At 38.6% G+C, this 288,358-nt stretch overlaps 1 protein-coding gene and 1 pseudogene across 1 annotated transcript; both read right to left on the bottom strand.

Annotated features, from left to right (window-relative positions):
• Positions 1–50,172: 50,172 nt before the first annotated feature.
• ZCCHC24 (zinc finger CCHC-type containing 24) lies at positions 50,173–189,379 on the bottom strand. Its single transcript, XM_031956393.1, has 4 exons — positions 188,778–189,379; positions 172,777–172,977; positions 81,908–82,072; positions 50,173–55,571 (listed from the first exon to the last, which is right to left on the bottom strand). The coding sequence occupies exons 1-4, from the start codon at positions 189,018–189,020 to the stop codon at positions 55,458–55,460; spliced, it is 723 nt and encodes a 240-aa protein (XP_031812253.1). The 5' UTR covers positions 189,021–189,379; the 3' UTR covers positions 50,173–55,457.
• On the bottom strand, positions 176,600–177,349 carry LOC100925639 (annotated as a pseudogene).
• Positions 189,380–288,358: the final 98,979 nt, after the last annotated feature.

Genomic DNA, 288,358 nt, shown 5'->3' with positions numbered 1-288,358 from the left:
AATTTTGCCTCTGATACTTAGCTGGTATTTATCTGAGAAGATGGTCACTAATAACACTCGGGTTATTTTTATGCTAAAGGAACGCAGCTTGATATTAACAATACTGACATAATAATTGATAGGATGCTTTTAAAAGCCCTTTACATCCATTATTTCATTTAAGCCTGTAAAGATCCATAAGTTCATGGGTGTGGTTAGTTGGTCCTGCCTTCAGCACAAACAATGGCCCTTGTCTTTAGATGGTTTCATGGTTCCTGTGGCTGATCTGGGGTAGTTTAATTTTATCTACCTAGACTGATATAACTAGATAGTATCTAAGTACTACATAATAAGATATCTTAATACTTAATACAAAAAAATCTTTCTGGCTTAACATGCTACTGTCCATATGATCTGGTAGTGCCTTCTAGAACCCAATGTACTATTGGACTAAGGCTTTAATAAACCATTGACAAAATAATATACTAAGAGTCTTAGGTGGGGTATGAATGCAGGTTCTTTGACTTCAGAGTCAGCCTTTGACGCTTCTTACCTTTCTGACTATCCTTTATCCCCTCCATCCCTATCCTTTGTGACACATACACACAAAAAGAAAGCCAATTCAGTATAATTAATACAGCAACTAAATCTGATGGTATATACAATGCTTCACATGCAGAATCCCATATCTCTTCAAAGATTGAGAGGGTATGCATTTTTAATATATCGTCCTTCCCCTGGTTACATGTAAAGACAATTTTTAACATTTTTTCTTTAATTTTGAGTTCCAAATTCTCTCCTTCCTCTCTTCCATCCCTGAGATGGCAATTTGATAAAAGTTATACATGTGCAGTCATCCAAATCATTTTTATACTGCTACAGGATTCAAAGCCATTAGTTGTATCAGTGTGTTTCTTTGCTGATTCTCAGGAGTTTTATAAGTAAACCATCATGTCAAAAGTGAATAGGAATAGTTTTGTCTTCTCTTTGTTTATCTTTATGCTTTTATTTTCTTTTGTCTTGTTGTATTTCTAGATTTTTCAATTAATAGTGGTTAAAGGAAAAAATTGTAGAGACTGAATTCACTCTGTTTTTTCCAGGATTGATTTTTGAGAGAATATTGAGTAGATAAATCATGTAGAATTCATATTTTTGATCAGAAAGGTGAGTGCGTGTCTTTTGGAATCAGGTGAACCTATGGAAAGGTTATTTCAGTTTACTTAGCAGTATTTCCAAAGATTGTCTTTTCTAATGTTTTATGGTTCAATGTTCCTCTCAAGTTTTAATCATGTTCTAAAGATGAGGAACATGAAGGCTTGAGAAGTCGTGTTTTGCCCAATGCCTCACAGTGATTTAGTGACAGTCAGAATAAGAGTCTAAGTCTTTATGAAGGACAAAGAAGATTAATTCATTATCACAATTCTGTAGAATACTTAGTGGAAGCATCATCATCTTCATTTTATAGATGAGGCGGCTAAGTCTTAAAAAGATAAGATCTCACAGCTAGTAAATTGCAAAGGCAGAACTACGTGTCATCTTTGATTATGTGCTAAGATGCCTGCTCTTTAACTGATGGCTTTCTGTTAATGTAATTTTGAGGGTATCCTGGATCAAATAGAATTCATGTTCTGTTTCATAATCCATCAGTGAGTTTATTCTGAAGCCAACACAGCTATTGAAAGGCCAGTTAATTTACTAGTAGGTCATTTAAGGTCATATCCAAAGATTACATTCACTTTGAGAATTTCCCTTCATATGAGTAATTTTTGTTAGGCAGAGAGTTAATGCAGAGTTCACATTTGGGATCATGGATTAGTCATTGATCTCATTCTAAGGTTAACTAGTTCATGGAGAGGTCATTGGTGGTCTTCCAGAATCATTCTATTCACTCTTTTCAGATTGGTGATTTTTGAGGATAGATCATTGAGTTAATGGAAGGGTCATTGACTTCACTGATAAGTCATTTAGGGTCAGGAATTTTATTCACTCTGAATAGCTTTCTATTGGTATTGGATATTTGAAATAGCATTAGGGTCACCAAGCTTATATTTGGGGTGCTGGGGAAACCAGTGATTTATATTCAGTTTAATGGGGTCACCAGGAGTTTACTGAGGTCAAACAGAAGGATTTTATTCATTCTGAGATTTCCTTCTTAAAATGATTTACCAGAGTGAATTGAGGTGATGATTCATATTAGTCCTTTAAAAGATTAAGTGATGCTCAAAGAAATCATCAGGTCATGGGGTCAAGGAGGAGAAAATGCTATCTTAAATAATTTTTCCCATATAAATGGCAAAATTATCCAGAATTTTAACTCTGCTGGCACAGAGTTATCTCCTCCCTCCCAGGGAAAGGTTTTCAGTACAGTGACAACCGTAGTTGTGCCTGCTTTCTGACGACCAGCCTAGATAAGAGGGAGAGGTTCGAGACCACCAGGATGATCACTAGATGATGAACTTTTTGGCGAGGGCAACTCTTGAAATGAAAACTCAAGTCCTGTATGTGTCATTCCCCTTTGGCTTTTACTAAGGCAGAATGGTGAGAAAAGAAACAGAGGATGTCAGATTTTACTAAGCATGAACTTAACCATGCAATGTCGAGAGAACTCAAGGAAAGTTGAATTGGGTTTATGGGCTAGTCAGACATGGATGGATCATGACCTGTATTTTTGGAGGAGACATCTACATTGATGAGATTGCAAATGGTGTCAGAAATAGTTTTAAAATTAAATTATTTTCAATTAAGAACTTATTTCTTTTTCTCCCACTCTCATAAAAGATCCTTGTAAAAAGGGCATCTAGGTGGTGCAGTGGATAGAACACCAGCCCTGAAGTCAGGAGGAGCTAAGTCCAAATCTGGCCTCAGACACTTAATTCTTCCAAGCTGTGTGATCCTGAGCAAGTCACTTAACCCCAACTGCCTCAGGGGAAAAAAAAAAATAAATAAATAATTCTTATAAAAATAGGTATAGTCAAACAAAACAAACTCCTTCTCACTTCACTCTGCATAAATTGATACGTCTTCCAGTTTTCTCTGAAACTGGCCCTTATGCCTTACAGCATAGTACCATCATGGTACATTCACATATCAATTGGGCACCTCCTTATTTCCAGTTCTCTGCCATCACAAAAAGCATTGTTATAAATAATTTTGTACCGATGGGTCCTTTTCCTTGACATATTTAAGTTCAAGGGTATACTTTATGTATTGAATATGACACTCTAAATTAAAATAGACTTGTATTTTTCATGGAAAGAATAAAAAAGGCACTATATTTTCTTGTCCAAAATCCCATGTCATGTGACATGCAGTTACTGAGTTGTCATTCAATCCACATCACATCCCATGTTTCCTAAAGTTTACGTGCATTTCTCCCTGTTCTCGACAACATAACTCTGTAATGATATGCATGGCTCAAGAGAAGAACTGATTTCCCAGAGGCCCTGAACTGGTCACAAAACTGTTCTGTCTTCTCTTCCACCTCTAAAAGCAAACAAATTGTCCACTCAGAACCAAGCAAAACTGTCCCTGGCAAGAATTGAAATATAGGCTCCATTGTTACTGTCCATTGGAAGCTTTGAGCATTTGCAGTACCTAAGAAATTGACTTCACAGAAAATAGATGCCTGTGAGCCATAGAGGTCAAGATTTTCTGACCTTCAAATGTTTATTTATAAAAAGTCTTTGAAAATACCTCCTGTGCTCTCCTGAATGCTCTGCCCTTGATGTGCGAGGCTATCTGCCTGGCAAGACTGAAATGGAGTTCTCCCAGGTGAGTGTTAGGAAAGATGGAGGGAATTGGCAGTAGAAGAAAAACTTGTGCATGAGAACAGATTTAAAAAGAGAGCAAGAGATGGTGAGGCAGAGAAAATAGGCTTTTTTTGTTGTTATTGTTCATTAAAAAGAATAAAATAAAATGGAAAAAAGATGAGGATCCTTGAGGCTGGAGAGGCAAAGCTGAGACAGAGTTACTGAAGTCCGTGTAGTGCAGTGGATAAAGAACTGGCTTTCAGTCTCAAGAGCTGGGTTCAAGCCCCACACAGGTGTGTAGTCATGGATAGACTCAATCTTTCAATGCTCTAGCCATGTCATTGTGACTATAAATTACAGATAAATTGTATGCTAGTCTACATGAGTGAAGGGAGTTGCCACACTGATGAAATCTCTCTCCCTGTCTCTCTCTCTCTTCTCTCTCTGTCTCTTTCTCTGTCTCTCTGTCTCTCTGTCTCTCTCTCTGTCTCTCTGTCTCTCTCTCTGACTCTCTCTCTCTCTCCTCTCTCTGTCTCTCTCTCTGTCTCTCTCTCTGTCTCTCTCTCTCTCTCTCTCTCTTTCTCTCTCTCTCTCTCTCTCACACACACACACACACACACATACAAAATAAATATAGATTATGATAGGGAATGAGGTGGAAGGTACAAAGTAAAGAAAGATGCACAAAAAGGTCTCCTGTTTACCAAACCCCAGAATAGTAGAAGCAGATTACATTTGAAACTCAAGTGGGATAGGTTAGGAAAATATTAAAGGCAAATGCCCACTTCATACAGTGGGTGGTGAAAGGTGCAATATGGTAGTGACATAGAATGAGGAAAAATCTAGGTTTGGATTCCACCTTCAGAACTTGTTACTTGTATAATTGTGATAAGCCAGTGAATCTCTGTTTCTCTGTAAAATAGTAATAGCGCTACTGAGTTAATGTTTAAAGCATTGAAGAGGTAGCATTGTATGTAGTGTAGTGGTTCTCCAAATATCCAAGGATCCTAAGGAGGAACCAAAACACTTTCAGGAGTTCAGTATTTTCATATTGATACCAAATTGTTTTAATTTCTAAGTAACCATAGCTATAACCCACATAAATAAAAATTCCTTTTAGCAGGTTCCTTAATAGTTGTTAATTATGTAAAGTTTGAGATGCACTGGTATGGTGGACAGAGAATAGGAACCAGGCTTTGGAACCTGGAAGACCCGAGTTAAAGACCCACCTCTGAACAAATCACTTAAGCTCTATCTATCTCAGTTTTTTCTATCATAAAATGGTAATAAATAGATATTATTTATAAAACAGCACAGTGTCTGGCATGTAGTAGATTCTTAATAATGAGTATTTGCTTATGTTTCCCTGAATGAATGTCAGTTATTATATACTAAAGTTCTAAACAGGCTGAAAAAATATTTAGCTAAATCTGTAATGGGAATCTGTACCTTGCCCCATTGATTCAACCTTATCACATGGAGATGTTTTGGGGAGAATTGGGAGGATGTGAGAGGGCAGGGTGTTGAAGAGATGGTGCAGCCTGTGTGGTCAGTGCTGGTTCTGGGTCCTAAACCACTTGGTTGGGGGAAGGCTTGGGGATTAGCTGCATAGCCAGAACATTTTCACAAAGAGCTAAGCCAGGCTGATTCTGAGCAAGCTCGGAGACTCTCATAGGGTCCAGTAAGTCACAGAGCTGTCCATTTTCTGCCCTTGCCTTTACCTGTGATCTAGATTAAAATGTAATTGGTAAATAGTTAATTTAGTGAATGAAAAGACAACACAACTTAGATAACACTGATTAGTAGTTTTCTAAATCAGCATACGACAGAGGAATCTATTTCTACAGCTGAATTTAATGCCATTACAGTAAGAGACCATTTGGTAAAGGGAAAGACCCCCACAAAAGAGGAGCTCAGTTCTTTTCCTTTTTATTTGTTCTCTTTCTTGGTCGAGTGCTAATGACTGGAATCCAGGAGACAGAATCTATGCCAAATTCTGTAGCCAGCAAGGCCCCAAGGAGCAAGGAGTGATTGGTAATGGTCTTTGGGATCCCAGTTGGACTGTTTGGGCAGTAATGCTGCATCTGAACATGAACTGGGTGGGACCCATGTTGTGCAGGAACTGAGCTAAGATAGGAGGGCTAATTTCCCCTTCTCTACTCAAATGCTCTGATGGACTGAGTTAGAGTAGGGGAGATCACCTGCCAAGGTGCTGGTTTTTTCTTGCTATGTCTTGAAGTAGATATCCCTCTGTGAAAACTAATTGATGTAAAGTGGTTAAATCCTCACCATAATCCCTAACAATGAGGGCAACATGGCTGGCAGGGGCTCAAGCCAAGAAGAAATATGTCCCTCTGACATCCTGAGAGATGATGCACTCAGCCTACTCAAGAAACTCCAGTGGCTTCCCATTGCCTCTAGGAACAAATCCAAAATGTTTTCTTTGACATTGAAAGACCTTTATAAAATATAAAGACCTTTATATTATAACCTCTATGACCTATAACCCTATAACTTTTAGAAATAAAAAGGGGGCTTCCACCTCTCTGGTTTTCTTCTGCCTTACTTTTGAACACACACTCTCTGAGATTTGGTGAACCTGACCTCCCTTTTTCAGCTCTTGGGCATTCTCTCTGTCTCCAATGTCTGACTATTTCTCTAGCTTCCTTTAAGTCCCAATTAAAATCCTACCTTCTAGAGGAAGCCTTCCCCAAACCTCTCTTAATCTCAGTGCTTCCCCCTTTTAATTATTTCCTATTTGTCCTGTTTATAACTTGCTCTGTATAATTGATTTGACTGGTCTTCCATAATTTGCTAAGCCTAATTGGGAACCACAAAATAGTGTGAGTATGGAAATCATGGACCATTCAGGAATTTGTTACCAGAGTCCAAATTCTGCTTCTTGCCCTAACGCCTTGAAACCTCTCCAGACTTCACTGTAGGACTCATCAATTAGCAAGCATTTATCAAGCACTGGGACAGCTGGGTGGTAAAGTGGAGAGCATGGCAAACCTGAGGTCAACAAGATTCCTCTTGAGTTCAAATCTGGCCTCAGACACTTAACCAGGTTGTGAGACTCTGGGCAAGTCACTTAACCTTGATTGCCTCAGTTTCCACATCTGTAAAATGAGCTAAAGAAGGAAATGGCAAAACTGATCCAGTTTGCTAAGAAAACCCCAATTGGTCATGGGGAGTCCAATGTGACTGAAATGACTGAACAACAACATTCTAAGAGGTTCTGTAAGCAGGCTCCCTCTAGTACTGACAACTGAGGCCAGAGCGGAGAATGTCCCTTACTAAAAGAGGGAACATCTCTTAGCAGCTTAGCAGCATAGTAGTTATGCCAGACTTGGGGAGAAGTCAAATTATGTTTTTCTTACTATAGTTCACAAAGAGAGAAATAGGACTCCTGATGGGTGCAGAGAATTCTGGGCACATAGAACTTGGCAAGTAGTTTCCAAGGGCGAAGACTGAAAGTTTTTCTAACAGGAGACACATGGGGGAAGCTGTCCCCTCATGTCTCTTTCTTATAGGGCATTGTTTTTCTTCTCCTGGTTTGTGTTCCATCTCACTACCACCACTCATTCATTCCCATCTATTCTTTGGCATATTCTATTTTGTATAACTTGCATGATTTCCACTCGCTTGGACAGATCCATTTACTTGCTATTTGTGGTGGTCTTTTGTGGAGACATCATTCAGAAGGAAAGCTGCCTCCCTGATTGAGCTTAAGGAGAAGGCTTGCCTTCATTTTACCCTGCTCAGCTCAGTTCCTTCCCACCATATGTGTGATACTCACTGGGAGACACTCATTAGCAGCTGTGGGGTCAGACCTCTTCAGGATGTGGTATTTGAGCTGAACTTTTCGTGAAGTCATGTAGTCCATCCTCCCGTTTCCTGGCTGGGTTGCACCTGTGCCATAAAGTGCATGAATAGAATGAAAATAAACTTTAACTAATATTCTAGAACAGCCTGGATTAATTTTTTACAATCTACTAGGACTGAGGAGCATGTGAACTGAAGCAAAGGAAGAAGGGACAGCAGGATGCTTGTATTTTCACCTTGTATCTCTGGGCTGTGGCCGACACCATTAGGTTCTTTCGTATACTTTATAACCCTCTTGTCTCCCGTGCTCTTAACTGTCTCCTGCAGTAGAGAGACAGGGGAGAAGAATCCTAATCTCTTTAGTTCTTGCCCCAGGGGATTGACTTATTATTGTTATCTGGTTCCTGCTGTCTCTGCTATGGATTTCCTTTGTGGGGCCATGGGGCCATGAGGGTCAACAGCTGGAAGAACAAGAATCCTTGTTCCTTGTTCCCCTTAACAGTGATATTTTTCTATGGTGTCCTTATGTACATGAAAACTTGGTGGAATTCCCAGAACTCAGGACCACCCGCTGTCTGTTGGGGTCTTTAGCCCTTGTGACCCTTACTCTTCCATTTCCAACTTCTCATTCTATAAAAATTTGAATCCCTAGCATCCGGGTATGATGAGTAGTCTCATTTTGAGATTCTCCAGAGCTAGCATCTTAAAGTGAGAAAGGGGCTGAGATATAAAGAACAGCATTTCAAACCCTAAATCTGATGCTTACTTCCCATATGATCTTATTGAACATCACTTAACCCCTCTTGTCCTTAGTTTTCCCATCTGTATAATGACATGGTTGGATTGGTTCTTTCCAAAATTCTTTCTAGCTATAGATTTCTGATCCTATGATAAGAGCATTCAGGGCTCAGAGGAGATTGCCACAAAACAGGCAGATGAAATCTCAGCTCTTGTTATCCTCTTTTCCAATCCCAGCACCCCTGTCTCTGGGCTCCGGTACACTGGGATTTCTGTCTCCCCATGCCCACCCACTTTGGGTCACTGGTGAGGTCCCTTATCCTGGGATGCTCAGCCCTGCCTCTTGCCTTGCTGACTGTGCAGAAAGAGAAGGACCTTGAAAGGTCATGTAGTCCATCTTTGTTTAGACAGACTACATGTAATCCCATTGAACTATGTGTAATCCCATTGGATAAAATATTAACTTTGGCTCTCTGAGAATCACCTGGAAACTATCTTGCAAGTCCAGAGCAGGAAGCCTGAGGTCAAGCCACAGAGTCAAGTTCTTTCTGTGTCTTCCCCTGTTATTTCTCATCTCCCCTATGAATCCCCTGTTTCTAAGGAACTGTGACTCTGTACTTTGTGTATCTAGCACAATCCATCCAGAGACAAGATGACTCAATGAATAGAGCACCAGACCTGAAATCAGAAAGATCTGACTTCAAATCCGACCTCAGATACTTATTAGCTGTGTGACTCTGGGCAAGTCACTTAATCCCTATTTGCTTCAGTTCCTCATGGGAGAAGGAAATGGCAAAACCATTCCAATGGCTTTGCCAACAAGTCCCATGGACAAAGTCCATAAGCTCTTTATAGACCTTTAGATAGAGTCGGACACAAATGACAAATAAAATGCTATATAAATGCTAGCTGTAATGATGAATTTTTATTTTTATGGAAACTGCCTTAGTTCCATTTCCCTCCATTGTAGCTCTGTAACTCTTCCGTCCTCTCTGAATGCTGTACCCAGGGGTGATATAACATCTCTCCCTGTCTCTTGTTTTAGGGATAGGGAGAAGTCTAGAGAAAAGCAAGAATTTATGAACCAGGACAAATAGGACCTGATGTGGCAGGGGCTAGGGGCAGAGCCTGGGAGACAATTGTAAGAATACCTTGCCTTTGTCGCCCAAACAATTTCGTTTTTTCTTTGCTGATGCTCTTCATATTTTGACATTCTGTCTCCAATTATCCTTATATTTGTTTTTCCTTCTCTACTATATCATAAGCTCATTGTTATTTAATCCATAATTGGTGATTTTGTACCCCTTCACCCTCTAGTGCCCTGTATATAGTATATTGAAATTAATTGTAAATCTCTCTCTCCTCCCATTCCTTTCCTTTTCTGCTCCTTTTCTGTCACACACAAGTACAAGTACTTGTACTTGTGACCTCAGCACATCTGGCCAGATTGATCCACCCCAGGACCGATGCAGCTGACAACCAGGGCAAAGCCTGGCTACACATCTCTCAGCAGGTCACACCTGGGAGGAGGGGATTGAAATTCTCAGACCATCTTTCCTTCCAAAGTAAGAGTGGGAATAATTAGGAAGGTGTTTTAAAAACTGGGCTGGGAAATGATTTGGGCCAGTTCCAATGATCTTGTGACAAAGAGAGCCATCAGCATCCAGAGAGAGGATTGTGGGACCTGAGTGTGGATCACAACATAGTATTTTTACCCTTTTATTGTTGTTTGCTTGCATTTTGTTTTCTTTCTCATTTTTTTCCCTTTTGGATCTGATTTTTCTTGTGTAGTATGATAATTGTGAAAACAGGTATAGAAGAATTGCACATGTTTAACATCTATTGGATTACCTGCCATCTAGGGGAGGGAGTGGGGGAAAGAGAGGGAGAAAAAAATTGTAACACAAGGTTTTGCAAGGGTGAATGTTAAAAACTATCTGTGCATATGGTTTTTTTAATTAAAGCTTTTTATTTTCAAAATATATACATGGATCATTTTTGACATTCACCCCTATAAAACCCTACGTTCTAATTTTTTTTCTCCCTTTCCCTTCTCTCTCCCCAGTCAGTAAGTGATCCAATATATGTTAAACGTGTAATTCCTCTGTAGACATTTCCACAAATATCATATTTGTGCATATGTTCTGAAAATAAAAAGCTTTAAAAAACTGGGCTGGATTATTTTTTCAGGACCTAAGTGGAGATAGGGCCAATAGAATGGATAGCACATTGGTTTTAGTCATGAAGATCTGAGCTGGCAGCTCACCTCAGATATTTACTAGCTGTGGATCCTGTGCAAGATAGTGATCCTTTCTGGGATCTCATCTGTAAAATAAAGGGATGATCTCGGAAGCCTTCCCAGCTCTAATCTATGCTCATGTGGAACTTCCTTGTTCAACATCCCATCCTGTTTTTACTTCTGGGCTCCAGGAACTCAAGGCTGGACCTGAGGACTTGTAACACCAGAAAAGCAGCACTGGAGGGCAGCACCAACACACTTTCCTCAGCATTGCCATTTCATCAGCCTGAAATTGCGGCCGATCCTAGAGGAGAGGTGGGTATGAGTGAGCTAGCCCAAAGCAATATGGGGAGGAAATAAGAACTGCAATATAGATGAAGAGGGGGAAATTGTTACTGCAGCTGAAAAGGAGAGAAGCAGGTGAATGAATAAAGAAATAAGCATTCTCTATGCCAGGCATGGGGCAACTGGGTGGCACAGTGGATAGAGAGCTGGATCTGAGTCAGGGATACCTGAGTTCAAATTCAGACTTGGGTACTTATTAGTTATGTGACTCTGGTAAATGAGGTAGCTATTCTTTGCCTCATTTCTTACCTAGCCTTAATTACTGAATGGGCATTGCCTTAATCAAATTGAGATCTGGAAAAGACGTTAGCCTAAAAGAGTCAAGATCTTCCACTGCGTCCAGAGCCATCTCTAGTCATCCTGATCTATATCTGCTTGCCTCAGTTTCCTCATTTGTAAAATGCACCGCAAGAAGCAAACCACTGCAGTATCTTTGGAAATCAACACCATTTGGTCTCCTCAAATTTCTGCCTGTTATTTGTCTTTGTGGTTCACGTCAGACACTGGAAATGGTCCCCATAGTTGGCAGGTGGAGAAGGATCTGTTTTTGATGAAGGAGCTAAACTATGATCTTTCTAAATTTTTTCAGTTTTGCAGACTGATTGAAGGAGGTAATGATAGTGACTTGGAAGTCAAGTTAAACTGGTATCTGGGTATGGAGGCTTGGCAAGACAGTACAAAGCAGCAGGAAAATCCCTGGGCTCAAGAATTTTTAGATCTAAGGAGTAGCTGTGGGATCCAGACCGTGGGCAAAGAGCTGGACTCTAACAGTAAGGGACAATATCCGTAGGGGAATGATGGCCTCATTTTAAAATTTTTTTGAAATGGCATTTCCCAGTCTGTTCAATAAAAGAGACCAATTCTCTCAAGTGAAAGGAATAGATTCAATGTTTTCTGACATTTTTATAGCTCTCACAGTCTATTGTGGGTCAAATCAGCTGCGTAGGAGCTCTGAAAAACAATTGGCTTTAAGACAGAAGTGAAGAATAAGGAGTTCAAAGTCACATCAGCAGAGTTGGTGTAAAGAAGCCAATATAATTCTCTAGGTTAAAGTGGGAAACTTTCACCTATTTCAGATGAGATCCTTGATTCTGCCTTTGCAAGTACAATCTATCTCTTCCTTCCTCCCCTCCATCCTTCCCTCCCTCTTTCTCTTCCTCTATCCACATAGGGAAAGTGTGTACTTGGAGTACATTTTGATAGCTGAAATCTCGCAAGATACTGAGGTGTACAAACTAAATTTCTTTGTTAAAAACCATGCCTTAAACCCAAATCACTCTGGTCCTGATTAGTCAACAATAGGTCCTAGACCAAGCCTTATTTGGTCATTGTACCCTCATGACTCAGAGCGTAAATACAAATCATTTCTGTTTTGGTCAGAAACCTTGAGGCTCTTACTCTCTCCAACTGATTTAAAAAAAAAAAAAACAAAAAAAAAAAAAAACGAGGCCATTCTTTGATTACCTAGTCTTAGTCACTGAATGGGCTTTGCCTTAGTCAAACTGAGATCTGTTAAAAACCTTAGCCTAAAATAGTCAAAATCTTCCACTACATCCAGAGCCATCTCTGGTCATCCTGATCTATATCTTTTCACTGGATGGTTTGGAGAAGAAAGTGAGGCTGATGACTTTGCCCAGCCCTTTCTCATTTAAATCCAATTCACTCCATGACCTTCCTGATGTCATGTTCCTCTTGGAGAACGTAGGGTGAACAATAACACAATCTGTCTTAGTCTCGGATTGAGATTTTGTGGTAAGCTGTTGCATGGATGCAGAGCCTGTTCACTACCTCATACTGACTGTTTCCTTCTGCTTGACCACTATATCTCTCTGAATAAAAAATCAGTTGGTATGACTTTAGGAACATAGGGGTATAACTGGCAGGAATCTTTGAGATCACTGAGTCCAATATAATTTTATAGATAAAGAAACAAGATCAAGCAAGATTGGATCATTTCCCCAAGTTCAGGAAGTAACTGGAATTCAGCCAGGAAGAGCTGGAATTCAAATGAGTTTATCAATTATTATTTTAAATTTAGTCTAAGAAAATAGGCAACTGATTCTTTTTCTGAATAGTAATGGAACTGGCTCTAACCAGCAATGTTAAGGCTGACCCCTAGCTCCTTGGCATCCTTACCAAAGTACAGACATCCTATGAAAGTTCAAACAACCATAACTATGAATTCTTAAATGCACATGTATAAACTTTATTTAAATGCTTGCCTTCTCAATGAAGTGGGGAGGAAGGGGAGTGAGAATATGGAACTCAAAGTTGTATGAAAAAAGTTTTATATGTAGTTGAGGAAAAAAAATCAAATATTAAAATTTAAGTATGCATGGAGAAGGTGAACAGAAAGAAGAGAGAGAAGGTAGGAGAGTCTAAGAAGACTGGAAAGGTATGATGAGCTTTATTATTTTTTTTAAAGCTTTTTATTTTCAAAACATATGCATGGATAATTTTTCAATATTGACCCTTGCAAAACCTTATGTTCTAAATTTTTTCCTTCTTCTCCTTGCTATCCCCCAGATAGCAAATAATCCAATATATGTTAAACATGTGCGATTATTCTATATATATTTCTACAATTATCATGCTGCATAAGAAAAATCAGGTCAAAAAGGAAAAAAATGAAAAAGCAAACAAAATGCAAGCAAACAACAACAAAAAAGTGAAAATACTCTTGTGATCCACATTCAGTTTCCACACTCCTCTCTCTGGGTGCAGATGGCTCTCTTCATCACAAGTCCATTGGAACTGGCCTCAATCAATCATCTTATTGTTGAAAAGAGCCACATCAACCACCATTGATCTTCATATATATTCTTTTTGCTTTTGTACGATGATCTAGTTCTGCTCATTTCACTTAGCAATAGTTCATGTCAGTCTCTCCAGGCCTTTCTGAAATCATCCTGCTGATAGTTTCTTATAGAACAATAATATTTCATAACATTCATATACCATAACTTATTCATCCATTCTCCAACCGATGGGCATCCACTCAGTTTCCAGTTTCTTGCCAATAAAAAAAGGGCTGCCACAAACATTTTTGCACATGTGGGTCCCTTTCTCTGCAATATAAGCCCAGTGGAAACACTGCTGGATTAAAGGGTATGCACATTTTGATAACTCTTTGGGCATAGTTCCAAATTGCTCTCCAGAATGGGAGGATCAGTTCAGAACTCCACCAACAGTGTATTAGTGTCCCAGTTTTCTCACATTCCCTCCAACTGTTGTCATTATCTTTTCCTGTCATCTTAGCCAATCTGACAGGTGTGTAGTTATCTCAGAGCTGTCTTAATTTTTCTGATCAATTTAGAGCACCTTTTCATATGACTAAAATAGTTTCAATTTCTTCATCTGTAAATTGTCTGTTCATATCCTTTGACCGTTTATATGATGAGCTTTACAAGCCCAGAAGGATGATCCAGGAGTTAACAGGAAGTCACCGAATTGGGAGATGGTGGTGGTATAAATGAGGGTAGTGATTGCTTATGCTGATCTGTGCTAGGAAGATCACTTCAGCAGCTAAATGGAGGATGGATTGGAAGGAGGAAAAACTTGTGGCTGGAAGACTAACCAGCAGCTGTTTCAATAAAGATTCAAGAGACTTGAATTCTTGTCCCAGTGTCATCAAATACCTGTGTGATCAAATGGAAGCCACTTCTTTTCTCTGGGAAATAAGGAAACTGTTCCAGATGACATTTGAGATTTCCTCCTTTTCTTGCTAGAGGCGAGACTATGGATGTGGAATATTGCATACACTCCTAGACTCAGTTTTGGTTAGTTTTTCTAACTATTTCCTGCCCTTGCTCTTTTTTCTTCCTTTTTTTTTGTTATGAAGAAAGGCTCTCTAAATAGAGCAGAAGGGAAAGATAAATTTGGAAATATAGGTATTGCAAAAACAAATGAGGAAAGTAATTTTTAAAAAAATCTTTCCATTTTTAGCTCTGCAGTGGTCCCTTTTCCTTTGAGTTTGTTCCAAGTAAAACAGGTGGAAGAGCCAATTAGGGTCAGCCATCTAGTCTAAGCTAACCCCAAGCAGGAATTCTCCTTACCATCTCCCTGCGTCTTCCTGAAGATCACCAGGGACACTCCTGGGGCAATGTGTTTTTGCAGCTCTGAAGGAGGATGTTTTCTATGACCAGTCTTTGCCTCTGCGTGAGGAAATCAGTTTATTCTATCTGAGCTTGAATGATGGTCAGTTCTCAGAGTCTTGTATTGCTTTGGCCACTGGGTGGCAGATCATGACCAACTTATACTAAAAGGTGAATTTTAGCTGCAAAAGAAATGGTTGTTTCCTTGGAGAAGCCTGGGATCCCTTTCCACCAATAGTAATACTTCCTCTAAAGTGTCTCAGCAGGCCTGCAAAAGTGGGCAGAACCAAGCTAGGGATGCCCATCTGAGAGAACAAGGATTTTGGAGTCGTTCCTAAGTAGTGTCCCATAATCCCCTGGTGGCCATGGGCAAAACTGGGCTTGCCAAAGATGTTATTATGGTGCACAACATTTCCCAGTGGTGTGAGAAGAAGCAGGTTAAAATGTAATTGGGAAATAGTTACTGAAACAAATCAAAATACAATGTAACATAGATATTGTTGACTTATGGCTTTCTGAATCACTACCTGACCTGCAGAAATACAACACTGGACAAAATTACTCCACCATGTAGAAGAATGCTGAGAATTATTAAGGAGATTGTTCCTATTTCATAGCTCAGAAAAGGAGGGCTAAAAAAAAGCCTAGTGCATTTTACTAGAGACATGGTAAAGTAAGAATCTACATTTTAGCCTTTTTAAAGTTCTCTTGCTCCCTTCAGATGTTTACCTATTCCCAGGGAAGGAAAGGAAAGGAAAGCCAGTGTTTCTTTACAAATATAAATAAATAAGTGTGTGTGTGTGTGTGTGTGTGTGTAATGCACATATTATATATACACACCTATATCTATATATGTATGTAACAACTTTTTCGTTTTCAAAATACTTGCAAAGATAGTTTTCAATATTCGCCCTTATAGAACTTTTTGTTCCAGTTTTCTCCCTCCTCCCCTAGACAATAAGCAATCCAATATAGGTTAAATATATTCAATTCTTCTAACCAAATTTCTTGGGACAGTTCTTGAGACATTGCTCCGACCTGTTTGAATCCTTCAAGGTTCAGTTCAGTTGCCACTTCCTTCTGCGGGAAGCCTTCTCTGATCCCCCAGCTAGAGGGGGAACTATCAGTTTTCAAACATCTCATGACACTGAAATTTATGCCTCTGTGTTAATAGATAGAAATAAATGGATGGATAGAGAGGTGGATAGATGGATGGGTGGGTGGATGACTATACAGATAAGTAGACATGTTCTACAGAATAAAAACTGGTTATTTTTTTCTCATAGGCTTACCTCTGTTGAGTCTAGGGTTGTATGTATACATACATGTATGAAAACACATAGACATATGTGTATGTATGCATATTATGCATTGTATCCTTGCATACAATGTATATATATGTGCACCTATAAATGATGGTATTGACTTGTAGGTATTTCAGATTATGGGAAACTTTTATTTGCCTAGGACTATGGTTATATTTGTTTTGTTTGTAGGATCCCCAGAGAGCATAGTGTCCTCCTGACCCCCATATTGCAGCTCAAGCCCACTAAGGGATAATACTTCCTCTCCATCTAAAGCAGGGATCTAAACAGACACTTTTTTTGGTGTCCTAGACCCCTTTGGCAGTCAGCTTGGTGAAACCTATGGACCCCTTCTTAGAATAATACTTTTAAATGTATAACAAAAAAATACATTGGATGAGAAAAGAAAAAATAATACTGAAATGTGTTATCAAAATATGTTTTTTACAGTTCACAGATCCCAGATGAAGGAACCACATAAATGTATCAAAACCTTTACCTGTCTATAAACCTCTCTGTTCACATCATAGATTAAACTGGAGGAAGGCTTGTCAGAGTTTAATTTTTTAATTTGTTTTATAATTGAATGCTAGGCAAACATCATTATGTGCAGGTGAGGGGAAGGGAGATTCAATGTGAAGAAAAACAGCACAGACAAATATTGGCTACTTTGGGCTGTAGCAGGTAGATCGGGTATCTTTTTCATCTTCTGTTTTTTCCGCCTCACACAGGATAATATCCAGTGTGGGATTACTGGAGGTCTTATCAGTTCCTGTTACCCCCATCTGGCAACAACAGCCCCCCAAATCTTAGAGTGTTTGAGGCAGGGGAGCAAAATCCAGGGATTAGGAGCCCTGTCCCAATCTGCACTCAATCCTGATGTGTATAAAATCAATCAATCCATAAACATTTATCAAGTGTCTACTATATATGCCAGGGATTGTAAAGCACTGGGGATACAAAAAGAGACAAAAGATAATCCCTGACCTCAAGAAGCTTATAAACTAATGGTAGAGACAACATGAAAATAAAAAACAAGTTATAGATAGGATAAATAGGAAATAATTAACAGAGAAAAGACCCTAGAATCAAGAGGGATTAAGAGGAATTAAGAAGAAGAATTAAGAGGAAGGCTTCCTGTAGAAAGTAGGATTTTTACTGGGACTTAACGGAAACTCAGGAGGTCAGTAGCCAGAGGAGGAGTTGATAAGGGGAGCATGCTAGACCTGGGGGACAGACAGAGGCCTAGGGATGGAACAGCTTGTTGGTGGAAGTCAGGAGACTGATGTCACTGGATAAGTGGGAGGGGACTGGGCTATGAAGATCTTTGAATGACTGACAATTTTGTAATTAATCCCAGAGCTAAGAAGGAGTCAGTGATGGTTATTGAATAGGGGAGTGAGTGATACGATAAGACCCGTGCTTTAGGAAAATCATTTTAATGGCTGGAGGAAGGACTGAAACAGGGAGAGACTTGAAGCAGACAGACCCATCAACAGACTATTGTGGGAATTCAACTTCAGCAGAAAGGCATGATCAAAAAGATATCATCAAACTACTGAACTTGGGACAATTTATCTTCTGTTTTTGGATTCTGATGGTCCTGTGTCCACACTCTTAAGGCAGATGATACATGTGTCTGATTCTCCAGCTAGATTGGATGCTTCTCGAGGGCAGGGACTAAGCTCTTTTTCACCTTTCTCTTTTTAGATCTTAGCACAGGGCCTGCACATAGTAGGTGTCTTAATCTTCTCCAGGAACTGATCTGACCAGGTCACTAGCCTATTCATAAACCTTTGCTGGCTTTAATTCTATGATGTGAGAACTCCTTTTAGTCTTACATTCAAAGTGCTTCACAGTCTGGTGCTAGCCCACATTTGTTCTCCTTCATTCCTTTGATTCTAAGTTGTCGGGGCTCCTCATTGTTCCTTGAACTCAATATTCCAGCAGGCATTTCTTTGTATTTGCTTAAGTCATCCCTCATGCCTAGAATGCACCTTCTCTTCCTCATTTTTCTCTGTGGAAATCCTTGTTTTCTTTCTAGGTTTTTCTGAAGAACCACCTCTTCTTATTCAGTGCTTTCTGGTTTCTACTCCATCTCCCCAAACCCCAGCTGTTAGTGTGTATTCCCCCTTCAGGGCACATCCTTGAAGGGGCAGCTCATACCTTCTACCTGCAGACTACCAATATCTTGTGGCTCCTCTCCAGTTGGATCTGCTCCCCACTATTCTATACTGAATATGGCATCTCTTCTCTATTCCACCCACATAACATTAACTGCTGTCTTTCTGGACTCTTAAACTGGATACATAATCCCCACTAGACTCTTCTAGGCATAGCCTCTAGGGCTCTAAACCCTAGAACATCTCTTTGCTTCTAGCTGCCCCTGAAATCTTTGGCTCCATTCCTCATGAGAAGAATGGGCTCTGTGGTTTTGTTTTGTTTTGTTTTTTAATTCTGAAAGCTAAAGGCTTTTTATAGCTTTTTTAAGACCAAGAACAGCCCTAAGGAGAAAAAACAATCATTTTCCAATTTTTGGAAGAATAGATCAAATATTCTTCAGAATCTTGACTTTTTAGGACCTCTAATCCTCAGCAATAGATTATCAGTTCTAGGAGCTCTCTTATGACTCCTCATCAGGCTTTTCTAGTTCCCCTTTTTGTGTTGCCTTCTCCTATTAGAACATAAGCTCCTTTAGGGCAGGGACAACCTCATTTCTTTGTATTTGCATCTCCAGTACTTAACATAATGCTTGGTAAATAGTTATGTACTTAATAACTGTTTACCCTATCTATGTATCTGTCTGTTGATCTATCCATCCATCTATCTATCTTTCTATCAATCCATTCATCTTTCCTTCTATCTCTCTCTCTCTGTTTCTGTCTCTGTCTCTGTCTATCTCTCTCTGTGTGTCTCTGTCTCTGTCTGTCTCTCTGTCCCCCTCCATCTCTCTTTTTCCCTCCCTCCTTCCCTCCTTCCCTCCCCCCCCCCCTCTCTTCCCCCTTAGCTAAATAACCAGCATTCCTCAAGTTCTTTGGTCTTTTCTTTGAATTACATTTCCAGGGGCTTTGAGCTCTCTGTCAGTCATTTCACCCTTATTTGTGTTGAGCATTTTCTAAGTCTCTTGATTTTCATGGTTGAAGTTTAAACTACCTCCATGCATTGTTCATATAAGGGATATATGCCCAATGACTGTCAAATGATTTGTCGTTTTGGTGCTCCCCAGTTTTTCACTTCCAGGGAAAAGCTATAAAGACAAAGTTTAGCTAGGAAGGGGGGTAGTGGACAAGTAATTTTCTCTTCTATCTGCTTAATCACATTTTTGGGGTATCTCATTAACAGATAGGGTCAGCAAAGCCTGAAAAGTCTTTAAAACTTGATCCTTGTTTAATATCCATCAATCATTTGGTCAACTATAATGTGTCTGATTTGAACTAATGTTGCTTTTATTGGGTTTTTAAAAAATTGTTGGTAACATTTCCTTGGTAAAAAAAATAAAATAAAATAAAATAAGTAAGATCTATTTGCCCAGTTGTTCATTGGGAAAATAGTGTCTTGGCAATAGACACGAGTAACCCGCATTTTGGGCAGTTATGTTTTTGTCATGGAGAAGGGACACTGTCCTTCTCTAGGAAGCATGGACATTAGGAAGCTTTTAAGTCCTTTCATTTGGTTTTAAAGACACCTAATAACTAGGCAATCTTAATTTAGTTTCCAAAGCTGACTTTCCTACTGGCTGAGAAGATGAATTATACAGCCAACAGTAATGACAAAACAGTATGGTAGAGAGGAAAGGCCACCTGATTTGAAGTCAGAAAGCTGGAATTGGAAGCTCTGCTTTGCTGTTTATTGGGGGCAGAAACTCTTACCTCTCCTGGCCTCACTTTTCCTATATGTAAAGCTGGAATAAGAATATAGTCCCTACCTCACAAGTTTGTGGTCAGAAAAGTTCTTTTTTAAAATATACTGCTTAATCTCAATTGCCTCAGCCAAAAAACAAAAACATAGTGCTCTGCATATGGAGAGAGAACGCCTAGGAAGAACCTGATCAAGTTGAACAACTTGTTAATTAAGGTTAATGGAGGAGGCTTCCACATTGGAAATTGTATTCTAGAATTAATGATATCTCCTTGCTAAAGGAGAAAGTCCCTGGATACTAGTTGATTCATTAGTATTCCTCTATCTATGGTTGATAGTTGAGTGACTCTAAGCTGTGTCTTTGGATGTGATTTAAAGAAAAAATTAAACAAGACATTTATTTAAAAATCAAGGTATTTGACTTGAAGGTAAAATTATCTAAAATCAATTTCTTTTTTTTCCCTTGAGGCAAGTGGGCTTAAGTGACTTGCCCAGGGTCACATAGCTAGGAAGTATTGTCTGAGGCCAGATTTGAACTTAGGTCCTCCTGACTACAGAGCTGGTACTCTATCCACTTCATCATCTAGCTGTCCTATCAATTTCTTTTTTAAATTTTATTTAAAGCTTTTAATTTTCAAAACATATGCATGGATAATTTTTCAACATTGACCTTTGAAAAACCCTTGCGTTCCAATTTTTTTTTCTTCTTTCCTCCAACCCACCCTAGGTGGCAAGTAATCCAATATATGTTAAACATGTGTAAAAGAATCAATTTCTTTCTAGCAATTTATCCTTACTGGAAGGCAGAGATGCCTTACATTTAACAGCTACATACAAAATGTAATAAAATCATCCTTGGTTTTACAATGATTAAAGAAAATTTTCAAAATTAACCAATTAAACAAGGTATACAAGGTTTTGTTGTTATTGTTAAACAGTGATGGCAAAATAACTTACTGGAATATAAAAATAAAAGATGAATGAGTGTGCTACTAATGAAGAGAAGTATATTTTCACAGAACCAGTTTGGTTTTTTCCCCTCTCCATTTCCATTTGATGTTGATCAAAACATACCATTGGTCATTTAGTTTAAAAAAACACACATTATGCCCTGTGCACATATATTGGTTACTTTATGTACAATAAAGGAATGGGGGAAGGTAATCAAAAAAGAGAGAAAATTATATTGCAGGAGTCAGGATGTGAATGAACCAAATCTTAGTTTCCTAATTGCGGATTGTTTTCCTTGGGAACCCAGTCCTGGAGTAGAGTTGCAGGTTCTCTTTTTAGTAAATGCTTCCTGTCTGCTTTTGGAATACATCAATTGTATCTTAATCCTCCATTTCTGTTTCATTGATTGCACATCAAATCAGATTTGATCTGCTTCATTGACAAACTCTGTTGTTCACGATAGACTTTCATTAGTTTACTGGGTGGTGTGTGTTTCAATCTTGAATTGCACCATTGAATCATCTTGCCCTGTGGTCATTGTTTTCAATCTTGACTTTTCCCCTCCACTTTTTGTTGGCCATGGAGAATCCTAGAGTCTCCTCAGCTGATACTTCACAAAATAGTCACCCAAATGGGCTGCTCCAAGGGAACAGGGAAGCAGTAGTAGCATTAGCAGGACAAAGAGGAGGAGGAAGAAGAGAAGGAAGAAGAAGACGATGGTGGTGATGGTAAGGAAGAGGAAAGGAGGAGGAAAAGGATGAAGAGGAGGATGAAGATAAGAAGGAGCCTTGAATGTGATCTTTAAAAAGGAAGATAGACCCAGAACTAGGAGCAAGGAAGAGAGAACTCCATTTGAAAGGGCCTAAAATAACCTTGCTGGTCATACACAGATACCCCATTCTCTGAAAAGAAGTCTATATGACCTTGCTTAGAACCATGGACCCAAAAGGGGACAGAACCACATGGCATCAAATCTGGGGGCAGATGGAAGCCTCAATAGAGTTGTATGGAGTCTCTGAGTCACATGGGAGCTGCAATCAGTGAAGAAATAATGAGATCGCCACTGTGGAGATCCTGGAAAGGGGAAGAATTCAACTCAACTCAGTTTGAATAGATCTGAAGAGCCCTCAGAGGCCATGTAGTCCAGCTACTTCATTTTATAAAGCAAGATTCTAAACCTCAGAGCATAGAATAAAGAGACACTTAGGAAATGTTTGCTATGTTCCAAGTACTTTCCTAAATGGCACCTCCTATCAATAAGGCACTGTGCTAGGTTATTGGGATACAGAGATTAAAAATATAACAATCTCATTTCATTTTATAGAATCAAGCCTCTTGGGCAGAAAGGCATTCTCCGAACTCAAGTCAACCCCCCGTCCCTTCCTGATGAGCCCCACCTTGGCTAGCAACCCAGAGAGTTCTCCATCCAGAGTTCCACCATGGATGGAGATCACACAGACAGAGGACAGAATTCAGAATTGTTAGAGCAGACTCCTTTTCTCTGCATCTCTTCAACCCACGTGTCTCAGAGCATTAAGGAAGCTGAGGATGGTTTTGAGTTCTACTATATCAGGACTCTGTCACTATAGCTTGACTCTGGCTCCTACTTGGTCCCAAAATTTGCCTAGAAAGTCCTCCCTTGGCCATGGCCACTCCCATGCCCAGTCTTGGTTTCTGCAGCTCACAGCTTAGTCCAGAAACTCCTCACTGCTTTGTCACTGTCTTTGTCTGCTGGTGTCTCTGGGGCCACATGGTTCATTGGATGAGATGCAAGTTTTTGCAGACTGCCTTCTGGAGAACAAGAGTCTTTTTTTTTTTTGAGCAGCTTTTTTTCTGGCCATCCCGGGTCTGTTTCTTACCATCTTGCACTGTGTTTTGTGTCTGCTTTTCCTTTTAAAGGAAAAGTGTTAGATTATATCTCAGGTGATTGGCTAGCTCTGTTTCTAATTTTAGAAGTTAGGAGATCTGGTTTCTGGCTCCAACTCTGTAATTTTGGGCAAGTGATTTCCTTTCTCGAGTCTTTTGGTTCCTTATCCATAAAATGAGGGAGTTAGATTCAATCCAGCTTCTTTTATGTGTTGACAAAGACTAACCGAGTGCCCAGAACAAAGGTGATTTGTGCCCTATCAAGGAGACTTTAAAACAGAACAAAGATTCCAATGGGGAGGTTACAGTTAATTATATATAACTATATGCAGTTATATATAACTACACGTGGTTATATATACAACCAGAGGTAGTTACTTATAACCATATATAACTATATGTAGTCATCTATAATGACTATAAAAGACAGAGAGACAGAAAGACAGAGACAGAGAGACAGAGAGACAGAGACAGAGAGAAGAGAGACAGAAAAACACACACACACAGAACTTATTCCCTATATATGTTATTTTTGTTACCAAAGCATTAATCCTGACCAGGTTCACTCAATCAACAAGCATTTATTTATCCCTATATTAAGCACTGTGCTACACTGAGCATAAAAAGAAAAGTAAATATAGTCCTTACCCTCCAAGAATTCTAATTCTGTGATGTCATGCAAAAAACTATAGTTTCATATATATATAGTCATACACAGTTTTACACACACACACACACACACACACACACACACACACACACACAACGTATACACCCAGTGACAATGTGAGGTACTTGAAGAGGGAAGGTACAAGCCTTGCTGGGAGTGGGGAGGTCAGGAAAGGCTTCTGCAGGAGATGGGAATTGGATTGTGTTGACTTGAAGGCAGCCAGCGAAGCCAGTGGCTGCTCTTGGCCACACTCATCACATGTTATATGAGTTTCGTAAATATTATTTTTGGTTGTTGTGTGACTCAGAGTTGGGTTCTCCATTGTCTCCTGTGAGGTTGCTTAATGAGAAGCAGTCCTCCAGGGCTGATCACTCTGATTAAAAACAATGCAAATTATTTCCAAACTTAAAAAATTGAAGCTTAGGTCTTGGACACAAAATGATTCCACCACAGCATAGACTTGAGAGGCCAAAGTCAAGCAGCTTAACAGTGGTGTTTTCTCTCTGTCTCTGTGTCTATTTCTCTCCTCCTTTCATTTCTCTTTCTCTCTCTAGCTCCTATCCCTGTGTCTCTCTCTGCCTCTGTACCTCTATCTTTCTCCCTTTCACTTCTCGCTGTGTCTCTTTCTGTCTCTCTGTCTCTGTGTTTGTCTCTCTGGGTCTCTGTTTCTCTGTCTCTATTTCGTTCCCCCTTTTCATTTCTCTCTCTCTCTCTCTCTCTCTCTCTCTCTCTCTTTCTCTCTCTCTCTCTCGCTCTCACTCTCGCTCTCGCTCTCGCTTTGTCTATCCCTGTCTCTCTCTGCCTCTGTACCTCTTTCTCTCCCTTTCATTTCTGTCTTTGTCTCTGTCTCTCTGTCTCTGTCTGTCTCTGTTTCTGTCTCTCTCTGTGTGTGTCTCTATCTCTGTCTGTCTCTTTCTCTGTTTCTCTGTCTCTTTCTCTGTTTCTCTGTCTCTCTCTGTCTCTCTCTGTCTCTCTCCCTCCCTTCCCCCACCCCTTCCTCATCTGCAGCACTTCCTCTGAGGCTCTACATCTCTCAATGGCTTCTTAGTAACTTCATCAACTGAACATAAAACTCAGAACATAAAAACCAAGGACCTTCTTGTCCAAGGACCTGGGACGAAAGCTCAGCTGCCTCGCCAGGTACACGGAAGTGACTGAGGTGGGGCTGGGGGCACAGTTTTCAAGGTCGGGCATCTGGAAGCAGGTCTGCTTTTCTATGTGGAGTCAACACCTAAAAGGGAAGATTCCTGCAGGAGGGTCCTGACAGAGGGCTGGCCTGAGGGCAGCTGTTTCCACTTGGGTTTCCCAGGCTCCTTGGGCAACTTCATTGCTGAGAGCTCCAGGAAAAGAGATATGCCCCCTAATCTCTGAGGAAATAGAGATGGTGCCATGGAAAGGCTCTGGACTGGCCGTGCATGATGACTGAGCCTTTTCCTTACAGCGTATCTGGGAGTTTTGTGGTGCAATATTTTTTTCCTCCATTTAACAGATGATTGAAAGAATGCGCTGAGAAATTAAATGAAGGTTCTGTGGTTAATTGTCAAAGCCAGTATTCCCAGTACAGCATCGAAGGCTTATTAAACTTGGGGGAGACCCTACAATACAAGCACTCTTAATCTTTAATATATCATAGACCTCTTTAACAAAACTTACCAACTCCTTCTTGGAATAATATTTTGTTGCCTACATTCATTATTGAAGGAAATGTTAAATATCAGGTTAGAAATTAGTGAAAATAAGCAAATTTTTCCCTACCCAAATCCACAATCCCTTTTTAAATCTATCTGTGGACCACAGACAAGGACCCCTGATCTAGTCCAACCTTTCTCACTTTATAGATACAGAAACTGAGGTTCAGAGAAAGAAAGTGACTTCCAGGTGTCAGGGGCGAGGGTCTGGATATGAGTTCAAATTCTTTAACAACAAACAGTTCTCTTGCTGTCGACCCCAAATCAGAACTTTTTTCCATACTGTATCTGCATCAGGAGATCTGGTTTTGTAGTTCCAATTCTGCGATCTTGGGGAAGTGATTTATCTCTTAAGAATTATATTTCCTTTATCTTAGATTAAAAGTAAAGGGCTCTTGTCTAGGGATAAAACTAGAGCATCTAAGGGGCACAGTGGTTATGGCACTGGGCCTGGAATGACGAAGACCTGAGTTGAAAACCTGCCTTGGATACGAGGGTGATTCTGGACAAGCCATTTAACCTCTGCCTGCCTCAGTTCCTCAACTGCAAAATGGAGATAATAATAGCACCCAACTGCCAGGGTTGTGTAGATTGAATAAGATAGTATTTGTAAGGTGCCTGGAATATAGCGGGTACTTAATGAATGTTTGTTTCCCTTCCCTCTCTAGCACTAGAGTTGTGGTGGCAATAAGAAGGGATGTGAGAGTGTTACACAAATGTTGAAGTGAATGATTTGGAGGACAGGGGAGGCATCCCATGTTCCCCTTGGCATCTGTTCCATTTTCATACAGCCCCACTAATCCCTCACCTGCTGCAAGGGCTCTTGCTGCAATTGCAGTTGGTAAAAATTCCTGGGTGTGAATTACATTCTTGCTGCTTTGAAAATCTGGTGGGGATGGCATGGCTACCCACCAGTTAATTATCCCTTGCTCTTGCCATGTGACCTGCCCTGATTCTTTTCTGTTCACATATTTCTTTCTTTCTTTCTTCTTTCCTTCCCTCCCTCTTTTTCTTTCTCTCTCTCTATCTTTCTATCTTCCTTCCTTCCTTCCTTCCTCCCTCCCTCCCTCCCTCCCTTCCTCTTTCTTTGTTTCTTTGTTTCTTTCTTCCTTCCTTTCTTCCTTCCTTCCTTCCTTCCTTCCTTCCTTCCTTCCTTCCTTCCTTCCTTCCTTCCTTCCTTCCTTCCTTCCTTCCTTCCTTCTCTTTCTTTCTGCTGAGGAAATTGGGGTTAAGTAACTTTCCCAGGGTCACACAGCTAGGAAATGTTAAGTGTCTGAGCCTAGATTTGAACTCCTGACTTCAGGGTTGGTGCACTACTAGCTGCCCCTCTGTCCACATATTTCTAACAAAGCCCCTTTCACTGGTTCTCTTGCATACTTGTTTGCTGGTAGAGTGGGTTATCCTATTCCTACCCACCGTCCCCTTCTCCTTCCTCCATTGGTCACCACTTGTTATTTGCTGATTAACCTCCTTTGTCCCCTGTTTGCTGATGACAAAGTGGAACAGATCAAATATCCAGTGTCCAGCAGAAGCTGGGGGTGGAGTGCTAGGGGCATGATCCGGAAGGATCTCAGGCTAGAGATTAAACAATCATTGGATCTGAAAAATGTATCGGGTCTGGGATGTGGAGGTGAGGGATAGAAAGGACTGGAAGATGCATTGTTCAATCCTGTAGGAAGAAGTCTGGGCCCAGGTGGAGCTATGTTTAGCTCAAGAGCAAGACATAGAGTCAGGAAGATCTCTTTGAATCCATTCTCAAATATTTATCAGCTGCAAGCTGTGTCCCCCTGGCAGGCTCATTCTCCTGACAGACTCATTTAGTTTCCTTAGTTAGCCTTAGTTTCCTCATCTGTAAAATGAGGCTAATGATCATATCTATTTCTAGAGACTGTTGTGAAGATCAAATGAAATATTTGTAGAGGACTTTGCCAATCCTAATGTACTCTCTAAGTGCTGTTATCATTGCTGTAAGCTGACTTACACGCAGAGTCCCAGATTCAGGTCATCTCTCCAGGCAAACCAAATGTGATGGATGCAGAGCTCATATGCAGGCAGTATACCCCAGACACAGAGCACAAATACTCAAGGATCATTACGATTCAGATAGGTGTCGAACCCCCACTGTTGTCTTAGCTTGACACCGAAAAGCTAATGGGAGCTCGGGTTTGAATGAAAAGGTCCTGGAAATAACTACAGAGGGACATTTACAATTTCAAGACAGAGGTATTTACTGAGGATAGTCAGTATCAGGTGAAGATCAGCCCTTCACCGAGTATCCATGTCCTTTTTTCAACAGAACTTTCCCTGGGTCCCTATTTCCTGTACTTCTCTGATATCAACAATGCTTGATGACAGGCAGGATGCTTCTCCAGTCCTAATGGAGCCAAAGTCCTCTGGGGCAAAGGGGGCTTTAGATCTCTCAGGATCTGGGCGGAAAAGTACTAACAGCTGGGTTTTTTCATGAAGCCTCGTTCCCACAGGGGGGAAGACTGGAACCAAGCCTGGGACTCTGAGTTGTGAGCTTTATCAGGGTTCCGAGATGAAATCCGCTGTGGTTGGCCTTGTGCAGGGCACCTGTAGGAAAGGGAAAGGAGGAACCGGGCCAAGCTGATTCCTGGGAAACAGAAATTTCCATAAAAAAGCAAAACTTGACATGTTGACTATCTCATCCTCAGAGAGGTGGGGAGGGGAGAGGCTCCCAAGATGAATCATGCTTGTCTGCCATATTGGTTATTATGGAGGCAAACTGATGTTTACCGCAAAACTTAATGCCTGGTAGAGCTCAAAAAGTAGAGATCCAAAGATAAACACAAGTCAGCAGTTGCCTCAAGGAGAAGCCAGTTCTACTAGACTGGACTAGGGCTAGGTTGGAGAGAGGAATTTTTAAAAATGATTAAATAAATACAATTCAAGATAAATTGAAGAGGATGGGGAAATGGGAGGGGCTTCATGGAGGAGGTACCAAGTCAAAGATTGCTAGAAAGCAAGGAGATAGCACATTTTAACTTGGGGAATGGTTTGAGTGAATGTAGTAAAGTAGGAGAGAGAGTGTCAAGTTTGAGGAACAAACAGTGGTGAAGTCAGAAGTCAGATTGTAAAGGGTTTAGAGGTGAGTAGATGGATGTTTTAGTAAGAATTAATTTAGTGTAAGAATGGGCTGGGGCTGGACCTATCCATGGTGATTAAGTAGGCTCAGTTGTCAACATTAATGAGATTCAGGACATGGGAGATGGACTGGCGGATAAGAGAAGGTAGGAAGGGGGCCAGCACAAACCTCTGCCCTGACTAAGGCAGCAGTACAGGGGAACTAGTGGGGAACTGGAGTCAAGGTTCAAATTCTAGTTCACATGTTATTTGTACAATCCTGGGAAATTATTTCTCCCTCCCTCTATCCTCTGTCTCCTCCTCCTTCTCTTCCTCCTCCTCCTCCTCTTCTTCCTCTTCCTCTTCCTCCTCCTCCTTCTTGTTGTTGTTGTTGTTGTTGTTGTTGTTGTTCTTGTTCCTGTTCCTGTTGTTGTTGTTGTTGTTGTTGTTGTTGTTGTTGTTGTTGTTGTTCTTCTTCTTCTTCTTCTTCTTCTTCTTCTTCTTCTTCTTCTTCCTGACTCTGTCTCTGTTTGTCTTTTGCTCTCTCTTATCTGTAACATGAGGGAGTCACATTTGACAACTTCTAATGTCTCTCTCTTCTCTAAACTGGGATCTTCTATTTTTTATTCCACCAAAGTATCTACATTTATCTTTGGGCACTTAGTGATATAATTCCCTATTCCTGACAAGTCCTCCTTTCCCACCTTGCCTGTGAATTTTTTTCCTCCTTGTCAGGTACAACGTAAATGCCATCCCCTCCAGGAAGCTTTCCATGATCCTCTCCTGTTAAGAAACAACACTTTTCTTCACACCTTTTGTCGAACAACATTTGTCTGCCCTTATTTCAGACATTTAACATGTATTGTTATGTTGACATACCCAATTATTTGTTTTGGCATCTTATTTTCCCACTAGCTTTTCAGAATAGCTTTTGTTTTAAATGGCACCTTTGTTTCCAAATACATCCTTCCCTGTCACATTACCTGTTAAGCTATCCCTTGTAACAAAAAGTAAAAAAAGAATTCTTTGGACTTTACATTTCTTCCCAGTGCCTAACATAAGAGTACCCTGCGCAAAGTAGGCAGGATTGAATTGAATATCCCAGGGCCTGTGGGTCTCTTGGGAGAATCCATAAAGCATAACTCAGATGGCTATTCCTCAAGGATGAGAAAATGGGACCACAGTCAGTGATGTTGATGAGCTCAGCTTGTCTTCTCTACATCCTCCTACTCGACTAGAGAGCTGATAAGGGCCAGATCTCAAAGGGCTGAGGTGCTTGTCCTGAAAACTAAATACACATTGGGAGAGGGAGGGAAGAGGGATTGTTTAATGGGGGAGAACCAGATGTGATGAGACGTCTGTTCTCTAGCTTTGCAGAAGCTGGCCATCCAGGGCTGGCACTTTCTGGAACAGGTCAGGCAGTAACCCATTCTAGAGATACTAAACAAAGAAACTTGATCATGGAAGCAATTTCCTATCTGTCTCTGTAGCTTGAAATGGTGGGATAGTTCTGGATGGGGAGTCCAAAGTCTCAGGTTCTGTTCTCAGTTTTATTCCTAGATGAAAAGATGATTTTGAATAAGTCCATTTCATTTTTCCAGGCAAAGTGAGGGTATTAAACTAGGTAATCTCCAGAGTTTCTTCTAGCTCAATGTCCTATGATCTTATAGAACTGATTTACATTGAACAGCTTTTTAAAAGTCTCAATTCTTTATTTCACTTGAACCTTAAAATAGGCAGGGCAGAGTAGAATAAGCCTCATTATCATCATGTTATAGAGGATGAAGCTGGAACTCAAAGAAGAACAGAAGCTCAAGGTCCCACAGCAAATTAATAACACAATACATTTATGAGCCTGTGTGTAAGCCAAAACAGATTTTTTTTGGTTTGTTTTTTTGGGTGGACTGGGAAAAACTGTGTGGGAAAGGGCTGAGTCTATAGAGATTCCTCAGCCTTCTCCAGGGGCCTGAACAAAGATAATATTTTTAGATGGATCCTTTTATAATGGGTAGAATTTTCCATTTTAATTAATTAAATTTAAATTTAATGGTTGCCAATGTTGGGTTCTGTGCCTGTAATCCCTCCATCCAGCTATAGTTGTGCCTGGTGGTGCTGTCCTGGGTCTTCTCTCTATTTCTAAAACTCTCTGATCTTATTCGTTTACTTGAGTTCAATTAGATATCTATCCCTAAGCTATTTCCTGAACTCTAGTCCCATATGACTGACTGTTGGACAGCTCCACATGGAGCTTCCATAGGCAGGGATGTGCTGGAGCCAGCTCTAACTGGCTCCCTGGAAGTAATTATGAACTTTTGGTTGCATTATACCCTAGAAATTGGCAAATGCTACAGACCAGAGCTCCATTTACTGTTTTGTTGATTGTTTAGAGTCTAAGTAGTGACTAAAGGTGTCAGACTTGCTGGCAGCAAACAGATTAAAATGTAATTGGAAAATGTTTAACAAAATAAATAAAATTACAATAATAAATAATAAAATAAAAATACAATATAGATAATGTTAGTTTGTCATTTTCTAAGTCAATATTTTGTCCTGGGGATACATTTTTATTTGAGTTTGATACCATTGCCAGACTTAAAGGAAGAAATGGGAAAAATATCAACAATAAGGTTAAAACATCTAAGTATATACAGTTAACATTTACCAAAACATCTCTGCCCATGGGCATCTTAAATGCAAAATGTCCAAAACAGAACTCATTATCTTTCTCCATGAAACTGACCTTTCCTTAAATTTAGCTATTTCTTTCAGGTCACCACCATCTATCCAGTCATCTATGTTTGCAAGTTTAGTATCATTTCACCAACGCATCTTCACGTTTCCCTCTCTCTGTCTCCATCTGCAATTTGTAGCTCAGGACGATCAATTCTATCTCCATGACACCTTTCACATCTGTCCCTTACTCTTGATTCACACAGGCATTATCTTAGTTCAAGCCCTACTAATCCTTTCCAGAACTTTTACAATAGCCTCTTTTTTTTTTCTTTTTTCTTTTCTGAGGCAAATCAGGACTAAGTGACTTGTCCAGGAGGGACACAGTAAGTACCAAATGTCTGAGGCTGAATTTGACTCAGTTTCTCCTGACTTCAGGGCTGGATCTCTATCCACTGCACTATCTAGTTACCCCTCAAAAGCTTCTTAGTTGAACTCTCGTCTCTTCAGTTCATCTTTTATTGAGCTGTCAAACTAATTTTCTTATAATACAAATCTGAATAAGTTGCTCAAGAACTTTCAGTGGTTCCCAATTGTTTTGAAAATAAAATAGATTTTTCAGTTGATATTTGAAAAGTCCCTTAAATCTTTCTCTACCCTAACCTTTCCAGAGGTAGCAAAGTGTAATGGAAAGAAAGCTGGTTCTGAAACTGGGAAGACTGGTTGTGTGACCCTGGAAAGGTACAGTAGTGTAAGTAAATCTCTAAGGTTATGAATTGCAGAGGAAGTAACTTCTGCATTGGTAGAGGGAATTCCCTCACCTGGAAGTTCTCTATACCTATGAAATCATAGGTCATTTCTTTCAGACACTTTTTTTTTTTTTTGGCTGAGGCAATTGGGGCTAAGTGACTTGCCCAGGGTCCCACAACTAGGAAGTGTTAAGTGTCTGAGACCAGATTTGAACTCAGGTCCTCCTGACTTCAGGGCTGGTGCCTTTCAGATACTTTTTATTCCCTTAAGTGCACCCTCTTGCTATTCTTAGACCTTAATAGTCCATCTCTTATTTCTATCTTTTCCCTAGGCTGCCTCCACGCCTGGAGTAAAATTCCTCCTCACCTCCACCATACAGAATCCAGAGATTTTCTCAAGACTTATTTTATATGAAAAGCCATGGTTGCTTCCCCAGGTGTTAATGTTCTCTCATCAAATTTGTACATATGCACACAATACATGTGCATTTATGTATACATGCTTATCTCCTTATATATTGTTCCCTGCTTTAAAATGGAATAATAATTTCATTTTCTTTACAATCAGCACAACTTTATATTTGAAGTCCTAATCCACTTTTAAGAAATGACATGCATTTTCCCCCCATTGGGCCCTGGTAGAATATAGATCTCCTTCGAATGGGAATCATTTTTTATTTTGTCTCTTGGTTGCTAGTGCTTGGCACAGTAACTTACACTGTGTGCTTAATTAAAGTAGGTGCTTAAATGCTTGTTGGATTGGAACTGTAAGGACTGGGGATTGGTACACACATACACAACAAACACTTCAACCAAAATTTTGAAATATCACATACACACACACACACATTTATGGTTTGTCATCTCTTCATTTCCTAGCTAACTGTATACCTTTTTTTTTCAAATGAAATTATCTAGAATAAGTAAAAAAAAACCCTCAATGTGAATCTAAGTGGCTGAATGTATTCCTAGTTTAGGAGGCAGGGTAGCCATAATGCACAAAATGGTGGGCCTGACTTCAGGAAGACTCATCTTCTCTTCAAATCTAACCTCAGACATTTGCTAGCTGTGTGATCCTGGCCAAGTCACTTAACCCTACTTGCCTCAGTTTCCTCATCTTTCAAATGGGTTGGAGAAGTGAATCATTAAAAACACTCCAGTATCTTTGTCAAGAAAACCCCAAGTGGAGTCCCAGAGAGTCTGGCATGACTGAGCAACATCCCAGGAAGCTCTTTAAGTAGGCTCCTTTGGTATTGACAAAGCAGGTAGTCAGTGTGAGAGTCAGTAAGAGGACTGTATTTGGAGCTGAAGAACTGGCACCAAATGAGGCTCTTTGGCAGCATGACTGTGACTATGGGACAGTCCTTCTAATTTTCCTGATTTGTAAAATGCTCACACCACCTTCCTGAGAAGCTGGTAGAAGGTGTAGCCAGCCTAGCTCTGGGTCAGTGAGTCCGGACACTCACAGCACAGAAGAAAGCACTTTTGAGAATTTAAAAGAGAACTTAAAAGGGTCAAAGACATCTCCAAGTCTCAGGATCATAACAGACTGAAGGCTAGAAGGCACCTCAGCAGACATTTAGTGCAACCTTTTCATTTTACAGAGGGAAACTGAGGTCCTGGAGGCTATGACGTGCCCAAGGTCACATAGATGGCAAATGACAGAGTTAGAATTTGAATCCTTGTCTTCTGGCTCAAAATCCAGGCTCCTTTCCAATCTTACACACATTCTTCCTCCTCCAGCTGGGACTGTGGTAGGTGGTGAGTGGGAGGAAAGCCCAGGAGGAGGGGGGTGGTGGAGATGATATTCAATCATGGCCAGAAAATTCACTCTGGTCCTCCGTGTTCCCACTGAACTTCCTTTCCTTCCAAGAAGCTGTGAGTAGGGGGAGGAGGGGGGGCCTCTTGTTGGCTGCCTGACTTCTCCAGGTGTGTGACTTGACTGCCCACATTCAGGGTTGGGGGGTAAGGATTACTGAAAAAAACAGAACTCATCTGAGTTAAATTAGTCTTCTGCAGTGATAGGGAATAAGAAGAGGGGAGGGGGCCAAGGATCTGACCTTTTGTAGCCCCAAGTACAGACTGTTCCCCATTATGGCCAGAACACTTTAGTCAGAATGTCAAGTTTGTTCTCAGAACAACTTGAGGCCCCCTCCAATGAACCCTCCCTCACCCCCCCCCCTTTCTCCCTAAGGCTGATCCTGAGTAGAGCTAAAAATGCATCCTGAACACCTTTTCTTCTCTCCCATCTCAACCCTCAGGAACTTCACGTCCTCAGGATTTTTCCATCAACTGTAGCAAAATGAGACAAATACTAACCTGGGGATCAGGAGACCAAGGCCCTAGTCTCAGATTTACCATTAACTTTTTATGTGATTTGGGGGAAATTACTTGAACTCTCTGGAGCTCAGGAAGGAAGGAAAAAATGAAAAACAGAAGGAAGGAATAAAAAAAACCCACTGAACATCTACTATGGTACAAATGATTTTTTCATTTACACACAACTACCTTGGGGGGTATATGTCATTATTATTCCCATTTTATAAATGAGGCAGCTGAGGCAAATAGAGGTTAAATGACTTGTGCAGGTATGATCCTGAGATCATAAGGGTCTTTTTCTAGTATTGTTGCTTATAGACCTCTATCCTTATACTCTATGAGTTATTAACAGGCAAAGTTAGCTAATCATAGAAAAAGGTATTTACTAAATATAACAGGGATGATCGTTACCGAAATATTTCCTACCCCAGACCAAGAACACACTCTCTCCTTCTACAGACAAGACTTCTGGGGAAAAGTAGACTCAATCTTAGACTCTACATATGGCAAAGAGGTAATTCTTGGTTCCTTGAAATCTCTTTCTTCATATAGTTTTTATTCAAGATTTTAATAGAGAATTTCTCTGGGTCACAGCAACACAGGACAATCAAAAATCGAAGAGATAGCTGACACAATAAGAAATTCAACTGGAGATTTAGACAAAATCTCCTTGTATTTTTTCCCATACAGGTGACACCAAACTTTCCAGGTCCATGAAACAACATATGGCACCCCAAATATCTCCAGGTGTCTATTTAATACCCAGAGAATTCCAAATAGATGTCTGAATTCTTCTCTCACTGTCTAAATTAAATAGGAAAGATACACAGAAAAGCCCTAAAGAAATGTGGTGTTCCCAAAAAAGGGATTAAGTATTTTGGACTGATTGCTTGAGGTCTCTAGGCCATCAAGCAAACCATACCTTATGGATCTGCAATCAACAAGCATCTCAGAGATGAGGTTTGGATTTACATCACAAAATAAGACAAGTAGTCTAATATTGCTATATATATTCACACACACACACACATACACACACACACACACACACACATGAACATTTATGAGCTATCATCATGATCTATAGGTCACACTTTTAGAATTTTATTTTAGAATTTTTTTTTTTTGCATTTTCTTGTTGTTTTTGTTTGTTTTTCGTTCTCAGAGAAGACAAATGGCATCATGAGAGTCCCTGAGGGTTTTTCCTTCCCAAATTTATTTATTTTTTTTCTTTTTTGAAGGTGAAAGAGGCCATTCTTTACCTCAATTGCTACCCAACCTTAATCACTGACTGGGTCAGTCAGTCAAGCTGACTCCTGTTAAAGATCTTGGCTTAAAAATGCCAAGCTCTCCCACTGCATCCGGGACCATCTCCATTCGTCCCGATCTGTATTTTGCCAAGGATCCAGGTGGCTCTGGAAGGGAAAGTGAGGCAGGTGACCTTGCAAAGTCCTCCCTCACTTAAATCCAAATCACTTGTTTGTCATTGCATCACCTCCCAGATGTCATGGTCCTCTTCAAGAACAAAAGACAAAAATAAGAACTGACTTTAAGTGAAGCAGAATTGTGCAAAGTCATTAATTAGTCTTACTTCTCTCTTCCTGAATTGTTGGAGTCCTGTGGCAGGACAAAATTCAAGATGACCAATGGTGGCCCGGCCCATACATCTGGCCTTCATATAAATAAGAATATAGTAATATCATAGATATTTGTACTTACATGAAATTGTTTTTACTTGTATTGAAACCTACCAGCACACAGGCTATTCAATTACAGTCTAAAACAAAAGGGAAAAATGCTAACTTTTCTTACCAGATCCCTGAAATGAGAGTATCAAATAAATAGAGTCCTGGAGAATCTTTCTAGTGGGTTCCCAGAAATGTGAACGATCCACATTTTATCCAAGATGAAGCCTATATATGTAACATCAGTGATTGTGGGTGGGAGTGGGGAGAGAAGAGTGGGTCATTCAATACTCATATGATCTCTATCCCTTTGTCTCCAATAATTAACCAGAACAATTTGTTATAATTGACTCATGTTTTTAGTCTAAACACAATACAATTCCTCCTTGTGTCCACTTTGTCTTTTGCTCTGTAGCTTTGGGGAGTTCGTATCTGATGAAAAATTGATAGTAAAGTCAAAATTGCTCTAAGAGCCCCCAGTTGGGAAAATTTCTATCACTCAGATGGAGGTTTGGCTTCTGTTCTAATTTAAGGACATGCTTATTTCTTTCTGTTCTTGAACAAGTAAGGAAAGGGGAGTGGGGAAAGAGTAGATTTTTTTTTGAATGTCCCTTAGTCTGTGAAGAGGTGAACTTGGTAATTTGCTTCAGTTCAACTAAATGACTGGGTCTATTAGGAATCTCTTGATAAGTCATAATGGAGGACCTCTGAAGTTCTGTTTAACATTAAGATTCCACAAGCCTATTATTATACATTAGTTCTTTTGAATTCATAGAATGGGGATGGAAATTGGCCTCAGCTCATTTTCACTCAATTATTGGAGGACAGCTTTATCTCCCACACTCTCGTTAAGATGATAATCTTACTTTGATTCTCTGGCTTAGAAAAAACACAGTCCTATATGGAAGGGTAGGTGGTAGAAGGAGGAGAGAAAAAAAGGAAAATGTTTCTGCAATCCTAAGGTGCTTCACATCCCTCAGTTGGTCTTGAAATTTTAGATCTTGAGTTATAAATAACTTCAAAGGCCATTTAATCCCCCCCACATTACAGATGAAGAATTTGGGGTTCAGGAAAGTTATGTGATTTTCTGATAGCTACATAGAGGTAGAAGGTTAACCTAGGTCTCTAAATGCACTTATGTTATACATGATGATCTTTCCCATGGCTCTCACAAACCATCTTATTCTGCTTCTTTCTAATGAATTTCCATATTATTTTGTATGATAATGTTCTGTTCATCTATCATATCTCCTAAGCAAACTAAGCTCCTTGGGGGCCGGGGCCATGTTTACATAAACTTTTGTCTCTCTTAAGATCTAGTGCCATGCATTACAAACAGCTGAATTTTGGTAGGGGTTCTAGTAGAATGTAATCCTCTTGAGGGAAGACACAATTTCATTTTTACCTTTGTAACTTCAGAGTTTAGCATAACAGTCTTGCTCAGAGATGCTTGATAACTGCTTGTTGAGTTGAACAAATTGAACTGACAAAGAAAAGAGGCAGCTAGGTGCAACAGAGTCCTCGGCTTGACCTAAGGAAGATCTGAATTCAATTTCTGGCTATTGCAAATCATTTAACTTCGCTCAGCCTAAGTTTATTAATCTATAAAATGGTGATAATTATTTTTGTAATAACCACACAACAACCTCAGAGGTTATTTTGAGGATCTACACAAAGTGCTTCACAAGCCTTTAAGTTCTATATCAATGGTAGATGTTTTCATAATTGTATCTCAGGAAACAGAGAAAAGGGAATCAAGTATGGTTAAGTGACCCCTTTGCCATATATTCTCTAAACTTGGGCCTATTTTCTCCTGGCCTTTGTGTGAAATGGGGAGAGAGTATGTCATAGATTTTCAGGGGGGATTTGTATCAATGACATCAATCTTAGTAAAATAACCCTTTCTGAAAGCTGAGTCTTGCTAGCTAAATAATGTCAATACAAAACATGAACAGAAACATATTTGGGGGCACTCATAAATAATATAATTAGAAAAACAAACCCCAATCCCTCAAGGTTACCCCTAGAGCTCTGAGGGGGTATAATAACTTTGCTCCTGGGATGTAATTAAATCAGGGTGAGTGGGAGTTGGTATAGTAATTGCAGAGCTCAAGAAGAGGTGACTATGAGCATCCCTTTTTTGGAATAACAGGAATGGCATGCAAATAAGATGCTAATAATAAACATGGCCTCTGTGGTAGATAAAACACCTGTGGATTGTTGTTGCACATAGACTGAGCATAGGGAAGAGCTAGCTAGTATCACTGGGAAGGTTACTCTATTGCTAAGCCTTGGCTGGGGTCCTAGGGTTTTTGTAGCCACTGCAATATCAGAGGGCTAAACAGCCTCAAGCCAGACCCATTTCATGTTTTTGGAGGAAGGTCTAGAAAATCTTAAGCTTTCCTTGAGCCTCCAAAGAAGCAGCTATATGATTTTCAATGCTCAATTTTATGGGAATTTTTTCAAAGTTCTCAGGGTCTTGTCCAGAGAAGCAGGAGGAATCTGAGCCTTATCCACAAAGTAGTATGAGAGGAAAGGGGGGTGGAAGAGAGGGAGAGGGGATAAGGAGGGGAAAGAATAATGTTTTACTCCTTGGCTCACCTCCCATCATGCAGAAGAGTTTCTAATCAGGATCTGTCTCCCAAACCTTTCTCCTTTTGGGAGAGGACAGTTATCTCCCTAAAGGGCTTTTCTCCAGACTGTTGTCTCCAAGTGTGGTTATTAAGTTCAACAGGAAATACAGCTTGCCTAGAAGAATTATTGGTTTTCATTGCTCCTGGAGATGTCAAAAGACATTAATTGTTTTGTTTTGCATCCATTAATAATACTTGTGTTGATAATAACATACAGCCTTGGGAATAGAGAGCTCCAGGTCTGAAAGGAAGAAATGTGGTATGGAGGAGAAAGAAACTGCTTAGGGAGTTGGAGATTTGGGTTCTCTTTTTTGCACCTTTGCTGACCTCATTGTGGGGCCTTCAGTAAGTCTGTTCATTTATCTGAGCCCCAGTTTTCATTTTCTTTTTCTTTTTGCTCTACTTGAAAATTCACATTTATTGATGTCTTTTGATTTTATAACAAAGCCTTTTATGGAACTCTCTTCTCCCTCCCCTGAGCCTTAATTTTTTTTTTCTTCTGTAAGATGATCTACTAAGGATTCGCCTCTCTTGTGGAAATGGAAGGTATAGATAAGGTGGCAATGGAGAGTGGAAGATCAGAGGGAATGGGATCATTGTTGGTTGCTCAGGAAATTCAACACACACGTCTGAAATTATCCCCTGGGATATTTCAAAGGAAATGATTTTCACTTGTTTTTCCATGGACCATCTCCCCTCTGTGCCCTCCTTCCTCCAAGGTTTGAAGCATGTTGTCAGCATATACACAAAGTACCATAGCTGATGAGTTTCAAACAGTGAAACTGTTTTACCAGTCAACTGAAGATGCATTGTTTTTTTTTTTTCTTTCTTCTTTGGAGGCTTATATCTATACACATATATTATATCTATGTGTATATTTTTTCAGGTTATACATGTACATTCATTTTTTTACATATTTCCATATGAGTCATGTTAGAAGAGAGAATTCAGAACAAAAGGGAAAAACCACAAGAAAGAAAAAAAACCAGAAGAAAAAAAAATGAAAATAGCATGCTTCAATCAACGTTTATTCTCCGTACTCCTCTCTCTGGAAGCGGATGGCATTTTCCATCCAAAGTTTATTGGAATTGCTTTAGATCACTGAATTGCTGAGAAGAGCTAAATCTATCAGTTAATTATTATACAATCTTGCTATTGCTATATACAATTTAAAGGTACATTTAAAAAATTTAACTTCCACATTCTCTACCTCTTTCCTCCCCCCTCACTTATCCCTGAGAAGGCAAGCAATTTGATATAGATTATACATTTACAGTCATACAAAACTTATTTCCATTTTAGCCTTGTGGTGAAAGAAAAGACAAACCAAAAAAAAAAAGAAAAAAAATTTTAAGTATGCTTTGATCAGCATTCAGACTCCACTAATTCTTTCTCTGGGGGTGGATAGGATTTTTCATCATAACTCCTTCAGAATAATTAAGTCATTCACGATAGTTGAGCATTGTACAATATTTTTATTACTGTGTACGATATTTTGCTGGTTCTGCTCATGCCACTTTGTATCAGTTATGTAAATTTTCCAGTTTTTTTTTCCTGATACCATCCTGCTTGTCATTTTTATAGTACTTATCATATTCCATCATAATCACATACCAGAACTTGTTTAGTCATTCTTTTATTGATGGATATCTCCTGAATTTCCAGTCTTTTGCCACCACAAAAAGATCTGCTATAATGTTTTTTGAGTATATATATTTTTTTCTTTTTAAAAAATAAATATCTTTGGGACACACACATACTAGTAGTATTGTTGGGTCAAAGACATGCATAATTTTAGAACCCTTTGGACATAGTTCCAAATTGCTCTCCAAAACGGTCAGATCAATCCACACTTTCACCAAAAATGCATTAGTAAAAACACATTATTTCAAAGCAAAAGATATTTAATTGAATAGCATAACAGAATAAGTGACAAGAAAGGTTATCCTCTTACACACCCAGACAAGTTCACCCCACAAATTATTCTACAAGATTATTACAAATCCAAGGAATCATACATAGCCAGGGAACTTGAATCGTGGGGTACATATGTAGGAAGCATGTATGATCAGGACACATGTATGATACATTCAGATAGATATCCTTATGATTTCCAATTCTTTGTCCCACAAAAAAAGAGTTATTATAAATACTTTTGTGTATGTGTGTATATGTATATATATATATATGTATATGTATATACACATTTATGTCCTTTTCCTTTTCCTTTGGGGATCTGGTAGCAGTACTGCTGCGTCTAAGATGCTTTTTGAACTCTGTGTTCCTCCTTTAATTTGCTTATGATGTCACTTTCACGCTTAATTCTATTTGAAATTTATTTTGGACATGATGTGAGATGTTGGTCTCTAATTTCTGCTACACTGTTTTCCAGTTTTCTCAGCAGTTTTTGCTTAATAGCTTTTGAGTCATAGCCCAAATTATTTTTCAGAATGATTGAACTAGTTCACAGCTTTACCAAGAGTATATTAATATACCAACAGCATATTAATTCACCTTCCACCTCTCCTCTGCCCCATCCCCTCCAATATTTGTCATTTTTATTTTCTGCCATCTTAGACAACTTGATGGGTGTGAATTTGCACCTCAGAGTTGTTTTAATTTGCAATTCTGTAGTTATTAGCAATTTGGAGTGTTTTTCACCTGCCTATTGATATCTTTCATTTCTTCTTCTGAATACTGTCTATTCATATACATTGAACATTTGTCACTTGGGGAAGATAAGATGTTTTCCAAACCCGATGCTGCTATTGAAAGTTTCTGTGGAGCCCGAGTAACAGGGCCAAAAGAAGCTAGTCATCTCTTCCCTGATTTTGTTTTGTTTTTTGCTTTTTTGGTTTGAACTCCTGCCAGTATCATCATGACTTCTTCTTACATAAGCCTGTGTTAAATGTTACACGTTATATAAACAAAAGGAAAGTGATTTGTATACAACTTAAATACATATGTGTGATTAGAAACTTTCCTTCAAAATACAAACATTAGCATTGCTTCTCTGTGATTTAATTTCCTGTTAAACATGGGATTATATATTTAGAACAAAAGGAACTTTATACACTCATCTAGACCAACTTCCCCAAACTCATCCCATCTCTCTTTCTTTCCTTTCTTTTTCCCTTCCCTCCTTCCCTCCCTTCCTTCCTTCCTTCCTTCCTTCCTTCCTTCCTTCCTTCCTTCCTTCCTTCCTTCCTTCCTTCCTTCCTTCCTTCCTTCCTTCCTTCTTCTTTCCTTCCTTCCCTTCCTTCTTCCCTCCCTCCCTTTCTTCTTTCCCTTCTTCCTTTTTTCCTTCCTCCTTCTTTTTCATCTTCTATGCTTAATAATTTTGTGATCTCTCTTTTTTTGTGAACCATTCTCATGACTTCTTCCTTGTCTTCTAATTTGCTTATGATGTCACCTTTTGTGTTTATTCTATATTTAGGGATATGATGTGAGATGTTGGTCTCTCCCTAACATGTGTTGCATTCATTGTTTTCCAGTTTTCCTGGCTGTTTTTGTTCAACAGTGAGTCTATCCCAGTGGCTGGAAAGGAGAGGGAGCCTTTTAGTTTATAGAAGATGGTTCCACTATGTTTGTCTGCTTCTGTGTGCTGTATTTGTCGTTCAGTTGCTTTTTAGTCGTGTCTGACTTCTTGTGACCTGATCTAGAGTTGCTTGCAAAGATATGGAGTGTTTTGCCATTTCCTTCTCTAATTCAATTTTACAAATGAGGAGATTGAGACAAACAGGGTGAAGTGACTTGGCCAGGGTCACACAGCTAGTAAGTGTGTGAGGCTGAATTTGAATTCATGAAGATGAGTCTTCCTAACTTCAGACCCTGAACTCTAGTATGTCATCATCTAGTATACCACCTAGCTGCACATGAACTGAATGTACTGAATCTGTAACACTGGCCAACTTCTCTATTTTGTAAGTAGCACCACATTAATTTCTACTGATTACTGCTTTGTAGAATATTTTGAGATCAATATCAATAGACCTCCTTTCTTCTCACTTTTTCCTAATCCTTTCTGTTTTATAGAAAATGGCTTGCCCAAAGCAATACAGGTAACAAATGAGACAGGTAGCAAGTAAAAGCATTAAAAAATTTTTATTAAAGCTTTTTATTTTCAAAATATATACATGGATAATTTTTCAACATTAACCCTTGTAAAATTTTGTGTTCCAATTTTCCCCCTTTTCCACCCCCTTCCCCTATATGGCAAATAATCTAGTATATATTAAACATGGTAAAAATATATGTTAAATCCAACATGGTACAAATCCAACATGGTACAAATCCAACATGGTACAAATATATGTAAATCCATACATATATATACAATTATGTTAATGCACAAGAAAAATCAGATCAAAAAGGAAAAAAAATGAGAAAGAAAATAAAATGCAAGCTAACACCAATAAAAAGAGTGAAAATACTATGTTGTGAACCACACTCAGTTCCCACAGTCCTCTCTCTGGGTGAGGATGGCTCTCTTCATCACAAGATCATTGGAAATGGTTTAAATCATCTCTTTGTTGAAAAGAGCCATCAGAATTGATATTTGCCATAATATTGATGTTGCTGTGTACAGTGATCTCCTGGTTCTGCTCATTTGCATTAGTTCATGTAAGTCTCTCCAGGTCTCTTTGAAATCCTCCTGCTGATTGTTTCTTACAGAACAGTAATATTCCATAACATTCATATACCATAATTTACTCAGCCATTCTCCAACTGATGAACATCCACTCATTTTCCAAATTTTTTTTTGCCACTACAAAAGAGCTGCCACATTTTTGCATACAGGCCCCTTTCTCTCCTTTAAGATCTCTTTGGGATAGAGGCCCAGTATGAACACTGCTGGATCAAAGGGTATGCACAGTTTGATAGCCCTTTGGGCATAGTTCTAAATCGTTCTCCAGAAAGGTTGGATCAATTCATAGCTCCACCAACATGTATCAGTGTTCCAATTTTTCCCCATCCCCTCCAATATTTGTCATTTTCTTGTCATCTTAGCCAATCTGAGAGTGTGTAGTGAATTCTCAGAGTTGTCTTAATTTGCCTTTCTGTGATCAATAATGATGTAGAGCACCTTTTCATATGACTAGAAATGGTTTCAATTTCTTCATCTGAAAATTGTCTGTTCATATCCCTTGACCATTTTTCAGTTGGAGAATGGCTTGAATTCTTTTTTTTTTTTTTTGCACTCTCCTCATGCATTTTTTTTTATTTAATAGCCTTTTATTTACAGGATATATGCATGGGTAACTTTACAGCATTAACAATTGCCAAACCTCTTGTTCCAATTTTTCACCTCTTACCCCCCCCCCTCCCTAGATGGCAGGATGACCAGTAGATGTTAAATATATTAAAATATAAATTAGATACACAATAAGTATACCTGACCAAAACGTTATTTTGCTGTACAAAAAGAATCAGACTCTGAAATATTGTACAATTAGCTTGTGAAGGAAATCAAAATGCAGGTGTGCATAAATATAGGATTAGGGAATTCAATGTAATGGTTTTAGTCATCTCCCAGAGTTCTTTTTCTGGCATAGCTGGTTCAGTTCATTATTGCTCCATTGGAAATGATTTGGTTGATCTCGTTGCTGAGGATGGCCAGGTCCATCAGAACTGGTCATCATATAGTATTGTTTGAAGTATATAATGATCTCTGGTCCTGCTCATTTCACTCAGCATCAGTTATGTAAAGTCTCTCAGGCCTTTCTGAAATTATCCTGTTGGTCATTTCTTACAGAACAGTAATATTCCATAATATTCATATACCACAATTTATTCAGCCATTCTCCAACTGATGGACATCCATTCAGTTTCCAGTTTTTAGCCACTACAAAAGGGCTGCCACAAACATTCGTGCACATACAGGTCCCTTTTCCTTCTTTATAATCTCTTTGGGATATAATCCCAGTAGTAACACTGCTGGATCAAAGGGTATGATAACTTTTTGAGCATAGTTCCAAACTACTCTCCAAAATGGTTGGATTCGTTCACAACTCCACCAACAATGCATCAATGTCCCAGATTTCCGCATCCCCTCCAACAATCATCATTATTTTTTCCTGTCATCTTAGAATGGCTTGAATTCTTATAAATTTATGTCAATTCTCTCTATATTTTAGAAATGAGGACTTTATCAGAACTTTTGAATGTAAAAATGTATAAACGCATTTTAAAATGTTATGCCATGGTGCTTCCACAGATGTGGAGAACAACCACGTATGTATGTGGTATAGCGAGGAAGGCATTCTTCTGTGGTGGAACGATCCTTGGACTGAGAACCAGGCAGTCTTAGTTCCAATACCATTTGGCTATTGGGTAGAGGTGACCCTGGACAGACACTCTATATCTTTGTAAGATATAGTTTACAGACTGTAAATCTTTATTAGTAAGTCTATAAATATAAATGTAAATGAGAAGCTTGGCTGATGTTCCTGCCGTATTATTTTGTGATTCTGGGAGGCCACAGAACCTGGTGTTCATCTCTGGCATTAAGATCATGGCTTTATTTATGGCCATCACCAGCCATACCATTTGTACCTTGCTACTTGTGTGAGCATATGAGAACATGATAAACTTGAAACTGAGCAACTTTAAAGTGTGAGGTGGTGTGTGTACGTGTTTGCATGGTCAATGTACTTATCTCCTCACCTGGTGACTCTCTCCATCTTTTGTGGGCTGTGTCTATTCTTATTTGAAGGGGTGGGATGTCTGAGATCATTGTCATAATCCTCCAATCACCTTGATGAGATGACAATTTTTATTGGAAATTACCTCCCATGTAGGTAAAGATTCATCCCAGCTCTTTGATGAAAAGACACAAGGAACATGTGACTGATCCTCAGTGATTGAGGTTGTCTCCAAGATGATTGATTGACAACCAAGAGTCAGAGAAGATGGGGGTGGAGATTCCTATTGAAAGAACCACCACCACCACCCTTCCCTGCCATGGCTCACAAAAGGGAATGATGAACTAGCCCCCATTACTTTTCTTTCTTTAACTGCTTGGTTTTCTAGACCAGAGTACAGTGGGAGTGGGCCCAGATTGGGTGTGGAGTAGGAGTAGGGGGAGGCAAGTTAGAGAGGAAATTTCTCCTTCCCTGACTCCACCAGGAGCAGAAAATGGTGATTTTCAAAAGAAGGATGCAGAGAGTTGAGAGGCAAGCCCCTAGATCTCTAGTTCGATAATGCCCTTCCCTTTTATTTTCAGAGAGTAAATGAGTCTAGAAAATGAACTTTCTAAGCATATCTGTGATTCTTCAACAAACTGAAAGTTAGGTCGTAAGTCTCCTGGAGAGAGAAAAGAACATACAACAGAAGGGACAAGAGATATGAACTTGAATATGGACCCAGTCTACTACTTTAGCAATTGCACCACCTTGCTATCTCTGTGCAAGGAAATAGTTTCTTTAGCAACCTTTCCATGGGGCATTCACTTTTTCTGGGAGGGTGTGATAATAACCAACTGTGTAAGTGTTTTATGCTTCTTACATTTGTTTATGGGAACCTTTTAATCTTTTTGATTTTAGGCTGTTTATGTTGTGGGAGAAATTGAGGTAGTGTCAAAGCCAGTACTATTACTGTGCATTGAGAGCTTTTGAGGGGACCCTATTCCTTCTTTAGGGAAAATGAAGCACAAACTTTATCTAAGCTTTATTCAGGAGATTTCTCTAGAATCAGATTTTCAGGGTGGGAGCAAGAGTCAAAGAGAGAAACTGACCTCTGGGAGTCTGGGCTCTCAAGTTTGAACCAGGGTGAGTAGGAACTCAGAGGAATCCTGGGCCACAGAAAAAATTATAATAGTCATTGATGGCATTAGACCTTTCTACCTGAAACTGAAAAGAAACTAGATGAATCTAGAATGACAAAAGGCTCTCTTCAAATCCCAAAACACTCCTATTTTCTTTGTTTATAGGGAAGAACAAGACAGAAAGTTTTAAATAAATACTCTTGGTGGCTTTCTGGCTCAGGGGACAGAGCAGCTGGTTCAGAGGATATTTGCTCCTCCTGACTAGCAACTAGCAGGCCCTGTATACAAAAATTACATGCCACTTGGGGCAGCTGAGAAGGATTAAGGAGCTAGTTGGGGAAGGGGAACAACTGTAGGGTGAGGCACAGGTGGCAGCCAAATTAGGAGCTTGGAACAGGCAATGAGAGGACACTCTGAGACAAGCTACTTAGGGCCTGGACTGGTCCCTAAGAGGCACCAACCCAGAATGGTTACAGCCGGTCTTAGACTCTGGAAAGTAGATAAAATAATGTAATGCCTTTCCACCTCTATAGCCTTTTAACATTCATCAAAGGACCCTCAGAGAATTCTTTATCTAGGGCAGCTCTGCTAATTACTCTTCATGTGACCTTGAACATGTCCACTTTATGGATCTCAATGTCTTTATCCATAAAGTAGACATTGGATCACATAACCCCTCAATCCACTTCAATCACTTGGATTCTCTGGTCCCTGGGTGCTCCCCACAAAAGCCTAGTGCAGCCAAAGAGTGGGGCACAAGAACTGCTTCAAGTTTGATTTTCTGGGGATTCTTGAGGTCCTACTCTCTCCTTGTTAGACTCCTCCCCTTTTTTTCTCCCCAATTCCAGAACTTTGGCCTACCTACTCTGAGCCATGTCAGTCTTCTCTTGCTAGAAGTCCTGAAGACCTCGGTTTGCCTACTGTTGTTCTTCCACTTCAGATAAGCCCTTCTTTATGTTTTTCTGGGCTTATTTTATTTTGTTTTTAAATGCCAGAAGTTGCAGGGGGGAGAGAAAGGTTTAAAACAGCAAGGAAAGTCTTACTTTATTTTAAATCTATGATCTACTTTGCAATGCCCATGGAATTTGTGTCCTTAGTTAATAGCTTCTTTTCATTGACCCATCTCTTGGTTGTTATTTTGGGAGTGAGCTTAACCCTTCTATTTTATTTTTTTGGGAGGGTTCATTCTCCTATCTTTGGTGGGGTAAAGATATAAATTTCTTTCCTACTTAGACTCTCTAGGAGGAGAACAGTAGGGAATAAATAGTCTTGCAGCTGGATTCATTTACATTCCTTTCCTAGTAGACATGGAAAGAATTGACAAACTGATTATCACTAAAATACAGTTTCCATTTCCCTTCTCCCCCTTCTCCTCCCATTCCAATCCAGGAACTGTTATTGGCTTTTATGATCGAATATCAATGTCTTCTTTCTGTTAATCATTTCCTATTTATCTATATATAGTTTGCTTTATAAAATATATATTTTGTTGCATGTTGTCTCCCCCTTTAGATAGTAAGCTCCTTGAGGACAGGGATTGTTTTTGGCTTCTTTGTGTTCCTAGCACTTAGCACATTGCCTGGCATATAGTAGGCATTTGTTAAATGTTTATTGAAGCGAATCAAATTGAAAAATACACAATTCTTACTTTAGGATTTGAAGCCCTCCGAAATCTGGTCTGCTTAACTTTTCTTGTTTTATTTCTGGAGTAGTTTGCTGTAATGTATAGAAAGCCAGAGTCATGAAGACCTGGGTCCCGATTTTACCTTGGATACATACTGTCTATAAGACCGTGGGAAGGCCATTTAATTTCTCAGTGTCCCCAGGTGGTACTCCTCAAAATAAGGAAGTTTCTTTACTATGATGTCCTACACAGTGAAATGAGAGATCTCAATCAAATGCACACAAATACACCTACCCATTACCACCATTACTATACTACTAATACTCCACAACTGTTACTAAAATGAGAACCATTACCATCATCACCTCTACTATTAACACTACTACTGCTTCCTTTCATGCACTTACCATTTCAGTAGTAATATTGCTACTATTACACTATTATCATTTCTATTAGTGCTACTACTATTACTTCCAGTTATGCACTTACCCTTCCTAAATTCCATATAATTCCATAATATTATTATTACACTGTTGGTATATTATTACACTCCAACTATTACTACTTCTTCCTTTCATGCACTTACCATTCCAGTCATTGTTCCCCATACTTTGTATTCTATTACCTATTTCTGTACCTTTGCCCAGGTAATTCTCTATGTCTAGAATGCTTTTTTTCCTCTTCATTTTCACCATTTATAATCCCTTACTATTCTCTAAAGCATAATAGTTGTTATCTCCTATTTGTGGTTTTTCCTGATTCTCCCACCATTCCCTATTCTGAGTTGTTATTGCTTTTTTCCTCTTGAAATTATTTCATATTATTTTGGATATATTCTGTGTTTACTTATGTGTGTAATTGCTATCTTCCTCTAATAGAATATAAGCTCCTTGAAGCAGATTATTGGATTTTTGTCTTTGTAACTCCAGAGTTTAGCAGTATCTTGTACGAAGTAGATATTTTAAAATATTTAATTAATTTGAATGAGATGTCAAGTTGGATGGAACTTAAGAAATTGCTTTAGTACAATGCTCTCATTCTATAGCAAGAAATAAATGTTTTGTTGAATAAACATGGATAAATTTTTTTTTCACAGAGTAGAGATTAACAAAGATCATCTGATTCCAACTCTTTCCATTATATTGTCCTCTCACTGATTTTGTTTTTGTTGGTGGTGGTGGTGGAGGTAAGATACTGTAAATTGAGTGTATCGATTTTAGCAGAGTTACTATGACACAACTACATTAGGGAGAGGATTAAATAGCTTGTTTCCTTCATCTTAAGTGGTAATACCTGTAATTAAGTTAATAGGTGCAGAAATGCAATGTGGTTTAGCCATGATATGTACAGAATCAGAAAGATGTGGAAATAACTCCATGACAATATCTCTGCCTTTTTGTTGATTTTTTTTGGTTTTTTATTTCTTTGATATCTTTTTCTTTTCTATACATGTCTCTTACATCTATATTTGCCCTTCTCCCTTTCCTAATTTTCTCTTTCCTTGTATATGGAGGGCACAGTTTTGTGCTCCCCATTCTTATTTTATATAAAACTTACTTTATAAAAGTAAATATAAAAAGTAAGTTTTATAAGAACAACACAAATAGGTCATGCATACATAGTGCTTTTGAATTAACAAACAGATCAGTGCCATATTTTATGTTTCTCTTTTTAAAAACCCTCATTGTTAATAGTTAAGTTGATCCTTGATTGATTTCTCTTCCCCTTCCAGTTAGGTATATTCTCTTCATCTCTGGCTTATAATAAGAAACCTTAAAGGAGAAATACGAGTTTTCCCCAAATCTTGCATTACTCACTCAACAAACTCTACTTCTTCCACTAGATTCCCTTTTTATTTTTCATTTCTCCAAATTCTTCTCCATGATCCCCAATCATTTGCCTTGCTGTCTTGGAAATACATGATACATCTACAATAAAAGATTTGACTTTGTTCAGAGGTTCAAGCTATTCAGCAGGTGAAGAACTTCAGAGTACCTTTGTGAGAAATCATTTCTATATATGGTTATGAAGGAGTCTTAATAGCTGAGCTCATTTGTGACTGAATTAGTCAAAAATCCTTATCAATCTTGCGAAATGACTCAGGAAGGAAGGGAAGCTAGTTGGAAGACAGTTTCCGGTTGGTCCAGGATATATGGCAGAGGAGTTGCATAGGAGATGGTATCGAGGCAGGGGAGAGGATAACACCCTATTCATTCTCAGGATACTTGGAACCAACCCTCTGACTTCTGGTTGTATTGTCTCCCACCTCATCCACCACTTCCCCAGTTCCCTCCGTGATAATCCATCACTAGCAATGACATTCAAGACTCTTTCTGGTTTTTTAAAAGTATTTTTTAATACAGCATGAAAAGGCTATGATTCTATAAGGAAGCTGTAATACGTAGTATCCAGGAGATAAGGCACACGCTGGAATGCCAACCTATGGACACTTTGGCTGAGAGGTCAGGGCAGACTGGGCCACCTCCTCTGTGCACCCTCTAAGCCTTTGTCCTTAGGTCTTGTTTGTCTTTTAGCTGTATACACACATATTAACAGATACAGACAGGGGATGGGGACTCAATACATGAAGGCAACTGAGGCTGACAAAGGTCAGTGGGTAACAGATGACAAGAGAGACAGAAGCCCCTTCCCCACCTCAATAACCCCAAGACTAATCATTAGGTTAACTTCTGTAAAGCTCTAAGAACTCATAAACTATTGTGTTAGTTGTCTTTCTAGTATAAATGTAGTGATTGTTGGATTAAATATTCATTTAGTGTAAAACTGGAGTCTATCAGAGGATCGGGGTAAGGGCTTCCCTTCAGAATGACAACCACAACAAAATTTGTTACAGAATTAGGCCCTGTGTAATGCACCAAGGGTAAGATCATGCAAATCCTGCAATAATGGGCACCCGAGGATCTGAAAATTCTCTTCATCCTTTCTCTTCCCTTGGCTGACCTCATCCTAGAGGTCATCCCATGGAGTGTCCTGTTCCCATTAGGAGAACAGTCTGGACCATGGTTTCTCTCAAGAGCTGGCAAATGGTCATGTGAGACAAGTTTGTCAAACAGAGGACCTCACCAGATGTTCCTTCCTTCCCCAACCCCCCATTAAAATTAAAAATAAAAAGTTTAAGAAAATGAGAGAGAGAGAAAATAGATTATAATTATATTACAGGATAGGGTATGGGTAATCCCAAATGTTCAGGAGCTGGGCTTCCCTCCAGGAACTGGGATCTTGGGTCTGGTCATAAAGTAAAGAAGAATAAAATATTCTCGGTTTCCTTTCTTGCTAACAAATCTAATTATAGCTTTCCTTAAAAGGTAATACTTCCCAAAATACACATATAAATAAACTGCATAAGCATATTAATATGTCTAAACACTTGAATAATATATTGGTTACTTAATACTGATATTTTCATCCAAGGAAAACACAAAACAACAATATGGCTTAAAGAATTGCAAGGATTCTTCTCATCAGAATTATGTACCAACTTTCATATAATATTCTATGTAGACAATATTTCCTTCTCAATGTAGTTCGGTTGCATATTTTATACAGACAAAAAGCATTGTAAAAAATTGAAAAAAAAGAGACAATTTCCCATCATAAATATTTTCTTGAGGATACACTCTGAGTTTGCAGAATATTTAAGGAAACTCTTAGCTTGGTTATATTCAATTGGAGAACCAGGCCCTTCTGAATAGTTTAAAATTGTGAAGATGCCTCTTAAAAAAAAAAAAAACAAAAAAAACCTCAACAACAATAAAAAGCAAGCCATTCCTTTTTTTCTTTTCTTCTTCCTTTTTCCCTTTTTTAAGGCCCTCAAATATATACAGACAAAAATTGCAAAGAGTTTCTGGAGAAGAAGATAACAATTTCAGTATTACAAGAAATATTTGTAATCCTTCAGAAAATTTAACATCTACAAAGTTTTCCAAAATACACACATAGTATTAAAAAAAAAACCCAAAGGATTTCTATGTCAAGTATAACTCAAGATAAATACAGATCTGTCAAGAGAACTGTAGAATACTTCATACAGGGGTAAACATTAATGATCACTCAAAAGCGTCAATGAACTGCATACGATTGTCCCTTTTCAATATCTTCCTAAAACCACAATCCTTCCTCAAGTCAACCAGGACCTTTGGGGCCCCTTGAGCACTCAAACTGTGTAGCACCAGCCCTTGGACAGCAGTGGTATATATAGCTGAGAGAAAATAGATATATGCAGATACAGGCCAAGGGCAAAGTGGGGATTGGGAGAAGGGTATAAAAGTATGTTTTGGCCAACAAATACAAATTACCAATTGATTGGCTTGATGGTAACTGAGATCACCAACTGTGACATTTGTCACAGTCTTCCTGTTGGGACAGCAGGTAGTTCACTGGGCAGAATAGCCCTCGACCCTGGCTGTCACTATGAACTGTTTTCTCCTGTCATCATCTTGGCAATTCAGGCTTCTCAATGGCTAGACGAGTGATAGAAGCCAGGAAAGTTAGTTCTGTAGGGGGCATTTCCGTCTGCCCTCTGTCTTACTTTATATCCCAGCTTCCTAAATTGTGTGAAAATGGGGGTTGCAAAATCATTATTTATTATCTACAAATGTTTGCTTTATATACCTATTTTATTTCTCTGGGATAACATAAAAATTTCTTGGGTGAAAAGGGGTTGTGAATGGAAAAAGTTTAAGAAGCCGTGCTTTATATTTTAAGTTATAGACTGTATCCTACAGGATGGGCAGATAGCAAGAAAATTTTTCTGCTTGTGGTTTTCTTTGCATGTCAAGTGAAATTTAGAGGATCTGAAAGGTTTGGAATTTGTTCAGGAACCATCCTATGGAGATAGGTCCTTGTGAACCACTGGGCTGACAACACAGCTGGGTTGTAATGGTCCAAAAGAGTTACACTGCCCTCCACCATTATTATTATAGTTAATATTATTCTTATGGCTATTATAATCCTGATAAGCATTAAAATATTCCCTTTCTCAAATAGAAAATGGCAAGGAAAAGGCCATGATCAGCACCATACCAGCGCCTTCTGGAATGGTATAGAAAATTGGTTGTAGAAATTCGCTCAGTGGTTGTCTCCATCTGGGGGAGAGGGGAGCTGAGGTGCCCTATCTTTCTACCCCTACTGAAGAGGGGAAGGAGAAGTTGTTATAAAATAGTTAGCTTTTATATAGCACTTTAAAGTTTGCAAAGCACTTCACATACATTATCTTGTTTCATCCTCACAGAAATCCTGTGAGGTAGATGCTATTATTATCCCTATTTTACAGATGAGGAAACTGAGGCAAACAGAGGTGATTTGCTCAGCTACTGAGTCTCTCTGACTCCAAATTCAGCCACTTTTACCACCAGGCTGTTGCTAATATTCCATTAAGTGCTCAAGGGGCAGAGGCTACCTTCAGTCTAACCTACTCCTCCTTGCTGCATCCATACACACACCCTCTCTCATGACCTGGATCCCCAGTTAAACACTTAACTGTAACTTGTCAACCGCTCACTACAAATGCTTTTCTACTTCAAAACAGATTCTTTTCAGGTCTAATTTGGGTGACCCATGGTAAACACAGAGTTTCAGTCTCATTCCTTGGTCTGATTGGTTTTTTTCAGATGCCCAGGAGCAAACTGAATGAGCTAATTCTGAATATATGGCTATCACCAAGAGATAAAAGTATATAACATAAATACAGTTTCATTGCCCCAGGGAAAGCGTGCACCTGCTGTCTCCAAGACAGCTGGATGCTTGACTAGTGTTTGCTTGACTAGGTTTCTTCATTCTCTTAGGAAGTAGGAAAACCATCATTCCCATTTACAGAGAGGGAAACCTATGTATGGCACAGAGAGAGGCGCAGTGGTAGGTCAGGGTTACCAGACATCACTGGAGGAGCCAGGAGGAGAGGGGTTGAGGGGGAAGAGGGACATTGCAGTGATGAAGACTAGAAGACCTCATCCCAATCCCTTTGTCATGGGCCGTATAATAGACATTGATGAAGACTTCAGATGGGAAAACTACATAGGGAAAATCACAGCCACTAAAAGTCTGGCTTTTTTCTTAGGAAGGGCCCATTGAAGGGGAAAAAGCAGGTATGGGCAAGCAATCAATTCACTGGTCAGTCATTCTTAGAGATCTAAGTGTAAACTCTTTGAAGTTTTATACAGTCCCTCTCACTGCCCTTTCACTAGGCTGAGAAGCAATAATTAAGAAGCTGCTAGAATCTCAGAAAAAAGTCTTGGTGGCTGATCAGCTGTAGTTTAGGGATGTGGCCCTCTGTCCCCTTGGGAATTCCACAGAGGGAAATGATGAGGAGAGAGATCTGAAAGGGAGCAGCAATTAAAAACAAAAAGTCCAGAGGAGGAGTAATGATGGCTGGACAGTCTGTGGCCTGATCACCAAAGCCTGGCTACCCAAAAGCTCACAAGGAAGGCCCCAAAGCTCACCTGATACTTTAAGGTATTTTTGCCATAGCGTCCAATTCTTTTTTCCTCACCTCTTCACTCTGGACAAGGAGCTGCCACCTTCCCAAATACTAGAAATATATAGGGTAGTTTCAGGTTTGGAGGCATAAAGGAAGGGAGTATTTAGGGAACAGACATGGAGTCCACTAGTCAGAGCTTCCTCCTACTTCCCTCACTCCCTTCTGCTACATGTGAGTAAATGTTTTCTTGGATTAATAGCTCATCTACTGAATAGAAAATAAGATATATAATTTTTCCCCCTAAAAGTGGCTTTTCACATGATTACAAAATCAGGGTAGCTGTCCAGGCTTGGGAAGAAAAGGGATGCCTTTAGTTTCCCTGTTATTCACAGTAAATTTAGTGCGTTTGTGGCCTAATGCTGAACTGGACACTCAGAGGGGGCCAATGGACAGGAAGAGACCTGAGAAAAGAGCCATGTGTTCATAGCCTGTCAGGTGGTGAGTGGAAGGCAGGAGCAGTGGTGGCCAAGGAAAAGATATAATACCACCCCCCTCAACCTCTAGTAGACCCCCATAACTGGCAGAAGTCAAGATTTTAGTTCATCTCGACTGACCCCAGAAAGTGGAATGGATCTAGAGGTCTGTCCACATTCATTGCCTCCCCTTAATGCTCCTGAGCCTCCTGCTCAGCTCTTCCTCATATCCAAAAGGACCAAGGGTCCAATCCTTTGCCTCTCTTGGCCAGGACATTGGAAAAACTGTGTAAACAATCAATGGGACAGCCCCCACCCCTTCTCTCCCCCACCTAGCCTGGTGGCGGTCCCATCAGGAACATTTTCAGTAACACTTTGTGTCTTAAAACACTAGACAAAAACCCAGATTCCTATAAATACATCTTGCATGTGTACAGGTGCACCCAGAAACACACAGGAGGGAAAAAACCAGACACACACACACACACACACACACACACACACACACACACAAGTGTTACATTCTGTTAACTGTAAGGCATGTTATTCCTTTATAGATAGGTGATAACTGATGATTTCTTTTCTTCCCAAAGGTTGCATTTAGGTCAGGATTCTCGCAGATTGGGTAGGGAACAAGAAGCCCCAGGGTGCTCTGCCACCAGAAGCTCTGAGGGCTGAGGGGCAGTGGGAAGGCCCACCATCACTGGGAGGTTTTATTGCACTCGCCGGCAGTAGTAGCCCAAGACTTTGCACTTCTCGCACAGGTGCTGAGGATGCTCTTTGCTTTGATCGGAGACATCCAGGCCATCTGGTTTTTCCAAAGGTCTCTGTAGGAAGGAAGAAGAGAATAAGAAAGAAGAGAGGGAAGGAGGAGGAGGAGGAGGAAGAGGAGGAAGAAAAGAAGAAGGAGGAGGGGGAGAAAGAAGGAGGAAGAAGAAGAAGGAGGAGGAGGAGGAGGAGGAGGAGGAGGAGGAACAAAAAGAAAAAGAGGAGAAGGAGGGGGAGGAGAACAAGGAAGAAGAAAGAGAGAGACAGAGAGAGACAGAGAGAGACAGAAAGAGGAGAGACAGAGAGAGAGACAGAGAGAGAGAGAGAGAGAGAGAGAGAGAGAGAGAGAGAGAGAGAGAGAGAGAAACACCTGTCAGATCAGCTCTGTTTCACTCAGGCAAAGATCTACCAAACCACCCTCCCCTTACCACCCAACAAACTCTAATTCTTTTGTTCCACCTGCAAAATGAAACACATCTTTAACTCCATCCTGTAGGGAACCACATTTATTACAGCCTATGTTTGCAACAGCTCTCTAGGGCAGGGGAAGAATGTATCTTGTTAGAATTATTCCACAGTGAGTTCATTGTAGGATCACCTGTTTGGGGATGTAGTGGATGGAGAACTGGACTTGATACCTAAGTTCAAACCCAATCTCAAAAACTACTAGTCACTTGACCCTTGATAAGTCTCCTCATATGTAAAATGGGGATAACAGTTCCTACCTTCCAAGGTTGTTGTTGTGAAGACCAAATGACATACTATTTGTGAAGTATCTGTCACATATCAGGCGCTTAATAAATACTTGAGCAGGGTCCCTACATTCAGAAAGTGCCCAGGAGTGGAGGGACATTGTCCTAATATTCCTTAATAATCAGAGGCAAGAAAGTAGAGGGGGCACATGGTCTGAGTAGAAAGGTAAACTCCACATAGATTTATAAGAGGGATATAATTTTTCAAGTTAATAATAATGACAACAATCCTATATTGGTCCAGATAAATTGCTCACAGAGACTGGGAGCAGAGATTGGTTAGAAAGGCAGGTAATAGTCCAGGCAATGAGGTCCCATGCTGGGGTGATGGATGAGCTAAAAGGAGGAGACAGACCGAGGTGAGAGATGACCAGTGCTCTCCTTCCTCAAACACCAGGGTGTTTTACTTAATATACAAGCAGATGCATTTTTCTTGAGGTCAGAGGCAGTTTCACTTTTGTCTTTATCTCCAGAGCCTAGAATAGTGTCTGGCAGGGAGAAGGGACTTAATGATTGCTTGTTGGTTGAAAACTAATTGGATATGAAGGCGAGAGTAAAGTTTAAGGCCTGTGTGACTGGCAGGGTGGTGGAGTCATTGACCCAAAGAGGAAATTTGGGAGGACTGATAGGTATGGGGGGACAGGAAAGGAAGTCACAGAATTACAGATCTATCTATCTATCTACCTATCTATCTATCTATCTGTCTATCTTTTGCTGAGGCAATTGGGATTAAATAACTTGCCCAAGGTCACACAGCTAGGAGGTGTTAAGTATCTACGGTCAAATTTGACTTCAGGGCTGGTACTCTAACCACAGAATCACAGATTTAAAATTGTACAAGATTTAGAGGACATCTAGTCTAACTCCCTTATTCTAAAGATGAGGAAACAGAGACCCAGATGGGCTCTGTGTTGCCCAGAGAATGGCAAAGGCAAGATCTGAAGTCAGATCAAGGAGAAAGCCAATGGAAATAAGACCGGTGAGATGTGTGTGTGTGTATGTGTTGGGGGGAGAGCAGCAGCATCTGGAGGGCATAGTGGGCTATAGCCCTAGGACTTGAATTCAAGAAGATGTGTTCAAATCCCGTCTCAGATACTATGAGACTAAATCTTTGCCTCAATTTCCTTGCCTGAAGAATAGAATAATAATAGTATCAACTTCACAGAATTGTTGTGAGAGTCCCATGGGACAATATAAGAAAAGTGCTTCACAAAATGCAATTATAAATGATAATTATTATTAATATTATCATTTATTTGTGGGGAGGCAATCAGGGTTAAGTGACTTGACTATTATTATTATGAGGAGAGAGTTAGCCCACCCACCTCAAAGACAACTACAGTTATCTCTACCACATTGTGGGGTGACATATCACCCCCATGATCTAAAAAATTTTGGCCTTTCCTTCATACCAAAGAAATCTGAATTATCTGAATTATCATGGTCTTACAAGGTAAAATATGTTCACATTATACAACACTATACATATATTTTATACAGTTCTGAATTTCTAACCTTTTTCTGTGTTGTCTGCTAGCTATCAAATATTATCTGTGGCTTCTGCAAAATTCCCTCAAAATTCCCATTTAATTTCTTATGTCAACCCACTGTACATCAAAAGTGAGATGGAGAAAATTGTGACTTAGAAGGTGTAACTGTAGTCTCCTTGTTTTGTTTTTTTTTAAACTCTGAACATGATATATATTTGGATATTCTAATCTTTACGCATTTTGAGAACAAATTTTCAAAGGTTAAAAATAATTTTAATTCAATTTAATGAACATTTATTAAATACCTATTTTGTGCTGACAAAAACAACAGTCCTTACCCTCAAGAAGCTTATGCTATCTGAGAGGAAAACATGTAAACAGTTAGCAAATGCAAAGTATAGTCAAAGCAATGTGTACCAGGGCTTTGAGCATGCCCAGGTCATTTTTTGTTTGTTTCTTTGTTTCTTTGCCAATTTCTCTGGGATCTGTGAAGTCTAAAATAAAAAAAAATCCCAAGCAGAGAATTTCTCTCAGGGTCCCCACAAATGTGAAAGTCTAATTTTATCCTAGACACAGTCCCACACATGACAACGATTATCCTGATTCCTACTAAATGAATCCCTCCAATTGTGTTCCCTCAATTTTGCTCTTTATTATTGACAAAAGCAAATTTGCATACCTAATGAGATGGATATACTTAGTTATTTTTACATAAAGAATTAAATCTTGGTGAGATATTTGGTAATGTAGGATGCAGAGCATTCAGAAACTTTTTAATGTTGTCAATTTTTTTTTTGTGACCTCTCCCCATTCAGCTATGCAATCCTATAAGGGGTTGCAAATCACAGTTGAGGAAGCTTTGCTATATAATACCAAAGTTCTACCAAGTTCTAAATCCAAAGCTCCCTGGGCCTGTATCCCAGCCACTGGATTTCTCAAGGGCTTCCCCTTTGGGCTGACTGCAACAGCTTTATTCCTGCCTCCAAGATTAAGTATGGGTCAAGGGACTCTGTCTGCATCTAGCTCTAAAAAGGACAAACAAAATGGACCAAAAATCCCAAACCTATTTCTTAGGTCCACAGGTACCAAACCAATATAGGAACTAGAATCTGGAATTAGAACTTTGCCCATGCCCTGTTCAAAGCCTCCTTGTTCTTAATCCCTTACAGGCCTAGCAGGAGTTCCCAGAGACTTTCACTCACCTTGCTAGAAAGAATGTCACAGCTTTGGAAAAGTGGGCACTCATTGTTTAATAACAATTGACATTTCTGCAGTGACAAAATTGACAAAGACTTCACTTTCTTCACTCTTCTGTGAGATAGACTGTATGAATAACATCACCCCATTTCACTGAACAAGAAACCAAGATACCTAGCTAAACTAGTAAGTGCTGTCAGGAATTTGAATTCAAATCCTTAGGCTCCTGATCCATCAACTGCTCTGTCTCCATAGGGCCTCTCTGTCTCCCTTTTTCTCTTTCAAATTCTTAGATTATATTCCCCTCTCCTCAATCTTCCTTCTCTTTGTTCTTTTACCTTTTGCATTTTGCTTTCCCTGCCTTCTGAGCTCTGAGAAGATTATGATAGTATCATTATCTAATCCATCCAGTACAATAATTAGACTAATCTTCCTAAAATACAAACTGTCAGTAGGAAATCTGGGTCTTGGTCTTGCTTCTGCTCATTTAGCATTGGGGAGCCAAAACTTAATATAAAGTTCAAAGTCAAGAAACAGATTGTGAAAATGAGCAAACAACAAAGAAGAACTTAACCATAAAAAGCACTATGGGGGCAGAGATGAGCAAGACATAAATAAACATAGGGAAGACAATGTGAAAACAGGTACAAACAAAGCCTTAAAGAAAAATGCCAATTGGACCCAAGGCTACTAAGAATTCCTGAGTGAGTTAAAGACAAAGAAAAGAATGGTAGGAAAAAAAAATTTGGAAAAGAAATGGGAGGGGGACAGCTAGGTGGTACAATGGATAGAAAACTGGCCCTGGAATCAGAAGGTCCTGATTTCAAATCTGGCCTCAGACATTTGCCACCTACCAGCTTTGTGACCCTGGGCAAAGCCCTATTGCCTCCAGAAAAAGAAATGAAATGAAATGACAGTGGTACAAGTAAAAAAAAAATTGACATTCAAAAAGAAAACTCAAAAGAAGCATAAAAAAGGTGAACATGAAAGAGTAATCATAAGGAACTCAATGGCATTAAACTGTTTACATTCCTATGTTGGAAGATATTCATTGTAATTCCCAAGAATTTTATCATTCTTAGGGCAGTTGTAAGGAGCTGCATAGACAGAGAGCATGGGTGCAAGTTGATTATGTTGGGATAATCTTCCTAAGAAAGACATGCATTATTTTTGATTTCCTTCACAAGCTAATTGTACAATATTTCAGAGTCTGATTCTTTTTGTACAGCAAAATAACATTTTTGGTCATGTATACTTATTGTGTATCTAATTTATATTTTAATGTATTTAACATCTACTGGTCATCCTGCTATCTAGGGGAGGGGTGGGGGTGGGGGGTAAGAGGTGAAAAATTGGAACAAGAGGTTTGGCAATTGTTAATGCTATAAAGTTACCCATGCATATATCCTGTAAATAAAAGGCTATTAAATTTTAAAAAAAGAGAATATATCTGTGGAAACTGAAAAAAAAAAAAAAAAGAAAGACATGCATTGGGAGAAGGAGAAGGGAGAGGTAAAATGGGACAAATTTTCTTTTAAAATAGATATCACAAGAAAGAGGTTTATTATAGTGGGTGGGAAAATGGGGGTGATGGTGGGCAACACATGAATCTCACTCTCATCTATGAATTGTTAGAAAGAGAAAAGAAAACACACACACACATATACATATACCATCAGTTGGGTATAGAAATCTATCCTAACTAATAGGGAGATTGGAGAAAAAGGAAATAAGATACTTGATGGAGGAAGGAGACAATAAAGAGGAGGGTGAATTGGGGGAGACAGTGGTTGAAAGCAAGACAGAATTTTGAGGAGAGACAGGATAAAAAAAAGAAAGAAAGAAAAAGAGAAACAAGGAAAAATGGGACAGAAGAAAATGCACAGTTAGTGATTATAATTGAATGTAAATGGGATGAGCTAACATAGAGAGGAAGTAGATAGCATAATGGTTTGTAAATTAGAATTCAACAATATGTTGTAGGCAAGACATACACGTGGGTCAGAAAGAAATACATAGCTGAAATGATGGGCTGGGGCAAATAGTTCCAGTTTTAGCTGAAGTGAAGAGGGTAGGGTGGCAATCATGATCTCAGATAAAAGCAAAAGAAAAAAACAGATCTAATTGCAAGAGCTAATCAGGGAAACTACATTTTGCTAAAAGGTACCATAGATAATGAAGCAATATCAAAAAAATTTTATAGCAAGTTTCTTTGATAAAGGCCCCAATTCTTAATAAATAGGAAATGGATTCAAATTTATTAAAATGAGCCAATTCCTAATTAATAAATGGTCAAAGATATGAACAGACAGCTTTCAGAAGAAGAAACCAAAGCTATTTGTAGTCATATAAAAATGCTCTTACTCACTATGGATCAGAGAAAGATAAATTAAAACAATTCTGAGGTGCTACCTTACATCTATCAGAAGTGACAAATGCTAGGGGCAATGGGGGAAAATAGGTACATTAATGAATTGTTGATGTAGCCACAGTGAAATGGTCCAACTATTCTGGAAAACAATCAGCAACTATGCCCAAAGACCTATAAAACTGTGCATATCCTTTGATCCAGAAATACTACTAGTAGTTTTGAAGCCCAAAAAGAGTAAAGAAAAAGGAAAAGTACTTATATGGACAAAAAATATTTATAGTGGCTCTCTTTGTGGTGACAGAACTGGAAATTGAAGGAGCTGAACAAGTTGTGCATATGATTGTAATAGAGAACTATTGTGCTGTAAGAGATAATAAAGAGAGGTAGTTTTAGGGGAAAAACAAAACAAAACAAAAACAAATCCAAACATGACAAGATCTATATGAACTGAATCAAAGTGAAAAGAAATGGAAGCTCACTGTGCCCAGTAACAAAAATGTTGTATTAAGGATCAACTAATGACTTGGCTTCTCTGATCAATAATGAAAACTAAGATAATTCCAAAGGATTCATGATGAAAAAAAATTTTGCTGTATCCAGAAAGCAAACCAATGAACTCTGAGTGCAAATCAAAATATAGTTTTCTTGCTTTCTTCATTTTTTGGCTTTTTTCCAATATGGCTAATATGGAAATATGTTTTACATGATTTCACATGTATAGTTGATACCACATTGTTTACTTACCCAGGAGGTGGGGGAGAGAGATGGAAGGGAGAAATAGAATCTGGAATTCAAAATTTTAAAAGAAGAGAATGTTTAAAATAAATTTTTAAAAAGAAAAAAAGAAGTTGCAGTTAAATGGATGAATGGCTTTTTCCCAAAAATGAAATAAAGGAGTTGATTGAATTGACTTTTAGTTTGCTCCTGAAAGAAATATAATTTGAAGGATACTTGGTCATTTTTGCTTATGGTGCCCATAATAATTTAAGCAAAATGACAACTATGAAGATAATTGCAGCTTATGTGTCAATGTTTGTAGTTGATGATGCAAAAGTATAACAATTCTATGAAAAACTTTATGTAGTCTTTCAAATTGTCAACAATCTTCAGTGATTTCAACTCCAAGACGAGCATAGGGGAAGATACCATTCAAACATTTTGCTGCCTCTGAAAAATGGGAAATTTATCAAAGGCTATTATCACACTACTTAGAGAATTGTAACTTGTATAAAATAGCTATCAACAATGAGAAGACCAAGAGAACCCAGGAATCATCTGTCAGAAAAATACTTGGTCTCCTCTCTAAGAAGAAACACATAGAAAACACAGTACAAATTAATCTGCAAAACATTACATAGGAGAATTACAGAACATTATAAGCATCATTGTTTCAAAAAGAAGTGAAAAGCTGTGGGAGGTAGGAGAATTTATAACACTCCAAAGAGGGCCTTACCACAAGACTCAGCTAAATCATGTTGCCCTTCTAACATTTATAGATAAAACTAGAATGAAGTCAACAAATAGATGAAAAATGAAAGAGATTTGTTAGAGTTTCTGTGATGACTCATTCTAATAATTCATGAGAGAGGAACTGCCACATCTGTATTTTACTTCTTCAGTACCTGATATGAAAAAGTGAAAAAGGCATTTAAGATGAAAGAGTCAGAAAAAACAAATACATATAGAAAAAAATCCATGATATGTGATACAACTTTTTAAATTTTTTTTCCTCAATAGAATTTTATTTTTCCAAAAATGGATATAGTTTTTAATATTCATTTTTGTATGATTTTGAATTCCAAATTTTTCTCCCTTCCTTCTTTAACTTTCCCTTCTCCAAGACAGCAAGCAAATATAAGTTAAACATGTGCAATCCTTTTAAACATAGTTTTATATTTGTCATGTTGTTTAAGGAAAAAATCAGACCAAAAGAGAAAAAAAAAAAAACATGAGAAAGAAAAAGCCAATAAAAAAACAAACCAAAAAAGATGGAAATTTTGTGATCCACATTCAGTCTCCATAGTTCTTTCTCTGGATGCAGATGGTATATTCCATCCCAAGTCTCTTGGAATTGGTGGGACACAATACCCTTTGATCCAGAAATACTACTAGTAGTTTTGAAGAACTACTTCCAAGTGTCTTGGAATTGATGGGACACAATTGTAAAGGGACTCACAAACCAATTTCCAAGATTTATCAATGAAAAGCTTTTCAAAAGAATTGAAAAGATCATAGAAGGATGGTGTTGATGTTACTAAAAAAAAGAAGTTTTGTTTTGATTTGTTTTAAAGATGATTGATAAAAATTTTAAAATGATCTATATAGAGAGAGAGGAAATGCTTGATAGAAACATGAGCAGAGAATAGGAATATTTTTGCAGGTAATAAATCACAGCAGACTACATTTTCATAGTCACATAGTTCATGGAGATATGTGGAAGCTCTAAGTCCCTACTGGATTTATTGTTGATTTAAAAAAAAATAACTCACTGAAAGTAAAGGTGAGGGATATCACTCGAATATGTAAAGATCATACAAGATCGAATACAATAGGTGATACAATAGGAAATAATTGATCAAAAGTCTTCTGAGATGCAACATTAAGAAAGGTATATAAAACATGGAGACATATGCTCACTGAAGGTGTTCATCAACATCATGGGAAATGTCCTGAGTAAAGACCAAATAGAATAAGAATTCCCTAGAGAAAAATTTCTACAATTGATCCTATTTGGAAATTATGCCGAGCAGCAAAATATTACATGGCTTCCTCAAGGATACTTACTAACTAATATTATTTGTAATTCACATGGAGTAAACTAAGTGGATATAGAATACATATTTCCTAGATTATGACATGTACCTGGATGGGTAACTTTTGATTAGTTCATTAATAAGTATATCTTAAACAGATCCTTCTGATAGTTAATGAGTAGTCCTCTAATTGAATATAATGATTTTCAGAGGTAGCTAGGTGGCCCAATGGATAGAGCACTAGTCCTGAAGTCAGTGAGACCTAAGTTTAAATCTGACCTCAGATACTTAACATTTCCTAGCTGTGTGATCTTAGGCAAGTCACTTAACCCTAATTTTGCCTTAGCCAAAAAAAAAAAATTCATCTTCTTCATTGGGCTGCCTTTACATATGGAAAATAACATCATGTTTCAAAGATCTCAAGGTTTACCCTACCATAAAAATTATAGAATTTGATCTCAGAAAAATCCAAATTGCAGGATACCTAAATGACAATGGATAGATATATGATGGGTATGAGTGGGGTGCAGCATATACAGCTAATGAATGCAAGGATAGTAATGGAGCATCCAGAGAGTAGCTCTGGTTTCATGGATAGATAGTCCTAGTTGACCAGGTTGGACTGGTCCCTCAAGCTTTGAGATTGGAACCATACAGAACATTCAGTAGTCTATATAACAGTTATCAAGTGGAGGTTTATTTAGCTATAGCAGAGGAAGCACAATCAGAGAAGAGAAAGGATGTTCACAGAGGATAGAGCAACACATTCTCAATGATGGTCATCCCATTATTTGTGACTTTTTTCCTAAATTCAAATGACAGGAAACTTTGTCAAGTCTTAGCCCCCTAAACCAATTAAATCCTGAGGACATTTAAGCCTTAAAAAAAAAAGACCTTACTAAAACCACATGCTACAGGACTTTGGCCACATTCCAGTAGCCAAGGCCAGATAATTGTAAAGTAGTCATCCCACCTGTAAGGAGCCACTCTATACTTAGCCAGGCTGAGATAAGGTTGGAGAGTAGATATGGTCTGCTTTCAGGACTATACTAGAATCTTTTTCAGCTTGACATAAGCCTCTGAGAACTCCTTGTCACCCCTGTTCCAGCTGAGTGGCAACAGAGTGGGTATTTGAAGAGAGATTACCAATACTGATAAAAATTAAAAGAATGAGAAAGAGGTACGTTGATGGAGGATTTTGAGAGAAACATGGACAAGCATCTCAGTGTAAAAAGACATGGTTGGGTTTTGAGTTGTATTAGTAGAGAACCCACTGGCAAATAGGATATTGAACTATCAAAGGATAACTTGTTCTCTGTTTACAGGAAGCTGGAGTAAGAAGAGAAACAGGCAAAAATGTCCTTGTGAAGTAATCTTGTTCATGGCCCACCTCCAGAGAGGATGGATAGTTTGCCAGACTTCTCCTTATGTCTATCCCCATTCTCCACCTGGTGTGAAAAAATGCCTTATTTGTAGTCCAAGTTGAAATATCGGTTCTGCAATTTCCCTATCTGTGTGTCTCTGGGAAAAGTCACTTGAACATCTTTAATCCTTAATATCTTCATTTGCAAAATGGGGGTGTTGCACTAGATGGCCTCTATGATCTACTCTACCTTGAAATCATTTATCCTCTGACCCTATGAAGTACCACAGCCTGCCTTCCAATTATATGGCCTCATGGACAGGTCAGGATCTATGGGAGTCTGGGAGAGGGTAGAAGTAAGTAACCACAAAAATTAACCTCACAAATTTTCAAAACCCTGCTTTGCAAAATGTGCTGTAGCTTTGCTCCAGAAATGAGAGAAGAATTCATCAGTTATCCAGTTTGTTGATAGAAGCAGCTCTCTTGCTCAGTCCCCAGCCTCCCTCCTTCCTTCCCTCCTTCTCTGGGGCCCTGGGAATCATTTTTCCTGGAAAACTTGCAGAGGATGCTGGGAGGACTCCTGGTGAGGACAGCTTCTTGGCCAGTTGACAAAGACACTACCTTCTCCACAGCCTTGGCCTGCCCCAATCATACTGACTTCAGAAATAATCCCCCTGCAGGGAAGGAAGGGGGTGGGGGAAGAACTGCAGAAGGCAGAGACTCTAACAAGATTAGTAAGGACCATCTGGAAGGCACATGCTATGGACAATCTAAAGACCTGGGTTCTAGCACCAGCTCTGTCAGCAATTTGTTGTGAACTTGAGCAAATAAATTAATCTCTCTAGGTCCCATTTTCTTCATCTGTCACATAGGGATAATCATTTCTGCCAAAAAAAAAAAAAAAAAGACCTAGAGGAAGTTTTCCTTTAGCATGTTTGGTACATTGGATCCTCTGTGAAAGATTTATTGTAGGACATGGATAAGAATTGTGCAGAATGAGAATGTGTGGGTGGGTGAGTCACAGCTTGCATCTTTGAAGGGTAGACTCCTAACAATGAAATCACTAATCTACTGACCTTGAAGCACATACTTGCCGTGCCTTCTTCATAGGAGTCTTGCAAGAATCAAATGAGATGATAGATGGAAAACTATTTTGAAATATATAAGGCAATGTCAGTATTATTCTAAGGCTTCATAAGACAAAGATATTAAGATATTCAGTTCAGTTAAGACATTCGAAAAGATTCACCCACATAATCCTCCCAAAGTTGGGCTCCAAGCACACCATCTAACGCTAAATCGTTTAAAGAAAATATATTTAAAAAATAAAATTACAAATGTTAGAATTGGAAATAATCTAGGCACATCCTTCATTTTATGGATAAGGAAACTGAGGAGGAGTAGTCAGTATGAGCTACTAATAGGTAGGAGATACAGGAAAAGAACAAAGGTCTTGTGACTTCAACATTTCTACTATACACATTTTCTCCTTGTTTTCTCTCTTTGTTGCTATTGTAGCTATAGACTGGGCCATTCAATACCCTAGAATAGATTAAGGAATCTTTAATCTTCCCTAAACATTTCACTTTAGTGAAACAGAAGGAAGGAAAATGGAGAGAGGGAGGAATAATCTAATTTCATGTCTCCCTCATCGAACCTTTATCCTATTGGACCTGGACTCATTCCTCAATAGTTAGCCAAGTCTCATCCCCTTATATTAACCCTATTGCAATGATTCTGCCAATATACAATCCCTATTCCTTATCCTCCACTCAGCACTATCACATGATTATCTACCACAACTCTGTACTCTAAATTCTAATGTAGACTTGTCTGCCCCTCTCACTATGTCCTCTGAGAATGCTTGCTCCAAACTAATTCACTTGTCTTCATTTTAAATCTCTTCTCTTTTTACTCCTCCTATCTTCTAGCCCTCAATGAGACTGTTTCCTCACTTCCTTTTCCAATACTGATTATGCTTTCTTTCAAACCCCATAACTCACTGATTATGGTAGAGGAATTAGAATACTTTTTATCCCAGTCATTTCTAGATTTTTTTCTTCACCTGGAACCTTTCCTTTCAAAGTTCCAATATCCATGTTTATTGCCCACTTCAGATCTTTGTAGCTATTTTCTCTTTATCTCCAAGATATTCTCCTTTTTTCAATGAATTCAGTGCCTGCCTTACAATCTTTTTCTTGTTCCCATTTCCTACCTTTATGCTAGGGAACATCCAAAATATCTTTGATATTTCCTCAAACATCTGAACTTTTTGGTTCCTCAATCTACTCGTTTGCCATGACCTACCTGCTTTTTGACTCTACTAAAGACACACAGAGAGATGATCATACTGACTTTGCCCACAACTGTTCCACTTCTATGCTCATAACTCTGAAATTCCTTTATCTGATCATAATCCTTTTTTTCCACTCCATCTCTCCATATTTTTGTCATTTCCTCTCCCTGCACTTCATCTTCACCATGACCTGCATTCCCTTCCCTCCTCAGTTCTTTCCCAGTCATTACTCTTGCGCTTTTTTGTTTTGACCCCCAATGAACCAACTCAGCTAAATGGCATAGTGAATAGAGCACTGGGCTTGGAATCAGGAAGACCCCTCTTCATTAATTAAAATATGGTTTTAGATACTTACTAGTTATGTGATCCTGGTCCAGTCACTTTTTATCTCAATTTCCTCATCTGTAAAAATGGACTACAGAAGGAATTGCAAATCACTGCAATATCTGTGCCAAGAAAACTCCAAATAGGGTTTACAATTGAAAGACTGAACAACAAGAACCAACTCAATTCCATTTCTTCCCCTTGTTTCCCTTATTCCTTGACTTGTCACTCATCACCCCAATCTTGAATTATTCTCACCATTCACTTCTTTTTCTCCTATTTATATGGTGCTGAACAGAGCTGAAGGAAATCACAAAACTCTGCTGAATGGAACCATTGCATATTATCTAATCTCAACTCTGTGCTAACTGCAGCAAGGCAAACATTCAATTGTTCCCTAATGGATTCACTCTTTCATTCTGCCCAGTAGCTGATTCAAGCAACTTTTTCTCTCCTCAAGCCTCCCATGAAGCCTAATCTCCCCAGCCCTGTCAGCAGAGAACCCCACTTCATATTTTACTGAAAAAAAGATTGATATTCAGTAAGAGTTTTTCTTCTAGCTCCCTACCCCCTCTTTTTTCAACTCAAATCATTCAGACATCTGTCATCATCCTTTCCTTCACTCTGGTCTTGGATAAAAAGATGCCTCTTCTCCTTGCCAAGGCAAACTCCTCTCTACATATGCCTTTGATCCATCCTCTCAATTTCTCCAGCAAATTGCTTTAATTCTCTTTTCCACTATTTCTTTTATCTTCAGGCTCTCCCTAGGTATTGGCTGGGTGACTCAATGGATAGATCACTGAGCCTGGAATCAATAAATCCTAAGTCCAAATCTAGCTTCAGACCCTTCACTTAATGATGTGACCATGAGCAAATCACTTCACCCTATCTGTCTCAGTTTCCTCATGTGTAAAATGAGTTGGAGAAAGAAATCTCAAACCTTATTAATATCTTTGGCAAGAAAACACCAAAATGGGGTCATGAAGAGTCAGACATTATTGAACAACAAGTGTATTGGTTCTTTTCCTGTTACTTTATGAACATGCTTGTATCTCCTCCCATTTTCTTAAAAAGCTTTACTTGATCCCATTATTTTCACAAGTTACCATCTTCTTTCTTCCCTCCCCTTCATATGTAAATCTCTTGAGAAAAATCTTGTACACTCAGTGTTTTCACTTCCCTTTGCTCTTACTCATGTCTAAGCCCTCACTATTGAACTGAAACTGCCTTCTTCAAAATTACCAGTAATCTCTTAATGACCAAATATAAAATTTTTCTTAATCCTGATAATTCTTTCTGTGGCATTTGAAGCTATTGATCACTTCCTAAAAAAAAGTGGATCTCTTGTTCTTGAGTTTTCCTGATTCTGCTTTCTTCTGGTTCTCCTCTTATCTGTTCAGTCCTCTTGTCTCTTGTTCTGGTTCTTCATCTATGTAAGAGTGCCCCCAAAGTTCTGAACTGTGCCCTCTTCTCTTTTTATTCTTTAATATTTCACTAGTGATCTCATCACTTCCCATGGGTTCAATGATCAATTCTATTTATGCAGATGATTTCCAAAATTGTATATCTACCCCTAGTATTTCTCTCTTTGGAGCTATATTCATGTACCACCAATTGTTTCTTGGACATCTTGAATTGAATATGGAAAAATTTCAAACTCCACATGTCCTAAACAGGATATATCTTCCCCTCCCTTTTTGCTTCCAAACTTTTTCTTATTATTATTAAAGCCACCACTATCCTTATGGTCAGCCAAACCCACAATCTAACTCCTTGTTATTATCTTTTATATCCAACCTATTGGCAAATCTTATCATTACTACTTTCCCAACATTTCCCCTGTCTTCTTTCTGCTCAAAAAACCACAACCCCAATCCAGGGCTTTATCACGTCTCCTTCTAATTGGTTTCCTTGTCTCAAATCTTTTTCTACTCCAATCTGTCACCCACTCAGTTGCCAAGATGATTTTCCCAAAGCTTAAGTTTTCATGTTAGCTCTGCCTTATGCCTGGAATGTCCTGCCTCCTCCCCTTTGGTTTTTTTTTTTTTTTCACTTTCCTAGCTTCTTTAAAGACTCAGCTCAAGCCTTACCTTCTGCAGGAGGCTTTTTCCAGTCCCTTCCTTTTTAGATTATATTCCACTGAATCTCCATCTATCTTCTTTGCACTTAAGTCTGTGTATTATGCCTCCTTCATTAGACTATGACTTCTCCTTGAAGACAGGGAAAGTTGTCTTTCTTTGTATATCTCCTGTTTTTGCACAATGCCTGACACATAATAGGTACTTAAATGCTTATTGACAAAGTGATTACAGTGCTTGACACTAATAGGTACTTAAATGCTTATTGACAAAATGGCTGCTCTTCTGTCTTATCAGAGGCTGGAGTGTTTCTGACTACATTAAATAAGGGATCCAAGAAAAAAACCACACAGGAAAAAAAAATCAAGAAGCAGAGGATAAGATTGGATTTGGAATCATGAAGCCCTCTGCTCCAATCCAGCTTTAGATACTTAACAGTTATTACCTGGGCAAATAACTTAATTTTTCTCAGGCTCAGTTTCCTCATTTGTAAAGTGGGGTTAATGATAGCACTTACCTCTCAAGGTTGATGGGTAAAAGAAAACGAGATAAAATTTACAAAGTACTTTGCAAGCCTTAAAATATATAGATACTAGCTATCAAATCCTTGTCAAGAACTTGGAAGGTAGAAGGATGTGATATAGAATCAGAAAGGAAATGTCTTTGAAATTCTGGATTTGGAATTCTGGACTAGGTTTTCTCCATCATCCTTATGGTCCCTAGAAGTAACATGAAAAGAATTTTGGACTACTGATATTAGGATAACTAATCCCTGTTCCACTAGTAACTGTGATGTCACTATCCCTTCTCTAACCTTTGCTTTCCTTCATTATATGAGAAGACTAGATATTTTCTCTTTTATGTACTTTGCATATAGAAATAGCTTAATAAATATGTACTTTATAATTCATTTCATCAATCATCCATATATATGTATATGTGTGTATGCACACTCACATGCTCATACACACACACACACAAAAAAAAAAAAAACACACATATATACACACACACCACCACCACCACCACCACCACCAAACTATGGCATAGCAAGACCTGGGAGTCATATGCCACAACGAATCAGTCCGTCTTAGGCTGTAAATGACTAACCTGTGGAGTTCTTTCTGTAAGATGAGCAATCTTTCATTCTTTATATGTTACAGGTTTTTGGTTAAAGGGCTGAAGATGATTGCAATAACAAAAATGAGGTATGTGTTGATGCTAATGGAAGTTGTTTCAGATTCTGGACTCCCTGGACCTAAGGGAGTTGGGGAGGGCAGAGAGATTCTGGAGGGTATCTGGAATGGCTACTTAGGTTTAGTAAATGCACTGGGGTTTTATTTCTCTAGGGACTGAATTTGATTTTGAGGAATGTTTACCAAATGGAAGAATTGGTGACTGGGGTCATTGTCGCCACACGTGAAAACTTCATTTCTTTATTTTCTTTGGATATTAGGAGACTGGACTAGATTATATATATGGCCCAGTCTAGTTTTTTGTTGTTGTTGTTGTTTTTGTTTGTTTTTTTTAGTTTCTATGAGTGTAGCAGAAGATTCTAATAGCAACTCATTGAGTACTGGCTGGGATGTTTGGTGGAGTCAGTGTAGAACTGGGATTGTATGTATGTGTGTATATACATATACACACACACACACACATATATATATATATATATATATATATATATATATATATATACACATTTACATACAGAATATTCACTTCCTTTAATCTTTTTTGTTCTTTCTGAACATCAATGGCCCAAGAGATACTTTAGAGCCCAACTGAAAGTCATAGCCTGAGAAGTGAAAGAAGGAGGATTCCCAATCTAGAGCCCCACCTCAGGGTCATTAGGTCATTCCCTGTACACCTACACTTAGCATGTTCCAAAGGGTTTATTTTAAAAAATATTCTATAATAAAGAATTGAAAGGAAGAAAAATCTTTAAGTTGTGTACATTCTTTGGCCAGTGATACTTCCATTAAACCTATATTGTAAAGAGATCAAAGAAAGAAGAAAAAAAATCCCATATGTACAATGATACTTATAGAAGCTCTGAAAATCAAAGGGATGAGCATTCTAGAGTAATGGTTCAACAAATTATGAATGTAATGGCATATGAATGTAATGGAAGACTTTTGTTTCATAAGAGATGACAGAAGAAATAGTTTCAGGAAAATCTGGGAAGACATAAGATAATACAGAGTAAACTGAGCAGAAGTAGAATAATTTATATAATAACAACATTGTAAAAGCAAACAACTTGGAAAGACGTGAGAGCTCTGATCAATGCAATGAACCAACCACGATTTCAGAGGACCATTGATGGCCTGTACTGCTCACCTCCTTACTGAGAAGGGATAGACTTAAAATGGTGAATGAGGCATATGTTTCTGGACATGGATAATGTGGAAATTTGCCTTGCTTGACCATTCACTCTTAGTGAATGATATCTTTTTTTTTCAGTAAAGTATAAAGTTGTTCTGAGAATTTTAAATTGGAAGGATGGGAGAGAAAATAAAGGACTTGTTCATTGAAAAATACAATTAAAAAAAGAAAGTAAAGAAGAAGCTTTGATTTTTAATTAGGGAAACTGTCAGATGATGTTTTTTCTTATTCTATGAAGGAAGAGATTCCCCCAGGACTGGATCTTAAGAGTAAATCACACTTAGTCATGGCTATGCTGGCATGGTATGCTGTTTCTTAGGTTCTCAAAGCTTGTTGGTTCATGGATATCCCTGAGAACCAGCTCCATGAAAAGCAGTTTTTATTTGCCTGGTACTCCTTCAGATTAGGGGAAGGAGCCAAATTTGGACATCTCTAGAATTTGTCTATTAGGCAGAATCCTAGCAAAATGGAGTGTTGCTTATGTTGGGCAAGTCTAGGAGTATAAAGAAACAGTGCTTTGAGGACTAGGAAAAAGTGGCTTTTATGGAATCATTAATATATCATTTGTAATATGTGTTGCTATGGCCAAAGAATTCATCAAATGGACAACCTACTAGTGATGGGACTTTCTGTATTAATCTAACTTTGTCCTGGGAAAGAAGAACCAGCAGGGAAGGAATCTTTAACAACATTGTCAATGGCATCCATTATCTACTTGAACGTTTCTAGGGACAGATGACTCACCATCATACAATAAAACTTGTTCCTTGTTGGACAGCTCTAATTATTAAAAAGTTGTTATTAATAATCCAAATTCTCCTTTGCTATAACTCTTACCCCTTTGATCCCATCTCTGACCTCTGGACTTACATGGATCAATCTAATCTTCTTGACACATGAAAGTCATTCATATATTTGACAACATCTACAATAAATTAACCTCACTTGCTTTTGTCATTTCTGCAGGTTGGACTGGAATGAGGTTCTTTCAGCTTTCAAATTCTGGAATCCTATGATCCTCATATGAGATGATTTCCAGTCTCTTCAACATCCTGTTTTTTCCCCCTCTGAATATGCTCCAGTTTGTCAGTGATTCTTTTACAGAACTGAATATCATATTCAAGATGTCAGCTGGCTAGCTTAGAGTAAAATGAGATTCTCTGAGACAGGTCCTATTTTTCTGTTAGTGTAGGCTCACAAGATTGTTGTAAGGAAAACACTTAGCAGACTGTAAAATCCTATAGAAACATGAACTATTACTGTTACTACTACTACTACTACTACTACTACTACTGCTGCTGCTGCTGCTGCTGCTGCTGCTGCTGCTGCTGCTACTACTACTACTACAACTATACTATTATTAATAAAAAATTCTCACCCTTAACCCTGAATTTTTTTCATATTTGTGTATTTGAATTTGCCATTTTTAATCAGATTTATCTCAATTAAATTTCATCTTATTAGTATAGGTACATTATCGCAATCTACTGAGAACTTTCTTAGTCCTAATACTGCCAACCAATGTGTTAACTATCCTTCTTTGCAAGTCTGATAAACATCCCATTTCTGTCTTCTTCTAAATTACCAATAAAAATATAGCACATAATAAGGCAAAGGGGAGAACCTGAACCCTGACATCTCCAACAATCCATAAATATTCAAATCAATAACATTTATCAAGTGCCTACTATGTTCCAATCACTGTGTTAAGTACCAGAGACATGGCTCCTGGATAAATTAATTAATACTTTGAATACGGTTTCTCACCCAAAGCTGTATCATTCTAACCAGGATATTCTTTAACCTCATCTCTTCCCATCTTGTCTACATGAATCTCACCTGAAACTCTTTTCCCCCAAAACCTTAATTCCCATACTGTTCTTCTTCCCTTTGTAACATGCTTCAGGAGTAGTCCAACGTAGTAGAGTGGGAAGAAATCTAGATTTTTTTACTTTGCCACTATAGTACTTATCTGATATAAAGCAAGTCTCAAAGTTGAGTCTGGGCCTGGACCTCAGTTTTCTCTTCTGTAAAATTGGCTGGTTGGATTCAATGATCTTTTGGTCCCTTCCAACCCTAATGCTATGATGCTATAATCCCACATTTCCATACATAGCAGATAAGTGTGGGGTGCCATGTAGTTCTGGGTGTTGGTCAAATCTACATAGAGACAGCTGAATTAAGAGGAAATTCTCCCGGATTGATTTGTAACCTATTTATTTACATTGCATTTTAAGGTGTTACAAAATGCTTCTTTTACAACCACTCCATGAGGTCTACAAGTATAAAGTTATTCTCATTGAACAATGAAGTTACTGAGGCTTAGGGAGGCTGCATTCACACAATTTGCCCATGACCATATAAGCCAGTTAAGCATCGGAGGGGGAATTAGAACTCGGGTTTTATTTCTTTGTTTTTAGTCAGCCAACGTCTGGGCGTGTGGGAGGGAGCCACCTGCTCTGGACCTGTCCCTTTTCTGTCCTGAAAAGTCCCTCTCTACGTGGGCAACTCCATCCTCCCTGCTTTTGTGGAGCTGAGAAGCAGACCAGAGGAAAGAGTTTCCATCCTGCATCGGGGAAACATTAAACAGCTGGGATTGATTGACCCAGGAGGGAAACTAGGAGGTGAAACTGAGGTTAGTGTTTTCTTCCGGGAGAGGGGGAGAACTTTGCAGCTGGAGGCTAACAGGAAACACATGTGGAAGGGGAGGCTTCTGAGGTAGGGGTGGGAGGTGGGAGGCAGGGGGTGGAAGGATGCACCACTTTCCCAGGAGAAGGATCCCCAGCCAGGGCAGGACCTGGCAAGCCCCGTGGAGAGGAGCCTTACGGCTCTGCCCTTTCTGGGAAGATGCGTGAGCTCCGATGGGAGAAAATAAACTTTCCGTCAATCATACCTAAAATCCTTGGCCTCTCTGCTGACTGCAGTGGAGGCAGTGATAGAAAGAAGCCAAGCACAATGGAAAGAAAAGGGGATTTGGAATCAGGGTGTGAGAATCTCTATGTTTCTGAGCTTCAACTTTCTCATCTGTAAAATGGACACAATGTTTGTATAATCTTCCTCCAGGGATTTCTGTGAGAAGTGCTTTGTGATTTTTAAAAACTACTCTTTTTCTCTGGGCTGTTAGTATTTATTTATTAGGCTACCACAGTACCCTGTGCTAAGCACTATGAGAAGAGAAACAGAGGAAATATGATCCTTGAAATGCATGCACTATAGCTGGGAAGAAGAGAGAAGAAACAATTAGAGAATAAAGGAAGATGCAAATGGCCTGAGAGAGAGGTAGGTCCAAAGGGGGACTGCAACCTGAGCCCCGAGTTCTGTATCCCTTCCAGACTGTGGGACCTTGAGTAAGAGAACTCTTACTGACCTCTAAAGGGAAGGGCCTGAATGATCCATAACTACAGCAGATGTACTGTCAGCTGCTCAGCTGTGTGACATGTATGGATTTCAAATTCAGAGAAAAGAGAAATAAGCTTTGACTGGCAGGGTCAGGGAGAACTTCCTATAGAAGGGGAGGGGGTGTTTAGCCCTGTTTTGAAGCTGGCATCTGTGAACTCAGCCTTTAAGTGTTTTGATAAGTATTCCAATATAGGGCCATCTAGGTGGCCTCAGGCCTGGAGTTGGGAAGATCTGAATTCAAATCTAGTCTCAGACATTTACTAGCTGTGTGATCCTGGACAAGTCACTTAACCCTGTTTGCCTCATTTTCTCATCTGTAAAATGAGTTAGAGAAGGAAATACCAAACTCTCCAGTATCTTTTCCAAGAAAATCCCAAATGGGGTCACAAAGAGTCAGACATAACTGAAAGGATTAAACAACAAATTCCAATATAATTGGTTTCCTTTGTAATCCTATATATTTTATTTTAGAATTTTAAAACATCATTCTGATAAAGAATCTATGGGCTTCCAACCAGACTGCCAAAGGGGTCCATGTTAACACACAAAAAAATATTTAAAACTTTTACCTTAAAGGATTGGTAAAATTCACAGAGGGGGAGATAAGGACAGAGAGCATTTTGGGTAGGAAACAGAACAAAGAAAGAAAGAAATGAATGTGATGTGTGAATGCAAGATGCCAAGGAGACCTTCCTGGCTGACACATTCCAGGAAAGGTCCCAGGATCATAGGAATTAGAGCTGGAGAAGATCTTAGATGTCACTTGACCCAACCCCCTCATCTTAAAGTGAGGAAGAGAGGTGTGAATGACTTATCTGCTCTTATATGAGTAGCAAGTAGCAGAATCGGAAATTCAACCCAAGTCTTCCTAAAACATCCTTGCTTACCTATATACCGCTCTCTCTGTCTCTTCCTGAGACAAAGCTTATTTTTATTTTGCTTCTTCATTTATTATATCTATCTCTTGATGGTAAACTGAAAAAAAAACCCTGTCTCTGACTTTCATGCACAAAGCTCTGTTGGGCAAAAGAAACTGCTGGACTCTTACATGGTATCAAAAGGAAGTCAAGCATACTCTGTGGTACCTGAAACCACCTAAATCCACTTCATCCAGCTGCCACCATCCAGATGGTACAGGTGTCGTGTCCCAGGCCCACCCCTTGAAAATTCTGTGGTCAGAAGCAGCAGCAGCCAGGGACTGATGCACCTGCACCCCTCCTTAGCCTGGGAGAGAGCAAGACTTTGGTCCTGGCTCCAGGAATCAACATCGTGGAAGTCCATTATAATAGGGAGAAAAAGAAAACAAGACTAGAGAGATGTGGAGGGGGAGGATGGGATATTATAAATATATATTAAATACCAGGAAGAACAATTCATGTTAGCTGCTGTGGAATGGAAGTTCTTTGAGAGCAGATGCTGTTATATTTTGTCTTTATATGCCTAGTGCCCATCCCTGTGCTAGGAGCACAATACATACTTAATAAATGTTTGCTGTGGGAAGCCAAGTGGCGCAGTGGATAGAGCATCAGCCCTGAAGTCAGGAGGACCTGAGTTCAAATCTGGTTTCAGACACTTAACATTTCCTAGCTGTGTGACCCTGGGCAAATCATTTAACCCCAATTGCCTCAGGAGAAAAAGTTTGCTGAATTATGTAGATTATGGGGAGTTATAGTATGTTTGTAATGTTTGTGAGGACAGTCTTGGAAAGAAGCATTTGTATCATATAGACTATATGCCAGGAACTGTATTTTTTACAATATTATCTTATTTGATTCTCACAATACCCCTAGGAGGTAGGTACTATCATTATTCCCATTTCATAGATGAGGAAATTGAGGTAAGCAGAGGTTAAGTGACATGTCCAGGATCACACAGCTAGTAAGTATCTGGGGCCAGATCTGAATTCAGGTCTTCCTGACTCCAAGTCCAGAACGGTGCCACCAACTGCTTCCCTTAATCCCTCAAGGAATATAGTGATAGCACTGACTAGCGGCTCTAGACAGTGCCAAGGATGTCAGATGCAGACTCATTCAGTAAGATTTTATTAATCACTATTATTATGTAAGCCATAAGAGACAATGAAAATGAAGATTTTGGAGAAGCAGAAAAACTTGTATGAATTGATATAGAATGAAATGAGCAGAATTTGGAAAATGATATTCAAAATAATTACCATAGTATAAACAGAAAGAATAAAGAAAAATGAAATGGAAACCGTATAATTTTAAGGATTAGGAAATTTGACCCTAGAGAATTATAGAAGAAATGGGTTTTTTTCCTTCTTTGCAAAGGTGGGGAGATTAGGAGACTTTTTGACTATGTTGACAGATTTAGTTGCTATATTGATTGGTTTTGCTAAATTGATTTTTTTTCCTATTTTCTTTTATATTCTTTAGTATAAGATATAGCTTCCTGGATAGAAGAGGTGGAAAGGATGTACCCAGAAGCACAGGTGACATAAAAACAAAAGACATGAATGAAAATTAATCAACCAAAGAATTTATGATATACCTACCACACATCAGACACTGTTGTAGGCTCTGAGAATTCATCAACAAAACCAAAATGGCCTTTGCCTTCCATAAACTTGAATCTAATTCTTCCCAGTAACCTTACCAGGCAGAACAACACCCTCCTTGAATCCCCTGAAGTCATTTAGTTTAGCCTCATAGTTAAATCCTCCATAGTAATCTTTTCTATATCATGCCTGTCAGATGTTCATTCAGCGTCTCTTTGAATACCTTCAATAACAGGGAACTCACCACTTTACAATGTTGGGATGATGGGAAGCTCTCCACTTTGTAATTCTTGTCCATATTTTCCCATAAATACTATGCAGAAGTTTGACCTATTGTATTGGAAGTCTTCTACTGGTCCTTTTAATATTATAACATCAATGGAACACTGAGTTGGATAATATGTTGGGATAACTCCTGCTTTCTGCCCTGTCTCTTTTTTCCAAGGACAGAGCACTTCATTTGTCTTTTAGGTCATGTGTGCAATTACTTAAGTGCACCAGGCACCTCTCCATTGCCCTACAGTTCATCTGCAGTTGTTATTCTTTTGAGATTACTGTGTTCCATGACCTTCAGTCACAAAGCACTGCTGGAGAATTTTGGTCTTAAAAAGATGTTTTTGTGGCAAGGAACAGATTGCTAAGCTGCAATTATCTTCCCGGTGGTCTGTTTGCTTATACTGATCTGAGCAATGCAAGCCATGGTGATCAAGTGTTCTAGGAAATGATGTTTCTTGTTGCCCTTGGGTGCACAATCAAACCAAGTCCAACAGCAAGCCAACCAATTGACTCCTTCAGTCATTTCTTCAAGAAAAGCCTGTGAGCTGCCTCCATTTTATCTGTAACTTTTTAGTGTCTCCTGATTTCATTTATGGTGAGAATGTTAACACAGGCAATAATGTACTAATCAATAATGCTCTCACTTTGCACTGAAGTGGGCTCCATGTTGCCCAGGAAATAAGGGGAACTGTAGGATGGTAAAAAGAACATTGTATTTAGAACTAAAAGACTTGAGTTCAAATTCCAACTTTGTAATTTATTAGATCTTGAGTAAATTTAAAGGATAGATTCAGAGTAAGTAAGCCTGGTTCCAAATCTTGTCTCTGCCATTTGCTGTCTGTGTGACCCTAAGCAAGTCACTTCACAAGTATGGACTTTAGTGAGAGAATTGAACTAGTTCAAAGCTTGTCAAAGCTTTGGGGGTCATATAATCGAATGTAAGGGTCATGAAATTGCAATTTATTATCAGTAAATGTTTGATTTGTATATCTATTTTATGTGCCTATATACCCAGAGTCATGTAAAAATTTCTTGAGTGAAAAGGGACCACAAATGGAAAAAGTTTAAGAAGGCGGGCTAAATATTTGGCCTCTCTGAGTTTCAGTTCCTTCATCAGTAAAATGCTGTTTAGTGTCCCTGTGATTCTTTGCTGTTGAAAATTTTATATCTCAATAAATACCAAAGTATCCTCTCTCCCCATCACTCAATTGAAATTGTCTTACTCTTGCAATATCTTTCTCTAAACCTATCTTCCCACTGCCAAGGCCACCAATCTAATTTAGGACCTAATCATCGCTTTCTTGAACTATCAAAAACATATTTTATTAAAATCTTTTGTTTTTCTATTGTCTAGATTTTCTCCTGAATCCTTCTCTCCATCAGGAAGCCATTCTTTATGACAAAGTATTTTTATAAGAGAAAACAGAAAAGAAGAAAGAAAAGAGGAAAAAAATCAGCAAAACTGATTATCGGGGGGGAAAAAAGTCATATAATATATAGATATAGATATAGATATAGATATCTATATCTATATCTATATTCCTCACCCATGACTTCCTTTGCCCCACTCTGTGTATAGAAATGTGGGGGAATGTCCCTTCTCACAGTTCTTGTTTGGGTTAAGTTTGTTTTTTTTAATAATTTCACAGCATACACTTTTAATCATTTTATGGATGTTCTTTCTACAGATGTGGTAATTTTGGATTCTTTGGCCTCTGCGTATTTCCTTTTGCATCATGTTAAGTTATTCCATGTTTCTTTGTATTTATGTTTTCTGGTTCTTACAACAGAAGAATTATGTTGTAATTAGAGTGTAATATTCCATTACATTCGTGTATTGTAATTTGTTTAGCCATTTCCTAATCAATAGACATCTACTTTGTTTATAATTGTTTGATACAACAAAATGTCATGTCATAAAAATTTTTGTATGTATAGAGCAATGAGCTCTTTGGAGATTCTCTGAGTCAAGGGGCATAGAAATTTTAGCCACTTTATTTGAATAATCTAAATTACTTTCTGGAATGGTTGTACTAATTCAGGACTTCACCCAAAATGCACAAGTGTGCCTCTCTTCCCCAACTTTCCCCAACACTAACCATTCTTGTCTTTTGTCTATTATTTTGACAGATGTAAAGTAAAACTTTGGGGTTGTTTTGATTTTCATTTTTCTTATTATTAGTGATTTGAATCATTCTTTTCTGTGGCCATTAATAGTTTTCACTTCTTCTTTAGATCAGATAATCCCCTATTATTCTTTTTTTTTTTTTTTGGAGCATCCATCTTCTCTCCCAGCTTGTGTAAACTCAGTCATTAGGGAGACTTATACCTAGAACAGTCTAGGAGAGCTTTTTTCTGACACTCTTATATTGCCTAGTGAGTGGAGTGTTGGCTCAGTTTTAGAAAACCTGTATTCAAGTCTAGCTTCTGCTACATCTTGCTTGTGTGGCTCTGGGCAAATCCTAGAACCTCTCAGTGTCTCAAGCAACTCTCTTAAGACCACACCATGTGGAGTAAGTGCCAATCCGCATCAATGGAAACCATTCTCCCACTGGGAGTAAAATCAATAGTCCAGTATAAAAAAAAATAGCCACCTGGAGGCTTGAATCCATTCTGTACCTCAATAGTTCATATTTAGAAGCTCATGTTCAGAGTTTATATATTACAGTCCTACATTAAGAGTTTACAAAGCGTATACTTTGTGAGAGAGGCAGAAGAAGTATTTGCTTCATTTTCTACATGAGTAACCTGAGTTTCAAAGACATTAAAATGCTTGTGGTTGTAGGGCTGATAGTTTAACCAGAGGCTCTTAACTCTAATTAGTGTTCTTCCCATAGTGCCTCACCAAGTTCATAAGGGATGCTCCTTCTATTCATGCAGCATCTTAAATTCTAGTCTCTTTTTTATACCCCAAATTTAGGTGTCATTTGGAATGCATATATAGCTTCTTAATATGGCACTTTTCCACTCCAGTTCATGCAATAGTTAAACATCATCTCTTGGGATTTTGTAGGAGTTTGATCTTTGTTATCTATTCCCAAGCCCATTGTACCTTTGCAGGTCAGTAGCATGGAAGAGGATTATTCTAAGGAATCATGGAGCCCCTGAGGAAATAAGGACCTTGTCCCAGATTCTTCAATAAGTCAAGAAGCTAGCTCTCACTTTTTTCCTTCCCTCTTTCCCCTCTTACCTGCTTGTGAGGATACACATTGATGTGGCACTTGATACATTCCTGTCCCATGTTGGCCCAAGAGTTCCCACTCATCCATTTTCTCTTGCATTTTGGGCACTTGTACTCTCCAAAACAACGCTTCTTGCCCTGGTATGGGGTCAGACCCTCACCTTTGGGGCGAGCCTAGAGGAATATGAAAGAAACAAGAGAAAGAATGGAATCCATCTGACCACTTTGACATCACTGTTTCTACCATAGTCACAAGTACCTCCCCTTTCAGTCGTCAGCTCTCCTTTCCCTTCTTTCCCTTTATGCTTCTGAAAGAGAGGGTTAGATTTTCCCTTCACTAGAGCTATTCAAGTCAGTGTTGGTCACTGTAGAAGGAATTCATGGTTAAGTCCAAATTCAACTGTAATAGACTTCCTAAATTCCTGTCTCTCAGATTCAATGTTGTTGTGATCTTTGTAGTCATCTCTGTTATCAGAGGCTTTTGGGGACTGTAATTGGACACATATTGGGACTCTGGGAAGATTAAGAACTAGAAGAATATAATATGTAACCTGGACCCACACTCACGGTGATTGCGGACATTTGCTCATTTGTCAACAAGCATTTATTAAAGGCATCTTATGAGCCAGACTGAATTATGCTAAGGTAATTCAGGTTAAAAAAAAAAATCAATTGCATAATTACAAGATAGTTAAGCCTCATTTAAATCCATGTGCAAAGGACCAGAGGGTTTTAATTGCTCTTTGGTGTGATGTGGCAGTCCCCCAAAAGATAATTTTATCCTATGCCAAAGTAACAGAAGTATAGTGACCAGACAGGGGAAACCTTGCCAGGCACTCACATCTGGGGTTGTGTGTCTGGTTTGGCTTACCACTATATTTTAATTAGGGCATTGACTAGCTGGAAAGTGTCCAGAATGGTGAAGCAATATGGAAAGCATATCACAAGGAAGAATTGAATTAAGTGAGATATTTAGCTGAGGTAAAACTAAGAGGGAGAGAATAGACATCTAAAAAAAATTTCTAAATACCTGAAAGGTAGCTGAATTGAGGAGTTATTGTCACTCTGGGAAGAAGCACTAGACTGACTAATGAGTAGGTAGAAGGGAAAGAGAGGCAGATTTCAAACTTAATGACAGTTTGAACTACTCAAGAGCAGAAAGAGTTCCCTCATAAAGTGATACGTCCCCCATCACTGGGGGGCATTCACACAAAGAATGGAGGGCCATCAATTAAGGACTCTGTAGAAGAATTCCTGCATTAGATGGGAAGATGGATTACATGACTTCCAAGATTTTCTGATACGGAAGGTCTATGGAGGTGTTGTACAGTGGGGAAAAATCAAACCAAACGAAACACTGAAAGCAGAGCCACAGACCCTCAGCTCTGCCTCTTCCTGCCTGTGTCACTTTGGGGAAGTTATTAAGGTCCTCCAGACCTCATTTCCCTTCACTTTAAAATGATGTGGTGCAAAGAGGTGGCTTCTGAGGTTCAAGATTCAGATGCTCTGCAGAAGCTTTTGGACAGCAAAGGCTTTGCCAGTTTTCATCATTCTCTGCAGCACAGTTTAGCTTGCATAGAACTAGGGATTTTGATCCAACAGCAGGAACACAAAAACCACAGGCTTACTGTTTGTTTTTCTGATTTTTTATCCTCCAGTGGTACATATGCCTCCCCATGGCACATAAAGCTACCACCCACATGTGTGTACATGCACATTCACATATACACAGACACAAATGCATATATATACATAATATGTATACATCAATATATACTTATATACATGTGTATACATTATAAGTTTACATCGCAACACACATATTTATTACAATGCACATGATACAAGGCACATGTGTACACGCATATGTTTACATGCATGTATAACACAGGTATACATATAGATCACACGTACATACTTGCACACAGAGACATTTACACACATATACACATGTGTACACAATATACATAGAATACACATACAAACATATAATATAATACATATATACATTGCATTTGGATTAGGTTTATTCCACTGTATTATACAGAATACACATGTGCATAACACACATGTTCACATAGTTACAGACATATATACATCACAATATACATATACAGAACATACATTTATACAACATAATACACATATGTACTTATGGGAATATAAATGCATTCAATACACATATAAACACACAATACATATATACATCACAATGTATATATATGTGTGTGAATACATATGTGTATAACATATAGAATATATATTCTATAATAATATATGGAATACATGTGTGTACAACACACATATATGCAGTTATATACACACATACACCATAATATACACACAACACATTTATATAACACATATGTACACATGCACACATATACTCACAGTATATACCCACATACAATATATGCACAAATACACGCATATGTATACTATAATATACATACATGTAAAATACATATTTGCATATTCACAATATGCATACACACATTTATACACTATATATACATTTACAGAATGCATATATACACATACACAACATATATACATATACACACACTCACATATACATGTATAAAATTTTCAGGGTGTCCTGGTAATGGTTGATTTCTTTTTTTTCTCTCCACATTTAATAACTGGTCCCTGTCTGCCCCTCATTCTGGAGTACTGGGTAATATTACCCAAGCCAGATCTATCCACAAAATTGTGAAATAAACTAAGTTTCCGTGGTTTGATGCTGATGTCATGACAGAGTCTCAGCTTGCTCTCAGCCCTGACTCTGACTCACAGACCCAGGTAATGCTGGGAAATTCCTTTCATCTCTCCAGGCCTGAATATCCTCAGTTGCAAAAAAGTAGGTCTAAGGTCTCTTCTGGCTGTAGATCCCATGGTCCTCCCCATGGAGCTCCAGCCAGTGGGTCACTTCACTCCCAATCATATACACCAGACTCATGCTCTTCCCTCACCAAATGACAGGGTGAGACTAGCTGTACTCCAAGTCCTCCCACCTCCAACAGTCTATGGATAAGGTTGTTTTCAGCATTCTTCCCCCCTCTTACACCTTTCTAGAAGCCTTTGTTCCTTTTAGGAATCAGTTGTTCCTAGGTTGCCTTTTTAGGAGCTTTGTCCAGAGTCTCCTATGTGCAGGGTACACCACTGTCTCTCATCCTAACCTTCCTTCTGCACTTGCAGAATTTCAGAAAAGCTGTGGCTGTCCAAAAGGAAAAAAGTTGATGGGATAACTCATTTTTATCAAGGCCAGCATGGCTAAAGGTCTTAAGATAGTGCTAAAAAAGGATCATGTAGGAGTGATAGGGTGTGATATTTACCATGGACAAGAGAAGACTTAAAGGGAAAAAATGATAGCTGAATCCAAGTCTTTGAAAAGTTGCCATATGAAGGAGATTAGGTTTCTTCCACTGGCCCCAGAGGACAGAACTTGGGACAATGTATAGAAGCTGTAGAGAAGCAGATTTAGGTTGAACTAAGGAAAAACTTCCTGTTCAAAAGTGAAATAGGATCCTGGGGAGGTAATGGGCTCTCCCTCACTTGAAATCATTGGGCAATGGGTTGGACAGCTATTTGTTGAAGAAGCCAGGAGGTTCTGAGGGCCTTCTGCCTCAGAAAGTCTGTGACTTTTAATGCATTTCTTGTTATGGGTCTCATCTATGGTTTTAAAGAGAAGTTTGGAGAACACAATTGGTCCAACCAAGTCATTCTCTAGTGCTGGTATTTCAGGTAGCGTGTGATAAACACAAAGGAGAGAGATTGTGACAGAAAGGCCTTTGCCAGAGTTTTTCACATACATCACATGATCTTCTGCCCCTTTGCTGACCATGCAAGGCCAGCCGCATCCCCACTCACTGGTCAGGCCAAGACTAGTCTTTAGAAAAGGCCAAAAGGTCAAGACTAAACTCAAGGGGCCAAGGAGCAAGTTTCTGCTTTTGACTTCCATTGGCTGCAGCAAATGACAAAGATCCTCTCCTTCTGGGACTTATCAAAGTTTGAGAGTTTGGAAAAGTGGAGTAAGAGTGCATATGGCTTCTGGGAACTTATTTGCCAATTATCCTACTGTGTGGAGAAAGGAAAAAGAAAAGAAGAAAGGGGAAAAGCGAGGAGAGAGAAAAGAAGAGGGGAGGAAGGACAGGGATGGAGGAAAGACAGAATGGAGGAAAGAAAGAGTCAAAGAAAGAAAACATATACAGCAGAAGAGAGATAAAAGAGAATTTAAGGAAACACAGACAAATAGTGAGTTTTTATACTGTGAAATTAGAAAACACCTTTACCTAAGTTCATATTTGTTAAGAAAATCTTGAGTTGGACAACTTCTCCCAGGAGAAGTGTCCACCATCATTGTCCAGCCACCTGGCCAACTGTGGAGCCTAATGAGGAGAGACAGCAGCTGTTTTTTTTTAACTATTTAGTATTTTATTTTTCCACAATTACATATAAAAATAATTTTTAACATTCATTTTTAAAGTTTTGAATTCTAGATTCTCTTTTTTCCTCCTAAACACACCCTCTCATTAAAGAATACAAGCAATTTAAAACAGGTTATACATGTGTAGTTATGCAATACATTTTGATAATAATCATGATGTGAAAGAAAACATAGAATCCCCCCCAAAAAAAAACATACTTAAAAAAAGTTTCTTGTTTCTTGAAGGTTTTTTTTTTCAATCTGCAATCAGAGACCATCAGTTATTTCTCTGGGAATGGATAGCATTTTTCATCATAAGTCTTCAGAATTTTCTTGGATGAATGTATTGTTGAGAATAGTTAAATTATTCACAGCTAAGATTGTGTTACTTTGTACATAGTGCATTTTGCTTTGCAACAGCTCTTGGAAGTCTTTCCAGGTTTTTCTGAGAATATTCTGCTCATCATTTTTTATAGCACAATAGTATTCCATCGTAATCACATAGCACAATTTGTCCAATCGTTCCTCAACTTATGGGAGTGCCCTCAATTTCCAATTCTTTGCCCCCAGAAAAGAGTTGCTATAAATATTTTTGCACATATAGATCCTTTCCCTTTTTGTTTTATATCTCTTTAGAGATATAGACCTAGAAGTAGTATTAGCATGATTTTCTAGGATGCAGCCCTAATGAGGAGTTTCCTGAAAAGGAATACTCTAGATCAGACTATAAAGGAGATGCTTTATTAGGTAGACTATAGTGGTTCAGAATTAGGTAGATACCAGAAATCATGAGATCTCAAAAAAAGATCTCCCTCAGAAGGGAGCCCCAGGAAATTAACTAGATGAGGTATTATTTCTAAAGCTTGAGGGTTGCCTCATTATGCATTGTTTTTCCTATATGCCACAAGAACAGCTGACCACTAAGTCTCTAAGTAAAGCCATCTCTATCATCATACAGTTTGTGCCAAGGGGAAAAGAATACTAGGTCAAAGTCATATGTTGTAGGGCAGAAGGCAAGCCTCTGTATTGGCCTTTTTCTGTAGCAAATGGCAAAGGTCCTGTCTCCCAGGAGCAAAATTAAGTTTCAGGAAATGTGAACATGGACTCTGAGAATTTAATTTTCATAGATTAAATATACTGGAGAATAGGAACAGAGAAAAATAAATTATCTGTATAGAACAGATAAATTTGCTTATAGTTACAATCTCCAATGTAAAATTAGTCATTACTATTTTCTCATATAAATAAAAGTAAAAAGAGTGGATTGGAGATAGGAAAATAGGGGAATATGTGGTGTTTAAAAGGAAGAAGGATCTGGAAGGAGAAATAGATGCTGGATTGTGAAACATCAGAAAGTAGAAGAAGGATTGGGGGCACAGCACCAGAGACCTAGGTATGTTAGGGTATTGGGTTTGAGCAGAATAGAAGATATTCATGATAGATCCAGCTCTTGAGATGGATCAAGTCAATATCTGTGTCTCCTGTGAAATCTAGTGGAGTCCCAAGAAATATTTCTATCATCCCATAGCCAAAATTTTCAAAGTTGGGCTGAGATCTAGAGACCCATCTCTTCCACTAGCTTACTTTAGAACTTTGATAAGTCATTATCACACTCTGAGACTCTGTTTCCCTCCCTACAAAATCTTGAAGGTCCTTTTCAATTCGAAGAAATTGTTGACAGTCTGGGCAAGGGAAAAGTTCCTTGACACAGGATACATAGCCCCATTGCTAGTTTCAAAGAAGAGCCATCCTGGATATTTTTCTTCTCATTGATTCTAGCTTTTATTGCCTTATTTTGACAACACTAGCCTTGGTGTCCCTTCCTTGCTTCATTACCTTTAATAGCTCCCTATTTCCTGTGGGTTCGAATCACAGACTGGTCAGCTTGGTGTTTAGATTCTCTACAATTTTGCTCCAATACATATTTATGGTCTCATTTTCCACTAGCCCCATACAAAAACTCCCTGATTCTCATTGCATTTCAAGTTTATTCCCCCTCCTAAAAGGACTTTCTTCTCTCCTTCATGTATCCCAAATCTATTTAACTTTCAAGGCTGTGTTTCTGTGTCACTTTCTCCATCATGTTCCCTGATCAACCCAACCTAGGATCTCTCAAAGCATTCACTGTCTGCACTCTCAAGTTTTGGCAACTAGATGTACAGTAGATAGTACAGGTCTGGAGTCAGAAAGACCTGAGTTCAAATCTGACCTCAGACACTTATTAACTATGTGACCTTGGGCAAGTCACTTAACCCTGTTTCCATCAGTTTCCTGTTCTATAAAATAACCTGGAGAAGAAAATGGCAAACCACTCTAATAAACTTTCCAAGAAAAAATAGGGTCATGTGGTTCTGAACACAACTGAAATGAATGGAAAACAACATTTCCAACTTAAATATTTAAATGCTATTATACCCTTCGCTGCTTTGGAATTGTTTCATAAATATATTGCCTGTCCAACCAGACTCTAAAGGATCATGCATTTTATTTCTCTTGTCTCATATGTCAAAGAGATTAGAAAAGATTTCAGGGAGGACCGTCTGGTTTAACTTCCTCACATTTGCCCCAAAGTCATAATTTTGAGTGACTGGGAGGGGTTGGTATTTGAATCCAGGTCTTCCATCTTCAAATCCAGTTCTACTGCTTCTCTATCAGCATGTGTCAATATCTATTGGTCAACAATCACTCTAGCTCAATGGACAGTAAACAACTGGTCATGTCTATAATCAAATGTCTGATTATACACTAAAAATTGCTTTTGAAAAGATATTGTTATAGACATAATAATATTTTTCAAAAGTAGTTTTTGGTGTATAATCAAACATTTGACTTAGAACTAAAAACTGATTAGAGAAAAATAAAAATGAGAAAATAATTTCAGGTTACTTATCTCTTTTACTCAATAGGTAAAATAATATAGCTGTTAGTAAAGATGTGGACTCTATCTCTTTTTAAAAGTTTAACTAGTACAAACAGTCCCCCTAACAAGGGAGACAAAAGAACCCAGAAATCAGTTTGGCCAATAAATACTTAATATCTTGACATCGGTGAGTCATGACAAAGGCAACACCAATCTAAGTACAAACTCACTTAAGAAATATGATTATGAGGGAGAATGGAAAATCATGAAAAATATTATCCTTCTAAACAAGAAGAAGCAATTGATGAGACAGAGAGTGAGCAGAGAGCTTGGTATGAAATTCAGTCCAGCTTGATCATTCCAAGAGTATTTGCAGATGAGTTAGGAAGAGAATAATGAAGAAATACAAAATAGAACAGATCACCTGACATTTTCATAGTAATCTATTCCAATTTACCATGGCAGTAAATGATGTGGCAATGGTGATTAAGAAGATGAAATCAGGAAGAATGGTTGAACATGATAGATATATACACAAAATATATACCAAAAACATTCCTCTGGACATGACACAATTTTAAAGATACAAAGATCAGTTTTTAATATATCTTAAATAGGAAAGAGTTCAGAAGAATGGAAAAAGTCATGAATGGTATTAGTAATCCCTCTCAAAAATATTAAGAAGTCATAGGCAACTACCAATTCATATATCTAATTTATCATCACTATAATAAATTAAGGGATATGTTGAAGGAATCTCAATGAAAACACAGGAGTAAAAAATATTAAAATCAGGCTTTTGCAGCTGATACTCTCAAAGAAATAACATCTTTAGTTACCCAAGTGATGGAGAGATCTAGGGAATAGAAGAGTCCATTGTGTTTATTGTTCATTGATTTTTTTAAAAAAAGCATTTACCCGGTAGATCAATAAAGCCTTTTTTCTTCAAAGTGTCTCTTGTGTATACATTACTTTTAGGAGAAATTCTATATGACAGATGTGATTACAAAGATAACTTTCCCCTGAGCAATGTACTATGTAATGAAATCGATCAATCAACCAAATGTTTATCAAGTTCCTACTATGTGTCAGGTACTATACTAGAATTACAAAGATAAAAATGAAACAGAATTTGTTCTCAAGGAGACGACATTTTTTCACAGGAAATGAAATATATGAAAAATAAATAAAAAGTAAATAATCATCACAGCTGTCCCAAAGTGGAAAGAGTTGACTCAGCTGCTAGTGAGTTCTCTTTCATTGGAGGTCTTCAAGTAGCAGCTTGTTGACAAATTGATGGTTATATAATGGTAGATTTCCTTTCAGGTATTGTTTGAGTTATATTGCCATTGGGATTCTTACAGTTCTTAATTCTGATACATGGTAATTTTGAGGTAGGGTGAAGGAAGAGGACAGGAGGTACCACCAGCAGCTGCAGAGATTGAGAAAGGCTTATGTAGGAATTTGTGTTTGAGCTAAGATTTCAAGAAGGTTAGAAATTCAAAGAGGAGGGGAAGACGTTCATATTCCAAGCATAAGGGACAGCTTATGCAAAGGTAGAGTGATAAGAGATAGAATTAGAAATAAATAAATTAATTAAAAATTTAAAAGATAGACTATCCATTACATTGAATTCCCAATCCCTATATTTATGCCCACCTGCATTTTTGATTTCCTTCACAAGCTAATTGTACAATATTTCAGAGTCTGATTCTTTTTGTACAGCAAAATAACGGTTTGGTCATGTATACTTATTGTGTAGCTAATTTATATTTTAATATATTTAACATCTACTGGTCATCCTGCCATCTGGGGGAGGGGGTGGGGAGTAAGAGGTGAAAAACTGGAACAAGAGGTTTGGCAATTGTTAATGCTGTAAAGTTATCCATGCATATAACCTGTAAATAAAAGGCTATTAAATAAAAAAAAAAAAAAGATAGACTATCATATGTGGAGGATAGAAAGCAAACAAACTGGAAAAGATTTGAAGGAGCCAGAATGTAAAGGACTTTAAATGAAAGAGAAGATTTGTATTTGGTCCTATTGGCAATAGAGAAACATTCCTATTAGTTGAAATATAAAATAGGTTGAATTATGAAAGTATATTGAAGCATAAAATAAGAAGATTTAAAGTGTTCACTAGTGTCACGATGTATATTCTACACAACATTCAACAAAGGAAGGATTTCCAATCAGTGATGAGGTTCTTAGAAAACTATTTGCATATGACAAAGTACTCATAGCATTTAGTCTGGGAAGGCCATAAAATCTTACCATCAGTGAAACCCACCATAGCAACGCAGAAAGATGTGTCTAAGTAGGTGTATTGTGGAAAGAAAGAAAGAAAAAAATTAACTGAAAAATTTATTTTGCCTAGAAAACACCCAGAAGTTGAATGAATTGTCCGTAAATTTGCCCATCAATATGGATATTTTATTTAGGCACTGCAGATGGACAATGGACTGATTCCAGAATTGAAGAATGTGAGGATAAGTTCTAAATGTATCAAAAATAGAAAACTGTTGCTGTTGTCATTTAAATGATCCCAGATCATTAAAGCCCATGTTCTTATTATCAATATTTTCTAAGTGGTGCTGGAATCTGGAATCAAGATCAATGAAAAATGGAAATTGTAAGTAATTCTGTTATGTTGATTATCTCCAATTTACCCATGCTTGTAGAGTTGTTTTCATGCTGTTCTCACCATTAGCCTGTGAGCTTCTTGAGAGTAGGGACTGTCTTTCTTTTGAATCCCCAAGCACTTAGCACAGTGTGTGGCACAAAATGGAAACTTAATAAATACATATTGACTGACTAACTCAAAGAATAATAGAAAGATTCAGGGGATAATGTAAGTGATTTGAAGAAGATTATAAAAAGTTATTTGTATGCACAGGTTACCCGAAAGTCAATGTCGAAGATATTCATGATTGGCAAATGAAATGGTTAGTCATATAATGAGAATGGCAGATAATGAACAGACAGACAGAGTAGTACCCTAGTACCCAGAGACAAAAAAAAAAAAAAAAAAAAAGAAAGAAAGAAAAGAGCAAGAAGACTTAGAAATAGTTGGATAGAATTTATATGGAAAAGTTTTGTAAAGGCATGGAGAGATTAAAATATTACAGTCGAAATTTCTTCATGTATGACTTGGGCAAGATGGTAGCTGAGATCTCTTTCAAATCACAAATCCAATGATTCTGCTCAGGGGAATCATAACTGGTAGGGGTAGCTATATTGATGGGCTATTTATATGCCATTGTGTCAAAGTAAGATCACATGGAGTTTCCTGCATGATCTCAGGCCAATCACTTAAATCCTGTGACTGTATTTCTCCATCTGGAAAATGAGGAGGTTGTAGAACATAATTTCTAGAGCTGATTTTGGTTCTAAGATTCTAGAATTCAATATATAGATGGGCCCTGAAGTTCAAGGGATATCGGTTTTAACCTCCTACCTCATCAACATGGTCAAAGTCAATATTGCATGATAGAAGAAGTACCAGTACTGGAGTCTAAGTTTCTGGATTTGATTCCCAGTTCTGTATTGCTTGATTACATATATCTTGGTTACATATCTGTTATTGATTCATGTGTCTTGGTAAAGGGCAGCTAAGTAGTGTAGGATAGAATGTCAAACAGAGTCAGGAAGATTCATGTCCTGAGTTTAAATATGGCCTCACATACTTACTAGCTGTGTGACCCTGGACAAGTAATTTAATGTTTCTTCATCTATAAAATGAGGTGAAGAAGGAAATGGCAAACCACTCCAATAAGAACCCCATATGGGATCACAAAGAGCTGGAAACGACTGAACAACAAAAATCTTGGCTCAATCTTACCCTTTTTGGTCCTTTGCTTGTTTGTCTGTAAAATGAGGGATTTGAACTAGATGGCTTCTAAATTCCTTCCCATTTCTAAATCCTGTAATTGTCAAAGGGAGATGACATTTTCACAACTTACTTTGCTGAAGTGATGGAGAGAAAGAGAACCCTCAGGGACACAGGCATAGGAGAGGGCAGTGAGATATCACTATAGATAGAATGTGGGCATCAGGAAGACTTGGGTTCAAATCTACCATCAGACACTTGTGAGACCCAGAGCAAGTTATTTACCTCCTGCCCCCTTCATTTCTTCATCTGTAAAATGGGGATAATAATTTCTTCAAGGATTGTTGTGAGGATAAAATGAGATAATATTTGCATGTGTTCAGGGGCAGAACTTGAATTCCAGTCTTCCTGGTTCCAAGATTAGCAGATTTAATTTATATACCAGTGATGTCTAACTCAAATAGAAATGAGACCAGTACTACATATGGAGATCTCTGAAGACTATATATTGACTTGAAAAAACATATATTTACATTTTAAAAATTAACACATCAGCATATTAAAATCAGATAGGAACTAGCTACATTTTAATCTGATTTGGACCAAATTTGGGAGTGTTGAGGGCCATATGTTGATAGTCCTGTTTTATACCACATTTGCTTCTCTAAGCATTGAGAATAAAATAATAAAAGCAAAACAAGCCCCTTCTCTTAAGAAACTCACAAATGACAGAGTGAATAAAATAGAATCAAAAGACAATGTACACACTGGTTCCAACTATACAAATAATAATAATAATAATAAAATTCAGAAAACTATAGAAATGAAGAGGAATATCCCTATGTAATTCTTGTTATACTAACAGAAATTTTAAATTTTATATATGATCTTTGCTTTTGTTTTTTATTTATGTGCGTCAATGTTTGTATTTGGTTAAGTTTATAATAAAGTATTTTTTAATTTAAAAAGTAAAGAATCAGAATTGAATGATATGAAATTATAATGACCAAGACTGGCCCCATAAAAAGGGATAGGAAAATGAGCCTCTTTCCCTTTGCAAGGTGGGGGATGGGTTGGTTAGATTTTCATGAACTGTATTTTTTTCCTCCTTTCTTTAAAAGGATGACTCTGAGAGGAGAAGCATGAGGGATAGATATATTGGGAAATGTGGGTGATATAACATCAAAAGATAATGATAAAGTTTTTTTTTTTGAGACAATCCAGGGCTAAATGATTTGGCCAAGGTCACATAGTAATTATCTGAGGTTGGATTTCAACTAAGTCCTCCTGACTCCAGAGCTGGTGCTCTATCCACTGGTCCACGTAGCTACTCTGCAAGGTTTTTGTTGTTGTTATTGTTTTTAAGGACAATGGAGAAGAATTTGCATGGACAAGAAAAGACAGGAAAGAAAGAGAATCCATTTGTTCCTGGGAAGACTTAACCCGAAGTCTTCCCATTCAATAGACATTTATTAGACATCTACTCTGTACAAAGCACAGTGCTAGGCAATAGGGATCCAAAGATTTCTTTTTTAATGACATCGTCCCTTCCTTGAAGAAACTTACATTATACTTTCTTTAATCACAGCTCACATTTCTATTGCAAACTTCTATCGCAAGTGCTTCTTTGGCAGTTTCTTTGTCAAAGGTTTCCAAAATGTTTTCTCTCAATGGCTCTACAAAACAGGTGTCATAAATATTATCACCCAAATTGTACAAATGAGAAAATGAATCTGAGCACAGTGATTCAGATTCAGATTTTCTGGAAGTCCAGGGTTATGATCTCTCCCCTTTTGTGGGCTCAGGAGAAGACTCAGTTACAAAATAACAAAGGAGGTTCTGATTGGTAAAAGGAGCCCTAATGTTCTACCTGAGCAGAGGTTATCCAGTTGTGCTGCTTCAGTGGAAGATGTTTAGAAGGCTTAGGAGGAGAGAGGAATCTTGTGCTGAATTGGAAAAGTGTTTTGAAAATGTTCTGAAACTGCTCTTTCCCTTCCTCCTTTCCACTAAGGAAGCTGACTTTCTCTGGCTCTCTGTCCACTCCTCCCAACACTGCGATCCAGAAGGATAGGGAAAAAGCAGAAAGATAGAGGAGCAACTCAAAAACTGGTATGGAGACCAACATAATATAACAGGCCAGAAAGGTCTGGGAGCAGTTCTGTGAGATTTGGGCGAGGTGGTGGGTTGGTGGGGGGTTGGTGAGGGATGTTGTCAGACAGACTCATGGATGAGAAACAGATGGAATATTTGGGAAGGGTTCAGAGTCCCAGGGTATGGGGTGGAACAACAACAAAAAAATATGACTCTGGGGAGCTCAGAGGGAGGAGGGGAGGAATCAGGGCCATGAAGAATGTTAGAGAAGGAGAGAGGAAGTCAGAAAACCTAGTAGGGAAAGAAGCAGGCTTTGGAGAAGCTGGTGAATTGGGGGAGATACTCTGACAGAAGTGATGGGGGGGGGGAGAAGAAAGGAGGAAGGAAAGAAATTTCTTTCTGAAAAATATAGGGATAAATGGACTCAACTAATAAACTGCATCAGCAAAGATTTCACTTTTTCCTAGAGGACTTGACCAAACTGAAGGAAGTATTACTTAGGTTTCTGTCCCTGAACAAGAACCTGCTGGTGTCTCTGCTCCCCTTCTTCCAGTACTACCTTGCCAAAGTCCAAGACAAGACAAATCACTAAATATGATTTATAATTCTGTTTTTTTTTTTTTGCCCCACCTGTTTCTTTAGGATCTTCTTGGGGAAGAGAACCTCTGAAAAGCTATTTGGAATTATTTGAGGAAATGATTAAAATGGTCAGAGCCTATATGTCCTAAGAAAAGTAATAACAGAAAGGAAGAACCAGTATACCAAAGTATTTATGGCAGCACTTAAAAAAAAAAGTAGAAGCCTATTGATTAAAGAACAATTATAATATGCAAATATAGTGAAATCTTACTGTGAAATTTTTAAAAAGTGATGAATATAGAGAAACCTGAAAAGATTTATATTGAGTGATGTACGATGAACGAAGCAAGTATAACAAGGATAATAATATATGCAATGAATAATAACAATATAAATTAAAAGACTAAAAACAACAAAAGTAGTCTGAGGGAAGACTGAAAAGTTGGGTGGAGGTACCTTGTGAAGTACCTTGAATGCCAGGCAAAAGGAACTGGAACTTGACTAGGTAGGAAATAATGAACTATGAAGGATTTTTGAGCAAAGAAGTGACATGATAAAATCTTTGGATGTGAGAGATAAATGTGGCAAAAAGTGAAGTATAGTTTGAAGAGAATAGAGAGTATTCTATTCTCACATTCACTATACTAATCAGGAACCTATGAATGCAGGAACTAGGCACATATCTGTAAGCCTGGCAGACTAAGGGGAAAGAAGTGGTATTGAATAGTCAAATATTCAATAAGTCTTTAACAAGTGTTTTCTTGTCACTGATCTTGTATTGGGAAAGGAAGGAAGAGAGAGAATGAAAGAAAGGAAAGAAGGAAGGAAGAAGGAGGTAGGGAGAAAAAGAACAAAAGAAGGAAGGAAGGAAGGAAGGAAGACAAGAAAGGAAGGAATTTTTAGTCCTGTTTTATATATGAGGAAACAGGTCCAAGATGTAAAGTGACTGGATTATTGCTCAAAAAGCATATTATTTGCAAAGTTGGTATACCTTATGTCTCCTAATTTCGAGTGCTATATTTCTAGTGTCCCACTATTCTACTCTCTTCCAAGCCTGTCGCCTTCCTCCCACTCCCTACAATTCTGAATCCAGAATAGACAGAAGGAAGAGAACCTGATACCTGTTGCTACATATCTGTATGTCTTCCCCCTACCTCCCTTTTAAGACCTGGATCCTGGACCAAACTCTCCACAGAGCACATGAATCCCAAGAGGGAGAAAAGAAAGGGGGGCAGAGAAAAAGATGGGGATGGGGTACAGCTAGCTCAAGTCCTGGGGGAACTTTTCTTCTCCCAAGTGACATTGTGTGGCTGCCTCTGACCCTCTCAGAAGAGGGATGACTTTGAGGTGGAGGGGGGGAGACAGAAGGGGGACTATGTTTGTTTGGTCTCTGGAGTGAGTTCCTGGAATAGCCCAGCATGCATAGTTTATGCCTGTAAATGACGCCAGTGGAGAAAGAAGGAATTTTTGTCTCCAACAAAGGGTTCTTTCCCCCCACAAACCCTCCCACTTGCTGCCTCCCAGAAACACATGGTCTTTTCTTGCAAGATTTGAACATGAAAGGGTGGTGGCAAGAGAGGCTTCCATGGATGAGTCAGGCTCCCGATGCTGAGTGACTTACAATGGCAGAAGTGGAATAAAAGCTCAGGCTCTTTCCATTAGGCACATCATGGGTATTAGACAGGTAGTATGTGGGGAAATCCAACCCATTTCTACCATCAATGCCATCTGGACCATATGGCATGGGAGAGTGCTAATTTCATGGGAATATCTGCCTCCTGAAAAGGTTCTAGGTTGCTCATAGCCATGGAGGTGATACTCTGAATTCCTGACAAACCCAGAGAATTGATTTATTGATCAATTTGTTTGTCATGATTATTACTAAATGTGTTAAAGAGTTGCAAAACAAACTTCTCATTTGAACTACATTCATTAACTGGCTTACAAAGCATTTCATATCATGTAAAGTATGATTGAAATAATTCAGCTTACTCTGGCTCCTGTGACCCATCATCTCCTTTCGCCTGGTATCCCTTTGTTTACCTGATAGTTCTTGCTCCTTTAGGCCAATGGGATGCAGTGGAAAATTGGATTAAGCATTTTGAGTGCTGGGATGTTGGTCTGATGCTGTTGTTATCAGCTGGGTGACCTCAAGAAAGTCCCTGCACTTACTAGAGGTTCCATTTCCTCATCTAAAAAATAGAGGGAAAAAAATACCTGCTATAGCTATCTTGTGGGTTATTATGAGGTCCAATAATAACAATAATGTGGAATTAGACAGTGTTTCCAAGCTTACAATGGAAGAAACAGATTCTTGACCAGCTTGCCTAATCCTCTTTTCACTACATGGAGAAAAGATCCTTTTTTCTTTCCTTTAAAGCAGCAAAGCAAATGAAAGTGGTAATTTTTATACTCTCTGGGCAGAAGCAAACCTGCAGTATGTGACTGAAAAGTTCTCAGCATAGCTCTTTCTTTCATCTAGTCTTCCCATCAACAAAGATTAAGAGGAGATCCAGCGAAGAGATTTCTTTCTCTTATCTCAGTATCTTCTCCTTTCCCTACTTCCCTTTACCCCTTCTTCTATTTTCACGATAAATTTCTGGCAAATTATTAACTTTTTGTAGGATTTTCCCCCACTAGAATGTAGTCTCCTTGAGGACAGAGGTCCAGTATTTGACTTTGTTTGTATTTCCGGTACTTGGGACAGTGACTTGCAGACTGTGAAATTCTATAGCAATGCTAGTTATTATGATGAAGCACTTACTAGATGCCAGGTGCTGGGCTAGGAGGGAAAAGCAAAAACAAATGGTTGTTGGCCTCAGGGAGCTTATATTCTAACAGGAGAAGCAGCATGCACATAAACAGACATATACAGGCAATATACAGAATATATGGAAAGTAATCTTCAAATAAGTCATCTTTGTAAAATAATAGGAAACAAGAGAGGAGTTTGGACTAGATGTCTTCTGAGGCTTCTTCCTACTCTGAATCTGTTTTCTGGTCTTCAGTTTATTGTGGATCTACATAAAAGCTTCTTAAAAGTATAAGGTCATGTAACTGAATGTGGGGGGTCATGAAAAATTTGGTAACAGTAAAAGTCATCAAGTATTTCACCAAGATTTAATTCTTTATGTAAAAATAAAGTAGCACATCTATCTCATTTATTTGTACATTTGCTTTCATATTTAATAAATGGTAAAATTATTTGTGTAACAGTATTGTTTTAAGATATACATACATAATAGGCCTTGCAAATTAAACATTTACTGATAATAAGTCATTAAAAAGTTATCTTGGTGGAATATTTGATGACTTTTATTGTACTATACACACACACACACACACACACACACACATAACACCAGGGGTCATGTAAAAATTTCTCAGAAAGGAGTTTTGAGTGGAAAAAGTTTAAGAAGTCCTAGTCTAGCTCACTGGCTCTCAACCTATAGTCTTCACCTGGAGGAGGCCACAAATTCTATGCCTTTTTTGTAGACTTTTTGTAGACTTTTGTAGACTTTTTTTTTTTAGACTTAATCAATACCTTGCATATATACACATTAATGTGTTCTAACATATGTAATTACTGTTGTGATTAATAAAATAAATTCATGAATAGTATGTATAGAAATCACAAGATCTTAGTTCTAAAGTTGTAAAGGAACTCAGAAGATATTTAATCCAGTCCTCTTGTTTCACAGGTGAAGAAACAAGAAATGAGGAAAGCAAAATGACTTGACCAATATCATACTGGTAGGATCATCAAAGACAGGATTTGAACCTTGGTCCTCTGATTCCAGAATGAATGCTTTTCCACTAAACAACCTTGCTTCCAAAGCATTAAACAAATTTTGTAATAGCTTTTCATCATCATATACTTTCCTAATCAACAGATAATAATAGAGTCACTATTATTCAATACACCTCAAAATTTTGTGACGCTAAAAAAATTGGTTTTGCACACTTGAAAATGTTGGGAACCATTGGATTAGACAATCCCTAAAATCTCTTCTGGCTTTAAATCATCAGAATTAGAATTTAAATCATTAGGAAATCATGCCTTTAAGATTAAGAAGTATGTCCCCATAAAAGAAGCCAATTACTCTCTCAACTCAAGTTCATATAGCAGCTTTGATTGTTTTCTTCCATTTGATGAGAATGAGATGGATTAGAGGAGAATTTTAATGGGCAGTGGGAAAGGTGTTAAAAGGGTACAGAGATAGGTGTATTGCCAGGTCCCTTTAATTGTGAGGTACCTGAAGGCAGATACTGTCACTTCTCTTTTTGTATCAGAATCTGGCACACGATAGGTGTTTAATAAATATCTACTGACAAACTAGCTGATAGTCCAGAGAACTCTACAGTCAGATGGCACCATCAGCTGTGGTATGGGAAGAGTCATTAGGTGAGGTTGGGGGGCAAATTTGCTAACTCACTAATGGAAAGAACCCTGGTTTGGCTGTCAGGAACTTGATTTCCATTCTCAAGTATCAGTAGGAAGCTGTATAGCTCACCTCCCCATTCGGAGCCTTGGCTTACTTATATGTAAAATGAAGTTAATGACATTGATGGTATTAAGGTCCTACTAACTCCAACATTCTGGATCCAACTAACCTTGGAGTTCTTTACCTGTTACAGGAAAATTTAACCACTGGTGAGGTGCTTGGCTGTATCCTTTCTGCATCCCACTAGAGGGAGCACTGTATCCTCTCCAATCCCTGGAAATCTAAATGGGATTGCTTTTGTCTGCCTCTGTAGATCTCAGAGTATTTTAGGAATCCACTTTCCAGATGGGGAAATTGAGTCACAATGGCTATGCATCCTGAGTAGGTTGTTCACTAGCCCACACGAGTGTCAATTCCAAAAGAAGGAGGGTGACTTAGACTCCATTTAGGAAGAGGAACACCACCACCAAAAATGGAATTTACATTTATAGGACATTTTATAATTTCCAAAGCATTTTGCTCACAATAATCTTGTAAAGTAGGTTAGGACCAGTGGAGGGATCCATCAATGAGGATACTCCTCTGAACTGGGGAGATTAGCAAGTGTTTTGAAATGAGAGCTGCCTGGGGCACTGAGAGACTAGCTCAGGGTCTCATAGCTAGTTCATGTCAGAAGTGGGGGTTGCCCTAACTCCCAAGTTGTCTTTTTGCCATTCCATGTTCTGCTTTTCCTTCTCTTTGTCTTTCTTCTTCTTCCTGCTCATCTTCCTGTTTCTTCTTCTACTGCTGTTTCTTCTTTCTCTTCCTCTTTTTCTTCTACTAGTGCTACTAGTATCATTACTACTTCTGCTTCCTCTTCCACCACTATTTCTAACTTCCTCCTCCTCTTCCTCCTCTTCTTCTTCTCTTCCTCCTTCTGTTGTTACTGCTGCTGCTCCTTCCTTCTCCTAATCCTTCTCTTCTTGATAAAATAGGTGACTTGTCATTGTAAATGGCAGACTCAAGCAAACTGACACGAGATCCAGCATCTTTTCTACCCTAGTATGCTGCCTCTGAAAGAACTTGAAAAGTCCCCACAGGCCCCTCAGAGACCCAAAGACAGGAAAGAATGGGGCAGAATTGGGAGGCTTAGCAGAAAGAACACTGAACACAGTCAAGCCAGAAGACCTGGACTCAATTTGGATTCTGCTGCTTGGGCAAGTCCCTGAATTTCTTGGACCTCTGTTTTCATCTCTATCCAGTGGTAAAATCTGATTCCTTATCTAGCAGGGTACTTGTGAGGCAAGCTCTATAAGTTATGAAAGGGGACAGACAGGTAACACAAAGAACAATGTGAGCTTCCTCACTTCGGACCCAAACTAGCCTCACAATTCACCAGAAAGAGGGAAAGAAGGAGCCCCACTTCTCTCCAGAGCTCTCTTTCTCTTCTACCCACCCTTTAAGTCTTTAAGTGAGCCAGGGTCACAGAGGTTCTAAGTGGCAGAATTGGGATTTGAACTTAGTTCCTTTTACTTTAAATCCAAAACTTATAGCACTGGATTACACTTAGCAAGAATTAGATCTGGGGGAAAAAAAGAATTAGAACCAGGGTTCAAACCCAGATCTTCTAAAATCCAATGTTCTTAGCACTATTTATGGCTTCAATGTGGGGGCCTTCCTGGGGTGCTTTACATTAGGTGAAGGCTTGTGGATTGAGAAGATGGTGTGTCCCTCTTGTCCCTGCTCCTCACTCCTTGTCACTGCCTCCTCCAAGACAGCCATAGCCAAAGGGGCTGACCTCAATGGAGAGCTCCAGACAGACCCCCAGGAAAAGCAGAGGGGCCAGCTCTTCCAAGAGACTACAGCCCACTGCTGGGCAGTCATTGCTTCCAGCTGAAAGGAGGTCTCTAACTATAGCCATTAAGAAACAAGGAGAGGAAATAAAGGCCAGATGGGGTCTCCCTTCCCTCCCACTGCCCCTCTTCCCTCCATCTTATTTCTCAGCCCTCCTGTCCTTCAAGCAGTTTCAAGCTTCTTTTGTCCTAGGACAAGCACTGTGGTGTTCTCAAGTCAGAAATTATAAAAAGACACTGGGATTCTAGTCTTGTCTATGTGACCTAAATTAAGTCATTTCTCTCTGTGCCTCAGTTTCCCTATTTATAAAAGGAGGGAACTGATCTAGACTCCCTTCCTGATCTAACTTTCTATGACTATGACTCTACTGTGATAGGATTTTTCTCCATTCTTCTCCCTCTTAAGGTCTCCACTCATCTAAAGTTGGAACTGGTTTGGCCTCTATATGAAAGAGTGACCCTCTTGACAGTCCTAGGCCTGAGGAGCTCATCTCTTCCACGAAGCTTATCCAGATTAATCTCAACTAGCTCCAGTAGTAGCAAGCTCAAGGCTTGGGTCTGGGACTTTACCAATATGTAATGAGTTCTCTATGAGTGAGGCTGGTCCTCTGAGGACAGATACAACTTGTTACTAACACATCTTTCCTATTGATCAGATATACCACAGACAAATCCTGTGATCACATCACAATGATGGATCAGAGTAGGACTTTAATAGAAACCCTGTCATCCATATTAGACTATAAACTCCCTGAGGATAGGTCCTTTTACTTTTTTCTTTAATTTTGTAACTGGGACTCAGACAATCTAGTCGACACACTTGAGGATCTTAGAGATTATTCAAGCCAACTCTCTCTTCTTATGGTTGAGGAAACTGAGGTAAATAAGTCAGGTCTGATAAGTAGAAAATGACAGAAGCAGTATCCAGGACCCCAGATTCCTAAACAAGCTTTCATTATATTTGACCATAGACTCTGGAGTAGAGGCTATTAACCTTTTTGGGCCTCATGGTCCCTTGATAAGTCTGGAAAAGAGTTTGGACAGATCACTTCTCAGAATCATGCTTTTAAATGTGCCCAATAAAATTCACAGAATTGCAAAGTTTAGTGAAAATAAAGCGGTAACTTTCCCCATTCAAGTTCTCAGATCCCCCTTGCCCTGAGACTCAACCACCAAACCCCTTGGGGATGAGACCCTGCTCCAGAGGATACTGCACTGGTGTGTACAAACCTGCCCTCCCCTTGCCCTTGAATGGTTTCCTTGACATGGGCCAGGACATACTCTTTTTTTCTGTGACCCCTCATCCTGCTCCTTCCATCCCCCCCCTCCTGCCTTTTCCTTTAAAATCCCCACTTGGCTTTCCATAACCTCTTGAGGCCAGGCTGGACTCCAGCCCAGATGCCTCTTCCTGTTTTAAATAAACACATTCCCCTATCAAAGAGATGTGAAAACCCAGTCAGAGACCCAGCTCTGCGGGAGGATTTGGTCCCCCTGCTTTCTTTTCCTCACCTCCCAACACCAAGAAGCAACAGGGCCCAAGCGTGAGCTGCCTTTCATCTTCAGGGGCCAATTCCCAGGGGCCCCAGGGGCAGACTGAAATCTAAGTCTCATTATAACTAACCAGTCTCCTGAGATACTGCCCAGACCTTAGCCACCTCTCTCAAGAAGGTGAGCCAGAAATTTATTATTCCCATTTTAAAAGTGAATGTAGCAGGGATCAGAATAACTTAGGTCATACAATACCCACAGTGACAAAACCAGGTTTACACCCCAAGTTCTTCAGTAAGAACTCTCTATTAGATCCCATTGGATCCTTTATAATCTAGAGGGCTCTGAAATCCTTCTGGGATTCACAAAGGAAGTCCATTCAACTCAGATTTCATCTAATATGAAATGATAGAAAGAACTATTACACCAGAAGGCACAAAACCCAAATTCCAGTTTCCCTATTCGTTTTATTAGTCAATCAATCAGTAAAAAATTTATTAAAATCCAGTTATGTTCCAGATATTGCACTTAAGTTCTGGGGATACAAAGCAATAGGACCACAAGGAAGTGATCTGACTTTTCTAAATCTCTGTTTCCTCATCTGAAAAATGAAGATAAGCTTTTCTTTCTCCATGGGCTGCCTCACAGGGATGCTGGAAGGATCATATGAGATGATGTATTTTGAAAGTTTAAATCATTTAATTAAATAAAAAAATTTCAAGCATTTAGTTATTTAATTAAATAATTAGGTTTTGAGTATTTAATTGTTTAATTAAATGATTGAATTTTAATTAAAATGATGTATATTGGCAAGGAGAAGGGTAGCACTTTTTTTCCCTCTGTTGATTTTTCCTCTCTTGCCAGAAGGTAATAATACCTGAACAAGTCCTCTGGGACTTGCTGAGCTGAGCTAGGAAGCTGCCCCCATGAGTTTCACTCTGCTTTTCCTACAATTTAGACTCTCCAGTTAGGATATCAATGCCAAGAGAACTTCTTGAACCAAAATCCGGAATATAGCCAGCATTGTGGGATGAATTTTTTTCTATAATTGATTTATTAAGTATTACAGTATGAGAGTGAATAGATACTCCTAAAACCATCTTAAATTTGTCTCCTTGGAAAGAATGAGGAGTCCTACATCACTCAGTGGAATTAAAGAAAACATGGAATTTGTGAGTGACATAGAAATACAGGCTGAAGATATGACTAGATTCTGAAGAGGTTTGATAATAACAATAGTGAGCACTTATATAGTGCTTTAAGGTTTGCAAAATGCCATAATAATAATGACTAACATTTATACAGTGTTCATTGTATACCAGGCACAGTGCCAAGGGCTATATAATTATTATCCCATTTGATCCTCACAGTAATCCTGGAAGGTAGATGCTATTATTATGCTCATCTTATAGATAAGGAAACTGAGGCAGACAGTTAAGTGATTTGATCAGTGTTATACAGCTGCTAAGTATTTGAGACCAACTCAGATTTTACTGACTTCAGGTTTAGAGTTCTATATGTGACACCAATTAATTGTCTCTAGCTATAAATGATAAATTCTTAGAGCATGGAACTATAATTTTCTAGGAAGAGACATGAAGTTAAATAGGATTACACTTCTTAGCTTCTCAGATTCCCCCATCAGAAACATGCAATTGTTCTGGAGGAATGAGAAGACTGACACAGAAGGATTTTGGCTAAATCAACCAATCAATCAACAAGTATTGAATGCTGCCATATGAGAAGGAGGAAGAGGAGGAGATGATCATAGTGACAGTCCCTCAGGGAGCGTATAGTCTAGTTGAGAAAACGAAATACAAAGTACAGCAAAGAGTTAAAAACTAAATTATTCTTAAGATTTTAGCCTTATTGCTACTGGCATGTAAAGGTATCATTCTTTCCATTACCTTCATAGAGCACTGCATGTCTCTTATGAACACAAAGAATATAGTCACAGAAATTATTTGTATGTACAAACCTATCTATACAGTCCCATCCACAGAGACATATAGATATTAATATATCACTATTATTATTATCAAACCACTTCAGAACCTAGGAGATATACCTCCTTAAAGGCACACAAACTTAACATACTTACGCACAGATACATATGCACAGTAACACACATACAGGGACCCATAGACATATACATATGCACAGTTATCAAACATAATCAACAGCATGGGATGGAGGAACTTCAGTTAACTTAATAACTATGTCTTAAGTGGCAATTGGGGATGCTGTGGATAGAATACTGGTCCTGGAGTCAGGAAAACCTGAGTTCAAATTTACCTCAGACAATTTTTGACTATGTGACCCTTGGCAAGACACTTAACCTGTATGCCTCCCTCCCACAGTTGTTGTAGGGAATCAAATGAAATAATTGTAAAATACTTAGCACAGTGCCTGGTTGATAGTAATCACTATATAAATGTTAGCTATTATTATTATTAGGCAATCTACTAAGAGCCAGAGTTACAGAGACCAAAAGGAAACAGTTATTACCTTTAAGAAGATAGTATTCTATTGAGAGTGGTCCAATATCTACACAATGTTATATCAAATAGATACAACACAAGGAAAATTGAAACAAGAGAGAAAGCTAACACCTGGGGAGATTAGGAAAGGCAAAGATTCTAAGAAGGGACAATGATAAAGAAGTATATTCTAGACACAAAGAGCTATTTGAAGGAATGTACAAAAGTGGGTAATAGTGTGTTGAATTAGTGAACATCCAAGAATCCAGTTTAGCTGGAAAGCAGAATCCATCAGAGACAGGAGTGTGGAATAAAGCTGGAAAGGTAAAGGGACAGCTTTAAATGCCAGGGAAAGGAATCTACTTTCCATCCTATAATCAGAGAAGAATTACTGGAGGTGCCTGAGTGTGGTTCAGTCTGTGATTTTGAAAGATGATTTTGGCAGCTGTGGAAAGGAAAAGAGAGACTGGAGGCAAAGAGACTCACCAAGAGCCTATTAACACAGTACAAGGAAGAAGGCACTGAGTAAGAGATAGTAGTATGAGAGGAGTAAAAGGCTTGCAGGGGAAGAGATGGTGAAAAGAGATGCTGTACTTTTCAGTCAAAAGGGCTTAGTTGGAATCCTTTGTTCAAATCAGGAATTGTATGACTATGGTAAAAATCAACATCTCTGAGCCTGTCTCAACTATAAAATAAGGATATTCATATTTTCACTTCAAACACCACAGGGTTGTGAGGAAAGCACTTTCTCAACCTTAAATGTTAATGTGAGTTCCTATTACCAAAGCAGCCACAAACCTCCATCGTGCTCCTGTTGGGAGTGCGCCCTGAGTGCCTCCAGGTGTGCCTGTGCTGAGACGGAAGTTGAGAGAGAGACAGGTGTGGGCTGTAGCCATGGCTGGTCTGGGTACTATCTCCTGCTCCATACACACACACATTTTGTGTATGGCTTCTCCCAATGTCCTCAAGGGCCTCCTTGTCCCAGCACAAACACCCTCACTGCCCCTCAACTGCCAGGCTCCAACTCCCTTTCTTTCTACTGTGTCCTTGCCAGCTCCAGCAGAGAACTCTCTGCACATTCCCCCCTTCCCCTGTCCCCAGCCTAAAGCCACCACAGAAAGCAGAAAGGTCCCTCTGCTTCCACAACACTGCTGTTTGTCAAAGCCTGGGAACAAAGAGAGCATTCACCATTCACAGGGACAGGAAAAAGGGCCTCAGGAAAAGCTGGAGGTGGGAGGGGAGTGAGAGACTGAGAAGTGAGAGAGAGGGGGGCTTGGAGAGACAGAAAGACAGAGAGATGAGAGAAAAGATAATATTAGACAAAAGGAAACAGACATAAAGATGGTGAAATACGGACAGAGAAGAAATGAGAGGAGAAAGATGGTGAAAGGAAGAGAAAGAGACAGCTGGAGAAATAGAAAAGAGAAAGAGAACTGGTGGGCAATGGAAAAGAACTAATGGGAAGATGACAGAGACACAGACAGAGAAATAAGAGAGAGTAATAAAGGTAAAAACAGAGAGAACCAGGCAGAGAAAGCAAGAAGGGGAAGCTGTCCTTTCCTTGAGGTAGGTAAAACAGAATCAGTAATTGCTACAGAAATGACCTGTAGTTTGATAAGCTGGAAATGGTGAGATGGTGAAGAAGAAATCCTCCACTTTTAATCTGTGTCTCTTTCCTTTGTTTAAGTGACTATACAAATGGATTGGCAAGAGGGCTTCCAAATTCAGCTCTGGTAATCTCTAGTCAGACTAGGTTTGTGGGGCAGACACACCAGTAGAGAGAAATAAAGAGAAGAATGACCAAAATGAACATTCTTTAGCAACTTCTGACAGTGACTTCCTGCCTGCCACTACATAGTGACAAATCCATCATAGAAGATCATTTGCTGGATGGGGTGAGAGGACTGCATGAAAGGGCATAAAGTCAATCTCTATGCATAGAGGCCAATGCTTTCCACTCCCTATGCATCCCTCCTAGCTCCTTATTTTCCACCTACTTCTAAAGAAAAGGTGACTCCATAGAACTGTATATAATAAATACAAATTCCCAGAAAGCCTAATGTCCAAGTTTTAAAATGAGAGCTTATTTGCAAATGTCCAGAAGAGCTGGAAATTTAAAGAAGTTCTATAAAGAGCTCATTTGTGAAGCGAAAATTCTTGTGAATCATAACTTCCTTATTTATCTGTTTTGCTATTTCCATTTTTCTTACATGACCAAAGCTCATTAATTAAAAATTATGTGAGAAAAGCCTTTGAAATGATAAACTATCTTTATTAAGCATTTTTCCTTCTTTCAATTAAGTCCAGAAACACAAACTACACACAAATAAATGTAACAAGTGAATTGATGAGAAGTAAAAGCTCTTAATGAATAAAAGAATGTAGAAGAAATAGTCAAAGCATGAAAGTTAATCTATAAACTTCTCAGTTAAAAAACGATTTGAAAGTAATGCAAATAATTATGATAGGTATGGAAGAAAAATTATGGAGAGAAATTAAGAACTATTGGATTCTGATGAACTATGAAGAAGAAAACTAACTGATCTGTTTCAAGAAAATGCCCTAGAAATATGGAAATCAAAGGACCGTTTGCATTTAGATACAATTCACAGGATGCCAAAAGACAAAAGCCCAAAATATAATTTATTTAGACACCCCATTGTCAAGATGTGAAAATACAATGACAAGAAGATAATCCTACAAGCAGCCAGGAATTAACATATCCATATCAAAATGCACAAATTTGAATTTGATAAAATTTTTAAAAATAGAAAACCATGAAACAACAGAAGTTGGAATGTAATATATATGGAAAATTATGGAAGGGTAGCAGTTAATCCCAAAGTTTAGGAAATCTAAGCAGAGTTTTCTAAATCTAACCTAAATATCAGGATAATCATAATAATTTATAGATAAATTAGTAGTTTGTAAGTGGTAACATCCACAGGTACATTTAAAATCTATGACTTGTTCTGGAAGAAAAAAGACAAAATATAGATATAAACATAAATTATTAAACTAAGAAATTTATTTGATGGCTACCTTGCAACTGGGATTGGATAGCAGCTATCTTTTTTTTTTTTTTTTTTTTTTTGGCTGAGGCGATTGAGGTCAAGTGACTTGCCGAGGGGTCACACAGCTAGGAAGTATTAAGTGTCTGAGGCCATATTTGAACTCAGGTTCTCCTTGACTTGAGGGCTGGTGCTCTATCCACTGCACCACCTAACAATACAATACAATAGTATTGTTTTGTAGTATTGTAGATAAATAAAATATAAAAATCATAAATTCCTATTTAATGGTTTGGATGCCTTTATGTAAATAAAATTGATTATTCCGTGGATTAAAACATTGAACCCATCAATATGCTCCCCATAAGAGATAGATCTAAAGGTAAAACAGAAAGACTGTGATATAGTGAATAAAATGTTGAACATGGAGAACTGATTTGGGAGTCAGAGTACTGGGGTCTACATTTCAGTTCTGCCACTTATAATCTGTGGGAATTTAGGCAATTTATTTGACTTTCAGGTGTAAATTTCCTTATATAAAAAGTGAGATAGTTGGTCAAGATGATCTCCAATGTCTCTTTCAGAACTAGATTTTTAGTGCTAAATATATAGATTTAAGATGACAAGATCAACTAAAATTCACCAACCTCATCTAGCTTTGGAAAATTAGGAAATAATATCCACTAAAGTTGAATTCAAATGAGAAATAATGACAAGAGAAAAATAAGGAAATTGTATCATGCTCAAAGATACCATTAACAACCAGAAATGTAGCAGAAAGTTTAGCATATTTGGATTCATGATACACCTGGTTTTAAACTTTTAACTCTGAGACTTATTAGATGTGTGATACTGGACAAATCATTTAACCCTTGGATTTTCAAGTTTGCTCATCTGTGAAAGTAGGATAATCCTAGCATTCCCATCAAAGGGTTATAAGTACCAAATGAAATAATGTATGTAAAACACTTTGTTAAATAATGTGCAGTATAAATTTAATTATTATTTTAATACCAATTTGCTGTAGCTAACAGCTTTATGAAGTAAAAGTCAATTGAAGGAAAAACAGTAAGATAAGACTATAGAATGAGAATAAAATATGTGATTTTTTGTTTAATGACCAAAGTGGGAATCAAACAGGGACAAGAGAAAAAACAAATTGGTAAAAGAAATCTCAACAAATGAAACTCCCTTCCCACCACCAGAGACTATTATATGCAACTATATGCTAACAAAAATTGATCATATAAAATAGATATTTACCAGAATAAAATACCCAATTTGGCAAAATAGAAAAATCAATATCTCAAAAAATATCTTTTAGAAAGAAAAAGTAAACAGATTATTAAAGGTACTAGAGATAGAATAACTCATAAGTGGATCTTATAAAATGATGGAAGAGCAATAAATAACATATTATTTGAACTGTTAAAAATAGAGAAAAATGGAATTTGATCTAATTTTTCCTGCAAGGTAAATAGATTAAACTTGGCAAAAAAAAAAAAAAGAAGGAAGAAAAAGAAAACTATAGGTGAATATCTTTGATGGACACTGATGAAAACATATTAAGCAAAATAATGCCAAGTAGAATTTTGAGATTTGAAATTGTGAAACTGATCATGCTTAATTAAGATTTAAATTAAAATGTGCAAGGATAATTCAGTATTAGGAAAACACAGTTAATTATATCAACATAATATTTATACAGCAATAGATGCAGGCCTTTGATAAAACATAAATTTATTTACATTAACATACCAAGCAGTATAAGAATGAAATGATTTTTTTCCTTAAAAAAACAGTGTTTATTTAAATAAAGACATAGTATTAAAAATAATGAAGATACAATAGGTTTATTTCCCTAAGAACAAAGGAAAGCCAGGTGTCCACTCTCCCATTTGCTGTTTGTCTTTAGTTATAGAAATGGAAGCTATATCAATAAAGTAATAAAGAGAAATTAAGGGAATAAGCATTAGAAAAGAAGGGGGTAAATATTTCTATAGCCTAAGATGATATGATGAGATTAGAAAACCCAAAGGACCAAAAACAAAATAATTAATCAAGATAAGGCTTTAGAAAGGTAATGAGATATAAGATAAATCCATCAAAAAATAGCTAACATTTTTATATATAGTCCACAAAACCAGGGGAAATTAAAAGATAAATACTATTTACAACAATAATAAAATGTATAAAATTGTAAGAAACTAACCTATCAATATCAATACATTTACATCTCTAGATATACAGATAACACATCTATCTATAGAAAGATAACTATAAAGGCATTTGTGAGAAATAAAACCTAAATAGTTAAGTCAAAGCAATTTAGTCAAGTTGGCAAAACTAGCCAAAATAATTTAAAGAGAAGCTGAATTTAAATCCTGGATTCTACTATTTACTACTTGTATAACATTAAGCAAGTAACCTTATCTCTTTGGAAGTGTCCTCTTTTATAAAATGGCAGAGCTAGACTGAGTGACCTCTGAAGCCCCTTTCATCTTTAGACTTATGATCTTTTAATACTAAATTTAATACAATAACAATCAAATTTCCAAAGGACTATTTCATAATATTAGCTAAAGTGATCAAATTTATATGAAATAACAAACAAGAATATTGAAGGGAATAATGAAAAGGAAAAATAGAGGAAGGGGAGCAATGATTTCAAGATGTCAAATTATACAATTTATAGAAAATTTTCAAAATTTTCTTGTATCATATAAAAATAGATCAATGGAACAGAATAGATAATCTAGGATTAGAGCATATTGAAGATGTACAAAATCCCAATATTATAAAATACTGAGAAAAGGAATATTAAAAATAATTGTTGGGAAAATTGGACAGGAGTATGGGGAAAATGGGATCAGATCCACTCCTATGCCACATGCAGTAAGTTATAAGTGGACTAATATTTCTAGTTTTTTGTTATTCAAGTAAAGCCATTACGAATATTTTTGTACAGTTATTTTTTTTTCCTTTTCCATAACATTCTTGTTAGCAAAGAATTGCTTAATAATTCTAACAGTGGATTCATTTGTCAGAAGTGAAATGAGATGTCAGGGGAGGTAGTGAGGTCTCCGTCACCTGAAGTTTTCAAGAAGAAGCCTCATGTTCATTTATTAGAAATGTTGGTAAAGGGTTTCTTTGGTTGAACTAATGGCCCCTGAAATCTCTTCTAGTTATAATTAACTCTATGATTCTGTGAATCTGCTACATCCCCTTGTATCAGAGAAAGGTTTGTAGTCATCAGTTCTCAGCCTGGGCAGGTAAGTGGTGGGTATAGTGGAAAGGGCGACTTAGTTTAGAATCAGAAAATCTGAGTTCAAATTTGGCCGCAGACACCAGCTGTGTGAGCAAATTACTTAACTGTTTGCCTCACTTTGCTCATCTATAAAATGAGCTGGAGAAGGAAATGGCAAACCACTCCAGTATCTTTGCCAAGAAAAGCCAAAATGACTGAACAACAAAAAATCCTCAATATCCTGCCCAATCCTCCATATGCATTTTCAGAATGGCTGGCCAGATTTAGAATCCAAAAATCTTAACAGCGGGAAGAAGTCCTCCCTCTAATCTAACCTCATTTCACGGATGAGGAAACTGAGAAGAAAGTGACTTGTTTAAGGTTACCTAAATCAGGAGTTGGGACAAGAACTCAGGTCTCCCAACTTCCAGAGCCATGAATTTTTTACTCTGCCATGCTTCTAGCTGAGAGTCCTGAAGCTTTCCCAGCAACTGGGTGAAAGTTCCAAGCCCCTTTGTACTCCTGCCAGTTTCCAAAAACCTGCTGATAGCAGCTTTTCTCAACATGGACCGATCAGATTTCTTCTTTGGAACTCCAACCCCTTTCCCCATCCTCTCCCATCCCCCACCCGGCTCTATTTTGGGTTGCCCCACCCCCCTGAGCCACATGGCCCTCACACCATAAACACAACCCTGAAGGGATGCCTCTCTATCAGATTTCCCCATGCCCTCAGCCTGGCAGGGAAGTACCGGGCCGGGAGACACTCAGGGGTTTTATAAAGTGAGAGTGGCTGAGGGTTTGGCTGGGCTGGGTTTACCCTATCCCTGCTGGGAGAGGGAGGACAATCTCTGTTTTGAAAAAGAGAAGAAATAGGACCATGATCAGAGCTGCCTAAATTAACAGAAGGATAACCTCCCCAGTATTCTCAGGCCAAAACTCAGCTAAGCAAATCCTCTTGCTTTCTTGGGCCATTTGGGTCATTTTTGGACACAGGATCATATTTGGTGTATCCAGGAAACTAGATTTCAGATTTGAAGGGACTTTAGAGATTGTTTAATTCCATCCCTGCCTCATTTTACAGATGAGAAAACTGAGGTCCACAGAAGTAGTAATAGAGACGGATTTAAACTGAGGTTCTCTGACTCAAAATCCATTCCTTCTCACTGCACCATAGTGTTTCTCCCTTCTTTCTCCTGGTTCCTCATACTTAAAATGCAGGGACTGTTGTAGGTGACCTTTCTATTCCCTTCCAGGTCTGACATTTTATGACTGATTCCTAGACCTAGAATAAGAAAGATCTAGGTCCAAATACAGCCTCAGATACTTGCTAGTTTTGAAACTCTGGGCAAGTCACATACCTTCTTCCAGGTTCAGTTTCCTGATCTGTAAAATGGAAATCACAATAGTATCTACTTCCCAGGATCAAATTAGATAATCTCTGAAAGTGCTTTGCAAGCCTTCAACTGCTCTATAAATATAAGCTGTTATCTTATTATCTATTAAAATAAACATTATTTTCTGTGTCTAATTAATAAGCAAGGCCCTTATGGTTGATATAAAAAATATGACTATGTCCTTTGCTTATAGAAGCTTATTCTCTAGTAGAAAAGATGAAATATAGAGCTCTAAAATATTAGATAAACAATGCAACCTACATGTGCAAAAATGCTTGTGGCAGCCCTTTTTGTAGTGGCAAGAAACTGGAAGCTGAGTGGATGCCCATCAATTAGAGAATGGCTGAATGAGTTATGATATAGGAATGTTATGGAATATTATTATTCTGTAAGAAACAACCAACAGGATGATTTCAGAAAGGCCTGGAGAGACTTATAGGAACTGATGCTGAGTGAAATGAGCAGAACCAGGAGATCATTGTACATGGCAACAGCAATGGTCAATTCTGATGGACATGGCTCTTGCCAACAATGAAATATGATCCAGGCCAGTTCCAGTGATGTTATGATAGGCCATCTACACCCAGAGAAAGGACTGTGAGAACTGAGTGTGGATCACAATATAGCATTTTCATTCTTTTTTTTTTTGGTTGGTTGTTTGCTTGCATTTTATTTTTTCTTATTTTTTTCCTTTTTGATTTGATTTTTCTTGTGCAGTAAGATAATTGTATAAATATGTATGCATATATTGGATTTAACATATTTTTTTACCATGTTTAACATATATTGGACTACATACCATCTAGGGAAGGAGGTGGTGGAAAGGAGGGAAAATTGGAACACAAGGTTTTGCAAGGGCTAATGGTGAAAAATTGTCCATGCATATATATTGAAAATTAAAAAGCTTTAATAAAAAATGCAAGATTTAAATTCAAGATGGGAATAGAAGAGATAGCACAAGAGTATAATAATAATAGTATATGGCATTATTTTAAGATTTGCAAAGTATTATACATCACTCATTTGAGGTTTAAAGATCAGTGAGTTAGGGACTATATACGAGTACAAACTGTTAGGAAGTCCCTGCTCTGCTAGGGAAAGAAAAAAGATACACACATACATAAATCTATAAATTTATGTATTTAAAGCAGTCATCCAGTATCTCAATATAGTGTAAAAGTGACTCTGGGTTCTTATCGACTAAGCCAGTGACACATAAAGTTTGACAGATTTAACCAAGCTGGAAAGCTTTTGAATATAGGCCTATCTACTGTATGGTTGTTCCCTGAGACCTAGCCTAAGTTTAGAGTGGCTCAAAAAAAAGATAGAGAGTCTTATATTAGAGTTTCAAAAATTCAACTTTGCAGCAGATTATATGAAAAAGATCTCAGAAAAAGTCTGAGAAGACTGCAGATTCAATATAAGTCAACAGAATGATAAGAAAGCTGAGGAAGCTAATGGGAGCTAAGGGTCCATTAAGAGGATCCTAGGTTCCAGGAACAAGGAGATAAGACTTCCTCATCAGATCACATTTGCACTGCTTTGTTCAGTTTTGGGCACCAGGCTATAGGGGAATATTGAAAAACAGAAGAATGTCTATAGGAAGCCAATCAAGATTAGTAAGGACCTCAAGATGAATGAATGCATATTGACTAATTGATGGACTGAATTTGAGAGTATTAGCTGATAGAACTGGGGGTAGTTAGCCAGAGGAAGAAAAGGCTTAACGTAGAAGTAGCAAGTATTTGAAGGGCAGCTATATGAAAGAGAGAATAATAATATTACCTTTTTTGATGCTGGAGGACAAAACTAGCAACAAGAGATGGAAGTTGCAAAGGGGAAAACTGAAGCTTAATGCAAGGGAAAACTTCCTAATGATGAGAAATATCTAAAAACTGAATAAAGTATTTTGAAATTAATGTGTCAGATCCATGATGAAGAGGATGCATTTTCAGGTACAGATGGGACTACTAGATGGCCTCTGAGCTTCCTTCAAATTCTAAGATTTGGGGAAACTTCTGTGTGCTTGATATTTCTCCCCCTCTTTTTCCAACCCCATCCCTCAGCTTTTTAATTCCCTTTTAAATGTTCTATTCAATTGTGTCTAATTCTTTGTGATCCCATTTGGGTCTTTCTTGGCCAAATACTGCAATGATTTGCCATTTCCTTCTCTAGCTCACTTTACAGATGAGGAAACTGAGGCAGACAGGGTAAATAACTTGTTCAGATCTTATTCATAAGAGTCTGAGGTCATAGATCTTCCTGACTCCAGATCTAGTGTTCTATCCCCTGTGCCAACTTGATGCCCTTTTAAATGTGTTATGTTCTCCAATTAGAACGTAAGCTCCTATAGGGCAGGGGTTGCCTTTCTTTTGGCTTGTCTTTCTATGTCCAGAACTTGGTACAGTACCTGGCACTACTGTCAATGTTAGAATTAGGGACATGGGAAGGGCATGGAGAGCTGGTGCTGGAAATATACAGATCCAAATCCCTGACTTTGGCTTCCTTGGCCCTAGTATATGCCCTGCTATATACTCGCTACACATAACTGTAGATAATAATAAATAATAATTCACATGCATATAGCACTTTTAAATTAAGGCAGCATTTTTTACTAAATAACAAGCCTAAAAGGCAGGTAAATAGAAACAAACAACTAACAACAACAAAACCCATCCCCACAAGAAGGCTGACTTTCCTGGCACTAAGGAGTAAGCTCCCCTGTGGGACACAAGGGAGGAGAAGCAGATCGAAGCTGAAGAAGACAAAGTCTGGGAGACTGGAAGAATGGACAGAATGTGGGGTCTACAGTCAGGCAGACCTGGAGTCAAGTCCTGATGCTAGACTAGCTGGGCAATCATGGGCAAATCACTTTCTTCATCTGTGAAATAAGGATAATAATAGCTATATTACCTATCTCATGCAGTGGTTGAAAGGCTTAAATAAGATAATATAAACAAAATACTTTGCAAACTTTAAAACTCTTTTGAAATGTCAATCATCAGATGTGGCTCTTTTCAACAACTAGGTAATTCAGGTCAAGTCCAATAGACTTGTGATGAAGAGAGCCATCTGCATCCAGAAGGAAGACTATGAGGACTGAATGTGGATCACAACATAGCATTTTCAGCTTTTTTGTTGTTGTTTGCTGCTCTTTTTTTCTTTCTTTTTTTTTCCTTTTTTTTCTTGTGCAACAAGATAATTGCAGAAATATGTATAGAAGAATTGTACATGTTTAACATATATTGGATCACTTGCCGTCTGGGGGGCGGGTAGGGAGAGAGAAAAATTTCAACATAAGGTTTTACAAGGGTGAATGTTGAAAACTATCTTGTAGATATTTTGAAAATAAAAAGCTATTATTAAAAAAAAAAAAGAAATATCAATCATCGTTCTGGCTCCCCAGAAGTTGAGGTAGAAAAGGAGAACAGTGATTATAAAAGCAACACAGTTTTGGGGGTTGTCCACAAAAAAGGAGGTGATCTATAGACTCAATGTTAGCACTAGAAGGGACTTTCTAGTATAATTTAATGTTCTTATTTATTATTAAGGGAAACTGAGGTCCCGTGAGCATAAACAACTTCTCCTCCCAGACCCAAGGCCCGTTCCTAAGAGCATAAACTGTTTTTCCAGATGGTGAATGTTCTCAAGTTGCTGTCAGAGCTGGGACTCCCTCTGCAGCCTGGTCTTCCATCACCCTACTGAGTTGTTTCTAACATTAACTCAGCTATCATAGAGCTTCTAATCCAGCAAGAACCTGCATGGCCTCGCCTACCTTACTCCCTGCCCCAACCAGTGCACACACCCATCCTGCAAGAATATCTCCCATGAAAGTTCTATTCAATCTCTGCTTGCTCAGGAAATTCATACATTCTTTCTGGGGCTCAGACCAGAGATTGTGTCAAAGCCCTTATTTGGAGCATGTTGGAGGCAAGATCCGGCCTCTGTGAGGGATGGGGATTAGAGGCCTGGGCCCTCATCCTAGCTCTGCCTTTTACTGGTATGTGACCTGTATGTACAGCATTACACAGCTTTTAAGTATCTTGAGGCTGGATAATTTATCTTAGCCAAGTTTTTTTTTTCCCTTTATAGGCCTCTTTCCCCACCCTACCCCACCCCTGGTCAAATGGGAATAATAACTCCTGTTTTATCAATCCTTACCAATTATTTTGAGGATTAAATCAGGCAACTCATGTAAAAGCACTATAAGAAAATATATAGGATTAATAGCATGGACCCTAGAATCAAGGCCAGAGTTACATACTAGCCTAAGATACGTACTAGCTGTGTGATCTTGCACAAACAAGTCACTTAAATTCTGTCAGTCTCAGTTTATACTGAGTTACTCATCTGGAAATAGGAATAATGGGGGCAACTAGATGGTACAGTGGATAGAGCACTAGCCCTGAAGTCAGGAGGACCTGAGTTCAAATTTGGCCTCAGACACTTTCCTGGCTGTGTGACCCTGGACAAGTCACTTAACCCCAATTGCCTCAGCAAAAAAAAAAAAAAAAAAAAAAAAAAACATGCCCATGATTTAATCAGAAGGGGTGTTCCCTCCACCAATGTAATTTTCAGGTCCTTCCACACCTTAGTAACATTTTGTAAGTTTTTGCACCGTAGGGATAGATCAAACCTGTGATTTCAATGACATAGAGAATCCCCAGATGAGGGAATTTCCTTCTCCAAATGTAGGATGGTCCTTTCTCCCCAAGTTAGATTTTTAACATGTTCCAAGGCATGCAAAGACTTGCCAAGAATTATACTGCCAGTATGCATTCAGAGACAGGATTTGAATCCAGCTCTTTTGGGCTCAGATGTAGTTATCTACTATTCTATGGCTGCCTCCCATAAGTTTCTGTGGCAGCAATGATCATCACTTGGTGATAATAGTATACAATACATAGTAATTTCTGCATGTGAAGCTTGGTTAAATACATTTTCTTCTTCTCTGTGAGGGAGGCAAGCCTGGTAAGTATAAATTGCCCCATTTTTAGAGATGAAAGACTAGACTTCTCTTGGGAGACCCAATGTACCTTGACCATGGGATGGCAAGTGGAATAATGATCCTAGCAACTATTATCCTAGAAACAATGGATAAATTTCTTAACTTCTCTAGGTCTCTACTTTCCAATTTACATTTGATTACACAAATCATTGATAAAATCACTATGTGCAGGATAAGAGATTGAGGCCCAGAAGGGGAGGAACTTTGAGGCCATTATGTACAATTAATTCTATAACTGTAGAAACTGAGAATTCGAGATAAGGAATGATCTGAAGATCACAAAAAGTAGTAAGAGCAAGAACTAAGATTTGAGTTCACATCTTTTTATATGAAATTCTGATCTTTCCACTGCACTCTCTGAGAAACTGAGGTCATGGCCAAGACATGTTTCAGTATGTTAAAACTCTGTGATTCCATCAATAGAAGTACTCCCTCTGCTAATATAGATCAAAACTTGTTTTTGTGATTTGCTATCACTAAGGGTAAAAAAAGTTACCCTGTGATCAACCAGGTTATGAATAAGCACCTCATAAAGAGCTTATGGGCCTTCAGTATTTTATAATGATTTAGCACCCCTAAATTGCTGTGTTCAGTTCCAAGGGACACAATTCTGGCAGAGAACTAATATGCTAGAGAGCATCCCAGGGTGAACAATTGGGGTCTTGGTGGACATGAACTCATGTCAAATAGGACAGGTTGAAGAAACTGGCAGTGATTGATAGGAGGTAGAGAAGAATCAAGCTATGATAGCTGTCTTCAAGTACATGAAAGAAGGAGTGTTCCATGAAAGACTTGTTCTTTTTGGCCCCAGGGATGTGGTACCAGGAGCAAAGGGTAGAAGCTGCAAAAGATAAATTGAGGTTTCATTCCCAGAAGGACTTCCTGTCATGGGCTGCACTGGGAAATAGTAGATTCCTCCTCAGTCTTAAGATGCTGGATGAACACTTGTTGGAGTAGCCCTCAGATGACAGTCATACACAATCAATTGCCTGGTTTGTCCTTTTTTAACTGTTTGTATTAGTACTCACTAACTACTCCCACCATGAGACCTAATTCTCACGAATATCCCTACAGCCTCTCTTACTCCTTCTCACATAAGTTTTCTTGGGCTTCTGGGAGATGAGTCAAAATCCCCAGAATGGATAACCCATCATCTTTATCTTCAGAGCTCTGGAATCATGGAACCCTAGTCCTGGAAGGGACCTTAGGAAGTCATACAAGTCTGAAGTGGTCAGGAAAAGTGTCCCCCCAAAATTATTCTGATATTGAGGTGGAGGAATTAGTTCAATTCATCTCTCACAGGAGGGTATAGTTTATTTTTTTTCAAGCATTAGGATGATAACATTACTTCAGCTTCTAATCAGGTTGGGGATTGGGGTCTACAATACATTCTTATTAGCCTTCACCTACCCTAGTTACAGGCATGGCCCTTAAATAAGATTGCTCCTACAATAATCCTGCTGACACATATAACCAAACCTCATTCTAAAGCCATGAAATCTTGCTGGGCCCTGGACTCCATTCACTGGATTATCTAATAAACAAATGATGATTTCGATCCACTGCAAAATAACTTTTACAATCAACTGCAAACTGTACAAGTAGACAGTTCATTAGAGGAGACATTTCTCTGCACGTAAAAAGTTTGAAATAATGAATGTTCTCCTGGCAGCTGCAGCACCCTCAGTCCTGCCAAAAAATCAAGGGCCATGGCCACATCTACCATGGTTCTTAATGTGGTAAGACCTCTCCTTTTTTTCTGCCTTTGAGTGACTCTCTACCAATTGTATTTCCATTTAACTCTAGGTGTTTCCAAAGTAGTTCAGCTTAATCGCTGCTCCTATTGTAGTAGCTTTCCCCAGGTAGTGTTCACCCTACCACCAAAACAAGGGAAAAAAGAGAACTTGTCAGGTCTCTTCCATCAATAAGATTAAATGGTTCTATGCTGTGGAAGTTCTGAAAACTATGGAGATCAGATCCTCCAATCAAGGGACCATGGCTCCATTCCCACTATACTTAGGTAAGGTTCCATGAGAGACAATGAGAGATTAAAATCTTCTGAACATCTGGGCCCCATTGCGAAAGTGGCTGGTCTTTGCCAAATCAAACAGCACCTGGATAGGCACACGTATTGGTGATCTCCAAACAAATGGCCCCATGGAATCCAGCAGCCATGTTCTCATGCTGTCTTGAGAGAGCTCCCAAGGGAGCTGAGTGAGCAGTGAGGTTCCAGGCCCTCACACTCCATTGTTTATACTGATGGTTTCCAGATGCTAGAGAGGAAAGTCAAAAGTTTGGGGCTGGGCCAAGAGGAGCCCTCTGTACTTCCTCACCCCTCCCTCTTCCCAAAGCTCCAGCCTCCCTCCTTCCCAGTTCTTAAAGATACAGGCCTTTCTTCATTTTATGGACAGAATAACTATGGGTGGGTACAGAGGCTTGGGCCATAACTAAATAGGATGTAACCCAAATCCCTCATCTGTAAGATCCAAAAAGCCTAAAAGCAGGGACTTCCACCAGTTCACATTTCTTTCTCTGGGCTCTGCCCTTACCTAACAAGCAGATTCTGTGCCTCAGTGCATATTACAAGCAGGCTGGAGTGATGGATAGAGCACTTGGGCATCAATGCTGACCCAGAACCTGATAATGAAGTCAAGCAGCCAAGCTGGGATGCTGGGCATCCTGGGAAGGAGTCAATGAGAGCAACAAGGGAGCTTCTTTTTGGATCCAATGTATCCAGTCACCAAATCAAAGAGACTAAAAGGAATACTCATTTCAGAGACACATGGCTATATTTGGTTTAGCTTGCCCAGAATCCAAACAAATACTTGAGGTCTTCTTACCAACTAGGCCTGTTTTGTGTCTTTGATTTATGGCTGAAGGAGGAGAACAAGAAGAGAATGGGTTCAGAAAGCTTGGAACAGAAAAATGGACCCACGATCAAGCAAAAGCAGGATTTATGCCCTTTTGGACTAGCAACTGAACCAATCTTGATTTTTGGGCTCTGTAATAAAAAAAAAGGGCTTTTTTAAACAAGTGAACTGTATCAACATGATTGTAGGGGTGATGTTCAATCTACTTAAAAGAACATTGGATATACAAATGTAATGTAATAGAATTGTGACATAAGAAATGATGAAAATGGGGAGTTTGAAAAAGCATGGGAAGACATGTACGAGCTGCTTGATGGAGAGTAATATAAATATAAGCAAAAGAAAAATATACACTGGCTACAATGATGTAAATTAAAAGAACACTAAAATTAAAAGGAAATTCATTAACTGTATCCACCAATCTTGATCCTTGAAAATAGATGGTAAAACACACCTTCCTGCTCTTGAAAAGGGTGGAGGACCATGGTTCTGGAATATTGCATAAACTTCTCCTCAGTCACTCAACATTGTTTTTACTCAATGTTCTTTGTTATCAGGAAGAAGCTAATGGTGATGGTTTCAGGGAGGGCAGGGGTTTGCTATATTGCAAAATGACTGTGAGTAAAACCAAAGAGAATCAATACAACTTTTTTTTTTTTTTAAAGAATTACATTACACTTATTATGGAGAGAGCAATCTGCATCCAGAAAGAGGACTATGGGGACTGAATGTGGATCACAACATAGTATTTTCACCCTTTTTTGTTGTGATTTGCTTGGTTTTTTTCTTTCTCATTTTTTTTTCCTTTTTTGATCTAGCATGATAAATATGGAAATATGTTTGGAAGAATTGTACATGTTTAACCTATATTGGATTACTTGCTGTCTGTGGGGGGTGGGGGGGAGTAGGGGGAATGGAGGGAGAAAAATTTGGAACACAAGGTTTTGCAGGGGTGAATGTTGAAAGCTATCTTTGCATGTATTTTGAAAATAAAAGGCTATTATTAAAAATTTTACAAGAACTATATAGGAATCCCCATATACACCTAAACATTTGTAGCAGCACTTTTTTGTATGTAATAATAAAGATTTGGAAATAAATTAGATGCCTATCAATAGGGGAATGAATAAATTACAGTACATGAATGTAATAGAATATTACTGTGCTTTAAGGAATGATGATATATGAGATTAACATAGAGAAGCATGGAAATATCTACATGACCTAATGTAGAATGAATTAAGTGAAGCTAAAAATGCAATAATTACAACAATGTAAATGGAAAGAACAACCACATTAAAAAATTAAAAGTGAATATTATGAAAGTATAAAAAATAAGCATGGCCCTAAAGAAAAGATAGGGGAAAATACTCCTACCCTTTTCCTTAGCAGAGTGTTAAAGGTCTACAAGTGCTGTATCTTAGATATATTTTCATGCTTTTTCAATATATTGAGCAATTACTCTGATTTTTCTCTTTTTATGACTTTTAAAAATAATAATTGTTAAATGATATGATTCTCTGGGAAACAGTAGGAGAAGTTATGATGAAGTTTTTAAAAATCAGGCTTATTTTTAAGATGAACTAAAAAGAAAGAATAGGAAAAAATTATAGAGGAAGTCCTTTGAATCTAGTTTTTCAATTAATTAAGTTCAATTAACTATTTAATAAACATTTATTGAATTCTTAATGTATAGAAGGAATTGTGCTAGGTGCCAAAGAGCCTAAATTTTTTAAAAAATCACATGTAAATCAATGTCCTATTAGTGAGGATATGTCATGTACCTTTGTACTTTTGTTACAAAGTAGTATCTAGCAGGAGGAAAGGAATGGTTCAGTGTGCTAGAAAAAATTTTAAGAGGGAGGGAACAATTTCAGTAAATCATGATTATCTGTTTATTAAAGCAGGCCCTTCAATACTCAATAATTCTTGGTGAACATAGGAATAACTGCATGCACTTGAAATAGTAACAGTACAATTCTTTTAAAAAGCATTCTATAGTTTAGAATTTTTGCCAATTCACAGTCGATTTCATCAGATTAATAAAATAGGCCATGCCTTTTTATTTTTCCAGTAACGGAAACATCAATATTTCATGCATTTATTTAACAAGTGCTTACTGAGTTGAGTATCTACTCTATATCCAACCTTACACTAAATGCTATGGGGCATACAAAATAAATGTAATATATAGTTCCTACCCTCTCATGACTTAGGTTTGATATGGAGAAGCAAGACTGTAAAATGTTAACTAGCTCCAAGTAATCACATAAAACTATATGTAATTAGGGACAGAATTACATGACATAAACAATATGAGTTACCAGACGTTGGAGGATGGTGGGAAAACTTCAAACTGTGGTAATAAGAGAAGGTTTCCTGAAGAAGATGGGACTTGACAGATGAATAAACAGGAAGAAGCAGACCATTCTTGGGAGTGGAATGGAAATGATGGGAGCATAGACAGGTAACTGGGAATGAACATGGAGTAAGTGTGCAACAGTTATATTATCTCCTGCCAAAGTCACAAGCCCAGCACTCGCCCTCCTTATGTGATCCTAAGCAATGGTCAAATCCTTCTCCTTTCCAGAGATGGCTACTATAATTTGACATTTGAGTTGCCTCTATAAATCAATCATCATTATCATCAACTATAAGAATAGCTAACATTTCTATAATGCTTACTATGTGTCAGACACTATGCTAAGTGTTTATAACTATTATCTCCTTCAACCTTTAGCTTCACTTCTGACTCATCTTCCATGAAGTCTTTCCTGACTACCCCCAGCACAGCATCTGGATTCTGCACCTTCAATCCCTCTCTTTCAACTTTTAGCTTCACTTCTGACTCATCTTCTATGAAGTCTTTCCTGATTACCCCCAGCACAGCATCTGAAGAAATCTTCTCTTTTCATTTCTGCACCTTCAATCCCTCTCCTTTAACCTTTAGCTTCACTTCTGACTCATCTTCCATGAAATCTTTCCTGATTGCCTCCTGCAATTCTAAGAACCCTTTGTTCCCACTGGAACTTATCACCCATTACTCCGAATTATTAGTTATCTTTTCTTATAAAATAGAGCTTTGCAGATTATGAAATGCTTTCCTCCTGAGAGGTAAGATAGTGCAAATATTCTCCATTTTAGGGATAAGGAAATGAGTTTGGAGAAGTTAAAAGATTTCATCAATTTTATAAGAAGCAATAGAAAGAATATTTGCTTTGGGATGAAAGGAACAGGGGCCAGGTTCCTATCTGACACTTAACACTTATGTGGGCACAAACTACTGACCCTCCCTGGGCCTCATTTTCATTATCTGTAAAATAAAAGGATAGTGCTCGAAATCTGGTCTAACATTAGATCTACAAATCTACAAACCTTTTAAAATCCCCTAGAAGATAAGGACTGAATCTTTCCTGCCCATGTGACAACGCCTCCTCATTCCACAATCCCCTGACATCATCTTACCATTATCCTCCTTTACTTTGGTTTTCATCTCATCCACTCCCCTCCAGTCTTGGTTATCTGATTGCCAACATTATCATTCCTTCTTTATAATCTTTAATTTCTCCTTATCTACTGGTTCCTTCTCTGTGGCCAACAAGCACAACCACTCCCTCTCTTCAAAAAATTCTCATTGGATCCTACTTTCCTCACTAACTACTCATATTTCTCCTTTTCTCAGCCAAATTAATAAAAAAAAAAAAATCTGTCCACAGCTGGTGATTCAATTTATCCTTCTCTCACTCTCTTCTTAATCTCCTATGATCTGACTTCTGACTTAATCAGCTGGATAAAAGTGCTCTCTCCAAAGTTGCTCTTCATCTTAACTGTCAAATCACATGGTCTCTTTCCACTTCTCACCTTCTTAACCTTGCTGGCACAGGCAACATCACTGACCATACTCTCCTTGATATTCTCTCCCCTCTGAATTTTTGGAACATTGTTGACTCCTGGTTCTCCTATCTCTCCTTTCTCAGTCTTATTTGCTGATTCATCATCTATTTCATGATTGTTAATTGTGGATTGAATACGAGGCCTGGAGTCAGAAAGCTTGACCTCAAACTTGGCCTCAGACACTTACTGTGTGACCCTGGATAAGTCATTCAACCCTGTCTGCCAAATTCTGTAAAATGAAGTGGCCAAAGAAATGGCAAAGTACTGAAGAAAACCCCAAATGGGGTCACAGAGAGTTGGAAATGCCTGAAATATGACTCAACAACAAGAATAATCCCAAATTTCTGTTCTTCCCTTTTCTCTTTACATTAACTCTTTTTCTTAATGACTTTATAAGCTCCCATGGATTCAATTATGATTTCCATGTGAATGGCTCTCAAGTTTATGTAGCCTGTCTTGATTTCTCCATCTTACTTCACCAAGGTCTTTTCAAACTAGATATCCCAGAGGCCCCTCAAAGTCAACATGTATAAAAAAGAATTCATTATCTTTTCTCCCAAACCCACCCTTCTTCCATAGTTCTCGATCGGGTCAGAGGGCACCACTATCCATCCAGTCATGTTCTCAACCTCAATGTCTCACCCCATGTGAACAATCAATTGACAAATCTTATTCTATCTATATAACATTTCCTCTCCACTCTTAGTTTCCAGTCCACAACCTAGTTCAGGACCTCATTCTCTCTCATCTTGCTGCAGAACTAATCTCCTTTTTATTTTCCCTACCTCAAACTTCTCCCCCCTCCAAACCATCCTCTGCACAGTTGTCAAAGTGATTTTCCTAAAGTGCAGGTCTAACTATGTCACCTCCTCCCCACCCTGAATAAATAAATGCCAGTGGCTCCCTATTACCCCTAGTATCAAATATAAATATTGCTGATTTTTAAAGTCTTTACAATGTAGCTATTTCCTACTTTTCTGATTTCTTATATACTTATTCCCTATTCACCCATTTCATTCAAGCCATATTAACCTACATAGTGTTTCTCACATGGGATTCCCCAGCTCGCCCACCACTGGCTGTCTCCCATGGCCATCACAATTGTACAACCTCCTCACTTCTGTTACCTTAATGAAGCTCTCCACCCCCTTCATTATTTATTTTCTGGTTCTCTCAGCTGCCAGGTTTAATCATCTTGTATTTTTTTTGCATACATATCAATCCATTAATTAGTAAATAGTTATTAAGCATCTACTAATATATATACTTCTGTATATGTGATTTTTTTTTTTTAATTTATGGAGTAAAACAAGGATTTGTATACCATGATGACTCTTTCAATAAAATGTAAATTTGAGAAGCAGGACTGCTTCCCTTTTCTTATCATCCTTGGTGCTTAGCACAGTGCCTCACACATGGTAATTCCTTAATAAATGCTTATTGATTGATTGATCCATTGATTAAACCCCAGTAGATGTTTGAACACATTTAACTGGACTTGAGGCAGGCCCCTTTATTGGTCAGTGGGGGGTGCTACCTTCTCCCACTCCCAGACCCTCAGACCCCCTAGGCTAGCTAGAGTAGATAGCTAGCTGGACAGTGGCTTTCTGCAGAAAGCTAAGTATCAACATAGAGTAATAATTACCATTATCTAATGTGTAGGGTGCCAGACAGTTTGTGAAGCATTTTCCTCATAATATCTCCATTTTACATTTGAGGAAAACTGAGACCATTGCTGTCTAAGGTCTTCTCTGTTTACACTGGAAAGATGTCACACACTTTCCATTTTTATGGGACTTTGGGGTTTGGGGAGCACTTTCTCACTTATGACCCATCTGATCCTCCCTAAGCACTCGCCGAAATGATGAAACTGATCTTTTTATTACTATTTTTATCAATAATACATAAACAACAAAGTTAGGATTTAGACCTAAGTCTTGATTTCTTTCCACTATGCCCCAATATATCTAGACAGGGAACCTTTTATCACCTACCAGGACTTGGAAATCTCTAATAGAATGTGAGCATCTTGAGAGCAGGGATTGTCTCCTCCTTAATATTCGTACCCCAAGTGCCTAGTACAGTGCCTCACATACAAAAGATACTGAATTAAGTGTTTTTTGATTGATTAAATAGGTGTTGGCTACAGCACCCACTTCTCCCCCCCCCCCCAATCCTGCCAACACTGCCATCCCTCATCCTTGCCGTGACGACAAGGATTTGGAGTCCATGACCTTGGTACTATTCCTTGACTGGCTTGCCTCATTGTCCCTACCCCCAAGATTGCAAAGACCCAGGCTGAAGAGGTCAAGGAGACTGTGGAAAACAAGAGTCTCCCTTGTCTGAGCTGTCCTGTGCCTAGGGAATGGAAAAGAGAGGACTTGTTGATACCCAAGGAATGTCAGCAGAGGATGGGGCTGAGTCAAAAGAGTTGAGAAAGGAGGAGGAGGAGAGGCACGAAAGAACTTCCAGATCCCAGGAAGGCCAACACAGAAGGCTCCTCACATCCCAGTTCAAGACCTACCACCTCCAGGAAGCCCCCGCCTCCAGTTTTCATCTGCACCTCACATCACACTAATACTGGACTTTGCCCCCATTGTAGCTATGGTTTCATCCTGTAGAGAATTCCTGGTAAAAAGCTTGTTCTATTAATAAAGATCATAGTTAGGTAGCCCAATAGATAGGATGATGGATTTGGAATCGGGAAGAAGACATGGTTCAAATCCCAACTCAGACCCAACTCAGGTCAATCTAGCAAGTAATTTAACTTTGAATGGTCTCAATTTCCTCATCTGTAAAATTGGGGTAAAAATTGCACCTTTCTCAAATGAAATTACATAAGTACAATGTGATATAAATGGTAACTATTATGACTAGCAAATAGTCTTAGAAGACCTGTTTGGAGCATTTGCCCCAGAGACACTGAGATACTTTGTGTCACAGTCTAGAACTGAACACAAGTCTTAACTCAGAGGCCAGATGTCTTTTATGATGCACTGTATCTCATAGGCTTAGTTAACTGTGATATAGTATTTGGAGGCTTACAATGCATTTTATGTGTATCATCTGGTACTTTTCTTTTTGTACTTTTTGTGTGTGTGTATATGTGTGTGTCTGTGAACGTTCTCAAAGAACTCATAGGGCTTAGAGCTGGAGAGGACCTCAGAAACACTTTTATCTGCCTCTCCACACTCAGTTTACAGATGAGAAAACTGAGGTGAACAAAGGAGTAGAATCTTCTCCAGAATTATACCAGGAGCAGAGACAACATCAGATCCAGGAGTCTTTCCACATCTCCAAGCGGTGAATGAGCATTTTTTTTTTCGACACCTAGTATGTCAGAGCTTGTGGTAAGCATTTTACAAATATGATCTTATTTTTAACTTACTCTCTAAACTTTTCCTCCTCATTAGCAGCCTTGCCCTTTCCCCATCTGACCCTCAAGTACCCTCTCCCTCTCCCCATTACCATCTCCCTTTTATATATTGTTTCTTTCCCCCCCCCCCCGCTTAGAATGTAACCTCCTGGAGGGTAGAGACTATCTTATTTGCTTGGACAGTGTATAGCACATAATAAATAATATAATAATAAAATATCTTTCTACTAAATATTTATAATAATAAGTTTAGTCTGGAAAGGACCTTCTCCTAGTCCCTCTCTTCATCTAGTAATCTGTATACTCCTTATGTAGACTATTTAGAACCTTCAGCCCCTAGCAAGGGGCTGATCAGTAAAGCACCTGAATCTAGGTCAGTGACCTTACCACATTTCCCAAAAATCATATGATGTCTAGACTTGGGAGGACTTATAGGGTCTCTGAAGAAGAGGCTAACCATAGAAAGACAGATCCTGTTCAAAGATCTGTCCTCTTGAGCTAGGTAGGAGCAGAAACAGAATGTATTAGTGGTACAAAGGAACTCTGGGTGTTAGAGTGAGTGCCATGATGGTTCCCAGGGAGAAGAAAGCTGGAGGCAAATGCAATCAGAATAGCTTCCAGAAGAGCTAGGATTTGAGATTTGTACCCAAGAGGAACCTGCTTCTCCTGAAGGGGGCAGGTGAGTGAGGAGAAGGAGGTGTAGAAAAGGGGACTCCCTTGTTTAGAATTGATTTTCCTATTTTGCAGAGTGGGGGTAGGGAAGGCACGGGACCAGGACCAGCACTATCAGTGGCTCCCATTGTTTCCTAGACTGGGGAGAAGAGGGGCCCTACTCAATGAGGCCTCTGTCAGGCCTTGGGACAGCTTGCTCTTCCTGCTGGGGCACTACACAGGGTGTGTTAGACAAGGAGGGCAGCTGGGATGGGAAGCTCAGAAATTTCCTGTCCTGGGCACCATGTGTCTAGGATAAGACTTGGGGAGGCGGAGGAGAGGAGCAAGTAGAGTAACTGATGGGGGAGGGGGGGACTCCAAAGACAAGTGCCCGTCTATGTCTCCTGAGAAGAGAGATGCCCAGCTGCTCAGAGTGGGAGAGAAGAAGAGAGAGGGAGGGAGAGAGAAAGGGAGGGAGAGAGGAGAGAGAGAGAGAGAGAGAGAGAGAGAGAGAGAGAGAGAGAGATGAGAGAAATGAAAGAAAGAAAAAAGAAAGAAAGAAAGAAAGAAAGAAAGAAAGAAAGAAAGAAAGAAAGAAAGAAAGAAAGAAAGAAAGAAAGGAAGGAAGGAAGGAAGGAAGGAAGGAAGAAGGAAGGAAGGAAGGAAGGAAGAAAGAAAGAAAGAAAGAAAGAAAGAAAGAAAGAAAGAAAGAAAGAAAGAAAGAAAGAAAGAAGAAGAAGGAAGGAAGGAGGGGGGAGGGAGGAGGGAAGGAAGGAAGGAGGGAGGGAGGAAGGAAAGGAAGGAGGGAGGAAAGGAAGGAAGGAAGGGAGAAAGGAAGGAAGGAAGGAAGAAGGAGGGAGGGAAGGAAAGAAGGAAGGAAGGATAGAAGGAAGGAAGGAAGGAAAGGGGAGGAGGAAGGAAGGAAGGAAGGATAGATAGATAGAAGGAAGAAAGGAAGGGAGGGAGGGATGGAGGAAGGGAAGGAAGGAAGGAAGGAAGAAAGGAAGGAAGGATGAAAGGAAGGAAGGAAGGAGGGAGGAAAGAAAGAAAAATTAAGCAAGCACTGGAGTAGGAGAAAAAGAAAGGGGCGAGGGGAGAGGAAAGTATATTGAACACTGGTTCACTCCATCCCTGTCTCCGTTACCTCATAGTTAGAGAGTTACTGTCTGGGTTGAGTCTGGGAGGAACAGGGAGGAGAGAGAATCAGGAACTTAATCCCCAGACAGCTTAGCCCCTGTACACTTGCCTGTCCTCAAGTACCAACTAAATTTAGCTGCTGGTTGTATGATCAGTGATATCAGTTGCTGCTGACAGTATGTTTTTGGTCCATCGATGTTGCATGATTGTGCTTATATATGCTAATTGCTCAGAGCTGGTTAATTACTCAGAGCTAATTATTGAGAATTTTTCAGGGTAGAACTAAAGAACTCACTCACCAGCATGGAGATAGCAGGGCATTACTCTGAAAAAATACTATGAACTTGACAGTAAGATAGAAGCATGAACATTTTTATATAGAAAGAACAGAAAAGAGGATTACTTATGAAATGGTGAATTTATGATGTATTGTTTGTTGGTACCACTGGGTTCTTAAAGCCTCTGAAAGCAAGACCAACCACCTGAAAACTCTTGAATACTGATATGTAAAGATGCAAGTCTCACTTTGAGTTGCAACTTATGATTAGGAAAGTCCTTTGCTTTGGCCAGGACTCATGAAGACAATCTATAGAGATGTGAAGGTGGTGAAAAGACAAGATCAGAATACCATGTGCCTAGGCAGAAGGCAGGGGATAAGTAAAGAGAGTATGGGGAGAATTCATTGGAATTTGCTTACCAGGAAGAGACTGATTGTATGGGAAAATAGGAGAGAAAGAACCTAGGCCAGGAACAAATATGAGGAATGTTTCCCCAGATAGATAAGGGTGTGAGGAGGGGGAGTGGCAGGCCTGACTAAAGCAGAGAGAATTGGGCTTGACAGGGATAGGATTGGAAAGTGGTTGGTCTCAGAATGCTGATAGAATGACAGAACCAGGACTGAAATCCTAGCATCCTTCTTCCCATATTTCAACAGGGTACAGAAGGAAAGGATTTCTTTATTATCAGCAAAATTATTTCCTAAAGTAATCTCTGTCTGCTCCCAGCACTTTTGTTGACTTAATGATCTTTCTTTATAGAATCAGAAAAGAAAAAAGGACATAAAGAGGTAAATAAGGCAAGAAGTGCCTTAGGTAATAGTAGCAAAGAAAAAGATTCAATGTGTCAACCCTCACTTAATCAGTTAATTAATTTGTCTATCTTAAGCATGGTCTATTGTGAAGCTCTTGCTTTTTGAGCCCTTTATAAATTTGCTGTGCTCTGGCACCAAGGGAAGGAAGGAAAGAAGGAAGGAAGAGGGGAAAGAAAGAAAAAGAAAGAAAACAACATGAAGAAAAGGAGGACAAGGAGCAGGAGGAGGAGGAGGAGGAAGAGGAAGAAGAAGAAGAAGAAGAAGAAGAAGAAGAAGAAGAAGAAGAAGAAGAAGAAGAAGAAGAAGAAGAAGAAGAAGAAGAAGAAAGAAGGAAGAAGAAGGAAGGAGAAGAAGAAGGAAGAAGAAGAAGAAGAAGAAGAAGAAGAAGAAGAAGAAGAAGAAGAAGAAGAAGAAGAAGATGGAAGAAGAAGAAGAAGAAGATGGAAGAAGAAGAAGAAGAAGATAACTACCTTCTAGTTGGGTACAACTGACATATATACACAAAAATACAGCTAACCCTAAAGGCAAGCTTCAAGGTATACAAGTTTCAAGGAGGGTTTGGAGAGGTCTCTAGCTCTGACCATCATGGTCTCTTTGTTCCTGAAGAATCCCTTGATTTAATGGAAAGAACACAGACTTTTCAGACATACCAATGTGTTGAATTTTTTTTTTGCTTGACTACTTATTTGTTACAAGAGGGGGCTTATTTTTAAGGGGAGGAGTGAGCTAGTGGGTAGTGATAGATATAACAAAAAATAGAAAATGGCAGCATCAATAAATAAATATTAAACATAGAAGAAAAATGTTCAGAATAGAATGCAAAAAGAATAAAATCTTGGTACTATCATGCTGGATTTAATATAGACTTTTAAAAGATTGTTTATGTACAATTTTATGATTTTAGTAGTTCATGATTTTATAAGCTATCTTCTTTTAATTATTTTTATGCTAAATTGTTCTTATTTATTGATAATTAAATTCATACTGAGAAAAAAAAAAGTGTCAAAAGATGATTGTAGAGGACTTTTAATACCAGGTTGTAGATTTTGTATTTTATTAAAAGGCAATGAGGAATTGTTGAAGTGTGTGTGTGTGTGTGTGTGTGTGTGTGTGTGTGTGTGTTGGGAAGTGGAGTACTATCAGATCTGTGTCAGATATTAATATGAACTGAGTTGTGCATGTACTTATATGTGATGCTAATGTTTGGTCCAGGAAATGAATGCCTAAATAAGATCTTCCTGAGAAGAGATAATAGAGCCCCAAGAAAGGAGGTTAGAAGCTCCAGATTGTCAACACAAAAAGTGAGGGCTCAGTTTTTGTAGCTTGTGGAAAAATTGCAGGTAGAGAGAAGTCATATAATTCTATGGAGCAGTCCATGAAAATGTAGGTGAATTTTCCCACAAAAGACTTTAGAATAGAGAATTTATAAATAGAATTGAGGTTAATTGCTGAGTTAGGGTTTAGGTAGTTTTCAGAAAAACAGTCTTGGTCCAGGACCAAAAAGAATGATCTGAGACTTAGACCCAGGAGATCTTATTTCCTCAGTGGCCAAGAGAGTGATGAAAAGGATGTGCTTTGGCATAAGCAGAGATGGAACTGGAGATAGTCCTCTCCTAGTTACCTAATTCTTATACAGTTTGTCTCCTGTGACTCCCTTGACTAAAGGAGAGCTTTGCTTTGTAAACATAAACAGTAATAAATTAGGTAATGGATCCCAAGGCCATACTTAATCATAGATATGTAAGCTCTTAGATCTGGACAGCATCATGGGGATCATCCAGAGATTGGTCAATAGCCACAGAATTAGTCAGTGGCAGAATTAGGGCTAGAGTTCAAGCTTCTTCATTCCCATTTTATTGGGGAAAGGAAAACTATCCAACTGCCACAGACAAAAGACAGGTTAATAGTCAATAAACCTTTATTAAGTTCTTACTAGGTGCCACACAGTGCCAAGTGCTGGGAATACAAATAATAAAAAGAAAGTCCTTGCTCTTAAGGAGTTTACATCAAATGGAGGAAGATTACATAAAAGGAAGCTGAAAAAGGAAGAAGGGGGTAAAGGGTATCCATTTCTGCAGGGAGAGATAGAGAAGGATTACTTGCCAACTACCACCCAGATCAGTCAATAGTCATCAACACTGAGGCAAGATCCTCCACCAGCAAAAAGATTATGACTTGCTATTGGCTTAGATAATTAGAATTTATTAAAGCATCAAAGTATTTTAAAATTAACATTTGTACATTGACTTTAGACATAATATTATTACATACTTAATAGACAATAATATAGTGTAAATATAACTTTTATATGCACCAAGAAACCAAAAAATTGTGACTTGCTTTATTGAGATATTCACTTTATTGCAGTAGTTTGAAAATGAACCTGCAATATTTCTGAGGTGTGCCTGTATTATCTCACAAGGTAGTTGTAAGGATCAAATGAGATGTGGTGTCCAGGAAGTGGAAACAACTTCTTAAACTAAATGGGTGATGAATGATCAAGAAATATCTTAGACACTGCGTGGAAACAGTGATCCACAGGTCTTCGCTGTAAACCTTCCCAATAATCATCTTAATTTATAAGATGAAGAGCATTCCTTCTTGAAATTCCTGTCAGCAAATTAAAAATCCATCCCCCCAACTTTCCCCTGCCTTACTCCCTATCCACAGTCCCTACCTCTCCAAATCCAGTTCCCTGTCAAGAATTAGCAGTTGGAGTGGTGGTAGGGGAGTGTGGGGAGAACAAGGTAGCTTGCTCACTATAGTCAGATGTCTCATAGAAGGAGACACTGGCTGTTAGTACTGGCATCAATTCAGAGTCATGGGATCATAGAATTAGAGCCGGCACAAATCTTACAGATCATCTGGTGTAATACACTCACTTTATAAATGAGGACACTTTATGTCTATTTTCCTCTCTGCATTTTCATGTCACCCTGGAGATTTTTGACCAACAATTAATTCATAGACTTTAGTCATAGGACCTATAAGCTCATGAAAGACAGGGAACATGTTTTACTTATCTTGATATATTTTATGCTGCCTAACACGAGTCTTATACATTGTAGGTGGTCATTAAATGCTTGAATTAAATGTGCTAAAAAAAATCAGTTCATATAGTACTCATGATGATGATGCTAAGAAAGATGATCAAGAGAAGAAAGAAGAAAAAGCAGAAAAAAAGGAAGTGGAAACAATACACACTTAAGGAAGGAAATATCAGATAATTTGAAATGAACCCTAGACTTTGGAGAAAGTGTATTTCATCTGTGGGTTGGAAGAAAGTAGAGTGAGCATGGCATAATAAATAGAGGGCTGGTCTTGGAATCAGGAAGATCTTCAATCTCGTCCTCTCAGTAACTGAGGAAAACTCTAACAAAAAAGATATGATTTGCAAAGGTAGAAGGAGTTTCCTTAACATCCCCACACTAATGAAATCATAGGTCCATTTCCTATCTTTATCCCCTAAAATACTAGCAGATCAAGGAGCATATCATAGCTTTCATACACCTGAATTTCAGCAAGATATTTAAGAAGATTTTCATGCTATAGGGTACACATTAATTAGTTGATGTTATGCTAGATAACAGTACAATTAGTGTTCAAAACCAGTTAAAGAATAGAAGCCAGAGGCAGCTAGGTGGTGCAGTGGCTAGAGCACCAGCCCTAAGTTCAAATTTGATCTCAGACCCTTAACACTTCCTAGCTGTGTGACCCTGGGCAAGTCGCTTAACCCCAATTACTTCAGCTAAAATAAATAAATAAAGGATGGAAGCCAAAGATCAATGGCTGATTTGGGAAGACAATTCTAGTAGAATTCCAAAGGCCTCTATCCTTTTTTTTTAAAAGCTTTTTTATTTTCAAAACACATCCATAGTCTTCAGCTTTCACCCTTTCAAAATCTTGTGTTCCAATTTTTTTCTCCCTCCTTTCCTCTACTCCCTCCCCTAAATAGCAATTAAACATGTGCAATTCTTCCAAATATATTTCCACATTTATCATGCTGCACAAGAAAAATCAGGTCAAAAAGGGAAAAAAATGAGAAAGAAAACAAAATGCAAGCAAACAACAACAACCAAAAAAGTGAAAATACTATGTTGTGTTCCATACTCAGTCCCCACAGTCCTCTCTCCAATTGCAGATGGCTCTCTCCATCACAAGAACATTGGATCTGGCTTGAATACTTTGCTGTTGATTGCATGCAAAGGCCTCTATCCTTAACACTGAATTTCTCCCAATATTTTTACTAATGTGTCTGATAAAGACATAAATGGTATATTTCTAAAATTTTCCAATAGTGAAGTTGAGAGGAAAGGCTAATATATTGAATAAAATGTCTTAAAAGATCTGGTCCATATGGGATAATGGGCAAAATCTAATTATTTTAATAGGCATAAATGTAAAATCCTACCCCTTAGGGTGCAAAAATTAACTGCAAAATACAAATACTATAAAAAGCACCTGCATATTTTATTTTTTGAAAGCTTATTAAGAGTGAATAGTGTGATGTGGTAGCCAAAATAGTTGAGGTGATCTTAGACTACCTGTAAGAAAGGCACAATGCCCAGAATAAGGGAAATCATAATCCTCTATTTGTCCATAGTCAAACCACATTTGGAACATTGAGTTCAGGACTGGGTACCACATTTTGTGAAGGACATTGACAAGCTATGCAAGTCCAGAGAACAACAAAGGTGGTGAAATATCACCATGGAGCATCATTTCCCCTAGTTAACTGAATGCTTCTCTCTAAGAGAATAAAGTCTTGCTTTGTCCCTGGAGATTAGTCAGATGTGAATGGAATGGGGTGTTCCAACTGGTTCTGGGGGAGGCCAGGCTGGAGAACACACTGCAGCATTTTGTGGACAATCATCAATCCCAAGTCTAGACCTTTACTAAATCAAGAATAAAGAAGAATGGATGGTCTTAATAATTTGCTAGACCAGAAGTTCCTGATACTATGCTATGATCTCTAAACCCAGTAACTGGCCCTAATAATTGAAAAGGCTATTCTGGAAGCTGGGCTTCTCCTTGTGGACAGCTTTGGCTGAATAGATTGATCTACAAATGCCATATTTTCCTAGGAAAGTCTTGTTTTGTCAGTTAAAAGAGCCAGGAAGTCATTTCCTGGGTGGCGGGTTTGTCTTTCAGATTAACCAACAATATGAGAACACACTGGTAGGGGCAGCAAGGGGCTGCTGAGGACAGAGGGAAAGAGCCACACTTTCTCTGCTTATCATTTTAACTGATACTAAATGTCCCTCCTTCCACACTGTACCAAAGCAGACTTTTTCCTTTTCTCAGAGTTCTAGGACCATTCTATTCCCCCCATCCAATTTCTGACTCTGCAGTCCCAAGTTGTTTTTGGCTCTGTGGCTAGCTAGGTGCTAGCACGCACACACATGTAGGCGAAGCTGCAGGAACAGCCAGGTTATAATTACCTCCAAGATCTGTTTTAAATCAATAGTCCTGGGCTTGGTGGTTAAGGTGGATAGTTCCTCCTTAAACTACTTCCTTTGTGCTAAAGGGAAAAAGGAATTGACTGAGCTGTTCTTTGAGATCCTTGGGGGGCTACTTGTATATATGTGATATACATGCATACACACACACATATATATTTTTTATATATATGGCATCCAGGTGCCTGTGTATATATGGTATGTGGCTGTTTGGGTTTGTATGCATATATAAGTGTGTCTGAACACTTTTGGATGCACAAATGCAGATTTTGAGGTCCTACCCTCAATGGAACCCACTGTTTCCATTATCTTTTTATCCCTCCCTAAAAGCCTTCTGGGTGGAGACTCATCTGCTGACAGCAGGCAGTTGGGGTTTCTGAGGGCAAGGGTAGAATATCTGAACATCTCTCTGTATCTCTCATATTAGCAGCTAGAGATCCTCTACATCAGTACATCAGTGGGGTTTTCTACCCCACCCTTCCCACAACTATTTGCCCCTTGTTCTCTCAAAGGATCGGGTGACCTCTTTCTAGCCATCAGTCTTAGACAACCAGGCAATTGATCTGGACCCTAGGCATGCTGCCTAGAAAAAAAGTTAGGCAAAGTCTAGTTGGGATGAGAGAAGGAGAAGAGGGACCAAAAAAGAAATATCAAACTTTTCATGTTTCATTCTAAGGTTCTACCTCTCTTGGGAGTCTTCCTGATGTTTCATTTCCCAACTTCAGTCTCTTTTGTAAAATGAGGAGCTAAGGTTCCTTAATAGCTCGGCTATTCTAAAATAACTGGGTATTTGGATTTGATTCATATTAACCTTAAAAAGCAGAATGAGAAAACTGAGGCTGAGAGCGTGGAACTTGTTTAAAGTCACAGTTAGTGAAAATGAAGGCCAGGCTTTTTGCCTTTGAGTTCAGTGCTCTTTCTACTACACATGACTACTCATTATAAGGGTTCTTCCAGCTCTACTATGGTATGAGCTTCAAACTCTGCTTTCTCCCAATTCCTTCTATCAAAACATGAAACTCTACCACCAACCTGATTTCCCCAAAAACAACATGCATTCACTGACTCACAAATGTGTTTCCCTGGGACTTGAGTAGATACAATCCATCTTCTCAGTTTATGTTAGTGGTATTTGTAATTTAGTTGCCTATGTGTCTTCAACAGTGTAGTCCTGGAGACCGGGACTGGGCAAAACAGACAAAACTTGCCTTTGTGGACACCTCAATGCTTCTCTTTCTATGACCCATCTCCCTAGCTCATTCTCCCAATTCCCTATATTTTCTCTCTTGGTCCTACAGCTCCCTACTGTCAAGGGCAGGGGGGCAGCTTTGCTATTAGCCATTTATTTTTAGGATGTGACTAAATGACTGGATACCATCCTTTCTCCAAGATATTTGCAATTGAAGCCTTATATCTTTTACTAGGAGAAAACGTGGGTTTAGGGTGAGGGAAAAATAGTTATACATGGAGGCAGAACTCCACCCTCTCCTTCCTGCCTTATACCTCAGTCAAACTCAGATCTGTTGAAGACTTTAGTTTTAAAAAGACTAAGGTCTCCCATTTCATCCTGGGTCATATCCAGTCAGCTAGATCTATATCTTGCCACTGGATTCAGATGGCCCTGGAGGATAAAATGAGGCAGGTGACCTTGCAAAGTCCTCTCTCACTTAAATCCAATTCACTTGCATTCATAGCATCACCTCTCTGAAATCATGGTCCTTTTTGAGAAAAAAGGACAAATAACATTCCTGTCCATACACTTTGCCTTTCAGACAAACTGGACTGCTCTCCCTCTGTTCCCTACCTATACAACTTGTACTTTCTTGCCTCTTAACTGATGCTATTTCTCTGTACCTAGAATGTCCTCTGTCCCCTTCTTCACCTTCTACCCATTCTTTAAAATACAAATCAAATGCCACCTTCTCCATGAAACCTACCCTAATATATCCAGTCAGTACAACTTTCCCCCCAGACCTCACAAAACATTTTTGTGTTTCTCTAATGTAATTATGTGTTATAGGTGGCTAAGTGGTACCTCCGATAGAATGCTGGGCCTGGAGTCAGGAAATTGTTATTTAGTTTTTTCTCAGTCTGTCCAACTTTTCATGACCCCATTTTGGGGCTTTTCTAACAAAGATACTAGAGTGTTTGCCATTTTCTTCTCCAGTTCATTTTACAGTTGAGGAAACTAGGGCAAACTAGATTAGATGACTTTCCCAGGGCCACACAGCTAATAAGTGTCAGAGGCCAGATTTGAACTCACAAAGATGAGTTTTCCTGACTCCAGACATGAAGCTCTAACCAATGTACCACCGAGTTCAAATATGATCTTAAACACTTGACTTTGGGCAAGTCACTTAATGTTTGTTTTAGTTTCCTTAACTATGCAATGGGATTAATAATAAAGTACCTATCCCATAGAGTTTTTGTGAGGATCATTTTATAGATGAGGAGATGAAAGCAAACAGGATTAAGTAATCTGTCCAGGGTTGCACATTTAGTAGGTGTCTGAGGCAGGATTTGAATTTAAGGAGTTGAGTCTTCCTGACCCTAAGGCTGATACTCTATCTACTGCAGTCCTACCTAGAGGCCCACATCATCCATCCATCCATCTATCTATCTATCTATCTATCATACATTTATCTATATCTAGATATGTACATATGCATATATACACACATACATATATACATACATATTTGTTTTCTTCACTGTGTACTGATTCATGTGAGTCAATTAATCAATTAACAAGCATTTATTGAGCACTTACTATGTGCTAAGCACTGGACTAGGACCTCAGGGTACAAATATAATGAATGAAACAATCTATTTGAAGGAAACTTGCCTACATTTTTCCAAAGTTCTCTAAATTTCTCATTTTAATTTTTTTTGAAATTGCATAACAATATTCCATTACCTTCATTTACTCCCAAACTCTTTCCACAGAGCCCCATTGCCAAACTATTTTGTTTGGATTCATTTGTTTATAGGGAAACTCCTTTGTGATGCTGGGGTTGGGATCAGGACAAACATCTGCGTGTGCTAGTCATCCACCTCTCAGAATTGCAGGGAGGAAAATGTTTTTGTAAGCCTTACATTGCTATATCAATGTTAAATGTGAGATGTGTTAATAGCTCATGTTGTAACAACTTCTGCCCCATCTATTTTATTTATGTCATGGTATGATAGGAAGAGCATTAGATTCAAACTCTTGGTCTATTTTGTGATCCTAGAAGACAAGTTACATAACCTTTTTGTGCCTCAGTTTCCTCATCTGTAAAATTATTTCTAATTTCCTTCCCAACTCTTGAGTGTCTTTGTTTTAAATCAATGTATTTTGATTGCTTAATGGCTGATCAGAAGCAAAGGGATGGGAGCACAGATTTAGAATTGTAAGGGACCTTAAGGGCCATGTAGCCCATTTTATAGATGAGAAAAGTAAAACCAGGAGAGGTGAAATTATTTAAGAGTGAAGGGCAGTGTGACCAGATAGAGAGAGCCCTAGACTAAAAGTCAAGTGATTCCATGTCTCAAGCAGTCCCTGCTCTGTGTCCTCCAATAGGTCTTTGCCCTGATTTGTGTCTTAACTTCCTTCCTACCTGAAGAACTAAGTGGTGTTGACAACTGAGCCTTCCACAGGCATGAGAAGTGAAATCCAACCTTTTGTTTTAGGAGCTGCTTTGGGGGAGGGGGAGTAGGAACCTTGAGAGTTTTTAGCATGCTCAGCAAGCCACTAAGTTTTGAGATAATACCAGATGGGCACTCAAGCTCCAGCTCTCAGGGACTTCCCTTAATTATTCCTTCTCTTTCCATCAATCCCTACCATTTTACCCACTTGATAAATGAGGAAGGGAATAAACATTGATTAAACACCTACTATGTGTCATGAACTATGCTAAATTTTTTCAAAATATTTTATTTGATCCTCACAACTTTGTGAGATAAGTGCTTTATTATCAATCCCAGTTTACAGTTGAGAAAACTAAGATAGGCAATAAATGACTTGCCCAAAGTAACAAATCTGGTGAGTGTCTAAAGTCAGATTTGAATTCAGGAGGCAATGAATGGAGATAGGAAAGCAATATACACACATACATATATATGTATATGTATGTATATATACACACATGTATATAGGTATATAAATGTATATTCACACACACAAACACACACACACACACACATCTTACAGATTTTCTTAGAGTCCTCCTTCCTCTTAACCTCTGCATGAAGGCAGACTCACAGACTCTCTGGAAGATGATCATCTCATCTCCTGGCACAGGTACCCCTTCAGTTGGCTGAAGGTCTTTACCCAGCCATTTCTTGTGGCTTCCCTTGTTCCTCTCCTGCCTGTCTCCTGCAAAGTTTTTATCCCAAATGAAAAAAATTCCCATTTATGGCTTGTTTTCCCTCATGTGTTTTTGTGAAGGTAAAATGATATTAGGTTTATAAGTCACTTTGAAAACCTTAAAGCATTATATAAATTCAGTTATTTTTGTGATTCTTACTATAGTAACTGGCAGGCCTCTTGACTTACAGTCCAGTGCTCTTTTTCTCTAACTATGCTGCAGACACAGTTTAGCTCTTCCTCTGACAACAAAAATAGGTTTGCCTAAATGTTGACATGGACCACCCATGGGATAACCAAGCCCTTCTGCTGGCCAGTACTGATCCTACCTATTTTTGTTTTCTCAGCATCTAGCAAGGTAGCACGAACATTGGCTAAACAGGTCTGGTTTGAATCAAAACATTCTAGCAAAAGGGGAGCAAGAGGAAGTTAAAACAAAAAAAAAAAACTTTTAAGAGTGTAAAGGACTTCTAACTTTGGGAAAAACCAAGATTTGGACTGCAAAACCAGACTATGGCAGTAGGAAGGTGCTTTACCCCTCATAATTCTATTCAAATATAGAACCCTCTCTGCCACAGGAGGCAAAACTAGCAAATCTGAAGGCAATTATGGAATGGAAGGGTGGCTCCTAGCAGACTGGAGGTGTTAGACAGCTCCATTCAGGATCTGCTTTATGTCAATAATTCTGTCAGCTTCGTTGGCAAATCTGAGTATTAATATTTTGAATAATAATAATATAGATTATATATGTGTATGTGTATGTGTGTGTATGAAATATAAATAACATGATATACTTAATGTTTGTTAAAGAAATGAATGAATGAATACTGAATGAATTCTTGGTCATACTGCCACTTTTCTTCCCCTTTTCACCTATTTTTGTAGACATGTTGAATTTGGGGAGCAGAATCTGTTTTAGAATGTAGCTTTTTGTAGGGAGGGACTGTTATTTTTGTACCTTCGGGACTTAGCAGAGTGACTTATACAAGTAGGTACTTAACAAATATTTGCTAAATTGAACTGAATTGGTGATAGATTGAATTCTGTTTTCCAGGTGATAGAACAAACTTTCATTTAAGCTATGCAGTAAGGTAAATATTTCTGTGAAATTTGGAGTAGATCAGTAAGACTTCCCTCTGACATATAATAGGTACGTGACATATAGTAAGTTCTAAATAAATGCTTTTTGGCTCACTGCCCATCTCTCTGAGATTTGATTCTATTTTTGTCATATTATTTGCTAATTAGTTCCTATAGTTAATGGAAGAGGAAAATTAAGCATGAGGTATGCTCCCTTCTTTTTTCACAGATATGGGTAGCTGTGGGTATGGAGAAAACATATCTTGTCAACTTGGTTTATGTTGCTTAATGTTGCTGAACCACCTCTTTTTTTTCTTCTTTTTTTTTTTTTTATTCTTGGTTGCAGGGGATACAAATATCCTTTGGGAAAGGATGGATTTTAAAATTAAGGTAATTTTTTAAAAAATCTATTAATGAAAATGTCTTCTTAAAACAGTCCTATGAAGAATATATGAAAATACACATAACAGATAAGGAGCCAGGCCCAAAGAAGCCATCCAACTGACAGATAAGCTTCAAAGTTAGTGTTAGCATCCTTTCCACTACACTATGATGCCAGCAAGGAGACCATTGAGGAAGAAGGAAGCTGCCAAAGAAAACGTGGAGAAAGCCCTCCAGGTTTGCTTCAAAGGGACTTGGGGTCATGAGTGGGCTTTGAAAAATTATATTGCCTTATGGTAGAATTGAAACTATGAAGAGTGTCATGGTGGTACAGAAATTAAATTAAAAAAAAACCTTTGAGATACTGCCTCATACACATCAAATTAGCAATAGTAATAATAACAAAAAGAAGGAAAACAGAGTTAGAGTTAGCAGGATTCTGGATCACATTCATTGCTGGTAGAATTGCAAACTTGGAGAATCTTTTCAGAGATGAATCTGGCAGTACTCAGTACATGTTATAAAAATAATCTTATTCTTGGATCCAACAATTCCTCTGTTGAGACTATATCCCAAATGGATATTATAAATGATAACAAAAGTGAGCTGGCTGTCCAAAGTTTTTCATAGCAGCATTTATATGTAAACAGCAAAAAACAACACCACCAAAAAAAAAAAAAAATTAGGCACAACTTAAATATCCAACAACTAGGGAAAGGGTGAAAAAATTGTGGTACATTAATGTAACTGAATTCTATAAGGCTAATAAGAGCAACTAGCAATAAAGTAATCTGGCAAATTTTTTATGGAATAATAAAGAAGTGAATAAAGGCAAAACCCAAAGAATGAAGTCTGCATTAATTACTACCACAGAAGAAAGGGGAATGAGAAGCAGGAACTTATGAGGGAATAATAGACAATTTACCACTAATATTTTAATGCTTTGAAATCATTAACACAAATGTAAAATATCAATAAGCAAGTTAAATTGTTTTTAGTGATATTAAAATTTCAATTTGTTAAGTAAGCTTTTATTTTGAAAGAAAAAAGATTGCACTAGAGAGCAAGAGGCCTGGTTTTTGAGTTGGAGCTGTTCCACTAACTTAGCTCCTCCATTTACTCTGCTTACTCCATCTCTATTTTTCTCTCTGACAGCCGAATATGGGATAAAGGATTTGAACTCCAGCATTGTCACTATTTGTGTGACCCTGGGGATATCAATTCTTAGATCCTCAATTTCATCTTCTAAAAGTAAGAATAATAGTTTCGACTGCCTGCTTCATAGAGTAGGGATGGAGGAAAGGACTTGACAACCTCCCCCACCCCATTATTTTTTTCTGTTTCTCTTGGTGTCTATCTCTGCCTTGACCTTCATTTCTTCCTCTATTTTTCTACTCCTATTTATTATAGAGAAAAGTGACAGCTGAAGTTGACCTATCAATGACAAAGAGACAGTTTATGGGGCTGTCTTCACTGGTAGGAGAGACAGAGGACACAGCAACAGTGACAATTCCTACCCACCACTCCATGGTCCCAATCCAGCATCTTCCCTACTACTCGATGTGAATAGAGCTGCTAGAAACTCCCATTATAAGGGAAAGGGATGCAGTTTTTTCCTGAAGGGAAACAGGTCTCTCTCCCATCCATTTTCTGTAACAGGAACTAAAGACATAGAGTTCTAGGGAGAACTCTAGGGAGAGTCAAGAGGCTGAGTCCCTAGGAATTAAGAAAAGAACATCAGAGATATTAGAAGAGCCCAGATTGAAACTTCGTCAGTCTCCTGCTCTGTGTATTTATTGGGAAAAACTGTCAGGAAGCTGCCATCCAACCACCTCTGTGGGAAAGAGCTATTTGCAGGGAACTTCTTTACTTTAGGTCACAGCCCCCAACCAAGCACAGGGAAGAGGCTGAGGAGTCTGGGGACAAAAAGGAGCTGTGCCTGTAAGGTTTCTGCATAATGCTGAATTAATATCTGCTTAATAGACATCCTCCTTTAGGATCCCCCTTGATTTTTCAAGAGTCAACAGCTCTGATAAATTTCTAATTAATGGTAACCACCCTTTATGTCTGAGGCTAAATGATCTGTTCACAGGGCTAGCAAACAGGAAAACCAAGATAAGAATTACAGAACCATGGGATCTTATATGTCAGACTTCAGAGGCTCATCTTATCAGGCTTCTTCTTATAAATAGGGAAACTGAGGCTGAGAACTTAAGATTTCCCCACAGTGAGACAATAAGTGGTAAAGTCAGGATTTGAATACAGGTCCTTGGATTCCAAACGTAATATCCTTGGGGCTTCTGAACCATTGAGTCTGAAAGCTAGAAACCACCTTAAAGCTCATCTGGTATCCTGGATTTCTGCCTCCTTAGTGAAGAGCTCTTTCTACCTTCTACCTCCTCAGTGAAGAGCTCTTTCCATTTTCTAAGAATCTCAAGCCCAATGCCAGATTTTATTGAGCCTCAGCTATTTACTTTCAGGACCTCTGGAGCCACAGGGATTGGATTCAATGTCCACCTCTGATGCCCAGTACTGAAATGGGGTGACTTCAGGCAGTCACTCAACTTCTCCAGATCTCAGCTTCTTCCTCCATTAAATGAGAGGGTTGGGCCAGAGGATCCCCAGGGGCCTTTTAGCTCTTCCTGTGTCTATATCTGTGGCAGACATCTGGGAGGAGGCAATGGAGTTCATAAGGCAAAGGAGTTTTTCACTATCTCTTTGTCTCTGTCTCTCTATCTCTGTCTTTCTCTCTGACTTTGTCTCTCTGGTTCTGTGTGTCTGTCAGTCTATCTGTGTCTGTCTCTTCTCTCTCTTCCTCCCTGCTGCATCACTCTGTAGGGGACAGAACATCTGTGACCAGCATCTTCTCCAGACAATGATGTTGTCCAGTTCTCTATCAGCCTCTCCTACCCTGAACTCTATAAATGACTTCATGCTGCCCCACTCTCATATATAGCCTTGCATTATTTCTTCTGGTATGAGCCTGGCCTTTCCCAGTAGAGTAGCACCTCCTAGAGGGCAGGAATCCTGGTTCCTCCTCTCTGAAAGTCCCTAGAATGACTACAAGACAGAATTCAGGGCCCTTGCATAGGGAAAGAGCATAGAGTGTGTGGTGCAAGGATGAAGTTAAAGAGCAAAGAAACAAGTTCATGAACCTTGAGCATGAATGGTCTCTGCAAAGCCCTCCAGGTGAGCTCTTCCTTCATGGTGATAGTGAGGTAACAGCAAGACCTGAATTCAAATCTTGCCTTGACACTTACAGGTAAATCATTTCATCTTTCCCAACTTCAGTTTTCCCTTCTATAAAAGGGAAATAATGATAGCACCTATCTTATAGGGTTATTGTGAGGAACAAATGACACAATGTAGGTAACATGCTTTACCTGTAAGAAAGAGATAAGGGTGATCTGTTAACTGTTCCTTAGCTCCTGGACAGATATTTAGGGTCTGATATGCCCCAAGGATCTAATATTATTCCCTCAGGATGGCACGGTACCGAGGAAAAATTGAAATATCTGAGAGGTTAGTATCTGGGATTGAGAGCCCTGATTTCTCCAACCCAGAGAAACAAATAAGTAGGGTTTCATTGTTAAATAGAGAGATTGTCCAGTTTAAATGACTCAGGAAATATTATATATTCCCTAAATGTAAGAGATAGCATAGCTTGGCCAGTGTTCTAGAACCCTCCATGCTGAGGCTAAGGGAAAGTCCCTCAACATCCTCACCCAGGGGGTTTTCTCCCATAGAGTCCTGCTGCCAGCTCCAGAATATGTCCCAGAATCAGCCCCAACTCTGGTCACTGAGAGGTCAAAGCCAGGGGTTAAAATGTTTAGGAGGGGAACGGTCACTTTTAGTGAGGAGGCAGAAAAAATTCAAATAAATAATAAAAGTTAACTAGCTTTAAATCATACGCACTGCTCTCACAAAAGACCAGAACCAGGAGAAGAAAAACCAACTGAAAATGAAAAAGGAAGAATAGAGAGGGGAAGACATAGAAGAATAGAGGGGATGGAGAGACAGGGAAAGAGGGACAGGTAGAAGCAAAGATGATGACAGAGATGAGCTAGAGAAAGGATGGAGACAGAGACAGCGGAAAAAAACAGAGAGACAGTTCCCCTGACCTAGTGCTGCTGAAACCATTGCCAAGAGGACAGGGAGACTTTTCAAGTTTTTCTTCCAGCAGAGAGATCCCTTCCAGGATTTGAGGAGAGATAAAGCCTGGGAAGCTCCTTCACAATCCTCCCCACCCCAAAATCAAGGAAACAGGGTGAGAAAAGGAAGGGAGGGTCCTCTGAGCATCTGAGCAAAACTGAAATATGAACAGCCTGGGAATTCCCAGCAGGATATCTTCTTGGGTGTGAGGAGGCCGGGTCTGGGGCTAAATCACTCCACTGTGGATGTCCATGGTGGGAGCTGGGGAAGGAGTTAGCTGCTGAGAGGGAAACTTGAGCAAGGCAGAGATGAGCAAGTGAGCCAAAGTTGATGAGGAGCCGAGTAGGAGCAGGCACCCTAGAGGGAGAGGAGCAATGGACAGGAAGGGAGTGCAATAGAGAGACAAGAACACTGGATTGGGGGTCAGAAGGGGGAAATGTCCAATCTGACCTAGACATCAATGATCTGTGTGAAGTGGCTGGATTTGTCCATGTCCATAGCTCCATCCCATTTTAAATCCTATATTACCTGGGAAATAAGAGACCACTAGCAGTGTCCATTGGGAGACTGGGGAGCAGGCTCTCCCTGAGCCAGCAGGAAACCTGCAATTCTTAGCACTTCCCATTTCCTTCTTAAGAAAGCATAATCCCTTAGCACTGGCTCCCTGATGTGCTGAATATAGATGGATGCCATTACTCTCCTTCTGCCTTTCTCAGCCTCCCTCACACTTTCCCTGTCTCTCCAACTATCTCTTGACCCATCTGCCTTTCTCTCCATATTTTCTCCCCCTCTCAACCTGATTCTGTCTCCCCTATCAATACACAATGTCTACAGTTCACATGAAATTAATCCCTCTCCCTGATGACCCCATAGGAACCAACAGCACAACCCCACAGAATTTAGATTCTGAGGGAGCTTCAGAGATCACCCAAATCTAAATCCTTCAACTTGTAAATGACTAACCAAGGTGCAGACATATGAGGAGAATGACATATCCTAAGTAAGCAGGGTACTCGTCGGCAGAGCCAAGATGAAAACCCATGGTAGGGCAGCTCCTCCAAGGGTCCTGATAAAACCAGCCAGAAGTACCCACTAAAGAGACCGTCCAACTTTCTCCTGCCAGACAATCCAGTGCCCACTCTATTAGTAATGACTGACCCCTAAGAGTATTGAATCAAAGAACTAATAGACATATTTGGCCATGTGAATTTGAACCAATCTATTTCACACGACCATCATGAGAAAAGCACTTTGTCAGCTTTAACATGCAACAGAATTATGAGTTATTCTTCTTCTAAGCAAGGAGTAAGGCAAATCTTTGCTTTAAAAAAAGTTATGTAATGCTTTCTAAAACCCAGTATGTATGACTTCTGGTTTATCTTATTTGGTGTAGATTTGGCATAGAATCCCAGTTCTGCCACTGACTAGCCATGTGGCTGTGAGCAAGTTACTCTGCTTCCCTAGAATTCAGTTTCCTTATCTGAAAAATAAAGAGAATGAAATAAAAAATTCACTTTTAGCTCTAACATTAAAAAGGGGGAAAAATCCTATTGTCTCATTGTCTTCCATTGGAGTGAGGAAAAGAGGAATGGAACAGATGTAGATGTAGTTATTTTTTGTTCTTGGAAGAAACCCAGGGAAGAAAAATGAGAGTTTCCATTGATTTAGCCATTTCTCCCATCTCTCAGGGCACAATTGATGGAATACCACTATTCCTGCTCAGCATACTCCAATAATTTCCTATCACCAACAAGAGCTTAGGACCAGACTCCTCAGCACAACATCCAAGATTCAAATCACTTATGTCTATATTTGAGGCTGGTAAAGCTTCCCAGAATGGAGTGTGAGGGCTAAGAGAAGCCAGACCTTTGGGAAAGGAAGTCATCCCAATCTGACCCTATCCCTACTCAAACCTCCTGTTATAAACCCCATGGGTCTTTTTTTCTATCAGAAGTCCTAGGACCATGAGATCTTGAGTGTAGAACTGAAAGCTTCCTCACAAGTTATCAAGTCCAGTTCACTTATTCTTTTAAACTAAACTTTTTTTTTCAATGAATAAAATTCATTTTTCTCTTCCTCCTAACTTATTCCACTTCTCCTCAGGAAAAAAATAAAAAATAAAAAAAAACCTTGTAATAAAAATGGATAGTCAAGCAAAATAAATTCCTTCACTGGCCACATACAAAAATTATGTCTCATTCTTCATCCTGAATCCATCACTTCTCTGTCAGAAGATGTGAATCACATGCTTTGTGATGGTCCTTCAGAGCCTCATTGCAGAATTTCCTCCTTCTAAAGATGGCCTAGGGATTTCAAGAGATTTTAATCTGAGGCCTAGGGATATTATGAGACTTGCTTAATATCACAGAGGTAATAAACATAACAGGCAGAATATGAACCCAGTTCTCTGACTCCAAAGTTAATTCTTTTTCCCCTGTATCAATATACAGTGGAAAATGGAGGCAAGAGGCATTTTATTATAGGCTAGGTTCACTTTTGATAATAAATAATTGTAATTTACATTCATATCTTATACTTTGATGGTCACAAAGCACTTTTCTCCCAAGCTCAAGGTTAATAATGATAGGTGTTATTACCCCTACTTTACAAATAACGAAACTAAGCCCTAGAGAAAGCAAAATAGCTCTCCCATAGACACACAGCAAATCAGAACCAGAACTAATAACCCAGTCTCCTGAGGCTAAGGACAGTATTCTTTCCACTAAACCACACTGCCTTATTTCTTTTAGGCCCACTGTCTAACTAGGTCAGCTTCATTATTTTTCCTAGACCTTACATCCAATTTTTCTAGAGGTCATGATCTAGTACTTATTTCCAGAGTAAAATTAAAAGCTAAAAGTTCTTAATGCCCAGGAAAGCTAGAGCTCTGAAGCTAGGTCTACACCAGCCCTACTGCCTTAGGTTGTGGACCCTCATTCCCCTTATCCTAATGTAAAACCATAGTGTGTGCATGAAACTTAACTCCTTAACCCACTTAGAGCAAACACCCAGGAATTGACCTCTCTCCGTATTTCCCTCCCTTCTCTTGCACTAGCCGTTTTCCCCAGCCATCTCTGGAGAGTGAGAAGGAAATGGAGGGGCTGGTGAGCAGCCCAAAACTCTAAGACCTGAGCTCCTGGGATTGAAAAAAAAATACATCTGAGGTCAGAAAGCGGGTTTTTGTTGGCGTCTGGCCAACTTTAAGCCTTGTACAGGAAACCCATCCAGACCTGCTCCCAGCCCACAGAAATCCAGAGCAGCAACCAATCAAAAAGACTTCATTGATAATAGATCACATTTATATGTTTTCCATGCTAAGGCTGTGGCCCAGGATTTGGAATTAGGAGAAATTAATTTTAATACCTGTTCTTCCTCTCATGAATAGTGTGATTTGGTTACTTTATCTGTAAAATGAGTATGATCCAACTTACGGTCTGCTTTACAGGACTATTGTGAAGAAAGCATTTTATACTTATTTAGGGCATATTCAGAGTCATTCTTAAAATTTACAGAGCATTTTCTTCACAATAGCCCTGTGAAGCAGGTAGTATAGATATTACTATAAGGATAAGGAGACTTGCTATTAGGAACCCAGCTAATAAGTAGTTGAAGCAAGATTCAAATTCAGATCTTTTAGTTTCAAGTTCAGTGTTCTTTCTACTCCACTGTACTGGTTTAGAGTGTGCTAGGTATTGTGAGGGATAGAGAAGTATTAGAGAGTTCCTGCCTTTAAGGAGCTTATCTTCTACATGGAAATACAGACTGCACACAAAACTAACAATATTCAAGCAGTATACAGTAAGTGCCAAATGGGAACTATTGTTAGCATAATCTAGTAAGGGAGGCAGCTGGGCTGTGAGATGGGCAGTAGTAACAGCTAGGATTACTGCCTTGGATAGCCAGGCAACTTAACTAGCCTCTCTTCCAAGCCTAGGATGCCTACAGTCAGCTTGTAAGATCTGGGGAAAAAATCAGGTTTTCACTGCTAGTGAATTCAAACTAGCCTGTATATCATTGCTATTGCAGAGAGAATCTTGGGAGGAGAGAGAGGTCCTAGTTTTCTAGGACCTGGGAAGGAATTATTAAGGTGACATAACAGATTGGTTACGGTTGTGAGTTTTTCCCTTTCATCTCTGCAAGTATGCTGCTGATCATCAATCATGTGGAAAAGGTACCTAGGAGCATAAATGGAAGTGTGTGCATATGTAAGTCAGTAAACATTTATCCAGTTTCTTCCCATACTCAGGCACTGTGTTAAATGCTGGGTATACAAAGAGAGACAAAAGATGGTCCACAAGAAGCTCACAGTTTAATGGGGAAGACAAGACAACAAATAAACAAATATGTACAAACAAGCTACATACAAGACAACTAGGAAATAATTAAAAGAGGGAGGCTCTAGAGTTTAGGAAAGGCTTCCTGTAGAAAATGGGACTTGAAGCTAGGACTTAAAGGAAGTTAGGGAAGTCAGGAGGCAGAAATGAGAAGGGAAAGTATTCTTGGCATGAGTGACAAAGAAAATGAAGTAGCCAAAGAAAATGCCCAGGGCTGAAACATGGGCGTATTGTTTGTGGTACAGCCAGGAACCAATGCCACTGGATTGAAGAGAATGTGGTGGGGAGTAAGGTGTAAAAAACATGGAAATGTAGCAGGGAGTAAAGTTTTGAAGGTGTGTGTCTTGGGTGGTTTGTGTGAGCCCAGAACTATATAGGTAGCCAGTTCCTGAGACTGGACACACATATGTGATTTCAGGTAGCAACAACATGTCTTAGTACTTAGAGATTCCTCTCTTGAACTCCCATGGCCATGAGAGGCCCATCCCATAAGGACATAATAAATAAAGATGTGCTTGCATTAGGATTTTAGAAGAGGGAGAGATCAATGTGGACTGAGGAGGTCTATAAAGGCTTCCTGAAGTAGTGGAGAGATGGAACTTGACCAATGGGTAGGATTTTGTTTTGTGAAGAGGAAGAAGGAAAGTGTCTAGGTGGTAAAACAGCAAGAATTAAAAATGCGAAACTGGAAGATTTAGGGTTTATTCAGAGAGCCAGAGGGCTGGAGCTAGAAGGGACCAACCCTTTACCCCATTTCAAAGATAAGGAAACTGAGGCTCAGAGAAGGTAATTTAGTTATCCAAGGGTGCTCAAGTAAAGAATGGTAGTAAAAGGACTGAATTTGTCAATGCTCTTTCTCTTATACTTCAAAGGTAATGGAGAATTGTGGCTTAACCCATTCCTAGCCTTATCCTGCCCAGCCTAAGCAGTCCTGTCTCAATCTCTTGGCATGTCCTTCTCAGTGAAGATGCTAGAAGGACTGCTGAGTTAGATTAGATTTCTCTGAACAGATATGTACACTTTCTTCAGGTATATATTTTTTCTCTCCATCATCTGAAATCCTGAGACCAGATCGAAGGTAAGGTAGCAGGAGAATGATTAGGCTCACTAAAGAATAAAAAAGAAATCAAAGCAATAAAAATCCTGTGTGATCTAGACATTAAAAGAAAGTTAAAAAGTTCCTGGTATCCCTACCCAAGGGGCTGCTGGGTGGTACAGTGGATGGGTTTGGAGTCAAAAAGACCTAAATTCAAATCTAGCCTCAGACACTTACAAACATCTGTAAAATGAGATGGAGAAGGTGATGGCAAACTATCTTTGAAAAGAGAACCCCAAATGGGAAAGGAAGAAAAAAAATTGGAACTCAAAATTTAACAAAAATGAATGTTGAATAGCATATTTCCACTCTTTCTGTTATTGTCTGCTTGCATTTTTGTTTCCCTTCTCAGGTTATTTTCATCTTCTTTCTAACTCCGATTTTTCTTGTGCAGCAAGATAATTATATAAATATATATATATACATATATTGTATTTAACATATACTTTAACATATTTAACATGTATTGGACTACTTGCCATCTAGAGGAGGAAGTGGGAGGAAGAAGGGTAAAAGTTGAAACAGAAGGTTTTGCAAGAATCAATGTTGAAAAATTACCCATGCATATTTTGTAAATAAAAAGTTATAATAATAAAAAATGAATGTTGAAAATTGTCTTTAAATGTAAGTGGAAAAATAAAATATTAAGAAAAAAGGAAGGAAGGAAGGAAGGAAGGAAGGAAGGAAGGAAGGAAGGAAGGAAGGAAGGAAGGAAGGAAGGAAGGAAGGAAGGAGGAAGGAAAGGCTCATAGGCTACCAGCCCCTCTCTCTCTGGGTAGTTGGGAAAATCAAATGAGATAATAGATGTGAAAATCTCCACATTAGAAACACTTGTATTCTAAAGCACTATAAGCTGAAATGAAGACTGGTGTTCATGGGAAAGTACCTATTGAGATCCATATTTACTCAGAGCAAAATACAATAAGTTTGTCAGTTTGGTGGAAATACCACTTAAATCACATTGGTTTTCAACAGTGACCAGCCTGCTGCAATCTCACTATAGAAAGGCCTTATCACGAGACTTCTCATGAAGAAACAAAACTTCTCTCCCTTCATGAGCCACTTGGAGATTTAAGCGGCAATATGAAGGCACAAGGTCATCACTCACCCATTCCATTATGTGGTTTAGACTCCTCCATTGTCACCTCCACTGACATAAGTCAGAGTTTATACCACTTCCCTGCCTAAAACCCTTCAAAGTCTTTCTGTTGTTTTAGGGACAAAACTCAAGCTTCCAAGCCTGGCATTTAACAGCTTCCACAATTGGGCTCCAATTTTCTTGTTTAATTTCACTCTATTCCCTTCATGGACTCTATGTTTCTGCCAAACTGGATTACTGGTTGTTCCCTGATCTCATTCTGACCTCTCTTGATTGTTTGCCATTGCCCATGACATCCCACTTTCTTCGATGTAGATGTCAAGTGGAACCTGCCAACAACCACTTCTCTACCTATTGAAATCCTTTTCTTCTTGCAACTCCACAAAGCCTGCCTTGAATATTGTGAAGCCTAGTAACTCCATGAGACCTACCTTGAACCTTACAGATAAAAGTGACCTCTCCCTCTTTGAGTCTTTCATCTGTCTCTATCCTACCATTGCTATATATTTATCACATTCAAATTTGCAACATAATTATTTGTATAAGTCTTTTAGCATAGCCACATTCTAGTACTTCCTCTCTCCCCCATTAAATTACAAGCTCTTTGAGATCGAGAACTGTTTCATTTGACCTGTATATTTCCAGAGCCCAGGACAGTGAAATTACATCTAACTTAATTTAACAAGCACTTAATTGTCTACCATGTGGTAGGAATTATGGTAGGCAATGGGGATGCACAAGATAAAAATCAGTCACTGTCCTCAGGGAGCTTGTGGTTGCCTTCATTCTGGCACAGTCCATAAGTAACAGGGAATCCCTGAAGATGACTAAAAAGGAGAATCACATGATCAGATCAGCACCTAAGGAAAATTGCTTTGATATAGCATATTAGAAGGCAAGCGGTGATGAAGACTTTAATAAACTAAAATGGCAGCAATAATGTGAGTGGAGAGGAAAGGCTAGATGGAACAGATATAGAGATATAAATGGCAAGACTGGGAAACTGGTTGAATATTTGAAGTGAAAGAGAAAGAAGCTGAGGAAAAGGTCAAGATAATGAACAGAAGACAATAGAAGGATGGTGGTCTTTTGCTCAGAAACAGGAAGATTTGGAAAAGGGGAAACTAATGAATTCAGTTTTAGACATATTGAATTTAAGATGTCTCTAGGATATCTATTATAAAATGCCCAGCAAGCAACTGATGATGCAATACTGAAGCTCAGGATAAAGATGGGGCAAGATATACAGATCTGGGAGTTTTCTGCCTAGAGTTGAGAGTAAACCCATAAGAGCTAATGTAGTTGCTGAGAGATTGTATATAGGGTCCCAGGATAAAATCTGACAAACGTTGTGTGATGTATCACTGATGGTTACAAAATAAAGTATCAAGCAAGATAATACTTGGTGGCCAGAATTATACATTGGATACATCTATCTTTCATGAGCTGACAGACATTAAGTCCTATAAGTATAGAACTCAAAATATTCAGGATAACTTAACTGAAACTGTATTATTATTATAAATTGAACCATTGTCCATCATTACCAGCACAATATTGATCCATGAGAACTTTAAAAGGATGTTTTAATACATGTTGCCATATGAAACACTCACAATATCCCAGCTACAAGGAATGGAAATCTTTCTTAACAGAGACCTAGCAGAGGAATGTGGGAACAAGATGAATACCTATCATTCCCATAAATCCAAGAACACTTTCAATGAGCCTAAAGAGAAAAAATTTACATCCTACCTCTTAATAATTTATATTAAACAGTAATTTTATCAGCTTGTTCATTAGGTATAAAAGAATACAAACAGGAAAGTGACTTGTCCTAAGACCATTCCCATCTCAATCCCATCAAATAAGAGGACAGCATAATAATATCAGAAAAGATAGAAACGAAATAAAAGCATCAGTAACAATGATGAGAATAAGATAATGATGAAGATTGCTGATATTTATATTATTATTATAAAGCCTTTGAAGAAACAGCATGGCATTATGAATAAAGAGCTAACCTTGAGTTAGACCCGAGTTCAAATCTTGCCTCTGATGCATACTGGAGATGGGATTGTGGGTAAGTCATTTAATCTGTTAGTTCTAGGAAAATCTTTAAGACAATAAATTGCAGAGCAAGTACTGATCTTCTTTAGAAGAGAATGTTTCTTACCAGGAATTGTTTCTACCAATGAAATCACAGATCTGGCAAGGATGAGTGCATTTTTTGATAAAGCCAAGGTTTACATCATTTAATGTGTATAATTTTGTGGGGTCATTGTGAGATAAAGGATGTAAAAGTGCTTCACTAACTGTACAGCAGTATATAAACATAAGCTATCCTTACAGATAGGTAGATAATTAATCAAACACATATTTTGTGCCAGGCACTGGGATACAAATTTAAAACAATTCCTATTTTCAAGGAATAGTTATATTTTCTATTACATTCTAACAGGGAAGAAGAAATGGCAACCATGCCAAACACTCAACAGTCTGGAGGGCAGGCTGAATGTCAGAGATCCCCCAAGGGGAACAAAATTACTAATCATGTATATACCAAGCACATACAGGCAGAGTGTTAAGTACAGAAGATGAGACATTTCTAGCTTCATGGTGTTTATAGTCCATAAGGCAAGAATAAAATATACAAAGGTGAAGAAGTTGATGTTGATGCTACTATCTATTAATACGGAGTTTAGAAGAATTAAAGATCATTATGATTTGAGAAGGATCATGGAGAATTCAATGAGGAATCTGGATTTGAACTCTCTATCCTCACAGAGTTTAGAATTAGCCCTGACTCTGTCACTAGTATAGTTAGTAAATGGGCCAGGCAGAGGCCCCCATCCTCAGTAGAATGATCCTCTTAGATGAGGAAGCCTGACTAGTTCAGGGGTAACAGTTTGAAAGGGTTTTCAGATAGGCAGAAAAGCCAGCCCTAAGCTAAGTAGCCCAGAGTCACTGCCTTTACAACCACTTTAAAAAGGATAACTCCCTGAAAACTTGCCTCCAAGGATATGAAAACTGCCTGATGGCATTTTTCCTGCCGGGCGTTTGGCAGACAGGAAGGGTGTCATGAAAACTAACTCCTGTGCCCTTCCCCCTTTCTCACTGCATCCTTGCAGCTGTTCTGGTTCTAACAGGGAACTCCATTTAAGCCATTTATATGTCATTTACTAGGCACCAGAGACTACAATAAGTGCTCTCTATTGTTATAATTATTTCATTTGATCCTCACAACTACCCTTGGAAGTAGGTGCTATTATTATTCCCATCTTACAGATGAGGAAACTGAGGCAAACAGAGGTTAAGTGACTTTCCTGGAGTCACACAACTAGAAGTATCTGAGGCTAAATTTGAACTCAGATCTTCCTGACCCCAGACCTAAAACTCTATTTTTTGTGCCATTCGACAAAATTTTCAGTCATCATCCAACCTCTGCTTAAAGAATTTCAATGACAGGGTTTTCACTACTTCCCAAGGCAACTCATTCCATTTTAGAACAACTTTAGTCGGCTTGAACTTTTTCCTTATATTGAGATGAAATCTGTCTTTTGTCAGTTTCCACTCAAAAACTCTTAATTCTGCTCTCTGGGGCCAAGTTGGGTCAAGCCCTTTAGATACTTAAAAAACAGATAACAAGTTCCCATTAAGTCTCATTCTCTTTACATCCTTCAATTAATCCTGGAATGCAATAGTCTTCATCCTGGATCCAAATATCAATGTTCTTCCTAAAACTGTGAGATCCAGAGCTGAATACAATAGTCCAGCTGTGTTCTGACCAGAGCAAATGTATTATGATATTTGTCAGTCTGGACTCTCAGCTTTACTCAATGAAGTCTTAATATTCCACTCACTGTTTTAATGACTATGTCATATAACTTTTATGTCAAAAACCATGAACTTCTATGTCTGTGAACATCTAAGAACTTCTATGTCAAGAACTTTTTTAAAGAATAATTTTGTCCATCTAGATTTTGGCATTTGATTTCTGATCCAGAAGTAGGACTTTACATTATTTTTGTTTTGTCATTAGATTGGGTCATAGTCAAATGATATTTCTGAAACTCAAAAAGATGTGGTGCATCTTAGGGTACACTTCTAATTAGTGACAAACTAGGAAGAGAGCCCAGGTCTCCAGTTCCACATTTTTTCCCCACTGTACAATGAGAATTTATAAGACAGTACAGTAGAGTCCCAGTTTCACTTTTATTGCTTACAGTGTAATCGAGAAAACCAGACTAAATGAGGGTCTCTGCAAAGAAGTGGTTACAGATGTCATGTGTACATTTCTTTAGCTCTTCCCTAAAGGAAGTATTATGTGATGATGTAGTGATTATAAAAAGAGACCAGGTGGGAGGGGAGGGCCAGGTAAAGGTATCCTTATTTGACTGTCAGAGTTGTGACATGTATCGTAAACCTGAAAATGGTCTAGGTCAGGGGAACTAAAAGGTAGCCAAAGCCAAGGCTTTCCCAGAATCTCTGCCTAGAAGGAATCATCCCAAGAGGCTTAAGAAGTAGGAAGACCATATGTAGCATCTTTTCTAGCCCAATATGGCAGCCTAATTTCTAGGGGGGTAGGGAGAAATGAAGAAAGTTGAACCACTTCCACATGAAATTCAGGCTGAAACTGATTTAGAGTTTGGTAGAACAGGACTATTATCTACTGGAGGGATGAAGAGAGGGATTGTTTTGCTTTTATTTTTCAGTCGGGACCTGCTGAAACTGCTGATGTAGGGAACTCCAGAGGAAGAAATTCCCTCTGCCACTGATACTTGTTCTACAATCTATTGGATTAGGAATTTGCCTGGAGCTTGAGAGGGTAGGATACTTGCTCCGGAACATATATATGTACACACACATACAAACACACACACACACACACACACACACACACACACAAAATATGTGTCAAATACTGAGCTTGAACCCATATCTTCCCAACTCAGAAGCTGATTAGAAATCCAAGCCAATTAAGTAAGAATCCCAGAGTATAGAATTCTCTGTGGTATTGTGAAAAGAGCATTGACTAGAAAGTCAAAAGTCAGGGATTTGAATCCTAACTTTGCTACTTTCTAGCATTACTTAAACTCTTGAAGCTTCTAAATGAGAGTTAGCAGGTCACCCGTCAATTTTAAACCTTGAGGTTCCTAAGTTGGGGATTCTGGACTTGCACCTGGTATTCTCTATTATGTTCAACTACCAGGGATATATTTTTAGACAGTTCTATCTTTGTTCTTATACCTTTGCTAAATCTCTTTGCTAAATGGCTCTGATTTAATAAAGGGAGTACCCAGTAAGAGAGGCTTGATTGCAGCAAAGATACTAAGAATGAAAGCAAAGAGAACATGAAGCTTCCAAGGGTTGGTCAGGTGCACATCAAGCCTAAATGGCATCTTGCCCATGCTGTTCTTGGTTCAGTTCTCTAGGGCCAAGCAGAAAAACCCCATCTCTCCTCCTGACAATCCTTCAAATATCAGTGCTCCACTGACTCTTCTTTTCTCCAAGCTAAACATGTCCACTTCCTTCAATAGAGCTTCATGTGGCTCAGACGCAAGGTCCTTCATTCACTTGTTGCTTACCTGAAAGCCATTCCCCTCTTAGTCCAAAATTGAATGAGATTCATTGGTTTCCAAAATCCACTACACACTCATACTGAAATTGCAATCCAATGAAAATCTCAGAGTGTTCTTAGGACAACTGTTGTCTCTCCATGCCTCCCCATCTGATACGTGAAGCTGACTTTCTGTATCCAAGAGAAAAACTTCACACTTAATCCTACTGCATTTCATAAAATTCCACCTAATTGTTCTCTAATCTGTCATGATCTTTTAGATCTGTCGTTGACTGTGTTAGCTATCTCATGCAGCTTTGTGTCATTGCAAAATGTGATGATCATGCTATCTATGGTTTTATTCAAATCATTGATGAAAAATTTTGGCACAAGGTCAAGCACAGATCCCTGGGATACTCTACTGGAGACTTCCTGCCATACTGATGAGTCGTTAACAACTAATCTTTAATCCTGTCCAATCAGTCAGTTCTGAATAGAGAGGACACCCAATCCATAACTCTCCATCTTTTTCACAAAAACAGTATGAGATACTTGATTAAAAACTTTGTTAAAATTTAGCACTCTCTTCAAAGCATTCTCCTCATCTATTAGCTTAGCAATCCTGTCTAATAAGGTTAATCTAAAATAATCCATTATTGTTAAAGCCATGCTGGTTCTTTTCAATTATCACTTCCCTTTTTTGACATTCACCTACCGTTGCATTACTAATCCATTCCAGAATTCTTCCAGTAATCAGTCAACTTATTGACATAGTTTGTAAATTCTTCTCCTCCTCCTCCTTCTATCTGGACAACATCTGATTCTGAGCTTATGGTACCTTTCCTGTTTTCATCTTTCAAATATCACTGATGATAGTTCAGCAATCTTATCTGCTAGTTCTTTCAGGATCAGGAGATAATTCACTCAGGCACAGTGAATGACTATTTGGAGCAATTGGGTATTCTTTTGCTGTTTTCTTATTAGTTCAAGTATCTTCTCTGTGCTAGTTTTTATTCTGTCATGGCCAGTGTAAAGATCTCTTAAATAACCCCAGACTCTAGATTGCTGTAAAAGTTTCACTAGGACACTAATTTCTGTTTCCTTATCTCTTAGACCCTATTTTCTTAACAAAATTGTAAAGACAGAATGGGTTGTATTTGGCATCCCATATTTCCCTTTCTACACTCCTCTTCCTTTTCTATACACCATCATCAACAAGAAGCCTGATTTAGAGGGAGGAGAAAAGAAGAAAGGCGGCAGAGAGTGATTCTGTACTAAGAGATTTGTTTAGAATGGAGATAGAAAATAAAGGTTGTTTTTGCCAAGCAGAAAAATAAACATATCCCTTTGTAGCTGTCTGTTTTTTTTTTCTCTCTCTCTTCTATGTATCTGTCCTTCACCTCTCTCTGATTTTGTTTCTCTGTCTCTGTCTTTCTTTCTCTCTCTGTCTCTGTCTCTCTTTCTCTTTCCTCTTTCTCTCCTACTGGGGCTCTGTCTCTCTCCTTTTCCTGCTCTCCATTTTTCAAATGGAAGAAGGTTTAGACTTGATCTCTTTGGTCTCAGAGGGCAGAACCAGGAAGTTGCAGAGATCCCACCATCTAGAGATGCCCTAAAGTTGAATGCCTTTGAAGATAGTGGGCTCCCTTCTCACAAGAAGTCTTCAAACAAGTTTTGGATGATCACTTACAGGAGAGATTCCTTCTCAGGCAGGAAGGGAACTAATAAAACTGATATTACTTCCAACTCTAAAAATTTTTCACTCCTTTACAATGTATCAGATCACCATCTGACCATCTGAATATATGTTCTAAGTCTGTGCAGTATATATGAAATATACATTAAAATATACCTAAAGTGGGAGAAGTGCCTAGAAGTAAACAGGATGCACAATGTCAGCATTACTTGGAGAGTCAGTTGATATGTAAATGTGATGGTATGCCCACCCCTCTAACTCTCCTGCATGTTTCCATTACAATCCCTCTTCCTAGAATGTGCTACAGCATTCAGAAAAAAAGAAGCAATTGCTAAAGTGGATTTAGAGTCCTAATTCTGTCACTTGTTAACTGAGCAAAACCCTGACTTTCTTCAAGCCTCATTTTTCTTATCTATAAAGGGATTGAACTCACTGATATTTAAGGTCTCTTTCAGTTTTTCTGAGTCTTTATGATAACAGTATGCCCTCAGTTACTGTAGCTTGAACAAAGCATATAGAGCCCCCCTGGGAAGTATAGGAAGTAGAATAAGAAGTAGCATTTTTTTTTTTGCTTCACAAAATGAAACAGGGGCAAGCAGCCCCCAAAATGACCTAAAACCAACTTTTTAAAAACAAAATTCAGTTAGTTTTTTTTTTTTTTTTTGAGGGAATGGAGAGGGAAAAAGGCAAATTTTCCAAGATCCAGTAAGGATGCTATGCCACAGGGATGGGAGGAGGGAATTCATCCTGCAGTGTGCTTACCAAAACAAAGAAGTATCAACCCTCTGAAAGCTTCCTATCTAATTATTCTTGCTAATCAGATAGTAACCCCTATTATTTCTATGCCATTGAAGGAGTATAAGTGTTGTCAGTACCCCTAAATTCAGTGCCTTGCAGCAACATCCCACTCACCTTGCCCTCATTATAACTGTTTGGAAGGTACAGTTAACATGGAGAACTGGGATTTCAAACTCCTCTCTTCAACATCATTCTACATTCCCTTCTGTCCCAGTCTGGGAAATTAACTTTTTTCCCATGGACTATTCCAGCTTTGGCTCCTGCTTATTTTCTTGTTGTCTTCTGCCACTGACATGGGCTCCACCTGTGGTTTTTCAGGAGCAGGGTAATGACATCTTATTGATTTCACTGAACACCTGGGTGCACCCCCTCCCTGAAAAGCCAAAGCTGACTTCAGACAGAGAGACAACATTGGAGGGCACACTACCACGTTTCTGACAGCTAGAGTAGATTCAGCAAGATGATGCTAGCTGTAGGGGACAGGGGAAAGTGCCAAGGAAGAACAGCTATGGTAACAGCTGTCCCAGGAATTCCAGTTTCACCCAAATCATTAAGTCTCCTGAAGGAAGGAACAGGCAACACAAGTGAACCAGGCAGCTTCCCCCTGGTAAAAGTGTTATTGTAGGACTTCTCCTTGGACCTTCTGATACCGGAACTAGTAGGCCATGTTAGCTGGTGAACTAAATGTCATTTCTGACTAAAAGCAACACCACTGATGCCTTATAAGGAAACTACAGAGTGTATCTGAAAATCCACCACCATTAAAAGTTAATATTTTTTCAGTTTTACTAGTATTACAATTCATGAGTATAATACACAAACCATTTCCAGGGCAGAGTCGGGCTCGCTAATGGAATGAAACCACCCTTTGACTAATTTCATGAAAAATTGAAGGATTCTAACCTGTAGAAGCATGACTGAATGAAGAGAACTGGGTCCCCTTGGGGAAGTTAATCTATCGAAGCATCTAGCTTAAGTGACACTTCTGCTCCTACCCTAGGAGAAGCAAGACCTGCTACTCCAGCACTCCAGCTATATATAGCCTACTATGTTCATAATAGAAGAACTGATGAAGGGTAGCAGGACCAAACCCTAAAAGATACTTAGGAATGTTAGTATTCTTGGGATACTTGTTCTTAGAGTATAGGTCAATTGGCCCACCTGAGGTCTCTAGGGAAAAAGTAGTAAAAGGGCATCCCATGGCCTCAGATCCTTTCTTCATGCACAAACCAGCCAGAAAGCCATTCTTGCCTGTAAAGTGGATGGTCCTTAATAGCCAAAGACTTCCACCCCCAGCCCCATTGCATTTTGCCATTGTAGTCCTAGTAATCTGGAGGCTGCTCAGGGTCCCATGGGCCTCTTGCCATTTCTCAGATTTTAACCAAGCACCATAAAAGGAAGGCTTCAGTTCATTTTGGCCTATATTGATTGAGGTTGAAACAACAGTTGAACATTCCTAATGTCTGATCTGATGAGACACAAGCCCCTTCCCCTATGAATACAAGTAGGAAATGATGGCTCCAGACCTCCCTAGCTCCCTTCTGTTCTTACTGGTGCTCAGAATTGTATGGTTGAGATGTCACAATAAACTAGAAAGATTGTATTTGGGGCAGAGAACACTGTCACCAATCCAGCCATCCCAGAAGACTTTCAGACCTGTTCAGACCTTAGAGTCAAGCCTTACTCAGAGCCCCCAACTAGCACCAGGAATTTCCAAGAGGGAATCTTGGGACCAGGAACACCCATCCTACCAGAGTACCTATGTGCAATCAATTGGTCAAGCTCTGGATCATAGTACCAGGAATCACAGAGTTAGGAGACCATAGATTTAGAGCTAGAAATGAAATTACAGAAATCATCTAATTCAAAACTGAGACACAGAGGGGTTATGACTTGTCCAAGACGAAACAGATAGCAAATTTAAGTAGATTCAAACACAGGTCATACCTTTCAGATTGTCCCCTCTATGATAGTTTACAAGTATAAATAATTTTTTTAAGGACATTGCTTGGACAATTCAATGCACTCCATCCTGGCAAATGAAACTAGTTCATCAGAATATAATTTAAGTTGACATAGGGAGCACCACCTATTGGACAAGATTGGAAAATGACAATTCAGCAAGTTTGAGTTCTTGGATTATATGTTGGGGAAATGGGAATGTCAGGATGGAACTTTCAGTATGAAATTAGACATATGCTGTCAGAACTGACAAATTGGTTGTTTTTTGCTTAATTGATTTTCTTTTTTTTTATTCTTTGTCAAAAGAGATGGGGCCTCTGTGGGAATGATGGCAGTGATGGATATATTCTGAAATGAAGATGATATTAAAACAAAATAAAAATAAGATTTTTTTAAAGTATGAGATCCTTAAAAGGTGGGTACAATTTTAACCAGGAGAGTTATATTGCCAGAAAATATAAAAGGGGTTTGTGGGATACTATTTAATGTAAGCTTTCTGTGAACTTCTAAAGTCTTCTAAGTGTAGACAGAGTGCTGGGCTTGAAGTTAGGGAGACCTGAGTTTGAATAAACTTACTAGCTAGATAATGGTCCTTTCAGCTCTTTTTCATGATTCTTTGCTCTTCTAATGGCTTTCCACAACAAATGAATCCCATGTTCCTCCTCTACTTAAACCTACAAAAAAAATTTTGAGCTTATACTAGTTCATATGGTTCTTCAAGCCCTTTGCAACCTGGCCCTAAACCACCCTCCCATCCTTTTGAACATTCCTCCCCTCCATGCACACTGTAGGGAGGGAACAAGCTTCTACTAAACACCCATTATGTGCCAGGTACTATATTAAGCACTTTACAAATATCTCATTTTATCCTCACAACAATCTTTGTGAGATGGGTGCTATTATTATCCCATTTTACATGTGAGGAAATTGAGGCAAACAGAAGTTAAATAACTTGCCCAGCTAGTAAGTATCTAAGGTCAGATTTGAGAGCCAGTGCTCTACGCACTGCCACACCTAGCTATCTCTAAACCAAAACGAACTTCCTCTTTTTTTTTAATCTGTACTTAGAGTAGTTGGAGTCAGTGCTAGTGGTCTTACAATCCATGCTGCAGGCCCCTGATGCTCATGTTTGCCAAGCTACAAGCAACCTAGAGACCCCAAGGGTCCTGGTAAGTAAGAGACATCTAGAAGCTGAACAACAAAATTATTGGTCCCTTTCCAGTTACCTAGGTTCAAAGCCCTCTGGAACTCCCTGTTTCAATGCAGATGTTTCACTGATCCCTGCTCTGGAAGGTCTAGGGAGACATACTCACCCTGAACCATGATGGTTGCAACCCATTCTGGGAAGGAAAAAATTTGAAATCCTTGCCACAATAGATTCCTCACAGAAATCCAACCAAACCCAGTACTTGATTGACTGGGAAAGATAAGACCCAGAGAATTTTGCTTAAGGAAGCCATATACAGCACCCAGGCCCCCAATCTAGTTCAAGTATTTCACCTACATGAACTTCATCCAAATAACCCAGGAATGATACTGGAGAAAAAAAGGGAATTACATATCAACACCAATCAGTTATTTAAGCATCTACTGTAAACTAAGTACTATATAAGTGCTAGACATACAAGGAAAGGTCAGAAATAGTCCCTGCCCTTGGAGAGTTTATAATCTAATGGATATATAGCCCATGCAGCAACAAAAGACATAGGCAGACATAATTTTGAAATGTGTTTGCCTTTCCTGAAACTTACCTAAGTGAGCATTCTCTGTTATGATTTGGGCATAAACCCTATTAAATCCTTTCCTGATCTCTGTAGTTTCTTTCTGAGCATTTCTCATCTTTAGGATTTCAGCATATTTATCCTGCTTTGATTCCAAGAAAGTTGCTCAGAGTTACAATAAGATTCTCCATCTTCCTTTACTCAGGATCCAGAAACTTCCTAGAGAGAGACCTACACATATTCAAACACCTAAGAGCTGGTGATACCTGAGAACATAAAGTCCTGAAGGAGAAACACAGACCTAGATCCTGAAGACAGAAATTCTTTTGGGACTCTAGCAGATGCAGAATTCCAAGAAACAGACATAAAAAGCCTTCAGAGTTAGTGGGGTGAGGGAAGGGGATAGAGTAAATGTGCCAGATTCTCCCTGTTCTGTCTGCTTTCCCTTCCTACCTCATCCCCCTCCCTCTTATTCCCCAAGCCATCTCTTTCCCCCACCCTTTCTCACACTCCCCCCACCCCTCCCAATCCAATAGTCCTGGAACTATTTACATGCCTAATTCTAAAGTTTTAGCTGTTCTAGGAATCTCTCTCTGGGTTTTTTTCCCCCCTTCTTCTTTTGCAATCTCCAAGAAACTTGATCTGCCAGATGGGTGGGAGAGATTATTGTTTTGTGTCTGACATCTGGATTTCATTAGTGGCCTCAAGCATGCTGAATCAGGAATGGTTGCTTCCCTCGGGACAAGGGGGACTTTAAACTCTTGGAGTGACCCGGGACCTTCTTGTAAGACTCTCTTCTAACTCCCCCTCACCCCAACATACATACATGCATATGCTCACACATAAGTGTGTAATACAGGTGTGCATGGGGGGAGGGTGAAGGAGGCAGTATACTTCTAACCCCCAATGGATGCCTCCCTGGAAAGAGTAAACAAGCTCTGAAAGATGGCTGGCCAAGGAGGGGGGAGGCGAGCAGGCGGGGCTGCTGGGCCAGAGACTCCCCTCCCCCTTCCTTGCTCAGGGAGTTTGGGCATCCTGCCATCTGGCTGCTGCTGTCCCGCCCAACTGAGGACTTGGCTGGGGATGGGGGTGGAGGGTGGAAGGAGAACATTGGCAGAGGGATATGGGGTCTGGGTAAGAATTACGAACATCCCACCCCCTGCACCCCAATTCTGGGCCTTGGATTCTATCAGGAACAAAATAACAAGATAGGAATTAAGGAAGTGGTTGAAGGAAAAACTTTGGATTGAGGATAAAGAGACCCCAGTTTTAGGGCATACTCTGCCAGTAACTAGTTGTACCATCTTTGTTGTCATTTAACTTTATGAGTTTAAATATCCTCAAATTGGTAATACTTAGAATTGCCCTGAATCCCTTAATAGGATCTGCTCAAAGTCACACAGGAAATGCATCTATAACAGTCTAACAATAAGAAACCTGCCCTCTAGACCAAGTCATCTCTTTCCTTCAAAAAAGTGGAATAGTAGTGCTCCAGAGCCTGTTCCCGGGTCACGGTTACCTCCTGCAAAAATTGAAAATTATAATTTACCCAGAGTAAGGCAACTGTCAGACTCTGCTTCCCATCCCTTCCTGTCTACACTGAGCTACCCAGACAGAACCATCCAGCCCCACAAATCCAAGGGCCCAGTCCCTGGGGAGAAGCACAGTGGGATAAGTCTTGATGTAGCAGGGGACACAACAGCATCCTGCAAAGACCAAGAGGAGGGAGGAAACACTGTATCTCTGATCCCTCAGCCCTTTGGTGTGCATTCAAATAAATATTTTTCTATTAGGATGTCTCTCCAGTTTCAAAGAATTCTTTCTCTGAAATCATCCTTCTCACAATATAGTCCTTGCCCCCTTGTCCATCCCAGAATCACGAGCAAAGCAAGTATGACGTGGAGCTTTAAGGGTTCCCCCCCCACACCCTCGATATGCTTTTTTTTTAAGTACAATATCTTCCATAGGTATCACAATTTGGAAAACTTGGTCTGACAAAGAACTATTTTTTAATACATATCCATGAAATCAGGGAACTTGCTTAAGCTTTTATCCTAGTGTACATGTGGTGTTTGTAGCTTAAAATAGCTCTATCAGCCATTCCCCACCATTCTACTCTTCCACAAGCATATTTCATGTGACTTCCATAGTCAATGCATACCTGGCTATGGGTGGAACATAAAATGGGATAGAAAACCATGTGTCTTCTCGAACAATCACAATATTCAGTCTGCCATGAACAGTCTTGTGTGATCTCTGTGTTTTTATTGTAATGTTTGCTGACTACATCATTCAGGTCCTGCTTCCTGAATAACTGGGATTCACAGGACATCTCTACAACTTCTGGGGACAACTAGACCAGAATATCTGAAATCAGGCCTGCCTTAAAAAGCCCATTAGACATTATCACTGTATCCATAGGGAATATGTTGTGAATTCAGGGACAATAGCTGCAGTGTCCACATCAAGCTGCCTCTGCTGAGAGTTAGTGCTGAACCCTATCCCCTCAAGCCACTCCCCAAGGGCTCTTGAGTCTGCTTACCCTGAGTTTTCTCTTCATGTACACACCCATGGTCTCTCTCTCTCTCACACACACACACACACACACGCACACACACACACACCTATTTAATGTCAAAGATCCTCATACTCATGTACATAAGCACACTCTCATAGGTCTGGTAGTCTGTGAGGACAGCTTGTTCAGAGCAAAATGCTCCAGCTGTGGTTACCAAGGCCCCTGTTCCCTCTGTATACTGAAGCTGTCTAAGTTACAGGCTGCCCAGCCAAACATTAGGAAGAGCCAGCTGTTCACAGGTTGAGCAAGATTCTCAAATGCAGATGTCGGAGAAAGAGCCTTTGATGTCTCAAGACTCCCAGGCAGCTTCCATTTGAAATGAGGTTATAAAAAACCAAGCCACCCCCATAATCCTGCTATACCCCTAGACAGTTGCCACCCTGAAATGCAACAAGGGCACAACAGCTGTGTAAAAATGAAGGCAACTGCTCTTTGTAAGATCAACACCAGTTAAATCCTCTTCTGTGATACAGTAAATTCATTCAGGAATTCTGATAGCATGCATGCACAGGTTTGTCTAGTCTAGGGTGCCCCCCCCCGACACACACACACACAGTATACTAGTGTGTAGGTCCCTAAAAGGCACCCTAGGCTGGGAGTTTTTGCATATCCTCACTCCATTACTATTTGGGTTACATCTGCCCACAGCGTGTTTTGCTGGGTTTTTTAAGTGCATGGGGATGCATTTATGAAGCTTCCAATCAAAGTCCAAACCCTGGCTATTGCTGGTATATAGTCACTCTAAGTAATATATTCACTCTTTGAAAGAAATATAGGGGAGATTTTGATTATTCACTGGGGCTTAGAATGGTCTCTTCCATACTCACCAAGTGCTAAAAAGCAACCAGAGTCAGTAGAACCATTGCAAATTCTGGCTGCTTCTTCAGAGGTCTCACTTTAGCTGAGACTCCTTGGTCCCTTCTGACAGTAATTAGAGTTTAGCCAGATCTGATCTTTACATTGCAGTGTGTCCAGTCAGCAGTAACCCCTTGCAAGACTATAAAGCTTTGTCTTTAGCACCCTCCCACCCCGACTTTCAATGCCTTCTTACACCCACCTCAGATACCCAATACCCTTTGGCTGCTTAGGACCATTTGTCTGTTTCCAACAATAAGCCAGTTTTCCCCAGTCAATGCTTGCTGCTCTGAACCCCACTCTGCTCTATCTTCTCTTCACTCATAAAACTGGAAAGAAGTCAATAAACTAATTCACACTGATGTATTAATGTCTGATAAAGGCACAACCATATTATCCCAACTAGGGAAATTTGTATTTTCACAGGGATTCTCTAATGATACAATACCCTGCAATCAGAAGAGGCTCAATAAGTATTTGAAATTGTGAGGGGGTTGGAGTAGAGTATCTTTAGACACCACATCTTGGAGAGGGAGACTCCCCAACAACTGTTAACAATTGTTTGTTGAATGAAAATATTTAGTGTACACTATGTGCCAAGAGAATTCTGCTAAGTGTTGAGAGGAAATACAAAGGTTTAAATAAGATGCTTTCCTTGTCCTTCTATAGAAATACTTGTAACAAATAACTATAATACAATGTGAAACATGATGAGTGAAAAGAAGAGAGACAAAGCACCATTAGTTCTGAGGAAGAAGATGACGTATCAGTTAAGGTCTCATGTAGCAGGAGACATGTGACCTAGGCTTGATTTCATTAAGTGAGAAGAAAGGCACAAGTGGCCTAAAGACTTGGACATAATCAGGAGGACCTGAGTTCAGGTCTTGCCTCTGACACATCCTAGTTGGGAGATCTTGGGCAAGTCATGCAGTCAGATTGATCCAGGAAACTCTCTAAGGACAGTATATTGCAAAGTAAATGTTGATCTGCATTTTGGGGGGTTAGTTTCTTTACTGATAGTTCTTTCCATGTATGGATTCCCTCCAGAATTGTTTTGACAGTCAAATGAGATGATGAAAGTATACCCCTTTGCAAACCTTAAAACTCTATTCAAAAAAACCCAATACAATACGATTCAAATACTATGACATCACAGATCTAGGCTCAAAAGAGGAAAACTAGGTAAATAACGGAAGGAAAGGATATTTCGGATGTAGGGATTATTGGCCACAAAACCAGGGGAGCTTAGAACACCTACAGAATGCCACAAATAATCAATAGCAAACAGGAAGGCAGGGGAGGGCTCTGAACAAAGAAGTGACATGAGCTAGTCTGTGAATGAGGAAGAGGAAATCTAATAGCACTGTGAAGAATAGATTGAAGTGGGAAAAACTAAAGGTAGGAAGACCAAGGAGCACCCACAAATGTAAGAACACCATGTTGACAATTGTCTATCCCACCTAAGGCATTGTCCCAGTTAGGGATGCTCACTCAGAAACCACCTATCATCAGCACTAGTCCAGGTACATCTAACATGGAGACAGTAAGTGGTAGAGTAAGGAGTCCACCCTATCCACTAATGCTATGGGGTTTCTGAAGCAGGGATGGGTACTTTGTATCTCCCTGTCTTTTCCTTCCACTGCATCGGTATCAGCAGGAGAGTTCAAGAAAATATGGTTGAGTCCTCTAGGATTCCTAACTGCATCTTCATATTGGTTGACCACCTGGCTATGGAACAACAACAGCTTGATGCTGATGGGTAGCATAGTCAACTGGCCATATCTCTGGTGAAAAGGAAAGAGGTGAGGCAATATTACCATTCTGGACAGATAGCTGTCAAAAACCTGGGCTGTCACTTCCTCACCTGCCTACCCCCTCTCCTGGACCAGTTTTCTCATCTGTAAAATGAAATAGAGGATCTAGATGATGTCAAACTTCTCTTTCAGTTCTAATAATCTGAGAATAATCTGAGTCTGATTCTCACTAATTCCCCTCACCGCTGAAATTCTGCATAGAAAATGATGTATGTTTAAATACTTTATATTATTTCTGTCCTATCTTGCAATGTCCAGTAATTATTTTGGTTATCTAGGACTTATCTCCTCTGATAGACTGCCAGCTCCTTAAAAGGCAGGAGCTATGTCTTTTGTTTCTATATTCTCCAATGTGTTTAGCTAAAAGCTTGTCCTAGAGTTAATAAAAACCAAATAAATCATTGTTTATGTTCTCTTTCCCTCCTAATAAGAGAAAAAGAAAGTAGAAATTAAGCAGCCCCATAGCCACATGAGAAATGGGCATGGAAATCACCACTGAAAGTTTTGTACATGATTAATGTTTGCTGAATTGAATTGACTTAGCTATTCATTTTAATTAATAATTATTGATTAATATTAATATTAATTCATTGTTACACTTGTGCTAATAATAGAGGTCTGTAGTCTCTGAGCTACATGGTTTAATACAAAGGAGAGGAATTCAGCAGTTGCTGCTACTGATCCCCCTACCCCAAAAATAGATAATCCACTTGTGGATAACTGGGAGTTGATTAGATCTTTGGGAACAGATGTTCTTTACCCACCTCTTCCATCACTGACTTATTAATTCCTGGTGGATGAGAACTCTGCTTCTCAGCTGCCTCTCACAATGGGTCATGGGCCATGTAAAGTCAAGGTCTCTCTGAGAGCTTGTTAAGTAGGACAGGGTTTCTCAGAGGGGCTGATCCATAGCTGGAGCCAGGGGTAAGAGATAAAAAGGGAAACAATTCCCGGACCAACTCTTAGAACGAAGTGATCTTGATACCTATGGACCTAGTCAAGAAGTCTACTGAGATGGGCTGTGCAAAAAGTGACAAAATGACCTCTATCTGGTGTTGGACATGAAGCCTCCATGTTCAGCTCCAGGATCCAGTATTAAAAGCAAAGACCCTTTTGTTTCCTGCTATTCTATTTAATTTGCAACTGAACAAAAGAGACTCAGTCTGTTGTGGAACTGAGGATAGAGGATAGTGAATTTAATAGTGAATTTAATTCCACAGTATTTCTGAGACTCCCAAGCATCCTCTTGCTTCTTTCCTTTTTTGTTCCACAATAGAAAGACACTTTCCTATTCCCAGGAAGCCCTCTTTCCTTTGCTGCATAGAAGGCAAGCCTCCCTGGCTTCCAGCCCAGCTCTTTCCCTAGAGTTCCAAGCTTCCTGGGCCTTGGGGACCCTCTGATTTGCTCAAGATTATCCAAGAAAAGAGGAGCTGCAGGACAGAAGAAGCAGGGAGGTGAGGCAGCTAAGGTATAAGGGGAACACCACAACCAAGCACATCTGGATTCCTGGCACCCGCCCCACATTCCTTCCTTGTGACTGAGAAGAGGCGGGGGCCTTGGGAGAGTGGTGAGGAGTCTTTGCCAGCTTCCCCTCCCACCAGGGTCTGGACCCCCTGGCCAGGCCAAATGGAAACCTGAGCCAACAGGAAACCTGGCCATGGATCTTTCGGGGGGAAAGGGGAAAAAAGGAGGCCAGGGAAGGCTTTGGAAAATTTCCCCCCATCACCTTTCTTCTAGGTTCAGGGAACTTCGAATTGCAGTCTCAAGTCTTCCAACTGGGACAAATTTGCTAGTAGGGGCCCCTTTTTGGCTTTCCTTCATGGCCAGACACTGGGACCAGGAATCTCAGGATTCAAACTCAAACTTCTCCCCAAACTGTTGCAGCAGAAAACTTGCCAATTCAATATCAAATTGGAAGTGAGGCATACAATTGTCTTTACACCAACCTCTAACACACCTGACAATTTCTCTCTTAAAAAAAGATAGGAAGGCAGTAAAGATGAATTAGGGAAAGGAAAGGAAGAAAAAAAGAGGGAGGAAAGGAGAGAAAAAAGACAGATATCAGAGAAAAGCAGAAAGCCATTGGACACTCATTTTTGGAAGCAAGCAATGTTCAAGCAGATATCTCTTTTCCCCCACAGTAAGTGGTAAATTTTTCCAATAACTTAGAGACTAGAAAAGCCAGAATCCTCATCAGATGTTGGGAATCCCCCAGAGTGAACAGGCAGCCTGGTTCTTACCTGAGGGCAATCTTTGATGTAGTGCCCCTTGTTGAAGCAGAGGTGGCAAAGGTAATTGGGGGGTGGCCTCTTGCTGGGCTTGCGGGCCTCCGAGGAGAGAGACAAGTCAGAGAAGTGCTCGGTGAGGGAGCTGAGCCCATCCACGATGTTGTTGAGAGAGCCATAGGGAGATGCACTCTTGTACAGGCTGCTGCTGAGGGCCTGCAGGGAGAAAAGTTTAGAGGTTCATAGAATTTAGTGTTAGATGGGATCTTAGAGACCATCTAGTCTAATCAACTTACTTTATAGATAAGGAAACTCAGACCCAGAGAAGGAAGAAGCTGGTCCCCAGCCAAAAAATATCAAAATTAGAAGATGAGATATGGAAGATGGCCCCAAAATGGCAGCAAGGCTTGAGATCACAGGAACTTCCATTTTCACCTCTTCACACTAGGCTCAATAATTTAATTGCTGGCTGTGAGACAAAAGACCTAGAAGGGTCCTCAGATGATGCTCCCCACACACCTCATTGTTATTACAGTCCTGACTTTATTTGTTCCCAGGTCAAACCCATCATCAGACCACTGATCCCTACCCCTGCTTCCTGTGAGACTGAGGTGGTAATAGTCCCTTGATGTCCAGCTGAGTTGACTCATTCGTGGTCCACTGTGAGAGATTAGTTAGTATTAATGAACCAAAGTCTAGTAAAGATATCCAGGGCCCACCCCCAATCTGTAACCCCCAACTCTCTTCTCCCAGAGTCCCCAGGATGGGTGAGCCCAGCCTCTGTCCAAATCCCTACCAAAGCAGTGACTCTGTCTGTCTGGATGAGGGAAACCAGACGTCTCCCTTCAGCAGGGGTTCAGAGGCAGGGTAGCCTGGCCCCCTAGCCTGATGTATACATGGTCTATTTTTAGTCATCACCAGCTCAGAGCTTTGTTAGACAAGAATTTGACAGGCAACAGTAGGATAGGCAGGACCATTTGGAGGTGGGAGCCACAGCTCAGGGATGACCCACTTTGGAGATTGGCTGCTATTCTCATTTTACCCCAGGAAAGCTGGTATCCCTCTGGGTGAGAGTTGGGAGGAAGAGAAGACCATGTCAGAAACAGACCTCAGAACAAATTATTTCCTAGTCCCATTTGGGCCACTTATTAATTCTATGCAACGGTCATACAGAGGGTGGGATACCACAGTCTCTGTCCCCAGAAAAGTTTTCAGGTCAAAGCTTAATGCCCTATTCTGCCTGCAGCCATGAAGAAGGTGGTGATGATAGGTAATTTCTCAGACGGAGGCTTCTCAAACACTGAAAAGGGAATTCTTCCCCAGTTCCTTGGCTGAGAGCTTCATCTCCAAGCCACTCCATTCTGCATTAAATGCAGCTAGTAGGGGCCCCTTTTGGGCCCCTCCAGAACTGAACCCCTAAAGCAGCTGTTCATCCTATCAAACCACAAAACTAAGCTCCTGTGATAGAAAACAGGAATCTCTGAGCTGCTGACCTGTGGCCTCAAAGGAGTCTGTAGAAGTGATAAGGGGACAAATGGCATCATCCCAACCCACCCTTCCATGATTTGGATTTCACTACCAGTCACCTGCAAAGAAATCCAGGCAGCTAGCATTTGCCAAGTTCATTTTTTTCCTTTTCATTTCAGCCAAAACTTCAGAGATCTTTGAAAAAACAACAAAGACAAAGAACACCAGGCTGAGAACCAAAAGACTTGGATGCTGCTTCTATTGCTAACTGACTATGTGATCTTGGGCAAAGAGCTGCCTTCTATTGGTCTCATTTCCATGAAATAGAAATAATAATCTCTGCCCAGACATTTTCATCTCAGGGAAGTGGCCAAATGATATACTGGAAATGATAAAGCCATGGAACGTAAATGACCTACTGAGACTCTAAAACTGATATTTAGCTCCTCTAAGATTGGCCTGTGGTTCTGACACCAAGGAGTTGATCCAAACAAGAATCTCAAACCTTCAAATTGTGGCCTTTATCTCCATGGCAAGTAAACGCAATTTCAGAAATAATGGCATCTCCTTTTCTCACCTTATTTTTTTAAATAGGGATTTAAGAGATGCTATAGAGATCAGTAATATTCTGCCAGAAAAAATATTAACGGATGAGGAAACCTACTAATTAATTCTTAGCAAACTTCTCCCCAATCTGGTGGCCACTTTCAGCTTTCCCCTGCCTTGCCACAGACAACTACTTCTATCAGGAGAACCAAGCATTCCATTTTCCCCATAATACTCATTGCAACTATCTTGGCATTTATGTGGGATTTTCCCTAGTCCTGCAGGAAAATTTAGCGGGACTGATTCAATTCTGGCCTGGTAAAGAAGTGTTAGTCCAAATATTTCATTTCTCCTCCCCAACTCCTCCACCAACTTCAATTACATCAACTTCTGCTCTAACCATTAAGGCATACTGCCATTTCCCTGAGCCCCGTTGACCTCTTTCCAAAGCCTCCATAAAAGCTTGGAGACCTTAGGGGAGGAACAGCAATGTTTCCTCTCTCAAACCTACCCAGAGGCTGCTCAGCTCCTGGAGTATGTGAGGAGGAGGAAGGAGGAAGGGGGATGGGGAGGAAGGAATTAGAGCTGGACAATTTCTTAGAGATCAAGGTGAATGGATACAAGCACGCCCTTGGACAATTTGGCCATGATTTCCCACAGATTCCCTAGACTTCCTGGGAGGGAAGAGTACTTCCACCCTCCCTCCTGCTGTTGGATCTCTTGGGAAAAAAAATGAGTCTTAGGAGCACTCCTAAAATACAACTTTTTGACCTATCACAAGAGCCTGAGGAAAGCAGGAAGAACCATTCAAGAGAGAGATCAACAACAACAACAAAAATACACTGCCAAATGAGAAGAAAGCTGATTCATTCTAACCCACTGGCTGTTATTCTCAAAGAAATTTTGGACTCTCTGGAAAACCCAACAGTTCTCTCTAAGTCTCATTCCCTTTGGCATCCTCTCTGTCTCAACTCTCTCTTTTTCTGTCTCTGTCTCTCTGTCTGCATCTGTATCTTGTCTGTCTGTCTCTCTCTTTTTTTATCTCTCTCTCTCTTTTTCCTCTCTTTCTTCATCTCTCTCTCTCTTTCTGTGTCTATCTCCCTCCCTTCCCTCTCCTTCAGTCTCTCACCCATAAGATAGAAGACCTACCACAAAAATGCTTCCTAAGACTGATTTGGACCCAAGCCACTGCGAAGGAATCTCAGAGCGAGGGAGAAGGGGGAGAGGGGAAAGGAATCCTCTTGCTCACTCAGCCTTCTCCAAAAAAGATGGGACTGAGATTTCAAAACCAGTCTGATTTTTCTTCCAGTTAAAAGAACAACAAAAAAAGAACAAAATGACAAACAGCCCAAACTCACAGGGATCTATTTTTCCATCCCCTGAATGTCAATGGCAACTACTACTTCTACCATGTTTAGAATTAATGTTGGTGACTTGTCTAGTATTGTTCATTTTTTTATGATCCACTTTACCAAGTGGATTGTAAATTCTTGAAGGACAAGGATTACATAGTGCACATTTTGGTAATTGGCTCATCACCTACCAAAGCATTTAGAACTTACTGGACTTATCACACATCAGATTATCCATTTCTAGGATGCCTTCTCTACTCCCACAAATCCCACAAATCCTATGGCGAGCCTCATGGTCACCTAGGTGATGCCAGAGTGCCAGGATTGCAGTCAGGAAGACCTGAGTTCAAATCTGGCCCTAGACACTTACTAGATATGTGATGCTGAGTAAGTCACTTAACTCTGTTTGCCTCAGTTTCCTCATCTGTAAAGAAAGCAGGAAAAGAAAGTGGCAAACTCTTTGCCAAGAAAACTCCAAACAGTTTCATTAAGAATCAGAAATGACTGAACAACATACAAATTCATTTTATCTAATCATCAGCCCCTCACTGCATTCTTGGTGAGCTCCCTTTTCTTCCCTACTCCATATCTCAAAACTCTGTGACGTCATCTTTGTTTCAGTCTCCAAGAAAAATGTGGCCTTTTTCCATCCCAAGACCAATGCTCTATTTATGCTCTTGATCTCATGGCCTCCTGTTTTCCTCTAGAAGCTTGTCCCTTTTGACCATTCTATCTCATTCTTTCAATTTCACTTTCTCCCTACTACTTCCAAACATATTGAGGTCCTTCTCTATTTTTCTTTCTTGTCTTTTTTTTTTTTGTAGTTTCAGTTTTGTGTAGTTAACACAAAGAGAAATGTGCAAAGATTTTTACTCATTTTCTTCATTCCTCAGGTTAGCATTTGGATTGGTGATTTTGATGGCTAGCTGAGCTGCTCTCAAAACGACTTTCCTGGTTCTTAGAGGAAACAATGTAAGCAATCTCAGCACAGTAAAATTTGTTGCATATCAGGAGCAAACTTCCTGAATCCACTTGGTAACATGTGTTTGGTCTTATTGTTTCCATAAGCAATATTGGACATGAATATCTGGCCCTTGAATTGTCTGTGCACTCTGTTGTCAGTGCCTCTTGGTTTACGCCAGTTTCTCTTGATCTTGATATCTGTTGGGCTGGTGCTGGATAAACTTTTTGGTCCTTTTCTTGATGATATTGGATTTCAGAAGGTGTCAGAAGACAGACATGGTTCCGACAAAGAGACTGTGACCCTTCCATGGGAAGAGTCAAGGGAAAGACAAAAAGCACTTCTCTATTTTTCAAAAGCTTTCACTTCACATTACTGTCCCTTCAAGCTAATAACCTATATCTTTGCTTTGTTGTCTATGTTTTGGCTGTGGCAAACTCTTAGAAAAAGTAATTTTCCTCATTGACCTCATTTGTAAGTCAGTTCTCAACCTTGTGCCATCTAATTTATATCTCAGTAACTGAAATGGCTTCTCAGAAATTACCAATGATCTTTTAAAGGTCTTTTCTTGGTTCTTCTCCTACCTAACCATTCTGTAGCTTCAGAGTATTGACCACTACCCTCCTCCTAGATATTCTTTCTTCCTTTTGTTTACATGGCACTGCCCTCTCCTGGTTCTCCTCCTATCTTTAAAATTACTTCTCTGTTTCCTTTGCTGAATTATTATTCACCTCCTGACCTTTTATATTCTCATGGATTCCCACAGATTCAATTAAAATCTCTATGCATACAACTCTCAAATATGTATCTCTCCTCTGCTGACTATCTATCTGTCATCTATCTATCCAATTATCAATCTTTCTATCCATCCAACTAGCTATCTATTTGTCTGTCTTATCATTTATCTATTCAACCATCTATCTATCCAATTATCTAGCTAGCTAGTCCTCATATATCTCTTGGTCTCCAATCCCATTTCTCCAAATACCTGGTAGACATTTTTACCTTGATACATGTTAGCATCTTCAACTTGTTTTCTTTTTCTAAACCCTTTTCTATCCAGGATTTTTATAAAAGTACTTCTGTAAAGTACTCCAAATGCCTCTGTTATTCTTGTTTATAACAATCAAGTCATCTTAGATACTTACCTCCTGCCCCCCCCCCCCCAACACCATAGGTAACCTTTTACCAAGTCCTACCAATTCTATCTCAACAACATCTCTCAAATCATTTTCTCTTGAAAGGACTATTTCTGCTTCTAGTCTTTTCACCCTCAAATATATCAAAATAATCTTCTGAAGGCATAAGTTTGACCAAGTCACTTCCTGCTTCAAAAATCTATACTGATTTCATCTTGCCACTAGGACTAAGAACAAAGTTTTCAATCTGACATTTAAAACTCTCCACAACCAGACTCCAACCTACCTTTCTAGACTTGGTCCTTTTATGAATGCTATGTTTCAACCAAACTGAACTAATAACTTTTCTCCCAGATGTATCACCTACTTCAAGATTTTTCTGCCATAGATTTTTCTCCATGTCGGGAATTCATTCCACCCTCACCTCCACCTCTCCAGATCCTTATCATTCTTTAAGGATTGACTCAGGATCCACTTCTACCATGAAGCCTTCTTGGATTCTTTCCCGCATTTCCCTACTCCATCTATTATACTCTCTTCCATCCAATTGCCTTGAAATTACTTGTCTATGTATAGTTAGTGTTTTCTTAGAAGAATATAGATTCCTTGAAGCTGGAATGATTTTGTTTTTCTCTTTGTCTTTAGAATCTAGGACAAAGCCTTGGCTATAGTGGACATTCAATAAATATTTTCTGAATTTAATTGAATCATTGCTGCTACTGGGCAATGGTGATTTCTTCAGCAATTTCCACATACATTATCTCATTGGAGTCTCACAATAACCCTACCTGTTAGGCAAAGTGGATTTTATTACTCAACTAACAGATTAAGGAAATGAGATGTAAGTGGGATTTGAACTAAGGCCTCCTCATTTCTGGTCCTTTCTTTGTTCTTTCTATTCCACATTGCCACTCCTTGAAAAATACCAACACAACTGAAGCTGAATGCCTCTCTTACCTTCCAAGATGCAATCAGAGAGGCCAAGAATGGGGCCTAAAAACAGGAACTTTCCAGAGGATCTCCTGGTAATATCTAATCCATCCCCTTTTCATCACCATGTCCTCCAGGAAGAGAAGACATGGAGATGAAGGAGATCATAGGATCACATATTAAGAATCAGAAAGTGCCATAGAATCCATCCAGTTCCACTCTCTCATTTTACATGGCCTCAAAGGAATCTACTGTTAGAAATGACTATGAGAAGTCTTCCATTTTCTTATTGCCAGTGAGATGAAACTCTAATTTGCAAAGAGTCAATATTCACATTAAATTCAATGAACCATACTGATCCCAAGAAGGGAGGTATGAACGAATAATGATGTATATCATGTCCTAGAGATCAGTGTTGTCTTTCTTTTACTTTATTACATAGAAAGGTTCTATTGTAGGGAAGTGATATTGAGAATAATGGTAATATAAAAACCAAGAATCTACAAAACATTCTAGAATAAAGACAGAATCCATGTGCTTGATGAATAGTTCCATCTCACCCCTGTCCATCCAAAGAATCTGAAGTTGCAGACACCCAGTAAATTTCCTAGTAATTCCACATGGTCCCCTAGTAGATAAACTCTCTAGATCTTGGAGTTGAAGTTCAGGCTTTTTGTGTCATTATAAAAAGCCAGTGGAGACCATTCTCTTTCCAGTTCTTACTCAGAGAAGATAAGAGCCTCAAAGATAATGAAGAAGGAGAATGTATATTAGAATTAAGCAGTGATATCCAAATGGACATCCTAAGAGACAGAGGAGGAGAGAAACAAACTAACTCTTTCCAGGGCTTTCTAACTCTTGTCTCCAGCTCTGGGGTGGGAGAGATGTCTTTTCATCTTGAAAACAAGTTCCTTCTTATCCTAGAGGAGTGTCCTCCCATGAATCCACTAATAGGGACAAGGGGAGCCATTCACCCTACAAATTTTTCTCCCCCACAGAGTCTTGTTTTTCTTTCTTTCTGCCTCTAGAAGTCAGGTGAACTCTACCTAGAGGCAATACCTATAGAATCAAGGACTAATAGCCTTTCCTTCACACCCTACTTTTCTGAAAGGGAGAGGGCAGGGCTGAGGAGAGAGCTGGGATCCAGAGAGTGTGCCAGTGAATCTGAGCCTGCCTGGATGTCTCTCTGTTAGAGGAGACAAGATTCAGGAGTGATCTGGAAGAAGAGCATAGTTCTGCAGAGACACTTATGTTCCAATATTCATAGTCTCAGTCAGATTTAGACAAAGATTGCATCTCTCCTGTAGGGAAACAAATTCAAAGTGGACCTGTGATTTGAAAAGTCTGAGCTGGGTTTTAAAGGAAAAGGGTGGACCCTTTGATAAGAAGGAAGGAAGGAAGAGAGGGAGGGAGGGAGAGAAGAAGTCATTGACACCTGACAAACCTGGGGATGTCTCACTTCTCAATTCTAGTTAGAGGAGAGGGACCTGGCCCAGAGACATTGCCTACTCCACCACATAAGAAAAGCTACATAGCAGCTTTCTTTAAGACTGGCTGGCTTTCCCACTGAGAACAGCTGATGATCTCAACCCTAAGCATGGGGATGCCTAGGGGAAAGAACAAGGGAAAGATAGGGAAGGGGAGTGGAGGAGGCAGAAGGAAACTGGGAGTTAGGGGAAAGTAGAGGGAAGATGCCAGGACCAATTGCTTCATCCCATAGTGTAATCTCATCTCCTCTAGCACTTGCCATGTTTACCACTGAAGGGAGCACTCATTGGTACTTATTGACTTCTCCTTTTACCGAGCTGGTTCCTAGAGGTCTATCTGTTTTTCCTACCTAGATTAAAAACTCTTTAGGGCAGGAGGGGTGGTTACCTTCTTTTTATATTTCTGTGGAATAAAAGAAGCAGCAGAAGGACTATATTCCCAAACCTTGTGACTAAAACTTGTACTTTATGTAGTGGGATTTGGTAAGGAAATTACTTCTATGAAAGCACATCAGCATCTGCTCTGCAACTCAGTCTTCGTGAGGTGTCCGGATATGGAGATGTTAAGTGATTTACCTAGGATGGCACAGCTAGTATGTGTTAAATGGGTCCAGACCCAGGTTTTCCTAACTTTGAGACTAGCTCGCTATCTACTATACCCACTACCTTTCTTGCAGTCCTCCTGCAGAGAATCTATCAACCACAGAAAAGTGGAGAAAATAATCGGATAAAAAAAATCTGTCTCATTGCCTGTATGAGCATTTTAATGGGGAAAATGTTAAGGTTCCCACCCCCTCACTGACTTCCTGGCCAAAGAAGGTCCTTGCCAGTCCTGGCTGAATCATGAGTGACTGGGTCAGGAGTGTAAAGCTGCTGGTATCTCTCTTCATCTTGGAGAATCCTTCCCACAGAGAAGCAAACAGAAAACTAGAGACTTTTCCCAGCATTCTCATTAGGCCTAACGTTCTCAATTCCTCTCTTGGTTATCCTTAGGCCTTTATTCTCTTGTTAAAGCCTTGGGCTTCTTGGCAAGAGAAGTATGGGTCAGGTTTAAGAGTAAAGAAACCCGAGGTCTAATTCCAGTACCTCAATTGTGTGACCATGAGCAAATCACCTAATCTCTTGTGCCTCAGTTTCCACATCTGGTAAATTAGGTTAATAATCTCTGCTTTATTTCACAAGGAGGGCTGTAAGAGTTAAATTAGGTTATATGTGGGGCCAGCTAGGTAGTACCACAGTACAAGAGTGCTAGATCTGGAGTCAGGAAAACTGGCCTTGAGTTCAAATCTAACCTCAGATATGTAGTAATTGTGTGACCCTGGATAAGTCACTTAACCCTGTTTGCTTTAATTTCCTCATGAAATGGAGAAAGAAATGGCAACTACTCAATAATCTTTTCCCAAAGAGTCAGTCCCAACTGAAAGTGTATACAAAGGTAGTATGCAAAATACAATTATGTCAATGTAAGGGATCATGATCATTATTAAGTTCTTCTCTTGATCTGCTGCTTCTCCTTCTTTCAATGCCTTTAACAAGTGGCCCAAGGCTCTCTGGCAGCCCCTGGCTCCTTCCCACTGTCCCACTCATCTCCTCGTCCAGCCTCCACCCTCAGTCTGACTCAGACCACGAGGTGTGGTCTGTCCTTTGAGCCCAGCAACCAGCCAAGTCCTGCTGAACTCATGAGATCAGGCAAGGTCACTCTGCCTCAGCCAACACTCTCCCAAAGCCAACATGCTTCATGTAGGATTCACCTCCTCAACTTTCCCAAAGGCAGCTTGGGAGGGCCTCTTATGTACTAACAGAGTTTCCCTGTCTGGGTCACTACGTCTGAATTCTTCAGGACTTCTAATGTTCACACCAAAGGTGGTTTCAGGAAGCAGCCACTCCGGCCCCAAGGACCACACTCATTCCTGCCTGAAGACCAGCCAGTTCACCTGCCCATTTTGTAGATTTTAGTCTATCATTAAGAATAGCAGAGATTTCCTCCCATCATCAGTACTCCATGGTCCAAAAGAAAACCAACCAGTCTCATGGAATCACATAAACTCTGAATTGAAAATTACCTCAGCAACCATCTAGCCCAATTAGAAGGACTCCCCAGTATAACATATCTAACAAGTGACATCTACCCTCTTCTTGAAGACCTCCAAAAAAGAAAAACTTGCTGCCTCCGAAGGAAGCCCATTCTACTCTTGAACAGCTCTAACTATTGGGAAGTTTTTATTAATACAAGCCTAAAATCATTCTCTTTGCACCTTCCACCATTTGTTCCTGGCTCTGCCCTCTAGGACCAAGCAGAACCATCTTATCCTTTTTTCTTATAGCATCCTTCACACAATCACAATAGTATAATCCACTTGTATCTCTTCTCTAAACCTCCTGTTTTCCTTCAAACAGTCTTCTGATGTTATGGATTCAGAATCTTTCATGATCTTGTATGTCCTCCTCTGAAGATATACTAACTTATCAATATTGTTTCAAAATATGATTTCCATAACCAAAGACAATACTCCACTTGTGGTCTTACTGGGGCAGCATGCAAAAGGACCTGTACCTTCTCATTCCTGGAAGCTAAGTCTTCCATATGGTCCAAGATGACCTCAGCTTTTTGGCTGCTAACTCAGAGAAAGCTTGCACACCACTAAAATCCCCAGATTCTTTTTTATATAAACTGCTGCCTCACCCAGCTTCCTTCATGTTATATTCGTGGAGCTAAGAGGAGTCCAAAGATGAGATTTTACATCTATACCTCCTGAACTTAATCTTTTTTTGAGGGACCCCAGTGCTCTAGCCTGGTAAGTCTTTTTGATCTCTTCAGATCTACTTCCCAACAGCCTCATAACTGATTTTAGGTTTATGGGTACATTTACTGTTCACAGTTTCAGAGGAAGCTGGTAGAGTCTGGAGAACTGCTAGATCAAGGGAAGTGACATCAAAGTTTCACTTTTCTTTGCCCTGGGCTGCCTGCATCTGGAATCTGGCATTCAATTTGGGGGCTAATTGTAGGAGAGACATTGCCAAAGCAGAGTCCAAACAAGGGTGACTGAGATTGGGCTGGAAAGGGAGAAAAAACTGGGGTAAAGGTAAATTTATTTTTTAATTTCCTCATCTGTAAAGTGGGGAAGAGTAGATATGAACTAGATCAGCAACGTCAAACTCAAATAGAAACAGATCTCTGTGGAGCACATTTTTTACTTAGAAAACTACATATTAACATTATCTATGTTGTATTGTGTTTCCATTTATTTTGTTAAACATGTACCAACTACATTTTAATCTACTTTGGGCTTTAGTCTACTAGCATATCTCGGAACCAGGTGACTTCTATTATCTCTTCAAGCTTTAAATTTATCATCCTAAGTAAGCATGTGACAGATCGTAGGTTAATATATGGAAGAACTTTGTGATTGATGGATATGCTCAACACTAAAATGGGCTAGGCTGCCTTGTGAGAGAAGACAGTCCTCAGGACTGGGAGTGCTCAGGCAGAGCTATCTGGCAGGAGGCTGAAGAAGGACTCGGGAACTCAGTGCACTCAGGTTGGACTTGAGAATATCAAATGATACACATCTGAGAAACCGTGATTCTCTGGCTGCAAAGTTAGAATGAGGCAGTAACATACACACACATATACATTCATTAAAAAAAAAATGACTATAGTGAAAGGAATTCTGTATCTCTTCTCTCTCTCTCCCTCCCTCCTTCCATATCTTTCCTCTTCCTTCTCCTTCTCCCTCCCTCTGTCTCTGTCTGTCTCTCTCACACACAAATTCATTAAAAAAAATAGTGAGAGGAATCCTGCATCTCCTCTGTCTCCCTCCCTCTTTCAATCTTGCCCTCTCTTTCCTCTCTCTCTCTCTCTCTCTCTCTCTCTCTCTCACACACACACACACACACACACACACACACTCACACACACACACAATACATAGCCTTGTTTTCTTCTACCTTCTGCATCATCACACATATGCTCCTGATGAAAGCAGGAAGGAAAGTACAGCTGCCCCTGGCACTAGACCTGAATATTTACAGCCTGGCCACTCCACAGCCCCCAGGGAATCAAACATCAAACTGTCTAAGATAGGACAGGAGGAGAAGCCCAAGAAAGACTAACAGACACATCAATATACTACAGGACTTCGATGAGGCTCTGAGGGAATGAAGATTAGGAAAGGAAAAGCAAAGTCTCAGGGAGTAAAGGCTAACAGCCAACATGTGGCCAAGTCTCCTTCCTCCATCTCAGAGCTCTATCTTTGCAGCCTTGCCCTGGTGTAAATTTAAATTCCAAGCAAAACTTGGCAGGGTAGCCTTTTATCCAGCTTCTTTATATGGCATGCCTTCCCTGGGCACCCAGCAGGGTCTCCCTTCTTTTATGGGCCTCCAAAGCCTGCAGAATCCCTGCCTCCCATTTAGAAAATACCCATGAAGTGTGTCAAATGAGCTGACAGTGTCAGTGCTACAGAGGTGTCAAGTAAGATGAGGCCTGAGAAAATGGTACCAGAAACCTGTGGAGGCTTCGTGTGCCGGACCTACTAGCCATACTCACACCAAAGGAAGCTTCACAATCCAGGAGAGTGTCTGTGCTCTCAAAGACGCTGTTCTGGCCCAAAGAACTCACTATGGCCCTCTCAAAGACGCTCTTCTGGCCCAAAGAACTCACTATGGCCCTCATTTCCTGTTCCACACAGATCCAAGTCACCTCCCTCTGTTCTCCCCTGGGTGCAGACACTAGAGATGCAAGGATGCAAACTCCCAAGGATGCAAACAGGGGCACACACACACACACACACACACACACACAGTCTCTGTCACCCACCCCCTGGGCAGTATTCTACTTAGAACACTTAATTTTTCCTCATTGTCACATTGCCATCCAAACCTCCTGTGCTATGGTTCCTTAGGAACAATGAGCTTTCTATGCCCCCATCTCCCCCACTCCCCTCCTCTCCCCTACCCCACCCTCCAGCCCCAAGTCCAAAACCCATCTCCGTCCATTGCATTTTGCCATTGTAGTCCCAGTAATCTGGAGGCTGCTCTGAGCCTAGGAGTATTCCTGGCAGAGGGAGCTGGCTTGGATCTGGCCAGCTTTGGTGGTCAGTATTCAAGGCACATCCTCAGGCACTGCTATGGGGACTTGCCAATCTTCACACATAATAGCGGGCCTCCACGGACTACCTCTGTTCCCTGTGGAGTCCCCTCCACCCAAGAACCTCTGGTCTACACGTGCATGTCGCTTTTCCAACGGCCTGTATTGCTGTCCGTGTTTGTCGGCTCTAGGTATTTATTTCTCTCTCTGTGTCAGCCAGCTGCTATTTTAGAGCTATGTAAGGTCACTAAGCAGGCACTGAGCTGAGCTGTGTGTCTGTCACTGCCTCGGCTTGGACGCTAAGGGAACTTTAGGGATGGGATGAGGGAAGTTGATGAGGAAGGCCTGTGACAACAGGAGCTTCACCTGTGGCCATCTCAGAAACCACACCATAGACAGCAGGCAAAGCAAACCAACCAACCTGGGGTTTTGAAAATGCTGATAAGGAACTGGTCTTTTTTTATTTTTGAAAATAGAATCTCTGGGCACTCCCACCTGCTCCCTCCACATGACCTCAATATAAGGCCTGCACATTCCAATGTCACAAAGTCACAAAGTAGAAGAGTCAGGTCAAGAAAACCTGACTTCAAATCCACCCTTAGACACTAGCTATGTAACCTAGACACAACCTCTGTTTGCCCGTTTCCTCAGTTGTAAATGGGGAGGTTAATAACAGCAAAGGATTGTTATGAGAATAAAATGAAATATTTGTACAGTGATTAGCACAGTGCCTGACACAGAGTAGGTGTGATATAAATGCTTATTCCATTCCCTTTCATAAATGAAGCAGGGAAGATCTTGAATGAAGAGATTAAACTAAGTGATTTCCAAGGTTCTTCTCAACTTTAAATCTCTGATTTTATGAGTCTAGGAACCTAAGTCCCTTGATTCTAAGCATAGGGGACTTTTCAGTAAACTTCTCTTGTCACAACTAGGAAGTATCCCACGTGCAGAGCCTACAAGCCACCAACTTCAAAGTACAAAGACACCAGTTACTTTCCTAAATTCTCAAAATTCCAGACAGGAACACTGGTTTTCCCTCCAAGGCTTTCTCTGTTAATAGAAGGCAGAGAACACATATCAAGGGAAATCAGTTAATGTGAACTCATCTCTTGTCCTCCCATCAAAAACAAGGTCCAGTACTAAACCAACCCTCCCAAAATTCTGGTCAACTGAAGCAAATTCTCTACAGCTAGGTAGGTCCCCACTTTTCCCAATGTTAAGAAATAAAAAGAGATAAGCCACAATAAAAGGAGACCCTCACTAATAAGTAACACATATATACAGGCCCTTCCCCATCCCCTCACCCCACCTCCCCCATATACTATGATCCTCCTGGAGGTCATCAAAATGACCAGGATTGATGGGGAAATGACATGATATTGCCTCACCTCCCACCAAGGCCAAAAGGTGAAGAAGTGTGAGAGTGAAAAAAAAAAAAAAAAAGGAAGAGAATAGCAAATAGGATATTTGGAAAGGGAAAGAAAAGGACGCTAAGGGCTTTATGAATCTCTCTGAAGAATGGGATTATCTCCCACAGAAGCCTAAAGAAAGCTCAGGAAGCCCCCTCCCTAAGCCCTTTGCTATAAACCACAGCTATATGTGTTAATGAATATGTATGTATGATGTGTATATGTATATATACATTTACACACACATATATGTGAATATATATGTATTGGTATATGGACAGGTTATTCACTTTCTTTTCTCCCCAATCCCTCCCCCCAAACACTATGAGTTGCCTTCGTGACCAAATCCACTAAACCTGTGGACTTTGCCACCCTGCCAGGAACCCAGGTTTCTAAAGAAGGGAAGCTTGAACACCTCCCTATTTTCATCTCCTCACCCTCTCCAGTCCAGCTCCCCTTTCCTCTTCCTCCCCCCCCCCAAAAAAAAAAACCATCCTGGGACTGCCTAGCCTTGGAGCCCCGTAGGGCTGCCTGCCCTGAGATTTTTTTTTCCAGACTGGGGGGAGGGGAAGTGGTCTGCAGGGTCACCTCTGAGCCCTTAAAAACCACTTCCTATGTGGTCCCAGGCGACCCACTAAGGTGGGAGCTGGCGGGGAGTGGGGGAGGAGCTGGTGGATGTAAACTGAGTGGAAGTGAAGGACTTTCCCGGGCCAGAAGGCGAGAAGGGAAATCTGCCTTCAGCTGTCATTTCTTCCCAGTACCACAGACCCCGAGAAGGGATTGCAATATTTGGGAGACGAGGAGATCTTAAATTTAATCCAATCCAATCTACTCGTTTTACAGAGACAGAAACTGAGGCCCATTCAAGTTAAGTGACTCGCTCAAATCACTTAGCGACCAAGCCGCAACCTAGGTTTCGAATCCCAGACTCCAGTGCTCTCCGCGCGAGCAAAGGCTTTTCCATGAAATCGTTTGGGGCCCTAAGCACTTGGAGCCAGGGATGAGAAAACAGACTTTGGGCAACTCCCAACAACTCTGCAGAAACTGAATAGACTCTCGGCTTGCCCCAGGCCTCCCAATGCGCAGGGATGGAGATGGCTTTGGGCTTAGGAAGGATACTGAGGAGGGGGGCACCCGTTTCCCGGCTCTCGGTCTCTCCTGGGGGCAGGAATAGAGGTGGGGGTGGGGTGGGGAATCCAGAGTCTCCAGTGGGTCACGGATCCCAGACTCCGCCTGTCAGGAGGCACTGCAAGGCGGCCAGCGTTCCTCCCAGGCTCCCCCCCCCCCCTGCTCCGCGGGCCGGACATCCCTGGCCAGAGAGGGCCCTTCAGGGGAGGGGGGTGGGGGCAGCAGGGAGTGGGGACTCCGCCCGGGCCTGCGCTCGGCGCCGAAGGAAGGGGGGGGGGGGTCCTCCTGCCCTGCAGAGGACAGGGAGCGAAAGCTCTCTCTAGGGGTGGGGGTAGGGGGCTCCCGCGGCGGGATGGGAGATTCCAGAGCGCCCTCGGGGGCTAACCCTGGCAAACTCGGGGGAAAGTGTTGCAGAGCTGGAGGAGAGCCGGGCCAAGCTGGGCGCGGGAGGAGGGATGGCCCGGCCGGCCGGCTAGGGAGGGGACGGCGGGCAGGGGAGCGCACCCACCTCTCCGCGCTGCAGCTGGAGGAAGCTGTTGAGATAGCTGGAATTGAGGGGCGAACCCAGCTGCTCGGGGCTGCCCTTGCCGTAGCCCAGCTCCGGGTGGGAGGCGCCGGCCGGCTCTGGCCGGAAGGCGTCGAAGGCGCTCGCCTGGTGCGTGTCCTGCAGGGACAGGTAGACCCAGTTGAGCAGCTGGGCCGGCTGGTAGACCGAAGCGGCGCTGGTGTCGATGGCTGACAGCAGGCTCATCTTGCTCGCCCCCCTACGCCTCGGCCGCCGCCGCCGTCGGCTCCCGCTCTCGCGCCCCCTCCACCGCTGCTCCCCGGGCCCGCTGCCCCGCTGCGCTCTAGTGAGGGGCGGGGAGGGGGGGCCCGATCCCGCGCCTAGCCCTCCAGCCCCCCCAGCGCCTCCGCCGCCGCCGCCCTGGGCTCAGTCCCGCAGCCCCGCCGCCGCCTGCCTCTCCGCAGCCCGGCCAGCCCCGGCTAGGCGGCCGCGGAGCTCCGAGTGGGGGAAGAAGTTCCACAGGAAACTTTTCTCCCCGCCCCCTTCTCTTCTCTCCGCCCCAGCGGCCGATCCGCTATCTGTCTTATTTCTGACCCCTTCGACAGCCCGGAGCAGGGCTGCAAAGGGGACAGGCGGAGTCACGGAGCGTCCCCTCCCGCCCCCAGCCCCGAACTTTCTCCGATTCCTATTGGTCAGCTCTTGGACCAGGGATGACAAGAGGGAGAGGGAGTGGGCTGGGGGAGTCCAGGGGGAGGGGCCTGTTATCTGCATATGGATCAAGCACCGGACCAATCAAAGTCCGACTTCTCCCCTTCGGTTAGTCTGGACTCCCTTAGGATGTGAACACTGTCCTGCAAAGATCTCAATTTGAATCTTAGGATTTGCCTTTGCTTACCTTGCCTTTTTTCTTTTCCTCTCCTCTCCTCTCCTCTCCTTTTCTCTCTTCTCCTTTCCTCTTCTCTCCTCTCCTTTCCCTTTTCTTTTTCCTTTCCTTTCCTTTTTCTCTTTCCTCCTCCTCCTCCTCCTCCTTCTCCTTCTCCTCCTTCTTCTTCCTCATCTTGTCTTCATCTTCTTCGTCTTCTAATTCTTCTTTCTTTCTTCTTCCTTTTCCTTCTTCTTCCTCCTCCTCCTTCTCCTCCTCCTCCTCCTCCTCCTCCTCCTCCTTCTTCTTTCTCTTTTTCTCCCTTCCTCCCATATGTCTGTTTGTCTCTCTCTCTCTCCCCCTCTCCCCTTTCCCTATCTTTTACACTCTCATGCTTTTTCTTTTTCAAATTAATATCACTTGTGAGTCCTTTTCTTCTTAATTTCTTCCATCTGGAAATTCAGTATGGGTACATACTTTTCAAAATGAAATTCTGGAAAAATTCAAATTTTGAGGGGATGCAGACTCCAGAGTTGAAGTTCCACAATCATCCAATAATCAGCTCTATTTCTTGGTCCCAAGAACAGTCTCCTTCCTCCCTCTTCCTTCTTCTCTTTCTACTATCTTTTTCTCCCTCTTTTTCTTTTCCTCTTGTTTTTGTTCTCATAATTTATTTCTCTTTTCTCTTTGGTCAAAAATCAAAACCTTAGAGACCGGTTAGAAATTATGTCCAGGGCCTAGCTCTCTTTGTCCAAAGAGAATGGATCTTGCAGAGAACAGAAGGAAGCCAGGAAAAAAATTCACCTTCTTTTCTAGGATGATTGGAACTTCTCTGTTTCTGTGGTTCTAATGACCACTTGTCTGTAGGTGACTTGATTGGTAAGATGATCCCTAAATTCCCTTACAGCTTTAAATCTGTAATCCTACAACCTATGAACTCTCCAAAGTCCACCTCTTGCCCTGACTTCTCCCTTTCACTCTGGTTCTGTTTGCTGTCCTCTGTACACTGTCCTGCTTCCATACCTACTTAAAGGTCATTGTCCCCACCCTCTTGAATTCTGTGGCTTCTGCCCCTTCCTATCTATGTGGCCTATCGCTTTCAAAACCTACCTCTTCCAAGAAGACTTCCTCATCCATCCACCCTGCCTACCTAAACTCTCCTCCACTGTTTCCCTGAGATATTTAATTGCCCTCTGTTAGTTTGAGCCTTTATTTCTATAGTCTTTTCTCTCTAGAGTTGGATATTCCTGAAGGAAAGATTATTTTTTCCCTCACTTTGTTAACTTAGCGCAAATAATACACACATATGCAACTATATATACAACTCCTGATTCTGTACTGACTAGTACAAGATCCATAAACATTATTGATTGACAGTCCTGCCTAGAGGTAAAAGAGTGTACACTAGATGACCTTTCCAGGCTGAAGCCTCTTACATTTACCATGTGAACTCTGGGACTGTGTAATCAGAGAGGCCTGGTTCAATACTTTAAAAGGAGAGAAGTCACCTCAGTGCCTCAGTGACCATCACATAATCTCACTTAATGTTTCATCATCATTAAGTACAATACTGAGGTGACCATGTTTCTAATTCAATTTAAATATTATTAATTGAGGACCATCATATACACACTGGGCTCTGTGCTAGATATAGAAGAAACAGAAAATGTTTACCCTCTAGAAGTTTTCTAATTGGGGAGATGACTGACATGAAACAGAAAATAATGACAGCCTGCCACCAATCCATCAATTGTCTAGCCAGCAAATGTTTTTTTGATTGTATGTTATCTGTGTAGCCACTATGCCTTGGTTTTCTTGATATGGTGTTCATATAAACAATGAATATTCCTTTCTGAAGAAGATTTAGATTTTTTGTTTCATTTTTATTGATATCTTTTATTTTTATATAACTTTCATTTCTAATTATACTTCATCCTGTCCCCTATCCATCAAATCATCATTTGTAACAAAATTATTAAAAGTTTTAAAAATAAAACAGCTCAGTAAAATCAACCAACAGCTCAAACTTGTCTGACAGTATTTGCAGCATCCCAAATTCTTAGTCTTCTATGTCTGCAAGGAATGGACAGAGTCCTTCAATAAAAGTTTCCCCAATTCTTTCTCGGGGACAATTATAGGTATATAGCATTCAGTTTCTGGATTTCATTATTTTTCTCCATTTAGATGGTTATCATCATTGCATAAATTTTTTTCCTGGTTCTGGCTACTTTGCTCTGTATCAGTTCACATATGTCTTCTTATGTATCTCTGAATGCTTCATATTATGGAGCAGTAATATTCCATAATATACATTTATAACAATTAGTATGATTCATTCTATGATGTCATTATTTTGTTTCCAGTTCTTTGCTGTTATAAGGAGAGATACGTTGGATATTTTGGTGTGCATAAGGTCTTTCTGTCTTTACCCTTCTTGGATTAGATGTCTAGTGATGGGATCTCAGGAGATTGGATTCTATTCTGTAAAAGGAAAAGTTGGATTGCATCATCTTTAAAGTCCTATCTCCTGACTATGTCATGGAATCACGATATGATTTTTGACAACTTGCCAAGATTCTTTCCCATCTGGAAAACATGTTTTTAAACAGGTCTTCTTCAAAGGAATAAGATTAAATCATGCATGTGAAACCCAGATTCCAAGATTGTGCTTCCCTGAACAGCATGAGGGGTCCTAGAGTCATCTCCATGTTACCAAAATGAGACATCAGAAGAAATCTCTTGTGGAAGCAGAAAAATATAAAATTCTATCAGTAGGACAGATTAGAAAATCTTGCTTTGTCTATAATCTACTTAAAGGCAAGAGTTTATGAATGAGCCAAATGAAGAAAAATAGTTAAACTGTACACAACTGTAGATGATAAATATTGTTGTTTGTCCTTTGTTTGAAAAGAAAACTCTGATATCAGAGGAGTGGTTCCATGACATGAAAGTGAATTGGATTTAAATGAAGGAGGGATAGATCTTTTTTGTGCAACAAGATAACTGTATAAATATGTATACATGTATTGTATTTAACATATACTTTAACATATTTAACATGTATAGGACTACCTGCCATCTAGGGGAGGGGGTAGAGGGAAGGAAGGGAAAAGTTGAAACATAAGTTTTTGCAAGGGTCAATGATGAAAAATTACCCATGTACATGTTTTGTATATAAAAAGCTATAATTTTAAAAAAGTAAAAAAAAATGGCCACATATAGATCTGAAAGACTGAAGATAGTCTTGGATGAAATTGGCATTTTTGAGATCGGGTCTTTAACAAGTTTCTAACAGTCTGATTTGAGACCATAACCATTCAGCAATTAAGGCTGGGTAGCAATCGAGACAAACAATGTGTTCTTTCACCTAGTCAAAAAAACTAAAATAAATGAATAAATCTGGGAGAGAAAGACTCAATTTACTTTGATGATAAAAGATGGAAGGCAGGGCAACCAAACACAAGATGAAAATAGATTGGGAGAGGTGAGATAGTCTTAGTACCCAGGTAACTAGAAGGGAAATATGGTGGCACAAAATAAACCTCTACCTGAAATCATACAACTCCTAAGAAAGAACCAAAAAGTAAGGCTCATGGCCCTTCAGCTCATCTAGGATAAGGATATAGTAGAAGAAGCACTGGATTGAAAGTCAGATGATTTAAATTCTAGTACCAGCTTCTGTAACTCTGGCAAACCATTCCTAGCCCTTGGCCTTTTAGAAATCTGCTGATCAAGGAGTTGTTAGCTCAATCTCTGCAATCTCTAGGACTTACCATCCTCACACTACAGGCAGAGCTGAGGGTGTCTTGCCTTTTATGGAGCTCTCCCCCAGCTCTTCATGTTCATCATATGTAAATTCCTCCCCCTCCTTTCAATTTCACATCCACTTTTGTTTAAAAAAGAGAGGGAGGGAAAAGAATGAGCCAAGCATTTTATTTATAGCTTCTCAGGCACTGGGTGACTATCTCAGAGATGCTGTAGTTTCTTATGAAGTTCTAGGAGCTACTAGGTCACTTAGGGGCCAGTCTGAGGCCTATGAACATGCAAGCCTAATTTCCTGGTGAGGGGATCATGATAATTGCCCATGTATATGATAATTTATTTTTCTCATCTTACAAGTGACGAAAGACCCAACGAAAGGGATCATGATAATTGCTCATGTGTATGATAATTTATTTTCCCCATTTTACAAGTGATGAAAGACCCAGAGAAATGAAATCACTTACAAGTTGTCACATATGTCAATTCAAGTCTAGGATTCTTCCAACTAAACCACATTATCACTATTAATAATAAGCATTTATTAATCACCTACTGTGTTCCAAGCACTATAATAACCACACAACGTTCTAATTCCACTAGCCCCTATTATTCCTGGATTATATTAAAATCCAGGGTGTTTTCAAGTGTGGACACAAATTCAAAGAGTCGAATTATAGAAAAAAAAAATCTGAGGGTTTTAGTGGACTGCAAATTCAATTATATATAAAAAGTTAATGGGATTTTAAGCTGTATTCATAAAAAGCATATTTTCCAGAGTGCCAGAAATGAGAGACTCATACTCTGAACTGTTCAGAACAAACCCAGAAGATTATGTTCATTTGTATATACCACAAGTGAGAAAGAAACTGAATGTATCAAGAAGAGTTACTAGAGATGATACAAGTTGAGGATCAGTTAAAGGAACTGGGGGCATTAGGGCTGAAAAGAGAATACTTGGAGGGGGAAGATGTGATATCTATCTTTGAATATTTGAAAAGCTCTTCCTTGGAAAATGATGTAACTTTGTTCTTGGACAGATCACCTCTTTGGGATTCAGTTTCCTCACCTATCAAAAGAAGGACTTGAACCACACAATCTTTTCGAGATTTTTTCAACTCATACAATGATTCCCTTCCAGAATGAGATGAAAACTTTCTAACAATTAAAGCTGTCTAAAAATTGAATAACCTGCCTCAAGAAGAAGGAAGCTCTAAATAACGAGATCTGCTAAGTGTGCAGCAGGCTAATTATGTGTTGGAGATATTATAGAGAAAACTTCCACTTCAATACAAATAGTTTTAAATGCCCCCTTGTGTCTCTGTTGATTCTGAAATTAGATAATTTTGATGATCTAGTTCTATTGCTAACTAGTCAAAGAAAAATCATGAAATTCAAGAACATTAGGACTGGAAGAGACCTTGGAGATCACCCAAATTTACTATATAGCAAAGGACATTAAGGCTTACAACATGGGAAAGAGTTGATAGTAAAGGTATATTTAGAACTGATCTAAATCCCAATCCTAGTCCCTGGGACCTTTTAATGCATTTCTAACTTAGTATGGCAGGCAACTGGATGGCTTAGTGGATAGGCCTGGAGTTAAGAAGATACCAAATTTGGCCTCAGACAGATATTGACTATTTGATTGATCCTAGACAAGTTACTTCATCTTGTTCACCTCAATTTCCTCACCTATAAAATGATCTGGAAAAGGAAAATGGAAAACCACTTTGATATTTCTGCAAGAAAACCCCAAAAGGGTCACAAAAAATCAGACATGATTGAAACAATTGAACAATGACTACCTGGTGGAGTAGAAAGGGATTTAAAGCCAGATGATATGGCTCCAAATTAAATTCTTGTACTTGAATCTTGACTCTTCTGCTTACTACTTGTCTGATTTTAATCAAGTCTCTTATTTTCCCTGAACCTCAGTTTCCTCATCTTTAAAGTGAAGGGGATGGACTAAAACCATCTTTCTAAGGTCCTTTCAGCTCTAAATTAAATGGTCCTCTGCCATTCTTTTCTACCAAATTGGAAAATAATCCCTGCCCTGACTGACTAAAGTAATATAGAATCATTGATATAGAGCTGATGGAACTTTAGAGACCACATAGTTTAACTTTCTCACTTTACATTTGAGGAAATTGAGTCCCAGGGGAGTTCCATCATTTCCCAAAGTCAAACAGGGAATAATGTTTTTCCTGGGTGTCTGTGATGTAGACAAGAAAGCATTTTGCTGAGTACAAAGACTACACTGGATTATTAAATCATAGAGCAAGGAAGTTGGCTTTGATTGTAAGAATAGTCCCTGTGTAATGCCCTTATTGTGAATGTTGATTTCTTTCTCCTAATGCTCTGGGCTATTTTACAGATAAGGAAGCTGAGATATGAGGCGACTACTAAGCTGGAACTGGGCAGAATATTAGAGATAGAATGGAAAGGATGGTTCTAGCCCCTTCTCATCCAGACGTTGAAAGACTTGTATATGTCTGAGACTGTTCCATGTTACTTAGAAAATGATGTCAAGTTAACAGCATTTCCCCCCTTTTTCCAAGTCTTTACTCTTGATAAAGCAGAGAAAAACAGGTCTCTTGATAACATTTAGCCTGATAGTACTTCCTGATGGTTTCCAGGGAGCTCCTTCATTCCCGGTGGAGGTCTGTGTGCCTCTGATATTACTACTATTGTTCCTTGGTTCCACAGAACTGGCACCAGGGGTGTTCCTTGGGGAACAGATACAAGGAGGGAAGTGGGAAGGTCTTGCTGAGGCAAGTCTTTTCTTTTGTCTTTTCTCCTCTTTGGTATATTCTAACCCAATAGGGAAACTAACCTGAACATGAGATGGGAAATTCTATTTCCATAGGAAAAAAGTTCATGTTCATCATGTTACAGTCCTCCCTACATTCCCCTTCTCTCTCCAGGAGAGAAAAAATTTCAAAATTATAACCCTATTAGATATAAGAAGGGAATGTGTTCTTCCCTAGTATAAATCCCTGACTTTAAGTTCATGTGGACTGAGTTCAGTGGGAAAGAGGGGGAAGGGTTACCTCCTAAAGTCATATCTCTTTGACCTGAAGCAATAGAAAGAGCACCAGTTCTCAAGTCAAAAGACACAGGTTCAAGTTCATTCTCCAACATCTCCCACCTGTCTGATTTTGGGCAAGACATTTAACCTACCTGCGTCTCAATTTCCTCATCCATAAAATAAGGAAGTGGGTTAATAGAGCCTCAGAAGTTCCTCCCAAAGCTAGATTTATGGTTCTATGCTCCCCCAAACTCCCTCTGGGAATTTTGGAATAGAACTTATGGATATGTTTTCACTAATGAAAGTAAAATGATCACAACTTCCTTCCAGGTGCTCAAGGTAACAATGTATATCAAGTATAGGACAGCCTTTATTTCATTTCAAGGAAAGGCAAAGCAATAGAAAGCCATTATTTTTTAAAAATATTTTTATTTCATTAAATACTTCCCAATTACATGCTTAGACAAGTAACAATCACTTTTTTGTTTTTTATATAGCCTTTTATTTTCGAAATATATGAAAATATAGTTTTGAAAATTCACCCTTGCAAAACCTTGTGCTCCAAATTTTTCTCCCCTTTCTCCCTTTTCGCTTTTCCTAGACAGCAAGTAATTCAGTATATGTTAAACATGTGCAATTCTTCTATACATATTTTCACATTTATCATGCTGCACAAGAAAAATCAGATGAAAAAGGAAAAAAATGAGAAAAAGAAAAAGCAAGCAAACAACAACAAAAAGATTTAAGTACTATGTTGTGCACCACATTCAGTCCCCATAATTCCCTTTCTGGATGCAGCTGACTCTTTCCATCATAAATCTAAACAATTACTTTTTAAATTTTTGAGTTCAAGACAATTTTCATATGAAGTTATTAAAGCCATTTCTAGTCATGAAAAAATGCTCTAAATCACTATTGATTAGAGAAATGCAAATTAAACAATTCCAAGGTACTACTACTACATACTTCTCAGATTGGCTTACAGGAAAAAGTAATGATAAATGTTGGAGGGGATGTGGGAAAACTGGGACACTAATAAGTTGTTGGTAGAGTTGTGAACTGATTTAATCATTCTGGAGAGCAATTTGGAGCTATTCCCAAAAGACTATCAAATTATACGTACTCTTTGACCCAGTAGTGTCTCTACTGGGTCTGTATCCCAAAGAGATCTTAAAGAAGGAAAAAGGACCCACAAAAAATGTTTGTAGCAGCTCTTTTTGTAGCGGCAAGGAAGTAGAAACTGAATGGATCCCCATCAATTGGGGAATGACTGAATAAGTTATGGTGTATGAATGGAATGGAATATTATTGTTCTATAAGAAATGACGAGCAGGATGATTTCAGAGAGGCCTGGAAAGACTTACATGAACTGATGCTGAGTGAAGTGAATAGAACCAAGAGAACATTGTACACAGCAAGGAGAAGATTATGTGATGATTAATTGTGATGGACGTGGCTCTTTTCATGAATGAAGTGATTCAGGCCAATTCCAATAGACTTGTAGTGGAGAGAACAATCTGCATTCACAAAGAGGACTATGTGGACTGAACGTGGAACACAACATAGTATTTTCATCTTTTTTGTTGTTGTTTGCTTGGTTTTTTGTTTTGTTTTGTTTTGTTTCTCATTTGTTTTCCTTTTTGATCTGATTTTTCTTGTGCAGCATGATAAATGTGGAAATATGTTCAGAAGAATTGCACATGTTTAGCTTATATTGGATTACTTGCTGTCTAGGGAAAGGAGAGAAAAAATTTGGAACACAAGATTTTACAAGGGTGAATGCTGAAAACATTCTTTACATGCATTTTGAAAACAAAAAGCTATTATTAAAAAATAAAATTAAAAATTGAGTTTAAAGTTCTCTCCCTTCCTCCCATCCCTTTCCCTTCTTTGAGAAGGCAGCAAGGTAATGTAGATTTTATGTGCAAAGCCATTCAAACTATATTTTCATATTAGCCAAGGATTCATATTATTTCGTGAAATAGGAACAATTCTCCTTTCCCTTTTTAATAAGTTCTATCTTTACCCCAAGGATCTATATAGGCTTCCAGTTATATAGTACCATTCTAAAAGTTTTAAATACTCTCTTCCAACCACCACAAGGAATTGGAAACTTCTAGAGAGACAATCCCCCAAGGTGATGATGAGTTTTATCTTCTCCTCAGGGGACCTATAAAGCTGATCTAGTCTTTCAGCCTTGCCCTAAACATTTGGAAATCCAACAGAAAGAAAACAAACTTGGTGCTACTATGAAGGCAATTCTTCCCCAGCATTCTCAGTCTCATCTTTACCCCCCAAAATCTAAGCTAGCCTCCAACTTTACACTCCTAGTTCAAGTGCTTGGATGACCCTTGAAAGAAAATTAATTTGGGATTGCTATAGAAGTAATCCTCTATCCCCATCAGACCTACACTTTCAAATAAGTAATCTGTGACTAGTACCAAAAGTCATATTATGTTATTTATTTATTTATTTTGTTCCTCAGTATTATGGCTTAATCCCTTCCTGCTCACTCAAATCTGGCACCACATACTCAGTCTGGCGGTGCTGTCTAAGAACTATTAGCCTCTTTCCCAGTCTCTTTTAGTTTCTCTCCCTCCCCCCTTCCAAAAAATTAAAAAACATTCTTCCCTCCCTTCCTCCCTCCCTTTCTCTCTCCCTCCCTTCCTTTCTCCTCCTCCTCCTCCTCCTCCTTTTCAGGTCATAGGTTATGGTTTAAGTCCATACTAAAACTAATATGGAAATGATGCTTATTTTTGTATTGTCCTTGTTATTGATTTTTGGGTTTGTGGCATTCGCTTCTAAGTCTTCCCCTGTATACGGGGGTTTAAGTCTTGTGGTTAGTGGGGGTTTAGGTTGTGCTATTGTTGTCAGTTTAAATAGTACGTTTTTGGGGTTAATTGTATTTTTGATTTATTTAGGAGGAATATTGATGGTGTTTGGTTATACTGCTGCTATGGCTACAGAGGAGTATCCTGAAAGTTGAGTGGGTAATATGGTGGCTTTTAGTATGCTGTTACTCAGTTTGTTAATAGAGATGATTTGATTTATGGTATCCTCCTCCTCCTCCTCCTCTTCCTTTTTCTTCTTCTTCTTCTTCTTCTTCTTCTTCTTCTTCTTCTTCTTCTTCTTCTTCTTCTTCTTCTCTCTCTCTCTCTCTCCATTATATTATAGTAGATAGAGTATTGAGCTTAGAATCAAGAAGACATTGAGATTCGAATTCTGCTTAAGACACTTAAAGGCTATGTGATAGATAGTGAGCAATTCCTTAAATGTTCTCATCCTCAGTTTCCTCATCTGTAAAATAGGAATAATAGTGCCCACCTCACATCATTTTCAAGATCAAATGAGATAAAATGTTTAAACCACTTTGCAAACATTCAACATAAAATAAACATAAATTGTTACTGCCACTCTTATTATTCCCAAACTAGACTATAGGTTCTATGGTGGAAACTGAGTTTTCACTGTCTTGCATTCCTCACACTGTTTAACACGTGAATTAATATCTATAGGTGTTCAATGAAGAACTCAAAAAGAACAATTGGGCATATTACATTTGAAGCCCTAAGAAACCAAGAATATTGTGAGAAGTTTCTCAATTTAAAATAAAGAATCCAGCACATAAAGATGTGGGACCTTCAGGCCTGGGTAGAGGCAGATCTTTTCTTAGCCACTGAATGCATTATCAAATGCTATTACATTTTATTTTTTTTTCAACAAGTATCTATTAAGTGCTACTATGTGACAGGAATTGTGCTAGAGCTTAGAAACACAGACCAGACTCAGATGGGCCTGGTATTAGAGAGCAGGTTACATTCTACTTGGAGGGAACAATTTTTAGAAGATGCATAAATATGCACAATGATCCCAGAGGGGAAGCCCCTTAAAAGGTTTTCTGAAGTCAGATGAGCTGAGTTTTAATGTCTTGCACAGAGGAGTTTCAAACAGGCCAGTCTGGATGGAACATAGAATTACGTGAGTGATAGTGATGTAACTTGGCTTATAAAGGTAAATTGGAGTCAGTCTATGGAGGGTTTTAATAGGAGTTTATAATTTCTTCTAGAACAATAGGGAGCCACTGCAGTTTCTGGAACAGGGGAATGATACAATAATACTTTTGCTTCAGGAATATCAATTTGACATCCACAGAGAAGATGGATTTAAGAGAGAAGAGACTGCTGGTATTTATACTCGTGATTCATTCAGCTTCCAGGATTCCATGAAAAGGCTAATGATTTACTAACTAATATTGAGCTTTGATCATTTCTCTTTTCCTTGTCTGTCCTTCCAGCTCCTCAATGACAACTTCCTGTGCCCCTTTCTTTTACTAGGAACAAGGACAGGATGAATGATTTAAAAAAAAATGTTCCTGGCACAGGTACCACATTTAAGCAAGAGCTGGCCTTTAGTCAGAATTAAAACCAGCAAGCTGAGAATGCTGAGTAGCAGGGCCTGCCCCCTTTCAGACTTCCCCTGAAATTGTTGCTGCTTCCAGGTTGTTCTCTAGGCCTTCAGGGATCAGAAATCTGGAATCACATAAACTCTGAGTTAAAAGGCCTATTATGTAAAAACTAATCAAATCATTTTCCTATACAGGGGTCTTTGCCAGGATGTTCTGAATGACAGTTATCCAATTTCCACATGAATATCTCTAGTGATGGGGAGTTCCTTACCTTGCAAAGTATTTGCCTTTGTATAAATACAAAATCAAGTCCAACCTCTGACACTAATTAGCTTCTTACTGACCTCCTAGACAAGTCCTTTCACTTCTTTAATCCTCAATTTCTTTATCCTTAAAATAGGAATGCTATTGCCTACCATACTTCTTCTCTCACAGAATGGTTATGGTTTCAAATGAGACAATGTATGTGCAACAGGAATTGGGTATGTCTAACCTTTAGGAGTATGTGCAATAAGCTTGACTGATGCAATTGGAAGTTTTTGTTTTTTTTTTCCCCCTTTGGCACATGAGCTGGACTCTGTTACAGATATAAAGTTCTTTGAAGTAAATAAAGCGTATATAAAGCACTTTGAAGTGCTAAATAATTGCTGGTTGTTGTTACTTCAAGACAAAACCAATTTGTTAGGATTTCTCTACAATGCAGAGTGGAGTAAACAAGTACAGGACCAGGAAATAATATATACAATGGTTATAACAATGTAAATAGAAAAAAAAATCAGGGAGAAAATGAACCCAGTATAATCATAGTGAGTGGGTTTGAGCATAGAAAAGAGAGGAGAAAAATGTCCTATTAAAAGTGGGAAACTATGAGTGTAGAGCATTGAATATACTGTCAGGCTTAGGTGTATGTTAATTTTTATTGCTGAGCTGATTCATTTCTCCTTCCCCCAGCCCTCCTCAATTGTTACCTAGTCTTAACCACCGATTGGATGTTGCCAAAGTCAAATAGATCTGTTAAAGACCTTAACTTAAAAAGGCCAAGGTCTTCCACTGCATCCAGGGCCTTATCCAGTTATCCTGATCTCTGTCTGGCCACTGGACCGAAATGGCTCTGGAGGGGAAAGTGAGGTGGATGACTTTGCATAGCCCTCTCTCTCTCGTTTAAATCCAACTACTTGCATGTCATAGCATCACTACCTTAAGGTCATAGTCCTCTTTCAGAAGGAAAGACAAACAATAACAAAAGATGTTTATTTGGAAAGGGAAAGGAGAGGGATAAGCTCCTTTATTTCTATTCATACCTACTCTTCCTGATGCTTTTGATGAAATTTCTCAGATGCAAGCCACTACTGGAAATGTTATATTGTATTTACATCCACCATGCTTCTTTCTTTTTGCCTTCTAAAATAGTTTTTTTGGGGGATAATCTTTTGGATGGACAGTTAGGTGCTGCAGTGGGTAAAGCACTAGGCTTGGAGTCAAAAAGACTCATCATCGTGAGTTCAAATCTATCCTCAGACATTCACTAGCTGTGTTTCTCTGGACAATTTACTTCACCCTATTTACCTTACTTTCCTCATCTGTAAATTGAGCTGGAGAAGGGAATGGCAAATCACTCCAAGTATTTTTGCCAAGAAAAGTCAAAATGGGTTCAAGTCAGACATAACTGAAAAGGATTGATTGAAATAGATAATTTTGGTTTTTCTGAGAATTGGTCTTCTGTGATTTATGGCCAAATGTATAGCATCACTAAGAGAATGTTGGTTGCAAAGAAAAAAGGACTTGTGTGGTGACAAGTTGCTTGGGATAATTTCAAAATCTGTGTAATTTCAAAAATATAATCCTCTTTCATATTCAATTCCTAATCAATTGCGATCTTCAGCATCCATTCAGAATTTATGAATTGATAGAATAATTCAATGTGACAGTCATCCAATAGTATCATACAGTCAAGGTAAGTCCCATATATTTTTCATATACTTTTTTTTAATTCATTTTGATTTTCAGGGAAATTATTGCTTGGGTAAGGTTTTGTAATTGATATGTTGTTGTTCATTTGTTTCAATTGCTTCATTCAAGCCTAGGGCAAAGTTGCAAGGGAAAAGGAGGAATGTGATGGATCTAGAATGGGAAACAGGCTATTTTGGAGGAAACTGAGAGAGTGCAAAAGGTGGGCAATAATTGTGCATTCTATCTAGTAAAATAGATTGGAACCAGATTGAGTACCCAAGAAGGTATTTTAACCTAAAGTTGGTGGGGACAATGGATAGAGCACCAGTCCTATTGATTCATTGTTGGTGGAATTGTGAACGAATCCAACCATTTTGGAGAGTAGTTTGGAACTATGCTCAAAAAGTTATCAAACTGTGCATACCCTTTGATCCAGCAGTGTTACTACTGGGATTATATCCCAAAGAGATTATAAAGAAGGGAAAGGGACCTGTATGTGCATGAATGTTTGTGGCAGCCCTTTTGTAGTGGTTAGAAACTGAAACTGAATGGATGTCCATCAGTTGGAGAATGGCTGAATAAATTGTGGTATATGAAAATTATGGAATATTACTGTTCTGTAAGAAATGACCAACAGGATGATTTCAGAAAGGCCTGAGAGACTTACAGAACTGATGCTGAGTGAAATGAGCAGGACCAGGAGATCATTATATACTTCAACAACAATACTAGATGATGACCAGTTCTGATGGATCAGGCCATCCTCAGCAACGAGATCAACCAAATCATTTCTAATGGAGCAGTAATAAACTGAACTAGCTATACCCAGAAAAAGAACTCTGGGAGATGACTAAAACCATTACATTGAATTCCTAATCCCTATATTTATGCACACCTGCATTTTTGATTTCCTTCACAAGCTAATTGTACAATAATTCAGAGTCTGATTCTTTTTGTACAGCAAAATAATGTTTTGGTCATGTATACTTATTGTGTATCTAAGTTATATTTTAATATATTTAACATCTACTGGTCATCCTGCCATTTAGGGGAAGGGGTGGGGGGGGGGTAAGAGGTGAAAAATTGGAACAAGAGGTTTGGCAATTATTAATGCTGTAAAGTTACCCATTTATATATCCTGTAAATAAAAGGCTATTAAAAAAAAAAAAAAAAAGCACCAGTCCTGAAGTCAGGAGGACTTGAGTTCAAACGTGACCTCAGACACTTAAGGCGTCCTAGGTGTGTGACCCTGGGCAAGTCATTTAACCCCAATTGCCTCAGCAAATAAATAAATAAAATAAATTGATGGGGAGCCATTGAAGTTTCTATAGGAAAGAGTGATACAGGTAGATTTGCACCTTAGGAACATACATTATTGAAGCCATGGAGAAAGACATATTGGAGAAAGGGAAAGAATGAATGCAGGAAGATTAGTTAGAAGGCTATAGCAATAGTCCATTTGAAAAGTATTAAGAGAATAGTTATGGAGGCAGCTAAGTGGTGCAGTGGATAGAGCACCAGCCCTGAAGTCAGAAAGACCTGAGTTCAAATTTGAGCTCACTTAACACTTCCTAGCTGTGTAATTCTAGGAAGTCACTTAGCCCCAATTGCCTCAAAAAGAGAGAGACAGAGAAAGAGACAGAGAGAGAGAGAGAGAGAGAGAGAGAGAGAGAGAGAGAGAAAGAGAAAGAGAAGAGAGAGAGAGAGAGAGAGAGAGAGAGAGAGAGAGAATAGTTGTATATAAGTAAAGAGAAATGGTTGGATATGAAAGATGTTGAGAAAGGAAAATCACTAATACCTGTCAATTGTATAACAAACAAACAAAATAAATAAATAAATACAGTCTATTGAACTATCAAAAAAAAAAAAAAAGATCTATCAACTAACTGGCTATGGAGGAAATGGGTAAGTCAGAGTAAAAACTCAGTGATGACTCTGAAGTTGGGAATCTGGATAATGGGAGGAATGGTGGTGCCCTTAATAGAACTAGGGAAGTTAGGAAGAAAAGCAGAGATAGGTCAGGGGTACTCTGTGAACTTAGGTGTGGGGAGGGGGAATTATATCTTTATTTTCATTAACCTCTAAATTAAATTACCAATTCCTTCAATTATTGGGTTTTTTTAAAAGAAAAAACAAACACTATTCTAGGGAAATCACAGGTTACATTGATCTAAATCACACACACACACACACAGACACACACACACACACACATTTAAATTCCTTGTATTGGAGAATGACAATAAATTCTATTTTGGATTTTTACCTGTAATGGTATCTACAGGGAGCCTAGTAAAGCCCTCCTAAATATATCTTTAGTATTTTAGAAAAAATATGAGATGTCATTGAGGAGGTTAATTCCTCTTTAAGGATGGAGATAATTATTCTGGTATTGATGATGTCATTTTCATAATTTATGATCTTGACTACTAACCTACTAAAGATTATCAGTTGGGGCTATAAAGATTATAGATCCTGCTACCAGGGGTCCTCAAACTTTTTAAATAGGGGGCCAGTTCACTGTCCCTCAGACTGTTGGAGGGCCGGACTATAATAAAAACAAAACCTTTGTTTTGTGGGCCTTTAAAGAAAGAAACTTCATAGCCCTGGGTAAGGGGGATAAACGTTCTCAGCTGCCGCATCTGGCCCGCGGGCCGTAGTTTGAGGACCCCTGTAGCTATACATTGCATCTGGACTTTAAAAGGAAGGCTGGGGGAAATGGGAATAAAAGACGTATGGAGAGAACAGGATTTACAGAAAGATTTGGGCTTGGATCCCTAAAGAGGTGATCTACCCATCCATACAGCCCATTTAAGGAAGCACTTGGCCTCTGAGAGGACTTTTTGCCTTCCTCAAATGGCAGCATACATGCTTCCTTAACCAAGATAGGAGAAACCTGAATGTGAACCAGAAGCAGGAGGAGGAGTAATCAAGCCACAAAGAATTCCTGGACCTAGCAGAAAGTTGAGTCTAGGAATGGCAAGGGAAAGACTTATGATGTGGAGGAGAAAATTCAGAACTTTGCTCTTTATTGTACTGTGAGTCATATGAGCTGTGCAGGTATGGGAATAGGTGGCTGACTCCCTTTTGATACTGAGAGCTGTCCTGTTGTGCCTGTTTGATGAAGACATGCAGGCAAAAACAATCAAACCAATGAACCAATATAGAAACAAGCGGGAATGAGGGAAGAGAGGGTGGAAATATCTGGCAGCTTTTCACTTTATAGATGAGGGAACTAAGGTTTGTGGAGGATTACACAGCTAGGAAGTATCTGAGGTGAGATTTGAATGCAGGCCTTTCTGATTTCATGTTCAGTATCATATCTACTATGACAAGCTTTTAGAAGAAAGGAATGAAGAAGGACACACAGCCTGAACAAGACTGGATAGAGGAGAAGAAGAATGAAAGATCTAGGAAGACAAGTGTTGACATAATTCAATGGGAAATCTTGCATGGGAAATACAACATCAAAAGGTTAAAAAGAAAAACTTTAGAGGTTCACCCTCATTCTCTCTATAAAACTACGTGAACTGATCAATCATACTGTGGAATTAATAATAATGGTAAACATTTATTTGGTGCTTTAAGACTTGGAAAATGTCTTATATATACTGTCCAATTTTATCCTCACAACATCCCTGGGAAGCAGGGGTTATAATCATTTTTACCAATGAGGAAACTGAGGGAGAGAAGTTAATTGATTTGCCCAGGGTCACAAAGCTAGTCAGTATCAAGTCTTTCTGATTCCAAGTCTAGCATCCTTTTAAGTATGTCTCCAATTAAGAAAAGGTAAGAAAAATGGTAGAAAATGGGGAAAGAGTGGAGAGACAGAGAAAAGCAGAGAGCGAGGAAAGATGTGGCCCATCCCTCGCACTAGCCAAGAGCACTAGATGAAGACAGAACTTGGTTAAAGGTCTGACAGAGAAGTCACAAAACAGGATTGGGGTGAGGTGGGGAAGGGGAACCTCTGCCAGAAGAACCCTTGTATTTGAAAACAATGAATGGAAAATGGTTTGTTAAAATCTAAGTAGGTGCCAGGTCATTGTGCTAAGTACAGGTGATGCAAGGACAAGCAAGACAGTCTGTGCCCTAAAGGAGTTTATTTTCTAATAGAGAAAAACAATACCTATGGGGGAGTGGTGTCCAAGAGAGAATGTGGTTGCAAGAGAATGGTGATTGGAAGGCAATAGATTGATATGTGCTTGCCAGGATTAGTAATGCTAATATGATTATTGTTCTCAGAGCTACAGGTGGAAAGGAAAATGGAAGAAGGAGCAAGAAAAGCATGGAGATGGTAGAGAAGTGATCTATTAACTGAAGACCAATCAAGATGAGGTGAAATACTCAGCAATTAAAACCAAGGGATTCAAAGAGAGACCACTCAGTTCTTACCTTTTGTGGAAATGAAAGTCATTCTGGGATTTACATTAGATCTACCGTAAACCAACCCAACATACAAAATTAGCAGGCAACAGAAAGAACAGGATGGTAGAGAGTAGGTTTTAAGGCCAAAATACCGATTCAAATCCTGTCGCTGGAGAAAAGAACACAATGGCTGTGTGATCTTGGGCAGGTCATTTGATCACTATTCTAATCAACTGAGTTGCAAAGAAGGTGCCAATCTACAGGAATAATGGGTATTTCCTCACCTGGAGATCCTATGTTAGTGAAATCATAGTTTCTTTCCCAAATCCTAGCCTAGGAACAAGGTGCATTGGTGATTTTCAGGAAAAAAAAAATTTTTTTTTGTCATTTTCCTTTTAATAAAATTTTCTTTGGTAAAATATTGTGACCTATATACTTATAAAGAGGAAGTTGGATCCCATACTTAGGACAGTGAGAGCTGGTTCCCATGAGGCCTGGGTGGATGCACACAAGCCAAGAGAAGTGAGACTCTGATGTGTCCCCTGGCCCTTCGTGTCATGAGAATCTCTGACACAAGGGTTTTATAAGTTCGCATTAGCATTTTTGGGTTGCCTTGTGATGTTGCTGACTCATATTGAACTTGTAGCCCATTAAAACAAAGGAGCTTTTTTACATGATGAAGAACTGTATCCCCAGCTCTGTACTAGATTATACTAAACCAAATATCATTTTGGTCTCTTTGAGAATGAAAGACAATAACCAACCAACCAAAACAAAACCAAAGCAAAATAAAATCTCTGAATAGACGCCTTTACAACTAAATTTCAACTTCTTAGTTTGGGCCTATTGTTCTAGCCTGTCAAGGTTTATTTTTGGATCCCATATGATCTATCTAGCCCTCCTAAATTTGTGCTGTCCATGACTTCGATAAACAGGGCTTTTTAGTCTTCATCCAGTTGCTGGAGGCCAAGCAGCATCTCTTTTACCCAGCCAGGGAGACAAATATGCTGTTAGCTCTAGTTCCCTGATGAATTGGAGGGTGAGGACAATCATGAGTCCTGGACTGGAAAGCCTGGCTGAAGGCCAGTTCCTGCTCCTTTTATGGGTAGGGCCTGAGGGATTCCTACTCCTGAGCCACACGCTCTAATGCTTTCTTTTCAGATTAATGGAAAGAACCCTGGGCTGAAAGCCAGAAGGCTCAGGGATCTCATCTTGGCTGTGGTAACTCAACAGGCAAGCTAGAATAAGCTGTTTTAAAGTTAGGTGCCTCAAATAAAAGGCTATTAAATAAAAAAATAAAAAAAATAAAAAAATAAAAAAAAATAAAGTTAGGTGCCTCAGTTTCTCTATATATAAAGTGGGAAGAATAGCATCTATGTCACATAAATTTTGTGAGGTTATAAGGAAATATTACAAAAATATGGTTTTCTTAACAATCTCAACAATCATTTAAATGTCTACTATGTGTCAGGCATTATGCTCAACTTTGGAGATATGGGAGGGGGGAAGACAAAGAAAAGCTATTAATGTTTAAAATAGTACTATGATTTTTGGAATACCTTCTATTTTACATGTGGGTACACAAGCACATTCAAAGGAAGTACCTAGGAAAATTTAAATCCCAAGTTCTCTAGCCCAGCTTTTTTCATTTCCCAGATATTATTAGGTAGAATATAAACCTGTGAAGATCGCGTATTTTTAAATCAGCCGGAGTCAGGAATTCAGATTAGGGGAAAATCGTCAGTCTTTATTCTCAGTGAAGAAGGATCGGAGGTGGAAGAGAATCGGCGATAGCAATGTGTGCAGCTGAGTCAAGAAGCTAGCTAGACCAGCAGTCACACGACCAGCAGCTAGGAGAATGGAACCCAGGCCCAATCTCTCCCAGCTTCTCTTCCTGTCTCTCTCTGCCTCCACCCCCCAAAATCGTCATTTCTTATACAACACATCAGGACTTGCACGGAGAGTGGGCAGGGACCATTCTTTATCCAATCATGTATATTAATAGAGTATAGCCCAATTATTATTTAGCCTCACGTACTTGGGACCTCAGTGCATCAACTCAAACCTCAACCCATTACATAAACCCCTTGAGGGCAGAGAATATTTCTTCTTTGTCTTGTCACTAGAACTTGCTTATTGATTGGATTGAATGAAGGCCCTCTTATCAGAAACATCAAAGGTGGGTTCTGTGTGTGGAGAGAGAGAGAGATTTATTTCCAATTTGGCACCTGGTCCCAGATCAACCTCACTATTTGCTAAATGTTGATCCTATTTTGCAAATATGGAAAAGGAGACCCAGAAATTGCTTTCATAAGGCTCCAGTGGTCAATGTCATATTATCTACACATTGCCTCTTTTTTATGTGTAACCTCCCCTGAGAGTTCCTACTTCCCTTTCATTTCCTTCCCTCCCTTTTCCTTCCCTTCTCATCCTTTTCCTTTCTTATACAGAGACTTGGAAAGTTTTGTATTTTCTGAAGCTAAATAGACACTCTTAGACCCCTCTTCCTCTAAAGGACACAGCTATAAATCAGAGCCAACTCACCATGAAGCATTTATGACCATCATCAGCTTCGGATCCAAGCCACCAATTTATGTTATATTAGCTGCTGATCAGAGAAGGTGACTAAAAAGACATTCTTATTACAGCCTGGATTTGAACCAATAATCTTAAGGTGAAAAGATCAGCGACCTGCTAGAACTCTCAAAGGCCACCCTGAGAGACAAGGAGCTCTTCAGGAACACCCCAATCTACCCATCAGTTCAATGGGGAAAAAAGATGTCCCCTAGGAAATGAATAATCAGAAAAGAATGTGGACTGAACATATAGCAAGATCAATGGATAATCAATCAGTCTATTAGGAAACATTTCCTAAATGGCTGTTCTGTGCCAGGCACTGTGCTAACAAGGTAGACTAGTACATTGGTACAATAGATAGAGGATACATACATACATGGGTAGTTGGATTTATACATGGATTGATACACACATACATGGGTAGATACATACATGGATAGATTGATACATATATACATGGATAGATAAATAGCTGGACAGATACATGGTTAAATATATACATACCTATTTGAATGGATAGATATAGAGATACATGGTTACATACACACATACATAAGGATATTTGTGTATCTTTCTTCCAGAGAGGAGCTACCAGGTACACTGAGATAGCATATGTAGGTGAGTTAGATGGGTCTATACTTTTTTATGTATATGTATGTGTATATACATACATTTATATATATAAATGTACACATTATTTTTTTATTTGAAACTTTTTATTTTCAAAACATAAACATACATAGTTTTCAACATTCACCCTAACAAAGTCTTGTGTTCCAATTTTTTTCTCTCCTTTCCCCCCACCCTCACACCAAATGGCAAATAATCCAATATATGTTAAACATGTGCAATTCTTCTATACATGTTTCCATTGTTATCATGTTGCATAAGAAAAATCATATCAAAAAGGAAAAAAATGAGGGAGAAAACAAAATGCAAGCAACCCCAACAAAAAAATAAAAATATTACCCCTATTTGCTTTTCTTTTTCAATTTTGAAATTTACTATTAAAATTTCAATTTATTATTTCAAAATTTCAACTGATTCCTATCCATCATGCTTTTGACCAATTTTTAATTTTTGATACTTTGATTCTTTCTCTTGGTTCTCTACCTGATACCTTTTCAATATCCTTTGCTGGATCATTATCCACAGTCATCCCTCTAACCAAAGGAATTCTCTGGGTCTTCTCTCTTATCATCTCCAATGGATTCAGTTATGCTGATCTATGTGCTGATCGTTTCCCAAAAATATATTTACAGGCCTAATCTTTTTTCTCATCTTCAGTCCCACATGACCACATCATCAAATACTTCTTGGATATTGAGATATCTTATAGATATTGTAAGCCTCACATGTCCAAACTAGAATTCATTAATTCTCCCCCTCCCCATGCCCAGCTCTTTTCCATACTTATTTCTATTGAAGACATTATCCTAGACTTTTCACTCTTCCTCCATGTCTAGTCAGTTGTCAAGTTCACTCTACTTTATCAGCATTTTCCTCATGTTCCCTTCTTTATGCCACATATAGCCACCGCCATAGTTCTATCTCTCATTACCTCCTGACCAGACTAATGCAATAGCCTCCTAGATGTTCTCCCTATTTCTGTATTATTCTCTTTCTAATCCATCTGTCAAAGTCCATCTAGCTGCCAAAACAGTCTTCAAAACCATAGCCCTCTCCTACTCAAACATTCTTTTTACCTTTAAAATAAAATGTAAATTCTTCATGTTGGGAAGGAAAACCTTTCACATTCTAGTTTAAACTAATAGTTCCAGACTTATAGTATAGTACCCCCCTTCATGCACACTACATTTCGGCCAATCTGGCATAGTAGCTATTTTCTGAATTTGGCATTCTGTCTACCACCTTGTAGCAATTTTTCCCACCTGCCTAGATGGCAAGTTCTTAACCTTTGAAGCTTCAGTGCATGCAACAGCATCACAGATTTTTTGGGGGGGAAACAACCATTTTTTTGGTCTGTCTTCCTTGCTAAAAAGTTCAGTTCCTTGCTAGAAGTTAAGGAAAATATTTGCTAATAGATTGGTGACTTCTGGTAGATACACACTTTTTTAAGCCTCAAAAGTAGTAATACTTTTTGGACATGGCAACCTGTTGAGATTTGAGCCTTCTAGTGCATTAAATTACTATGATCAATGGGGATGATTATGTAGTGCTACCTCCTTCTAGAAAATGCCTCCGTGTTTCTGAAGTCACCATCATGACCAGAGACTTTCAGTTCATAATGGCACAGTGATGTTCCACTGGTGTTAAATACACTAGTAGGTTCCACATAGTCATATTACTCCAAGTGCAGATCTTCTTTTGGTTGGCTTTGGATTAATGCTGCCCCAGAGTCACTTCAATCTCTATTCAATCTCTATTAAAAAGATGAGATCAGATAAAAATGTTATAGAAGTAAAGGGTCTGGAATCCCCATTCCTGCCATGATTTCCACTGATCTCAGGGAATGCTTCTAGCACTTGCTAGTAGCAGAGGACAACTGGTGATTAATAATAAAAACAAAAACAAAAACTACCGTCCCAAGTATGAGTCCAAAAACTGATGACATTTGTATGTTTATACCAGATCATTTGCAGCTGGTTGGGATGATAAGGCAGCAGGGAGGAGACCTTGTCATTTCCATTTCAGGCACATCGCTCCACACCTGTATCCTTATAACAGTTATTGCCTGGCTTACCACCAAGGAAGGAAGTCCATTAATCTTTCATAGAGGATATAACCCATAGATGATATGATAAAGATCTTCACACTTTTTTTAAAAGTATCTTGAAGCTAACAAAAAGTGGCACAATTTTGTAAAATACCTCAAAACTTTATTGGAAGTAGGGAGTTATGACTAGAAATTTTTGTACTACAAATTTATTGGATCATGCAACATGAAGCAAACCCTCAGTTGAGAAGGGCATAGAGGAGAGATAATGAGAGGAAAGATGCTAGAATGGTGAGATAGGGGAGGATTTTGCCATCTCATATCTTACTATTGAATTAATTATTCATGCTAATTAAATAGTAAATTCTGTTTTTCTCTCCTGTTGAAGGATTGTAAGTGCTGCAAGGGTTTTCCGAATTAAACATCCTCTGAATTCAGTACCTTGGGCCAAAGTCCTAGTTGCCCCTATCTTAGTCAATCAATACTAACCCTTAGTTGGTCTTGTAAGAGGAGGTGCCAGATCCTGTACCTAGATTGGGAGGTGGGGGCAATAAAGATTAAAAAATGAACCAGTTCCTGTTCTCAAAGAACTTGTATTCTATTGGAGAAGACAACAAGTACAAATAGGTGTGTACATACAGAATAAATATATGCAGAATAATACAAAGAGGATCAGAGGACACAAGCATGGAATACAAACTTTTGTCATCTTCACAGTGGTGCCGAAGGTCAGCCCCACTGTGAACAAGAACCAAAGGAAGGAAGGACCAAAGTTGTTTGAATGGGGAGCATAGTGACTCACAGGGTTGTCCAAATTTTGACTAATCCACAGCTTAATTTTTTCCACGCTCTGTTGCATTACTTCCTGGACTGTTTCAATTTGAGCAACAGTATCGAGAATAGTGGGGCAGCTAGGTGGTGCAGGGGATAGAACACGGACCCTCCAGTTAGGAAGACCTGAATTCAAATTTGACCTCAGATACTTAACAGCTGCGTGATCCTGGGCAAATTATTTAACCTCAATTGCCTTTGAAGAAGGGGGGAATTTATTCAGCTCAGCTTCTGTTGGTCAATTATTCCTACTGCCTTTGAAAGAAATGAGTTCCGGGAATTGAGGGAGAAAGCAACTCTTGTAGATTGGGATGACTGATCAAGTCAATAAAAGAGAAGCAAAGCAAGTTTGAGGGGTTTGGGTTAGCTTTGGGAACAGACACAAAAAGCCCCAGGGAGTACAGCTCATTCTAGCCCAGAGGGCTCTCATTCCCCATTTGAGTAGGAAAGAAAAAGCCCAGCTTTGGTGTAGCCTGGTGGTTCTGCTCCTGTAGCCTCTGATATAGCAGGTGCTTCCTGGCTACAGGAGGAAGGCAGTTGGGAAACAGCTGGTAAGGTCATGGCAGCTCAGTTTCTTATTCCTGATCTCACTAACAGCCATGCTGGTCATGTGAGCGCAGAATTTTGGCTGAGAGGAAAAAATGGAACAAGCTAGTATAGAAAATATATCCTGGATCAACCAAATCATTTCTAATGGAGCAGTAATGAACTGAACTAGCTATGCCCAGAAAAAGAACTCTGGGAGATGACTAAAAACCATTATATTAAATTCCCAATCCCTATATTTAAGCACACATGCATTTTTGATTTCCTTCACAAGCTAATTGTACAATAATTCAGAGTCTGATTCTTTTTGTACAGCAAAATAATGTTTTGGTCATGTATACTTATTGTGTATCTAAGTTATATTTTAATATATTTAACATCTACTGGTCATCCTGCCATCTAGGGGAGGGGGTGGGGGGGGGTAAGAGGTGAAAAATTGGAACAAGAGGTTTGGCAATTGTTAATGCTGTAAAGTTACCCATGTATATATCCTGTAAATAAAAGGCTATTAAATAAAAAATATATATATATATATATCCTGAGAAGTATAAGTCTGCAAGCCTTCACTTGGAAGCAAGCCTTGACTGCTAGATCAAATAGGATGCATTTGTGATGGGGAATTACTAGTATAGTTTGAGAAAACTTGATTTTCTTTACCTAATTCTCTTTCTTTCTTCTTTTCCCTTCCTTTTTCCTTTCCATTAGTAGAATCTTATTGCCCTTTAGGGACACTCCTAGAATATTGTTGTTTTTCAGTCATTTCTGTCATGTCCAATATAGTTCCAAATTGCTCTCTAGAATGGTTGGATCAGTTCACAACTCCACCAACAATGCATTAGTGTTCCATTTTTCCCATATCTTCTCCAACATTTTTCTTTTCTCTCATGTTAGCTAACCTGATAAGTGTAATGCAATATTGCAGTTGTTTTGTTTTAATTATCATTTCTCTAATGCATAGTGATTTAGAACACTCTTTCATATGACTAAAGATAGCTTTGTTTTTCATTTTAAAACTGCCTGTTCATATGCCCAAAAGACTATAAAGCTGTGCATATCCTTTGATCCACAGTGTCTACTGAGTCTGTATCCCAAAGAGATTATAAAAGAAGGAAAAGGAGCCACATGTGCAAAAATGTTTGTGGCAGTTCTTTTTGTAGTGTCAAGGAAATGGAAATTGAGTGGATGCCCATCAGTTGGGGAATGGCTGAATAAATTATGATATATGAATATAATGGGATATTATCATTCTATAAAAAAGAAGCAGAAGCCTGATTTCAGAAAGATCTGAAGAGACTTACATGAACTGATGCTAAGTGAAGTGAGTAGAACCAAGAGAAAATTGTACATTGCCACAACAAGATTATTTCAACTGAGACTGATTTAACTCTTTTCAACAAGGTGATTCAAGCCAATTCCAATAGACTTGTGATGGAAAGAATCTTCTGTACCCAGAGAGAGGACTGTGGAGACAGTATGGATCACGACATAGTATTTTCACCTTTTTTATAGTTGTCTGCTTGATTGTTTTTTTCTTTCTCTTTGTTTTTTTTCCCTTTTTGATCTGATTTTTCTTGTGCAACATGATGAATATGGAAAATTTTTATTGTTGTCTGCTTGATTTTTTTTCATTTCTCATTGTTTAATTTTTCCTTTTTGATCTGATTTTTCTTGTGCAACATGATGAATATGGAAATATGTTTAGAAAAATTGCACATGGAGAGGGAGAGAAAAGAAAGTAGAAAAATTTGCAACATAAGATTTTGCAGAGATGAATTTTGAAAACTCTTTGCATGTATTTGAAAAAACAAAATACTATTTTAAAAAACTGCCTGTTCATATCCTTTGACCATTTATCAATTGGGGCATCCCTAGTTCTTTCAACTAATCCCCAAATGACATGGTCTCCAGTTGTCTCACCATCTTGTTTGCTCTATTGAACATGATCCAGCTTATCTATATCCTTCCTAAAATATGACACCCAGAATTGAAGTCATTGTTATTATTCTATTAACTGCTTGGGGCAAAATACAAAATTATCATCTTCCTTATTGAGTACATTATACCTCTTTTAATGTGACTAGAATAGTATGAACTTCTTTTTCTTCCACATCAGACTGTTACTCCTGGTAAGCTAGAACCTCCAAGTTTTCTAAATGGGTTAAAGAGGGGGGCAGGGAATCTAGTTAGAAAACTGTTTCAATCTACTGGTCATCCTGCCATTTAGGGGAGGGGGTGTGGGGGGGTAAGAGGTGAAAAATTGGAACAAGAGGTTTGGCAATTGTTAATGCTGTAAAGTTACCCATGTATATATATCCTGTAAATTAAAGGCTATTAAATAAAAATAAATAAATAAAAAAAAAAAAGAAAAGAAAACTGTTTCAGTCTAAGGAAATAAGAACATGGGCCTCTTCTAAACTCAACAACTTATAAAAACGATTTAAGCTACTATCTCAGAGATGATCAGTCTCTTACTTTTGAAGGAAAAAAAAATGTCCTCAGCTATGAGTTTTTCTATTTGATCCTCCAGCCTCCCAAACTCACAGTCAGTCCTAATTCCCAAGGCTGCCAAGGAAGATTTGGAACACATCTCCTCTCTTTCTGCACCCCCGGCCCCCCAGCTTCAAAAAAAATTAGTTCAGATAGATTTGGCTGGATGAAGATTTGGAGGGGTGGTGAGATGAACTGGGCAGAGGTGATATTAACAGGCCTAGGCTTGAGAAAAATTTAGATAATCAGAAGAGATAACATCAGAAAAATCCAGCAAGAATGATGAGATTGGACTTTCAGGATATCTTCTTTGTATTTCTGGGATGGTGCCTTGCATTGGTTTTAGGGGAAGGAATTTGCATCACCCAGCTAGATTGCAAGCTTCTTGAGGGCAAGGAACTTTTTAATTATTTTTTTCATACCCTCATAACCCATGACAGTGCCTGACATATAGTAAGCATTCAATAAATCATTACTGAGTTTAACTGAATTGTGACATGTTAATAATATGACAGACAAAGGAAACCCAGAGAACACTGTGTCCCCACAGAGGTCCATTAATTAGGTTTTCTTATGAGATGGCATTTAGAAAATAATTAACTATTGAAATGGGACCTTCTCCTGTTCTGCTCAATGAGTAATATAAATCAGTAATGAATAGAATAGGAGAAACCATGAAAGCTACGATTTTCAACAACTTGATCAACCTCTTAAAAATGCACAAGATTTAATTACTAGAGTAATAATGTCTCTAGATGTTCAGATTAGCAGCAGGATAAGGATCTTGTGAAGGAAACTTTGTTAAATAAAGTAAAGAAGAATTATGAAAATTAAAGACAGTTTTAATGTACCCTGGAGTTTTTAAGAGGGTAGGGCAAAGACAATGATACCATAGTAGAAGAGAGAATAATTATTAGTGCTTTAGAGAAGGAGGGAGGAATGACATAAATATATGGAACCTCAAAAGCATCTTGGAGATTCCACATATGAGAAGAGCACTGGCGTTCATTACAATTAAAGTTTCTGTGGAACAGCCGAGGGCTGAAAAAGTTCATAGGATCAACAGCTTTAAAGCTGGAAGGGAATTGGAAGATCATTGAATCCAGTCCCTTCATTTTACAGATGATGTAATCAAGGCCAGAAATGTTAAGTAATTTGTTGAAGATCACACTGTCAGGAAATAGAGGCAGAATTTGAATTCAGGTCCTTTTACTCCAGAGCCATTGATCTTCCCAGTGTACTACAGGGGAAAAGGAAAAGGAAAGTATATACCATCATGAAAGATTTCCTCCCTATTTCTTGTCCCTGTTAGGCAACTGCAAAGGGAAGCAAATGCCTAGAATTTTGGAAGGGATATTCAGAACCCAAGGAGTAGGTCAGAGATTTCACAAGGAGATCCTTAGGTGAACTAGGATATTGGGCATCATGACAGTGGTATATAAGAAATTGGCCTCTTATATTTTTCCCTTATAATTATTTTTAGCTTCTTTTTAAGATTAGTAGTGTCTTTGTGTCCACTCAACAAAGCAAATTGTTAAAAGAAAACAACTGCTATTGTAAATGTGCCTGGTAATATATGCAACATTATGACCCATAGTGCAGTTGATTTTGGAGCAGTCCACTGGCACAGTGGATAGAGTGCAGTGTCTGGAGTTAGGTAGACTCATCTTCCTGAGTTCAAGTCTGTCCTCAGACACACTAGCTGTGATCCTAGACAAGTCACTTAACCCTGTTTGCCTCAGGTCCTCATCTGTAAAAATGACTTTGTCAAGAAATTCCCAAATGGAGTCACAAAGAGCCAGATACCATTGAACATGAATATTCTTTGCAGCTAGTGTATATAGGAATGGGTTGCAATTGACCTTCAAATCATCTGCATCCAGACTGAGGTGACATAGAAATTCCCCAAATTGGAATGGGATGGCATTTCCAAAAATGGCTTTTTAAATTGTGAAACAATTTTTACAGTCGGTGTTTCTAATAAAGGCCCAATTTCTAAAATATATAGGGTACTGACTCAAATTTATAAGAATGCAAGTCATTTCCCAATTGATAAATGGTCAAAGGAAGATATAAAGACAATTTTCAAATGAATAATTTAAAATGCTCTATAGTCATATAAAAAAGTCTCCAAATCACTATTGATTATAGAAATGCAAATTAAGACAACTACTTCACACCTCTCAGATTAGCTAAAATGACAGGAAAAGATAATGATAAATATAGGAAAACTGGACACATATATTTTTATGGAGTTTTGAACTAATCCAGCCATTTTGAAGAACAATTTGCATTTATCCCCAAAGGCTATAAAACCGTACATACCCTTTGATCCAGAGGTGCCACTACTGGGCCTGTAATACAAAGGGATCATAAAAGAGGGAAAAGAACCGACATGTACAAAAATGTCTTTAGCAGCTCTTTTTGTAGCGGCAAGAAACTGGAAACTGAATGGATGTCTATCAGGTGGGGAATGGCTGAATAAGTTATAAAATATGAATGTAGTGAAATGTTATTTTTCTATAAGAAATGATGAAAGGCCTGACTTCAAAAAGCCTGGAAAGATTTACATGAACTAATGCTGAGTGAGATGAGCAGAATCAGGAGAACATTATACACAGGAACAGTAAGATTATGTGATGATCAGCTATGATAGACTTAGCTCTTCTCAGCAATATAGTGATCCAAGACAATTCCAATAGAATCTGGATGGAAAATGCCTCCCATATCTAAAGAAAGAATTACGGAGACTGAATAAAGATCAAAGCAAAATATTTTCAATTTTTGTTTTGTTTGGTTTTTTATTTCTCATGTCTCTTCCCTCTTGTTCTGATTTTTCTTTCTCAACATGACTCATATGGAAATATGTCAAAAATTGGTTGTACATGTAAAACCTATATCAGATTGCTTGTTGTCTTGGGGAGGAGGGAAGAAAGGGAGGGAAGGAGAAAAAATTGGAACTCAAAATCTTACAAAAAGTGAATGTTGAAAACCATATTTACTTGTACTTGGGAAAATAATAAATCATTAAAAAATTTTAAGTGATTTTCTAGCTATTCCTTTTTGTAAAGGAAAAGTCTCATCTCTGATGAGTGTTAGAGATACTCCCTCAGGGATTAGAGAGAGTTGGAGTGGAGTTCTAGGATGCTGATTGATGCTAAACGAGGCATTACTTTCTTGTTCCACTTCCAAATTTATACACTTATTGGTATGATAATATAAGACTAGAGTATTTTTTTTACCCAAGGTTAGCTAACAAGGGCTTCATGGAGGGATTTATTTATTAACCCAAGTGTTATGGGGCTATCTGGACCCAGCAAGATATTTATCTATGAAGTTATTACTGGGAAAAGACAAGGGATAAGTTCTCAGTTGGTTTTAAAGTTAAAAGCAAAAGAAAGAAAAATGTACTTATAGGATAGTTGCCAATTGATTTAAGCATGAACCTTCCTTCCCAGAAAGGTTCTAGCTGGTTCTTAGATTATCTAACAACTCCAAGAGGCTGGCCTTGAGTTGTTCCCTCAGAGTATGAATCAAAATGCTTACGGAGGTGCTTATAGGATTTTTCACCTCTCTCTTGGGATTCTTTATATCAGTTTCACACTTTTTCAACTTATGACCCCTTTTCACCTAAGATGATCTTAGGTATATAGGTATATAAGAAGGCATTCAAATGAAACATTTATTGATAATAAATCATATGATCAACTTTAATGAAGTTGGCTCTTTCTTTTTTTATTATTGCTTTTTATTTTCAAAATATATACAGGGATAATTTTCAACATTCACCCCTACAAAACCCTGTGTTCTAATTTTTCCCTCCCTTTCCCCTATACTTTCCCCCATCAGTGAGTGATCCAATGTATGTTAAACATGTGCAATTCCTCTATACATATTTCCACAAATATCATGCTGCAAAAGAAAAATCAGACTGAAAAGGAAAAAATAAGAAAGAAAATAAAATGCAAGCAAACAAAAAAAAGAGTGAAAATACTATGTTGTGATCCACATTCAGTTCCCACAGTCCTCATCTGCAGATAGTTTTCATTATAAGATCTTTGGAACTAGTCTGAATCACCTCATTGTTGGCAAGAGCCACATCCGTCAGAATTGATCATCGTATAATCTTGCTGTTGCCATATATAATGATCTCCTGGTTCTGCTCATTTCACTTAGCATCAGTTCATGTAAGTCTCTCCAGGCCTCTCTGAAATCAGTCTCCTGATAATTTATTATAAAACAATAATAACCCATAACATTCATATACCATAATTTATTTAGCCATTCTCCAGATGATGGGCATCCACTCAATTTCCAGTTTTTTCCATTACAAAAAGGACTGCCACAAACATTTTTGCACATGTGGGTTCCTTTAAGATCTCTTTAGAATACAAGCCCAGTAGAAACATTGCTGGATGAAAGGGTATGCAGTTTGATAGCAGTTTGGGCATAGTTCCAAATTGCTCTCCAGAATGATTGAATCAGTTCACAATTCCACCAACAATGTGTTTCAATTTTTCCACATCCCCTCCAACATTCATCATCTTTTCCTGTCATTTTAGCCAATCTGAGAGGTATGTAGTAGTACCTCAGAGTTGTGTTAATTTGCATTTCTCTGATCAATAGTGATTTAGAGTATCTTTTCATATGACTAGAAATGGTTTTCATCTGGAAATTGTGTCTATATTCTTTGATCATTTATCAATTGGAGAATGGCTTGAATTTTTATAAATTTGAGTCAATTCTCTATATTTTTTAGAAATGAGGCCTTTATCAGAACCCTTTGAATATAAATTATTTCCCAGTTTATTACTTCCCTTCTAATTCTGTCTGCATTTGTTTTGTTAATACAAAAGTTTTTAACTTAATATAATCAAAATTATCCATTTTGCATGCATTAATGTACTCACGTTCTTCTTTGGCCACAAATTCCTTTCTTCTCCACATATCTGAGAGGTAAATTCCTTTGTTCTTCTAATTTGCTTATAATATTACTGTTTATGTCTAAAGCATGAACCCATTTCGACCTTATCTTGGTATACATTATTAGGTGTGGGTCAATGCCTAGCTTCCAATTTTCCTACCAGTTTTTGTCAGATAGTGAGTTCTTAGCCCAAAAGCTGAGGTCTTTGGGTTTGTCAAGCACTAGTTTAGTCATTGACTATTTTGTCCTGTGAACCTAAACTATTCCACTGATTGACTATATTTCTAAGTCAATACCAAATGGTTTTGATGATTGCTGCTTTATAATATAGTTTTAAGTCTGGTACAGCTAGGCCATCTTCATTGGCATTTTGTTTTATTAATTCCCTTGAAATTCTTGACCTTTTGTTTTTCCAGATGAATTTTGTTATTGTTTTGTTTAGCATTGTGAGGTTATTTCTTGGAAGTTTGATTGAATTTGGCTCTTTTCAACAATGAGGTGATTCAAGGCAATTCCAATAGATTTGTGATAGAAGGAGCTATCCACATCCAGAAAGAAAACTCTGGAGACTGAATATGGATCAAAGCATTGTATTTTTATCTTTCTTTTTTGTTGTTTTGCTTGTTTTTTTCTCATGGTTTTTTCTTTTATCTTTTGATTTGTTTTTTCTTGTATAGCATGATGAATGTAGAAATATGTTTTGAAGAATTGCATATATTTAACCTATATCATATTGTTTGCTGTCTATGGGAGGGGATGGGAAGAAGGGAAGGAGAAAAATTTGAAACACAAAGTTTTGCAAAAATAAATGTTGAAAACTATCTTTGCATGTATTTGGAAAAAATAAAAAACTATTAAAATTTTTAAATTGAGTAGTTTAAGAAAAAAGATAGCAAATCATAATTTCATGACCCCCGCATTGAGTTATATAACCCCATATGAGGTCACAAACCACAGTTTTAAAAGTTTTGCTCTATATGAATGTTATTTCAAATTCCATAAAGAAGGGAGAAACTCTCACAAGGATTCTAATCTTAGAGAGAAAAGTCCTAAAATCACCATTATAGCTTATATTTACCAATATAGAATGTTCACATATATTCTAATGCATGTATATTAAAAGTCCTAAATTTACCAATATAGAATGCATGTATGTATTCTGTAGCAAGCAATATCAATTCATTTTCATTCCTCAGTTTGAGAAAGGATACTATTTTGCTGTTACAAAATTTTAAGAAGCAAGCATTTTTATACACTTGATTGACAGGAGACGGGGCATAGAACTGCAGACATCAGACATTGCGGAAAGCATTGCAGCAGTTGGTTTTGCTGGCACTGACACAGCCTCTTGGATAAACTCCAAAAGCCCAGGCCTGGCATTGAAGGCCCTCACAATGTGGATCCTGCCTACCTTTCTGGTCATTTTATATTACTCCCTTTAATACCTTCTACATTTCAGCCAAAACAGAAAGTAGCTGCTTCCTGGATCCAACATACTGTCTCCCACCACCATGCATTCACACAAACTGTCCCCATGCCTGGAATATACCCACTTCTTCTCTCACCTCTCTCTGATTCCTTACCTTTCTTTAACGTTCAGCTCAAATGCCACCTTGAGACCATACCATACATGTTCCCATTCAATAAATTGCTGTGGCTCCCTATTACTTCCAATATTAAATATAAATATTTTGTTTGGCTTTTAAAACCCTTCATAATTCAACTTTTTTTTTATCTTTCTAGTCTTAATCCCATCCATGTGCTCTGTAATCCTCTAACACTGATTTCCTTGCCTTTCTTTACATAAGATACTATCTCCCAACTTCAAACATGTTAATTGGCTGTCCTTCATGACTGGGACATTCCATCTCATCATCTCTCTAGCTTTTCTTCAAGTCTTAGCTAAAGTGTTTTCTTTGGGGAAAAAAAAAAAAAGCTTTTCTCAATTCTTCTTAATCTTAGCACCTAACTTTTCAAATTATTTTCAATTTACCCAGTGTACAGCTTGTTTATACATAATTGTTGCTTATTGCCTTCTTCATTAGATTGTGAACTACTTGGGAGCAGGCTATTGTTATTGCATCCTCAGCACTTAGTATGGTAACCAACACATAGTAGGCACTTCATGATAGTTGACTGCTGACCTCCTCTAAATGTCCTTCCCTGATCCTTCCTTGCTCCTTTATCTCAAAATGTTCTTCTCCTCCCATATACATATTGTTTGGGCCTCTCCTTTTCCCACCATTTCAAAAATTACTTTATGTTTTGTTTATAATGTTTCTTATTAGAATGAGAGAATCTTGAGAAAGAAAAAACAAACAATAACAATAAAAAAGGAAAATAATATGCTTCAATTGGTGTTCACTCTATTCCTTTCTCTGGATGTGCATATTATTTGTTTTCCTTTCTTGCGTTTTTTTCTCTTTTTTTTCCCTGATTCTTCTTTCATAATATGACTAACGTGAAAATGTTTAATATGATTGTATGTGTATAACCTATATCAGATTGCTTGCTGCTTTGGGGAGGGGAAAGAAGAGAGAGAGATGGAGAAAAATGGAAGTCAAAATCTTATAAAAGTAAATTTTTAAAACTAAATAAAAAGAATTTAAAAGAATGTTTTTTAAAAAGATACATTGCTTAAGCCCAACAATGATGAATAGATTATGAAATTACTATTGTGAAAAGGTTTCCCTGGGTCATTTGTCCTGGTAGTACTGTGTTTAGTTTGAGCCACTGGATTCTATTTATGATTACACAAATTAAACTTGTCAATTTATGGGAAAATGACCAGGTTTCTCAAATACATTGATGTGGGTTGAAATTATGGAATAATTAAAAGGAGCTTTGTTTCATGGTTGAGAAAAACCAGTGATTCTGTTTGGAATTTGCTAGTGAAGACTTTGAACAGGTGTTCTTAATCTTTTCTTTGTCATGGGACCCTTTGGCACGTCTCTGGCATAGATTATTATGCCAGCTTAATAATGCTGAAAAAATGAGATAATATTTGTAAAATTAGACTTTAAAGTTGAAAATTGTAAAATGTCACATAAATGCAAAAAAGAGAATCTTAAGAGGAAAAACCTTTCTTTTTATGATAATAGCTTTTTATTTTTCAAAATGCATGCAGACATAGTTTTCAGTATTCATTCTTGCAAACCTTTGTGTTCCAAATTGTTTTCCCTCCCTCCTAACCTCCCCACTCTCCTGGACAGCAAATAATTCAATATAGATTTAAAATGTGCAATTTTTCTAAACATATCTCCACATTTATTGTGCTGCACAAGAAAAATCAGATCAAAAGGGGAGAAAATGAGAGGAAAAAAAACAAGCAAAGAAACATTAACAACAAAGGTGAATATTATGTTATGATCCACATTCAGTCTCCATAGTTCTCTCTCTCTGGATGCAGACGACTCTCTCCATCCCAAGACTTTTGGAATTGCCCTGAATCACCTCATCGTTGAAAAGAGCCACATCCATCACAGTTGATCATCACATACTCTTGTTGCTATGTACAATGTTCTCTTGGTTCTTCTCACTTCACTTAGCTTCAGTTCATGTAAGACCCGTTAGGCCTTTCTGAAAACATCCAACTGATCATTTCTTATAGAAAAATAATATTCCATAACATTCATATACCATAACTTGTTCAGCCATTCTCCATCTGATGGGCATCCACTCAGTTGAGGAAGAAACTTTCATTTTTAACTTTGTATTTCCAAGGTCTTATTTTGTATCCCATAAGTAGATCTGAATAAATGCTGAATTAAACAGAACTCTAAAAGCCTGGCTTACCCATGTGAGGGTGGGGGGAGAAGGATGGAGGGAAGGAAAGGGAAAAGAAAAGAGAGAAAATGGATTGAGAGCTACTTGCAAGGGGAATACTGCAGTAAAATATTATTTATATACCTGCAACATAGAGGTAAATGTCTAAGCTGTTGACACTTAGTGTGTACCATCAGAAGGTTGTTCTCCCCTGCTCCAAAATTAGGGCATACTGGCTATCAAAATACCACTGGAGAGAGAAAGCACAACTGCCTAGGCCTGGATGAGTTTTACAGCTGAAAAGGATCCATGCCAGTTATTATCTGCCCCAGTTTTGTCAGGATGGTGGTCTGGTATGGTCTGCCACGGGTGATGTGCTCTGTCTGGCTAGTCATCTCCATGAGATATGCTGCTTACCCCAGCATACCACGCTGAAGTCACTGATGATAAAAATTGGTCCTGAAGTTTGTCTGAGACTAACTCCAAAGCCTCCTCCCCCTCTATCTCTACTCCATCTGTACAGAACCTGGAAATGTAAGTACATCTACAGAAATCCCATGATTCTACTAACAAATTACATGACCTTGGACAAGTTTCAAAGACATATGTCAAATGGGGAACATAAAACCTCTCCTTATGTATGATTACATCAAAGGTGGAGCAAGACTTTAATGAGATCAACTTAAGACAATATAAATATGAAAAGTATGAATGATCACATATACCCAAGACATTATTAGCACATTGTGGTTAGGGGATCCATCGCATGAGCTCACTCCTTAAAAGATCAAGATGATTTCACTCAAAAAGAAACTCTATTTCTAGACTAACTAAACTCCTTACCCCAGTCAGGTAGCTTTCCTGAATCCTGAGTCAAAATAGAGGTCATAAGCTCATGATTTTACATGAGCTGTGTCCTCTGTGCCCAGAATTTGCTCTCTGTTCAGCTCTTGAAATCTTTAACTTTTTTCAGGTTCAATTCAAGTGTAATTCCTATAATAATTAGTAGTACTCTCTCCTTTCTCAAATTATCATATAATTTATTTTACACACACACACACACACACACACACACACACACACACATATTTTATCCACCCAGTACAATGCAGATACCTTGAGTCAGAAAGAAACTTTTAATTACATCTTTGTTGGCCAATGTCTTGATTATCTCAGATGAAATAATGATTTCATGCGGTTCATCTATTTATGTTTTCCTACATGAAGCGCTATTACTATACTCCCAAGCCTTCCTTCTAAATTAGGAGAGTTCCTATAAAGTACACAAGTGGTCTACGGGTTATTTCTTGCTCTCCCCACATGAACAATCTGATTTTTTACTCTTATCTTTTATAACATCTTTATTCTACATTTCCTTTACAATTTCTTATTTGCAATGTGTTATACCTATTCAAATATACCAAGTACCTCTCCATTGCCTTTTTGTTGATATTTATTTTTAATTATTCACATATGGTATATCCATGTCAAGAAACCATGGAACAATACCAGAAGAATAGGGATGAAGAAAGAGATTAGTGAGCATGTGATTTCATTGATAAGTGGAATTTCCAGAATAAGAGACTTCTTCTGCCAATGTGGTTCAGTGCCTTCTCTTCTCCTAATACAGTCTTAGCTAGCTGTCTAGAACATTTCCAGGTTAAGTCACTTATCTAAGGTCACATTGCCAATATGTGCCAGAGGTGAGATTTGAACCCAATCCATCCTGGTTATAAAGCCAACTTCCTATCCATTCTGCCATATTATCTCTCCCTATCAGAAGAATAATGAAATCTTAAAATACAGACCTTTGTTTAAGAAAAAAGTTCAAGGTAATTTTAAAAACTCTGTAATTTTCTAAAGGTCAAGCAGCCCATTTTCCTCTCCTGTTCAGTTCATTGTCCATTTCAGTATCTGTGCAAGACATATATAGTGATGGGAAAGTCCTATGAGCTGGATGTTCAGTATAAAAAAAAAAAAAAATTCAACCATTTGTCTTTTAAATGAAGCTCTTCTGAGTGATTGTGGATTTCATCCAGGAAGCTCTGCAATGTTCTAGGGCTTGATATAATTAGCACAATATCACCCACAAACTGGAGCATGTAGAAGATGCCCCGCCTGCAGCAGGTGTTCAATGAATGCATGTTGAATTGGATTGGATTGGGATTAGCCCTACTAAAAGCTGTCAGCATGACATGGACAGAAATGCTCTAATATTCAGTGAATAATGTTTTTGTGATCCCAACACTAATCCCTAAGTTGTGCTTCTGTGGAAATAAAATAAGCTGACCATGAGGAAGGGAGTTTTGGGAAATAGGTAGCTTTTAATTGTTTGGGGAACATCTATGTCCATAGTCGATGAGCTCTGGATGAGAGCCAATAAGACACCCTCTCTTGCCTTTCTGAATTCCTCTCTGCTTCTTCATGTTGCTATTCTTAGCTGCAGCTAAGGGTCCTGAGCTCTGAGCATTTCAAAGCGTCCACAATTGTCTCCCAAAGGAGGTTGGGAGGATAAATAGAAAGGGCAGGTGATGGTGGCAAATCTTTTCCCTCCCCCAATCTCTCTGCACAAATCACTGTCCTCAGCAAAACAGCTCAACTGACCTTTGAAAGCTGGGATTAGTGGGAATTCTTAGTTCTGAAATTGGCACTCCTGCTGAAGATGGGCTGTCCTTTCTCACAGCTTCAAAGTTCTAGCCCTTGGAAAAGACACCCTGATCCCTTCACGCTGTCACAGAGATTCCCTCTGTCTCCTGAGGCATGTGCGTCCAAGGTAAACTCAGGCATTCAAGTTAGACAGGAGGAAGAACTTTCGTCTTCTCAGCATCAAAAAGTCACTATGGTGGGCACAGTTCAGGGCTGAACCCCAGCTTCCAGGAGTGGATAAATGAGGGCACATCAACAAAATGCATAAATGGAGAGAGGATGCAAAAGAAGCAATGTGAAATGCTGGAATAACCATTGAATTTACAATAGAAGACTGGCCTTTGGTTCTGGCTCTAATGTGCCAGTCATTTTTTGAGTTCATATTCCTGCCTCAGTTTCCCCATCTATAAAATGGGAACAATAATGAGTTCATAAATTTCTACCTAGAAGGGATGTTAAAAGGTATCTCACTCCATCTATCATTTTTTACTGATAAAGAAAGATTCCTAAAATCTGAAGAACTTTCTCAAAGTCATAGAAGAAATAAATGGGAGAGGTAAGGTTTAAACTCAAATCTATTTTTGATTCCAACATTCTTTTCTTTTTTTAATTTTATTTTTTATTATAGCTTTTTATATACAAAACATATGTGTGGGTAATTTTTCAACATTGACCCTTGCAAAGCCTTCTGTTCCAACTTTTCCCCTCCTTCCCTCCACCCCCTCCCCTAGATGGCAGGTAGTCTCCCACATGTTAAATATATTAAAGCATATGTTAAATACAATATATGTATACATATTTATACAGTTATCTTGTTGCACAGGAAAGATCTGATTTAGAAAGAAGATTTTAAAAATAACCTGAGAAGAAAAAAAACAAAAATGCAAGCAGACAGTGAGTGACAGAAAGAGTGGAAATGTTATATTGTGGTCCATACTCATTTCTCAGTGTTCTTTGTCTGGGTGTAGCTGGTTCTGTTCATTACTGATCAATTGGAACTGATTTGGATCCTCTCATTGTTGAAGAGGGCCACGTCCATCAGAATTGATCATCATGTAGTATTGTTGTTGAAGTATACAATGATCTCCTGGTCCTGCTCATTTCACTTGGCATCAATTCATGTATGTCTCTCCAAGCCTCTCTGTATTCATCCTGCTGGTCATTTCTTTCTTTTAAAATAGCTTTGTAAATAAAAAGCCCAGAAGTAACACTGCTGGATCAAAGGGTATGCACAGTTTGATAACTTTTTGAGCATAGTTCCAAATTGCTCTCCAGAATGGTCCAACATTCTTTTCACGGTATCACCGGGCACTCTTGGTCTACTTCCCTTGCTGAGTTGTTATAGGGGAAAATGCTTTGTAAACCAGAAAGTTAAATAAATGTGTTATTTTTATTTATTTTATTTTGGTTTTTCTTTAAATAATAGCTTTTTTTTTTTACTTTCAAAACACATGCAAGGATAGTTTTCAATTCACCCTTGCAAACCTTATGTTCCAAATTTTTCTCCTTTCCTTCTCCTCCCCCTCTAGACAGCAAGTAATTCAATATATGTTAAACACGTACAATTCTTCTATGTATAGTTCCACAATTATCATGTTGCACAAGAAAAATCAGATCAAAGAGAAAAAAAATGATAAAGAAAACAAAATTCAAGCAAACAACAAAAAAAAGTGAAAATACTATGTTGTGATCCACTTTAGTCCCCATAGTCCTCTCTGTGGATGCAGATGGTTCTCTCCATCACAAGTCCATTGTAATTGGCAATGTGTTATTTTAAAAGAGTGTTTGTATCCTGTATGGGTCCAGCAGAGATGAATTTGAGGAAGACCAAAGGTAAATACATAATCATGGGAGGGCGATGTATGTGGGAGAAATAGTCAATTCTTCTTGTATTAGTTTGGAAGGACATATTGGAAAGCAAGAAGTTTCTTTTTTTCCCTTCAATAGTATTTTATTTTTTCAAATACACATATAATTTGGACCATTTATTTTTGGCCTTCTCTTCTTTATGTCCCCATTCCCAAAACAGCAAGTAATCTGATATAGATTTATACATGTGCAATCCTCTAAAACATATTTCCATATTTGTTATATTGTGCAAAAAAATCAGACCAAAAGGGGGAGAAAAAAAACAAAAAAAAAGAAAAATCAAACAAAAAAGGTGTAAATACTATGCTTTGCTCCACATCGGTCTCCTTACTTCTCTCTCTAGATGAGGATGGCATTTTCCATCCCAAGTCTATTGGAAATAGAGGGTAAGAGATTTCAAGAATCAAATCAGCAAAGAAGCATTTAGCAAGCATTCACCATGTGCCAGGCATTGTGCTAAGTGCTGGGAATACACAAAAAGATAATTCCTGTCCTTAAGAAACCCATATTCTAATAGGGAGAAATAGCATGTAAATAACTATGTAGAGAGTAGAGAGTGGTATTTCTGCAGTGTAAAAATCTTGGGGACGGGAGGTAACAAGGAGGAGTCTAGGAAAGGTCTCCTACAGAAGATGAGACCTGATCTGAGTCTCAAAAAAAGGAGTAAAGGTGGAAGGTAAAATCCTTCTAGACCTATAAGACAGCCAGTAAAGAGACAGAGAGTTAGGAGATGGGGTTTCCCTGGGAGAAAAAGCAGGACGGTCTGAATGACAGAGTATGTAAAAGGAAATAAAGTATAAATATATTGAAAAGAAAGTAAAAAAACAAAACTTCTGCTTCAATATGCATACTCTAATAGTTCTTTCTTGTGAAGTAGGATTAGATCAGGTTACTAAGAGTTTTAAAAGGCAAAAAAGGAGCAGCTGGATGGCACAGTATATAGAGCACCAGCCCTGAAGTCAGGAGGACTTCAAACAATGTTTCCTAACTGTGTGACCTGGGCAAGTCATTTAACCCCAATTGCTTCAGTGAAAAGGAAAAAAAAAAAGCCAAAGAAATGATTTTATATTTCCTCCTGGAGGTTAATAGGGAGTCATTAGAGTTTATTGAATGCAGGGAGAGGTAACATGGTCAGACTTGCCCTTTAAGAGGATGAATTGGAACAGGAGAAGAATTAGAGTATCAGGGATTTGAAACAATAGTCCAATTGTGAGGTGATGAAAACCTGCACCAGTGGGACTGCTGCATGAATGGATATAAAGGAAACCTAAGGGGCAGTCAGGTGGTACAGTGGATAGCACATCAGTCCTGGAGTCAGGGGTTCAAATCTGACCTCAGACACTTACTTTCTGTATGATGCTGGGCAAATCGGTTAACCCTGATTGTCTCCATAAATTAAAAAAAAAATTAAAGGAAATTGTGAAAATAGAAAGGACAGTACTCAGCAATAGTTTGGATGGGTAGGATGAGTTTGAAGGACAAGTCAAGGAAAATACAGAGGTTGCAAGTCTAGGTGACTGGGACAAGGGTGACAGTGATAGGGGTAATTTGGAAAAAGGGGAAAGTTAGGGGAGCAGGGAAATAATGAATCATGCTTTGGATATTTTGAAGGTGAGACGTCTAGGGAACATCCAGTCCACTAGGCAGTTGGCAAGTTGAGACTCATGAGTCTGATTTGGAGGCTGCATAAATAGATCTGGGAATCATTTGTATAGAGACTATAATTGAATCCAGACAGATATGGTTTTGTTGTTGTTGTTGTTTGTGTGGGTTTTTTTGTTATTGTTGTTTTGTTTTGGTTAAGTCACACAGCTAGAAGTGTTAAGTGTCTGGAGCCAGATTTGAACTCAGGTCCTCCTGATTTCAGGGTTGACACCCTGTCCACTGTGCCATCCAGCTACCCTAAAAATATGTTTTAATGAAGAAAAGGGGATCTTTTGGTAGCCTTGAATTTGTCAGGCTTGTTAGAAATCAGAAGGAGAGATTATCTATGTAGAGTACAATAAAAAATGGGGAATTTTTAGTCTGTGGGCTCAGCTCTTGGAGAAGAGACCTTACTGTCCTGCTGGGCCTAAGCCCCAGGCCTCCTGTCACTCTGGGGATTCCAGATGGTCAGAGGGCCAAGCACACTGTGAATTGATCTTGCAGCTGTGTTTGCTCCTTCGACAGTATTCCTTCAACCCTTTCAACCCCCAGTGAGAATAGAGTCAGAGGAAATGGGTTTAGATGACATCTGGAAGAGCTGAAGTTAAACTTCAGGGGAGAAAAATCAGCTTTTTGCAACGAGGTGCAGCTGGGAGCTTAGGACACTTGAGAACCTCAACCTGATTTACCCTCTAACTCAGAAGTGAAGGGAAAGAGTTCTAATAAATACTCACACAAATAGAGAAAGAAGCAATATTTGGCTTCTGAAAAGAAGATGGACTAGGATTCAGTAGGCCTGAGTCCACAGAACTTGTAACATGACAATGCTATTTACACAACCATGAAATAGCAGCAATTTACATAGGTATAGTACTTTAAGGTATAACTCTAGGACATAGGTAGAGCAAGAATTATTATTTCCTGTTTTACAGGTAAAAAAAACTGATACAGAGAAAAAGTGGCTTGCCTGTGGTCATAGAGAAAAATATAAACATATTGGAGTCAGGACAAAAATCCAATTAATAACAGTCTTGGAGATATCAAGGTGCTTTCTATCTCCTGTGCATAGAAAAGACTTGGGTAATAATACCTATTTTACAAATTTTTAAGTAACACTGCATCAGAGTGCTTATTTGACTTGCTAAAGATCATAGGATTTAACCAATTAAGGGATAAAGGCATTCACAGTAGACCAAATAGATAATTTTGATTACATTAAACTTTTTGAAAAACGTTTCTATAAACAAAAATGAATACAATTAGGATAAGAGAAGTTCTCAATTGGGGGAAAAACAAAATAAGCAAAGAAACTAAAAACCCCTCACAATCAATTATCTTTGATAAGGGTCTGATGTCCAAGATATATAGGAAACTAATACAAATATATTAGACTTAATGCTATTCTCCAATGAATAAGTGACCAAAGTATGTGTACTATTAGTTTTTTTAAAAAAAAGTAAGGAACTATTAACAACCACATGAAATAGTATTCCAATATTACTATTAATAAAAAAACACATATCAAAACAACTCTGAGAATATACTTCACACTCAGCAAATTGACAAAGATGACAAAAGATAACAATGGTCAATGTTGGAGGAGCTACAGAAAGACAAGCATGCTAACGTACTTTTAGTTGAGTTGTGAATTGGTCCAACCATTCAAGAAAAAAATTGGTATCATGTTTATTTTTTAAAGTGACTAAAATGTCTATACCCTTTGACCCAGAAATCACATTGCTACACCAAAATAAGAATAATTAATAATAATAAGATAATAATACCTTTTTATACAATTTACTATGTACCAGCCCCTATGCTCTAAACATTTTACAATTATCTTATTTTCATTTTTTTCAATTTTTTTTCAATTTTCAATAAAATTCTGTGCATTAATCATAATATTCATAGTAACATAGTAACAATAATAGCATAGTAACATAAAACATAACATAGTAACAACATAGCAAATAACTTGAAACAAAGTAGACACTTTTGTTGTGTTGAAGAATGGCCAAACAAGCATTTTTTATTATTAAACTATTGAGTTTAAAACAACTTCTAAGAATTCAAAGAAGCAAAGGAAGAGTTACATGAATGTATATAGAGTGCTAGTAGTATAAAGAACTAGGAAAACAATATACAAAATGACTGTGATCAAGTAAATGGGAAGAAAAACAATGACAACAACAAAAACTCAGAATGCTATATAATAACTAAGCTTCTTTCTTAAAGAAGAAATAATGAGAAAGTGCACCTCCTTCCCTTTTGTGCAGAGGTGAGTGCTAGGGAATCTAAAGATATGCAACAGTGAGAACTTTATCTTACTCATCCTATTGGTTGACTTGGTTTGCTGAACTATTCCCTCTTCCCCCACATACACAGACGCCGCTTTTGCTTTTTTAGTCTTTATTACACAAGATTCTTGTGATTGTTGTTAGTCCCTTGTTCCTGAAGAAGATCATGACAAGTGAATTGGATTGAAGTGAGGGTGGGCTATGCAAAGTCACCAGCTTCATTTCCCCCTCCAAAACCATCTGGTTCCAGTGGCAAGATAGAGAGAGATCAGGATGACTGGAGAGGGTCTTCTACAAGAGAGAGCTCACTGGGTAGGGAGGAATATATTTGGAAATGTAGATGTAAAATCAAGAGAAGTTGGCAAAATTAGAAGGAAAAAAAAAGGAAAATTGGGAAATTAGGAGACCCAGTATCGCCTTGGAGTCAGAAAATTTTGAATTTCTAATCTTGTCTCAGACTTATTTCAGCTATGTGACCCTATGTTATTTAGCTTCTCAACTTCAATTTCCTCATCTATAAAATGGGAACAACAATAGCACTACTTCAACATGGTTATTCTGAGGGTGAAAGGAGATCATATGTAAATTATTTTGTAAACCTTAAAGTACCAAATAAATAATAGTTCTTATCATTACTTTATTCTTGGTAGAAAAAAGCCTTAAGATAAGACATAAAATGAAAAAGAAAAAAAAAAAAAAACCTTGGATTTAGTCCCTTTTTCCAGTATTGATTATCATCAAGATATATCAATCACTGAAAACTCTCTGGATTTTGCTTTGCTTAGCAGTAAAATGGGTCTAAATAATAGTAGCTCCTTCTACCACTTGGGACTATTGTAAGGAAAATATGAGATGAGTAAGGTGAGCATTATAGGAATTCAAACTACTGCCTGAGGCTTGACTATATCACTATTTTCTGTACCTTGCTCTCATGAGAACTTATTGACCTTTTAAGTCCTCTTAAGGTTGCATGAGAGATTATGATAATCCTGATTCTTATTCTTTGCCACTTAACTAATTGTATGACCTTGAACAAATCATGGAATTTTTCTGAGCTCCGTTTCTGCCCACACCAGATGCAAGTGCTCAACTAGCTGGTCTCTGGGGTCCCTTCCAGGTCTGACATTCTGGGCTCCAAGCTCTCACTATTTGTGAAACAGTGATAGCACTAAGTTCTATCCAGGACTATTTCAGCCAAGTCAGGTTATCATCAGCCTCTGGCATGTTGTTGTGTCTCCTTCTGCGGATAAATATGTCCCTATGTGTCAGCAAATAACTTTGATTAATGCAAGCCAAGAGGAGGTGAGCTCCAGTGCGAGTACGTTTCCCAGTCTGCTACCTCAACATCTGCCAGGCAGCCGAGTGTTGCAAGCCCCTCACCATCTGCATCCTTCCAACACCCAGGGATAGCCCTTGGGACGATGCAGAGATCTGCTTCAGGGGTATTCTCTAGAGGATGGCCCGTGAATCTCTGTGTACACTTGTACAGGCATGGGAGTGTGTACATGGGTGTATGGGCTTGCTCATCTGTGAATAATGTATCTATGTTTGCATTAGGGGGATGCTATGTGCATTGCATTCTTAGGTATATATGTAAGAATATCGGGTCCGCTTCGGTCTGGTATTCCAGTCCCAATTATACCACTCTAGCTGTCTGACCTGTGTAACATGTCACTTGGGAAGTGACCTTCGAACCTCAATGTCTTCATCTGTAAAAAATGAAAGTTGGGACCTTGGGATCCATTATAGCCAGGTGGGGAGGAGACAAGCATTCTCTCACTGAGCAACGTGTCATCATTGGGTACTCCCTTCAGTTAATACAGACACTAAAAACACATTCTTTTTTATCTGATCCATAAGATCATCAGATCATAAGATTTATAGCTGGAAAGAGAGGCCTTATGGATGATCTTTCTCAAAGCCCTGTTTTCCAGGAAGGAAAACTGAGAACCAGAGAGAAATTATGTCAACGTAAGGATGAGTTGGTCAGCGGACTTAGCAAATGGGTCATATCTTGGGAACAGAACAGAACAGAGCAAAGTAGGACAGAGCAGGATAGAGCAGGACAGAGCAGTGTAAGACAGAACAGGATAGAGCAGAATGGAGCAAGACAGAGTAGAATAGAGCAGAACAGGACAGAGCAGACACAGTACAGAGCATAACAGAACATGATAGAGCAGGATAGAACAGAACAGAGCAGAGCAGAACAGAAGAGAATAGAGCAGGATAGAATAAGATAGAGCAGGACAGAACACAACAGAATAGGATAGAACAGAGCAGAGCACGACAGAGCAGAACAGAGCAGAGTAGAATAAAACAGAACAGAGCAGAGTAGGACAAGATAGAGCAGAGCAGGACAGAGCAGGACAGAGCACAGCAGAACATGATAGAGCACAATAGAGCAGGATAGAACAGAGCAGAGAAGAGCAGGACAGAGGAGAATAGAGTAGGACAGACCAGGACAGACCAGGACAGAGCAGGGTGGACAGAACAGGATAGAGCAGAATAGAGCAGAGCAGGACAGAGCAGACACAGTACAGGGCACAACAGAACAGGATAGAGCGGAATAGAGCAGGATAGAATAGAACAGAGCAGAGCAGGACAGAGGAGAATAGAGCAGGACAGAATAGGATAGAGCAGGACAGAACACAACAGAATAGGATAGAACAGAGCAAGATAGAGCAGAACAGAACAGAGCAGAGTAGGACAAGATAGAGCAGAGCAGGACAGGGCAGAGCAGAGCAGGATAGGGGAGAATAGAGAAGGACAGAATAGGAGAGAGTAGAACAGCAAAGCAGGACAAGATAGAGCAGGGCAGGACAGAGTAGAACAGAGAAGAACAGAGTAGATTAGGGCAAGATAGAGCAGAGCAGGACAGAGAAGAACAGAGCAGAGCAGGACAGAAAAGAATAGAACAGGACAGAGCAGAAGAAAAGAGAATAAGATAGAGCAGAATGAAGTTGGGCTGATTCTTGAAGAACTAACCACTAGATAAGTGCTTGGGCAAAGGAGAGTATATGGGGGAGATTATATGGGGGTACTGGAAGGAGAAAGAGGCCACCAAAGACAAACTTTACTTCCTTTATTATCATGCCTGAAACTGTAGATAGGAAAGAGCCTAAGAAGGTTGTAGAATAATTTTAAACTACATCCTTCCTCCCCTGGGAATTGTTTTGCCACGGAGTCTTCAGCTCTAACCACAGACACACTGGCTGCCTCCTTTCCTGGGTCCTCCAAACGCTGCAGGGGCTGTTGGGACAGGAGCCAGGTTTATAGTCATGACTGTTTATGAACCAGAGAGGAAACACCATCTAAATAAACACACCCACAGGAACAGTCTCTCTTTCTCCTGTATTCAAAACCATTTGTTTCTGAGCAATAAACTCCCAAGAGCAGGAGTGATGTTTTACACCTCCTATAAAGATGCTTTCAGTTATATCTGGGTCTTTTAATGACCCCCTAATACTCCCAACACCACTCCGACTTAGTTGCTGTGGATCTTCCAACCCCTCCTCAACTCCTCCCAATCCAGATGTTTTTATTGGAACCACTGTCATCTCTTCTCCCCTCTTATTCATTTTTATTTTTAATTAAAGCTTTTTATTTTTAAAACATATGCGTGGATAATTTTTCAACATTAACCCTTGCAAAACATATTGTTCCTTTTTAAAGTTGTATTCACTTTAATGCAAGAAGTATTTATTAAGCATTTCCAACATGCCTAAGCCTATGCTAGGTACAATGAGGGCAAAGAAGGAGATGACATGGCCTCTGCCCTGGAGAACATTAGTCAGGTCAAGGAAACTTGACTCATAAATATACAGCAATTAGGGAACAGTTAAAACTGTATAATTGAGAGACATTTTCTCTCTGGAGACATTTATCACCCCCCAAAAAAATACTTTGGGAAGGTGATGATGGACCTAGAATTAGAAAGATCTGAGTTCAAATCTGCTTCAGATACTGATTAGCTGTGTGACCCTGAGCAAGTTATTTAACTCTCCCAAACTCAATTTTCTCATTTATTAAATAGGGATAATAAATGCCCTTGCCTCACAGAATTGTTATGGGTGTGAAATAAAATAGCACAGTATATATGGCATGAATCAAAAATATAAATGGTAGCAAATATTATTAGTGTATAATACCTATTTTCAAGGTGTCTTAAGGTGTGGTGTCCAAAAGAAAAATTGAAACCAGGAATCAAAACAATAACTTGGAATAGCAAAGTCCTGGCAGCACCTCTTGGAAGATCATCATCTGAGACTCTCTCCTTCTTTCATGGCTTAAGGACAATCACGTCCAAGATTCTCTTGTTTACATTTCAGATCATATCCCTTCCCAGTCCTAGTGTGGAGGAGTAATCCCAGTGCCAAGGGGAGAGTGGGCTGGACATGGTCATTCTGAAGGTTTGCACAGTTTGGGACACAGTGAGAGGAGGACGGAAGCAATCCCAAGTTTTTATCTTGGTTCTGCAGTTTACTATTGGATAATTTATTTAGCCACTCTGGAGTGTGATGATTAGACCAAATGACCTCTGACATTTGGTCTGATTCTGGGATTCTGAGAAGATGAGAATTGAATTAGGAGATGAATAATTTCAAGAGGCATATGAGATTGAAGAAGCCAGAGAAATAGCATGAGCAAACATTCTTACTATATGCTCTAACTGGAAGATTTCTATAGGATGGAAAAGGAACTTCCAGCCAGATTATGGAAGGCTTTGAATGCTACCAGGCAAAGGAATTTGAAGCCCGTGGGGATATCTAGCATAGGCTGAGAATGCAGTATATATATAATTGATTAGTTTCATGTATACCTGACTGAATGACCCATTAGAATCAAGCTAGGAAAATGAACAAAGGATTTTTCTGACTCTTTCTATGGGATAAAGTTCTTTAGTGCTTCTTCTGAAAAGAAATGAAGCAGAAGGGCTGGGAGAGCATTTTCTGAATAGTTCCTCTTATCTCAGTTAAGAAATGAGTTGACAGGAGATCATTATACATGACAACATCAATATTATATGATGATAAGTTCTGATAAATATGACTCTTTCCAACAATGAGATGATCCAGACCAGTTCTAATGATCTTGTGATAAAGAGAGACATTTTACATCCAGAGAAAGGACGGTAGGAACTGAATGTGGATCACAACATAACATTCTCACTCTTTTTGTTGTTGTTCATTTGCATTTTGTTTTCTTACTCGTTTACTTTCCTTTTTGATCTGATTTTTTTTTTGTGCAGCAAGAGAAGTGTATAAATTTGTTTGCATATATTAGATTTAATATATATTTTAACATAACATAAATTGGGGATCTACTTGCCATCCAGGGGAGGAGATGGGGGAAGAAGGGAAAAAATCTGAAACACAAGGCTATGCAAGGGTCAATGTTGAAAAATTATTGGTGCATATGTTTTGAAAATAAAAAGCTTTAAAAAAAAAAAAAAGAAAAGAAAAGAAAAGAAAAAAAGAAAGAAATAAGTTGAACTGAGTTCAAAGTTAGAACTCCCAGATGGCAATAGAGGTAAAATCCTGAAATGTGTTGAGAAATGAAGAATAGGGCAGTTAGGTGCAGCCAGGTAGTACAGTGGATTAATCTACCTGGAAATAAAGAGCACCTGAGTTCAAATTGGGTATCAGACACTTACTAGCTATGTGACCTTGGGCAAATCATTTAACTCCAATTGTCTAAAAAAATTAAAATAGAACAGTCATCTCAGTTTAGGCTCATTATTCTCTAGAGACAGAGAACTGAATGAGTCAACCCTCTGGGGTCTGTCCTCTGATAAGTCTCAGGAATAAAGTATTGGCAGGAAGTATCCCAAGGAAGTTGCCAAATGGAGAAAACATCTACCATTAAGAGAAAAATATGAAGATGACCAGCAAAGATGGGGAAAAGACTGGGAGGGAAAAGCACTTTTTAGGGTCTAGAGCCACTTTGTATTAGGGCTTCTACCACAGTACTTATGAATTTTGGTCTAAATATGTTTTTCAGAGGTCTTTGAAATTCTCCAAGATGAGTAATCTAGTTCTCTTTCCTGTTCTGGATATTTTACTCCATCTTTCTGAGAACTTCCATTTTTATTGTTTTCAATTTGTGACAGAAAGAAACATTTTGGTTTTATTTTTAAGAACATTATTAAAGTAAGAAAAGGCCAGACCGGGGGGGGGGGGGGGGGGGGGGGGAGAAGAACAACAATAACATCAACAACAACAACAAAAAGAAGAAGAAGAGGAGGAGGAGGAGGAGAAAGAAGAGGAGAAGGGAGGAAGAGGAGCAGGAGGAGCAGGAGGAGAAGGAGAAGGAAGAGGAGGAGGAGGAAGGAAGGGAGGGAGGTATGGAGGAAGGAGAAGGAAGGGAGGGAGGCAAGAAGGGAGGAAGGGCAGAAAAACTAAAACAATAAGTAAATTTAAAATCTCTTTTATGGAAACTAGAATTGTCTGCTTTTATTCTCAGTGGTTGTTATGGGAACATCTATTTCAAGAACATGTACTTGCACACAAGATGCAAATATTAAAACACTCACATATTCACATAGAAGCTTGGACACATATGCAGATATACTATATACTATGCACACAGACACAGACACACAGAACAATACACACACCCCATACATATGTAATCTATTCATTTCTTTGGACCTCTGTTTCCCCATCTGTAAAAATAAATGGTTGGGAGCCAGCTAGAGTAGATAGAGCCCTGACTCTGAAGTCAGGAGGACCTACATTCAAATGTGACCTCATATGTTTAACTGGGTAAGTCCGTAAACCCTAATTGTCTCACATTAAAATAGAATAAAATAAGTGGTTGAACTTGATGACCCCTCCCTTTCCTTCCAGGTCCAGCTTTACAGTCCTACAGTCCAAAATACACAAGTAGACACAAATAGCTGTGACTTACATAGTGGTTGTTTTTACTTAATAGTATTTCTTTTTCCAATTACAGTTTTTAACATCCATTTTTATAAGATTTTGAGTTCCAATTTTTTTCTCTCTTTCTCCCTTCCTTCTTCCTCAAAAGAACAACCAATCTGATACAAAGTATGCATACAAAATCATATTAAACATATTTCCTTATTAGTCATTACATAGTATTTTTTGAGGGCAGCTAGGTGGTGCCATAGTGCCTAGAGTGCTAGGCCTGGAGTCAGGAAGACTCCTTTTTCCTGAGTTCAAATCCAGCTTCAGACATTTACTACATGTGTGACCCTGGGCAAGTCACTTTACCCTGTTTGCCTCAGTCTCCTCATCTGTAAAATGACTGAAGAAGGAAATGGCAAACCACCATAGTATCCTTGCCAAGAAAACCCCAAATTGGGGCATAAAGAAAAAGACACTACTGACCAATAGTAAATTGCATTTTAAAAGGTTTGCCAAGCTCTTTATGTCACAGTATAAAGACAGGATCATCTTTTTCAAGTGTTTGAAGAAAGTGCTCTGACAAACAGTTACACTTCCTATTTCCAAAATGGGTTTTTAGTTAAGGAAAGGCTAAAGAAACTGTAAGAAACAGACAATGTGAAGAATTCAGAAAAGTGTAAGAAGATGTGTTTGAACCTATGAAAAGTGAAATAATATGCAGAAGTAAGAAATCGATATTTACTTACATCATTCTTCTTCCCTAAAATGGCAACTGCAATATCTTAGATTTATATAGTTTTAAAGGCTTGCAAAACTCTTTATTTCTTTGAATTCTCACAAGAACCTTATGATGTAAGAACCATGATTAGCTCATTTTATACATGAAGAAGTTGAGGCAAACGGAGATTAGGTGTTTGTTCAGTCACACAACTCATAGGTATTGAAGGCAGGTTTCTTGATTCCCAGTCTACCTCTCTGACACCTAGTTACTTCATCCCACAATACCCAATGAGGGATTTTACATATGGGGAAACTGAGTCTCAGAGTCATGCAATGTCATATGTCTAGCAAGCACCTAAGATTAGATGCAAACAAAATTAATCCTGATTCAAAATCCAAATTCTTCCTTTCCTTTAATTCAAGCCCCAAATCCTTCAGGAATCTTAGCCAGACTATTCCATTCAACTCAGATCTCTCTTTTCTAAACTCCAAAGAGCCCTTCTTGTCTATACCTCTCAAACGCATGAGAGGTAAATCTTGCTACTCAGTGTCCTAAAAGATTCTTTAACTTTCCTTTATAATGCATCCCCAGGTCTCAACCACCATCCTCAGTGTTTCAGGGTTCTTGTTGGTACCCTCTTATGCATCAGGTCTTTTTCTGATCTTGTCAGTCATCATTAATTTTCATCCCTGGCATTACCTTGTATTTGTTGTGTATGTTTGTATATAAGCTTAAATATGTAAAGAAACAGAGAATAATGTGTAAATATATAAATATATACATCGACGTGTATATCTAACTATAACACGTGTGTCATATTTTATAAATTAAAGCTACATAATAAATTAAATTAATTACAGTATGTATTCTACTATCTATAAGTGATATATCATGTTATATATTTATAAAATAATCTGTTATGTTATATCTATATAAGACATACTATCTATAACATAATAAGCATACTCTATAGCATATTTAATATATACATACTTATATAAATTTATGAATATATACATAATTATATAAACATATACTGATCTTATATAATATTTTTATGTGCTATATACCATACATATTTATGTATATGTATAGAGAATTCCAAAAGCTTTTGTATAGTTTTAAGCTTATTAAATATATGATATATATACACATAAACACATGTGTATACAATTTATACATATTATATACACATATGTATCTGTATATAATATATACATACATTAAATATATACATGATAAAATATATACATGAATAAGCTTTACATTATACAAAATTAAACAAAAACTTTTGTGTATATATAAAACTGTATATTACATGTACATATAAAATGTATATACACATATCAACATATATGTATCTATAAATGATATATACATTATATATCTATATTAAATATATACATTAATAAGCTTTGAATTATACAAAATTAAACAGAAAATTTTGCAATTCTCTGTACATATATCTAGGTAGATAGATAGATATGGTATATAATATAGAAGCATATTATATAAGGTGAATATATTTTTATAGAAGTATGTATATATACCTTATGTAATATATGTGTTTATATATATTTCAATAGGTATACACTTTCCTGTGTAATATGACTTTCCCCTGTAGAATGTAAGCTTATTGAAGGTAAGAACTATTTGAGCTTAATTTACTTATTTAATAATAAATATTAATTTATTAACTTAATTTGAGCTTAATAGTCATCTTTTCTATATCTTAGCTTAGTGACTGATGCTAAATAAATGTTATGTGAATGGAAATGAATTGAGAAAGAGCAATAATTTACATAAGTGGTTTTGAGAATGAAGTGTCATGGACCTGGTTGGAAAAGGATTATGGCCTTGGAGGGAGGAATGTGCTCGGGTGCATTTATGTGCTTTCTAGAAACTCGGGCAGATTCCAAGGCAATTGATAATACATCCTCTTTATAACGTTCAAGACTTTAAGTCTCTGGTGTTCATTGACTTAAGGTTGTGAGCCTTACTAGTAAAATGTATGATTTAAGTTATAAAACAAAGACCAAATTTTCTGTTATAGAAAGCATAACTTTGGGGGCATTTACAATGGACTAGCATAAAAGGTAAAATTAAAATCTCTCATCATGCTTTCTCTCATAATGTATGTATATATTATATACAGATACATAAGTGAGGTACTTAAAGAAGTTTCCTACCTGGCCTATCCCTATTCTCAGGGTTGGAGACAAGATACCTTCTATGAACCAGAAGGATTATTTGAAGTCTTGAAGCTATGAACCATCAAAAAGCCCTTGAAATACTATCTCCTCTAGGAAAACTTCCTTGCTTGAAAACTGCCTCCCTGTAGTAAAAATACAGAACTACACTGTTTCTCTTCCATTTTCCTCTTCCTTCCCTCTCCCAAAGCCTTTACCTCTAACCTAATCCCACTTTTTTTTTTTTTTACAATTTCTTCTTCTTCACGATTTTATTGTTTAGTCATTTCAATCATATTTGACTCTTTATGACCCTATTTGTTCACAAAACGCCTATTTGGGATTTTCTTGGCAGAGATACCAGATTATTTGCCATTTCCTTCTCAAGCTCATTTTACAGATGAGGAAACTGAGGCAAACAGGGATTAAGTAATTTACCCAGACTCACACAATTTCTAAGTGTCTGAAGTCATATCTGAACTCAGTTTTTCCTGACTCTAGGTCCAATGCTCCATCACTTCCCCACCTAGCTGCATAATAATAATAATAGCTAACATCTATATAGTTCTTTAAAGTTTGCAATGCCCTTTATAAATATTATCTCATTTCATCCCTTGCAATCACCCTGAGAAGTAGGTATCATTGTTATCCCCATTTTGCAGATGAGAAAACTGAGGCAGAGAAAAATTAAGTGACTTGCCCAAAAGCTAGTAAGTATCTGAGGTCAGACTTGAACTCAAACTTTCCTGAGTGTACATATAGCTCTCTTTCCACTATGCCTTCTAGCTTTATCCCCATGGACCATCTATAGCAGAGAAATCCCAAAGGTCAGGGACCAAGTTGGTCTAAATCAATCACTAGCATTCCCCATTACTGAAGTCACAGGAAAGAATGTTTAATGAAGATTTCTGGAAAATGGATCCGATAATGAAGCAGAGAGAGCTAAGATTTCAGTTAAACTTTGTACAAGTCCTGGGCCAAAGGCATTTGTCTGCAGGATCACTCACACAAGGGAACTTGACTTCACTTTAAATTTCCTCCATTAGTTCTCTTTTAGTTATACTACATTAAGAGGAGTTAGATTCTCTATGATAAATTTAAGGAGCTCCTTTGCATTCGTAGCATTTCAGAACTGGGAGGGACCTCGAGTCAATTAGTCTACTTCATAAGCCCCTCCAAAATCCCTATGACAACCCACTGGACAAATACCCATCTAGCCTTTGCTTGAAGATAGCCAATGAAGGAAACCTCCTCCGGAGGCCTGCACTCCATTTCTGATATCTCTGTTGTCAATTAATCAGTTCATAAGCATAATAAGAGCTTATTATGTGCCAGGAATTGTACTAAGTGCTATAAAGCTAACAAAAGTCAAACAATGCCTACATTCTGGGAGCTTACACCCCTAATGGGAGAGACAACATGCACATACATGAATACACATAGAAAAAAAAATAAAAAATGAATCTAAGGATAGAAAGTGTTTCCTTGTATCAAGTCTAAAGTTTCATTTTTGCAATTTCCATGCTTCTCTTTCTGCCTGATCTAATAGACCAGAAAATGTATCTCTTCAACATCTGTCCTGTAAATAAGGAAAAAAGCCATCAAACCCCTCTGAATCTTGATTTCTCCAGGTGAGAGACTACAATGGGTAGAAGCAACTTAGAGACTGAAGAATCTTTAGGCTATTCCTTCAGGACCAAAAAAAAAAAAAAAAATTAACTGTAAAGGATGGAATTGAAAATGCTTTCAAAGAGGGAGAGAATTAGGGTAAGAATCCTGCCTAGTGTCATCATATTGTTTCTTGATCTTGTAATCCAGTCTCGATGCTGAGCACTATGGGAAATCCAGAGTCTGAAAATATGAAGGCTAAAGATGAAGGCATGGAACTTTCCTTCCAGTGCCTTGTCTCATCCCTACAGAGATCTTGTGGGGTTCCCGACCACTAACCTGTCATGAATTGGTTTTCTGCCGTGTCTTTTCTTCCAGGATAAAAAGACTTTATTCCTTCCCCAAATCCAACCTCCTTCTCCCTTTCCTGGGATTTAATTAAAACCATGCAAGAATTTAATGAAACCCAGATGGAAAGGCTTGACTGTTTAAAGGTGGAGCTATGCCTTTTCAGAGAGCAGAGAAATGGGGATAAACTTTTTGAAGGACAGAAAAAAGAAAAGAAAAGATGGATAGGGGGCAAATAAGCCTGGGAGTCCCAGAAATGGATTTAAACATAGTGGGACAACTTCCTTCAAAGTTGGCCAAGCCAGCGGTTAATTCCAGGGAGGCTTTGTTTTCAGTGGGGAGGAAAGGTCAGAGGACATCCTTCCAAAACACCCCCCACTCCCAAATACACATATGAGGTGGAAAGAGCAAATCATAAAGTCACAGCTTCTCTGTGTTGGATTAAATTTAGAAGTCATCCAGTTTAATCTTCTCCTATAACCCAGGATGATTAATCCCATATAGTGCAACCTTGATAGCCTTTGCACAAATACTTTTGGAGACAGAGAGCTCATTACCTTCTATAGGAGCCTGTTTCATTGCTGAATAACACTAATTATTAAAAAGCATTCTTGGTTTCCAAACAGTTTCCAAACTGTCTCCATCTCAATTACCCTTTTCTGAACTCTTTTTTTCCTCTCTGTAATCCATCCATTTAGTTGCCAAAATAATTATCCTAAAGCACAAGTGTGACTATGTCATTCCCCTGCTCTGGAATCCCTATTGGTTCCTCATTGGCTCCAATCAAAGCCAAACTCCTCACCTTGGCATTCAAAGCCCTCCACAATCTGGCTGCAGCTTACCTTTTTCAGACTTATTTCCCATTACTCCCCCTCATTATCACTGTCCTGGAGCCTCTCCCTTTTCTCTCTTTATACCCTCTCTTAGTGATCTCATCAGCTTTCAGAGACTCTGTATTGGTTTTTATGCAGAAAATTCCCAAATCTACTATCCACCCGGCCTCATGTCTTTATTGAGCCCTGAGCCTGCATCTCCAATTTCCTGCTAAACATCTCTATTCACATGTCCCAAAGCATCTCAAACTCCATATTGCCAAAACAGAATTCATCATCTTCCCCCTAAATCCATCACTTTTCCAATTTTTTCTATTTTTATTAAGGCTTCAAGGGGGTGGGAAAAAGGGATTTTGATGATATAGATCTAGAAAGACAAAGAACCACATGAACAAAGGTATGGAAGTGATGGAGAGATCATGTTTGAGGGACAGTGAGGAGCCAGAATGAAGCAATATTTGAGTATGAGAATAACAAGAAATAAGGTTGGCTAGGCAGCTGTGGGATGATGGACAACATGCAGTGAGGAGATCTGGATTCTAGTCCTAACAGTGCTATTGACTAGCTCTATGACATTGGGCAACATATGTAACGTCTCTCAGCCTTTTTCATACATTATCTAATGAGAATTAACTGAATGATTTATGCAAACACTTTAAAAACTTAGTGGTTTTGTCTAGAACTATGATTACATGAACATGAAATTCATGGTTTAGAAATTCTATCCTCAAAAATATATCTGTGTGATTCTTCCCCATCACAAAGTGTTGCTTGGGGCATTGAGAGATTAAGTGACTTGCCCAGGGTCACATAGCTCTTATGTATTAGAAGGAGTTTGGACCTGAATCTAGGTACTACCAACTTCAAAGCTGGCCTTCTATCTACTATCCCATGATGCCTCTCTGTAAGCTCTAAAGCACTATACATTCTTTTTTTACCCCCTTTTTTTTTCTTTTTCCTTAATAGTATCTTATTGTTTCCAGTTACATTTTATGATAATTTTCAATACTCATTCTTGTAAGATTTTAAGTTCCAACTTTTTCTCCTCTCTCCCTTCTTGACTTCCCCCCCTTCCCCAAGGCAACAAGCAATTTGATATAGGTTATACATGTACAATCATCTTAAATATATTTCCATATTAGTCATGCTGAGGGAAAAAATCAGAACAAAAGAGAAAAAAGAGAAAACATGAGATAAAAAACAAAACAAAACAAAAAGTGAAAACAGTATGCTTTAATCCACATTCAGTCTCCATAGTTCTCTCTCTAATGCTGATAGCATTTTCCATCCCAAATCTATTGGAATTTTCTTGGATCACCATATTGCTGAGAAAAGCTAATTCTATCATAGTTGATCATCGCACAATCTTACTGCACACAATGGTTTAGTTTTGCTCACCCCACTAAGACCAGTTCAAATAAGGCTTTTCAGGTTTTACTGAAATCACCCTGCTCATCATTTCTTATAGAACAATAACATTCCATTACATTCATACACCACAACTTATGTAGCCATTCCCTAATTGAAGGGCATCCACTCAATTTCCAATCCCTTGCCATCACTGCTACAAACATTTTTACATATATGTGCCTTTCCCCCTTTTTATGGTCTCTTTGATAGACACAATAGTAGCATTGCTAGATCAAAGGATGTGCATGGTTTTATAACCCTTTGGATATACTTCCAAATTGCTCTATAGAATGGTTGGGTCAGTTCACAACTCCATCAATAAGCACTATACATTCTTGTTCTAGAACTTCAGGAAAATTTTCCTTAATAATTTCTTGTGATATTGTATCCTGATTCTTTTTTATCATAACTTTTAGTTATGACAGTTGTTATATTGTCTCTCTTTGATTTGTTTTCCAAATCAGTTGTTTTTCTAATGAGATGTTTCAGATTCTCCTCTATTTTTTTCTAGTTTTATTATATCTTAGTGTCATTTGATTCTACTTGCCTAATTCTCGTTTTACAGGAGTTTTCTTCCTTAATATTTTGTTTCAAAACCAATGCAGCCAAGATTAGAAAACTGGGAAAAAATATTTTTTAAATCCAAGGATTTTGATAAAGCCTCATTTCTAAAACATAGAGAACTGACTCAAATTCATAAGAATACAAGCCATTCTTCAATTGATAAATGGACAAAAGATATAAACAGACAATTTTCAAATGAAGAAATTTCTAGTCATATGAAAAATGCTCTAAATCACTATTGATTAGAGAAATGCAAATTAAGACACTACACACCTCTCAGATTAGCTAAAATGACAGAAAAAGATGAATGTTGTAGGGGATGTGGGAAAACTGGGACACTAATACATTATTGGTGGAATTGTAAAGTGATCCAACCATTCTGGAGAGCAATTTGGAACTATGCAAAGGGCTATCAAACTGTCCCTTTGATCCAGGAGTGTTTCTACTAGGTCTGTATTCCAAAGAGATCATAAAAAAAGGGAAAGGAGCCACATGTGCAAAACTGTTTGTAGCAGCCCTTTTTATAGTAGCAAGGAACTGGAAACTGAGTGGGTGCCCATCAACTGGAGAATGTATGAACAATTTATGACATATTAATGTAATGGAATATTATTGTTCTATAAAAAAAAATGATCAGAAGGATGATTTCAGAAAGACCTGAAGAGACTTACATGAATTGATGTTAACTGAAGTGAATAGAACATTGTACACAGCAACAACAAGATTATGTGATGATCAAAGTGATGGATATGGCCCTTTTCAACAACAAGGTGATTCAGATCAATTCCAACAGACTTGTGATGGAAAGAGATATCTTCATCCAGAGAGAGAACTATGGAGACTGAATATGGATCACACTATAGTATTTTCAACTTTTTTGTTGCTGTTGTTGCTGTCTGCTTAGTTGTTTTTATTTTTCTTCCTCATTTTTTTCCCCTTTTTGATCTGATTTTTCTTGTGCAGCATGATAATTGTGGAAATATGTTTGGAAGAATTGCATATGTTTAACCTATATTGTATTGCTTGCTGCGTATGGGGAGGGGATTAAGGGACAAGAGAGAGAAAAATTTGGAACATAAGGTTTTGTAAGGATGGATGTTAAAAACTATCTTTGCATGTATTTTGAAAATAAAAAGCTATTATTAAAATAAGATTTTATTTCTTTTTAAAAATTGGTTGATTTTCTTTTCCTAATTTTGTTAGATTGCTTTTTTCCCATAATTTTTCTGTTCTTTCTTATTTGATTTATAAATTCTTTTTTATGTTGTTCCTAAAATTTTGTATCTCTTTTTCCAAATGATTATCTTTTCATAATTTTCCTAAATTACTTTTTTTCTCATTTTTTTCATTTTCTCTTATTTGATTTTTAAGTTCCTTTTTAAGTTCTTCCAAGATTTCTTTTTGGATTTATAGCCAAGACATTACTTTTTAGTATAGGAGTGGCTTTTTTTTAATTTCACTATCTTCCTCTGAATATGGGAAGGAAGAAAATGAAATTTACATGATAATTTTATATATTTGAAAGGAACAGCAAGTTATGCATAATAGGTGTGCAGTTTCCTATACATCTTTTCATTGTACTATGTTATGGAAATGCTTGTGTTATTATATAAACTAAAAATAAAATAAAATTTTAAAAACAGTTTACAAATTGAAGTCATATATTACAGTGGTCTTATTTCAAGATGAGAACTTGTTATGGACTACTTTAAATAACAGTCTATGCAAGAGCCATAGCTGAAACCAAATTTCCTGAAGATCTTTTTGATGTGGAGAGATTCTTGAAATGAGACTCCTGAGATTCTCTTTCCCTCAGAAGTTCCCCATGCTCTCACTTTCCAGTCCTTCCACAAATTGCCAGAAGGAAAGTTGACTCCCTAAAAGATCTATTTTTCTCCCCCTAGTGTCCAAAATCAGTGATTGTCTGGTGCCTCAGCTTTTGGTCCACATGCTGGAAGAATGAGAAGGCCATGAGTGGGTGGTATGAGGAGCATGAGTTGGGTTAAAGGCATGTGGAATTTGCAATAAAAAAAAACATTCCCATCTTTTCTACGAAGGTGGATTCTATGAGAATTCTAGACTATGGCCACTTTCTCCACCTAATTAGAACTTGGTTAGTTAGACATTGAAGACATCAGGGTCATCCACCGTATTTCAAGTCATTATATATATGTTAATATATACATACATATCATCTTTCTATACCATATGTTTCCATCACAAGTCTTGATTCTGTTCTACCTAATTAAATATTAATAAAAATCATAGATTGATAGATGATAGATACATAAGACAGATATTAGATATCGATATATATTTGTGTGTATATACACATATATTAGTATACACATACATATTATCTTTATATATTTTTGATTAATGCATAAATTGGATTTCAAGTTTGTAGCAGCCCTTTTTGTAGTGGCAAGGAACTGGAGATTGAATAGACACCCATTAGTTAGGGAATGGCTGATTAAGTTATGGTATATGAATGTAATGGAATATTATTGTTCTATAAGAAATGATGAACAGGATGATTTCAGAGAGCTCTGGAGAGACTTACGTGAAGTGATCCTAATGAAGTGAGCAGAACCAAAAGAATATTGTACATAGCAATAACAAAATTATGTGATGATCAACTGTGATGGGACTACTCTTTTCAACAATGAGGTGATTCAAGGCAATTCCAATAGACTTGTGATAAAGAGAGTCATCTGCTGATGAAGACTGAATGTGGATCAAAACATAGTATTTTCACCTTTTTATGGTCGTTATTTGTTTGCTTGAGTTTTTTTTTTTCTTTCTTGTGTTTTTTTTTCCTTTTAATCTGATTTTTCTTGCACAGTATGATGAATATGGAAATATGTTTAGAAGAATTGCACATGTTCAAGCTCCATTGGATTGCTTGCTGTCTTGGGGAGGGGAGAGGAGGGAATAAGGGAGAAAAATTTGGAACACAAGATTTTGCAAAAGTGAATGTTGAAAACTATCTTTCTATGTATTTGAAAAAATAGTATTAAAAAATTTGAAGCTAAAAAAAAAAAATTGGATTTAAGTGAGACAGAGTTTCATGAAATTTTTTATTCGTTCTTCCAGTCATCATTGTCTAGTGGCAGAACAGAATCAAGATTAGTGATGGAAATACATAGTATATAAAAATGATATGAATGTATATACTAACATATATGTATATATGTATATACATATACATATGAGATACAGTAGATGACTTTGATGTCTTCAATGTCTAACCAAGTTCTAAGTTCTCCATAGTACTTGCTTCAGCTGCCCTCATGAATCTTGGAACAAATAGTTCTCATTCATCCATTCTACCAGGTATCCCTCTAACTCACCATAGGATTTGAGACCCCTTGGCTACCCTCAACCTGGTTTAGCCCATCTGCTGAAATGGTTTACCGGGATGTGGCCAGTGTACTTGCTACAGTTTTGTGGAGCCACAGGTAACAGTGCATTGGGTGGACACCAAAGATGGAAAACAACCCTGCAAGGGGATCAATAGCCCTTACCCCTGAGGTACTCATTTCCCCTGGACACCCTCCACTCTTACTCTTCTCAAAGACCAAGGACTTGAGGAGGGTGATGTCTTAACTTGCAAGTAAATTGGATTTAAATGACACAGAGTTGTGTATTTACCGCATCACTAAATGGGTGCTGCCTCAGACAGACTGAGACCTGGGAGGGGGGGGGAACCTTAGTTTAACAAGGTCATGGTCCCCCGCTGTATCCAGAGCAATTGCCTTTGCCGCTGGATTCTGGTAATTCTAGAGGAGGAATTTTTTACATGCTCATATAGCTCGTTTCCTGCCAGAAATCCTTGAAGGGAAGTTACCGTTGTGTAGTCCTTTTAGAAGTCTTGTCTTACTCTTTATGATTCTTTTTGGGATTTTCTTGACAAAGACACTGGAGTGATTTGCCATTTCCTTCTCCAGTTTATTTTGATGAGGAAACTGTGGTAAACAGGGTTAAGGATCCCACAACTATTAAGTATCACTTAACTTCTCTGAATCTCAATTTCCCCATCTGTAAAATAGGGATAAGAATACTTCCATCAGGGGTTGCTGTGAAGATTTAATGAGATAATGTACACAATGTGCTTTGTAAACTTTAAAGCACTCTATAAATAAGTTATTATTGCTGTATTTATTTTGCATTATTTAGTTTTTTTGTGTATTCCCTAGCTCAAGTTCCTTGAAAGCAAAAATAAGATATTTATAAAATACTTAATACCTCCAGTTCCTAGCACACAGTATGAGTTTAATAAATGTTTGTTCTTTCTCCCTAGAGAGGGCTGTACATTTAAACATTCTTGATACAAGAAAAGGCTGTTATATTGCAGCTGACATTGGAGACAGGGGAAGGGATGAAATGACCTTTACCATTTGCTTCTATTTTCTGGCTGGCAAAAGTACTTTATCCTCCAAGGGAAGAGCCAGAGATGGCTTAGAGTGGACAAGTCTCACAAGCAAGCTGGCTTTTTTAAGTTTGGCAAAACTCTTTACAATTGATCCTCACAACAACCCTGTGACCTAGGTGCTTTTATTATCACTTTACAAAAAAAGAAACTGAGGCTAGGAGAGGCTCTCAGATTCTGTCCAGTGTCACATAGTTAGCAAGTGTCTCAGGCAGAATTTGAACTAAAAAGTCCTGTTTTTGCATCCAGTATACCTAGCTGCCATTGCTGAATGTCTCCATATAGTATTGAATATTTTCTCTTCCTTAAATGAGTAAGAAACTCACTTCAATCTAACTCAGTTTCAATTGATCAAGGATGGACAGAAGCAGCTACACACAAAGAACGAACACTGGGAAATGAATGTAAACTGTTTGCATTTTTGTTTTTCTTCCTGGGTTATTTTTACCTTCTGAATCCAATTCTCCCTGTGCAACAAGAGAACTGTTCGGTTCTGCACACATATATTGTATCTAGGATATACTATAATCTATTTAACATGTATAAAACTGCTTGCCATCTGGGGGAGGGAGTGCCGGAAGGGAGGGGAAAAATCGGAACAGAAGTGAGTGCAAGGGATAATGTTGTAAAAAAAATTACCCTGGCATGGGTTCTGGCAATAAAAAGTTATAAAAAATTAAAAATAATAATAATAATAATAAATAAAAGAAACTCACTTCAGATAGCATAGGCCCTGAAAGGGAAAACCCATTCAGCTTTAGGAGACTCGAGTTATTCTGAGGTTGAGAGTGATCTTTTCATCCCACACACCATTCCATAAACCTTGCTTATTAATGTTGTTAGAAGAAGCAATAACAATCTTTGTAGCCAGGGTCTCATGATAACCCTGTGAGGTTTGTTTTGTAAATATTATCTTTAAGTCAAGCCTGGAGAACACTAGCTGCCTATGTTCTAGAGTGAACACCCCAGGCAGCTAAGTGGGCAGTGGTTAGAGCATCTGCCCTGAAGTCAGGGGGACCTGGGTTCAAATTTGGTCTCAGACACTTAACACTTCCTGGCTGTGTGACCCTGGGCAAGTCACTTAACCCCAATTGCCTCAGCAAGAAAAAATTAAATTAAAATTAAAAAAAAAAAAATTAAAGAAAAAATAAAGTGAACACTCTCAAGATTTGGGTTAACCGGGTCAAGAGGAAGAAACTGAGACAGACATGACTTGGCCAAGATCATACAGCTAAAAAGTATCCTAGGCCCCATCTGGGTTCAGGTCTCTGCACTGAGGTTCCATGATTGGGTGATCTCCATTTTGTGATTGGAAAACTAATGATCGACTTGCTCAAAGTCAAATAGCTAGCAGCCAGAATTCAAAAACTCCAGTGGAAAAAGAGAGGAAGGAAGGAAAGCAAGGTTAGAGCCCAGGAGGGGTATCTGGTCCTCTCTCCCTTCCCTTTCCCTTCCCAACCCCCTATTCTGAGGAAGGAGACATTTCTGTGATTCAGGAATGTAGCTTTAGCCTTGTTCTCCACCAACCAGCTGCTTCTCTTCTTAATCCTAGAGCTTGAGGCAAGGGAGCCTTCCTCTTCCATCTCTCCCCACCCTCACCCAGCCACCCAGAGCAGCTGTTGTGGGCCCCAGCTCTGGGGACCTGCTCCCCTCAGCCAGGACTGAGAGAGGAGGAGGAAGAGGAAGAAGAGGAGAGGAGGAGGGGGAGGAGGGGGGGGGGGAGGAGGAGGAGGAGGAGGAGGAGGAGGAGGAGGAAGAGGGAGGTCCTATCTCTCCTCTCTGGCCCTCTGGCCTCTTGGCCAGGCAGGAATCCAAATTGCAGATGTCCAAACAACTTTTAGGGATGACTAAAGCCCCCAAAAGCAGGCAGGATGAGAGGCTGTGCTGGGGATCGGAAATGGCCCCTAAAGTGTCTTTGGATGGAGATCTGGAGTCCCTCCATGCTCTGGATGACTCCTTGGGTCCGCTTGCATTTCCAAGTATCCCAGGCCAGGGAACAGCTGCATTTCTCCCCAACACACATGTACTCCCTCCTCCTCCCCTCCTCCCTTATTATTTTTTTCTTCCATGAGTCAAATAAACACAAGAGCCAGGCCCAATGCCAAAGGGGGCATGGGTCTGGAAGAAGGCAAGCGGGATCTAGGGCCAACACTTCCCCTCCGAGGCCCAGCCAAGCACTCTCTGAAGCCTCAGGGAACCTCAGGGACATGCTGCTTCTGGCCAGAAACCCAAAGAAACTTGTTTTCCCCTGCCCCTTCCAAAGTTGTTGGGTTTTTTTTTTTCAATAATTATTTGTGCATGTACCATATGTCCCTATTCTAAACCAGACACCATTAAGTTTTTTTTTAATCAAAACTTTATCCCTTGTACAAAGCACCCAGTAGGCAACTTTTATTGAATTAAATTAAATTTATCAAGCATGAGTATTTTAAAAGAACAAAGAGGTATTGGGAGTTTTTTTGAGAATAGTGGCACTAGACTTGGGGACAACTATTGGGGCCCTGTAGCAGCAAAAATGAAAACTTTTAGAATACCCATCTTTCTTTTCCTTTGTCATGGAAAACTGTTTTCAAAATTTAACCTTGAGAATATCTAAACAAGTTGTGGTATATGATTGTGATGGAATACTATTGTGCTATAAGATAGGGTTCCTTGAACTTTTTCCACCCAGGACCCCTTTTTTGTTCGATAAATTTTTATCGACATGTAGGTATATAAACCAAACATTTAATGATAATAAATCATAATTTTAAGATACTTACATTCAGGTATGAGACCTCTTCCCCCAGTTTAAGAAGCTTTTCTGTAAGAAAAGACTGTTCTCATGACGCTCTCAGAAAAAAGACTGATACAAAGCTGCCAAAGAAGCTAATACAAAGTGAGCTGAGCAGAATCAGGCTAACATTCTGTGCAGTTAAGAGTGATATTGAATGATGATTAACTGTGATCGATTTAGCTATTTTCAGTAATACAATGATCCAAGTAATTCTGAAGGACTCAAGATTTAAAATGCTATTCACCTCTAGAGAAAGAACTGTTGGCTTCTGAATGCAGATCAAAGCATAGTTTTTTTACTTTATTTTTGTGTGTGTGTATTTTTTTTGCAACATGGACTAATACAGAAATGTGTTGCATGACTTCATATGTATAGTCAATATCAAAATTTTGTCTGCTTAAAAAATGTAGGAATGAGAGAGAGAATTTGGAACTCAGAATTTTTTTTTTAATTTTTAATTTTTTACATGCAATTGAGAAAAAGAAAAGAATAAAAATCTTTCCCTGACCATTCCCTGATGCCTTCTCAGCCCTCCTTCTGAAAAGTAACCTATGCTATGGACATGGTCCCCTCTTTTTCCTTCTTCACACACTCACACACATGCATATGTGTACGTGTTTACTGGAAGGGACCTTAGAAATTATTTAGTCTAAGCCCTGAATTCTACAAGTGTGGAAACTGAGTACTACGATGGTCATAAATCTAGACGGTCAATGTGTCCTAGAAATACTTGTGTGCTTTTTATTAAGGGGCAATGATTGGATAGGCTACTTTGGAGAAAAATGTATAGGAAAATTACTTTTACTATCATAAACTGGGAAATGAGGGAGTGGAGTGGGGTGGGGGAGAAAAGCCTAAAATTTCCCTCTTCCTCACCCACTCCCAACCCCATCAGGTACTGTCTATTGTCTTATCTCTATATTTGTTTGAAAACTGTATGGAAAAAAGAAGGAAAATTTAAGATTTGACTTTTGTTCCTGAGGGACCCAGCCTGTAGGCTACAATAGGACCGGGTAGTGCAGTGGATAGGGCACAGGACTTAAAAAACAGGAAGATATGAGTTCAAATCCCAATCTAGACACTTAATAGTGGTATGATCCTGGACAAATCATCCAATTTCTCTGAGTCATTTTCCTCAAATAAAAAGTAAAGATGGAACTTTAAAATTCTTAATTTTTGATCCTATAAGCAAGAATGGGTCTGAGTGGAGACAGGGCCTGAAAGGGTAAGGAATCAAGCAAGCAGAAGGGAAGTAATTAATATAAGGTCTAGTTTTCAATGTTCATTCAAATTTAAACTCAGAATAAACTAATAAACCACTGTGATCCTGTGTGTTGAATTCAACGCGGAAAGGACTTGAGAGATAGAGTTCTAAGATCCCTTAGAACCATGAGGTCAAATCCAAATACAAAAGTAGTGGGGGCAGGAATCCACACATAAGAATCCCTAAGGGTCTCAGATTGACTTAGTTTTTAAATGTAATGTTATCCATGATTTATTATATATTTTTTTATTTTGTTAAGTATTTTCCAATTAAATTTTAATCTAACTGAGAGGTTTCCAGCAACCAGGAGGCAGACGGTTGACACTTCTGCCTTTAGAACATTATTTTTAGGATCACCTACTCACAGGGGTGAGTTGGAGACAGCTAGAGTTGACTGTTAAATGTTCAGTGAGAGCATTTACACCTCAGAAATTGGCAAAGTGAACAAATCAGGATTTATTGTTTTGTTGACTGTCTAGACTAAGAAAGAGGTGGAGAAAATGTTAATACAGAATAAACTTTAAAAGGTATCTTGGGTCTATTTTTTTTTTCAGAGAACTACTTGTTAAAACAATTGCCAGTGTATCACCTGCATCTAACCCAGAAGTTCTTAACTTTGTTTCTGTGTTGTGAACTCCTTTGGCAGTCAGTGAAGTCTAGGAACTCCTTTGCAAAACAATGTTTTTAAATGATTGAATGAAATGATAAATTTTAGGTAGAAGTTAGTGAAAATAAAGATGTAATTGCTTTTTCATTTAAGTTTGAAAACCCCAGGTTAAAAACCCTTGAGCTAACATGACTCCTTAATTTTATATGAGGAAACTGAGGAAGAACTCAAGACTGACTCCAAATCCTAGCTGGTTCTATTCACTATATCACATTTCACCCTATCCCCCTATCTTTTTTAATTTTATATTTTTATCCCATGCTGTAGTAAATTTTAAATGAAACCCTTAGAGCAGTTATATATACACTGGTTTCAGGGATCAGGGAATGCTGGAAAGAGGCCTCCTCCTTCTTTCTGGGCCAGCTGGGATCAGGGAATCCAGGAAATGAGGGGGTTGGTTAAGATGATCTCAATAAATAGGAATAAAAATACTTGGCCGACGTGCCTCATAGAGTTGTTAACCTTCCACATTCTAAATCCTATGAGCCTATGGAATAAAGGGAGGGGGTAGCAGCTAGAAACCTGAAAAGGCTTCATCAAGCTGAGAATTGAGTTTGGTGGTAGAAAAGAATAAGTTTATGAAGAGCCCTAAAGAAGTGAAGCTTCAAAGTCTAGCCACTATGGCTGACCAAGTAGGGTAGCAGCAGCTAGGGTCCTTCCCAACACTTCCCAATCACATCATATGGACAAAAGGTCTACTCAATCTAAGCTCCAGGGTAGTTCTAGCAGCATCCTGGAACTGTGATTTCTTCACTAGGATCACAAGGTGCCAGGGGTGTGCTGGTAAATATTAATAACAAGCTCTCCAAAAACACAAAAAGAAAGAAAAGGTACACTGGGCACACTTTTCAGTTTAATTTACATTATTAACATTTTCTCTATCACTGTCTTTTTTCAGATTTATTTATTTTATTTTTAATTTATGGAATCAAACAAGCATTTCCATAACATTTTTTAAAGATGAATTTAAGTCCAGATAATTAAAAACAAAAAACAAAAAAATAACCCAATGTCAAGCACTGAGTTGTAGGGTTTGCCAATTTCCAAGGTGTAAATCCTCAGCTCCAGAGCCAGTACCAGCTGATTCCAGTATACCTCTGCTAGAATGTAGAGCTGTTATTTTCTCTTCCATCATTTCTGCCAGGAAAGCCATTTAGCATGGAAAGTCCTTACTTAGCGTAGCCCCAAACTGGGAATCCCATAAGACAAAGTGGAAAAATGGAGTCAAGGAATCCAAGTTAGCTAATCTTTATCTAGCCTATTAAGGTTTGTAATTCATTTTCAAATATTACCTTGTTTTATCCTCACAACAAGCTTAGGAGATAGATATAATTATTACCCCCATTTTACAGAAGAAACTGAGGCAGGAAGACGGTCGGTTACTTGCTTCAAGTCATGCCATTAGGAAGGATCCAAGTCCAGATTTCCACTCAGATCTTCCTGAGTCCAGGTCCAATGCTTTCTATCCATTGGATCACTTAGCTGCCTAGATCATTTTTCCTGGCCCCCCTTTTCTCCTCTCTTTCCTATCCCTTCGTTCTTCATTTTTTCCTTTATTGTATCCCCTACCTATTCCTCCTTAGGGACACTGGAGATAAAACAATACACAAATTTCTCAGGTTCTGGTCATTCAGCAAATAGCAAGCAAACTTTGAGCAACTCCTTGATGTCCATTCCTTAATAGAGCTTTGAGAATCAGAACTGAGAGAAGAATGGAAAATAGTAGAGGAGAGAATGCAGTAGATGCCCAGTCAATAAGGAAGTGGCTAAACAAATTGTGGGATGTGAATGTAATGGAATATGATTGCACCATAAAAAATAGTGAATATAAAGAATTCAGAGAAACTTGGGGAGACCAGTATGAACTGATGCAGAATAAAGTAGAAGGGGGGAGGGGAGAATACTTTTAACAATAATTGCAATTAATAATACAAAGAAAAACATGGAAAAACACATCTAATGCAGTGAACAATCAAAACTTCGGAGAATTAACGAGTGAGGGAAGGGAAGAGCATCTAGATGATACAATGGATAGAGTGCTGGGACTAGAATCTGGATGATTCATCTTCTTGTGTTTAAATCATATAACATTCATCAATAGTTGTGTGACCTTGTTTGTCTCAATCTCCTCATTTATAAAATGATTTGGAGATCCAGTATCTGGTGATCCAGACCCCTTACCCCAAAAAGGGGTCATGGATCATTGGACATAAATGAAGAACAACATGGTAGGAAGCCCAGATTCTTAAACTGTGATTCTAGGGTCTCATAACTAAATGTGGAGGTGGTGAATTTATGATTTATTATCTGTAAATGTTTGATTTTAAACCTATTTTATATAATTGTATTCTCAGGATCATGCAAAATGTCTAGGGCAAAAAAAGAGTTATGAGTGGAAAATGTTTAAAAAGCCATTGGAGGGGTGTGGGGACGAAAAAAGGGTGTTAGGAGATTAAAAGCACAGAATGAAGAGGCCATTGCCAGATATGAGAAATTTGTTCATTGATTTTAATGAGCACTGCTTTGTTACAAAGGACGATTGGGGGTGGAGTGAAAAAAATACTATTTTTAAAAGTCCTCTTGTACATGAATAACCTATATCAGATTGCTTACTTTCTCGGGAAGGGGAAAGAAAAAGTTTGAAACACAAACTCTTATAAAAATGAATGTTGAAAACTATCTTTACATGTATTTGGAAAAATAAAATACTATTGAAAAATCTTCAATATTACTTTTAAAAGTGTTAAAGGTATTTAAAGGTATTGTCTTGACATTTAAAGATAGTCATCAATTATGACTTTAGAAATAGCAGGGTTAAATTCAAGTGGATCTACCAATGACTACAAGTCATATACTTTCAAGGTCTCAGTTTCCTCGTCTCTAAAATGAAATTTAATTCTAAGGTTCCCCCCTACTCTAAGTGTATTCAAAATATTATGGGAACAATTTTCTTTTTCCTATTCTAGACTCCCTCAAGAGTTTGCTCTGCCCTTATTGCTACTACCCAAGAATTATCTCTTCACATTAGAATATAATCTCCCTGAGGGCAGGAACTAACTTTCTTTTTTGCTTATGTTTTATAAACCTATATTCCTGAGCCTGACACTTAATAAAGGCTTGTTGGCTGATTGACTGATTAACAACTGGGTAGTCTGGCTGAAGTTGAAACCCTTAGAAGCTGTATGACCTTAGGCAAGCTACTAATTAATCTCTCTCTGCTTAGGATATCTTGTAAAATGAATGCCTCTTGCAGAGCAATTTGCTTTTTAAACAAGGAGCAAAGCCTTAAGATTAAGGAAATTTAAGTATTAGTCAGTTAGATGGGCTTGGTTTTGATGGGCGACTGGGAGAAATTGAGGGAAGCAAAGTATAGAAGGAAAATTCCCTCCCTTCCCTTCTTTTCCCCCTCCAGTGATCAACTTCTGTCACAAGAGGGTTGGCCCTGCTTCTGGTGTTTGGATGTGGGAAGCCTTTATTCAGAATGTCTCTTTGCAAAGTTCAAACATCAGGAAACTACTATGTGCATGTCTCTAGAAAAACAGACCAATAAGCGAAGTGATTTTATGCCAAAAGTTTTATATCAAATATACCATCATAGTAAATACCTCTTTAAGGCTAATTAAGTCCAGATGACAATGTGATATCAACTAATATTCCTGGTGTTAAGTACACTATGTCGGGGTGTTGAGGTTGGAAAAAGGGGACCCCAAAGGGGTCCCAGACCAGTGTCTCAGGGTGTTCCAAAAGAATCTGCAGCTTGAACCCATCTCCTTAGCCAAGGGGCAAAGTTTTATTGCAATTATTGCAATAGTAACGCCGTTACAAAGTGGGCTGGAATTCTTAGGGAATTTCAGCAAAGAAACAGAAGCAAGAAGATACACTTATACAGCTTTCAATCATAGATATGCTCATTTTATGGCTCATAGGTAGGAAGGAGTGATTCTCGGTTGACCAGATTACTGACAAGATTACCAGTCAGCAGTGATTGAGGAGTAGTCTCTGGAATCAGGAGATTGGGCTCCTGAGCTATCTGACTAAGGAGTGGTCAGAACCAGACAGATTGGTTGGGCAGAAAATGTAAGACTACTGACTTATTGTTAGAATAAAAGCCCCCCAAGGTCAGGGGACCCCAAAACCACTGCTATATTTCCCTAGAAGTTATGCCATATCGGGGCTCATGAACTACTAACCCCAATATGTCGGGACTGGCCCCAGAACTACAAGTCAAGCTCCGGGGACACAACCCGCCATTACCAATTGGAGTTGGGAGAATAGTTCCAGAGCATGGAGTTGCAGAATAATTTTTATGACCCTCCTCAATTTTAGACCCCATAAAAGACTATTTGTTATTTAAGCTTTACCTCTTCCCTAGCACACTTTCTGGCTTAATAAATGTTTCTAGAGTAGAATATCTCTCTTTGGGGGAGATTGTCTAAAGCACTGGAGTTTTTTGCTGGTTTCAGTCTTCCTCCTTTCCCTGGGCCCCACCTCACTCCTAGCAGGACCTAGAAGCTTAGACAGGATGTTTTACTCGCTCCTGGATTCAGGCCCATTTAGTCAACCCAAGAACCTCTCTGGGACCTGGAGAGACCAAAAGGCAAATCTTCCCAGCTCCTCCCAGACTCTACCCCCCCACCCAAGACTGCACCTGATCTTCATTAATCTCCCCCTCCCTTCCCTGACTCCAGACTAAATTAAGTTTATGAATGTTCTGTAATTCAGCCCCAGATAAACCTTCCTTTTCCCCCCACACCCACCTGCCTCCACCCACCTCAGCTGTTCCTAGACTTCAGTTCTGGCTGCTGGAATTTTGACAGTTCATACCTATGAGCTAAAAGGGCTGCTCCCCTAAGCTCTGCCTATATTACATTTCCTAGGAGAGTTCAGTGGGTTTTTTTCCCTCCCTCCCTCACCCCTTCTTCCCCGAAAATCTATGTGTTTAATTCTGTGGCCAAGATCTCCTTAACAGGACTTTGTTTAGATTCCTGGCATCGGTCACACATACAAACACACATTAATAGGAGAAGGGCAAAGGTAATTAAATAGTTTTATGACTTTTCTTACATTTTAAGTCAAATTAAGAGATTTCATTTTCCTTCCTTGGATGGAAGAAGGCCTCGACGAATGGCTCCATCTTCTGAGGGAAATTCCCTTCCGAGAGAAGCAGGAAACAGCCTATTTATTATCTGTGAATGTTAGAAGCCCATTTGAAATCCAGGCCTCTTGGCCAAGCATTTGGGTCTCATTAAATAAAAGAAGAAAGAAAGAAAAAACTTGCTGGCAAATCTCAACCTTCTTTGAGTGGAGCACATTTGCAGAATTCATTTGGTGACTTGAGGGTGGGTTTCAAAGCAGATGTGGACGTGGGGATGCTGTTCTGCCGGACACATGGGGTGCTAGGACTCTCATCTCCCTCAGACAACACAGGGGCACAACCCCCCAACATCCTTGGGTCTTCAGCCAGCACTCACACATTCAACCTCTCCTCAATCCGAATCGCACCCTTCAAAATGCCCAGGCAGCTCAAACAGCTCCAGCCCCTTCATCCATCCACTTGTGTAAAGTGGGGCAGCTTCGCTGCTGGCAGTGCTCCCTGCCTCAGTCCCAGGCAGCTTTCCGCATGAGCAGCATTTCCTCAGCACCAGACAAGGATGCAGAGAATTTTAAAAGGAAGAAAAAAAAGTACTAGTTAGGGAAATAATCTAGTAAGAAAAGTGCATCTATTCTTGCATTGAATATTCCACTGTGCCTGAAAGCACTCCCTGTTCTATTACTAATTTTCAGAACCCCTAGTTTCCCACAAAGGCTCAGCAGAGGTGTCCCTTTAATTCCCCAGTTGCCAGTATCTTCTCTCCTAAAATGACCTTGTACAAGTCCCTGCAGTTTCCCTGGGCTAGACTGTAAACTCCTTGAGGGCAAGAAATAAGCCTGAAACGAGCTTTAGTGCCTGCTCTATAGTAATGCTTTGAATCACTGACTCATGTTTGAGTGTATCTTGCTTACTCAATCAATCAACATGCATTTATTAAGCAAGGGTGGGTAGAAGATTCAATGGACAGGACCTAGAGTTCGAATTTGACTTCAGACACTCACTAGCTACTTCCAGACACTTAATCCTGTTTGTCTCAGTTCCTTTTCTACAAAATGAGCTGGAGAAGGAAATGGCAAAGCACTTCAGTGCCTTGGCCAAGAAAATCCTAAATGGGGTCACAAAGAGTCAGCTAGGACTGAAAAACCGATAAGCACTTTGTATCTACTTGTCACTACTAGTTGCAGAAGATACAAGTGGTTGATGTTCAATATCCAGTTCTTCATGATCCTATTTGAGGTTTTCTTGGCACAAATACAAGTACAAAAAATAAAATAATACCTAAGTAATTTATATTCAAATGGGAGAGACAACAATTACATATAAACAACAATGACGTTGTTATAGGCCAGCCAAAAGGGAGAAATTGCCATTAAAAGTACTCACAATTCAAATACCAAACAACTACATATAAAACATATAGTTACATATACAATATATATTGGGAGAGAAAGCACTAGTTGTTGGAGAGATCAGAACAAGCTTCATGCAAAAAATGGTGCTGGAGATATATTTTAATTTTTTTTGTTGCTGTTTTTAAATTAATTTATTTTCATAAACATTTATTACCTCTCCCTCCTACTGCCCTAGAATCAATTGAACAATAAAAAAATGAAAAAATATAGAGGCTAGCAAAACAAATTCCCACATTAGCCATATCCAAAAATGAATAGCTCATTCTGCATTTTAAGTCCCATCATTTCTCTGTCAGGACAAGATGGCTTGCTGTATATCCTCAGCCCACTGGACTCATGATTGGTCATTCCATTGATTAGTGTTCTAAAGTCCTACAAAGTCATTTTTTTTCTTTATGATGTTGTATCTGCATAAATTGTTCTTCTATTCTTATCACTTCCCTCTCTCTCACCAGTTCATAAGAGATCTTCTCAGTTTCTTCTGAAATTGTAAATTGATGTTTCTTATGGTACAATAATATTCCACTACATTCATATGCCCCAATTTGTTTAGCTATTTTCCAATTTTAAAAAAGCAAATATTAAGCCACTGTATGCCAATCACTATACTAAGTACTGAAAGTCAACTCAAGAAGTTCAGTCTAATAGAATGGGTTCCCCCTTAGATAGGATTAGTATGAAAAGAATCATGATAACACACTTTAAAAAAAATTATTTATTTTTAATACACATTGTTTGCAAGTAATTATATAAATATGTATGCATATATTAAATTTAACATATTTCTACCATGTTTAACATATATTGGATTATTTGTCATTCAAGGGAGGGAGTGGAAGAAGGGGAAGAAAAATTGGAACATAAGGTTTTGCAAGTGTTAATGTTGAAAAATCATCCATGAATATTTTTGAAAATAAAAAGCTTTAATAAAAAGAAATACACATAGCTTTTTGAATCATGTTGGGAGAGAAAAATCAGAGCAAAAGGGAAAAACCATGAGAAAGAAAAAAAAAATACAGAAAAAAGAAATGAACATAACATATGTTGATTTACATTCACTCTCTATAATTCTTTTTTCTAGATGCAGATGGCATTTTTTTGTCCAAAGTCTACTGGGACTGCCATGGATCACTGAACCACTGAGAAGAACCAAGTCTTTCATAGTTGATCATAGCACAATCTTGTTATTCCTGGTTCTGCTTGTTTCACTCAGCATCAGTTCATGTAAATCTTTCCAGGCCTTTCTAAAATCAGCTCGTTCATCATTTTTATAGGACAATCATATTCCATTATATTCATATACCACAACTTATTCCGCCATTCCCCAAATGATGGATATATATTCATTTTCCAATTCTTTGCTACCACAAAAAGATCTTCTACAAACATCTTTGCACCTGTAGGTCCTTTTCTCTGCTTTATGATTTCTTTGGGATACAGACCCAGTAATGGCACTGCTGGGTAAAAGGGTATGCAAAGTTTTATAGCCCTTTGGGGATACTTCCAGATTGCTCTCCAGAATTATTTAGATTCACATTGGATTCACAGATCATTTGGATCACAACTCCACCAAAAATGCATTGGACACACATATTATATTTTTAACAGTTTGCACACAATATATATAGCTCAAGCTGTATTCATATACTTTTCTTTGATCTCCTTGGAGAACTGGCCTAGTAGGGGGAGAGCTGGGTCTAATTTTAATCAACTTCTATCTCTCTCTGTAGAAGTAGACAGAAACAAACTTGAGAGATTAGGAGGATCATAATTTAGCGTTAGAAGAAACATTACACACCATCTAATCCAAACTTCCCATTTTGCAAATGAAGAGACTAATATAGTAAAGTCAAGCAATTTGACCAGTAGCACATAAGGTGCCAAGTGAGAGAAACTGTGATTTGAATGCAAGCTCTCAACTTCCAAATCCAGGAATCTGGATTTTCTACTGTTTAATCAATTGGAAGCATAATAACATTGCTTTCCAGAATATCCTAATGGATAAATTTGTCCACACCATCCCTTCATTCAATAAACACCCATAATTTAGGATCAAATAAAAAACCTTCTGCTTGGTATTTAAATCTCATAATAACCTGGTCCTCCTACAAACTAATTGTAGCAATAGAACATTAATATCCCATAAGAAGTAATGACTAACCTGGACCTCTCCTAATTTTCCAGTCTTTTTTCACCTTGCTCCCCCATGCACTTGCAATCCAAAGACACCACTCTTTTCCATTCCTCCCATGAATATGACTCAGAGATTGCCAAACTCACAAATTGTGGGATTCTTGGATTCTAAGTGAAGAGGGGCATAGGGTTCTGTAGCTAAGCACAAGGGGGCAGCAGTGAGAAGGCCAGAAAAGACTTCAGACTATAAAATGGAGGAATAATGAATGTTTCTGCTAAATTTCTGGCTGCAAGAATGACATAAACCAAAGCACGTGGAGATCATTGCAGAGTCCCAACTGAACTTTCAAATCCAGGAATCCTTTTCTATTGTACCATATACACATTGGTCCTATTTTTATTCATTTTTAACCAATTTTTATTTTATATTTTAAAGCAATTTCCACATTTAAGAAGTAAAAATCAATTAATTATTTTAAACCAGTTTTTATTTTGTATTTTTAAAACAACTTCCACATTCAGCCAGGAGCTGAACAGAAAAGCACCAGGGAAGCACAAGGAAACAAGGAGATGCTGGACACATCCATAAGGTCCAAGATTTAGAACCAGAACCATCCAGAGGACCTTTAGGCCTTATTTGATGCCTGAGGAATCTGAGACTCAGATAGACTGATTTACCCAAGTCACATTTAATAAGCAGCAGAGCCAAAATCTGGACTTGGATTCTCTGACTTCTCTTACACTGCGTCATTCTGCCCATCCTATGCTAGAGTCACCAGCCCTAGGCATTGGCCCTGAAGATGGCTACAGAGAGACAGGAAGCCCAGGTCGTCATTACCAGAGCTGGAGGTTTGTCGAAGCATGAGTCTCCAGCTACTCCAGGGGCCCAAGGGAAGTGAAAGGGCATTCATCATTCTCAGGAGATTCATTGCTTTAAAGTTCATTTCTGTCTTGATAAAATATCTCAGTGATGTTCCTTGCCTGTGACTGGTGACATGGCCTATAAAAGAACTAACTCCTCAATTACCAAGAAGTGGCCAGTTTTCAGCCAGCCAAAACCAAGAAATTATCATTTAAAAGTGCTTACAATTCAAGCCCATATTCCCTCTGTCGGTCCAGTAGATGGGACCTCAGGGGCTACATTATTAATTAAATTTAGCCAAATGGCCAAACATGAAAGCAAGTGAGAGTGCAGTTTCCTCAATTGTTAAAAAGAGAGAAAAATTGTTACCGTGTGTGTGTGTGTGTGTGTGTGTGTGTTATGAATACTTCTGGGAAACTGGTGAAGAAGCTCTTCTCAGAAAAATGTTTTTTAATATATAATTGAAGGAAATTCTGAAGTTCAGCCAGAGGTTAGAGAAAATAACCATGTGCTTTTAAAATTTCCATACAAATTCATGGGCCCCTTGGAATCTATCTACCCCATAGATGTCTACCTATAATCTATCTTAACCCCAACCCCCAGATTTGACAATCCCACAATTCTTCCCAGCCCTAAATTATCATTCTTCTACAAAGAAATGTAGTAAAAATTATATTCTTTTTTTTAATGCTGTTGAGCATTAATTGGCCAATAGAAGGCAGCATTTAGCTTTCCTTCTCAGAGTCGTATATCTTCACTTAACAGTGGAATATCTGTGTACCATTTTAATCAACTTCTACCTCATTCTATAAAAGTAAACAGAAACAAACTAGAGAGATTAGGAGGATCATAATTTAGTGTTAGAAGAAACATTGCACACCATCTAATCCAACCTTCCCATTTTGTAAATGAGGAGACTGATATAGCAAAGTTAAGCAATTTGACCAGTAGCACACAAGGTGCTAAGTGGGAGAAACTGTGATTTAAACTTAGTAAGTGCTCAATTTCCAAACCCAGGAATTCTTTTCTATTGTACTATATACACATTGGTCCTATTTTTGTTCATGTTAACCAATTTTTATTTTATATTTTTAAAGCAATTTCCACATTTAAAAAGTGAAAGTGGATTTCATATTTATTAACTTGTTCGCTGATTCCTTCCCTCACTTGACAAGTAGTTGTGAAATTGTGTGCAGAGCCTACTAAAGAAGCCTGCCTTCAATCATTTATAGTCTAGGTGGGATGCAGTCACATTAAACGGTTTAGCAGGCACAACATGGCAAATGCTTAAGAGTGATGGAGAGGGTTAGGCTACTACCATTCAGAGGGAATGACCACTATGGCCTGGGATGGGCAGGGAAGGCATCCTTAGTACACTGAGATGACTGAAGTAGAAAGCGAGAAGCAAGGAGAGCATGGAATCAGAGGTTCTAGAACTGAAAGGGACTTAAATACTAGAATGATATGTAATTAATATTGGCTTCCTTGCTCTTCCTCTAATACTAGCTGTCCCCCATGCACGAAATGTCCTTCCTTCTTATCTCTGCCTTCTGACTTCTTTAAAATCCCAGGTAAAATTTCACTTTCTTCAGGAAACTTTCCCAGTTCCTCCTAATTCTATCACCTTCCTTCTGTTAATTTATTTCAAATTTATCCTGTATCTAATTTGTTTGTACATGGTTATTTGTTTGTTGTAACTCACATTAGGGACTTTGTTGAGAATGGAGACTGTCTTTTGTCTTTCTTTGTATCCTCAACGCTTATCTCAAAGCCTGATGCAAGGAAAGTACGTAATAGACATTTATTGACTGAAGCTAAATGAATGCTCGGAGGTCTTGGGGGTGGGAGCATTGAAGAAATCAGCCTGGATACAAGGTGTGTGTGTGTATGTGTGTTGGGGAATCATTTAGTGAGTAAACAAGTATCCATTGCCAAATTCCAAGATACCTGCATCTACCTACAGTAGGTAATATAGCTTACAAAGTAATAGGGAGAAATGAAATATGATAGGCAACAGTGGATCAAAATGGGAAAAAAAAAATTACTAATGGGGATAGTAGTTCTCCTTCTGGCTTTGGCAACAAAGTCCTTCTCTCTAAACATGTCTCCTCCTCTGTAAAATAAGAAACAACAGGATCCCTTTCACCTTGAGTGAATGAATGGGTGTTATGAATGAATCAATGAAGTCTCAAGGGGCACGTGGTGGGCTTGTAGAAGGAAAGCTTGTCTTGGGTTTCCTTGAAGAACAGAAAGAAGGAAGGTGAAGCAGCCCTCTGGTCTATCCCCCATCATATTTTAGGGATGATATTAAATATTAATTTAATTTTAATTCTGAACAAGGAATAATATTCCCTCATTACTATAAGTCTATCAGAGAATTATAAGAGTTTGCTGAAAGTCCCAAGTTCCCCTAAGCCTGAGGGCAGTGCAGTGGGCAGCAGGAAGAGGGCTGTTCCAGCCCAGAGGCAGGAGATCTGGGTGAGAATTCCAGTTCTTATCCCAGTTACTAGATAACCTTTGGGGTTATCACTGAAACTCCCTAGGGCTGTGTTTTCTGATGTGTAAAAGGGGAAGAATGCTTCAGTCAGTCAGGAAGATGGATTTGAATTCTGTCTTAGATGTGTCCTATTTTTGTGGCATTCTGTGACTAATCCTTGGGCCCAGAACCAGGAAGGGTTGAGTCCAAATATAGCCTTGGATACTTACTAGCTTTGAGACTGTGGGCTAGTCACTTCTGCCCAACACATGTAAGTCACAGAACAGGTACCTTATCTGAATTAGCAGAGGGAATGTCTTCACTGGGAAATTTTTACAACACACAACTTCAAATTATTTTTTGTTCGTTCATCCGTGGACATGTTATATTCCCCTAATAGTAGAGTGTAAGTGCCTTGAAGGCAGAGTCCATCTCTTAGGTGGGGCAGTGGATAGAGAAGAGCTGGATCTGGATTCTGGAAGAAACAACTTCTGTCTGTCTGTTTCCTTATGTGTTAACTGCGAGGGATAATAGGACTTCCTTCCCAGGTTTGTTTTGAGGGTCAAATGGAGTAATATTTGTTAAGCACTTTGTAAACCTTAAAGCATTATTATTATTATTATAAAGTATATATATTACATATATAGTAATAATACATATTATTATAATAGTACTATTATTATTAATAATATACTACTATTATTCTTCTCTTTATTTTCAATGCCTGACATAGGGGCTTAATAAATATTGGCTGAAATATAATTGTATAAATATGTATGCCTATATTGGATTTAACATATATTTTTACCATGTTTAACATATATTGGATTATTTGCCATCTAGGGGAGGGGCTGGGGATGATGTAGCATGATCTTGTGGTCCCCTGATCTTGGGGGGGCTTCTGTTCTAACAATAAATCAGTAGTTCTAAAGCCCCCAGCTTTGGAATCTGCCTCAGGAAACTCGCACACCCAGTCTGTCTGATTCTGACCACTCCTTAGTCAGATAGGTTCTGGTCTCAGGAAACTCCCACAGATCAAACTCCTGAGATAATAGGGAAAAAGACCACTCCTTTGACAGGTAATCTTGTTAGTAATAATCTGCTCAACGAGAGCACCATTCCTTCCTACCTATGAACCATAGAATTAGCATATCTATGACTGAAAACTGGATAGAAATATCTCCTTGTTTCTGTTTCTCTGCTGAAATTTCCTAAGAATTTCAGCCTGCTTTATAATGGCATTACTATTGCAATAAAGCTTTATCCCTTGACTAGGAGATGGATTCAAGCCTGCAAATTCTTTTGCGAGACCTCGCCAGTCTGAGACCCCAAACTTTTGGGGTTCCCCCTTTCCAATCTCAACAGGGGGGAGGGGAGAAAAATTGGAACACAAAGTTTTTCAAGGATCAGTGTTGGAAAATTATCCTTGCATATGTTTTGAAAATAAAAACCTTCAATTTAAAAAAAATTAAGGAAAAAAAAATATATTTTCTGACTTGAATTGATTTAAACTGTGGCACTTATTCCGAAGATTTGTTGTGAGAATCAACAAAAGGACTGGAGGATTTAGGAGACTGGGATTTTAATTCCTCCTTAGAAATTAATTAGGTGACTAAGGGCCAGTTACTTGGTTCCTTAGAGTTCTGATGTCCTCTTCTATAAATGTGGGATAGATCATGATTTTTGTACTATTTATCTGCCAGGGTCATTATGCTATATACATGAGTTGTATGAAAAGTGCTTTGTAAATGAAAAAGCACCATCACAATAATGGCAAACATTTGTATGGTGCTCATCTATTTAGGGCAGTTAGATGGATAGTGCGTTGAACCTGGAATCAGAAAGACTTCTACTAAATCTAGCTTCAGACATTTAGTAGCTGTCTGACCCTGGATAAGTCACTTAACCCTCTTTGCCTTAGTTTCCTCATCTGAAATCAAATTCATGTGCAAATCAAAACATCACCATGGTGTCTTTGGTTCTCTTGGAAAATGAAGAATGAACAACAACAAAATGAGCTAGGGAAAAAAATGGCAAACCATTATAGGACCTTTGCCAAGAAATTCCCAAATGGAGTTACAAAGAATACAACATTAGAGTTAAGACCTTTACAATTATTATCCCATTTAATCTTCAAATCATGAATTAAGAGCTTTACAATTATTATCTTATTTGATTTTTACAACAACCTTAGGAGGCTATCATTATCTCCATTTTACAGATGTGGAAACTGTGGCAAAGAGAAATGAGTGATTTGTCCAGGATCATCTAACTACTAAGTGTCTGCGGCTGGATACTCAGATCTTCTTGATTACTGGTCTGCCATTCTATCCATTGACTCACTAAATAGGAGATAAGCTTGCATCTGATCTCTAAATCATTATTGTACCTCTACTAGGGCTTTATTGTGCACCTGGACCCAGGGGCCCTGCTATTACCACATCTACCCTGCCCTACTCCCCAACACATACACATACAATTTTTAGAAAAATATAAATAATTAGGGCATAACAAAAGATCATTATCAATCTGTGGTCAACAAATGGAATAGACAAAGCCCGGTGACAAGTCAAAACCAGTACCTAATTGCTCACACCCAAATGTCCTTGAAAGCCAAAGGGCCAGTTGAACCCATGTTCCCAGCCTTGATTATTCATGTTACCAGTCTGTGTTTTCTAGTATACTAAGTACAGTATAAAGAAGAAACAAGATTGCTATTCTGAAAAAAAATTATTATCTGTATAAGGAAAAAAGACAATATGGTTCATGGGTAGGCAGCTCCAACAAAAGTCATTTAGAAGAGCAAAAGGTCAAGAATATCAAAAGAACTAATGAAAAAATGTAAAAGAAGGTGCTTTAACAATACAAAATATTAAACTATATTGTAAGACAGCAATTACCAGAACTATCTGGCTAAGAAATAGAAAAGTAGATCAGTGGAAGAGAGTATTCATAAAATCTACATCAACAAAAAAATACAGTGAGCTGCAAATTGAACTGGGGGTCAGCTGACTCTGGGTCTCATCCTGGCTCTGGCCTACAGTGTGACCCTGCTTCCCTATTTGTAAAAATGGGAATGATAGTCTCTGCCTGCCTATTCCAAAGAGATGTAAGGACCATATCAGGGGTTAAATGCTAGAATGGACCACAGAGATCATGTTGTCTAGCTACATCATTTTACTTATAAGTAAATTAGATAGAAAGATTAGGTTACTTGCCTGAGGTCACATATATATTCAACAGGATTTAAATCCTCTGCATCCAAATAAAATATTCTTTCTAATTTGGATAATGTGTGTTTTATAAAACTGCACCATCTGTGTGAGATGATTCTGTACCACCAGTAAAAGATGATTCTTTTTTTTTTTTTAATTTTTATTTAATAGCCTTTTATTTACAGGATATATGCATGGGTAACTTTACAGCATTAACAATTGCCAAACCTCTTGTTCCAATTTTTCACCTCTTACCCCCCCACCCTCTCCCCTAGATGGCAGGATGACCAGTAGATGTTAAATACTTTAAAATATAAATTAGATACACAATAAGTATACCTGACCAAAACGATTTTGCTGTACAAAAAGAATCAGACTTTGAAATATTGTACAATTAGCTTGTGAAGGAAAACAAAAATGCAGGTGGGCATAAATATAGGGATTGGGAATTCAATGTAATGGTTTTTAGTCATCTCCCAGAGTTCTTTCTCTGGGCGTAGCTGGTTCAGTTCATTACTGCTCCATTGAAAATGATTTGGTTGATCTCGTTGCTGAGGATGGCCAGGTCCATCAGAACTGGTCATCATATAGTATTGTTGTTGAAGTATATAATGATCTCCTGGTCCTGCTCATTTCACTCAGCATCAGTTCGTGTAAGTCTCTCCAGGCCTTTCTGAAATTATCCTGTTGGTCATTTCTTACAGAACAGTAATATTCCATAATATTCATATACCACAATTTATTCAGCCATTCTCCAACTGATGGGCATCCACTCAGTTTCCAGTTTCTGGCCACTATAAAGAGGGCTGCCACAAACATTCATGCACATACAGGTCCCTTTCCCTTCTTTATAATCTCTTTGGGATATAAGCCCAGTAGTAACAATGCTGGATCAAAGGGTATGCACAGCTTGATAACTTTAAAAGATGATTCTTATGAGAAGCTACTAGCCATGGACATAACTGGCAACTGTGAGAAAGAAAGGAGCATCTAAGTGTTTTTAAAGTAATATAAATAAGTGAGAATGATAGGAAGATTTTCATGAGCTGAGATGGTTAGGAAAGTATTATGAAATAGGTAGGTTTTGAATAGGGCCTCAGAGAAGCTTTGGCTGAGGCCCTTGAGATCTGCCCTTTGTTAATCTCCTATTTGTTTTATAGTCCTCCAATTCAGGAATCCTATTAGGGCTTAGAAAAAAAAAAAATAAGATGGATCTCCCAAGTATCCTTAAATAACCCCTTCCCTTTACTCGATAATAGAACTTAATGATTTTCATGAAATTTTAGTGACAAGTCTCTCCATTTGTATTAAACACCAGTTCCCATTCTTTTTTCCTTTTATCTTTATTTCTCTTCTCCTAGAGAAGTACTGGGTAAGAATAAGAGAAAGAGTAGTAGATCTATAATAAGTAGAGATGGGTTAGATCCCAGCTCCAACACTTCTTAGCTGTGAAATTATAAAAAATTCACTCAACTTGTGGAATGTTAGATGTTCATAAAACACAATAGTCCATGATTATAGTAATCTAGTGTTTGAAAAAACCAAAGACTTCAGCATCTGAATTAAGAACTCACTGTTTACAAAAATTGCTGGGAAAACTGGAAAATAGTGTAGCAGAAACTAGTCATTGGACAGCACTGAACACCCTGTACCAAGATAAGGTTGAAATGGGTTTATGATTTAAATAAAAAAGGGGATACTATAAGCAAATTAGGAGAACAAGGGATAGACTGTTCCTCAAATCTGTGGAAAAGGAAAGAATTTATGGCCAAAGAAGAAGAATTTTAGAGAACATTATGAAATATAAAGTGGATAATTTTGATTATATTAAATTTAAAAGTTTTTGTACAAAAAAAAAATCATTGCAGCCAAGATTAGAAGGGAAACAAAAACTGGGGAAATTGTTTTATATTCAATGTTTCTGATAAAAGCTTCATTTCTAAAATAGAGAGAGAATTGACTCAAATTTATAAGAATACAAGCCATTCAGATAATGATAAATGTTGAAAGGGATGTGGGACACTAACACATTTTTGGTGGAGTTGTGACATGACTTGACCATTCTGAAGAGTAGTTTGGAACTATTTCCAAAGGGCTATCAAACTATTTTGATCCAGCAGTGTCTCTACTGGGTCAGTATCCCAAAAATATGGTAAAAAAGGGAAAAAGACCCACATGTACAAAAATGTTTGTGGCAGCCCTTTCTGTAGATTAGGCAAGGAACTGGAAACTGAGTGGATGCCCATCATTTGGGGAATGGTTGAATAGGTTATAGTATGTGAATGTAATGGAGTATTATTGTTCTATAAGAAACAAACTGCAGGATGATTTCAGAAAGGCCTGGAGAGACCTACGATGCTAAGTGAAGTGAGCAGAACCAGGAGATCATTGTACACAGAAACAAGATTATATAGTGATCAATTCTGAAGGACATGGCTCTTTTCAACAATGAGTGATTCAAGACAATTCCAATAGACTTGTGATGAAGAGCCATCCACATTCAGAGAGAGAATTATGGAGGCAGAGTGTGAATCACAGCATGATATTTTTACCTTTATTTGTTTGCTTGCTTGCTTTTTTTCTTTCTAATTTTTTTCCCTTTTGGATCTGATTTTTCCTGTGTAGCCATGATGAATATGGAAATATGTTTAGAAGAATTGCACATGTTTAACCTATATTGGATTACTAGCTTTCTAGGATAATGAGGGAAGTGAAGAAGAAGTGAGAAAAATTCGGAACACTGGATTTTTCAAGGGCGAATGTTAAAAACTATCTTTGCATACATTTTGAAAAATAAAAAGCTATCATAAATTTAAAAAAAGAAAATTCACTAAACCTCAATTTTTTAAATTTGTAAAATAGGGGTTTATAGTCCCTCAAAGAACTGTTTTAAGGAAAGTGTTTTGTCAGTCCTAAAGTGCTATATGAATGGGAGTTAACATTTTTTACCATGACTATTTATCTCTTTTACTTACTGGTCCATGAGGCCAGTCATTAACAGGAAACAGAGTCCATCTACCAAGAGTCCATCACTCTCTCCAGATAAGGGATTTTTATAGGATGGTGAAGTTATACTAAGCAATATTTGAAATGAAGGATTCAAAACTTAGCTCCGATACTTACCTTTGTGATCCTGAATCACTTAATGTCTCTCAGATTCAATTTCTTCATCTCCAAAATGGATACAATAATTGCATTGTAAGACTGACTGACTTGAAGATCAATGAGATCCTATTCTATATGCAAAGTATTAAAGAAAAAAAAAGAAAAAGAATTAAAAATTTTTAAAAAGTGAGGGTACAGCTAGATGTCACAATGGATAGAGCACCAAGAAGATTCATCATTCAAAAATGGTCTCAGAACTTAACTGTGTGACCCTGAGCAAGTCACTTAACTCTGTGTGCTCAGTTTTCTCATCTGTAAAATGAGCTGGAGATGGAAATAATCAACCACTCCAGTATCTTTGTCAAAAAAACAAAAAACAAAAACCCAAATAGGGTCATAAAGAGTACAACATGGCCAAAAAACTAACGGAACAATAACAATAAATGCAAAGTGCTTTGGAAACTTTAGGAGCTATGCAAACCTGGGCTATGATTATTCCTTGTAGTAACTAAGCTTCTTGTTTTCTAACTTGTAGGTGTTCCCCAGACTACAGGTAGACAAAATAGGAAGACAGGCAGAATGTGGATGAGTAAGGGAGTGGGGCAACTATATTTAGACCAAATAGTTGCCCAATGACTTAGATCTTGGTTTCCCAATGAACCCAGTGCTCCCACCTGCCACATTCTAATTGTTCCATGACCCAGGACTAGATCCTCACTATTTAGGCTTCAAAATGGGCAGAGTGTGGATGAGTAAGGGAGTGGGGCAGCTATATTTAGACCAAATAGCTGCTCAGTGACTTAGACCTAGGTTTCCCAAGGAGCCTAGGACTCCTACTGTCACGTTCTAATTGTTCCATGACCCAGGCCTAGGTCCTCACCCTGTTTAAACTTCAGCATCTATACATTGAGAATAAGTACAGTTCTCATCTACTGAACTTGGGAAATACAGGGCTTACCAAATGCTTGGAAAACATCCATGTTTATGAATGAGGTAATATAATAATCAAATTAGCAAGGAGAGACTGAGCTGCCTGTAGCAATTTATACCTAAACGAACACCCAAAAGTACATCTATCCTCCATGGTATCTTCTCTACCAATCTTGGTTGTACCCCAAATTCCCCTCCCTAGGTCACTATTTTAGATTATGGCAATAACTCTAGAAAAACCCTGCTAAAGAATAAAAGTATTACTTTGGAGCTGGTAATAAATACATTAACTCAGCTGCTGTCCTGTCTGAGATTGCCTTTATTCTACTCTGTCTGTATAAATGTGTGTATATAAAACTATTCCAGACTTAGAGCTAGAAGACATCTTGGAGGCCATCAAGTCTTAACCCCTTATTTTCAGATGAAGTTAGGTGACTTCCAGGATCATCATACAGCTTGTAAGCGCCTGAGACAAAATTTGAACTCATGTCTTCCTGATTTCAGATCCAGAGCCCTATCTGCCATACCATCTGGTTGCCAAGCTGGGTTCCTCCACTAGAAAATAAGCTTCTTAAGGGGAGGAACTTTTTTCTTCTTCTCTGTTTCCCCAGTGCTTAGCAGAGTCTGGGATGTAGTGAGATTTTAATATCTGATCAACCCATTAACAGCAGAAACTCCCAAGTTTGAAAGTTGTTTACTAAAAACCAGGTCATAGAAAATGAAAAAACAAATACAAACAGTTAATGCTGAAGGGGCCAGGGGAAGATGGATGTGAACTGATTCAACTCTTCTGGAAAGTGATCTGAATTATGTAAGGAAAAGGACCAAAATGTTCAATATTTTTATTCTTATTAGAGCCACAACTAAGCATACACAGAATAAGCATTTATATAGTACCTGATACAAGTCAGGCTCCGTGATAAATGCTCTTTTACAAATCTCATTTGATCTCCACAACAACCTTGACAAATAGATGCTATTATAATCTTTATTTTAGAGTTTATAAATTATATATATATATATACATATATATTTATATATAATGTGTACATACATATATCATATCTATATTTGGAAACTAAGACAAACAGATTACAGGGTCACACAGCTGGTGTTTAAGGTTAGATCTCAATTCAAATCTTTCTGATACCAGGCAGAGTGTTCTGTCCCACTATTACATAAACCCTAACAAAGTCAAGTTCAGAAACTTTATAACATATAATTAATTTATATATTGTAATTTTAAAATAGAAAATATACATGTATATAAAATATTTAGAATAGTAGTTTTTGAGGCAGTAAAGAACCAAATATGAAATTGTAGTTCTATATTTGTGAGATTATGGGTCCCTATCCATTTAGGAAATGATGAGTCAACTGTAGTAGATGAATTTTATTAGAATATTATTGGGAGGTAAGAAATTATAAATATGAGTAATTCAAAGAAGCACCAACTGCTAAGATTCCCACAAACTGCTGCAGGATGAAGTAAACAGAACCAGGAGAACAATGACTTTAATAATATAAATTAAAAAACACTAAAAAATAAAAATCAAACTCTGTGATATTGTAATAACCAATCTTGCTTGCAGATCAAGAGAGTGAAACCATCCCCGAGTCTTTTGGTGGAGAGGTTAGGTGGCTAGTGGTACAGAATATCTATTATTTTTGTTTAACTATTTTACTATTAAAAAAAAAAAACTAGTTTTATTCCTATGTATGGAGTAAAAGAGAAATCTCTTTGATATAAAAATAAAAAGCATCAATAAAATTTATGCTCATGAAATAATAATAATAATAATAGCTAGCATTTATATGGTGCTTCAAAGTTTATAATTAAGGTCTTTTCTATGTCTTAATTTGTCTGAGGCAATACCCATTCAGTGACTAGGGGCTGGGTTAGAATTGAGAAAAAAAATCTGGGAGTTTTTGATTAGAACAGAAAGGGATTGCTATTTATACTCATATGCAGGTTAAAATATCAAGAAGATCAGTCAATAAGCTGAAATGCTATCTATGGACGAGATCTTGTGCTTAGTATTGGAGATACAAAGAAAATGATAAGCCATCATTTGCTCTCAGGGGGTCCTTATCCTAATGAGAGAAGCAACAGATACATATATGGATATTTGACTAAGGCAAATGGTGTAGGAACAGTTAAGAAATTCAGATATTCAACAGGGTGAAAACATGGTAGTCTGGAATCATCAGGGAAGTATTCAAGAGGAAGATTGGAATGGAAAAGAAAGATGAATGGAATTCAGAGAAGAAGAGAGATATTTTATTGGAAAAGTATTCCAAACAAGGGAATCCTGTTAACAAAAGCCGTAGAAGGAAGAATAGGTAGGGCCTGTTTGGGAGATGTTGAGTAGAACCACTAGATGGGATTTAAAGGTTTATGCAAGCCAGCAATGAGAAACAGAATTGAATTGGCCTTGGAAAGCCTTGAAAATTTGTTAGAAGAGTTTGGAGGGTTATCACATACCACAGGAAGAATAGTATAATGGTTCCTTTTTTTCTTAAACCTAAATTTCAGGTCTTGTGCAAAATTTCTCAAACTACTTTGGCCACAGAACACTTTGGGGCATGAAACATTGAAATACTCTATGAACGGTAGTTTAAGGGCTCTGAGGAATGGAATGGGGGAATATCCTTAGTCTGGGGAAAGAGAACAATGAGAAAATTTGGGAGCGAGATAAGGAATTAAGTCCATTTTCATAAATAAAACTATCCTATGTGATACATATTTTTGATACATCAACAACTTCCTGTCAGTCACAGTTCAGGGAGCTTGACTAAATGACTTTTAAGATGCTTTCCAGTTCTACTTATGATCTAAATATGAAACTTGCTTTTTAGGCTGCACCTGTCCACACCATAGCTATCTCTTATGAATTTTTTTTTTGTCTATTAAAAATGTTTTCCCCATGTGAGAGATGTAGTCAAAAAGGTAGATCTATAAAATGTTTCCCTGTTTACATCATTGACCTGGAAGAAAATTTAGAAGCCATTTAGTTCAACCTCTTCATCAAATAGAGAAGGAAATGAGAACTCAGAGAAGTTGTCATACTGAGTGGCAGACGCAGGATTTGTTTTTGTTTTTTTAATTGTAGTAAGTTTATTTATTTTAAACATACATTGCTTTATTAATCATGTTGTGAGAGAAAAGTCAAAGCAAAAGGGAAAAACCATGGGAGAAATGAAAAAAATAAACAGAAAAAAGTGAACAGAGCATGTGTTGATATGCATTCAGTTTCCTTAGTTCTTTTTCTGGATGCAGATGGCATTTTCTGTCCAAAGTCTATTAGGATTGCTTTGGATCATTGAACTATTGAGAAGAACCAAGCCTTTCATAGTTGATCACTGCATATTCTTGCTATTATTGTGTACAACGTATTCCTGGTTCTGCTTGTTTCACACAGCATCAGTTCAAAATCTTTCCAGGCCTTTCTAAAATCAGCTTGTTCATCATTTGTTATAGAACAATAATATTCCATTACCTTTATATACCACAGCTTGTTCAGCCATTCCCCAATTGATGAGCGTCTACTCCTTTTCCAATTCTTTGCTACCACAAAAAGAGCTGCTACAAACATTTGTGCCATGTGGGTCCTTTTCCCTCCTTTATGAGATACAGATACAGAAATAGAACTGCTAGGTCAAAGGGTATGCACAGCTGACAGCCCTTTGGGCATAATTCCAGATTGCTCTCAGAATAGTTGGATTATTTCACAACTCCACCAACAATGCATTAGTGAGGATTTGAAGTCTTCTAATTCTAAAGTCAGTGCATTTTCCAGCATGTGGGATATTATTCTTGTCTAGACTTACCTACACCAGTATTATCTGATGAAAGAAGAAATACAGTGACAAGTCCCTCCCAGCTTCTTTACTCAGATATAAAATTGATCTTCCTCAAGCACAGATCTGACCCTATCACTTCTCTATTCAATAACTGTCAGTGCCTCCCTAATGTCAAGTATATTGATTATGAAATATTTTAAAAATAATACTAGCTTTTTGTTTTTCCAAATACATGCAAAGATAGTTTTCAGCACTCACCTTTGCAAAATCTTGTGTTCCAAATTTTTCTCCCTCCTTCCCCACTTCTCCTCTAGACAGCAAACAATCCGATATATGTTAAACATGTGCATTTCTTCTAAACATATTTCTACATTTATCATGTTGAACTAGAAAAATCGGATCAAAATGGGGGGGGAAGTGAGAAAGAAATAGAGCAAGCAAACAACCACCAAAAAAAAAAAAAAATTAAAATACTATGCTGTGCTCCACATTCAGTCCCTATAGTCTTCTCTCTTCATCACAAGATCATTAGAACTGTCCTGAATCACCTCATTGTTGAAAAGAGCCATGTCTGGGGCAGCTAGATGGTGCAGTGGATAGAGCTCCAGCCCTGAAGTCAGGAGGACCTGAATTCAAATCCAACCTCAGACACTTAACATTTCCTAACTGTATGACCCTGGGCAAGTCACTTAAGCCCAATTATCTCAGTAAAAAAAGAAAGAAAAAGAAAAGATTATCACATAATTTCATTGTTGCTATGTATGATGTTTTCTTGGTTATACTCACTTCACTTAGCAAAAAGGGCACAAAAATTTTTGTACATGTGGTTTCTTTTCCTTTTTTTTAATGATTTCTTTGGAATACATACAGACCCAGTAGAGAGACTGCTGGAACAAAGGGTATGTACAGTTTGATAACTTTTGGGGAATGGTTCCAAATTTCACTCCAGAATGGTTGGATTCATTCACAGTTCCACCATCAACGTATCAGTGTCCCAGTTTTCTCATATCCCCTCCAACATTTGTCATTATTTTTTCCTGTCTTTTTAACCAATTTGAGAGGTGCAGAGTGGTATCTCAGAGTTGTCTTAATTTGCATTTCTCTGATCAATAGTGATTTAGAGCATTTTTTCATATGACTAGAAATGGCTTTAATTTCTTTGTCTGAAAATTGTTCATATTCTTTGACCATTTATGTGTTGGAGAATGGCTTGTATTCTTACAAATTTGAGTCAATTCTCCATATATTTTCGAAGTGAGGCCTTATTAAATCTTCTGCTTGACTTTTAAGGTCTCTTCCCATGCTTTACACCCTGGCATGTTCTGCATTATTTAGCTACACTAGCCTCCTTGCTACTCCTCCCACACAACAATTTTATCTCTCAACTCAGTCCCTTTTCACTGGCTCTACCCAATGGGGGCATTCTCCCTCCTCACTGCTTGAAAAAGCAATCCTGAATTGACGTGACTTTCTGACTTGACCTGATGCAATATAGTGACAAGTCCTCCGATTCAATCTATTCTTTACCCAAATATCAAATTGATCTTCCTCAAACACAGATCCAACCATATCACCTCTCTATTTAGTAACTGCCCCAAGGCTCCTGTCCCCAAAGAATGGAAAGCTAGAAGGATTAATTGGTCCATAAATTCTATTCACACCAGTGAATTTCTACCAATTCCTGTGTTAATGCTACTTTGTCTTATTCCTGACTGGTGCATCCAAAGATAATGGTACTCTGTTTGCCTTGGAACAGTGCTTTTGTTAATGGCACCAGCTCTATTTGTCTAATTCTTAGTTTTAAACTGAAAATAGCCCCTAATCCCACTAGTGCCATCCAAAACCAATCTATATAGCTCTGGGAAAGATTGGTTGCCTGAGACTAATCGCCAATGGCAGCCTCACTTCTCAGAACCAGAGCCAATATTGAGTGAGATGGTAGGTAGGGCAGATGCACCTTAAATAACCATTGTCCCATAGAGAGATGCATTCACTAATGAGAAATCTAGTAGTTAGATAAATTGAGTTTGAGAATTTGCTGTAAAAGACAGTATTACTTGGAAATGTACCTGGGGACTGGCATTTAATAGTTTCAAAAACAACCATTGTGCTAATTTCAAACTAACCACTCATGGAAAAACTAGGCCCTATGAGAATAGAGGGAGCAGATGGTACAGAGAGGAAAGAGAATAAGCTATATTCCCTAAAGGCAGAGTGGGTGTATCTGCTTTTATTTCTGTTCTCTGGATTTTTGCTTTTCTTCCTCTCTGTGTTTCTCTCTCTTTGTCTCTCTGTCTCTTTTTCCTCCTTCTCTCCATGTCCTCCTTTTCCTCTCTCATCATCCTCATCACCTTCCATGGGCCCTGAGCCTTGACTAGATGGTTTTCCTACTTGCCAAAGTTTAGCATGGAACTCATCAATATGGTTGGTATTCCTTCATTGGCACCCATCCATTCACTTTCTCCTTAGATGCCTGTGTGAAAATCCTCCACAGGGGATTCCCCTAGTGTATGTAGTGGAGTGGGGGTCTCTCTAATTCTCTTGTCATCAAAATGATCCAATCATATGCAGGCTGATCATTGTTTCTCTTTCAATATAATTTTGGATCACCTTTTTGTTTATAAGTTGCTTTCACTTCATAGTTCTTCATTGATGATTAACTGGAGCTCACTCACGTGTATTTTGTCTTTCCATTGCCCTTTTGGTAACCTGCAATTTGCTCCTCAGGGTGAAGGTAGACTGGTGAAAAATCAAAAAGAATTGGGGAAGAATAAGAGTCTTCCTGGTACAACTGGAAAACCTTAAGAAAGGAAGGGCTGAGGATTAACCCATGTGAAGTGCAAACACCTCCTGGACAAGCTCCCCAGAAACACCAAGTGGGGAGCCCTGGGACTGAGTGTGGCTGGATCCTTAGCAGGAGCCCCAGAAACTTTCACCTCCTGGCCAGTTTGTGTTGTTGGGGTCTGAGTGGGGAAGATTGAGTGAACCTTGGCTGATTAGGAACACCAGGCCCAGTTGTGCTATGGGAATGGGGCTCTGTGAAGGAAGGAACAAGCACACCAGGAGAGCTAAAGCTGGAGGCAGGGCACTTGCTGCACAAGAATAATTGAACTGCCTGAACCAAAAAATAAACTTGACACAATCATACTGTAATGTTAAAAGAAACTGAGCAAGACAGAGATTAGAGACCAATTCAATAGTTTATTAAATGGAGAGAAATACTGGGACCAATGGATCCCAGGGCTAGACCAGACTATCATCTCAAAGGGTCTAGCCCCCGAGTATCGGGACAGTAAGCCTTTTATGGAATAACATTAACAATGACAGAATGGAGAGACCTAGGTGGGGATAGCCTCATAGATGGAGGTTACTGATATTCTAATGACATTAAGGAATGTCTATAACACCTTTATCTCAACCATTAAGAGGTGATGGTCATAACCTTAAGGCAGAATACAAAATAGGACAAATGGAGGAACTGATCACCCCATTAAAAGCGACCTTTAACATTACAATACAAGAAATAATCCAAGAAAATTGTCCTGGAATGATAGAAAATGAGAGGAAAGTAGAAATAGGAAAAAATCCACTGATCACCACCTTAATGAGATCCTTTGTGGAAAATACAGAGGTATACTATTGCCAAATTTTAAAATCCTCAAATTAAAGAGAAAATTTTGAAAGAAACTGTAATGCCAAAGGTCACTTTTAATGGGGTGACCAGTTCTTCCATTTGTCCTATTTCATAATTGCTCTTTTAAAGTAATACATTGAATTTATTATATAGCTTTTAAAAAATGTTAGATGTATATAAAGAATTTTTATTTCTCATATAATTCTGCTTTCTCTTCAGTTTTGCATATTCTTTTTGGTGATTATTAAATTCAGAATTTTTTAAAAAATTAAAATCTGTGTATGATGTTATTCAGTGCTCCCCATGACCAACATCCTCCTAATTTCTTCTTGAAAACAGTAATAATGATATACAGGCCTGAGGTTTCCTTGAAGTCTATTTATTAGCTATTATTTATATTCTTATATTTACTAATTATATTTTTATATTCTATTAATTATATCCTATAATCTTAATCTTGAGCCACATTTTCCAACATATTTTCTCCAATTTCCATTTCCCTATACTTCCCTTTGTATTGAACATACCAATTACTAAATATTACAAAAGTAATAAATTATATGTTTATTACTTTGTAAAAATTTCTCTACTTCTGCCATGTCCTAACCTTCAACAAAAGATATGAGTTGCATAATGGTCTTTTCGCAAATATTTATCATGAACACTGAAATCTAAGATAACCAAATGCCCCATTTAATGATGCTTCTTGATGCCATTGGATCCAGGATAAAGCCAACTCTTCCAACTTTACCTCTCCAAGGCATATCTGGACCATCCTTTTATTTAGCTGCATCTCCCTTAGATTTTCTCATATTAGAAGTAGTTTGGTGTCCTGAGCTCTGGACTTGGAGTCAACTAGAGCAGAGTTCAAATCTTATTTTAGATGTTACTTGGGTGACCCTGAACAAGTCCAGTTAAGTCAGCCTCAGTTTTTTCCTCTGACAAATGGTGTTATTATAAAGATCAAATTGGATAATATATGTGGAGCACTTTGCAAAGCATAAGGCACTGTATATAAAACATGCACATATAGCCTACAAATAGTAGTAGTACCATATTAATAACTACTTCATAGGGATGTTATAGGGATTTAGTGAGATAACATACTTTGCAAAACCTTAAAAGGTCTATGCAGATATTAACTATTCTCATCTACAATCGATATGATTTACAGCAGCCTTACATTGACTGGACATTTTGAGAATCAAATGTTAAATTAGCATATAGAATTCTAAAAACTGCATGAGTTCTTAGCACCCTCAGCCCCTGCCTTGACACACAAGTGATAATGAGGCTCACCAGGTTAAGGGCTACTAAGGATTTCTTTTCCTTTTAATGGATGCCATGACCAACTTTTCCATCTGAAGGCCATCCTGCCACTGATGAGCCTTGGAAAGCAGATACAACTGGGCTCTGCCTGGCACTATTTTTGAAGCTTTAATAATGCAGTAATCTGCCACCCAGGCTTTCTAGAACCCAATATCGCCATAATGCCGAGCCAAGATGAGATATCAAAGTGGCATTTGGGGAGGCCTTGGCATTTCGATGGAAAACTATACCATACTGAGAGTTTTCTGTGCATAACTAGTAGAAAAAGCTTTATTCTTTGAGACTAAAGTTTAGACCTTATTTGGAAATAAAGAAGAAAAATATAGTTGTATTTATAGATGGAAGAGATTTCTTTGTCCAAGCTGCTCATTTTACAAATGAAAAAACTTCTGCTGCTAAAGAGGAGTTGGCTTGGGCAGCATCCCAGGGGCCCCAGTTCCCTCTTTCGAATCTTATACCAGCCTTTCCTGAACTCTTCCTAGGGCTGACAACAATTAACTCCTTCAAGCTGCTTACCATGTCTCTCCTTCAACCATTTTTCCTTTCTTTCCTAACTCCATGCCCTTACCCAGATTGTCTCAAGAGTAAGACTCAGAATAATCTTGTGAATCAACTCCAGATATACTTAAGGGTCCTAGGAACAATTTGAAGGCTGTTGGTTAAGCCTCTAAACCTGGGTTCAACGGAATTCCAAAGAACTTTGATGGGAAAAAAAAAATACCTCTTTTTTTCCCAGAATAATTGCTTTTTGTTGCAACTCATATATTTTATGCCTTTAAAAACATAGTTATGATAAGGTGTCTGAAAGCATTATTCAATTACTAAAAATATCCTTGAAAAAATAAGATTTAGACTCCCTGCTCCAGATCCATTACAATCACTGATATAGGTAGAAAATATATCTCTGGATGTTGAGGGTGAAAGGACATCAGACATTGAAATTGCCAAGACCCACCCAAATACTGGGAATTGAGTCTTGTTTGGAAGCTCTCCTTAAAAAACAAGTTGTACATAAGAGAAGTTTGATATTTTGTACATAAGCCTTCTTTACATTCTTTTTTTATATTGGAATTTTGGGGTTTAAAGAAATTACGTTCATAACAAAAAGAGAAAAAGAAAAGTTGCATGGAAATTATATTTTTCTTTCCGCCTCTTGTGTGATGTTAAAGGTAGGATAAGGCCTTGGAGAAAAACCAAAGCAGACAGAGTCTGGAATCTGGAAACTAAAGATCAGAGTTTAAGTCTGCCCTTGGATGCTTACTGGCTATGTGAGCCTGAACAAGTCATTTCACATTCCTCATCTATAAAATGAGGATAGAACCTATCTCACAAGCCTTATGAGGCTCAAATGAGATGATCCTTGTTAAAAAGTGCTTAGAATATGTGCAAAAATGCTTGTAGCACCCCTTTGTAGTGGTGAGGAACAAGAAACTGAGCGGAGGGGAAACATCAGTTGGGGAATGGCTGAATAAGTGATGGTATATGAATGTTATGGAATATAGTTGTTCTGTAAGAAATGATGAGCAGGATGATTTCAGAGAGGCCTGGAGAGACTTACATGGAACTGATACTAAGTGAAATGAACAGAACCAGGAGATTATTGTACATGGCAACAACAAGGTTATATGATGATCAATTCTGATGCATGTGGTTCTTTTCAACAGCAAGGTGATTCAGGCCAGTTCCAATAATCTTGGGATGGAGAGATCCATCTGCATCTAGAGAGAGCTATGGAGACTGAGTGTGGATCACAACATAGTATATTCACTTTTTTGTTGTTTGTTTGCATTTTGTTTTCTTTCTCATGCTTTTTCCTTTTTGATCTGATTTTTCTTATGCACCATGATAATTGTGGAATTATGTATAGAAGAATCACACATTTTAAACATATATTGGATTACATGCCATATAGGGGAGTGGGAAGAAGGGAAGGAGAAAAAAAAAATTGGAATATAAGGTTTTGCAAGAGTGAATGCTGAAAATTATCTATGCATATGCTTTGAAAATAAAAAGCTTTAATTTAAAAAAAAAAAAGTGCTTGGGCTAGTGTCTGGCACATAGTAAGTCCTGTACAGTTGTTAGTTATGCTTAAAGTATACAGCAACTAGTCAACACAGTGTTTAGAGTGCTGGACCTGAAATCAGGAGGACTCATTTTCCAGGTTCAAATCTGCCCTCAGGTACTTGCTAGCTCTGTGACCCTGGGAAAGTCACTTAACCTTGTCTGCCTCAATTTTCTCATCTGCAAAATGATCTGGAGAGGGAACTGGCAAATCACTCCAATATTTTTGCCAAGAAAACCCCAACTGGGATCACAAGGAGTTGAACATGACTGAAATGACTGAACAACAAATAATTAGAAGGATCTGAGATTATGTGTAGCACTTTCAAATCATTTGAAGCCTCTTTCACGGTGTAGAAGCGGTCCCTGGGAACGAGACAAACTGACATCGTTTGAGGCTGGCAGAGGAGAGATACAGAGATAGATGTCAAAGGATGCTTCAAGAGCCAGACCTTCAAAAAAGGATGGAGGTCTTCACTTGGAAAGCTGAACCCTGGTGACTCAGGAAATGGGGACTTTGCCATCTGGTAGAAAACTATCAGCAGACTGACATTTGAGGAGACTTCCAGAACCATTAAAAGAGACCTCAGTTCAGAAAAAATCTAAGGAGCCCAACTAAATAGAATACCTGACTGCAAATAGAGATTGTCTTTAGGTGTCCCCTGAGCTCTGTGGGACCCTTATTTGACTTTCTCCCACCTACAAATGAACTAATTTATTCTCTTAATCTCGTAAAGGGAAATTGTGACAAGAGATGGCGGGCGTTCGATGACGAATCTCAAATTCTGAGAGCCATGAGGTGGAGAAAAAAGTCCTTAAAGATATGGGAAGGCTCTGACTAAGGCTTATTTTATTGTGATATTTTATTACTTTTCCACAATTCCCCAACCTGAATTCTTCTTTTCTAGTTTGTTTAGTCCAGTGGTATCAATCTCAAATAGAAGCAAGGGCCACTAAACCATACAGAAGGATCTCTGTGGGCTGTATAGCGACCTGTTTCTACAACATGCTCTGTGTTCTGTTGCGTTTTTATCTATTTTGTTAAATATTTCCCAATTACATTTTAATCTGGTTTCCCAGTACTCAGTAGTGTTGTAAACTTGGCATGTGGACAGAATTGACTATTCCTGACCTATTCTAAGAAGTAAGAGATGAAAAAGTGAGTCCAATTTGGCTAGAACACAGAGTATATGAAGTAAGACTTAGTGATTGGAG

The sequence above is a fragment of the Sarcophilus harrisii genome, chromosome 2 (assembly GCF_902635505.1).
Source record: "Sarcophilus harrisii chromosome 2, mSarHar1.11, whole genome shotgun sequence".
NCBI classification, from domain to species: Eukaryota; Metazoa; Chordata; class Mammalia; order Dasyuromorphia; family Dasyuridae; genus Sarcophilus; species Sarcophilus harrisii.
The sequence above is the reverse complement of the archived record's forward strand: the minus strand, read 5'-3'. Positions and strand labels throughout refer to the sequence as shown.

Bases quoted from the DNA above. Each gene is read 5' to 3' on its own strand.
- ZCCHC24 (XM_031956393.1), bottom strand. From the start codon at position 189,020: ATGAGCCTGCTGTCAGCCATCGACACCAGCGCCGCTTCGGTCTACCAG. The intron at 172,978-188,777 runs GTGGGTGCGCTC...TTCTCCCTGCAG, and splicing joins TCCAGCTGCAGCGCGGAGAG to GCCCTCAGCAGCAGCCTGTA. The intron at 55,572-81,907 runs GTAAGAGGGGAA...TCCTTCCTACAG, and splicing joins ATGTGTATCCTCACAAGCAG to AGACCTTTGGAAAAACCAGA.